The 288,358-nt window shown below is 38.7% G+C and overlaps 2 protein-coding genes across 6 annotated transcripts; both read right to left on the bottom strand.

The window, feature by feature from the left end:
- Positions 1–144,027: 144,027 nt before the first annotated feature.
- BBS10 (Bardet-Biedl syndrome 10) lies at positions 144,028–146,541 on the bottom strand (the record flags this gene model as incomplete). Its single annotated transcript, XM_080705783.1, has 2 exons — positions 144,028–145,993; positions 146,357–146,541. The coding sequence occupies 2 exons, from the start codon at positions 146,539–146,541 to the stop codon at positions 144,028–144,030; spliced, it is 2,151 nt and encodes a 716-aa protein (XP_080561909.1).
- Positions 146,542–153,210: 6,669 nt separating this feature from the next.
- OSBPL8 (oxysterol binding protein like 8) lies at positions 153,211–262,640 on the bottom strand (the record flags this gene model as incomplete). Of its 5 annotated transcripts, none has more annotated exons than XM_080705504.1 (24): positions 153,211–153,343; positions 154,725–154,827; positions 156,759–156,864; positions 158,147–158,234; positions 159,008–159,193; positions 161,391–161,527; positions 163,595–163,684; positions 166,310–166,407; positions 169,008–169,106; positions 172,156–172,252; positions 174,450–174,548; positions 175,025–175,106; positions 179,336–179,520; positions 180,302–180,539; positions 183,125–183,296; positions 184,543–184,627; positions 187,239–187,442; positions 190,123–190,224; positions 193,005–193,082; positions 200,862–200,932; positions 224,889–225,026; positions 238,845–238,881; positions 245,467–245,505; positions 262,545–262,640. In XM_080705504.1, 24 exons carry the CDS (start codon positions 262,584–262,586, stop codon positions 153,211–153,213), a joined length of 2,709 nt encoding a protein of 902 aa, XP_080561630.1. The 5 variants fall into 5 exon arrangements, with proteins under 5 accessions (XP_080561630.1, XP_080561626.1, XP_080561627.1 ...); XM_080705500.1 differs by having other exon boundaries at positions 238,845–238,878; positions 262,545–262,586; XM_080705501.1 differs by lacking the exon at positions 245,467–245,505 and having other exon boundaries at positions 262,545–262,586.
- Positions 262,641–288,358: the final 25,718 nt, after the last annotated feature.

Below are 288,358 nucleotides of genomic sequence, written 5' to 3'. Positions count from 1 at the left end.
GAAGTCCCTAACAATGATTTTTAAAAAAATTTTGCAGTACTGGGAATTGAACCCAGGGGCATTCTACCTCCAAGCTATACCCCCAGCCCTATTTTTTATTCTTTATTTGGAACAAGGTCTCATTAAGTTGTGGTAGGACCTCACTAAGTAGCTAAGGCTGGTTGAAAACCTGCAATCCTCCTGTCTTAGCCTTCCAAGTACTGGGATCACAAAAGTGCACCACCACGCCCAGCTTTAACAATGCATTTTTTTAGAATGTGTCTCTGTCTTTAGGTGACTCATAGCTATATATATATATATATATCACATATAACATATATGCTTCCATATATTTTTACATGCATATATATAAAGCTGTTAACTTCAGATATATATAACATATATATGTATATTACAAAATCATATGGTTTACATGAAAAATATAAACTATATAACCAACGTTTTTTGTTTTTGCTACAGGGGATGGAACTCAGAAGCATTCTTCTTTCAAGTTACACCCCCAGTCCTATTTTATTTTTATGTTGAAATAGGGTCTCACTAGGTAGATGAGAGTCTCATTACTTGCTGAGGCTGTCCTCAAACCTATGACCCTTCCTAACTCAGCCTCCCAAGTATTGGGATTATAAACCACCACGCCCGACTACCTAACCAATTTTTTTGTTTGTTTGTTTTGCAGTACTGGGGATTGAACCCAGGGGCATTTTACCTCTAAGTTACATCCCTAAAACTATTTTTTATTCTTTTTTTGAAACAGGGTCTCATTAAGTTGCAGAGGGTCTCACTAAGTAGCTGAGGCTAGCCATGAACCCACATCCTCCTATCTCAGCTTCCCAAATACTGGGATTACAAGCCTGCGCCACCACACCCGGCTAACCAATTTTCAAATAAACAAATAACCCAAACAATTTCATAACCATATAAATGCCAGGATTTGTGCAGAGGGCTTGGAGGAGTACCCAACATAGAGATTGTAAGTACTGACTCAGTGCTAGCTAGTATCATGCGTGCTAAGCATCAGGGTTATGACAGGTCTCACTACATTGGGGTAGGCATGGGGAAGTCATTAATTGGGGCCATCAGTGCTGTGCATTGACTATACCAGTAGTCAGGAATTCTTTAGTACTGCTACCCTGAATGGATATGGATTTCCTTGCTAAGGAAGACAAGGAGAATGGACACTGGGTTGCCACTTAACAGCATCACCACATCAAGGTTTGTTCCTCCAGAGAAGGACTTTAATGCTTTTCCCCTGGAACAAGCAGAGCTGCTCTGAATCACACTCTGCTTCTTACCAGTGGTCTGTTTTGTATAACTTATTTCACTTTCTCATCCTCCATTCCCTCACTGAGGGATGCTAGTAGATATAATAATACTACTTAGCTTTGGGAGTCATTGTGAGACAGAAGCAACTAACATGGCACCTGGTCCTTAGCAAGGGTCCAGAAAATATTGCTAATTATGCATTCAGCCTGGCTGACCTTTTGGTGTCTATTTTTTTTTTTTGCCCAGATTAACTGACTTTTCTTGCTCACAATTTTACAAAAAGGAGCATGCCCTAGAAACTAGCATTTCATACTGAGGCACAATTATCTAAGAAGGCCACCTTTAACAGCAGTTCAGTGAAATTTTATATCTGTAGGTACAGACACAAGTCTTTAACCATCTGTCTCCATAGCTATCACCTGATTTCACCTTCCTTTTGTACAGTGGGGCTATTTCATCAGACTTAGTGCCCACTGAAAGTCGCAGGTGACAAGCACATTATTGTTGTGCATGGCACTTGACAGCATTGTGGGCTCATTTTTTTCACCTGCTGCCAAGCTGAAGAATTGTCAGAATTTTCCCTTTGTTCTGTTCCAGCTTTGGTACTTATAAATATGAGAGCAGGCATAGTGAAGATTCAGGATAAAGTCAGTTTTTTTTTTTTAACATATGTGAAAGTTGAGTTTGCAGGTGAAGGAGAAATTGTGGATAGGATGTCTAGTGATGATGAGTGGGCAAGGAACGGCATCTCTGGCTTGTTTTTTTTTGACACAGCTCTGTCTGTAACTAAGCTCTTATGTATCCAACACCCTAAAGCCCCAGCCCCAAGCCCTCGGACCTCAGCAAGAAGGAACTTATAGAACCCAGGCTTTGCAACAGATCAACCACCTCTGTCTCTGCCCTGACTTGAGGCCCTGGTTCTAGCAATGTAACTGAGTCCTAGTAAGATTTCCCTGACTTTAGGTCTCTATTGATATTCCAGCTTTTCTCTGAAAAATGAGTTCTGCCTTGCTATGACCAGAGCCCAGCCTCCAAACTGAGACTGGAATCCACTTTCTGACTCTCATCCTTGTGGCTGTAATCTTGCTACTTCAGGTGAAAATTTGCCAACAGTGGTCTTCCATGAGACTCTATGTCATTGTATTCTTGTTTCCTGAACCCTCACCTTTTGCTGATTATTTCAGATTAGCACCCATCTCCTATCCCTTTACCCTTCTCTCCAAAGCCGTGTTATACCAACCTGACTGGAAAACTCATTCCAATTTGGCCTCAACACTGATTTAGGGCAGGGGCGTTACAGGTCCTCATACCTTTAGAATTTTCATGCTAGGGCTTAACAAGTTTCAGTTTTGGCAGGGGTCCCCTAGGCAAGTCTATCACTAGCTATATGACTCTAGATATATTCCATAAGCAATAAGCCATAAACCAAGTTACCTATAGGGAACAGCTAGGTGAGGCTCCCTGTGGCTTCCTGTGTCAAAGAATTAAAAAAAATCAGAGCCAGGCATGGTGGCGTACGCTTATAATCCTAGCATTTGGGAGGCTGAGACAGGAAGATCCGGGTTCGAGACCAGCCTCAGCTACTTAGTGAGGCCCTTTGCAACTCAGTGAGACCCTGTTTCAATAAAAAATAAAAAATAGGGCTGGGGGTGCAACTGGAAAGTAGAATGTCCCTGGGTTCCATCCCCAGTACTACCAAAAAAAAGAAAAAAGAATAAAAAATCAGGCTAGGAAGCCAGGCATAGTGGCACATGCTTGTAATCCCAGCATTTGGAAGGCTAGGATAGGAGGATCATGATTCTCAGACAGCCTTAGCTAAGGCGTACGCCACCATGCCTGGCTCTGATTTTTTTAAATTCTTTGACACAGGGTCTTACTAAGTTGTAGAGGGCCTCACTAAGTAGCTGAGGCTCCCTGTGAACCTGCGATCCTCTTGTCTCAGCCTCCCAAATGCTGGGATTACAAGCATGCACCACCACGCCCGGCTGTGTATATAACCTTTTGGTTTTTCGGTATTAACAATTAATTCATATTCTAACTGCTACAGTTTGGGACTTGAATGTCCCTTAAAGATTCATGGTCCCATGATGGTGCTGCTGAGAGCTGGTGGTGACTTGAGGAGGTAGAGCCGAGTGGGAGGTTTTGGCCACTGGGGCTGTGCCCTAGCGGGGGATTGTGCTTCCCAGCTTCCTCCTCCTCTTCTTTTTTGCTTCCTGCCCATAAGATGAGTGGTTTTGCTTTGCTAATTGCCTACAGCAATGGGGCTGATTAATCATGGACTGAAACCACCAAAGCAAAAAGCCAAAATAACCTTTTTCTCTTTATAAGTTGCTCATTTTCAGTATATATTATAATCATGGAAAGCTGACTAATGTACTAACCAAGTCGTTGCAGTCCAGGTTTGGCCTGTGAGTTTCCGGTTTTTAAAGTGATTCTTAAAACAACCTCTCTGTGCCACAATTCTTCATCTGTGAAAGGAGTACACTTTTATACATAAAGCCCAGGGGCTCTGCCCACTCCAGCATCTTTGTGATTCGGTGAAGCGAGAACTTTGGGGATAAAAGGACCAAAAACTATTTCCTATCTTTAAGTATGAATCAGGAAGTATTTTTTTTTAACATGGAAGAAAAAATTGTCTCTGATAAAACAGCTAGTTCTGCCCGCTCCCTCTGTTACTCCTCCATTCTTGATTAACTCCAGTTCTCGTGTGGCCTCCTGGAGTGGGTATTCTTTGTGATATTGGTAATAAGCTTTCTTACCAGGTTCTAGTCTCTCCTCTTTATTGTCTGCTCTCCCTGAAGCCTCTGAATGCCTCACCAAGATTTCCAAAAAGCTATTCTAGTCCCTCCCATCTTGGTTATGGATATTTTAAAAGTATATCATCAGTCCAGTCTACTTAACACACTTGCCTTTTTGTGAGAAAATAACAGACTTGTTTCAATTTGCCATCTTCTTTTTTTCTTTTTTCTTTTATTTTTTAGTTCCAGGTTACCATTTTTTGTGTTTTTATTAGTGCATTACAGTCTCACATCATAATGAAAATCTTGTTGACAATGACATACATGCACATGCTCTTAGTGTCCCCTCCCCACTTCCCTCCCTCCCAATACAGAGTGCCCAGACTGACACTGGTATATATTCACATGTATACACGTAGTCTATGGTAGTATTTCTACTAATGAACTAAGTCTTCGTTCACCTCTATCTGTAGATCTCCTCCCTGGGTCCTCTGAGGTTTCTCCTCAATATCTGGAGTCTCTCTAATCTCCCAATTTCTCCCTATTCTACACATAAAAGCAAATATATGACCCTTCACTCACTTAACATAAAGTTCTCCAGGTCCTTGCATTTTCTTGCAAATTATGTTAATTTTATCTTTCTTTATTGCTGAGTAGAATTCCATCGTGTGTATTTTTCATAATTTTGTAATCCAGCCGTCTTTTGATGGACATCTTGGTTGGTTCCATAATTTGGCTCTTGTGAATTGTGCTGCTATGAACATGGGTATGCATATATTACTGTAGTTCTCTGGTTTCAACCCCTTTAGAAAGATACCCAGGGGTGGAATGGCCATATCATATGGTGAATTCATTCCCAGTTTTCTAAGGACTTTCCACACTGATCTCCATAGTGGCTGGACTAGTTTGCAATCCCACCAAAAATGTATAAGAGTTCCTATTTCCCCACAGCCTTGCCAATATTTATTGTTATTTGACTTGTTTATGATTATCATTCTGATTGAGGTTAGATGGCATCTCAGTGTAGTTTTGAATTGCATTTCCCTGATTGCTAATGATGTTAAACATTTTGTTCTCTTTTTGACATAAAAAATTTGAACTGATAGTTAAAAACACAATTTTACATATAAGTAGGATATTATATAATGTTTTAATATAACCCTAATTACATAATGTTTAAGTCAGGTCAAATGTATTTATCTCTTCAAATATTTATTTCTTTTCTTTTTCTGAAAATTATAGAATTCCAATCATATGGGTCCTCTTTGGATTTTATATTTTTGTGTGGCTCCCATATATATAATTAAATTATTTCCTATTAATCCATCTTATATCAATTTATTCTCAGACTAGCCTCAAAACCAAGAAAAGTGAAATAAAACATTTTCTTCTCCTATATCACCCAAAATAGAAATGAATCTTCTCAGTTCCATGGAATTGCAAGGGCAAAGTCCCAACAAGAAAACACTGAAGCTGAGCGTGGTGGTGCATGCTTATAATCCCAGCATTTGGGAGGCTGAGACAGTAGGATCTCAATTTGAGGACAGCCTCAGCTACTAATTAGTGAGGCCCTTTGCAATTCAGTGAAACCCTGTTTCAAAATAAAGAATTAAAAAAAAATAGGGCTGGGGGTGTAGTTCAGAGGTAGAATCCTCCTGGGTTCCATTCACAGTACCGCAAAAAAAAAAAAAAAAGAAAGAAAGAAAGGAAGGAAGAAAGAAAAGAAAATGCTAAAAGCCGGGTGTGGTGGCACACACCTATAATTCTATAATTTCAGTAGTTGGGAGCTGAGACAGAAGGATCGCAGGTTTGAGGCCAGCATCAGCAACTTAGTGAGAACCTATTTCAAAACCCTCTGGGTTCTACTCTCAATACCACCAAAAAAAAAAAAAAAAAAGGAAAGAAAAAATAAAATAGGGCTGGGGTGTAGCTCAGAGGTAGACTGCCCCCAAACACATACACAGAAGAAAGAAAAAAGAAAGAAACACACAAAACTGAAGACTTCACAGAGCACCCCATTGAGAAAACAATCAACAACCAACCATCTCTTGGTCGTGTCCAGAGATTTCCACTTAACCATTGCCAGGTCCGGCCAAGTAACAGCACCATCTTCCCTGCATTTTTCTCCCTCTTCCTACTTCATTGTTTTTGTGTTTGTGGTACTGGGGAATTGAACCCAGGGGTGTTGTACCTCTGAGCAACAACCCCAGCCCTCTTGCTAAGTTTCTGGGGCTGGCCCCGAACCTGCGATCCTCCTGTCTCAGCCTCCAAAATTCTGGGATTACAGATGTGCACCTCCACTCCCTACTTTGACCTCAGCCAGAGGGAAATCATGGGTAGCTCAGGTGAGCTGGGAGAAAGAAGAAAGCCAAAAGGGCATAAATTTCTCCCAACACAGGCTTTTGAAGCAGACCAGGAAGAAGGAAGGGGTGACCTGAGTATGGATTTGCAATTATTATCTGACTATATATATTGTTTCTAAAACAGTACTGTTTTTCCACTCAATGCAACTAACACTGAGAGTGGCCAGAGACTTTCTTTCTGGAGAGGAGAAGCTGGTTCCAAGTGAATAATGTTTAAAGTGATGGCAGGAGACAAAAATAATGTCTGGGTCTCAGCGCATGGGTCATGCTTGCACAACATGTGGTTACATAAGCACAGAGCAGAAACGGCTTCCCTGAGAGAAGCCCCGTGCTAATTCTGTCAGCCACATCCTCAGTCCTGGATCCCGGGATAAAAATGTCTATTGGCTGAGGATCTGAAACAGCAGGTGCTGGAACTTTTTGACTGGCAAAGTGCCAGATGACTCAGAGCTGTGTAATGTGGTTAAATGAGTCACATCATCTCTGTGAGTGTGTGCTGCGTGAACATCCTATCTTTAAAATGGTGGCAGCCCTTCTCTATGACCCCGGCTAGAAATACATGTGATCATACTTTCAGCCATTATTGAGCTGAAAGTATCAGATAGGGTTAAAAACAAGAAAATAGACCTTGCAATGATTCAGTGTGCTACCTGCTCTTAGGTTAGTGCAAGGAAGGAAATGTTTCTAACCGAGGCCACTGTTAGAGTTTTGGTCAGGGATGACTGAAACTGTTAGATCTCAACTTCCTTGGCACTTCTGCCTAGGCACCAAGAATTTGTGTTTGTGTGTGGGGGGGAGACAGACAGACGGACAGACAGACAGACAGACAGACAGAATATGTATGTTTCAGTCTGGGGATTCAACCCAGGGGAATTCTACCTTCAAAATACAGCCCCAGCCTTATTTTATTTTTAATTTTGAAACAGTATCTTGTTAAATTTCTAGTCTTTCTAAATTGATGAGGGTGACCTAAAGCCTGCAATATTTCTGTCTCAGCCTCTTTAATACTAGGATTATAGGTGTGTACCACCATTCCCAATAGATTTTTTAAAAGTGTGAGCACACACACACACACACACACACACACACACACACACACACACACACATATATAGGAACAATTTTTTCCCTATTCCATCAGTTAAATTTATGGAGGGGTTGAGTAAAAATTTGATTTTTTTTCTTTTCATATTATTATATACATTGTTTTTAACCTATTTTTAAAGTTCCATATGTCAATCATTTCCCATCTCTCTTTAAGTTTTAAGTAGTCTTGGATTTTTTTGTTCCCTTGCCTTTCATGCTGTTAATCAAACTGTATTCTCAGTTATAATAGGCCTATCCACCCACTTAGTCCACTTATTCAGCCCTTAATCCTCTATTTGTGATATGACAATTATCTATTATAGTCAACCGCCATGCCACAGATAATGGCTTGTACCATCGGAGCTTTGAAAACAAAGGACATGTCAGTTTCCTTATTAATAGACTGAGTAACTTGCTTCTTATTCCAACTTTTGAGAAAATTTAATCATCAATAGGGCAACTTCTTGGTGCATACAAAACTCAGAAGTAGGATCTCGGGGCAGTCCCTCTTCACATGGTTCCGGTGGTCCTTCTCTCCCTGCTCCTCCAGTGACCCCTCACCAGGTACTGGGAATCTGCCATACACCGCATACTCACTCCGCTCACAGGCTGAGAGTGGGAGTCACTGTCTGTTCTTCTGTCTCAGCAAGGTCCTTGTTTTTTCACTCCTCTGTTCTACTTGCCTTCTTTTCACTCCCTTTGTCTTGTTCTCTGCATTCTTTTCTTCTTTACTCTTTCACCCTTCTCCTGTACCTCCCTTCACTACAGGCAGGAAACCCTGGGTACTGAGTTTTTTGTTTTGTTTTGTTTTGTTTTGTGCAGAATTGGGGATGGAACCCAGAAGCATTCTACCTCTGAGCTACACCCCCAGCCCTATTTTTTTTAATTATTTATTTTGAAACAGGGTCTCACTGAGTTGCAAAGGGCCTCACTAGGTAGCTGAGGCTGGCTTTGAACCTGTGCGATCCTCCTGTCTCAGCCTCCCGAATGCTGGAATTACAAGTGCCAGCTCCCTAGGGACTGTTGCTTACCAGCAGCAACCCTAGAGAATGAGCACAGTGAGGCAGTCGGGATCCAGCACGGGGGTGAGGAGCAGATGCACGCCTGAGGCCTTAACTATTATTACCCATTAAAAGAAAGTTCTGTGTTCTCCCCTTCTCCCTCACCCTCACAAACAATCCTACCCACCACAGAGACGAGGTGCATCATACAAACCAAAATGCTTGCTGGGCATGGTGGCGCACGCTTATAATCTCAGCACTTGGAAGGCTAGGACAGGAGGATTGCACAGGTTCAAAGCCAGCCTCAGCTACTTAGTGAGGCTCTCAGCAACTTAGTGAGACCCTGTTTCCAAATAAAGTATAAAAGTATATCCCAGAGGTAGAGAGCTCCTCGGTTCCATCCCCAGTACCAAAAAGCAAAAAACAAAAACAAAAAACAAATTGCTGTTTTCCATAACATCTCCAAGAACAAACAACATGAGAGAATGGCACTCATACTGAGGATCATCACGAAGGAAAAGAAGATGAGCACACTCCTTCCACCCGTGTGTTCTCTCAGCAGCTGCAGCGGCTTAATCTTATCACAGTCAAGATGCTTATTCAAGATGGTGGCATCCAGTAGGAGAAATACATCAGTTCCTGGACTAATTAATTGCCCATACCTCCAGGATAGGATGTTTGCACAAACAAAACAAAATAAAAATTTGAAAAAATGCCCCTGGCCAATGAAAAATGACCAGACTTTAGCCCACCCCAGAAAATCAATCAAAGCTTTAATTCATCTTCACTCCAGGAGCAGCCTGGTCCACCTCTGGATCAGTGCTATTGTCCTTCAGCTGAAGCCCCAGTTAACGAATCACCTGGCTCAGCTTCCTGTTTCTCCAGTCACCTGTCAGAAGTCCCCATCTCAGGTATCACCGGTGCCCTTGGAGAGGTGCCAAGTCTGTCAGTTGTCTCTGTTCAGAGCACTGGAGGGTTGTGACAGCTAAAGAGGCAAGTCCTGAAAGTCACAGGGATGCCAGGAGGAAGGGATGATCTATGGAGTGTGACTGCAGTGCGTATCCATTTTTTTTCAATGCAAACATCTTTGGGCATTGGTAATAAAAGGCAGAGCAATTCAAGGTAACTATTTTGAAATGGACAACACTAATTCAAATGTGTGTCAAAAGAAGAAGAATTAAGTTGTGGCCGTTGTTTCTCATTCCCTGTCCTCTCCACGTGCCAAAGAGAATTTTGACTTGATGTGTTTGGCTTCCTGCTCCTCCCAGGAAGTAGGTCCTGGACCTTTTGGGCAAGTAGACCCTGGCCCTTGTTGATGAATGACAGGTAAAAAGAAGAGAAACAATTGCGTAGAGGGGAAATCTTCCTGGGAGTTTGATAAGATGTGAAATGATAGCTTCTGCAATGTTAGAGGGAATAGAGAGGAGGGGTAAGGATGTGGTGATATTAATATCTCCTTCTGTGGTTTTGGTTTACTCTTCTTTTGCAGTGCTGGGGATGGAACCCAGGGGCATTCTACTTCTGAGCTACACCCTCAGCACTATTTTTTAGTCTTCGAATTTGTGTGTGTGTGTGTGTGTGTGTGTGTGTGTGTGTGTGTGTGTGTTTTACTGGGGTTCCTGGAAGCCCTTCTACCTTCGGGCTACACTCCCAGACCTATTTTTACATTTCTATTTGGAAACAGGATCTCCTAAGCCAGCACACGTGGCTGGCTTCGAACCTGCGCGATCCTCCTGTCTCTGCCTCCCAAGCACAAGGATTACAAGCATGCGCCACCATGCCCAGCTAGTCTTCATATTTTTGAAACAGGGCTTCACTGAGTTGCAAAGGGCCTCATAAGTAGCTAAGGCTATCTGCAAATCATGATCCTCCTGTCTCAGCCTCCCAAATACTGGGATTATAAGCGTGCACCACCACACCCGGTTCTTGGTTTACTCTTTAAATCGAAAATGTGAGTAAAAAAACCTTGAATTATTTAAAAATTAGTTTGTTACACTACCCTGAAACTGGATAAAGTGGTGGCTCTATAAATTGAACAAATGTTTTTTAAAACAGTTAATCAACTCTGATTTCTGGTCTGCTTGCTAAAAACCCACCCAGCTATGGTGGCACATGCCTGTAATTCCAGCCACTCAGAGGACTGAGGCAAGAGGATTGCAAGTTTGAGGCCAGACTTGGCAACTTAGTAAGACCCTATCTCAAAATAAGAAAAAAGGCTGGGGATGGAGTTCTGGGGTAGAGAGCTTGTCTAGCATGTGCGTGACCCTGGACTCAATCCCTAGTACCACATGTTTTCTTTCATATGTGAAAGCTAGAGAGAAAACAGGAAACAAAAGAGACTTTGGATGGATGAATAGAGAAGCCAGTAGAATAGTGGAAGAATAGATGGACGAGGAGAGGAAGAGAAAATGGATAAAGGAAGCCATTCAGATAATGCTATGTCCACAGATGAGGGTCTTACTACAAATCTCACTAGCATGTACAGGGAGACGAGGAGGAGGTGGGGGATCCAGAGGGATATATACCAAGTGCTGCGTGCATGTATGTTTGTATCACTTTATTTATTACAATGCACCAATAAAAGTATAAAAATCCACACAAAAAACACAAATCCTGGTCTAATTCCATTATTATTACATCTCGTGGATAATATGAATGACATGATCCATAGCCCATCAGACCGAGAACAGACAGACATTAATAGGTTCTTTAGTTGATTCTTGTCTGCAAGGCCTTCAGAACATGGAGTTCTAGCTATTGCTGCTTTTTTATTTTTATTTTTTTTTTCAGTACTGGGGATGGAACCCAGGGGCATTCTACCTCCTAGCAACACTCGCAGCTCTATTTTTTTATTCTTTACTTTGAAACGGGGTCTCACTGAGTTGCAAAAGCCTCACTAAGTAGCTGAGGCTGGCTTCAAACCTGCATGATCCTCTTGTTTCAGCCTCCCAAATGCTGGAATTACAAGCATGCACCACCATGTCCAGCTTAGCTATTGCTTCTTAGCACAAGTGGACAGAGTTTCTTAATAAATGCTCTAGAAAACCCTCATAGTGCCATAGATGAAGAGCTATATTTTATACATTTATGCTCACCCTCCTCCCCACCCTACTCCATTATATGTATTAAAACTTAGAAGAAAAGACATTTTAAACATGAGTATTTTTTGATATCAGTAAATACTGAGCAGGGCATGGTGGCACATGTTTGTAATCCTTGTACTTGAGAAACTGAGACAGGAAGGTCACAGGTTTAAGACCAGCTGTAGCAATCTAGTAAGGCTCTCAGCAACCTAGCCAGACATTGTTTCAGAAAACAAAATAAGGCTGGGGCTGTAGGTCAGAGGTAGAACATCCTTGGGCTTAATTCTCAGTAACACACATATACACAGACACACACAGAGACACCCACAGTATAGGAAGAAATTCAATATTATATACTATCATCTTTGTGTGTGTGTGTGTGTGTGTGTGTGTGTGTGTGTGTGTGTGTGTGTGTTACTGGGGATGGAACCCATGGGGCTTTCTTCCTCTGGGCTACATTCCCATTCCTATTTTATATTTTATTTGGAAACAGGGTCTCATTAAGCTGCCCAAAGCCTCCTAAGTAGGGAGGCTGGCTTCAAACCTGTGCAATCCTCCTGTCTCAGCCTCCCAAGTACCGGGATTATAAGCGTGCGTCACCATGCCTGGCTTGTACTTCCTCCTCCTCCTCCTCCTCCTCCTCCTCCTCCTCCTCCTCCTCCTCCTCCTCCTTCTGTGGTACTGGGGTTCCTGGAAACCCTTCTACCTCTGGGCTACACTCCCAGACCTATTTTTTACACTTTTTAAAATTTGGAAACAGGGTCACTTAAGCCAGCGCGGCTGGCTTCGAACCTGAACGATTCTCCTATCTCCGCCTCCCAAGCGCGGGGATTACAAGCGTGCACCATCATGCCCGGCTTGTACTATCTTCTTCAGTCCAGTGTTTTGCCATTGAAAGGCCAGTTGACAAAGGCAGTGAGATACCACAGGAGTGAATTGGGTTAACTAATATTTGTGGAGTCGATTCTAGATTGTTCATAACAGGTGCCCTCCTTCCCACCCTCCTCCATCTTCCCAGGACTCAGGCATGTCTGGAAGGCAGGGAGGGCTAGTTTTATACCTATGTGGCAAATAAATTTTCTAGGCAGGAAAGAATTCATCATAAGACGAGAAAGAGGAAGACAGGTTCGATTTAAGGCCAATGGATGAGTGAGAGTGGTGGGGTAGTTCTGAGTTTCATGCAGAATATGACACTTAGACTTGACTTTGTATTTCTAGTGAGTAGAATGATAGAGCCAGAGAAGACTGAAAGGAAAAAAAGTGAGAAATTGTCTAAGAGGTTTAGGGTAGATATCCGCTCACGCATCAGGCTGGTGACAATGGTCCCTCTGTGGATGTCAGTGGAGCAGGGTTGGTACCTTTTGTCCTTTGGTGGAGACATCACACAGCACGCCACCAGAGAAGGAGAATGGAGGATGAGCTGAGATGAGCCAAGAAACATCAGACATGATTCCCCTCAGAGCAATGCCCTAGACTTATCCTGGACTCTCTTTCTCCTGCACCCTATATCCAACCCACCAACCCATCCTGCTAAATTCCCTTTAAAACATATCCAGAAGCCAGGTGTGGTGGAGCAGACTTGTAATCCCAGTACTTGGGAGGCTGAGACAGGAGGATCACGCAGGTTTGAAGCCAGCCTCAGCAACTTAGTGAGGCTCTTAGCAACTTAGTGAAACCCTGTTTCCAAATAAAATATAAAAAAAATAGGTCTGGGAGTGTGGCCCAGAGGTAGAAAGCCCCTGGGTTCCATCCCCAGTAACACACACACACACACACACACACACACACACACACACACACACAGAGTTTGACCACTCTCAATATCTTGCTGTTACCCTGGACCATCCATAATGGAGCCATCATCACCTCACTGAATTGCTAGAGTAACCTCTGGTGTCTCTGCTCCCACCCTGACCCCACTATATTTTATTCCCACACAGCATCAGCACAGTCCCATTAAGGCACAAGGCAGACCAAGACATTCCCCTATTCAGAACACCGCAGTAGATTCCTGTCATGCTGAAGCAAGGGCAAAGTCCCAAATGGCCTTCAAGTCGTTAGTCTTCAAGAGCCTGCAGAATGTTACCCCCTCCCTGCCTCAGCCTCGGAACCCTGGCCTCTTCCTCCTGCCTTTTCTGCTTCAGCTGCACTGAACTCTTACCTGTTCTTCAGCATTGACAGCTATGCTCTAGCCCCAGGACCTTTGCAGTTACTGTTCCCTCTGCTACATCACTTTCCTGTGAGATATCCAGCTTGGCTTCTTTATTACCAAATTCAGCTATCTGCCCAAGCAGCACCTTTACAGGGCGATCTTTCCTGATTGCCCTATTTAAAGTGGCAGGACCCCCCAAGCTCATACTTTTTGTTTGACTGCTGTATTTTATTTTTCATCAAGAGCACTCATCACCATGAAACAGTCTACATACTTTACTCATCTGTTCTGTTTATTCCTTTTTCTTTCCCACTAAGTGAAAGCTGCAAGCTGGCAAGGATTTTTTTTTTCTGCTTATGGTTATAGCTCTCGAACCAGACGAGTGTATGATCTATAGTTGTTTCTCAATATTTGAATGAATAAGAACAAGGTTAATTGAGCTCTTAGGTGGTGCTAGGTACTCTGCTCATTCAATATTATTTAATTTAATCTTTATAACAACCTCACAACAAAAGGGGTAACAAGAATCAGTCTTCAAACAACCCCCCTCTTTCAGTGATTTACTAGGATAACACAATGGACTTACAATATAGTCTTACCCAAAGCTAAGATTTAGTACAGACAAGAATATATAGAAATGTCAGCAAAAAGAACAGGCACTTGGGGCAAAGCCCAGAAAAAAACAGGCTTCCAAGCAACACAGGGTACTTCATTCCTTGAGCAAGTGGTGACGATACATGAAATGCCTGCCAGGGAAGCCCATTAGAGATTCAGTGCCCAGGGTCTTTTGGGAGCTGGTCATGTAGGTACTTTCTACCCAGCATCTATCAAAATTCGAGACCCCCAAAAGGGTAGGAGGTGCTCATCCTAATCCACATTACTATACAGTGTTGGAATAGTGGACCTCTCTAATTATTTAGAGAATGGTGGGAGCCCTTCCTAAATCTAGGTTCCTAGACGCCAGCCAAACACCAACCCTGCAATTAGGATTTTCGAAGACAGCGCATGTCGGACATGATTGTAATCTCAATACTTGGGAGGCTGAGACAGGAGGGTGGCAAATTCATAGCCAGCCTCAGCAACTTAGTGAGGCCCTCCACAACTTAGTGAGACCCTGTTTCAAAATAAACAAAAGATAAAACTGGGAGGGGGGTGTAGGTTGGAGGTAGAATGCTCCTAGGTTCCATCTCTAGTACTACACAAACACAAAAAAGGGCAGTGTATTTTTATCTCCACTTTAGATATGAAAAAAAGGAGGCTTAAAGAAGTCAGCTTGTTAGCAAATGGTGGCATTGATATATAAATGCCGTTTTTGTTTTGTTTTTGCAGTACTAGGGATTGAACCCTGGGGCATTTACCTCAGAGCTACACCCCCAGCTCTATTTTTACTTTTTATTTTGAAATAAGGTCTCTCTAAGCTGAGGCTGGCCACAAACCTGCGATCCTCCTGTCTCAGCCTCCCAAATAATGGATTTACGAGTTTGTGCCACCACACCCAAGGTAAACACAGGTTTATATCAAGCTCATACCTTAGCCTGTAAATAATAATACAAAACAGTGTGCTATGGGTGTGAATCCTTAGAAAATATCTAAAACTTATAAGATACCACAGAACCTTGATTTATCCAATATCTTGGAGCCAATAGGCAAAGTTCAGGCAAGGAAAACAGAACCTACTCAAGGATTTCAAGCAGAGAGAGATTAACACAGGAATTTCTACTTGGCACCCACAGAGGTTGCTTTTCCTCTCTGATGCCTGGGGCTCGGTTGACACATCTTTGAGGTACCGTCGTTCCCCATTCTTGGAAGAGCCAGAGTTCTGATTCCCTCTCTAGAGGCTTGGGTTTAAGTGTCGACCAGGGACAGTCCCTAAAGGGGAACTGTCACTTCCACTCAGACACTTCTCCAGAAGATGCCAACTTGACTGCATGTTCTTTCCCTCCTCGCTTGTGAATTCCAGTCACATTGGCACATACTTGGGGGAGGGGGAGGAATCCTGGCAGAAATATGAGCCGCCGTCTCATCCCCGTTGCATTTCAGCTGCGCAATGTTAGGATTCTGAAATCTGCTGATGAGAATGAAACAAAGGACGAGATGAGCCATGCAGAGTGCACGCAGCACCCCTCATTCTCAGGGTGCAAGTGAAGAAATGAAGAAACTGTTTTGACAAAAGAGATTTGTGCAGACCTGAAGGGATTTCACCGGATTCACTCCAGGCTGCCGCCTGACAGCCCCACAGCACGATGCTTCTCTCCTCCTGGGCTCTCAGGGAGGCCGTGGGGATCATTGCTGGCTTCAAGCTTCTCTTCTTACTTCTTCTCTTGCTCACCTTGCCTCATGTAGGCCCACAGTATCTTGCTGTTGTTGTGGGTGGTACTGGGGACTGAACCCAGGGGTGTTCTTCCTCTGAGCTATACTTCCAGCCACTTTGATTATTTATTTATTTATTTATTTATTTATTTATTTATTTATTTGCAGTACTAGGGATGGAACTCAGGAGTGGTCTACCTCCGAGCTACACCCCCAGCCCTATTTTTTTATTCTTTTTTTATTTTTTATTTTTTATTTTTTGGTGGTACTGGGGTTCCTGGAAGCCCTTCTACCTCCGGGCTACACTCCCAGACCTATTTTTACATTTTTATTTGGAAACAGGGTCTCCTAAGCCAGAGCGCTTGGCTGGCTTCAAACCTGCGCGATCCTCCTGTCTCTGCCTCCCAAGTGCGGGGATTACAAGCGTGCGCCACCACGCCCGGCTTTATTCTTTATTTTGAAAGAGGGTCTCATTGAGTCGCAGAGGGCCTCATTAAGTAGCTGCGGCTGGCCACAAACCGAAATCCTCCTGTCTCAGCCTCCCAAATGCTGGGATTACAAGTGTGTGCCACCATACTTTGCTTGATTTGTTACTTTGAAACAGGGTTACAGTGTTTCACTAAATTACCTTGTGCTGGTCTCAAACCTGCATTCCTCCTGGCTCAGCCTCCCAAGTACTGGGATTGCAGGCATATACCATTAGGCCTGGCCACAATATCTTAAATTCCCTGCATTTTCTGTATGTAGACCATAAAATTACAAGCCAAAGTTGAATAAGGAGGAAAAGTAAAGAACAAAATGTAAGTTCAGAGAGTTATCTTTGGATTAAATGTGTTTCTTAAAATGTAAAAAACTGAGCCAAGGGTGATGGTGCACACCTGTAATCTCAGCACTTGAGAGGCTGAGACAGAGGAATCATACGTTTGCTACCAGCCTTAGTGATTTAGCAACTTAATGAGACCCTGTTTCCAAATAAAAAATAAAATAGGGCTGGTGGTATAGCTCAGAGGTAGAATGCCCTGGGTTTAATCCCTAGTATCTAACACACACACACACACACACACACACACACACATCAAAGTTAGCTAAATATTTATGTAATCACTATCTTCTGAAGAGCCACATTTCAGAGTGGGTAGGTAACTTTCAAAATAATGGTTTTTTTATGGGTTTTTTTTTGTGTGTGTGTGTGGTACTGGGGTTCCTGGAAACCCTTCTACCTCCGGGCTATACTCCCAGACCTGTTTTTTTTTAATTTTTTTTATTTGGAAACAGGGTCTCTTAAGCCATCAAGGCTGGCTCCAAACCTGTGCGATCCTCCTGTATCCATCTCCCAAGCACGGGGATTACATGCGTGTGCCACCACGCCCGGCAAAATAATGTTTTGTTTTTAAGTCCCTTAAGCTACCTGCTTATCCCCCACAGTGACTAATATTTGTTTTCTTGGTACAGTAAGTAGATTGAAACCCCTCTGCAATGTACTCCCAAGTCCTAACCTCTAGTGCCTATAAATGTGACTTTATCTGAAAAAAAAAAAAAAATCTGTGTGGGACTAGGTTAGTTACAGATCTCAAGAAGAGATCATCCTGGATTTAACTGGAACACTAAATTCAATGATGGGTCCTGTTAAGAGATAGTAATGGAGAAGACGGAGAGACACGGGGCAGACGGTGATGCTAACCTGGAGACAGGCTGGACTGAGGCGTCTACAAGAAAGCTCAGCACCACTGGCAGCCTCCGAGGCTAGGACAGAGCAGGGACTTGATCATCCCTCGGAGCCTCTCCAAGGAACCCACGTGCTGGCACCTGGACCGCTGACACCTGTGGACTCCTGGCCTCTCAAAATACGAGGGAAGTATGAAAGTTCTGTTGTTTTAAGCTGCCCAGTTTATGATACTTTGCTATGGCAGTCTGAGGAAACTGGTATACTTGGTATTCCTTGTTGTTTTCCCTCTGCCAGACTCACTTTCTACACACCCCACATTACTTCTTCAGTTTCATTATAACAGGGATGTGTAGCAACTATTTCAAGTTTTGCATGTTCGACCGTCTCTGCCACAGCTGCTCAGTTCTGCCACTGCAATGCAAAAGACCATATGTAAATGACTGGTGTGGCTGTGTGTCAATAAACCTTTATTTACAAAAAGCAGATGGTGAGCCAGAATGGACCTGTGGGTCATTGCCTGCAAATCTTTTAAAGGAAAACCTTTTCTTTTTTTCCTCTCAATACACTTTTAATACTTCCAATACCAAATATGGGAGGGTTTTCCTCACCCCAACCAATACTCCAACTCTCTGGACACCAACTGTATGTCCCAAAATTCAATTATGACACTAACTATCCAGAATTAGCCCAGACCCCACAAACAAAGGGCTCAGGCTCACAAGGCTGCCTCTCACTTCCGGTGCCACTTTTTGCTGGGCATGGTGGCACATACTTGTAATCCTCAGCATTTGTGAGACTGAGACAAGAGGATCCCAAGTTTGAGTCCAGCCTATCTCAAAATAAGAGAAAAATTTTAAGAGGGCGGGAGATAGCTGGGCATAGTGGTGCATACTTATAACCCCAGCATTTGTGAAGCTGAGACTGAAGGATCACTATTCAAGGACAGCCACAGTTACTTAGTGAGGCCCTTTGCAACTCAGTGAGACCCTGTTTCAAAATAAAGAATAAAAAAATAGAGCTAGGGGTATACCTTGGAGGTAGAATACCCCTGAGTTCCATCCCCGGCATCATTATCATCATCAAGGGATGAAGGATGTAGCTCAGAGGTAGACTGCTCTTGGGTTCAATCTTTAGTACTTCAAAAAACCAAAACGAAAAACACAGAAACAAAATCTTCCTGGCTGTCACTTGGACTTCTGACTAATTACCTATAAATTAAAGGCTCCTGGCCAGGCACAGTGGCACACACCTGTAATCCCAAGACATGAGAAGCTGAGATAGGGAGGTCACAAGTTCAAGGACAGCCTCAGCAAATAGTGAGACTCAGCCACCCAGTGGGACCTTCTTTCCAAAACAAAAAGTAAAAAGGGCTGAAGGTATAGTCGGAGGTAGAAAGCACCTGGGTTCAATTTCCAGTAACACTCACACACAGAAAATTAGAGACTCCCATAACCCCTCCTCCAGTTCAATAACTTTCCATAATGGGTTCACAGAACTCAAGGAAAGATTTATATCTGCTGGTTTGTTATACAAGGATACAGATGGAACGATACACAGGCTGAGATTCAGAACATTAGTTTCTGTCCCATGAGGTTAGGGTGCAGCACCCTCTTGCACATAGATGTGTTCAGCAACCCGTAAACTCCAAACCCCATCTTTTAGAGATTTTTATGGTGCATCATGATGTAAGCATAATCAATTAGTAATTCAATCTCCAGCTTTCCCTCCTCCTTAAAAGGAGGGGCTGAAATTCCAAGCGTTTAGTTGTGGCTAACTCTTTCTGGCAATCAGTCCCCATCCTGAAGCTCTCCAGGAGCCCACCCAGATTGGCCTCACTGGGACAAAAGGTGCTCCTATGAACCAAGAAATTCCAAGAAGTTTAGGAGCTCAAGGTCAAGAACCAGAGGCAGAGACCAAATACCAGAACAGAAGATGCTGCCAGCCTCTTTATCACTCAGGAGACACAAGGGTTCTAGGTGCTGTGTCAGGAATCGGCACAGACACCAAGTACACGTCATGCTGGCCTGGGGTCCTGGTGCCCAGGCTGGGCAGTCCTCCTAGAGTCCTCTCTGTATTGCTTCTCCTGCAGCGTTAGGAGGGCCTTATGTAAAAGGACATCACAAGGCTTGTTTTGATTTCCCAGTTTCTCTGCTTTGCGTTCCTGTTGTCACCACTGATTACCTTAAAATTATCATCTGACCTACTTTATTTCCTATCTCCTTGTTTTTTTTTTTTTAATTCCAGTCACGAAATGTCATTTTCCTTTTTTTCCCTTCATCCCACGAACTCATTTTCATCGTGGATTTGTGGAAGTTCTGATGGAAGCGCATGTGACCTGCGTTGGATCCTCCCGAGCTGTCAGCCGCTGCCAGTGTGCTGCTGCACAGTGTGTGGGTGGCTTCAAAGGCCGGGGCAAGCGGCCCTGTGGCTTGCAGCCCCACACTGCTGAGCAAAGGAAAGGACAGGAGGAGGAGGAGGCTGTGGACCAGAGGGGCCTTTTAAAATCAACAATCAGAAGGGGAGGGGCAAAAGACACACACAACAGATCGATTCTTCCAAACCACTGAATGATTACTTGGAGGCAGGAAATATAAACCGAGGAGAAAGGATGCAAAGCATAGGAACAAAGGAAACAGAATTTTGCATTAGCAATTCAAAATCAGTCACTCTGTATGAGATGCTGGATCTTTAAAATACAAGTGTCAAGGTGAAGGAAGAAGGTTCACTTAGACTAGGAGCAAGCGTTTGGGGTTGAAAAGGAAGCTGGAGCCAGGTGTGGGGGCACAGGCCTGTAGTCCTGGTACTTGGGAGGATGAGACAGGAGGACCACAGGTTTGAGGCCAGCCTCAGCAACTTAGTGAGATATTTAGCAATTTAGTGAGATCGTGTTTCAAAATAAAAAAAATAAAAAGGGCTAGCCAGGCGTGGTGGCACATGCTTGTAATCCCAGCATTTGGGAGGCTGAGACAGGAAGATCGCAGTTTGTGGACAGCCTCAGCTACTACTTAGTGAGCCTCTTTGCAGCTCAGTGAGATCCTATTTCAAAATAAAGAATAAAAAATAGGGCTGGGGATGTGGGTTAGGGGTAGAATGCCTCTGGGTTCCATCCCCAGTACCGCAAAAAAAGGGGGTCTGAGAGTGTAGTTCAGAGATAGAAAGCCCCTAGGTTCAATCCCCAGTACCGATAATAACAATGAACTCTAATCTTTGAACAACCAATAATTTTCCCCTGACACTAGAATCAATATCCACAAGGAAGGGAAGACTTGTACTCAGCAGCAAATAAGTTTTACCAGGTCAATGCATTTGAAGAGATTCAATCAGACATTTTGGAAAAAAAAAAAAAAGGAAAGTCACAGTTCCTCAGGAAACCAAGAAAGACTAAGGAGATGGTGCCAGTGAAAACTGCCATGATGAATATCTAGCCGATTAAAACATTAAAGATTTTTAATTTTTAGAAACTACATTTCTATTGCTTTTGGAAAAGTTGGTTTTCCTTTCAGCATACATTCTTACATCGGCTCATAGTTTTATGATATTTATCATAATTATAATTAAAGGATACTTTGCCATCATTTTTATGTTTAATGATGTTCTTTTGCACCTGTCCCTAAGCTCCGTAAGGGCAGGCTCTGTCCTGTTCATGTCATTGTTTAGCAGTGTCATGGCCAGAGCAAATGCCAATAAATATTCAATAGATGAATGAATGGACCGATTAATTAATTTAAAATTGTGTTTGTTCTCTTTCCCACTGAGAATCAAATCCTCTTTGACCGCAGCAGTTAACTGCCAAATTGGATAAGACTGAAGAGCAGCAGGACTAGGATCCAACTCAGGGCCTCCTGTGTGCTTTGCATGCAACCCACCAGGAGCCGCATCCCCAGCCCTGGATAAGATGATTGCAACGGGGATATCTCATTCCTGCACGCTGTGTGTGTGTGTGTGTGTGTGTGTGTGTGTGTGTATGAGGGGGGGGAGAGGGGGAGGGACTGGGGATTGAACCCAGGGGCATTCTACCTATGAGCTACACATCCCTATCCCTATTTTTTTTTTGGTGGTACTGGGGGTGGAACGTACAGAGGCTTTCTACCTCTGGGCTATACTCCCAGACCCATTTTATATTTTATTTGGAAACAGGGTCTCATTAAGATGCTGAGAGCCTCACTAAGTAGCTGAGGCTGGCTTCGAAACCGCGCGATCCTCCTGTCTCTGCCTCCCAAGCGCGGGGATTACAAGCGTGCGCCACCACGCCCGGCTCTCCTATCCCTATTTTAGTTTTATTTTAAAACGGGGTTTCACTAGGTTGATGAGTCTCACTGCTTGCTGAGGCTGTCCTCAAACCCACAATCCTTCTGTCTCAGTCTCTCAAGTACTGGAATTACAGATGTGCACCATCACACCTGGGTCCTCACATGCTTCTCAAATTGGGTTTCTCAGCCTCAGTACAACTGGCAGTCTGAGCCAGGTGATTGCTGTGGGCATCTGCCCTGTGCATTGAAGGCTGTTTATTGCCCCCTCCCCAAGCCCCGTGGCCTCTACCTGCTTCATGCTAGTGAAGTGACCATCTGAAGTTCTTCCAGACATTGCACAAGGGCTCCTGGGGCGGGGGAGGGAGTTGGCAGCAAAAGTGTCTCCTAGTTGAAAAACACCATTTAAAGGGAGAAAGGGTATTTCTAAATCTGGGACAAGAGTTTCCTAGTATGATGAAGACAAAGAAAACAAAATCGTGGCTGAATGCCATAAAAGCTATATATATCTGAAGCAATCTTTGCCTAAGCATCCCCTCGCCCCCCCCCACCATTTACTATCATAAACCTACATTCTGAAAAATCTTTTAAAATATATTTTTGTGTTTTTATTAGCTGTTAGCACCTTACTAGAAATTTCTCTTGAAAATTCCAACTTTACTGAAGTAAGAGGAGTTTTCTTTTTTGTAATTCAGCAGGACAGTTACTTGATACCGAGACAGATGGGAACCAGAAAAGATCACAGAAGAGGGGCAGCTGGGAGGTGGCTCTGACCCAGCTGGAGCGCGCTGCACAGAGAGTTCATCAGAGCCTGCGACAGCCACCTTCAGACCAGCAGCAAACCACAGGGACAGGTGACTAGATGCCAAGGGTCGAGCTCTTTAGAGAGTAGATGCTAGAAATGGCTTAGTATTCTGAGTTTTGTTTTATCTTCTTCTCGGTCTTTCCAAATAAAGTATCAGAGGAAGGAAAAGTTTAGAGGGAATAATCTTTATTTTTTTAAATTCTTGCTTTAAAAATTAATGGCAAGAAGGGCATGGTGGTGCTCACCTGTAATCCCAGTACTTGGAAGGCTGAGACAGGAGGATCACAGGTTCCATTCTAGCCTTAGCAACTTAGTGAGACTTTCAGCAACCTAGTGAAACCCATTTCAAAACAAAACATAAAAAGTCTAAGGGTAGGGCGGGCATGGTGGTACAAACTTGTAATCCCAGCATTTGGGAGGATCTTGGTTTGCGGACAGTCTCAGCTACTAAGCGAGGCCCTTTGTAACTCACTGAGACCCTGTTTCAAAACTATAAAGACTAAAAAATAGGTCTGGGGGGTATAGCTTGGAGGTACAATGCCCCTGGGTTCCATCCCCAGTGCTTCAAAAAAAAGGGGGGGGGGCTAGCCAGGCGTGGTGGCTCATGCTTGTAATCCCAGCATTTGGGAGGCTGAGACAGGAGGATTATTACGGTTCGTGGACAGCCTCAGCTACTTAGTGAGGCCCTTTGCAACTCAGTGAGACCCTGTTTCAAAATAAAGAATAAAAACTAGGGCTGGGGATATAGCTTGGAGCTAAAATGACCCTGAGTTCCATCCCCGATACTGTAAAAAAAAGGGGGGGGACTAAGGGTATACCTCAAAGATATAATGCCTTTGTATTTAATCTCCAGTACCCCACACACATGCAAATTAATTGTAGCTGTTTTTGCATTCTAGGGGAGCTGAAGAATTACTGTCCATGTTTTGAGGAATGTATGGTACATAAAATTGCAAACTGAAAACAAGCTAAAACTCGAATGTACAGAGAATATGCAACTTTTGTTTGTTTGTTGTGGTACTGGGGATTAAACCCAAGCATGTTCTATCACTGAGCTACACACCCCAGACTTTTTTACTTTAAGGCAGGGTCTTGTTAAGTTGCCCAGAATGGCCTAGAACTTGAAATCGTCCTACCTCAATCTCCCAAGACCCTGTAATGATAGAACTTTTAACATTCTCTACAACAGACCTAATCCTCATAGTTCCTATCCCACTGGGTAGGAGATATTTGGAGGGAATTGAGAAAAAAAATGTTAACTTTTTCTTTTCTTTTTCTTTTGGTGGTACTGGGGTTCCTGGAAGCCCTTCTACCTCTGGACTATACTCCCAGACCTATTTTTACATTTTTATTTGGAAACAGGGTCTCCTAAGCCAGCGCGTGTGGCTGGCTTTGAACCTGCGCGATCCTCCTGTCTCTGCCTCCCAAGCGCAGGGATTACAAGCGTGCGCCACCACGCCCGGCTTAACTTTTTCAATTGTATATTTGGGTTAAATACTTTGTTTTGGACAAACATTGTGTCAATAAAAGTCTAACTCCCTATTAGAGATGGATCTCTTCCTTCCCTCTCTCCCCAGGATGGGATCTAGGGAGATAGAAGGGTACCCAACCCTGTGACATCTCCATGGGAGGCCTGTCACAAGGCCTGTCCTGTCCTTGGGTGTAACTGGCTGGTGCCCACTGAGGTGGGGTGAGTTCAGTTCACTGTGCATCCTGCTGGTGATGGTTGCTGATGTCAGCATCTGGGGAGCTCATTCATGGTCCTGTGTTTTGACGTGGTTAGGAGAACCCTGTAACAGCTTCACCTCACCCTCTTGCTGGTTGCTATATATCCTTGGGCAGTTTGGTCCCTGGACCTATTTATTCTCCATCTCACTACGAGTCCCTAGCCAGGGACTCTTCCTCACGCCACTCTGTGACATCACATGACAAATTCCTCAGCCTGAATCTGGTCTGCTTTCAGCAGCCCTCAAAGGACATTTGAGGACAGACACTTTCTTCACAGGACACACAAATCCTAATAAATGGGGAAATAAACCTCAGGGGTCTCAATTATTTTAAACTGATTACTTTGAAAAACCATAGAAGCTGGAAAAGCTCTGAAAATTAAGGTAGAGGTAATTTTTTGAAAAAGGAATTTACATATGTAAAAGAAATATCCATTTCTAAGGGTGTCTCTTTCCTGCAGGAACACCTCAGAGATACTGTGGGTTGGGTTGCAGATCACCACCAAAGCAAATATCTCAAAGAAAGTGAATCACGAATTTTTTGGTTTTGCAGTACATATAAAACTTATGTTTATACTATACTATACTATACTATACTATGCTATATAATACTTGATTAAGAGTATAATAGTTTTACATATAAAAAACCAATGCATCTACTTTACTCAAAAATGATTGCTAAAAAATGCTAACAAACATATGAGCTTTCAGCAAGTTGTCATCTTTTTGCTGGTGGAGGGTCTCACCTCACTGTTGATGGCTGCTGACTGAGCAGGGCAGTGGCTGAAGGTTGGTGGCTGTGCAATTTCTTAAAATAAGATAGGAATGCCGGGCTTGGTGGTGCACACTTGTAATCCCAGCATTCAAGAAGCTGAGACCGGAGGATCGTGGTTTGCAGACAGCCTCAGCTACTTAGTGAGGCCCTTCGCAAATTAGTGAGACCTGTTTCAAAATAAAGAGTAAAGCCAGGTGTGGTGGCACACGCTTGTAATCCCTGTGCTTGGGAGGTGTAGACAGAAGAATCATGAAGGTTTGAAGCCAGCCATGCTGACTTAAGAGACCCTGTTTCCAAATAAAAAGTATAAAAATAGATCTGGAAGTGTAGCCCGGAGGTAGAAGGGATTCCAGGAACCTCAGTACCACCAATAAATAAATTAAAAATAAAATAAAATCAAGAGTAAAAAATAGGGCAGGGAGTGTAGCTCGGAGGTCAAATGCCCATAGGTTCCATCCCCAGACCCGCAAAAAAAAAAAAGAAAGAAAAAAAAGAAGATAGGAATGAAGTTTATCATATGGATCTACCCTTCCCTCATGAAAGATTTCTCTGTAGCATGTCTGATGGCATTAGACTATAGTAGAATTCCTTTCAAAAATGGAGTCAATTATCTGACCCCCTGACACTGCTTTATCAACTAAGCCTATGTAATCAATCCAATCAATTCTTTGTTGTCATTTCAACAATGTCCCTGGCATTTACCCTAAAAGTAGCTTTCATCTCATCTGTGAGAAGCAAGTCCTCATATGTTGACGTTTTATGAGATTATGGTAATTTAGTCACTTTTTCAAGATCCACTCCTAATTCTAGTTCTCCCACCATTTCTACCTCACCTGCAGTTACTTCTCCCACTGAAGTGTTGGGCTCCTCCAAGTCATTCATGAGGGTTGGAATCTTCTTCAAAACCTCTGTTAATGTTGCTATTTTGACATCTTTCCATGAGTAATGAGTGGGTTTTTTTTTTGTTTTGTTTTGTTTGTTTGTTTGTTTTGCAGTACTGGGGATGGAACTCAGGGGCACACTACCTCTGAGCTACACCCCCTGTCCTTTTATTTTATTCTTTTTATCTTTTGAAACAGGGTCTCACTGAGTTGTGAAGGTCCTCGTTTAGTAGCTGAGGCTGTCCATGAACCACCATCCTCCTGCCTCCCGATTGCTGGGATAACAAGCGTAAGCCACCAGACCCAGCCACAGTGAGTGCTCTTAATGGCATCTAAAGGTAAATCCTTTCTAGGTTTTCTTCAGAATCATCAAAAGAATAACTGTCTATGGATCTATCAAAGGAAAGCCTTTCATAAAAAAAATTATTTTTCGGTACTGGGGATGGAACTCAGGAGCATTCCACCTCCAAGCTACACCCCTAGCCCTATTTTTTATTCTTTATTTTGAAACAGGATCTCACTGAGTTGCAAATGACCTCACTAAGTAGCTGAAGATGTCAATGAAGCCAGTTCCTCCTGTCTCAGCCTCCCAAATGCTGGGATCACAGGAGTATGCTATCACACCTGGCCCTAAAAATTGTTTCTTCTGGACAGCTTTATCACATCTCTCAGCTTTCATAGAAATAAAGAGAATTGAGACCTTGCTCAGGATTAGGCTTTGGCTTAAGAGAATGTTATGGCTGATTTAATCTTCTGTCAAAACCACTAAAACTTCCTCTATATGAGCAGAGCAATACAGTTGTTTTGCTTTCTGATAAGCAAATACTTGTTGAAGTAACACTTTTACTTTTCTTCCAGAACTTTTCTTTTTTATTCTCAACATACTAATAAGTTGGCACAAGAAGCCTAGCTTTCAACCTATGTTGGCTTCCACATGTCTTCTTCTCTAATATTACTTTTAGCTTTTGATTGAAAGTGAAAGGCCTTCAAAACTTCACTTGAACACTTAGAGACCACTGTAGAAGTATTAGCTGGCCTAATTTCAATATTTGTGTGTCTCAGAGACTAGGAAAGCTAAGGAGAGGGAGAAAGAGAAAGGAATGGCCATAGAGGAGTCAGAACACATATATGTATTCATTAAATTTGCTGTCTTGCAATACATGACAACCAAAACAATCATAGAAGTAACATCAAAGACCACTGATTAACCAGGCATGATGGCACATGCCTGTAATCCTAGCACTTGGGAGGCTAGGACAGGAGGATTCCAAGCTCAAAGACAGCTTCAAAAATTTAGCAAGATTCTCAGTGCCTAGTAAGACCTGTTTCAAAACGAACAAACAAGGGCTGGGAGGTAGTTCAGAGATAGAAAGCCCTGGGGTTCAGTTCCTCAGTAACACACACACACACACACACACACACACACACACACACACAAATCAGCAATCACAGATCACCATAACAGACACAATAAAAATAATGATGATAATAAAAACTTTGAAATATTATGAGAATTACCAAATTGTGACTGATATGAAGTGTTGTAAAAAAACTTATTTTGTAAAAACCACTGTGTGTGTTATTGGGAAGCATAATAAAACAAAGCAAAATAAAATATGGTATGCTTCTACCATAAAGAGTATGGCCTTCAAGTACTAGACACTTAAGGGGAGGAAGCTCAGACTTGAATCTGCCTAACAAATATTACTTTTATTTATGCTTTTCTTGGTCAGCCCCCCACCATTGTCCCCCTTTCTTTGTTTCATTTATAGATGATATTTAAGGTACATTTATGAGATTTGTTTATTCCCTAGGTATCTCCTGCATATATATATATATATATATATATATATAGTATATATATATATATATTATATATACTATATATATTGTATATCAATTGTTTTTCTCCTCTTGTTACTGTCTTTTGTTACAGGGGTCTGGTTTGTTTTTTTGTTTTTGTTTTTGTTTTTTGTTTTTTTTTGGTGGTACTGGGGGTGGAACCCAGAGGCTTTCTACCTCTGTGCTATGCTCCCAGACCTATTTTATATTTTATTTGGAAACAGGGTCTCACTAAGTTGCTGAGAGCCTCACTAAGCAGCTGAGAGGCTGGCTTCGAACCCGTGTGAAACTCCTGTCTCAGCCTCCCAAGCGCAAGGATTACAACGTGCACCATACAGGGGTCTGTTCTAATGAAAAACTATGAAGGATAGAAAGAAAAATTATTTTTCCTTTCCTATAGATGACGTAGAGAGAGACCCAGACAAGCCCAGCCTTCCAGCCATACCTGCCAAAGTGCCAGACATATAAGTAAAGTACTGCTGTCACGGCCTCCTGTGCTTTGAAGGCATCTACTCCAAAATTCAAGTGTTGAAATTTAATGGCCCAAGTGATGATTAGGAGACTGTGATTAGGTCATGAGGGCTCCTATCCCCATGAGTGGGATTAAAGCCCCTGTACTAGAGACTCCCCATGACAATCAGCTCTTTTGTCCTTCTGCCTTGTGAGGACTCAGTGTGGTAGAAAATAAGTCACTAAAATGGAAGGTTGAAACTTATCCCTCCCCAGTACTTGCAAAAAAATGTAAACTACAGATAAGTGTCATATCTGGTCTTATAGAAGGTCACTTAGGTCAGTAACCTGCTCAGAAATTTCCCCCTCTTGCCCTCTCTGTAACCAGTTTTCTCAAGGGATCTTACAATCTTTGTTAAGTTTCTACTTCTGTAAACCCACTGCCTGCTTCTGCCATTTGTCACAAATCTATAAGATGAGAGCTCACATGGAGCTCAGGGCTAGAGTCTTTCAGGAGTTATCTTAACTCCTGCCCGCTGGTGTACTAATAAATGTGTAATAATAAATTTCCTCTTTTCCACCCTAACTGGCGTTGGGTCAGTTATTCCTGAGAATTTCTGCAACATTAGCATTTCTCCTTTCTAGAGGATGCAACAAGGTGAAGGGTCCAAGAATTGCCCACCAACCCAAATATCGAAGGACTCACAAGAGATGTAAAATGCAAGCGAAAGTGCTTCTTCTAGCCTGCTTTCCAGCACCCCTACAAAGGGACCCTCTTGAAAGTAATGACGGGACCTTTATCAAATGACGAATCTGAGAAGGTGTAGTGGCCCATGTCTGTAATCTCAGTATTTGGGAGGCTAAGACAAGAGGGTTGAAGGTTTGAGGCCAGCTTCAGCAATTTATCAAGGTCCTCAGCAACTTAGCGAGACCCTGTTTCAAAATTTAAAGTAAAATAGGGCTGGAGGTGAAGCCCAGAGCTAGAACATCCCTGGGTTTAATCCCCAGTACCTCTCACACATGAGTGCGCTCACACACACACACGCACACATGCATGCACACACTTAACCCATTGGTGTTTTGATCTTAATACTTCCAAATCTCCAGAATTATGGAAAAATTAAAAAATTTTATTAATTACCCAGTCTCCACAGTCTCCATTGTGTGTGTGTGTGTGTGTGTGTGTGTGTGTGTGTGCATGTGTGTGTTTTGTGATACTGCCCTGAGGTAAGAGTTAATATTCTTCAATTCAAGATGGATAAGTCCTTGTCCTGTGTGATGAATTTCAGCCCATGCCAATCTGAGATATAGATGGAAATTTATTTAGGAAAATATACATTCAAGGGAGAATGTGGGCCACCCCCAAAGTGAGAGAAACCCCTTTGGGTTGCAAGGCTCTTATTTATAGGGGATTTTCATGTGGGGTGGGCAGGAGGAGGTAGGTGAGGACGACCTCAGTCTTGTAGCCACAAGGTGATTTAGGGGTTCCAGGACCGGACCTGCACTGTCTTATGAGCTGGTATCCTTCTAAACTATTCAAGGACAACCATCCTGGTTACGAAGATTGTTCTCTGGGTGGTCCCCAAGAAGATTTCTCTTTTTGTGTAATCTCTATTGTCTATAAACAGACAATGCCCTAAGGATGGTCAACAATGCTCCAAGTCTCTTGTAAAGTCCTCAGAAACTTTTGGGTCTAACAGGCATTGTCACAGGCTTCCATATTATAGATACATTTTCCTTGTTCTCCCTTATATTTTCTTCCTACCTATTTCTTCTATTCTACATCAGTACTAGGGATATAACCCAGAGGCATTCTAACTCTCTGAACTATATCCCTAGCCCTATTTTTTTTTTTTTTCTTGAAACAGGGTCTCACTAAGTTGCTGAGGGCCTCATTAAATGACTGAAGCTGGCCCTGAACTGCAATCCTCCTCTCTCAGTCTCTCTCAAGTACTGGGATTACAGGCATGTTCCACCACTCCTTTCTCAGTCTCCAGTATTTTGTCATGGCAGTACAAAGAGATTCAAATTAAACCTGCATGAGAGAAATATGAGATAGTAGTTTTTTGGGTTTTTTGGTGGTACTGGGGTTCCTGGAAGCCCTTCTACCTCCGGGCTACACTCCCAGACCTATTTTTACACTTTTATTTGGAAACGGGGTCTCCTAAGCTAGCGCATGCGGCTGGCTTTGAACCTGCGTGATCCTCTTGTCTCTGCCTCCCAAGTGCGGGGATTACAAGCATGTGCCACCACGCCCGGCTGAGATATTAGTTGTTTTAAGCCACTAAATGTTAGGGTGTTTTGTTAGGCAGCAATTAATAACTGCAAGAGTGACATAGGGCCAAGGTTATTTTGCTTGGATCACGATGGTAGGTAGGGAAAGAGTGCTGGAGTATTGTGCACCGATTCTTTCATGTCTGATTCCAGCAATGACAGAAAAAGAAGGCCATGTCAGGAATGAGCCTAGTCTACCATCTCATCTCTAACAGAGAGAGAAGGGTGCGGAAAAAATATGTTTTTAGATTTTTAGTGATTCATTGTGCCCAACCATGATTCATTATGTTGGGCTGGGCACATTGCAACCTAGAACACAATCAGGATACTTTATAAGGAATGAAGGCAGAAATAGATACTAGCTTGGTCCTAAGTGTAAGTATGTGTGAGAGTGTGTGTGTTAGAGGGGGTGGCTGGGTATCAGAGAAATCACAATGGCCGCCACCTGTACCTTCGACCCAGTGTCTCTAGTCTCACCTACCAATCCTGAGCTCAGTCCTATCACTTTCAGTCTCTGTATTTGGAATTTGAATTTGGGATGAGTCTAGATGAGGAAAAGAAGAAGAAAGAAAAGAAGAAAAATAAGAGGAGAGATGAGAGGGACATTGGCAGCTATGTGCTAGGGAGTGGAATAACAAAGGCGCCTGAGTGCTCCAGGCTCTGAGCTCGGCACTTTCAGAACCACTTAGAGAAAGAGGATTGATGTTTGCCCCAAGCTGCCAAACAAAGAGAAAGAGGACATTTTAAAGATACTGAGTGGAATAACAGTTCAGGTCATCTGGTTGAAAGAGAGAAAACAATTCTCTTGTCAAATTGAGCTTTGGGGAAGTCTAGAAGTGTGAAATGGACCGTTGTGTCCCAAGATTCAGCCCTTGAACATCCAAAAGAAGTCCATTTCTTTGTTTTCCACTCTTTCTTCTGAAGTTCCCAATTCACTTCCCAGGTTTTTCCTTTTTAGTTAAAATTAAGTCCCAAAAAGCAGTTCCCTTGTCACTTCTGTGTTAAGTAGAAGATGCAATTTTGAGAAAAGGCTTAATCACTTTCTAAGGACTTCTCATATAATATTCTCTCAAAAACTTCACTCTCTTTTCTTTACTTCCTAGGAAATCAAGGCTTGCAGAGGTAAATTTAGCTGAAGTCAGGCAACACACTGGAAACTAGAGCCATTCACCTTCACGGTCCATTAAGTTAAGCACTAGGAGACTCTGACTTTCAAGGATTTGATGCATTGCTTTTGACTGAACCTGGGATCTAGAAATTTTCTGGATAGCTCGGCCAGCATTTGTTGTTTTATTTGGGAGTACAACTTCTATTTCCTGCTTCTGACTGAACTGCTTTAGCAACCTCCTACAACGATGTCATTCTTGCTTTCTCTTTTATCCTTCTCCAAATGTTCCTCTCTGTACGCCCACCTAACAGTTATGGGTTTTCACATATGTGGATACTTTCTTGACATACAGCATGAATCTCTCCCCTCCTTTCTAGCCTGTTTCTTTTGACAGGCTCTACCCATCTGGGGCCCAGTCCACTCTGAAGATTCTATTTGCTCAGCTTTGTGATACTTACTAGGTTATTTCCTTCCTCATCTTGAAGCCTCCGGTTCACCTCATTGTTGCGGGAATAGGTTGGGGGGGAAAAGGTACGTGGTGTGTGTGTGAAGTAACCCCCCCCCCCACTACACAGACAGACAAACAGAAAAACACCGTGGATTCTTCTCCTAAGGTAAGAATAAGTATTCATCTCTTGGACAGCTGCTGAAGATTTAAAGAAGTTTATTAGAAAGATAGAAATACAGAAAATAGAAATGCAGCCCCATGCCAAGATGGCATGAGGGGACGACTCGAATGAGTACACCAAAGGGCTTACACGTGGACTTGGCCTTTTTTATACCCATGATCTCCATCTTGTTCACGTGACTTTGACGTGAAAGTCCCTGTAAGGTACCTCCCCTAGCAAGGTGTCTCCTTTCATAAAGGGCAAGGTCAAACCCTGCCCCATCCCCCATAGATCATGTAGATCTATCTTTCGAAAGAGGAAGCCCTAGCTCTCCTCTATTGACTTGTTAAGTACTTTGAGCTAGGTTGATTTACACCGGAATAGCTGCCTGTTGTTAGGCCAAAACCAAGTCCTTTCTTTATCCATGTCTGCCTCCATTTTGACACAACTATTTTTAAATATACCAATTATTTTCTTTTGAAATATATTAACAATCAGAGCTTTCCCAAATCTTTCTAGGTCATTTCCCATACTGGCACACTCATGTTTTACTTTGGTCCTGACATCTTTTCACCCCAACCCTTCCAAATAAATCAGATTTCTCCAGGAATGCCCTAGGCTTAAGTAAAGCCTGGAGGAAATTTATTTATTTTATTTTTTTCTCTCTGGTTAAGAAGAGGTAAAAATAAACATACATTTACATATTCCTCCCACCCCTGGTTCTTTGGGGCTTTGAACCTAGGTGATATTTTCTGTCTAGTACTGTTGATTGGTGACTTACAGTTGTTCTTTCAATTTTATCTATCTTTATACTAACACATACTTTCTTAAAGCATCTGATGGTCTATTGAGAAGTGCCATTAGTTGCGGGTCTGCTATGTGTGAGCCTATGGGCCAAGTACTTTACATGTATGATCACACTTAACTCCTGAGAAACCTGTGCTGTGGCTGTCACTCCCTTCGTTTCCCAAGGAGAAGCAGAGGCAGCATTCTTTTATGTGTGTGTGTGGAGGGGGACAGGTATTAGGGATTAAACTCAGGGGTAGTCTATCTCCAAGCTACACCCATAGCCCTTTTTCTATTTTTTATTTTGAAATGGGGTCTTGCTAGGTTGGGGAGGGTCTTGCTCAGTTGCTGAGGCTAACTTCAAAGCTGCGATCTGCCTGACTCAGACTCCCAAGTACTGGGATTATAGGCATGCACCATCACGCCAGGTACAATAGGGCATCCTTCCTTCCTTCCTTCCTTCCTTCCCTCCCTTCTTTCCTTTCTTCCTTCTTTCCTATGGTATTGGATAGAGACCCAGAGGCATTCTACACTTGAGCTATACCCCTAGTCCTATTTTATTTTTTAATTTGAAACAAGGTCTCACTAAGTTGCTGAGGGCCTCACTAAATTGCTAAAGTACTGAGATTACAGGTGTGTTCCAATGTGCCTGGCCTGGGGCATTCTTTCTATGTTAATGACAGCTCTAATCTGGATACCTGGCTTCTGTTAATTCTTCTACCTTTGCTATTTTGTTTTGTTTCTACAATAGTCCTACAGGCTCTCTAGCCATTCCCATCTCTGTTTTCTCAGAGGAGGGGACTCAGGCTCAAGGAAGTTAAGTAGCTAATGAAGTAGGACTAGATTTAAGCCCAAGTCTCCTCTTTAGCCACTGGCCCTCTTGCTGGTCCCATGCCATGACCTTTGCCCTGGAGGTTCCTTTTGAGTGGACACTCTTCCCTTGTATCTGGGCATCTCACTTCTTGGGCTCCCGACACATTTGCTCAAGTGTCTTTCTCAGTGAAGGCTTCTCTAACTGCCCGCCGTGAAACCTACACCCCACTCACCTGTCTTCCTCTCCCCTTCCTTACTTCTCTCCTCAGTACTTACCACTATCTGACCCACTATGTGGAGATTCCTCTCCAGGACGTGGGAGGGAGAGACCTGAATTAACGACTCGGACAGTTGCCTTCTCTCATGCAACTGACAAAATTTATTCTCTAAAACTGAGTTGTTTATACCCTAATCCAGTTAGGTTAATTATCAAATCCTCATGGGAAAGAGTAAATACCAAAATAATTGTTAAGATACAATCATAAGCAAGACAAAAAGACCTCGTGAGACATTATAGGTCTTGTGATTAAGATCGGCCCCCTGCTCACATCGGTGGGCCTTAGAGGGCAAATTTCGGAGAGGACAGGAGGCACACCCAGAATTTTTGGAGGATTCGACCTTTCGTAGAATCTCCTTTAACTCTTTCGGAAACTTTCGTTCCTCAGGCTTCATCCATATCCTCCGTCACACTATGCATTTTACTCACTAGAATGAAAGTTCTGAGTTGGAAGGACTATTGTCAGATTTGTTCCCTAGGAAGAATAATACACCCTCCATAAGTATTGAATAGAAAAATGAATGAATCTGCTCACACCCAAAGTCCATTCCCTTTGTACCACAATATACTTAGATGATTTGCACTCACATCTTCTTTTTGCCTCTGCAAAAATGCCTAAAATCAGGATTATCTAGTAAAATGAGAGAAATGAGCCCAGTTTATGTTGGACCCAGAAATCTTGCTAGCATCATACCTTGTTTTTATCAAAGGACTTGGATCATGTGCCTTTCTGCACGAGATGCCCTGCTGTGTATTGTGCAAAGAAGAAAGAGAGAGAGAGAGAGAGAGAGAGAGAGAGAGAGAGAGAGAGAGAGAAAGGAGGGAAGGAAGGAAGGAAGGAAGGAAGGAAGGAAGGAAGGAAGGAGAGAGCCAAGTGTGATGGTGAACACTTTGTAATTCCAGAATTTGGGAGGTTGAGCAGGAGGACCATGTTTCATGGACAGCCTCAGCTACTTAGTGAGGCCCTTTGCAACTCACTTTGGGAGGGAGAGACCTGAATTAATGATTCAGACAATTGCCTCCTCTCATGCAAATGACAAAATGTATTCTCTAAAACTAAGTTTTTTATACCCCTCTCCAGTTAAGTTAATTATCAAATCCTCATGGGAAAGAGTAAATACCAAAATACAAAGGGGGGTAAATTGCTAAGATACAATCATAAGCAAGACAAAAAGACCTCCTGAGACATTATAGGTCTTGTGATAAAGATCAGCCTCCTGCTCTCACCGGTGGGCCTTAGAGAGGCAAATCAACTCAGTGAGACCCTGTTTCAAAAATAAAGAATAAAAAATAGGGCTGGGAGTGTAGCTCGAAGGTAGAATGTCCCTGGGTTCCATCTCCAGTACTGCAAAGAGAGAGGCAGAGAGAGAGAGAGAAAGAGAGAGAGAGAGAGAGAGAGAGAGAGAGAGAGAGAGAGAGAAAGAAAGAAGAAGGAGGAGGAGGAGGAGGAGGAGGAGGAGGAGGAGGAGGAGGAGGAGGAGGAGGAGGAGAGAGAAAATTAACCCAGAATGACAGGCGTGGTGGCTCACACTTGTAATCCCCACGCTTGGGAGGTGGAGACAGGAGGATCACGCAGGCTCGAAGCCAGCCTTGCTGGCTGAAGAGACCCTGTTTCTAAATAAAATATTAAATAGGTCTGGGAGTGTAGCCCGGAGGTAGAAGAGTTAGATCCCCAGTAACACCAAAAAAAAAAAAAAAAAAAAAAAAAATTAACCCAGAATGTTTATCTCTGGCTCCATTTCTTTCTCCAGTTTGCTGCTTAACAGGAAAGTCACACTGGTACAGATGAACAAACAGAATGCTGGGTATACATACAACACAAACTCACACCACAGGTAGTCAGGATCCCATAGTTACAAGGCATGCAAAGAGAAAACTCACGGGAGTTTCATTAGTAGCCAGGAGGATGGGGTTTGCAGAAGTCACTCAAAGAGAACTTTTCCACCCAAAGTCTTTCTTAAGAGGACACTGGTGAGAAGCAGTTGATCTCATATACGTTTGGCTCTGCCTAAATTATCTTAGTTTGGTTTGGGGATACAAACATTTATGAAACTATAAAAACCACAGAGCTGAGACGAGAACTTGTGCCACCCCTGACCTGGAGAAGACCCTTGTTTCTGGGTGCCATGCCGGTCTCAAGCCTAAGGCTGATTCCATTTAAAACCCCAATTTCCTAATGAGATGTGATGCTACTATATGCTGCGGGTAATTGGGATGATCATCATTGTTTAGCATTCCTTAAGCACCGTAGGGAAGCATAGAATTAAAGATCTTTAACTGCATCTCCTCTGTTATCACTGTTCTCTTCCGTGCATGTCCTCCAAGTGTGTAAACGCATTAAATGTAAACACATTAAATAACACGGGTCCAGCTTGTGCCAACTACAAATCCAGCTGCCACCAATATGGCTCCAGAGGCTTTTAGCTCCACTCTCATAAAGCCAGTCATATGAAAAATTAAATTAAGCCAATTAACACCTTACATACATAATTCTAAAAATTACTTGTGCTAGATTACAAGCTCCTTGGGAACAAAAATAGTATTTTTCTAATTTTTGCATCCCACACAGCACTTATTTTAACATACATTTTATATATATAAAATTTATATATAATTTGTTGGCCATAAATGACTTTTTACAAAAGAAGAAGCTATAAACAAAGCAAATTTCCTGAGGTAGCCAACTCCAAGAAAGCCTGCAATGATCTGTCTCCCAATATTTGTGCCCAGTATGGGCCCTTTTTACATCACACTAGAGCTAGTCTGTTTACAACAAAAGTGACAGTATGTCACTGTCTATTCCATATGAATAAAAAGTGAGGAAGTGATGTGTCTGGAAGAGGATTCTCCAACATGGTCCAGCTTTCAGAAGCCAGCCAGCCTTCCTGATAGCTTGCCTGCCTCCTCATGGGGCAGGGTCACTCCCACTGAGCTGCTCCTGGGTTCCTGACCCTTGGAGACTATGCAAGATAATCCATTTTTACTTTTTAAAATTTACTTGGTATTGGAGTCATTTTTTTATGCAGCAAATATTACTATACTTTTATCTAACATTCTACCCCCTTCAGGGGAAAATGACCAGTGTCAATTTCACCATTCTGGAAATCATATAGCTTGTTCACTGACATATTTGATAAGAAACAACATAAATTAGTGCCAGTACTTGCTTAGGCACCTGGTTTTTAAGTTCACTTTATACAAGCCACAGCTTAAAAAAAAAGCTACGTTATAGCATATTGAATGGGCTTCTTATGATTTTCTTCTGTCCTGTTTCAGAGTTGCACCTTGCCTTTGTCAAAAATCCCCTCCTTCCATGGCTGTCAGGTTGCTGCCTGACTCCCTCTCACGCTTTCTTTCTTGGTCATCCCATTAGTCAATTGATAGCTTTAACAAAAACCCATTCATACCCTTAATTCTCTTTCAACATTTCAATTCATACACTTGTTCTTTACTTTGTGACACAATGATTTTTGATGAATTTTAAATATTTTTATGTCTGAGAATTGCTAAAAATTAAAACATGGACTTCATATGCTTTGGGCACTCTGTTTCCCATCTTGGGAAGTAGTGCCATATGAAGCTCTTGGAAAAGATCCTGGCATCAGGTGTTTAAGAAAACTACAGTTTATATAAACATGCAGATTGATACTTTTTATACAGATAAAAGAAATGCCTAATATGAGAAACTGCTATCACCTGAGGCCACCTGGAGAAGATGTCCATTAACATAGCCTTACTCTGCAGTAAATGTCAGATTCAGAATAGTGACCTGAATTTTCATCAGGGGCCCTCTATTGCACTTACTTATGATCATATAGGATCATAAGAAAACTTGTTCTCTCTCCTCTCTCCTCCCTCTCCTCTCCTCTCCTCTCCTCTCCTCTCCTCTCCTCTCCTCTCCTCTCCTCTCCTCTCCTCTCCTCTCCTCTCCTCTCCTCTTCTCTTCTCTTCTCTTCTCTCTCTCTCTCTCTCTCTCTCTCTCTCTCTCTCTCTCTCTGTACTGTTGAACCCAGAGGCATTCTACCTCTGAGCTACACCTCCAAACCTTTTTATTCTTTATTTTGAAACAGGGTTTTGCTAAGTCCTCAGCTGAAGCTGGCTGTGAACCTGTGACCCTCCTGTTTCAGCCTCCCAAGTACTGGGATTATAGGCATGTGTCACCATGCCTGGCAAACTTGTTCTCTTTAAAAGCTACCTGATGCACCAGAGAAAATTCATCATATAGTGAAACATCACAAAGTGACTTAAAAACCTCTGTGGACAGGAATGGTGATCACACATCCCTGTGCCTTTGAGAAAACCCATTTCTTAGATTTAGACTTGCAACTTCCTGTCCCATGCCTTTAGGAAACAATGAATACCATCTCAACTAGTCTGTGAAGGTGTTGACCTCAAGTAGCAAAGACTATATTTCTTATATCGAAGGCACACAGAGACTGGGGATACAGGCTGGTCAGCAATAATAAATTATAGTTGAAACTAGAAATGACTACATATACACAAAGAAAATAACAATGACATATTATTTTCTGGTTATGAGATTTTGAAGATATTATTGGAAGAGAGAGAAGGGACTATTAAGGACAGTGACTCTGAGGCACACTACCATGTCCTTACCCAGCAGACAAGAGAGAAAAGAACATAAGGGAAGATGTTCTGTGCTTAGACACTTACTTAGGCATAATAATATGCTGTGAAACATCTTTTGCTCCTAACCCCCCCTTCCTCCATATTCTGGTCTCCTAAATCTGGACTCTTTCAGAAAAACAATGGATTCATCATGAAGAAATTTATTCTTAGGCTCTATTCCTAGATGTTTTACAATTTAGTCAAAAGTTGATATGCTTACTGTCATCACAATTATTATTATTTAACTACTGAGGATTCTACCAAAGGGCAGTTTACCTTCAAACTATATGTTCATCTCTAATTTTTTTATTTTTTATTTTGAAACAGTGTCTCACGAGGTTGATAAGAGCCTCACTACTTGCTGAGGCTGCCCTTGAACCTACAATAATTCTGTCTTAGCCTCCCACATACTGGGGTTGCAGGTGTGCACCACCATGCCTGGCTTCCATCACAATTATTTTTGGACTTAATAGATGATACCCTAAAAGTGAATTTGCACAGTTACCTGGTGAGATTAAGGCTTTGGGAAGTGACATGTTCAAATAAAAGATATTTGAGCTGTAAACTATTTCCTCAAGTTTTTAACAAAAGAAATGAAGTCAAGTCATAGGAAAAATTAGATTATGGCATACTACTAGGACAAGAGAAAACAATTATTGGGCATTGTCCAGACAAGCAGAGAGCAATAATAGTGTTATTTATTCTTGTTTTATCACCTATCAAGAGACAGATATATCAGTTTTCATGTCATAAACAAGTCATTGAAGGTAATTCCATTTCTCTTTTTATAGTGAAAAAATAAACTAGAAATTTAGCACAAAATATACATTATTGTATCCAAGTAGAACTTTGAGAGCAAATGATCTCTTACAACCCATTACTATGAGACTAATAAAGATTTGCATCACAAATTAGTCACTTATGATCTTAAACTAATGTGGCTGTTTGTACCTCAAATACAGGTAACTACTTCAATCTAATCACCTTTTTTTTCATAACTACCATCTGTGAATTTAGTACCTTAAAAAAGAACATTAACTAAGCTCACCACTCACTGGTCAGCAATTTGAGTTGGGCTCAGCTGAGCAGTTTTATGGGTCTTGGCTGGGCTTCCTCAGGACTGTATCGATTGCCAGACAAGCTTAGTGGTGCCATCTCTGGTAATGGGCTTATCTAGAATTAATTCAGGGGGAGTAACTCACTGCTGCTTCACATTGTCATGTGACCTAGAGCAAGTCACCTTGCTCTAGGTGTTATTACAAAGGTGTCATTTCTCCTACATGCACTCAAATAAACCCCTTTCATCTTCAGCCACAACCCAATCTCACTATCCATTTTTATATCAAAACTCTTTTTGAAAGGTTCTAGCCTGTCTTTGATTCTGTTCTTCTTGCTAAAACTCACTCCAAAATCTTTCAAACCCCATCACTCTGCCCAAATTGCTTTTGTCAAGATCACTAATAATCTTTGAATTGCTAAATCCATTGACCCTTCTTGTATCTTATCTGACCTATCACAGCATTTCACATCTGTCACCACCCCCTTCTCTTTAAAACACTTCCTTTATTTGGCTTTCAGACAGCACATCCCCCAGGTTCCCCCTACCCTACTAGCTTCTACCAGGTCTCCTTCACTGGTTCCTTCTCATCTTCCTGACCTCTTACAGTTGAAGTCCCCCAGAACTCAGCCCTTGGACCTCTCCTCTCCTCTTTTCTTCTTTCTTCTCCATATTGACTCTCCTGGTGATCTATCCAATCTTCTGGTTTCAAGTATCATCAATATGCTGATGACTCCTAAGTTTATATCTCTAGCTTGGACCTCTACCCTAAATAAATAAATCTGTATAAGAAGCTGGCTACCCAATACCTCCACTTGGCTATTGTATTTTTCCTTCTCTTACAGTTTGGGAGTTAAAACGTCCAAAGTGAGTATCACTGGGCTAAAGTTAAGGTATAAGCAAGGCTTCATTCCTTTCTTGAGACTCTAGGGAAGAGTTCATTTTCTCTGCCAGTTTCTAGAGATGGCTGCCATTCATTTCCAAGTGTCACTCTCTACCTTCAAAGCCAGTGACAGCTAGTTGAGTCTTTCTCACACTCGATCCTAACTCCTTTGTCTTCCTCTTTTATATTTAAAGGCTTGTGATTACATTGAGATAATTCCTATATAATTCCTGCTGTCACCACTGGGCAGCTGTCCTCTGCCATAACCTGCTGTGATGTTCTTGCCTGGGAGCTGGCCAACCATGGACTGAACCTCTGAAATCATGAGTCCAAATAAACGTTTCCTCTTCTAAGTTGTTCTTCTCAGGTAGTTTGGTCACAACTATGAAAAAGCTGACTAATATAGGAGGCCATTAATCCACCTATCAGAGAAGTCATAAAGTCATATCAAAATGATTCCTGATTTTGTCCACATCTGCTCCTCTCCAAGTCTTCTTCAACCTCAGGGTGACACGCTGGCAACCATGTCACCAGAAAATGGCAACTGTGCCTGTGACTCAGAAAAATCACTGGCTGGCGACTGTGCCTGTAACTCAGCAAGATCACAAGATGGTAACTGTGCGTCGCCACAATACGGCAACTGCAACATCGCAGGACTGCAACCAAGATGGCGACCATGTAGTGTCACAAGGTCACGACTGTGTAATGTCACAGGTTGGCAACCAATATGGCGACTGTGACCTTACCAGATAGTGACTACATGCCATCATAAAATGGTGACTGATGGGAAAATGGCAGCTGACAGGGAAGAGTGGTTGGAGGGATAGGAGTGCAGGAGAAAGAAAGCCTGGACATAAAGGACTTCTGACCATGTACCAGACCTCTTACAAAAGTTGCTGATATTGGTCAGGGTATTAAAGTCCAGAGTTCCATTTTGGGCCGCAGTGATCCATTATTTTGGAATTCTGGCTCCCCATGTCTGGTCAGTGGGCGAGAACAAAGAACAAGAAACAGGCGTTCCTGTTTTTCTGATCAATCATTCAGGAAAGGGGATTAAGAGATCAGGAAGGACATCTCAATCCCTTCTCAAAATCGGAGGATTACCTGGTCACCCAGGGGGAGGTCCCAGTGGACTGGAGGACAATGGGTCACCAAGCACTTGGATTTTAGATCCCAGTGGACCAGCAGAGGACCCTCGTCTGGAGAGGCAAGAAGCCAGAATCCCCTGACCAAAGAAGGGGAGGGAGTTTAACCTGTTCAAAAGACCTCTGCAGGGTGCAGGAGCACTGAACTGGAACAGCGGCAGTGGTGCATGGCTGTGGGGCACACAGTGGGGCCCGAGTGACTGCTGGGAACCCGTGTGGCGGGGAGCCAGAGCACCGGTGCTGGAGCATGGTGGCAGTGGGCAGAGTCGTGGCTGTGGGGCCCAAGCATTATGGCAACAGTGGACCACTCACCGTCCTGTGAGCCCGAGACCCCACAGAGAAGCACCTGGTGGGTGTGTTCCGCCCATTAATCCTGGTGCTGGACCTTGGGCACACCCAGTTTGACAGAAACTGGTCAGTCCAATTGAGTGTCGGATCAAAGAGTCCAGCGTTCAAGAAGGAGTACAGCAACAAGAGAGAGAGAGAGAGAGAGAGAGAGAGAGAGAGAGAGAGAAAATGAAAATCCTCCTGGGTTTTGGCACCAAATGTAACATTGAAATTAAGTTGGGGTATTGCAAAGGAGACAAATACCAACCAGGTTATCAAAAACTTCTGCTTTAATCAACATCTGGCGCCTCTGGGGAGTCTGCTGGCTGTGGGGGAAGGGACCAATGAACCACGCACTGTCCTGAGAGTCATGTAGTCCCGGTTGGCAGAGTCACGTGGTAGAGGGGAATTAGCGATGTTTTAAGTGATGGTGGTGGGGCTTTGGGGGGGCTAACTATGGGAATGACAATTCTCTCACAACATCTGGAGCCTCGGGATGTCTGGAGTCTGCCTCACAATGCCTGGGGTCTCATGACATCTCTGCTGTGGCTTCCAGGTTTCTGACTCCTGTCCCCACTGGGGGGTCACATAGGGGAAGGGAGGGACATGACCTATCAGTAATGATAACAGATATAACACTTGGGGGTGGGAGGGTATTGATTAAAGAGAGGTTCTGCACATGTGGGGAAAGGTGAAATATGGGAAATCTCAGCATCTTCCTCTAAATTCTGCTGTAAATCTAAATCTGCTAAAACAAACAAACAAACAAACAAACAAGCAAACAAAGTAGTCTTAAAGCAACAAAAATAAGCCAGGTATGATGGCCCATGCCTGTAATCCCAGTATTCAGGAGGCTGAGACAGGAAGATCTCAAGTTCCAGGCCACTGTGATAACTAAGCAAGACCTCATTTCTTTCTTTTTTTTTTTTCTTTTGCAGTATTGGAGATGAAACCCAGGGGCATCATCTACCTCTGAGCTACACCCCAGCCCTATTTTTAATCTTTTATTTTGAAACAGGGTCTCACTAAGTTGCAAAGGGCTTCACTAAGTAGTTGAGGCTGTTCGTGAACTGCCATCCTCCCATCTCAGCCTCCCAAATGCTGGGATTACAAGTGCGCACCACCACGCCCAGCTAAGACCTCATTTCAAAATAAAAAATAAAAAGGTCTGGGGATGTAGCTTAGCCATAGAGCATCCCTGGGATCAATTCTCAGTACCACAGGCAAAAATAAAACCAACTGAGTTTGATGACATATGCCTGTAATCCCAATACTTGGAAGGCTAAGACAGAAGGATCATAGGTTTGAGACAGTCTCATCAATTTAGTGAGGCTCTTAGTAACTTTGTGAGGCCCTAGTTTCAAAAAAGAAATAAAATAAGGGCTGGGAGTGTAGCTTGGAGGTAGAATGCCCTTAGGTTCAATCCCCAACACCACAAACAAAATAAAACAGAAAAACATAAGAAAAAGAAACAACAAAAGTAACAACAGCAACATCTCCCCCAAGAATCCTCAGCTTCATAAAAGTTGGTACCCGCAAGATCCGCAGGGTCTGGCTAGCCCTCTTACTTTTCCGACCTCTTCTGCTCCTTCCCTCTACGGTTGCTTCATTCTCAGATAGAAATTTATAAATATAGAGGCAAAAACTGATTCTCTAAAGAAGAAATGTCTCTGTTGGTCTGTGGAATGAGTAGCTGTGCACCGTGAACAACTCACGAACCTTTGGCAAGACAAAGACACCCGGAGGATGAAAAGAAACCATTCAGCATGTGAAGCGAAGGGCTAACACCTCCGGCCCTGTCACTGATGGGCCACTCCACTTCCAGAGCTGGTGATGTAAGCTGACGCCCACAGGCCAGACCAGATGCCTGATGGGGAAACATGACCTTGCTCAATAATTCCCAATCCCAAGGGAAGTCTAGGCCCTCCCTGTGGAACATGCACATTCCACCCAATTATGTGTCCTAATAAAAACTCAGACTTTAAGCCCTGGCAGTGGGTCTCGCTCTCAAGATAGCCCACATTCTCTTCTGAGAATGTGTATTTTTCACCTTTCAATAAAGCACTTCCTCTCTTGCTAAAGCCTGATACATCCGCATCCTGAAAATCTTTAATGTGTCAAAAGCTGGGAGGTCTGTGTAGATGCCTCCTCTCCTTTGGAGAGATCTCCCAAAACCCTTGCGGGGTGACAACCCCTGTTTCGTCTCCTCAGACCTTTGCTCTTCACTGATTACTTCTGTCAGAATGTTCTTTTGTCAGACATTTGCTTGGATCTCTCTCTCCTCTCCCTCAATCTTTGCTCAAGTGACCTTTCCAGTGAGGCTCTCCCTGCCGATCAGCCTTGACTCAAACTGCACGCACACACAGCCCATTCGCAGAGCCCACCCCTGCTCTGCTCCCTCATTTTTTTTTATCACTTTCTAACATCATACAATTTATGGATTTATATATATATTATATATAATCATATATATATCATATATATGTCATATATATGATTATATATGTGTTATATATTATTATATATGATTATATATTATATATATTATATATATAGTATATATATAATATATATACTATATATATATTTTGTTGTTGTTGTTGTTGTTGTTGTTGTTGTTGTTGCTAGAAAAACAGAATGCACCTTCCCAGAATATACTGCTTTAGCAGAAGGATTATTTTGAGAAATTGCAGACATAGAAACTCTGAAAACAGAGTAGAAGTTTCCTTTTTGTAAGGGAAATTTACATCTATGAAGAAAAAGTTATCAAGCTTCATTTATGAAGTTTTGTGTTTTTCTTTTTGTACCAGGAATAGAAGAATGAATCTAAGTCACTAGAGTCTTATCAGTGGCAAAGGCGTGTTTTTAGTTTGTTTTCTGTTGCTATAACAGAATACCAAAGATGGGTATTTTATACAGAGAAGTTTACTTAGCTCACAGTTCTGCAGGCTGGGAAGTCTGGATGAATGTCAAGCCTGCACTGCTCAGCATCGGGCAAGGGCTTCTGGCTGCATCACAGCATAGCAGACGGCAGCACAGTCAGACAGTGCAAGCATGCTACAAACTCCAGGCTCTTCCTCTCTTCTCTTTCTCTTTTTTCTTTCCTTTCTTCTCTTCTCTTTTCTTTCCTTTTTTTTTTTCCAGTGCTGGGGATTGAAAGCCAAGGTCTCCTGCATGCTAGGCAAACACAGTGCTATAGAGCTACATCTCTAGTCCTTGCTCTCTTTTTTTTTTTCTTTTTCTTTTTCTCAGTTCTAGGGATGGAACCCAGGGGCATTCTACCTCTGAGCTACACCCCCAGCCATATTTTTTCTTCTTTATTTTGAAACAGGGTTTCACTGAGTTGCAAAGGGTTTTACTAAGTAGCTGAGGCTGTCTGCGAACCCAGATCCTCCTGTCTCTTTTTATGAGGCCATGAGTGTAGCCTGGAGTGATGGTGCACACCTCTAATCCCAGTATTTGGGAGGCTGAGAGAGGAGCTGTGCAGGTTTGAGGACAGCCTCAGCAACTTAGTGAGACTATTTTAAAATAAAAAGACAAAAAATGTTGGGGTGTAGCTCAGTGGTAGAAGGCCCCTGAGCTAAATCCCTAGTGAAAGGTTGGGTCCCTTCCCGCTCTGTCCCTTCCTCCTCAGTCCCTTCCCCTTCCAACATGGGACTCTGTAGTGGGAATAGGAGGCAGAACCACAGAAGCCAGAATTGGAGATGTCACAAGACTCCAGAGGTTGCGAGACTCCAAAAGTCACGAGATTCCAAACGTAGCGAGAGGACCAGCACTCCCACCCTGCTGGCCCACCCCCAAGACCCCGGCTACATAAATATCCTCACCTCTTCTCTGCTGACTGATCATTGACTTCTTCCTCCATGGTCAGCAGACCTCACCCAAAGGTGCCAATTAATTAAAGAGGCTGGTTTCACACAAAAAATTTGGCTGTTTTTTGCCTCCATTGCGACCTCTGACTCAATTTCAGTGTTATATCTGGTGCCAAAATCTGCTGAACATGAGAGGATTCTCTCTCTCTCTCTCTCTCTCTCTCTCTCTCTCTCTCTCTCTCTCTCTCTCTCTCTCTCTCTCTCTCTCTTTCTCTTTTACCCTTCCTGAGCCTCCGTGACTCCCCACATGAGCCCTCCTCTTTACTCCCAAAAGCCTGGACTCTCTGACCCTTAATTGGACTGACCACTTTTGGACAGGGTGAGTTCCTTTTCTTTTCTCTGGTCAGCGGGTCTCCTCCAGCTTCTTGCCTCTGGCTTCTCTGTTTGTCCAAACATGCAGCCGAGTCAGAGTTGCCTCTGGATGACCAGGTCATCATCCGACCTTGAGAAGGGAGTTGAGACATCCCTCCTGTCTTCCTGGTTTCTTCAGCCCTGAGAAGGGAGTGGAGATGTCCCTCCCATTCTCTTGGTCCCATTCCAGGATGTTGACCAGGACAATGGGGCTACTTGTATCCTGTTCTTCATTCTCACCCAGGGACCAGACATAGGAAACCAAAATTAATTGGATAATGGGTCTTGGTGGCCCAAAAACAGAACTCTGGATTTTTGTGTAAGTGGTCTGGTAAATGGTCAGAAGCCCCTTCTTACACTCTGTCCCTCTGAACCCTCTCCTCCATCAGCTCTACTTCCCTTTTAGGTAGAGACTTTTTAACCAAACTTGGGCATCCTACACAGAGAATGGATGGCTCATGATACAGGACAAAATTGCCCTGCCTGAGGCTCAGGCCGAAGCAGTCATTAACCTAGTACATAATTCCCTACACGTTAGGCCTACAGTTCTTAAACATTTCTTAAACCCCTTGTTTTATTCTCCCTTCCTGCAATAGTTGATTAATAGTTGATTAATAAAGTCAGTGCCTCCTGTTCTACTTGCACTACAATTTCTCCCCATGGAGACCTTTGCCCCTCTTTTCCTACCCACCAAATGAGAGGACATTTGCCAGGACAGGACTGGCAAATTGACTTCACTCATATGCCCTCTCACAAAAAAACTAAAATATCTTCTTACCATGGTCAACACCCTAACAAGTTGGGTAGAGGCTTTCCCCTCAAAGGACGAGACAGCCAACACAGTTGCCAATGCTCTATGCTCAGACATCATCCCTCATTTTGGACTTCCTAATTCTTTACAGTTTGATAATGGACCAGCTTTTATTTCTAAGGTTACTCAACAGGTGGCATAGGCCATTGGCATTTCTTGGAAGCTCCACATCCCATATCAACCACAGTCATCAGGAAAGCCCCTTGTCTGCTAAAAGATCATGCAAATGTGCATTACCAAACTGTCCAGGGTAACTGTCAATCAACTCCCACTGCAGCCATACTCCCACCTGGCCGTTTCCAAATGACCCAACCTCTCCTGGCCAAGGGGTCACTATAATGATGTCCCCTCTGACAGCAGGAAGTAGTTATTGACTCGGTCATCAACCAATATCACCAAAACGCCGGGTCGGGTCCCTTCCCGCTCTGTCACCTCGTCCTTGGCCCATTCCCCTTCCCACACGGGACTCTGCAGCAGGGACAGGAGGCAGAATTCCAGAAGCCAGAAGCGGAGATGTCACGAGACTCCAGAGGTCGTGAGACTACAGATGTCACCAGATGACCACATTCCCATGCTGCTAGTCCCCACCCCCAAGACCCTGGCTACATAAATACCCCCACTTCCTCTCTGTGGCGTGACTATGCTGACTGATCATTAGCCCCTTCCCCCTCAGTCGGCAGATCTTGCCCAAAGGTGCCAGTTAATTAAAGAGGCCTGGTCTCACATAAATCTTGGCTGGTTTTTTCCTCCTTTGTGACCCCCAACTCAATTTCAATGTTACACCTAGTAGCATCCCCACCAGAAAAACCTGCCATAACACCATTATTGCTCTTATGGGGGCCCCAACCTCATGACCTATCTGTGCCAGGCTCTGTGACAAGCACTTACATATCTTAATTCTCCCAACATCTCTATGAAGTTGTTACAATTCTTGTCATTCCCATTTTACTGATGATAAAGATAAGACAGAGTTACTATGCTGTACTCCCTCAAAATCCATACCAGGTTTGGGTGGTACACACCTATAATTCTAATATTTGGGAGACTGAGACAGGAGAATCACAGGTTTAAGGTCAGCCTTGGCAACACAGCAAAACACTTCCAAAAATCAAAAGTAAAGCCAGAGCCGGGTGTGGTGGCGCATGTTTGTAATCCCTGCGCTTGGGAGGCTGAGACAGGAGGATCGCACGCGTTCAAAGCCAGCTTCAGCTACTTAGTGAGGCTCCCAGCAACTTAGTGAGACCCTGTTTCCAAATAAAATATAAAAAAGGTCTGGGAGTATAGCCCAGAGGTAGAAAGCCTCTGGGTTCCACCCCCCAATACCACCAAAAAACAAAAACAAAACCAAAAAAAATTAATAAATAAAGCCGGGCGTGGTGGTGCACACTTGTAATCCCCGCCCTTGGGAGGATAGAAAGGAGGACTGCACAGGTTTGAAACCAGCCTCAGCTACCTAGTGAGGCTCTCAGCAACTTAGTGAGACCCTGTTTCTAAATAAAATATAAAATAGGTCTGGGAGTATAGCCTGGAGGTAAAAGCCTGTGGGTTCCACACCCAGTACCACCAAAATATAAATAAATGAATGAATGTATAAATAAATAAATAAATAAATAAATAAATAAATAAATAAAATAGAGATAGGAGTTTATCTCAGAGTTTGCATATATCTGGGTTCAACCCCCAGTACAAAACAAAAACAAAATAAAACAAAAATATATGTTGAAACCCTAACCCTAGCACCTCAGAATATGACTATAATAGAAGAAAGGGCCTTTAACCTCCATAACAAAGAACTAAATAAGCATTTGCTATTAATCTCTCTACCATGTTATCGTTCTCTTGTTACTTGGCGAGCATCAGGCACTACCCTTTGAAGTTACAATAAGAATACAATAAGAATACACTGGCCTAGCAATGAAGACTTGTAGATGCTTGCTACTTTATATACTTTTTTTTTTTTTTGGTGGTGGTGGTGGTACTGGGGATGGAACCCAGGGGCCCTCTACCTCTGGACTATACTCTCAGACCTATTTTATATTTTATTTGGAGACAGGGTCTCTTAAGCCAGCTGAGGCTGGCTTCGAACCTGCACAATCCTCCTGTCTCAGCCTCCCAAGTGCGGGGATTACAAGTGTGTGCCACCATGCCCAGCTTACTTTATATACTTTCAACAAGGCATTCAGCAAATTAGGACCTTACACTGGTTAATACTGGACTCCCTAGGATATATGTTGAATACAGACTGTAATTTCCTTCTTTTGCTTAGTTACCTTTTAAGGGCATAGATGTTAACATGGGCAATGAACTCGTGCTTCAGACTCCCTCCTGTACTGATCTAACCGCGGAGGGCAGACATGGATTAACCAAACCCTCCTCACTGCTATAGCTCCACACGTCTCTGTCATTAGTTGTTAGTTTTATGTGATGACCTTTGAGTCTAGAAATGGCACTGTTTCTTTCCAGTCTGAATATTGGCACAAATGCAGACCATATCAGTCTTATTTCAAAATGTCAAATTCCAATATTCTGAGCATTTGAAGCTGTGAAAATATCCTTTGGGAACACAGAAGAAAACCAAAGTATTATTTTTGGTTTTGTTTCCTTACTCCCTATGGCATACACCAAACTGAATCCCAGAAATTCCAGTAAATTTATTTCCATTTTCATATTGGTAAAGCCAAAGGAGAATAAAAAATTATTATCTGGGAGTGTAAATTTGATGTAAAGCCAAACCTTAAACTCATACTTGCATAAAAATTAAAATGTCTTCTGAAAAGATAGGTCACTGCTGTGTACCTTCACAATTATCAGTCTCATTCACTCCTTAAGACACAAAATACCCCAAAACTCAGTGTTATAATAAATAGGATCGTGGGTGACTGTTAGTTAAATATTATTTTCGCTACTTAGTTCCATTAGTTGCTTCAAATATACCCATGACATTTGATTCTGAAGATTGCTGTACCTGGTTGCACAGCTAATTTATATATATAGGCACCTAACCAATGTGATAGCATGAGGGTGAAATATTTTTGCAGTATTATTATTGTTATTGTTATACTTGAGGTTGAACCCAGAGGCATTCTACCTCCATCCTACCCACTCCAGCCCTATTTTATTTTTATTTTGAAATAGGGTCTCACTAGGTTGATGAGAATCTCACTACTTGCTGAGGCTGTCCTCAAACCTTCAAACCCCCTATCTCAGCCTCCCAAGTACTGGGATTGCATGTATGCCATCACATCTGGCTCTCCCAGACCTATTTTATGTTTTCTTTTGAAACTGGGTCTTGCTAAGTTGCTCATTAAATTTCTGAAGCTGTCCTTCAACCTGTGATCTGGGATTATAAGCATGCACCATCATGCCCAGCTTGTTTATTTATTTTTAATACCAAAGCTTAATCAAGAATATTAAGGATGAAGCTTGAAAAACTCTGAGCATAGGGTACACCTTGTAGACAACAGAACTGGAAAGAATATGTTATAATGCTAAAAAAGAGAACTGAGCAAAGCAGTGAATCAGACACAACCTAATCTTATATAATTCATAAGACCCTCCCAAGATTAAGACTTAGAGAAAGGGAAAGAAAGAGAAAAGGCTGTTGAAGAGAAAAGCCATAATTTGACAATATATCTAAAGGCAATAAATTTTTCAAAAATGGCTGAATTACAATGATTTAATAAAATTATATTGTCTGTAATCCATTATAGAAAAATTGAGGCTCAACCCTCAGACTCAGTTATTAATTACTTTTTGGAAAAATATTGCACTTGTGAGTGTAAATTCTGAATCCATAAACGTATACCCAGGAAGTAAGCACTTATGGAGTGTCTAGAGCATAGTAGGTGCCATGTCGAGCCAGGGAAGGCTAACTAATATGAACCACAAAATCTGGCCACTTTGTCCTGCTTTCTCTTGTTCGGTTTGGCCAATGGGAGGCGGGTTGGTGCAGAGAGAGATGGAGGTGTGTATCCCGGGCTCTCTTTATGTCTTTCTGCCCTTGAATGTTTTTGTTTGTTTGTTTGTGGTACTGGGGATGGAACCCAGGGGCATTCTACCTCCAGATGACACCTCCAGCCCTATTTTTGTCTTTATTTTGAAACAGGGTCTCCCTGAGTTGCAAAGGGCCTCACTAAGTACTTGAGACTGTCCGTGAACCGCTATCCTCCTGTCTCAGCCTCCCAAATGCTGGGATTACAAGTGGGTGCCACCATGCCTGGCAAATGTCTTCTTTCCTCTATTGACAGTCATAGCTCCTTCCAGGTAACTCTCCAGACTTTCAGCCTCTCAGAGTCCCAGGCACACTCTCTTCCGCTGACGTTTTATGCAAAGGGTAAGCAGAGGACCCCTGATAGTACTGCAAAATTCCTTCTGGTTAACTAAAAGCTTGCCTATGATTTTGTAAATAGTCTCTTTCTCCTGGAATGCATCATCTCTTTTCTGCTATAACATTCACTGATAACACACGTAGTTCCCAAGCAGAGACAGAGGGACCTCTTTTGAGTGAGATTTACTCAACTCTGTCTTAAATAGTTATTAATGCCTCTTTCAACCCCAAGAGTCCTTCTATGGCTACACTAGGAAAAGACCTTCATTATGTTTTTATCCAATCATATGTGAAATGGCAACATTTTCCTGTAAACACTCTTTTTCTCGGTTCTGCAAATCCATTTTGTCTATCTTCTCAGAAGCTGTTATTTTGTGATCTCTGCAATTTAAAAGAAAACAGAATGGAGAGAAAGCAATTGACAGTCTAGTGTCATAGCTGGAAGGCAGTCATTATTCCGTCCTTCAGGCACAAGGACCCTGGCTGGCTCTGAGGAGAATCTGTGGTCTCTCTGCCTGCAGTGGCTGGTTTTTTAATTAGAGATGGGATCAGGACCTGGGCAGGCAGCTCACCAGAGGAGGGATTGCTGTTCACAAGCTCAGCTCATTCCAGGGCTGAGAGCTTTGGTCTGGAGGTACATTTGGTCTCCAGAACTCAGCACATTTTCCTATTAGTGTTTCCTGTGTGAGACTGAGCAACCCTGTAGGGACTGAGTTTGAAACCTCTCAGGTAAAACAGTGAGAAAAAATAATGAGAGAAAGGACCCATGCTCACCTCAAACATTTCCAATCACCAGCCCTCTCCTTTCATTTTAAAACCAGGAATAACAGCCAAATTGCTGTTCATATTGTTTTAATTACTACCAAAAATACCTCACACTTATCTAAGGCTTCATAATCCATGAAACTTCTCATTTTTAGTGTCCCAAGAATTTCACACATGCAAAACTATACCAATGGAGCATATACTTATTTTTATTCCTGAGGGGTTTTTACTTATTTTAAATAAAAGTCAATGTTTATTTCTTTGCATTTCTATTTTTAAAATTTTTTTTTCTTGCAGTACTGGAGATGGAACCCAGGGGCATTCTACCTTTGAGCTATACCCCCAGCCCTATTTTTTTTTCTTTATTTTGAAACAGGGTCTCACTGAGTTCCAAAAGGCTTCACTAAGTTGCTGAGGCTATCTGTGAATCACGATCCTCCTGTCTCAGCCTCCCAAATGCTGGAATTACAAATGTGTACCACCACACCTGACTTAAAGGTTTTTAAGTATGAGATCTCATAAATTTGACTTCTATTTAGTAAAAGTAATCTTATATATTAGATATTGTTTGCTAAATAGTCATTTGTTGACCATCGTCTCTAAACAGAGAGCTATGATAGACATTATGAGGAATACTAGAACAGGCTGGGCGTGGTGGCTCATGTCTGTAATCCCAGTCCTTGGGAGGCTGAGACAGAGGATCACAAGTTCGAGGACCGTTCAGCAACATAATGAGACCCTGTTTCAACACAAAAATCAAAAAGGCTAGGGGTATAGCTCAGTGGTAGAATGCCCCTGGGTTCAATTTCTACTAACACATTACTATTACTACTACTACTAGAAGAGTGCTGTCCAACAAAACAGTCTATAATAACAGAAACATTCTATATCATGTTATATCTGTGCTATCTAATATCACAGCAACTGGTCACAATCTGGTGAATACAACCAAGAAACTGAATTTTTTAGTTTTATTTAATGCTATTTTAACTTACCTTTATTGAGCATTAATTAAGACCCAAGTAGCTAGTGCCTAGTGTATCTGGCATTACAGGTTACTTATGTTTTAGGGGAATTCAGAATTCAGAGAAACTGAATTGCAGGAGAGTATGGGCAGCTAACAAGGGTCATGGCTGGAGAACGATTGCAAACTACTGCATAGCACTTTAAATCGTACCAAATGCATCTAAACTTTAAATCGTACCAAATGCATCTAAAAGGTGATGTCATAAAATGGAATGACCAGAGTGGGGTGACGTTCCTGCAAGGAAGGGTGGGAGGGAAGATGGTATTTCAGGATTGCTGTGATAGAAGGAGGAGGAGCAGAGAGAGGTGAAGGAGAAGAGATATGGGGGAACAGAAGACCTGGACCAATAAGGACCAATTGATGAGAAAGAGAGAAGTGGAGGTGGGGGGAGGTAGGTGGGTCACACTCCAAAGGATACAAGATTTAGAGGTATAGGTGAAATGAACATGGGGATTAGTAACATGAAGAGTAATTAATTAGTAACATGGAGAGTCATTCTTAGATAGATGGACAGTGGCAGGGAACAATGAGTAAGGAGGAAGAAAATAAACCAGAGAAGAAAATATCCTACAGAAAGTACTATGACCTGACACATCTTCAGTTGTTTCATTCATTTTCTAAAAATGATTGAAAATGATCATAGAGGATTAATTGACCCACTTGCTAGTTTATAAAACTTTTGCATCATATAGAAGACTTGCAGCCAGGCAGGGCAACTTAGTGAGGACCTCTGAAACTTAATGAGACTCTGCTTAAAAATTTTAAAAAGTCAGAGGTGTATCGTGGAGGTAGAATGCCCTTGGGTTCAATCCCCAGCACCAACCAACCAATCAACCAACCAACAAAAAAACTTGACGTACATAGGGCAATTTATTATTAGAATCACTTCAGTTCCTTCACAAATGATATTTTCTTTGATCTCACGAAGTTCCCTTTCCTCCTCTAAATTTTAGGATGAATGTAAAACTATAGCAGGTGCTTATAGATGGAGGAGCAGACGCATTTACTTAGAAACAACAGCCTCAGAACAGACTGTGAAATAAAGCTTGAAAGCTATAGGCATTTTCTCCTTTCTCATCCCTTTAAAGTTTTGAAGAAATTGCATTCTATTTCAGTAAAATGTGTTCAGTGTTTTACTATTTCCACCAATTACACCAAGCAATCTGATTTGACCTCTATATAAAAGAGGAGCTTTCTAAATTTCATTACTGTGTAACATGAAAAACAAATGTAAGTGGTGATCTTTTATTGTATACTAGATTGAGGGAAAAAAACACTCAAACCCTTGACACTGGGCATTTTTTTAAAACAATAGAGAACATTTGAATTTAAGCTATGTTTTAGATGATTTTATTATTTTAACAAGAGCTTTCTTTGGTGTGATAATGGTATTATGACTGTAAAAGAGAATGTCCTTATTCTAGAAAACACATGGTAAAATATTTAGAGATGGAGTTTCATGATGTCTGTAGCATAGTTTCAAATGGCCCAGTATTACAAAGAGGCACATTGAAGGGTAAGTAGATACAGAGAGATAGAAAATAAAGCTAAATGTGAGCCTGGCATGGTGGCGCACGCTTATAATACCCGTGCTTGGGAGGCAGAGACAGGAGGATCGCGCAGGTTCGAAGCCAGCCTCTCTGGCTTAAGAGACCCTGTTTCAAAATAAAAATATAAAATAGGTCTGGGAGTGTAGACCGGAGGTAGAAGTGTTTCCAGGAACCCCAGTACCACCAAAGAAAAAAAAAGAAAGAAAAAGAAGCTAAAAGTGGCAAAATGTTGACAATTGGTATATCTAAGCACACCTATTCTTAATCCTTGTAGATGCTGGGCCAAAATACAGATAGAGGCCCATAAAACACATGTCTGAATATTTAAAGTTACAATGCAAACTAACAGAAAAATAAAATATGTTAAATGCTTTATTTTGATCAATATATCTTCAAAACAACTTAGAAGCCAAATTTAAAGGTATTAGTCACAAATTCCCACACATTTTGTGCTAGAACACAGCAGCGCAAGGAGAGCCAGCCCCTGCCCGCTGGCCCGCAGCCAGACCCCTTTGCTTCAGCCCTATATCCATCCTGCTCATGTGTGAAGACACCCGGTTCACGCACTCAAACACCATCCCTGCCACACCTCCCCACTCCCACTGCCAATCTGCTCCCTGGCCACCTTTGGGTCTGCGGCTGTGCGTGTGATGTTACCTCAGGAAAACAGACCCCCCAGAGATGAAAGCAGCAGAAATTCTATGGTCGCAGAACCCCGATTTAGGAGAAGTGATGAGGATGGACGTCGAAATTATTCTTTCAGGCCCCCCCCTCATTTTGTTGAGGTATAACCAACAAATAAAAGTTGTATTTATTTAAGGCATACAATGTAATATTTTGATATACACATACATTGTGAAATGATTACCTTAATAAAGTTAACATATTCCTCACCTCACGTGGTTAATCGTGTGTGTGTGTGTGTGTGTGTTAGAACATGTTAAGATCTACACTCTTAATAGGGTCACTGGAGTTGGAGAAGGTAGAAGGGAGGGAAGAATGAGAGAGAAAGGGTATGGGTACCAAAGCACATTAGAAGTCAGGTATGGTGGCACACGCTTGTAATCCCAGCATTTGGGAGGCTGAGACAGGAGGATCGCAGTTCAAGGACAGCCTCAGCTACTTAGTGAGGCCCTTTGCAACACAGTGAGAGCCTGTTTCAAAATAAAGAATAAAAAATAGGGCTGGGGGTGTAACTCAGAGGTAGGATGCCCCCGGGTTTTACCCCAAGTACAGCAAAAACAAACAAACAAACAAACAAAACAACAGTACTTTTAGACAGGAAGAAGTCGTTGTAGCATTCTATAGCATGGTGGGGTATTCACAATTTACAATAACTAATTATACATTATAAAATAAATAGAGAAAGAGGATTTAAGGGTTCCTAGCACCGAAATGATAATATTTGAGGAGATGGAGATGCTAATTGTTCTTATTTGGTCATTACCCACTGTACAGATATATTGAGTTATAATACTATATCCCACAATAACTACAAATGTTATATAACAATTAACATATATAATTTGTTAATTAAAATTTGCTTATTTATAATAAAAATTAAAATTTGTTTGATTAAAATAAAAACAAATGAACAAAAACTACTCTCCTAGCAAACTTCAGACATATATGTAACTTTATTTTTAGTGATAAGGATCAAACCCAGGGCCTCATGCATACTAAAGAGCTCTGTCACTGAGCTACACCCCCAGCTTATATAACATTATTAATTAAAATTGCCATTATAATTATAAGAACCTAAAGCATAATACTTTACGTTCCCAGAACCTGGCCACCTTATAACAAACTCTGTACCCGTTGGGCAATATCTCCCCATTTCTGTCATTTCTCAACCCCTAGCAACCACCATTCTACTCTCTGCTTTTGTGAGTTTAGTGTTTATAGATTCTCCTTATGAGAGAGATAATGCAGTATTTATCTTTCTGTGTCTGGTTTGTTTCACCCAGCAAAATATCCTACCATTTCACCCATGTTGTCTCAAGTGACAAGATTTGTTTCCATTTTTGAAGGCTGAATAATTTTCTATTCTGTGTGTGATATATACACATCTCACATTTTCTTTTTATACTCTTGTTGGCATATTATAATCACACATCATAGTGAGGTTCAGAGTGACACAAACATACATTCACACAGTACTTGGTGCATTTCCTTTCACATCTCACCTCCTTCTTATAGTGAGATTGGTAGTAATGTCTTCATAAGTAGACATAGTATTATTTGGACTGTTTCCTTCCTCAAGCCTCGTTCTTCCTTTCCCATCTCCCTGGCCCAGACCCCTTCCACTATTCATTCTACTAGTCTCCTCACTTACCTGAAGCCCATTTTGCTTCCCATTTTCTCTCTAGCTTCCATATATGAAACATATGACCCTCGATTTTCTGAGACTGGCTGATCTCACGTAGCAGAATATTCTCTATTTCTATCCATCTTCAGATGACACAATTTCTTTCTTCATTATGGTTGAGTAAAATTCCTTTGTGTGTCTATACACCACATTTTCTTATCCGTTCATCTGTTGGTTCAGTAATTTGGAATTGTGCTGCAAAAAATATAGTTATGCATGTATCTCTATAGTATTCTAACTTAAATTGTTTTGGAAAGATAACAGGGAGTAGTATAGTTAGGTCACATGGTGGTTCCATTTCTAGTCTTTTGAAGAGCCTCTGTACTGATTTCCAGAGTGGTTGTACTAATTTACAACCCCACCAACAGAATATAAGAGTTCCTATTTCTCCACATCCTCACAAGCATTTATTATTATTTTTAACTTTTTATTGGTGCATTGTAGTCATACATCTTATGGAGTACAAGATGATGGAGACATGCATGCACACATCACCCAATTAGCCCTTACCCAATTCCCTCCTCCTCCCTCCTTCTAATATTTGGCTTAGTGATTGTCTTTGATATGTTTGTTAAAGTACATCATGAACATTAGAGAATTTCCCTCTTCCTCCCTCCCATCTCCTTAGGTTGCCTTATTTCTTCATCTATAGCGTCCGTCCCCTTCTTTGTTTAGAGTTCCTCCTAGAGTTTCTCTCTAGCTTTCGCATATTAGGGAGAGCATCTGATTTCTTATTTTTTGTGACTGACTAATCTCACTTAGCATAATGTTCTCCAGTTGCATCTATTTCCCTGTAAATGACTTAATTATGTTTTTCTTTATGCCTGAGTAAAATTCCATTGTGTGCATATCCCATAATTTTGTAATCCATTGTTGATGGACATCCTGGTTGGTTCCATAGTTTGGAAATTGTGAATTGCGCAGCTATGAACATAGAGACACAAGCATTAGTTTGGTAGTTTGGTTTCAATTCTTTCTCACCCTGCACAAGACTCAGGTGGGTGAAAGACTTGGAAATTAGACCAGAGACCTGGAAGCTCCTTGAAGAGGGCATAGGTCCAACACTGCAACACATAGGCACAGGTAAAACCTTTCTCAACAAGACCCCAAAGGCACAAGAAACTCAAAGGTGGATCAATATGTGGGACTGCATGAAACTGAAGAGCTTCTGTACAGCAAAGGAAACTGTCAAGAACGTCAACCAAGAGCCAACAGAATGGGAGAAGATTTTTGCAACCTACTCCTCTGATAGAGGATTAATATCTAGACTATACAGAGAACTCAAGAAACTCAGTACTAAGAAGACAACTAACCCAATCAAAAAAAGGGCAAGGAAACTAAATAGACACTTCATGAAAGAAGAAATTACAATGGCCAATAAATGCATGAAAAGATGCTCAACATTATTAGCAATCAGAGAGATACAAATCAAAACTACCCTGAGGTTTCACCTATCTCCAACTAGAATGGCAATCATTCAAAATGCAAACAACAACAAATACTGGCGAGGATGTGGAGAAGTGGGAACTCTACTACATTGTTGGTGGGATTGCAAATTAGTGCATCCACTTTGGAAAGCAGTATGGAGGATCCTCAGAAGAATGGGAACAAACTTACCATATGGTCCAGCATTTATTATTATTTGTGTTCTTGATTTATTGCTTTCTTTTTGGTGTTAGATGAAATCCCAGTGTAGTATTGGTTTGCATTTCCATGATAGCTAATGATGGAAACTTTTTCATGTATTTGTTGGAATTGTATTTCATCTTTTAAGAATTCCTCCTTTTTTGATCGGGTTCTTTATTTTTTTAACATTTGTTTTGGAATTCTTTATATATTCTAGATACTAATCTTCTATCAGAGAAATTGTTGGCAAAGATTTGTTCCCATTTTATAAACTCTCTCCAGAGTTTTTATTGCTTCCTTTGCTGTGCAAAGCTTTTTAATTTAATGCCACTTTATTTATTGATTCTTAGTTTTATCTCATGAGCTTTGGGGTTCTTATTAAGGAAATCTCTACCAGTGTCTTTATGTTGGAGAATTGCTTCTATTGTTTATTTTAGTAACTACAAAGCTTCTGGTCTAATTTCTAGGTCTTTGATTTATCTTGAGTTGGCTTCTGTGCAGGGTGAGAGATTGGGTCTAATTTCTTTCTCCTACATGTGGATATCCAGTCTTCCCAACATCATTTGTTGAAAAGGCTGTCTTTAGCCGGATGTGGTAGCACACACTTGTAATCCCAGTACTTAGGAGGCTGAGACAGGAGGATCGCACAGATTCGAAGCCAGCCTCAGCTACTTAGTGAGGCTCCCAGCAACTTAGTGAGACCCTGTTTCCAAATAAAATATAAAATAGATCTAGGAGTGTAGCCTGGGGGTAGGAAGCCCCTGGATTCCATCCCAGTACCCACCCCCCCAAAAAAGGAAAGTTGTCTTTTTTTTCTAGTATATGATTTTGGCTTCTTTGTAACAAATGAATTGGCTACAAGTGTAAGGATTTTTCTCTATATTTTCTCTTCTCTTCTCTTCTGTTGGTCTATGTGTCTATTTTGTGCTACTATTGTGCTATTTTTGTTACTATATAGATCTGTAGTAGAATTTGAAGGCAGGTATGGTGATACCTTCAGCATAGTCCATGTTTTCTTTATCCACTCATCCATCAATAAAAACAGGTTGATTTTATATTTTAGCTATTGTGAATAATGCTGAATAAACTGGGGAGTGCAGATATCTCTTTGGCATTCTGATTTCATTTCCTTTGTATCTATTCCCAGAAATGGGATTGCTGGATCATATGATGGCTCTACTTTAAATTTTTTGAGGAATCTTCAAACTATTTTCCATAATTTCAGCACCAATTTACATTTCTACCAAAGTATGTGTTTCTTTTTTCTTTACACCATCACAAAAGCTTTCTTCTTCTCCTCCTCCTCCTCCTCCTCCTCCTCTTTCTCTCCTCCTCCTCCTCCTCCTCCTCCTCCTTCTTCTGTAATAACCATTCTAAAAGGTGTGAGGTGGTATTGTTGATTGGGTTTGGATTTCCTAAGATTAGTGATGATAAGCACTTTTTCCTATGTCTGTTGCCTATTTATGTATGTGAGGGGATACTGGGGATTGAACCCAGGGGCATTCTACCTCTGAGCTACACCTCCAGCTCTATTTTATTTTTATTTTGAAACAGGATCTTGCTAGATTGATGAGTCTCACTACTTGCAGGCTATCCTCAAACCTCTGATCCTCATATCTCAGCCTCCCAAGTACTGGGATTACATGTGTATGCTATCACACGCAGCTTATATGTATTCTTTTGAGAAATGCATACTCAGGTCCTTTATCCTATTTTTAATCTGGTAATTTGTTTTCTTGCTCTTGAACTGAGTGCCTTATATATTTGGGGCATTAACCCATTATCCAAGTAGGGTTTGCCAATATTTTCCTCTACTTCATGTTTTCTCCCTGTTGGTTGTTTTCTTTTCTGTGAAGTTTTTAGTTTGGTGCAATACCATTTGTCTATGTTTGCTTCTGTCGCTTATGATTTAATTTTTTTTTTTTGTCTTAGACCAATGCCAGGAAGCTCTTTCCTTATGTCTTCTGGTAGTTTTAGTGTCAGATCTTACATTTAAGTTCTTTAATTCATTTTGAGGGTTTTTTTTTTTTTTGCACTTGGTATAAGGATTCAATTCTCATCTTTTGTATGTGGTTTAAAATTTTTGACTTTAATATACTTTTCCCAGTCTTTTTTTTTTTTTTACTTTTCTAAAAACCCCTTTGAAAATATTTTTGTAATTGTATTTGTGTTATTTTTATATATTTTATCATAATTTCTACCTAATCAAAAAGTCTAACTATAACATCCATAGGTATCCCAAACAAACCAACCCAACATCTTCAAAAAAGTCAACTGCTAACTGAATACTTTTATAGAGAAGCTCATGAAATAATATTTATTCTATTTTCAGATGGCTTTAAATTGTAGAAAGTGCTTTCTTAGTGTTCTACATCCCTAAATTGAGTCTTAAGCCCTGGTCAGACACCGTCTTTCAGCTTATCAAACCTACTAATACAACAGTACTCCTCTGACATCTGTCAGTGCCCTTGACTCAGCCCTCGCCGTGGAGAGACCAGGAACTGCACGTCTGGGGAGCAGGCCTTTCTCCACATCCAGCTTAGGTCTGAGATGAAACCATCTATGGTTCTCTTTCAAAGGAGCTGAAATTTCTATGGCTCATGCTGAGGTTCACTTCAAAGAGAAGCAAGTTTTGTTTCCAGAGGATTTTTTTTTGTTGTTAATCTAAGTAGCTAGCAATAGTAACTCCTCTTTCTAGCACACATATGTGGGAGGTAGACGGTGTCTTTCTCAGTTCACCTGAAAAAGCATAAGGGCTCTCTTATCAAATAAAGTTGAGAGGCCTCTTTAGCTGAGAAGCTGAACACTTTGCTCACAGCAGTGGCAACCACAGGCCCATGATCTTTAGGAGTTCAAGGGAGAAATGATCAGCCATGAAATCATGTAGTTTCAGCCATTCCTGTTTGTGAAATAAAAAGAGGAGGGGAGTGATTCTGTTGGCGATTCAAGTATTTTATGGTTTCAGCCCTCAGTAGATAGAAGCAAGAGGTCTATCGGGGTCTCCGTTTCCCATGAATCTTGATTCTTCCAAAGGAGGCTGTGAAGCATTATGACCTTTATGTTTCTACTGTGGGACTTGCACTTAGGAGTCCAGGGTTACTCTGTGCCCAGACTCTTGCCCTTGGGATTTGGGTCCCCTTGTTTCCTCACTACCTCTTTCTAGATCCTGGAGGCTTTGCCCTGCGCACTGTCTCACTCAGCTCCCTGTGGGCCCTTGAGGGCTTCACACCGCTAGGTCTCACCATGTGGAGAGGAAGGTCGCGTACATTCCTGCTTTGGGCTCACATTTAGTAGGTAGAGATTTCTATCCTCATTTGTTCATGGGCACTCAGGAGACACCGATTTGCACCGGCCACCAGGTTAAGGTTAATTGGGGTTTCCACTAATATTTTGCACCAGCACTTAAGAGATAACATAGTTTACTTCAGAAGTAGAGCTGAATTCTGCACATGCACAGAGATTGTGATAGAAGAAATATACTTGTCCAAGTCTGTTCTGGCTGCTATAACAAAATATCATTAACTGAGTGGCTTCTAAATAACAGAAATTCATTTCTCATGTTTCCACAGGCTGGAAAGACCAAGTTCAAGGCTCCAGCAGCTTTGGTGTCTAGTGAGGGCCCATTCAGTGACCTTTCCACTACATCCTCACATGGTGGAAGAGGAAATGAGCTCTCTGGGGCCTCTTTGATCAGGGCACTAATCTTTATGAGGACTCTGCCTTCATGACTTAATGATCCCCCCCCGAGACTTTTCCTCCTAAAACCATCATATTAGAGGTAAAATTTCAATATATGAATTTGAGAGGACACAAACATTCAGACCATAGCAATATCCAAAGTATGTAATTGACACTAATATGAAAGAAGGTTTGTAGTGGTGTTCCACAGTCCCTGTTCTTGTTTTTATATAGGCTATAAATTACTTTTCTATTTATATAAAGACCTAGAAGGAAAGGTGAATGAGGGAACTATGACATCATACTGTTCTTAGCATCAACATAAGGCAGGAAATTTAAAGCACAGATGTAGCAGAGGCACTGCCCATATGTCTGTCTGTCTAATGTATATCTTCTGTCCTTATACCTGGCTTCATGTGCAAATGCTAACTTTGGCTCACCTAACACATATCATAATTTTCCAGGTGGCCCCTGCATTATGTGAGGAGTCAGGGCAAGAGAAAAGTATGTACTAACTTTCCTTAAACTATCTCCAATGAATGTGTTGGAGCAGGAGCCTCTCCTTCAGGATAGATATGGGGGCTGGACACAGTGGCAACAACTCAGCTGCATCCAGTTTCACTTGATCACTCTAGGGAAGAGGCCAGAGCTTTCAGCTGATCTCAGTGCATCAAATTATAGAGCAGGATGCAGACCCCAGCAACCTAAACTGTGCCCAGGAACAGGCCTTCCACTTAAGAAGAGAGATAGATACAAGACCTTGACAATCTGGACAGTCAGAAATAGCAGAAATTAAAGAGTCAAAATATGGAAAGATACCAGAGGAGACTTATTGCTTGAGATCAATTCTATTAAAAAGAACTTGGAGCAGGGCACAGTGACATACATCTGCAATCCCAGTACTTGGGCGGCTAAAACAGGAGGCTCACAGGTTCAAGGCCAGGGTATGGTAGCTTAGTGGGACCTTGTTTCAAAATAAAAACTAAAATAGGGCTGGTAATATAGTTCAGATGTAGAATTCCTAGCATCACAAAAATAAACAGACAAATATAAAAAGACCTTGAACTTTTACTTGAAAGAGTCTGGGGATATATCTCAGAGTTTAGTTGAAAAAGCCTGGGGTGACTGGATGCCTCTGACATAGTCCAGGGAATACTAGAGATCTGCTTGACCAGTGTGGGAAACACCTCTGGCTCTTACTTCCCTCTGTAATAGGTGAGAAAAGTGAGAATGAACTTTCTTCACTGCTATGATAGTAATGTCTGTGTCTCCTCCAAAATCCATATGTTGAACCTTTCTCCTCAATATGATAATATTAAGAAACGGGGATCTTTGGGAAATCATGAGGTCATGAGATGGGGTTATCGCCCTTACACAAGAGGCCCAAGGGAGCTTTTGGCCATCTTTCATCATCCGAGGACACACAGAAGGCACCATCTATGAAGAATGGGCACGCAGCAGACACCGAATCTGCTGCTGCTTTGATCTTGGACTCTGCAGGCTCCAGGACTATGAGCAGTAAATTTTCATTGTTCATAAATGCCAAGTCTAAGATTTTGTTATTGCAGACAGAATGGACTAAGCCATTCACTCTTGAAGTCCCTGGAATTGTGGAAATTATTTCTCAGTAGTTTCTCTGCATTTTTAAGAACATGACTTTCTCATGAAGGAGGCACAAATAAGTTGTGTGTGTGTGTGTGTGTGGTACTGGGGCTGGAACCCAGGTGCATTCTACCTCTGAGCTAAACTTCCAGCCCTATTTTTTTTTTAATTCTTTTTACTTTGAAACAGGGTCTCACTGAGTTACAAAGGGCCTCACTAAGTAGTTGAGGCTATCTGCAAACCTCAATCCTCCTGTCTCAGCCTCCTATGTACTGAGATTACAAGCATGTACAACCACCTGGCTACAAATAAGCATTTTAATTTAAACCCATGGAGTTGTTATTATAGTCAGAATAGGGAATGCGCTTTTTCACTAAAATTTTCAAAAAGTGCCAAGCCTTGAAGGATTTGTATTTCGGACCTTTGGACCTCACTTTGCTCACATTGTCAAGTCGAATGTCAGTCAGAGGTGGGGGTATCATATTGCTTTCATGCTAAAGACCTTAGCTTGGGGAAGGGGAGATTACAAAAGTGATTTTTTAAAATAAAAGCTAGGTATTCTTGAAAGTATCTCTAAGAAAAAGCTCCGAATCATCCTAAACTGGATCACCATAAGGAAATAATGTTAGCTGTTAGGACTATGAGTCAGGATAGTTGCCAAATGTTTGCTCCCATGAACAAGAAGGTTGAAAAGTTGACTGTGGATATGTCATCAGTCATTGATGCACATGCAGGGATCTGCCAGAGGATCTTGGAGGGACAGAGAGACACTTAGATGCAGGAGGTCTCAACCCCAATTCTCAAAATATTATGGAAATACATCAGTAGGACTAGTGAAGATGTTATTTATTTGAAATTGTGTTTTTTTTTTCTTTCTCTGTTGCTTTAGGAAAAGGCAAAAATGAAAGAGATGCCAGAAACATGTTGTCAGTAAACCACTACTGTTGGTGAAATGATCAAGCATTAACATTTGTTAAGCACTAGTGTTAAGCTCTAGAGATACAAAGATAAGTAAGTTATTTTTGTGTGTGTGTGTGTGAGTCCTCAAATAGCTCATAGGCTAGAGAAGAAACAGATATGGAAAAAATATCCTACAGAGACTGTAGTGGAGGGAGGCATTAGGCAATGTTGGGGAGGGGGCACAAGGAAGGAAGCAAGTGTGGAGAGGGTGGTCAAGGGAGGATTTGTAGAAAAGATCTTTGGGCTGTGTCTCAGACGATGAAGAGGATGTTGTCAGTGTAAGCAGTGTGTTCCTGACAGAGAATAAAAGTATCTCAAAGCATCTCAGAGCAAAAAGGCATGCAATCATTTAAACATTAAGTCAGTCAGTGAGCTCTTTTCATAACAGAACTCTTTTATTTCAAGGTTTCCCTTTTAATTTACTTTTCTTAATGCTTTAGAGAAAGTAAGTGTGTGTTGGGGACAGTGGAGGATGTTATTTGGTAGACAGACAAAGCAATCACACCATTGTGGAGTCCAAAGCACACATAGTGAGATCTTCTGAGTGGACCCTGCCAACCTAGTGTCCCTAAAGAAATCTTTGGCAGAATTATATGGATGAGATCATGACCATTAGATAAAGAACATTTTAAAATTCTGGGTTCTATTTTTATTTAATCAAAGAAACAAAGTAAAATACTCATTTTACATATCACACAGTTAACTTTTTGGTCATTTAGAGAAATAGAGATGAGAATGAGTAAACAGAGGAAAACAGTAAAGAAATATAGAAATATCAGTTAAATTCTTGAAATCAGAATAAAATGAAAAAATTAAATCAAACACATCTTTTACACTAACTGTGAGTAGGCTGAATTTCTCTATTAAAGATAGAAACTCAGTGAGTTTAAAAAATTCAAACTGAGCCGGGCGTGGTGGCGCACGCTTGTAATCCCCGTGCTTGGGAGGCAAAGACAGGAGGATCGTGCAGGTTCGAAGCCAGCCGCGCTGGCTTAAGAGACCCTGTTTACAAAAATAAAAAAAGCATAAAATAGGTCGGGGAGTGTAGCCCGGAGGTAGAAGGGCTTCCAGAAACCCCAGTACCACACACAAACACACACACACACACACACACACACACACACACACACACAATTCAAATTGACTTAAATGCTGCTGAGTATTTACTTATTTATTTTGATACTGGAGGTTGAAGCCATGGATGCTTTACCTCCAAGCTACACCCCAACATTTTTTATTTTTTAATTTGGAACAGGGTTTTACTAAGTTGCCAAGGCTGGCCTCAAACCTGTGATCCTCTTTGCCTTCCATGTACTGGAATTATAGGCATGTGCCACTATACCTGGCTATACATGCTACTCAAGAAATACTTGAAATACATTGACACAAGAGAAATAAAATGGTAGCTGAAATTAGCATTGCCTCAAAACCCACATTTGCTCAGAATTTCAACTTATTTCCTCATCAAACTTCTTGATTCAAGTGAAGTTATAAAAATTCAAGTTGGCGGTTATAAGAATCACTGCTGTTCATCTACAATGAGATTTACAGATAAAACATAGGTGAAGAGTATTTTATTTATTTACTTATTTACTTATTTATTTTTGGTACTACAGATTACACGTGAGGGCATTCTATCCCCAAGCTGCAGTCCCAGCTCTTTTTATTTTGAAACAGGGACTCACTAAGTTGCTAAGGATCCCACTAAGTTGTTGAGGCTGTCTTCGAACTTGCAATCTTCCTGCATCAGTTTTCCAAATACTGGGATTACAGGTGTGCACCAACCACCTCACAAGGATATTTCTTAAGGTCAGTCGTATCTGTCGGGGTCCACTTAGGGATATGGGAATTGTTCTTAGTACTCAAACAGAGAAAATTTAATACAAGGGATCAGTTACCCAAAGTGCTGGAAGGATAAAAGACAAAAAGACATCAACTAGGTAAAACATAATTTCAGGAAAGTTTGGTGAAAGGAAACAAAAGGAAAGTTGGGGCTTTCGAGCTTTAGGAGCTGGGAAGGGCTCATGGCCTCAGGATCACATCTCTGAGCTGGAAGTACCACCCTGCATGTCGCATCCTCAGAGTGGTGAGAGAGGCTGCTTCTGGGAGTGCCAGAAAGGAGCTGAAGTTTGTAGCACGTGTCTCTGCTGGGATGAAGAGTTTTTGCTGAGGTGCTGCTGATGGAAAAGGAAACAAACCAGAGGAAGGTGTTTCTTTCCCTTGTCTTAGTCCTAAACTCAAGGATTGGGGCTCAGAAAAGGACATGCCAAATCGTGCCATTTTGGCTCTCGATCATTGGAATGGGCAAAGTTTTGTTTTTTGTTTTTTGTTTTGTTTGTTTGTTTTTTGGTGGTACTGGGGTTCCTGGAAGCCCTTCTACCTCCGGGCTACACTCCCAGACCTATTTTTTATATTTTATTTGGAAACAGGGTCTCTTAAGCCAGCGGGGCTGGCTTCGAACCTGCGCGATCCTCCTGTCTCTGCCTCCCAAGTGCGGGGATTACAAGCGTGCGCCACCACGCCCGGCTTGTTGTTTTTTGTTTTGGACAAGACCCAAAAAGAGCACAGAAAACAAAAGCAAACATAGACAAATAGAGTCACATCAAACTAAAAAGCTTCTGTACAGCAAAGGCAACAATCAGCAGAATGAAGGGACAGCCTACAGAGTGGGAAGAAATATTTGCAATATTGGCATCGACAAGGGGTAGAGATCTAGTACATATAAGGAATTCTAAAACTCAATAGTGTAAAAACGACTCAATTTTGTGTGTGTGGGGGTGGGTCTGGGATGGAACCCAGGGGCATTTGACCTCCAAGCTACACCCCCTGCCCTATTTTTTATTCTTTATTTTTTTTTATTCTTTTATTTTTTATTCTTTATTCTTTATTTTGAATTTATTTTATTTCTTTATTTTATTCTTTATTTTTATACTTTATTTTATTCTTTATTCTTTATTTATTTTTTTCTTTATTTTTTATTCTTTATTTTTTATTCTTTATTTTTTATTCTTTATTCTGAGTTGCAGAGGGCCTCACTAAGTAGCTGAGGCTGTCCGCGAACTGTGATCCTCCAGGTCTCAGCCTCCCAAATGCTGGAATTACAAGCGTGCACCACCACGCCCAGCTAAAATAACTCAATTTTAAAATGGGCAATAGAGCCGGGCGTGGTGGCGCACCCTTGTAATCCCCGTGCTTGGGAGGCAGAGACAGGAGGATCACGTAGGTTCGAAGCCAGCCGCGTGCGCGCTGGCTTAGGAGACCCTGTTTCCAAATAAAAATGTAAAAATAGGTCTGGGAGTGTAGTCCGGAGATAGAAGGGCTTCCAGGAACCCCAGTACCACCAAAAATAAAAAAAATTATAATAAAATAAAATAAAATAAAATGGGCAATAGAATTAGACTTTTCTCAAAATAAAACATACAAATGGCCAATAGGTATATGAAAGAATATTGGATATCACTAATCATCAGTAAATACAAATCAAAACCAAACTAAGATCTCACCTACCTCACCCCAGTAAGAATGACTTCTTTCTTTCTTTCTTTCTTTCTTTCTTTCTTTTTTTTTTTTTTTTTGCGGGTCTGGGGATGGAACCCAGGGTCATTCGACCTCTGAGCTACACCTCATGCCCTATTTTTTTTTTTATTCTTTATTTTGAAACTGGGTCTCACTGAATTGCAGAGGGCCTCACTAAGTAGCTGAGGCTGTCCGCGAACCGTGATCCTCAGGTCTCAGCCTCCTGAATGAAGAATGACTACTTACAAAAAGTCTAAAGATAACGAGTCCTGGCAAGGATGATAAGAAAAGGGAATGTTTGCATATTTTTGTTATAAATGTAAATTAGTATATCTATTATGGAAAACAGTATGCAGATTTCTCCAAAAATTAAAAATGGAACTACCATATGATACAGCAATCCCGTCACTGGGTATGTATTCAAAGGAAGTAAAATCAATATGTTGAAGAAACATTTGCAGTCCCATGTTTATTGCAGAACTATTCACAATAGCCAAGCAAGGGAAACGGCCTACGGGTCCATCTGCTGATGAATGGATAAAGAGAATGCAGACATAAACAACAGGAAATACTATTTACTTATAAAAAGGAATTAAATCCTGTCATTTGCCACAACATGGATAGACCCAGAGACCATTATATTAATTGAAAGAAGCGAGGCCCAGAAAGACAAATGCTGCATGTTCTCATTCATGTATGGAATTGAAAAACACTGTGAGTAGAATGGTGGTTACTAGGGGAGGGGAGAAGAAAAGATAGGGAAAGGCCCATCAGTGGATACTGTTATCATTAGATAGGGGCAAGAAGTTCTGGGGTGCTTTTGCCTAGTAGACTGGTCACAGATAATTCTGAGCTGTATATTTCAAAAAGCTAGAAGAAAAAATTTGAATGTTTTCACTGTCAAGAAATGATAAAGGTTTGAGGAAATAGAGACATTTAACCTGATTTTAACATTACAAAATGCATATATATATAGAAACATCACACCCATTAGTAGTCACGGTATTTATGTTTTTATGTATCAGTTACATTTTTTTAAATGGCCCTTGGGACTTCAAACTGAGACCATGGGTGGGCGGGGGGGGGCAGTACATGCAGGAGAGGACTCTCCCTGAAGTTCCCCCTGTCAACCTGAGAGGTCGAATCCTACAGAAGACATCCAGTTGTCATGAATCTCTTCTCAGATGGCAGCAGGTGGCATGGCAGGAAGGAGGTGCCTACACCACACCCAGAGCCCCAACTTTGTCTGTGTTTTGGGCCCATTCATTTCCCCTAAAAATTATTTATTCTTCTTATAAAATTGCCTCCAGCCCCCTACCCCTTTAAAAGTGCATAAGCCTGTAAGTCTTGCTGTGTTATCAAGTACTCAGTTCTCAGTCCTGTGACGCCCATGTGAGTCATAAACCTGACTTCCTTTTTTCCTGCTAATCTATTGTCAGTTTATTTCAACAGGCTCAATTATCAAACTTTCAGAGGCAGAGAAGTTCCCTTCACCCTTACACCAGATAATAGGAAACAGCTCCCGGCAACCTAAATCAAGAAGAGGAGAAGTCATTTTACTGAACTTTAAAAGCTTCAAATCACAGTCATTTTATCACCTTGTGCTTCAAAGACCTTCATTGGAAACAGGGCTTCTCTAATTTTACTGGGAGAACCTCTGGAAAGATAATTTAAAGCTGGGACGGTTGAGATAGCACCACCTCTGGTATGCCCATCTTGGACAGGGCTGTAATTCACTGTAGCCCCAGTGTGCCCTCTGGGAGCTGAGCTCCTTGCTCAGAGTCACACAATCCATCACCCGGCTTTCTGTGTTCCTGAGCTATCCATCAATTCTGTGGCTCGTGAAGTTACATAAAATTGGCTAAGCCTCTGATGCAATGGTGACAGTGACAAAAAGCAATGAAGCAAAATAGAGTTGGCATGAATTAATCACCCTGCTTAGGAGTTAAATCTAGAGAGCTTGTGAGTCAAGACTTGTGGACTGTCACTCAATATCAGGACTTGTGCCGGGCGTGGTGGCGCACGCTTGTAATCCCTGCGCTTGGGAGGAGGAGACAGGAGGATCCGCAGGTTCAAAGCCAGCTGTGCTGGCTTAAGAGACCCTGTTTCCAAATAAAAATAATATAAAATAGGTCTGGGAGTGTAGCCTGGAGGTAGAAGGGCTTCCAGAAACCCCAGTACCCCCCCCACACACACACAAATATCAGGACTTGTAATTTATTTATTCATTGGTACTGGAGTTTGAACCCAGGGGCGTTCTACCTCTGAGCTATACCCCTGAAATGCCAGTCCGCTATCCGCCAATGACCACCAGGAGCCGAAAGTTCTGATGCAAAAAGCAAAAGGGCTGTTTATTCAAGCTCGAGCTTGGACTCTCCACGTGCACCAACACAGTGGTCACCGGAGGAAGAGTGCATGTTCCCCTGAGAACAAAACCTTCATCCTTTAGAAAGGCCGCCCAACCCATCTTTGCATTGATTGGTTATTTTAAAACAAAAGTCTACTGTTTCCCCCCACTCATTGGCTTAGCTTTTGCCCCTTGGGAAGCTTATCTCAGGAATGTTCAGGATGGGTGGGGGTCTCTAACTCTAGGCAGAGTGAACTTGCCTGGGATACCTGCAAAAGGCTGTTGCTAGGGGAAGATCAGATTAGCACGGTTAGCAGCTTTTTTACAGGAAATAGGGCAAAGGTTACAGGGAACAGGAACTTAATTTTGGACAGAAACTTAGGCCTACACTACTTAAAGCTTTAACTGGAGCCTGTCATGGCATCTCTTTGGTCCTTCACCCCCAGCCCTTTGTTTTATATTTTTTTGCTTTGAAACAGGGTCTCTTTAAATTGCTGAGGGCTTCTTTAAGTTGCTGAGGGTGTCCTTGAACCTCTGACCCTCCTGTCTCTGACTCCCAAGCAATGGGATTACAGGTAGGTGCCAACATGCCTAGCTAGACTTGTAGTTTATAACCTAATACTGTGTGATAGCCACACTATAAGTCAAATAGTCCAAGTCTCAGGGCTTAAAATTACATTAAATGTTATTAGTAGGCTGGGCATTATGGTGCATGGCTGTAATCTTAATACTTGAGAGGCTGAGACAGGAGGATTGCAGGTTCAAGGACAACCTCATCAAGTAGTGAGACTATGATAAAACCTAACCATCCTGTTTCAAAATAAAAAATTAGAAGCTAGGGCTGGGGGTGTAGCTCAGTGGTAGAATAATGTCCCTGGGCCAAAAGTAGTATATAAACACTTGTGACCTACAGTTGTTTTTTTTGTTTGTTCAATGTAATTTCATGGCGCACTTGAAAATCAAAAAGCTTGCCAGGGTAGAGGCACAGGCCTATTATCCCAGTACTTTAGAGGCTGAGACAGGAGGATCACAGGTTCCAGACCAGCTTTAGCAATTTAGTGAGACTCTCAGCAACCTAGTGAGACCCTGTTTCAAAACAAAAATAAAAAAAGGCTATTAGTGTAGCTCAGAGGTAGAATGCCCCCCCCAGTTCAATCAACATTATTAGCCCTCCCCCGCCCATACACACACAAATTTACATTAAAATGAGGATACTTGGCTTCTCTTGAAAAATAAAAAGTTTTCTTAACGAAGGACTCACATCCCTTTGTGCAATCTATTTATTGGTGATAAATAACAATTTTGCTTTTTAAAGGGAATATATATAAACCTCAATAATCCCCATTGTGTTTACAAAACAGAGACTGAATGCCAGGCATATTTATCATGATGCTGTGTTTGTTTTACTTCCAGTTAAGAGAGAAATGAAGGACTTCTTACTTGGTCTCTGTTTCCGTCTGTTTGGTTTTTTTTGTTTTTGTTTTGTTTGTTTTGTGGTACTGGGAATTGAACCCAAGGGGCATTCTACATAAGCTACATCCCCAGACCTATTTTTTATTCTTTATTTTGAAAAAGGGTCTCATTTAGTTGCAGAGGGCCTCACTAAGTAGCTGAAGCTGGCTGCAGATCTGCGATCCTCCCGTCTCAGCCTCCCAAATACTGGGATTACAAGAGTATGCCACCATGCCTGGCTGTTTTTTTTTTTTTTTTCTTTTTTTTAATTTAATTTAGTTGTAACACTGGAGATTGAACCGAGGGGCAGTCTATCTCCAAGCTACACCCATAGCCTTATTTTATTTTTATTTTGAAACAGGGTCTCATTAGGTTGATGAAAGTCTTACTAGTTGCTGAAGCTGGCTGCAAGCATAAAATCCTCCTGTCTCAGCCTCCCAAGTACTGGGATTATAAATATGCACCACGACACCCAGCCAACAATTCTTAATTTTAAACTTAAATGTATCTTCCTATAGTGCCCACTAGTCCTAGTGCTATTTCATCCAGAATGTTTAACAAATAAATAGTATGATAATGTTTGTAAAGGACAGCTCAGTGCCTGGCATGCAGTAGGGGTTCAATAAACACTGGTTTCCTTCCCGGCTTCCTGTTTTTCTCTTTTCCATTTAATAGTTTTCAACAAACATTTGTCCAGTGCCTGCTATGTGCGAGGCACTGTCCTGGGAGCTGTAAGATAGAAACAAAAAAAAAAACATTAATAAAACCCAGTCCTTGATTCTTAGAGAAACCAATTAGGGTGGTGCATTTTGTTATAATACCAAGACAGAAATTTGTAGGAGACTTCCAAACTAGGGCATTCTACTCATTTAAAAAACTTAATTAGCTAGTGGAGTGTGGTGGTTTACACTTATAATCCCAGCATTCGGAAGGCTGAGACAGGATTACAGTTCAAGCACAGCCTCAGCTACTTAGGCCCTTTATAACTCAGTGAGACACTGTTTCAAAATAAAGAATAAAAAATAGGGCTGGGGGTGCCCCTGGATTCCATCCCCAGCACTGCAAAAAAAAAAAAAAAAAAAAAAACTTATTTAGCTACTTGTTTTATCATTATTATTATGGAAAAGCAGAGGAGTCTCTAGCTGAGTAGTTTGCAATTATTCATCAAGTACCTAAACGCTGGTGTGTTCACTGGGACCAGAATCACCCTGCCCATGGATCAGTGAGCATGTATAATAAATACACTTGGCTTTGTATTAGGGATTAAGACCTAAAGAATCTTGGTGTCAGTTGGAATATGCTTTTGATGATGTACTCATCTTGAAATCTGGTTAGATTCTGTGACAAATTCTCACACAGTGGTAAGCACCGTAGGCTAAAGGAAGAAAGAGAAAGAACATTTGACCTGATGAGTTGTAGATGTTTATCAAACACATGGAAGCCAGTTCCAAGGGTGGAGAGGTACTGTCAGGGAGATGGGAAGACTCCCCTCTCCAGCATTTGGGGACCACAGCCAGCCTGCTGTCAGTGATTCTTTATTTCCCCTTCCCCAGCCCACTTCATCTCATGACTTCTGCACTTAGATCACGTTTAAGATAAGATGGATTACTCTGGGAGAGGGGGAAATCTGATAAGTGATAAGTTGGGTCCCTCCCCCATGTGATCTCAGCAGTGGGAACAGGAGGCAGAACCCCAGAAACCAAAAGCGAAGATATCGCAAGACTCCAGGTGCCTCGAGACTTCAAACATCGTAAGACTACAGATGTCACGAGATAATCGGCATGCCTATAAAACATTGGTGCCTCCGATCCACCATGTGACTCAGCCGGCTGATCAGGACTGTGCGCAACTCTCCAGATGCATGGCCTGTTGGTCCCCTCCACCCCGCCCCGGGGGCTGGCTGACTCTCTGGAGGAGCTGGGTCAGAATCAGTGGTCTCTGATAACCCGGTTGGTGTTTTTACCTCCCACCTAAACCCCCTAACTCTATTTTCAACCTAACAATAAGTACATGGGCTAAGAGAGATTTTATATTTACATCACTGCCAAGCACACTTGCTTCTGCTCCATTTTGCTAAAGGGAAGAATAAGGACCCTGTTACCCTGCCCTATCACACTTTCCAAAAAGCCCAGCATAAGATGAGGGCAATCCAAGAACACAGCAGCTCTCAAAAGTAACCTAGGCAAATGAGCTTCCTGGAGCCTGAGATGCCAGATCCAGCCAAGCATTACAGCCACAAACTGTACCCAAGGATGCTTGCCAGAGCAGCTATTCACAAGGCCACAGGTCCAGGGCTGCTGGGCTGCTGAAATCCATTTATTCGTCAAAAGAACATCATCTTTGAAGGAACAGGGCCAGACTTGGAGGCAGGGGCAGACTGTATGTCTTCATTTCAGTGTCCCTGGCACTCCATGTTCCCAGACTTAATATCTCTGCTGGATAAAATGGGTTAGCCCTTGAACTCAAAATTCCAGGTAATTTCTTGCCTACTCCTGCTGATTTTATTCCACATAACTTCAGAATGGATAAATTACCCAAGCTTTGCATTTGAAATACCAAGAAAAATGTTTTTGCCAGGCATGGTGGCACATGCTTATAATCCCAGTACTTGGGAGGCTGAGACAGGAGGATCGCGGGTTCGCAGCCAGCCTCAGCTGTTTAGTGAGCCCCTCTGCAACTTAGTGAGACCTTGTTTCAAAACAAAGAATAAAAAAAGTTCTCGGGGTGTACCTTGGGGGTAGAATGCTTCTGGGTTCCATGCCCAGTACCACACACAGAAAAAGAATGTCTTTCAGACTCTTTGGGATGGTTATTATTTCAATAGTCAAGATTAAACTGGAAATAGGACGCATGCCCACAACATGAATGTGATTCTTAGCCAGCTCCAAACAAAAATACAGGATCTAGAGCAAGAAGAGTGCATAGTCTTGCTAACTATGCCCTGTTCAAACTTCCCCGGCAATCTTACGTTCAGTTCAAGTGCTACCCTCAATGAGGAATTTCTATTATTATGATTGTCCTTATTTCCCTCCCATTTTCAAGTAGGACTGAAGTATTTAGTCAAACTGAAACATGTTCCAAAGTTGGGTAAACATAATAGCAAAATCTTCCAACCCCTGTAATAGGAAAAAGGAACAGAAATTTGTTGCTAACCTTTGCCCTTTGTGGCGCTCTCTTTACATCTTTTTTTACAGGAATGGGAATGCTGGCAGAGGCAAACATATGTACTAGTATGTTTTCTGAAGCATTATGTTCTTACCTGTTAAATTTTTTTTTTCAAGTTAGGCATGGTGGCACATGCTTGTAATCCCAGTACTTGGGCAGATGAGACAGGAGGATCGCAGCTCACCAACATCCTCAGCTACTTAGGCCCTCCGCAACTTAGTGAGACCTTGTCTCAAAATAAAAAACAGGGCTGTGGGTGTAGCTTGAAGTTGAATGCCCCCTGGGTTCCCCAGTAACACACACACACACACACACACACACACACACACACTCAGAATCCAGGGGTCTTCTATCTCAGGGCTACACTCCCAGACCTATTTTATATTTTATTTTACTTGGAAACAGGGTCTAAGTTGCTGAGAGCCTCACTAATTTGCTGAGAGCATCACTAAGTAGCTGAGGATGGTTTCGTACCTACTAGGTCCTCCTGTCTCAGCCTCCCAAGTATTGGGATTACAAGTGTGCACCACCACGCCTGAGGATGAAACCCAGAGCCATTCAACCTCCGAGCTACACCCCCTGCCCTATTTCTTATACTTTTTTTTTTTTTTTTGCAGTACTGGGGATGGAACCCATGGACATTCTACTTCCGAGTGACACCCCCTGCCCTATTTTTTATTCTTTATTTGGAAACAGGGTCTCATTGAGTTGCAAAGGCCCTCACTAAATAGCTGAGGCTGGCTTCGAACCTGTGTGATCCTCCTGTCTTGGCCTCCCAAATGCTGGGATTACAAGCGTGTACCACCACACCCAGCTTTTATACTTTATTTTGAAACAGGGTCTCACTAAGTTGCGGAGGGCCTCACTAAGTAGCTGAGGCTGTCTGCAAACTACGATCCTCTGGTCTCAGCCTCCCAAATGCTGAGATTACAAGCGTGCTTACTTCTGTATCTTTTCATAATTGATATGTAGTGTTATATGTCTATTATTTTGTAAAACGGATAAGAATATTCTGCATATTTTTTCACTCATGGTTGTTTTTAAGATCTAAGAATGTTGCTACATATGCACATAGTCCATTCATTTAATGATGGTCTTCCTTTATATGACTTCATTTAAGTTTATTGAGTTCCATATTATGAAACTGTGTGTGTGTGTGTGTGTGTGTGTGTGTGTGTGTGTGTGTGTGTGTGTGTTTGTGTGTGACTGGAGATTGAAACTAGGGGCATTTTACCTCTGAGCTCTACTCCTAGCCCTACTTTATTTTTATTTAGAAACAAGGTCTTGCTAGGTGGATGAGAGTCTCACTACTTGCTGAGGCTGTCCTTAAACCTACAATCTTCCTGTCTCAGCCTCCCAGGTACTGGGATTATAAGCATGTACCACCATGGCCAGCTGAAACATTATCATTACTAACAAAGAACTGGAAAAAAATCATCTCTGAAAACAGAGAAATTATCAAATAATTATACACGTTAAATATGTAATACATGGTACAAGTTACATAATATAAATTACATAATTAAATACATATCAGAATATATGTAGTTATTATAAAGAATGAGAGAACGTCATTAACTTAAAAGTTTGCAGTTAATTGCTAAGCATATAGAAAAATCTTGCTTTTGTTTTAAAAAAATCTAACAAAGAAAACCCCATATACACAAGATAGGCACATGTGAGTTTAAATAAACATGGAAAGACATACCCAATTAAGCCAAATAAAAAACCCATAAACAAAATGTTAACACTGATTTACATGGGAGTAGAACTGGAAGAGAAAGGAGACTGCAAACTTTTGGGTTATAGTCTGCATTGTTTGATTTAATATATGCTACTTTATGGTTTAAAGCAGCAACAATTATAAGGCATTAGAGAAAAAAGAAAGTGACACAATTTTTTTGCTTCAGAGTCTTTTTTCTAGATAATTGGTGTTAAAATAGCATCTTCCCCAAGCCCCTCCCTTCACATCTCCCTCAAAAATGTCCCTCAAAGTGTCAAGTTCCAACCTAATTCCTCATTTTTGTGCCAGATAATAAAACAATTCACACTAAAGCATGGATGGTTGTCATCGTAACTGTTACTCTTCACAGGGGTATTTGAATTTTTTAGAGGGCTGCAGACAAGATGAAAGCTATAACTTCACCTGTCTACCACTCTTCTAGACTGGACGAGATGACTGAAGTTGCAGCTTTAAGGAAGAAGTGTTTCTGGTCGTCCTTAGTCCTGGACACATCCCACACTGCCTACTCCAACTACGAGTGCACAGCACTAGTCAGGGGATAAGGTCTCTGTGTGGCGCCTTTGGCCCAGTCTTGGTAAGCCCCCTTTTGTTCCATTCTGAAAAACTGAAAGGAATTTCTACAGGTGCACCATCCTCCTGCAGTCAAATTGTCCACACAGATCCTAAGAGGATACAGTTAATTTTCTGGATGGCAGAGATGAGAAGAGGACTTTATCTCTGCTTTCTTCATTCTTGCTATACATAGAGTTCCTGGATCTTCAGAGAAAAACAACAGTCACTTACTCATCTTTCTCCACAGACCAGCCACCTGGATTGATTCTGCAAAAAATAAAACTTCTTGGACAGTCTCAACAACCTGAGACTCTTCATTCATATTGTTGGTATTATCTCCTGAGCTGAGGTTTTCACCATCAATCCCCCTGATGTCCCTGAAGTTCTGGTCCCCTCCTCTGCGAGTGTCGGTAGTTATAGTCACCTATAGAAGCACACACACATTCACAATGCTGAGAGCTGCTCCAGAAAATGGTCCTTCATCTCTTGGTTGTCAGTGGTCTAATTTGGGGGACTTACGGTTTTGGTGAAGGTGTGCAAAAATAATTCCATCCACAGTTCAAAGCAAGATATTTAAAGAGTTTCCACCTCCCCCAAACTGTTCTAAGATACCATGTTAGACATGTACTAACTCAGAATCTATAGTCTATCTGGGGAGAATTCCTTATATAAACAGTAATAATGACTCCCAGAAAATGTCATTGATACAATGCTCAGATATTGTCTCTGCAGAAATGAATGAGTGACACATTTTTAGATGTTATCATCTACACATCATTTCTACTTAACACATCATCTGCTACTTAATGGCAAAATGACAACGTGTGAACAGCAAGAGTGAAAATGTAAGACTCACTGCTTCAAGAAAAATTGCTTTGGTAATGCAACTTTGCCACCAGGGACAGGTCTTGGTGGGTCCTGTTCATCACCTCTCAAGGACCGTTATGGTCATCTGTTGACTCTGCTTTGTTTTCTGTGGATGGCAGCTCCATGATTCTCTTCTTGCTACCTTGACTTTTTCTGGATCCCACTGACTTAGACCGAGATTACTGCCTCCTACTAATATGGGCCACTGAGTGTGAGAAAATGCTTACTCTCTCTTTAATTATTTTTATCTTTATCTATGTAGCCTGAGGATCCAGCTTCCCAGAGTCCCATCCCATTCCCTGTCAAAGGCCACCAACTTCCCAGTCCACAGTGTCCTACTCTGTTGGAAGACAGAGGCTATAGAAAGATTCAAAAAGAGATATTAAGACATTAGAATTTTAAAAAGGTTTATTTTCTCTCATATGTCAAACTCTAAGCACCACCCAGGTAACTCACTTCCCAGCACAGGAACACAGCACATGAATCCTATACCAACTAAGTCCTTTCTCCAACCCTTTTTTATTCTCCTGAATTCTTAAAGTATTAAAGAGTTTGATCTTCAGTAAGTAAAGCTGTACTTAAGCTGCTTAAAAGAGAAGAAATTGAGGCATAGGGAAAGGATGTCGGTTGTTAATGACCCCCAAGGTTTAAGTCTTTAAAATCTCTCTTTTATGTTTTGGTGGTACTGGGGTTCCTGGAAGCCCTTCTACCTCCGGGATACACTCCCACGGGCTACACTCCCAGACCTATTTTTTAACTTTTTTATGTGGAAACAGGGTCTCTTAAACCAGCACGGCTAGCTCTGAACCAGCGCGATCCTCCTGTCTCTGCCTCCCAAGCATGGGGATTACAAGCGTGCGCCACCACGCTCGGCTAAATCTGCCTTATTTTTTTTAAATGATTCAACCCAGTCATGGTGGCTTGAATCTCAGTACTTGGGAGGCTGAGACAGGAGAATCCCAGGTTCATGGCCAGCCTCAGGAACTTAGTGAGGCCATTTGCGACTTAGTGAAAGACTATTTACAAATAAAAGAATAAAATAGGGCTATGGAGTGTGGCTCAGAGGTAAAATGCCCCTGGGATCCCTAGTACCACCAAAAAAAAATTCAACTCTAAGGTAGCTCTGCCCAACAGAAATAGCATATAACTAGATTTTTGTGTGTGTGTGGTACTGGGGTTCCTGGAAACCCTTCTGGGCTACACTCCCAGACCTATGTTATACTTTTATTTGGAAAGAGGGTCTCTTAAGCCAGCGCAGTTGGCTTGGAACCTGCATGATCCACCTGTCTCCACCTCCCAAGCGCAGGGATTACAAGTGTGCGCCACCACGCCCGGCTAACTGTAGATTTTTTGTAGTCATATTAAAACAAGTAAAAAAGAAGCCAGTGATATTCATAATTGTAATTGTATTATAATAATAATTGTATTACTGGCTGGGTGTGGAGACACATGCTTGTAGTCCCAGTACTTGGGAGGCTGAGAAAGGAGGATCACAGGACAACCTGTGATCACAGGCTCGAGGACACCCTCAGCAAATAGTGAGAATCTCATCAACCTAGTTGAGACCCTGTTTCAAAATAAAAATAAAATAGGGCTAGGGGTGTAGCTCAGAGGTAGATGCCCGTGGGGTTCATTCCTCAGTGCTACACACACACACACACACACACACACACACACACACACACAGTTGTATTTCCATTCTTCTGACCCTTCTAATAAAATAAAATTGGGGTAGAGGTATAACTCATGGGTAGAATGCCCTAGGGTTCAATTCCTAGTACCAAAAAAGAAAAAAAAGAAAAAAAAGAAAAAAGAAACTAGTGACCTCTTATAAATTTATTTAACAGTGGTGATTATCAAAGAGAACTTGGGAATTTTCTAGAGATTCTTCAGGTAGGCATCCAGATCTAAGAAAAAAAAAAAAAAAAAAGGAGGGGACGAGGACCATTTTTACCAGGAAACTAGCTGCCTCTGAGAAGTGTTGCTCTTTATTCCCTGCTCCCTTTCCAAGGGCTAGTGAATATGAATTCCCTTGAGAGACAAAAACTTAGCAGAATTTGATAGAGAAGTGCTCATTCAGCCACATGGACAACGTGCAAAGCGGCTGGCGGGCAAAGGGGCATGAAGGTACCCTTCTTAGGGATCTTCTTCCATGATATACCTTTCTTTAAGTCCTAATTTTTAGAGTTTTTTTTTCTTGTAGATGGTGAGAGATAGAGTCCAGTTTCGTTCTTTTGCGTGTGGAAATCCAGTTTTTCCAGTGCTTTTCCTACAGCGTCTCCTTGGCACCCTTGTGGAAGATCAGTTGACCATGTATGCATGGATTTTTGAGGCTCTTTATTCTATTCCATTGGTCTATATTTCTGTCTTTATGCCAGTACTATGCTACTTATGGTAACATAGTTTATGGTACATTTTTTTGAAGATTTAAAGAAGTTTATTAAAAAGATAGAAATACAGAAAATAGAAATAGAGCTCCATGCCACAATGGCATTGGGGGGGGGTGACTCTAAATGAATACACCCTTTGCAGTACATTTTGACATCAAGAAGTATCATATCTCTGGCAGCCTCCTTCTCCCTTCCTCCTCCTCCTCCTCCTCCTCCTCCTCCTCCTCCTCCTCCTCCTTCTCCTCCTTCTTCTTCTTCTTCTTCTTTTTTTTTTCTTCTTTCTTTTTCCTTCTCTCAAGATTGCTATAGCTACACATGATCTTGTGTGGCTACATATAAATTTTAGGATTGTTTTTCCCATTTCTATAAAAATATCATTGGTAGCCGGGTATGGTGGCACATGCTTGTAATCCCAGCATTCAGGAGGCTGAGACTGGAGGATCACGATTCGTGGACAGCCGCAGCTACTTAGTAAGGCTCTCTGCAACTTAGTGAGACCCTGTTTCAAACAAAGAATAAACAAATAGGGTAGGGGATGTAGCTTGGAGGTCACATGCCTCTGGATTCCATCTCCAGACCCGCAAAAAGAAGAAGAAGAATATATATATATATATATATATATATATATATATATATATATATATATATAAGTTTTAATAAAGACTACATTGAATCTGGAGATCACTTTGAATAATGTGAAATTTTAAAAATGTTGATTCCTCTAAGCCATGAACATGGGGTATTTTGCCATTTTATTGTGTCTTCTCTAGTTTCTTTTGTTAATGTTTTCTAGTTTTCAATGTACAGGTCTCTCACTTTGGTTAAATTACTCCTAAGTACACTTTTTAAAAGCTATCAGGTCTGGGGATGCAGGTCAGCAGTAGCATGTTTGCCTGGTATGTGTGAAGCCTTGGGCTCAATCTCAGTACTGCACATAATAAATTAATTATAAAAATGAATTTAAAAGGTCATTTAAAGCTAGAATTGTTTTCTCTATTTCCTTTTCAGATAATTGCTATTAGTGTATAAAACATAACTATTTTTATGCTCTTCTGTATTCAGCAACTTTATTGAATATGTTTATTCTGTTTTGGCAGAGTCTTCAGGATTTTCTATATATAAGATCATGTCATCTGCAAGCAGAGACAATTTTACCTTAGTGGGAAAGATGAAAGTAATTTCTACTCCTCCTGATCCTCAACAGTGATGACAAAAACAGCGATGGTAGCAGTTAACACTTATTGAGGGCTCATTACACAGCAGGCCCTAAGTACTTTATAGGGAATCTTATATCAGATCCTCATTGTATCCCTGATGCAAACACTGTCATACCATCCTTTTGGAAATGAAGCTCGCCCAAAGACACTCCATCAGTAAGTGGCAGAACCAAACCAGAATGGGATGCCATACCCAGGAGAACATGTCTTGGGGATGAGAGTCACAGTCCTGCCCAGGACTACCATAAAAACATAGCTGAGATCTTCCTCCCCCTTTCATCCAGTTCCCCAAAGCTTGCCCTTATTAGGAGAAAAAGATGCTCAAAGATCTGGGTGTGGTGGTAAACAGCTATAATCCCAGTTCCTGGGAGGCTGAAACAGGAAGATCATAGGTTCACAGCCAGCCTCAACAACTTACTGAGGCCCTCCACAACTTAGTGAGAACCTCTTTCATAATAAAATAAAAAATAAAATAAAATAAAATACGGCTGGGGCATAGCTCAGAGGTAGAACACTCCTGAGTTCAATCCCCAGTAACATACACAATATATATATTTCAACGCCTCAAAGAAAATAGGTTATGAGATTTTTTATATAAATCATCAATCTCTTGCCAGAAACCTTTACAGCTAGATATTCCATAATTTAGAATCTTAGAGATTTTCATATGCTTTTATTGGTGCCTTGTAATTATACATCATAGTGAGATCCAGAATGATGTGGACATACATGAATACAGACCTGGTGTGTTTCCCTCTGGAGCCCACTCTGCTCCCAGCCCTCCCTGTACATGTTAGCGGGATTGGTAGTGATACATTCATGCATGATCGTAGCATTATTTGAACTGTTTCCTTCATCAGCTATCCTTTTCTCCCTCTCCTAATCCAATTCCATTATTCTGCCATTCTCTCTCCTCATTCATCTGAAGTCCTTTTTGTTATCTATTTTCTCTCTACTTCTATATATGAGAAAACATACAGTTCTTAACTTTCTTAAGAACTTAGCATAATTTTCTCTAGTTCCACCCATTTTCCTACAAATTGCTTTTTTTTTTTTTGGTGGTACTGGGGTTCCTGGGAACCCTTCTACCTCTGGGCTACACTCCCAAGCTTTTTTTTTTTTTTTAATACTTTTTTTATTTGGAAACAGGGTCTCTTAAGCCAGCGCGGCTGGCTTTGAACCTGCGCGATCCTCCTGTCTCTGCCTCTCCCCCACCCCAAGCACGGGGATTACAAGCGTGCCCACCACGCCTGTCTTATTTTGTTCTTAGTTATGGCTAATTAAAATTCTGTTCTGTGCGCTGGGCGTGGTGGCGCATGCTTGTAATCCCAGCCTTTGGGAGGCTGAGACTGGAGGATTGCGGTTCGCGGACAGCCTCAGCTACTTAGTGAGGCCCTCTGCAACTCAGTGAGACCCTGTTTCAAAATAAAGAATAAAAAAATAGGGCAAATGGGTATATCTTGGAGGTCAAATGCTCCTGGGTTCCATCCCCAGACCCACAAAAATAAAATAAAATAAAATAAAATAAAATAAAATAAAATTCTGTTCTGTGTATAGACCACATCTTGTTATCCATCATCTGTTGATGGAACCTCGGTTGGTTCCATAATTTGGGTGTTGTGACTTGTGCTGCTATAAATTTGGACATGCACGTATCACTATAGGAGTCTTGCTTTAATTCTTTTGGAGATTTTTAGAAAGGTTATAAATTCATATACCCCAGAGGAACCTGCAAGTGTTATAGAATGCATTTTGCTCCCCTAAAATGCATACATAGAAGACTCAATCCCCTGTGATGTCTCAACTTGATTAGGCCATGAAATGTCCATATTAAACATTATTTCTGTGTGTCTGTGTGGATGTTCAGGGTGAGATTAGCATTTGAATTGATGGTCTTAGTGAAGTAGGCTGTGGGAGGGCCTCAGGAAATCTGTTGAGGGCCTGATAGAACAAATAGCAGAAAAAGAGCATTTGTCCCACTTTCTTCCCCCTGCTTGAGCTGGAATATCACTATTTCCTGCCCTTGCACTGGAATTTATACCGTCAGCTCACTTGGCCACCAGCTTTTCTGGGTCTCTAGCTTGTAGAGAACAGATTAATTGCTGGGACTTCCCAACCTCCATGATCATGTGAGCCAGTTTTCATAATAAATATAATCTCTATATGCTCCATTTGAGAATGCATTAGAGACAAGGCTTTTAAGGACGTTAATAAGATTAAATGAGATCATACAGATGGAGCCCTGATCCAGTAAAACCAATAACCGATGTGCTTATAAAAAAGGAAGAGACATCAAAGATCTTTCCCAAACACACTCTCTCTCTCTCTCTCTCTCTCTCTCTCTCTCTCTCTCTCTCTGCTCTGTGAAGAAAGTGGTTATCTACAAGCCAGGAAGATTCCTCAACAAGAATAGAATCAGGTGGCACCTTGATCTTGGCCTTACAAAGTTCCAGAACTATAAGAAATCAATGTCTATTGTTTAAGCCACCAACTCAGTAGTATTTTGTTATAGTCTCATGAGCAGAATCCCCAAATCAAGCATATTAATATTTTTGCAACAAAACAATGATTACTCTAAGTATGCTAAAGATTATAGTTTACTTGTACAGTAATGAATTAGTAAATTAAAAAGTACACTAAATACAGATTTAAAATACCCTTGCATCTTTAATAAAATTTCTATTATATATAGGTTAAAACTAAGTTGAAGGATCTAGCTCTATGCATATACACACATTCAACAACTTTTCTTGAAGAAGAGGATGCATTAGTTACAAATTAGAGTTGGATATTACACGATAGGTCAGGAACAAGATTCTCTGGAGAGGGTTCTCAGATGCTTGCCATGCAGTCCCTTTCACTTCCAACGCCAACAACATATTTCCTCTTGCCTCAAATCCCTCTCACACTATGAATTTCTCTCACCAGAAAGATTCCCTCTTTCTCAAGTGTTCATATGATTAAGTCAGGCCCACCAAGGATGAATTCTTTCTTGAAGAAAACTATGCTACTTAATGTATAATCTAGTCATGGGAGGGGCTATCCCATTATATTCACAGTTCAAATGTTGGGGTGGGGGTTATACAGGATGTTTATATCAGGAGGGTTGGGGTCCTGGAAACTATCTGAGAATTCCTTCTACCATATCATGAGAATCCAAAAAGCTCAGCGAATCTCAGGCAGAACACACACACACACACACACACACACACACCCCTCACCAAGATACATCATAATAAAAATACTGAAAATTATTGATAAAGAGAAAATTCTAAAGCAGCTAGAGGTAAATGATGCATCACATATAAAAGAGCAAGATAAGAATGACTAGATATCCTATCATAAATTGCTAATGTGTGTGTGTGTGTGTGTGTGTGTGTGTGTGTGTTTACTGAAGATTAAAGCTAGGGGCTTTCTACCTTTGATCTATGCCCTCAGCCCTTACATCTTTTTGTTTTTGAAATAGGGTCTCCCTACTAACTGAGGCTGTCCTTGAACCTGCAGTTCTCCTGTGTCCGCCTCCCAAGTATTAGGATTACAGTTGTGCATCACCACACCTGGTTCTAATGTTGATTTAACAAAATCATTCTGAGCATTGGCAGCACCATAAATGATTTCCTTAAGAATGATCTCTTCTAGGAAGGTTTAGATTTCTGAAGAAAGCATACAGTTTGGAAAGAAGTACCTATCCCTGTTCTTCATAATCTATAAAATTCCTTGGTCTCAAGCCTAGGAGGAGGAGGAGGAGGAGGAGGAGGAAGAGGAGGAGGAGGAGGAGGAGGGAAGGAGGAGGAGGGGAAGGAGGAGGAGGAGGAAGAAGAAGGAGGAGGAGGAGGAGGAGGAGGAGGAGAAGGAGGGGAAGGGGAAGGAGGAGGAGGAGGAGGAGGAGGAGGAGGAGGAGGAGGAGGAGGAGGAGGAGGAGGAGGAGGAGGAGGAAGAGGCGGCAAACTGAAAGCACCACACAAGTTCAGGAGAGTTTGCCAAACTATAATTCATGAACAATACAACTTTATAGTTTTCTTTGAGTCCCAGCTTTCCTGAAATAAGCCCACATTGCTGGTACAAAGTGGCTATTGATCTCTATAAAACATTTCTCTAATTAATCATATTATCTTTTTTGCATACTGCTGCACAGATAGACTACATACACCTTTCAGACTCCTTGGATGTGGGCTTTCCCCAAGTGCTGCTAATCTTATCTCTGTGTTCCCACAGTGCCACACAGTAATAGTCCACCTGTGCTTAATGTCATGAATGTCTGTAGGTATTTTCTCATGAGCCACTGTAAATGATTTTTCTCTTACAAGTTTGGTGGTGGTGAAACATTAATATCAAAATAGAGCTTAAACAACATTAAAAATTGGTTCAGGGATATGGTTTACAGCAGACACTATTTTAACAAATTTATCAAGAGTGTAGTTGCTTCAACATCACCAGGAGTGCTTTTTAGACAGATTTTTTTTGGGGGGTTGAGACATTACTCCATGATGCTTTTAAATTCTGTAGGCAGCTGTGATAGTTACACTTTTTTATTTATTGATTTTTATTTTTATTTTTTGCACTACTGTGTTTGAACCCGGGGCCTCACACATACTGTGCAAGTGCTACAGTGCTGAGCTACACTCTCAGCCCTGTGATGGTTAAATTTTAGGTGGTGATTTGTCTAGACTATGACCACTTTCATGGCCAAACACTAATCTGGATATTGTTGTAAAGATGTTTTATACATGTGAGTAATGTCTATAACCAGTTGAATTTAAGTCAAGGAGACTACCACTGACAATGTAACTGAAGTCTTAGAAACACAAATTGAGACTTCTTGAAGAAGGAATTTTGCCACAAGACTATATCATAAATATAGTTAGGTCACTAGGCCTGAGTTTCCAGCCTAGCAACCTGTCCTACAAATTTTGAGTTATCCTACAATTGCATAAAATAATTTTTAAAATAAATCCTTTTTTTTGTGTGCATGGTACTGGGGGTGGAACCCAGAAGCTTTCTACCTCCGGGCTATACTCCCAGACCTTTTTTATATTTTATTTGGAAACAGGGTCTCACTAAGTTGCTGAAAGCCTCACTAAGTAGCTGAGGCTGGCTTCGAACCTGTGCAATCCTCCTGTCTCAAAATGAATCCTTTTTACATATAAATTATAAAGGAACTATCAAAGTGGATATTGAATGAGTGACTATTTATAGACACACAAAAATAACCTACCAATGTTTCTCTGAGGGAACCCGGATAATACATTAATGTTATAAATATTCATATTGCTTTCAATGTTTAATTTATGTAGTATAGTTTGCTTCATGGCCAACACACTAGTGATATATGATCACTTCATTGCCAAATCCAGTTAATTAACACATGATTATGATCTGTATTGTTTGTCCTTTGTGATGTTTTCCTGTTTTTCATTAGTTTGGGGGCATCATTTCACTGGATATTGCCTGGAACTTGCCCTTCTGTTTTTTAGGTCATATATTATTTTGCTTCTGATACTCAATTTTTTATTAAGACAGACATCATGATCAGTGTTCTGCGATAACTTTACTTAATGCATTATTGATTACAACAGAGCCTTCCTTTCCTTCTCTTCACTGTTACATACCAGGGCAGCTTTTAGCCGAAATTAAACCCCAAATTTCAAGATAAGAAAAATGCACACAGGAGACAATGATGGTGATGGGTAGGAAACACATCTCTGAGACACAGCTACTGGTCAGAACTGTTTTTGCCACTAGCTAAGCTTTGTCCACACAGTGATGAAAAAGGCTTCTGTTTCTTCAGAGCTTCTTGGATTTTATAATTATGGAGAGAGGAGGGTGGACCTGTACCTGCCTCCTGCTGAAATATCACACATTCTGAGATGTGCTTATCTTCATTTGACTAAGCATTAAGACAGAGTGTTCTCTGGAGAGAAAGTTTTTCCTGCCACCCACTTTTGTTACATGTGGGACATTAACAAGGCGACGGTGAGCTCATCCTCCTGGCTTTGCTTCCTTGGCTGAGGTTCCAGAGAAGTGGCAGAGAGAGCCTCCAGGTGCACTGGGCAGAGCTGACTGAGGAGCCTGCCCTGGCCCTCACAGCTTTTTTCTAGCCCAGCATTTTAAGTCCTGGACAACCTAGATACCCCAAAGGAATCCCTTTACCACTAACACCATACAATACTATAAGAGCTTTCCTCATCCTTAGAGGGTCTCTGCTCCTCAAATGCTGGTCCCCGGTAAATATACCTTTTCAGTCTACCAAATCTATGCTGTCTCTTAGGAAAATAAGGAGCAGGAGGGATTGATGGCCAAGGAAACTGGTACACCTGGATTCTGTCCTAGAGCAAAATGATGTTGGGCAAAGAAGACCATTCTATTTAGCTGGGCTCTGGCCTAGGACCCAACACAATTTATTTGAGTTGGAGTAGATCACATGAAACTTGGTGGGTGTGTTTTGCCTAGACTAGGGTGAGCTCTTGGGGCTTTGTCTGTAGTTCTGGCCTTGTAAAACAAATGGCAGACAGAAGTCTATAGCATGGCTGTACTCTTTCCTGTTGGGGTGAAATGAGGATGTGGGAGGAAGAGGGAGGGGCTATGAATATCTTCTGGCCATAGCGTCTTTGATTTTTATCTTTGACCTATTACTCAGTAGACTTAACTACCTTCTCTGGTCCTTTGGAATGAAAAGTATCCTAAGAGTCAGTGTCAGCAAAACCTTTTCCCCCAAGCAAATGAATTCAAAGTCTCCATAAGACTTCACTCCCCAGGAACCTGGCTGAGTGACTCTCCTTGCCCGTGTTTTGAGATAAGAGCAAAGATCACAGTATGGTAGAACTCCAAGCTGCGGTGGGCAGCCTACAGGATGGTTTATGAAATGAGGGCTGCACATATATATATAAATAGAGAGACTTCTACCAACCACAACCATCCCTCACTACAGACTATAGCATAAAGAATGCTGCTCAATCTGTTTACTTGCTACCTTGGAGGAAAAAAGAATCTCTTTAGCTTTATAGGTTCAAGCAAGAAAAGCTTTAATTTTAGCTCTTTATCTAGATACCAAGAAACCATCAGGATTTGCTCAAGCCTAATTTGATATTATTAATTCCATCTTGCAGACGGGGATGCTGAGGCACAGAAAGATGCAATAGAAAGCCCAGGTTTACATAAACAGCAAAGCTGGCCTTTGCTCTTAGGTAATTTGCTGACAGAAACCATGTTCATTTTATAAAACTGCTTCTCACAGCCAGGCGTGGTGGCGCATGCTTGTAATCCCCGCGCTTGGGAGACTGAGACAGGAGGATCGCGCAGGTTCAAAGCCAGCCTCAGCTACTTAGTGAGGCTCTCAGCAACTTAGTGAGACCCTGTTTCCAAATAAAATGTAAAATAGGTCTGAGAGTATAGCCCAGAGGTAGAAGAGCCTCTGGGTTCCACCCCTAGTACCACCAAAAAAAAAAAAAACAAACAAACAAACAAAAAAAAACCAACAAAAAACTGCTTCTCACAAATACCTTCCATCCCCAGAGCACTGAGGCCTCCCATGGTCTGGCCCTATGCTATGGAGAGAGTGTGTGTGTGTGTGTGTGTGTGTGTGTGTGTGTGTGTGTGTGTGTGTTGCCATGTTCACTCCACTCCACTCAAACTGACCCTTTGCTGTTCCTGGGATATTTTTACTATATATCCACATTAGTTCATCTCAAACTACTGTTCCTTAAACTAACAACCCTCTGTCCCCAAACATCCTCTTGGCTTCCCTCTGTGCTTTCTTGATGTCTAATCAAATATCACCTCAACAAATGGCCTCCAGTGATTTCCTCATCCACAAATGAATCCTTTTGCCCTGACCCTTAATCTCTGCTTTTAATCTGCATTGGTTATCTTCATGGCACTTTTTGAATATCACATAGTTACTGATATACTTGTACTTTTTGTTGTGGTGGTAGTACTGGGGATTTAACCCAGAAACATTCTACTCCTGAGCTATACCCCCAGCCATATGTGGGGTTTTTTTGGCGGCACTAGGGATTAAACCCAGGGGCATTCTACCTCTGAGCTATACCCTGAGCCCTATTTTTTATTCTTTATTTTGACACAGGGTCTCACTAAGTTTCAGAGGGCCTCTCTAAGTTGTTGAGGCTGACATGAACCTGCAATCCTCCTGTCTCAGCCTCCCAAGTACTGGGATTACAAACGTGTGCCACCGTGCCCAGCCATATGTATGTTTGTTTGTTTGTTTGTTTGTTTGTTTGTGGAACTTGGATGAAACCCAGGGGCTTTCTACCTCCAGGCTACACTCCCAGACAAATTTTTATTTTATTTGGAAACAGGGTCTCACTAAGTTGCTGAGAGCCTCACTAAGTAGCTGAGGCTGGATTCAAACCTGCGCGATCCTCCTGTCTCAGCCTCCCAAGTGCTGGGATTACAAGCGTGTGCTAGCATGCCTGGCAATATTTGTATTTTGTATAGACCAGATAATGCAACCAGAGCAAAAGCCCATAGTACAGAAAACTATGAATACATACTTATATTCACTGTTGTCTTACCAGCTCTTAGAACAGACCTGGCCCATAATAAACACTCAATAATTATTTACTGAAAGTAAAGAAGAAATGAAGGATGAAAGGTTAATTAAGATTGCGTTACTGGTTGTCTGATAAGTACTTCCAACTCTGATCGCACCAACATATGATCTTCATAATTTTCTCAGACTCCAAAGATACACTATGTCATTCCTTGTAGTTATGATAGAGTTTTAGTTATCACTTTCAAAGTATCTGAGGAGGATAATCCACATTAGTTATTAAATTATCCCAGCACTCAGAAACACGAGTATTTATTAAGAATTAAATAGGATCAGGCATTGAGCTAAGGGCTTTTTACAGCTTATCTTATTTTATTGTCACACAGTGCCTTTGATTTTTGGTAGAAAGGAAGAATACACAATGTTTATGTGTGTGAGCCCTGGGGCCAGCCTGCCCAGATTAAATCCTGGATACAGCCGGGCGTGGTGGCGCACGCTTATAATCCCTGCGCTTGGGAGGCTGAGACAGGAGGATCGCATGGGTTCGAAGCCAGCCTCAGCTACTTAGTGAGGCTCTCAGCAACTTAGTGAGACCCTGTTTCCAAATAAAATATAAAAAAGGTCTGGGAGTATAGCCCGGAGGTAGAAAGCCTCTGGGTTCCACCCCCAGTACCACAAAAAAAAAAAAAAAAAAAAATCCTGGATACAAAATTGATGTCACAGTGTGGTCTCCCTGTGCTTATCATCTGCGAGGAAATAGGATTTTAACTATTCATGCCTAACAGAGTCGTTTTGAGGATTAAGTGGGGGTCATGCAAGAGTTGGACATAGAGTTGGGCACAAGGTGAACATTTAAAAGCTTAGCTACTACCATCTATATCTTCCAGATCAGGAAATCAGGCAGAAAGCAATTCAGTACCTTGCCCAATGCCACACACAACTAAGAGATGGGACTGGGATTTAAACCTAGCACTAACTACTTAACACCATAGGTTTTTTTTTTTTTCTATTTTACTATTTTCTGTCCTTTTTATTCTAATTCTTGTTCAAAGGCCCTCCAAGGAAATACGTACAGTTTAAGAAAAATGATATTCACTTGTGGACTAGTATCCTTTTGAAAAAATGTATGTAGTATTGGGGGTTGAACTCATCAGCATTCTGTCTCCAAACTACCCCTCCAGCCCTATTTTATTTTTTATTCTAAAACAGATTCTCACTATGTTGCTGAGGCTGGCCTTGAACCAAGCACTGGCTCAGCCTCCCAAGCACTGGGACTACAGGCATGCATGCGTCATCATGCCTGGCCAAGTATACTTTTTTTTTTTTTTTGGTGGTACTGGGGTTCTTGGAAGCCCTTCTACCTCTGGGCTACACTCCCATACCTATTTTATACTTTTTATTTAGAAACAGGGTCTCTTAAACCAGCGTGGCTGGCTTCGAACCTGTGCGATCCTCCTGTCTCCATCTCCCAACCGCAGGGATTACAAGCGTGCGCCACCACGACCGGCAGGTATACTCTTTTAAGATAGTAGAGGTAAAGGTTTAAGATCTTACACAGGGAATTATTGTGCATTTGTAAATAGAATTAAATGATGATGATGACCTTGGTAGCCATGGATATTTACATGACTGTCTCAAAATAATCGACCACTTTTCATATGATGAATTGATTATCAAATTTGAAAAGGAAAAGAATTCTTCTAGAGGGAAATTTTAGAGACTTATTTCAGGCTATGCAAAGATTTCTTAGGACACAAAGAACACCAACCCTGAAATGATAAATTGGACTTTATAAAATTAGGAATTTCTTTTCACTGCAAGATGCCATCATGAGAATTGAAAGGGAAGCCACAGTGAAAGAAGATATTTGCAATACTTACAACCAAAAAAAGCATTCTAATCCAGAATATATTAGAATACTACAAATTAAAAAAAAATGTCAGGTGACTCTTAAAAAGTAGGCAGAAGACATAGACAGGTATTTGATGAAAGAGATAATAAAAATGGCCAATAAAATGAGCATATTTATTTTTAAATCCATTGACAATTCTCAACTAACATCCAAGGTCAAAAAAATCCAGAGAAGCCAAATACTATGTTGTCAGAGAGAATCAAGCATAGGCAAGACAGGAGTAATCTCTTCAAGGATCATCTTGTTGAAATGATGTATAACAGAAGAAATAAAAGAACAGGAAGAGCCGGGCGTGGTGGCACACACTTGTAATCCCAGCGGTTGGGAGGCTGAGACAAGAGGATCACACAGGTTTGAAGCCAGCCTCAGCTACTTAGTGAGGCTCTCAGCAACCTAGTGAGACCCTGTTCCTGTTTCCAAATAAAATATAAAATAGGTCTGGGAGTGTAGCCCAGAGGTAGAACGCCTCTGGGTTCCACCCCCAGTACCACCAAAAAAAAAAAAAAAAAAAAAAGAATAGAAAGGAGACAGATAGGAAAGTCAAGTAAAATATAACTTTAATATAAGAACCTGGTCCTGGTACTAATATCTTTATACTACCCAAACCATTCTCTCTCCCAGGTCTATTCTCATATTTGTGGAAAATCTTGAAATCCTAGTTAACCAAAAACAAAAACAAAAACCAAAAGATAATTGCTCTGTGTACTGTTAACAAGACAGATATTTTATCTTGGAAACTTATACTTTAGGGGACTTTCCAGCTTGTCTATTGACCAGATGATAGAGAGCACCGTCAGCCTAAGGATCCTGAGGCTAATCAGACCACGAGAAACCATCTTGTGATCACCAGACTGAGTTCATCCTCTCGTACATTCCCATGCCCTTTATCAGTGTCCTTTAAAAGAAGAGTCATGAACCCCCAAAATGTATCTCTTTTTTTTTTTTTTTTTTTTTTGGCGGTACTGGGGAGGAACCAAGGGGCATTCTACCTCCAAGCTACATACATACCCCAGCCCTATTTTTCATTCTTTATTTTGAAACAGGGTCTCACTGAGTTGCAAAGGGCCTCACTAAATAGCTGAGACTGTCCTCAAACCATGATCCTCCTGTCTCAGCCTCCCAAATGCTGGGATTACAAGCGTGCGCCATCATGCCCAGCTATCTCTCTCTTGAGAGAGCTCACACTCTCCCTTGAATGTATATTTCCCACTTTCCCAAATAAAGCTCTATGTTTTCCGCTGGAATGTGCTGAAATATTTTTAAGTAAGCCAAAGACCCCGCCAGTCCTGAGGTAGGCTTTCTTCTTTGGAAGCTCCTTAGAATCAACCCTCCTCCCGTGACAGAAATACACAGTGCAGTCAAGCACGAGGCATACTGTGTAAAGATAAAGCTGAAAGGACAAGGCCATGAAGTAGCTCTAGTCTCAATTAAACGAACAAGGAGACTTCAGAGGAGGTGGTGATGCGCTGTGCCCTGGTGGACGAGCAAAGAGTGGACTGCGATGTGAACCTCCTGACCTGAGGGCTTGGGGTGCCATTATTGACCGTGGAAGGGGGAGGAGAATGAGAGGAGCAAGTCTCAGCAATTCTCCCAAAGTGATTCCTTTTCAACCCTTGGCAAGACACAGGGGTGAAAACAGCAGAGTTGCTCTGTTGGGCCTCACAGAGAAACACGCTGCGCTCAAAGGACAGTTCAGTTCCTCTTTCATTCGCTTCCTCCATCCCCCAAGGGGAAAGACCTGTCTGGTTCATTCTCTCTGATCTCTTCTCCCTCCTCCCAATTTCTAGCCAGGCCTTTGCTTGCAGAGCATTGAAAGAGAGACTCCCGTAGATAGTCCCACATTTACTAAGGGGTCAACACTAAACTGATCATCACAACCCATTTGGGTTTCCTTTTCACATTGTAAGTGAACTCACTTCTGTAGGTGGTCAGTCTACAGAAGCTTCAGGACAGGTAGACGATGCACCATTTCAGCTCATTTATCCTGGGTGTAGAACACAGGCTGCGGCTTCTTCAAACAGTTTCAATGTCAGGATTCACAGAAATAATAAAAAATACTATGGAGCAGCTGGCAAGACTTAAAGGCAGCCCTTTTATTTTGGTGGTGTACGTGGCCCCGCTCCCCGAGGTCAGTCTCCGGTGCTGACGGGTATTCCAGGCCAATGCACAATAATATCTCTGTTCTCTAGAGAACAGTGAATATGCCTCAAACCATTTAGTAAAAGGACTTAGAAACAGCAAGAAAACTCCCACTACACGAGCAATTTCAGGGGAAATAAATAGTTTCCAAGTGAACCTTAACAAAATTGCAGAGATGCTCTCCTCAACTCGGAACCTAGCACAAGTGTGTGATAATCACAAACACATTTTGCTCCAATTCTTTTTGTATGTGCCCTGGGTGTGGGATAACAAATCTCTTTTTAAAAATTTCACTGAGGTCTTTCGGAGGTGAATAGGAAGCATAGGAAAAACTACAAAGAACTAATAAAGATTTGAACTGGATTCTTAAGGGAAAAAATAAATTTGAAGATGCTCAAGAAAGCAGCCTGAGTTCTTCAACAAAATTCCAAAACAGTCCTTGGATCAACACCCTCTCTTGCCTCTCTTGCCCCTGTGCTCTCTCAGGTGGGTCTTAACCTGCCAGACAAGAATGGATATTCCCAAAGGTTAGAACTGTGTTTTTTTTATGCCTAGACCAGAGGGTGCTTCTTCTTTCCTATAATCGGCAGGAGGAAGGCAGGCAAAAGTGTATCCAACATTAAGAGATGCCTTCCACAAATGTAAAGGTCATAACATAAAGAGCTCAAGAGAAAGCATAGTTGGGATATGTGTTATTTTATATTTATGATATAAATTTCTGAATGACAAATTTAATGTCAGCAGGAGATGAATTATTGCTCCCATTTTCCTGTGTGCCCTGTATGAGACTGCGCTTGTGGCCATCATCACTAAAGCACTGTCCTCACCTCTGAGAGAGTCACTGGGCGCCATCGTACACTGGCACATGAACGATGATGCTGCGTCCTGAGCGAGATGTAAACAGCATAAACAACATGTGCTGGAACCGCAAGAGCAGAAAGGTCTGTATTGTTTCTATATAAATAAGTTGCAAAGAGCCGTGACATCAGGAGTAATAATTGTGGTGTTATCTTTTCCTTGCAGCAGAAGAGATAAATCAGCCAGAACAGCATATTTAACAATAAAGAGCACAAAGCGATAGATAGCTTCAGGACCCAAACAGAGCAGATAGGGCCTGGACATAGGAAGAATCTTTTCATTAATGGATTGGCTAAAATGTAGTTATGAGTACCTCTACTATCCAAGTTATAAGTCTTTATCAGTTAATCATCTTTCATAAGCCCATACATTTTATAATGCATTTTAAAGTAAATTGCTTGTATAGATAAGGCTCCACCTCAAATATTTGCCCATAGACTGACACACCCGAGGGATAGTCCTATATCATATCTTATTTGATTTTTTAATAACATCCTAATTGGTCTCTTTGATTTTTAATCCCTTTCCTTTCTGGTGCATCTCCCAAATCATCAAAGAGTACTCATCTACAATGCAAATTTGAGGGCTGGTGATGTGACTCAGTGGTATAGTGCTTGCCTAGCATGCATGCGGCACCACGAAAGAAAGATTACATTTTTTCTGCTTTTAACTTTTTAATATCTAGAGAATCAAATAAAAATTCCTTAGCTTGGAATATAATTTCTTTTGTGATCTGGTTTTTCCTCATCCATTTATTTATTTATTTATTTATTTATTTATTTATTATTTTAGCGGTACTGGAGCTTTCCAGGCCAATGCACAATAATATCTATTGTGCACTGAACCCAGGGACATTCTACCTTCAAGCTCACCCCAGTTCTATTTTTATTTTTTATTTTGAAACTGGGTCTCACTAACTTGTGGAGAGCCTCACTAAGTAGTTAAGGCTAGCTGCGAACCTGTGATCCTCTTGTCTCAGCTTCTCAAGTACTAGGATCGCCGCCATGCCCAGATTCCTCATCCCCTTTTACAATATCCCATAGCAAATCTATGTTCTAACCATACAGGTGGCAGTTTTCAAAGTCCTCAGTACTCTTGAGTACTTTTCTCCTTCTTGGCATGTTATTCACCTTTCTGCCATTATAAAAAATATCTAAGATCAATCAGATGTGATGGTGCACACTTGTAATCCCAGCATTTGGGAAGCTGAGATAAGAGGATCACGGTTCAAGGACAGCCTCAGCTACTTAGGCCCTTTGCAACTCAGTGAGAGCCTGTTTCAAAATAAAGAATAAAAAAATAGGTCTGGAGGTATGGCTCGGAGGTAGAATGCCCCTGCGTTCCATCCCCAGTACTGTAAAAATAAAAAAATAAAAGAATAAAATATAAAAATCTGAAATCATCAACTTATATAAAGAAAAAGTAATATTTTGGCTCACAGTTGCGGAGGTCCCCACCCAGGATGAGTTGGTCCTATTGCTTTGGGCAAGGCAGAACCTCATGTCATAACCTTATAGAAGAGCAAAACTGTTCACATTAAAGCCTGGGACCCCACTCTCCCCTTCAAAGGCTTCTCCCAGTGACATTAAAATTTCCTGATAGGCCCCATCTCCTGATGGCGCCACCACCTCCCAACAGCAACACCCTGGGAAGCAAGCCTTCAACACGTGGCTCTTTGGAAGACATTTCAGAGTCAAACCACAGCATTTGGGATTCTCTTATCATTCCCTGGCTTCCTATATGGTTCCTGCATGCCTGGCAAGGCTTGCTTGACTTCCTTCCACCACCTTCTTTGAATGCTTCTTCCACCTCACTTCTCCCAGGCAGAAGAAAAGCAAGTGGAGCCAATATGGCTTGAAAGAAGGGAGGGAGGGTTGAATGGAGGTCCAAGGATGTGAGGTTCAATTTGCAGAAGACCTCAGAGGACTTTCTCCTGAGAGAAGTAGGAAACCATTGAATGCCCTCTTCCCAATGAATTGTACTTCCAAAAATTCATGCTCTTTTATAATCCCTTACTACTCCTAATCTGAGATGGATCTAAAACGTACTTAATGAACACAAAAAGGAAGGTGTGGCATTATGCCTGCTTAGAGTCTAGGTCGTTGGAGCTAGGTGATTAGCGTAATTTTTGCTTCTGAGCTTTAGAAATCCCTGGGTGCCACATAAGTGACTCAGTTATCCTTCTGAAGAGAGCATATGAAGAGGCCAGATGGGGAGGGAGGTTTCCTAAGACCTTATAGTGAGAGCAAGAGCAAGAGAGCCTTTGACAGAGCCCATCAGAGTCCAGCTTCCAGCTGTTCTTGCCAAGGGGCCAGACACATGAAAGAAGCATCTCAGATGTTCCAGCTCCATCCACCGCCACACAAGTCCTGTGAGACATGCATCCAAGGCCAGTCCACCCATTGAATCATGATACATAATAACGTTTGTACCAAGCCACTGAATTAACTGATATGGTAACTAAGTCGAGACTCAACAGGTAAGAGTGGGTCTTAGTGTCAAGCCTCTATGAGAGAATGTTTGGTGGAGAATGCGCAGCAACTACTATTAGCATACTCTGTGCTTGGCATCCCGGAGATGGGATGGGTGGGCATGCAGTGAGACAAACTTTTCTACTTCTATGATACTCACCCTGCTCAATCCCACTCTTGATCAAGAAAGGTCAGCATGAACAAGTTCCCTGTGACCTCTGCTCTTAGCTGGGACCAGCAGTGAGGTAAGGCAGCCATCCATCTGACAAGCAGGCTGAGGACGAGAAGCCAGCCTCTGATTAGATGCTCCAGGAGAAATGTCTGAAGCTGATTACCAGTCAGTCCTTTGCTCTTCTGGCCAAGGGCACAGATTCCAGCCCAGTTAATTTGGCTCCACTCCATGGACACAGACTAAACCTTTAACCTCAGCCAGCTGTCCAAATTGGATGCCCTCCATTCATTTTTGGAAAAGCTAGAACAAGACACAATGTCCAATACACAGCTTTTCTCAGGGAAATGCTGTGCTGTGAGGGACTCCATCTGTAGCAGCCACTGCAGAACAATAACAGGGGGTTCCAAATGCAGCTGCTCATCTCCTTCCTCTCCATGCTCAGTCCTAAATTTGTTCTTCTATTTATTTGTTTATTTTATATTATTATTATTATTATTATTATTATTATTATTATTATTATTATTTGGTGTTACTAGGGGTGGAACCCAGAGGCTTTCTACATCCGGGCTATACTCCCAGACCTTTTTTATATTTTATTTGGAAACAGGGTCTCACTAAGTTGCTGAAAGCCTCACTAAGTAGCTCAGGCTGGCTTCGAACCTGTGCGATCCTCCTGTCTCAGCCTCCCAAGTGCGGGGATTACAAGCGTGCGCCACCACACCCCAGCTTGTTCTTCTATTTAAAGTCTCTGTTCCTGTTAATAGAACGTCAGTCTCTTTCCCAGTTCCCCAGGTTTAAAACCTTGACATCAGTTTGGTTGTCTCTCTTTTCTCTAACCCCTACAACCCAGCAAAGGCTTAATATCACTTCTAAAACATCTCCTAGCTCTTCCCCTCTTTCCTATCTCCACAGTTCTCATTTGGGTACGTCTTACATGGAGAGTTTCAGTACTTTTCAGAGGGCATATCAGCTTTCACTCTCTTTTTTCCTCCCTCCAATCCAACTTTCACATGCCCACAAGAATAATTTCAGAAAATATGTTCTGATAATGTCCTCTTCTAGCTCATGATCATCAGCATTTCTCTAACACCGGCAGCAGACTTGCAAACCCAGTCGTCTTCAGGTGATTTAAACATGAGACACACATGAGCATGAGATATTAGGGCATTTGTGTGGCTCCTCTGGCAAACAGAAAGCGGGGAACCTGCTAAAGCCATTTACTTCCATATTTTGATAACTACTGTTTCGATCAAATAAACCACAGCATGCCACAAAATAAAGAACAGACTCTTAGTTACCCTTGAAGATTTCCATGATTAGATTCCAACCTACTTGTCCAGAACCAGAGCTTTTGATGCCTCTGTATAGCTCAGAGATGACAAGCACATGGTTACATGCCACCCTCTTCTGTCCCTGGTCAGGGCAGATAGGGCCATGGAGCCCAGTCCTCTTCCCAGTTGGACTCCTGTACCTGCCTCCCTCAGTACAACTGCAGAGGCAACTACACACTAAGTGAGTGCAAGGTACCCGTTATTGCCACTGTGTGCGGGCTCATGTTTGATCAGCTCCAGCTCTGGCTGAATCCCCCATGTGCTTATCATGAAGAGCAGGGCACTTCAGCATTTTGGAAAAAACAGCCTGGGTTCATGGTTTTTCTCTGGCCCACACCCTGGGCTACCTCAAAAGCCACCGTGCTGGAGCCTTTGTCCCATTTCAGGTGTCACCTGGCCAGTCGCTATAGGTCATGGCAGGAGGATGATCCTGATCCTGGTGGATTGCTCCAGGGAGAGGCGTGGAGGAAGGTCCCAGCTTAGCTAAAAGTAGATTTTGTAGGATGTGTCCCATCCCCACTCAACCCCTACAGTGGTAAAGGCTGGCAGCTGACCATCAACATTGCTGTCTCAGATGAACTCACTCATGACACAGCCGGCCTGTAGCATCCGGTCTGTTCAGGGGTCACTTGTTAATGTCTGCTGACAGATTCAAGTTCCCCAGAAGCATCATGAGCCGGGCTGCCAGCTGGGCTTGGTTCAGTGGTGTGTGATGCTCACAGGGTTGTATACTCTGTGATGCCCACACCAGACAGAATATGGTAAGTGTCTTCCTTTATGGAGCTTGGTCCTCCCCAGATGCATGGCTTCAGTGACTTGGGGTCCTCTTCCCTTCTTCTTACCCAATCAGAACCAAAGAGCCCAGTTTTCTTTTTTGTTTGGCAAGACTTTTATTCTTTCTTCTAAAGCAACTGACTTTACTCCGATTCTAAAGGAGAAAGTCAGATGCTAATAGTATCACATAGACTAACTCAAAAACTCAAGGGAGGGGACATGGGGGAGAAGCCATTCATTTTACAGCATATTTAATGGAACCCGTTTGTCTTCATTTATGATGTTCTTATGAGGTCTCAATTATGGGCCTGAGACAGTGGATCTCACACCTGCTCAGTGTGGGTAATGTGTCTTAAGGACAGGATTAAATATAGCAAATTTGACATGATAAAGGAAGACTGCGTCATTTGTCACCCTAGATGCTCCTTGGGCTGCTGATGCAGGATAAAGTGCCTCTTGCAAGTTTGTAGAATGGCAGGGTCACAAATGCCCACGGCCAGTGGAGCAGCAGGTTTTGGAAGGAATATACAGTGTCCACAGTTTCTGGGAGCCCAGAGTTCAAAGAGCCTCAGCGCCTTAACCCTTCATCTGCTGGGGATTCCTGTTCTTAAAGGTTTGTTTGTTTCTTTCTTTGTTTGTTTATTTATTTAGTTAGTTTTACTCAGGAATAAGCTCTGCTTTGGATTCAGTATTTGTGTTCCTCCCAGATTTATACAGTAAAGCCCTAATCCTTATGTGAGGGTATGTGGATGGAGGTGGGGCTCTGGGGGCATAATTAGGTCATGAAGCTAGAACCCTCATGAATGGGATTGATGCTCTGATAAGAAGTGATATGAAAGAAATGATCTCTCTCTCCAGCATGGTAGGATAAAGCAAGGCATTTTGAACCTCTATAACTAGAATAGTATTCATAAGGCACCCAGTCTACAGTGGAGTAAGACCAGGGGTTCTTTGAGATCCGAGCTCCCAGAAGTGGTACAACACTCGAGGATACCAATGACACCCTCATTCTAAGGAGGCCCCTTTATATCTTGGCAAATATTTATATTTCTTACTTATTGTCATTTATAAAGTTAGAGTACATCTCCTGGCTTCTGTCTTGGACTTTTCTTCCCCTAAATGGTGCTTTAAACGATTGGTCAGAGCAATAGGGTGTTTGATATCTTCTGAGTTAGCATGATTTCTGGGCTGTAAATAAATCATAAATGTGTTGCATTGCTCATGAATTATTCATTTTCTCCTACTTTCTGTAGAATACTCTGCATCAAAATCAAATTCAAAGTACTGTAATTTAGTTAGTTTCAGATAATTAAAATAACTGAATATTCAGCCTTGTAGAAAGATTAAAAAAAAAAACTTTACCTATATAAAAGTTTTTATCACCTTGACGGGCGGTGGCGCACGCTTCTAAACCCCGCCCAAGGGAGGCGGAGACAGGAGGATCGCGCAGGTTCGAAGCCTGCCGTGCTGGCTTAAGAGACCCTGTTTCCAAATAAAAAAAAGTATAAAACAGGTCTGAAATGTAGCCCAGAAGTAGAAGGGTTTCCAGGAACCCCAGTACCACCAAAAAAAAAAAAAAAAAAATTCTTATCACCTTGAAGGAGAAGCCATCTCCCCTATATGTTCTGTGGCTACATAGAACATGAGGAAAAGAAAAGCGAGTCCTGATGTCATGGAGGTACATATGTCAATTTTTAAAACAGGAAATAATGTTTCACGTAATGTGTATACTTTTCTGTATTTACAGCCTATTTTCATAGCTTTCTAATAGGTTTTTTTGTTATTGTTGTTTTCTCTTTCACAAATGAGCAAAGGCTGTACTCCAAAGTACTATATACTCCAAAGCTTCAAAACTTCACTCAGAAACTGATTGGTTAAAACAGATTAAATACATTTTTCCTAGAGAAATAAGGTGAGCTCTTACTTCTGTCTCCTATGTAATTCACAGCCTACTAACTCACAGAAATATGGACCAAATGATAACCCAGAAGGTGATCAGAGATAAAAGCATGCTTCCCTGGAAAACTGCTCATGGTTTTAGCCTAGAATAGAAGGCCAGATCTTTCATGTCTTCTTGGTTTCTGAAAAGTTGTTTTGTAAATCAAATTGTTATTACAAACCCATAATCTTTTGTCTATAATTTCAAAATAAAAAAGCTATCAAAAGAAAAAATTATTGCAGATTATTAAAAATAAATTCTTTAACCAATTCATGGCCTCATACACTGAACACAATACTTCATCTAAAATGGTAAAGGATCACATGTTTCATAGTCTAGAATTACCTGAAATTTTAGGAAGGTACCATGGCTCATACTTGTATTTTCATTAATATACTTACCTGGGTCTTGGAAGCACACACAATCAGATATATTTATATTTTAGTTTCAAAACATATCCATATTCAACTAAATGGAATAAACAAGGATCACAGATAATCTCATATCATTTTGGAACAGATTTTTCCTGACCCCAGCTTAGTTATCTATGAACTTTTTTTGATGGTACTGGGGGTAGAACCCAGAGGCTTTCTACCTCCAGGCTATACTCCCAGACCTATTTTTTATATTTTATTTGGAAACAGGATCTCACTAAGTTGTTGAGAGCCTCAGTAAATAGCTGAGGCTGGCTTCGAACCTGTGCGATACTCCTGTTTCAGCCTCCCAAGCACAGGGATTACAAGCGTGCACCACCACACCTGGTTCTATGGACTCTTAATAATTTTTTTCTTTTGACATCTTTCTTGATTTTGAAATTATAGACAAAGGATTATGGGCTTGTACTGACAATTTGGTTCATGAAACAACTTTGCAGGAAAAATAACTTCTGTTTTCTGTTTTCTGCTAAATGACTGAAGTCCTCTCGGGTGCTCTCCTGCTCTCTGCTACCTGGTGCTCAGCCACTGGGGAGGAGGAGAGAGAGGGCAGTGGTTACCTGATTGGTACCTGAGGGAAAATAAGCTGGGCATGTTCCACTCAGTTTTACCAATTTTACTCTTGAAGGAAACAGATTTTCAGCTTCCCTGTGGTCCTCTACCTTAGTTAGTCACAAATACTTCTTTGTTTTTCAGAATTTATCACTACTGCTAATGTTGGTCATGACATCTTGGCTTCCTTCTGTCACTCTTAGTTGTTACTCAACTGGTTATAAAGCTACATTGAAAAGAAGCCTGGCTGTTCAGAGACTCTGACATGTGGTTCTTGGCTGGAAACATTGAGAAATTCAAACAGTGGACTTGTGATTAAAAGTAATATACCCATGGGGAGAAGTTTAAGGACTTTGGGGCTTAGACTTGGATATGTGGGCAGGGCTTTGAATTTCGGCTATTTCTAGACGTTATATTAGGCTAGGCGAATTTTTTAAATTATCAACTCAACTGTGGCTCCTGGTGCAAGAGGATTTAAGAACACATATTAAGGGATTTTAACGTTAGCTCTAAGTGGTCTGGGTGGACTATCCAGGGACCTAGACCTCTGGTCCAGGCCAAAAGCTTCCTTTTTTCCACCATTCTTGTATTTTGAATGCACTTTTCCAAAGCTCAATACCTCACTGTTCTGTCGGTCCTCTTCTATTGTACTTTTGCCATTTGAGGGTTAAAATTGTTGTATCCCAAAAGCTGGGCATGGTGGCGCACGCTTGTAATCCCAGCTCTTGGGAGGCTGAGACAGGAGAATGGCACAGGTTCGAAGCCAGCCTCAGGTACTTAGTGAGACCCTGTTTCCAAATAAAATAGAAAATAGGTCTGGGAGTATAGCCCGAAGGTAAAACGCCTCTGCGTTCCACCCCCAGCACCACACACACACACACAAAAATGTTATATCCTGGATCTAATGTAGCGCCTGACATTTAATGGACACTTATATGTTTGATGAACCAATGATAGACAGAATACTGCAGCCTCCCCTCAAGGAATTTTTTTTTGTTGCTCCCTAACCCCAGTAGATATTGTGAACTCCTGATTTCATAAGTGGAGACCCTGCAGGACAAAAGAATTCAGAGCACCAAGATTAAGTGTGGTGACCATTTAAATATTATAACCTACCATCCTATTTGAAAAACAGAGAGATTTAAAATTATATAATATGAAAGAAAAAGATAAAATAAAAAGAAAAAAGGAAATAGAAAGTGAACTACCAGGCTTGTGAAACACACCTATGCTTTTTTTTAACAGAAGAGGTAAAATTGAGAAAATTATTCAAATGACTTCTAGTTCTGTCAAACGCTATTTTGGAAGGGAAGAATGTATAGAGTAGGAACAAGAGGCTGAGACTATATGTGAGGGTGTGTGTGTAAGAAAGGAGAGTGAGAGAACTTGAAACTGAGCAAGGCAGCTTTCATGAGACGACAGAGAAAATATGTAAGAGAGACATAATAAAGATGGAGAGTAGGAGGAAAAGGCACAGAATTCACCTAACAGTATTAGAAGTTTTCTCATTATCAGTAGGGGAAGTAGAAGCTTTCAAAATAAAATATAACAGTAACAATCTCATAGAGGTTAAACAAACAAGCATCCCAGCTGCCTCTGGATGTGGCCCACAGGTCTCATCTATAATCTGTGGTGATAAGATGCACCTGGACTACCAAAAGTCTCACCCATTGACCTGGACCGATGAGACCCTGCCTCAGGAGGTCCCGGAGTTTGGGACATCTTTTTTGAGTTTTTCCAGTCTCTCTGTTGAGTGAAACCAATCAGGGCTGTCAGGGACATCTGGGCAGGATGTAGCAAGGAAGGAATTGTTGAATAAAAGGACATTTCACAAAGGACATTGTAGGAATCAAGAAGTCTAACTCAAGTTTGGGACAAAAGGAATTGTGGAATATTGCAGAGAAAGCATCTGAGTTATACAATACAGTCATCCCCACTGAAAGAAGAGTTTCTTCTTCCACAGTCTCAGTTACCTATGGTCAACTGTATGGTCTAAAACCATTGAATGAAAAATTCCAAAAATCAAAAATTGTGAGATTTCTTTCAATTGACATTTGTCTGTATAGTACAGCTCTTTATAGTTTCCTTTGCTGTATGTACAAAAGCCCTTCAGTTCCATGCAATCCCATGTATCAATGCTCCTTTTAGTTTCTTGTTCCTTTGGGGTCTTGTTGAGAAAGTTTTTACCTGTGCCTATGTGTTGCAGTGTTGGACGTATGTCCTCTTCAAGAAGCTGCAAGGTCTCTGGTCTGATTTCCAAGTTTTTAATCCATCTTGAATTGACTGAACAGTGCGATGAAACTTTATGCTGTCCTGCCCTGTCCATCCTGACATGAATCACTCCTTTGCCCAGCATATATTACCCGCCTGTTAGTCACTGAGTGGCCATCTTGGTTGTCAGATTGAATGTAGAGGTATCACAGTACTTGTGTTCACAGAACCCTGAATTTACTTAATAATGACCCCAAGCAATTGCCAGCAGGAGTAGCAGTGCTGGCAATTTAGATGCACCTAAGAACTTTACTTTTAAATGGGAGAGGGGGTGAATGTTCTTAATAAGAAAAGAAACTCAACATAATGCTATTGCTAAGGTGTATGGTAAAAATGAACTGTCTATACTTGAAATCGTGAAGGGAAAAAGAAATTTGAGCTAGTTTTGCTGCTGCACCTTAAAATACAAAAGTTATGACCACAGTAAGTGAGAAGTGCTTAGTTAAGATTGAAGAGACAAGAGGGGTGTGGTGGCGCATGCTTGTAATCCCCGCACTTGGGAGGCTGTGACAGGAGGATCGCACAGGTTCAAAGCCAGCCTCAGCTACTTAATGAGGCTCTCAGCAACTTACTAAGAAAGACCCTGTTTCCAAATAAAATATAAAATAGGTCTGGGAGTATAACCCAGAGGTGGAAAGCCCCTGGGTTTCACCCCCAGTACCACAAAAAAAAAAAAAAAAAAAAAAAGATTGAAGACACAATACTTGTATATGTGCATATAGGGCATCTAGGGGAAATGTCAAAGTAGGATTTGGAACTATCCACAATTTCAGGTATTCACTGGAGGGCTTAGAATTATCTTCTGTAGGTAAGGGGGAACTACTTAAAATACATCTTACATTAATCTAAATCAGAATGTGATGGATTTGGAGATGTTCATGAGAGACACATTGCAAAATTTCCCTAGAAATTGAAAGCAGAAGGACTGAATAAAACTTATCTCAATGAGTAGGAAGTAGGAAGAACTGCTGGCAAAAGAAAATGAAGAAAATAGAGGTAGGGACTAGAAGGGCACAAACCCACAGTACTAGGAGGCAATGCGCAGTCAGGAAGGACAGGAAGGGGAGCCAAAAGTGGAGCCGAATGCTCCCCAGAGTGTGCACCAGTGAGCAGAATGTGGCCTGGGGGTGTCAGGAGTTGGGGATGGGGGTGAGTTGTTGAAAATGCAAGAAGTTCCAGGGTGCAAATGCCTTTGTGGTCTTCCCTGTGGTCCAAGAATCTACACTTAAATAGCTCTCTATTTGAATCTGATACAGATGGTACTTGCATAGACCATTTTCTGAGAAATACAGGCAAAACGTCAGGATGTTTTTTTACTGATTGAAAGAAAAAATTATGCAAATGCAAACATAAGCACTTCCTCCAAATCACAAGGTTAAATCCAAAGCCCCTCCAAGTCTGCCTTTAGGTACTGCCAACAATGCCTGCCCATCTCTGCAAGCTGAGGCCCAGATCCTCCTTTGTCCTGGTTCCCCAAGCTCACAGGCTGCTTCAGTGGTAGCCAAGCCTGTGTTTGAATTCAAAGGTTATTTTCACTTTTGTAAACAGTTCCAGCACACTGTGAAACTGGTTTGTTTGTTTCAAACAAACCATGGAGGAGAAGAAAATACATATATTTCTGGGTTCAAAAAGGTAGACAGAGCCAGGAATGGTGCACAATTATAATCCCAGCATTTGGGGGGACTGAGACAGGAAGATTGTGGTTCAAGGACAGCCTCAGCTATTTAGAGAGGACATCTGCAATTTAGTGAGACCCTGTTTCACAATAAAGAATAAAAAATAGGGCTGGTGGTATAGCTCGGAGGTAGAATGCCCCTGGGTTCCATCCTCAGTACTGGAAAAAAAAAGATGAAAAGCACTAGAAAATTGACCAGCAATTGAGTATAAGAAGCAGCTTTAGCTAGACATGATAACACATTCCTGTAATCCCAGTATTTGGGAAGCTGAGACAGGAAGATAGAAAGTTTGAAGCCAGCCTCAGCAACCTAGCAAGACCCTGTTTCAAAATAAAAAATAAAATAGGGCTGGGGTATAGCTCGGAGATAGAATGTCTCTGGGTTCAGTTCCCAGAAGAAGAAAGAAAGAGAAGAAAGAAGATAGAAGAAAGAAAGAAAGAAGGAAAGAAAGAAAGAAGAAAGAAGAAAGAAAGAGAAGGAAGAAAGGAGGAGGAGGAAAAAAAGGAAACTGCTTCATTTTGCACAATTCTGGAGGGAAAAAAATTCAAAAAATATTTTCCCAAAACTTAGACCAACATTTATCATGTACTAAATTAAAAATGATCAAGCCCTATGATGATTGCTCAAGAACAACTATTCATGAGACTGTGAAATACACAAACAGTCCCTTTGTATTTCTTTTTGTTTGTTTGTTGGTACTGGGGTTCCTGGAAATCCTTCTACCTCCGGGCGTCCCTTTGTATTTCTAAGGAGAGCAGGAGACAGATAACCTAATACAACTAGTTCTCAGAATGTGCTTATATAGATGAAGTCCATTTCCCTTTTTATGTCAAAAGTAATTTTTCTTTCACTAATATCCTGGAAATACATGTCCAAATAAATAAATGGATTTTAAGATTTAGTTCAACAAGTTATCTCTGTTGTCTCAGAATTTCAGCTGAAATTCAAAGCTGTAAACAATAGCAAGTACTACAAGTGTTAAAGAAAGAGATACCAGATACATCTACTCAGGATTAAGAGTAATGGGATCTGGCCTGGCATGGAGGCACACATCTGTAATCCCAGCACTTGGAAGGTTGAGACAGGAAGATCACAGGTTTGTAATCAGCTTCAGCAACTCAAGGAGACCCCATTTCAAAAAGTTTAAAAAGGGCTCGGGGTGTAGCTCAGAGGTAGAATGCCCCTGGTTCAACCCCCAGTACAAAAGAAAGAAAGAAAAGGAAGGAAGGAAGGAAGAAAAAAAGATTCATAGGAAGTCATGTGCCCCTTAGCCTCTAACCACCTCCAACTCATCTAACACAAGTAGAGAGGTGATGGAGGAAAGGGGCTTTCTTTGAAGGTTCTGGAATGTCCTCTACCCAAGCCCAAGGGAAAAGCAGCAGCCAGGACATGTCACAGCTGTGGCATGGTGTCTGCAGATGAGAAAGGGACAGCTCACCCTGTCCCCACTAGACACCCAATGAGCCCCACATCACCACTGCAGTGGGGACTCTGCATGAGACTGAAAGAGTTGGGTGCGTACGTGATGACGCCGGAGGCTGGCGGGTGCTGCTCCTTGATGACACAGTGCAAGGACAGTGGCCTGATCTTCCTGGGTCTTCCTGGGAGAGGGAGGGAGACAAGGTCGTGCCAGGTTGTCCAGGGGACGGTATGGACACCAGCAAAGAAGCTGAGCCCAAGAGAAAGCACCAAGAGTAGAAATTAACCAAAGTATACCTCGTGTCCATCAGAAAACACAGCAGTGAGGAGTGAGGGATGGAATGACCTCTGAAGAACCCCAGACATTCCTCATTTTTTAAAAATGGAATTTTTAACTTTTATTTGAAATTTTATTTTATTTTATTTTTTGTCATTAGAGAGATGATACTCAATAGTCAAGAGAGATGTTGAAATAGCACTGGCTTAAGATCATTTTGCTCCTTTTCCTATTCTCCTTCTTCCCCTCTGCCCTTTGCCCCAAATGTGAAGGAATCAGTGGAATCCTGGGGGATAGGAGAGGAAGGGATGTGAGAACAGAACACAGTCCTCCTCAAATGCAGGGCTCTGAGCAGAGCTTAGGCATGAGCTGGGGAAAGGGAGGAAGCTTCTATTTAGATGAGAGATTGAAAGTTTGGCATTAAATCTTTCTGGATTTCCTAATTATCACAAATCAGAGCATTCTAACACTTGGAAGTGATAGGTCAGGCGAATGCCTGAGATATTATCCAAAGACAGAGAAACAGTGTTTGAAAGCATCCAGGTGTGGTGGCACACGCCTGTAATCCTAGTACTTGGAAGGCTAAGGAAGGAAGATCACAGGTTTGCATATAGCCTCAGAAACTCTGTGAGACTCCCAGCAACTTAGATCCTGCTTCAAAATAAGAAATAAAAAGCCATGGGGCTATAACTCAGAGGTAGAATGTCCCTAGGTTCAATCCCCAGTATCTTCCCCAAAAATGTTTGAAGCAGTGGTTCTTAAAAACAAAACAAATGTCGGGCGTGGTGGCACACGCTTGTAATCCCCGCCTCACTGGCTTAAGGGACCCTGTTTCCAAATTTAAAAAATATGTAAAAAATAGGTCTGGGAGTATAGCCTGGAGGTAGAAGGGTTTCCAGGAACCCCAGTACCACCAAAAAAAAAAAAAAAAAAAAAAAAATTCCTGATGGATTCTTCCTGAGTCCTGCCCATCTTTTAAACCAATTACCTTTGCACTCTATGCAGACTACAAAGAGCGGAAACCTGAGCAAGGAAGGTAATTGCTGTCACCAGCAACCTCAGACTACAGGCAGGGGAAGCAGGCTTTTCTTTGAGAGAACCTGTTTCATTCTGTCACCTTCCCGCCCTCCCCAGGTGACACTCTCAGAGTCCCTGCCTGCCTTTGCCTCAGGGAGTTTTGTGCCTTTGCTTCAGGGCAGAAAGCAAAAATACAGGAAGACAAGAAATCTCTCTTTTGTAGAACACCTTATGATTTCTATGATGAGGGCCAAGAAAGGGGAGAGATTTCTAACAAATAGAAAAGTAGAATTCACTATTCAAATGGCATCAATAACAGAAGGAAAGAACTCAGAGGGGAGATTTGGGTCTGAGAAAGAGCGAGTTCCAGAATGAGGCCGGATGATGGGTTAGGAACTGGAGTCTTAGCTCCCCGTTGTCTGGGTCTATAGGTTGTTTACATTCTCAATTATCTTTAGAGAAGATTGTAATCTACACTAATATGAAGAGATGGGGCTTCAGGCAGGTACAATAGAGGTTTTAAATTGACAGTCATTGACCATCTGAATTTATTATTGTTTTATTTTATTCTTTAATGTTTTTATTGGTACATATATCATACCTATTTTGTTGCTGCATACACCAAAATGAGATGAAAAGTGATACATTCATACATGCACACACCACTTGGTGTGTTTCTTCCTCCTCCCATCCTGCTCTCCCTCCTCCCTCCCTGGTAATTAGTGAGATTGACAGTGATGTTTTTATACATTGATATAGCATTATTTGGACTGTCCCCTTCCTCAAGCCTTGTTATTCCCCTCCCCTAGCCCCTTTTCAATATTCCACCAGTCCCTCTCTTCATTTAACTGAAGTCATTTTTGCTTTCTATTTTTTCCCTAGTTTCTACATATGAGATAAACATATGAATGACCCTTAACTTGGTGAGGCTGGCCGATCTCACTTAGCATAATATTCTCTATTGCCTTCCATTTTCCTATGAATGGCATAATTTTATTATTGATGGCTGAATAAAATTCCATCGCACATATATGTAGCATATCTTTATCCATTCACCTGTGGACAAATACCTAGGTTGGTTCCATAATTTGGCTACCGTGAATTGTGCGGCTATAAATATGGGTATGTGTATCACTAGACAATCTGAATTTGTACCTGTAAATTCATACCCACTACATAAGAAAAGAAACACCTGTACTCAAAGCATCTTCATGAATGCCTTATAAGTGTTATTATATTAAGAGGCCGAGAAGGTAAAGAGAACATCAAGATAGGCATCACCAGCAAATTACTTTATGGAGATGACAGGAGGTGAGACAGATCTTAAATGACATGTAAGTTTCCAAATGGTAGCAGGAGTGGAGGGTAGGGTGTGAGTCGTGCCAGAAAAAAGCCACTGTGCTGGCAGATGTGTGACATTGGAAAATCCTGCGATGGAGCAGTCAGGGGAAATAGCACGTTACTGCAGTTACCCACAGAAGATGCTGTAGAAAGGTCAGCAATGAGAAATGAAATAGAGCAGGCTGGAATGGGAGTCGCGATTCACATTTATCTTGGCAGCAACAGGAAAATATTGGCAGTTTTTAAGGAGTAATATGATGTAATCAGAGATAAACTTCAGGAAAGATTAATCTGGCAGAGACACATGAGCTAGATGGAAGGGGAAGGTAGGATGGGTCAGGAGACACGAGCCCACTACTGTATTCCAGGTGAGAATTCCGCAGTGACCAGAGATCACAGGAGAGGCTGAGAAAGACATCACATGGGTGGATTCTGCCGAGCTCAGAGTCAAATGGATGTATATGACAAGAAAGGCTTCCCGGGGCCCGAGCCCATCTGCCTGGGAAGATCATAATGGCATTGTGGAAATGGGATGCAGTGGCAAGGAGGCCACTTTAAAACAGAGAAGTTCAAGCCGGGCGTGGTGGTGCGCGCTTATAATCCCAGCATTTGGGAGGCTGACACAAAAGAATCATGATTTGAGGACAGCCTCAGCTATTTAGTGAGGCCCTTTACAACTCAGTGAGGCTCTGTTCCAAAATAAAAAATAGGACTGGGGGTATCACTTGGAGGTAGAATGCCCCTGGGTTCCATCCCCAGTACTGCAAAAAAAGATAATTATAATAATAAATAAATAAATAAATAGAATAAATCATAGAAGTTCTCAACATGCAGTTCAATTTGAGTCTGAATTTGCAACTAGATAGCAATGTTAGGGTAGAAGATGGGGCTGGAGATGGGAGTCCAGCTCTGTCTTGCTGGCAGAGAGGCCTGTCTCCACAGCTGGCCTTTTCCCCTAGTGGAGTCTCCGTGATATGGGGAGGAAGGAATGGCTGGATAGAGGTGACAGAGACACAGAGGGCTGGAGCACAGGGCTGGGCAAAGAATGTGTTCTTGAGTAATTTGAAACAGTTTACTCAGACCAGCACTATTTTGATGATGTAAAGAATGTGATCGTTGAGCTTGTTCTAACTGAGGGGCAGACAAATTTTGTAGCCTCATCAGCAATTTGATTACCTTCTGCCAAAGGACCAGGTAAAGCAGAATGTGCTCTTATGTGCCCAATAAAATAAGGATGTTGCCGTGTTAAAATCTGAGTTTGAATTTGAAGAAATAAATTACCTATGAATTTATTATGCGTATCAATATATGGTACAGTTTCCAATGTTTGGAGGGCATTAGCTATATATAAACTATCAGTATATAGATTAAAAGGCGTATCAGATAGATGTTGAAAAGCAGCCACTACTGCATGTAATTCTACAACTTGAGCAGACGTAAAGGATGTTTGAATTATAGTACTATGTTTATTAATTACATAAGATGCCTTACCATTTGAGGAGCCATCAGTAAATACCAAGACTGCCTGAGATATGGGAGTAGCATGAATTATTTTAGGAAATATAAGAGCATGTTTATTAACAAACTGTAATAGTTTATCGTGAGGTAAATGATTGTCAATTTCTCCAATAAAGGATGCAAAAGCAATAGCCCGTGAATCAGCATTCTGAAAAAGCCATTGTACTTGTTGTTTAGTAAAAGGAACACTAATAAGTGAAGGCTCTTTTCCAAAATATTTTATAGATTCTGATCTAACAGAACACACCAGGCAGGCAACTAATTCCCAATACGGCATTAAAACTCTGCTTGGAGTAGTGGGTAAATGTATCCACATTAATGGTCCATCCTGCCACAAAACAGCAGTGGGCGTATATGCTGATGTTAATATATAAGCAGCCCATTCTTTAGTATGATCAATGTACTGTTTTCTTTGACATTCAATAGCCAATTCAACTTTTTTAAGAGCAGCACGTCCTTCCTCTGTTAAGATCCGAGAGGAAGTTGGGTCTGAGTCACCTTTCAAGATATCAAACAAAGGTTTTAATTCTCCAGTAGTAATATTTAAAGATGGTCTTAGCCAATTAATATCTCCTAAAAGTTTTTGAAAATCATTTAAGGTTTTTAAGTTATCTTTACGTAATTGAATTTTTTGTGGCTTAATAGTCTTGGGATAAAGAATGTTTCCCAAGTAAGTATATGATGGTTCTCTTTGTATTTTTTCCAGAGCTATAATCAAACCATTATTTTGTAATGCAATTTGTAAGCTAGCATAAGCTGACAACAAAATCCCTTCATCTGTATGTGCTAATAAAATATCATCCATATAATGTATCATATATACAGATTTATAGGATCTTCTGATAGTAGCTATAGCCTTTGCAACAAATTTTTGACACAGAGTTGGACTATTGGCCATTCCCTGAGGTAGCACTTTCCACTGATACCTTTGCATAGGAGCTCTATAATTTGTAGATGGAACACTAAAGGCAAATCTCTTATAATCTTGTGCTAAAGGTATCATATAAAAGCAGTCTTTTAAACCTAAAATTATTTTATAAGTGTCTTTGGGGATAGCAGATGGATTGGGTAGTCCAGGCTGTAAAGCTCCCATTAATTCCATAGTTTTATTAACTTGCCTTAAATCCTGTAACAGTCTCCACTTACCAGATTTTTTCTTAATGACAAATATGGGTGAATTCCAAGGGGAGTTAGAATTTTCTATATGGCTGTAGTCAAGCTGTTCCTGTACTAACTGCTCTGCGACTTTTATTTTTCCTGAGGTTAGGGGTCATTGATCAATCCAAACTGGTTTCTCGTTTTTCTAAGTAATAGGATCGGCGTGGAGTACAGGCTGATCAACAGCCCCTTCTAAAAATACCCTAGACCTGCTCAAGGGCATTGTAAATGAAGCTTTAAAGGCTCTATACACCCTGATTATTTATCCATAGACCTTCCTCCGGTAAAAGTCCTTGATCTAACATTTGCTGTGTTACTATAGGGCTGGGGCTATAAAGATATACTCCCATGGTCTGTATAACATCTAGGCCCCATAAGTTGACAGGAGTCCTGGAACAATATAGGGCTGAAAACTCCAGTATGGCCTTCCTCATCTCTCCAAGTAAGCCAATCACTGCTTTGTTCGGGGTTTTGCGTCTGTCCTATGCCTTTAAGGTGAGTGAGGGAAGAATGCTTAGGCCATTTTTTAGGCCATAGATCAGCTGTTATGACAGAAACATCTGCTCCCATGTCTAATAACCCTAAAAATTCTTTCCCATTAATAAACAATTTCAATTTTGTCAATTCTGGTCTTTGATTTCCAATCACTTGGACCCAAAAGGCATCTGATGAGCCAAATCCTTTTTTACCTCGTTTAGGTCTCTGAGCACTATTATTAGTTGCCTGAGGTAGCAATACTAATTGTGCCAGTCATTGACCTGCATTAATAACAGCTATCCCTTGAGGAGAATATATCATAATTTTTATTTCTCCTTCATAGTCAGAATCAACTACTCCAGGGGCTACTATAATTCCCTTCATGGTGACACTACTCCGTCCTAACAACAATCCTACTGTCCCTTTAGGTAACGGACCATAAACTCCAGTAGGAAGGGCTTGCATTCCCATTTCAGGAGTTAATACTGTATAGGTGGAGGCACAGAGGTCCAATCCTGCGCTGCCTGGGGTTGCTATGAATAAGTCCTGAATGGTTTGTTTAGTTGAGAGTTGTTCTGTTGTGGTACAGCTGTCTGAAGTGCCCCATAACATTGTTGCTGTGGGGCCTGAGGCGGGCCCCTCCTTCCATTTCCCGACAGGAACTGATTCCCTTGCTCATCAGTCCTTGATTTACATTCCTTAGCCCAAAGCTTCCCTCTTCTACATCGAGGGCATAAGCCTGGCTCTCGTTTATTACTAGCACTCTGCCTCTGTGGACAGTTAATTAAATGACCATTTTGTCTACACTCATAGCTTTTAACCATATTATTCTTAGGTCCTGATTTTTTATGTTGCTGGAAAAGTATTTCTTGTACAGTTTTCCCTTGTAATGCAGCAGCCATAGCTAATCCCTATGTATATGCAGGTCCCATATCGGAACATAGCTGAATATAATCAGACAGGTCTCCTTTCTTTCTAAAAGGGCGTAAGGCAGCTTGACAAAGAGTATTAGCATTCTCAAAGGCTAATTGCTTTACGAGCAACAGCCCTGCTTCACTGTCACCTATCAATCGACTAGCAGTTTGTAATAACCTGGCTACAAACTCCTGATATGGCTCATCTGGTCCTTGTTTTATTTTTCAAAGATCTTCTGTTTTTTTTCCTGAAGAAGGCAACTTGTTTCATGCTCGACGCTCAGCAGCATTGGTCTGAGCATAAGAAGCTAGACTAAATTTTAATTGCTGAGCAGTCTCCCTAAACTGTCCTTCTCCTGCTAACAGATCAAAATTTATGGGTATTCCCTGAGCTATGTTTAAATCTGCTGTGGATTGGCATTAATCACCCCCTGAAAAACAGGCTCAGGCTGTTTCCAATCAGAAGGACACAAAGCCTCCATGGAGAGAGATTCTAACATGGCTTGAGTAAAAGGTGCTGTTAGTCCATATTGAGCACAAGCCATTTTTAATTCTTTTAATTGTTTGAAAGGAAAAGGCCTGTGTCCCCTAATAACACCTCCTTGACCATCAGGGTCTTCAGTAACCAAAAAAACTCTGAATCCTTTAGTATCTTCTCCGTTTTCTGCAGCGCGATTTATAGCTGCTTGAAGTGATAGTAAAGATAAAGATCTGTGTTTTTCACTGTTTTGTTTAGCAAATGCTACAGTGGGAGAATTTTGAAGGCTTGCATTGCTGATAATAGGAGAATATTGTTGAGATCCTCCTTTTTCACTATTTGAAGGAGCTATCTGATCTACTCGTTTAATTAAAGTCTCTACGGCTACTTGTAATTGGTTTATACAAAAATCGGGCTCCAGTGACTCTGTTTTTGGAATGTCTGAATAAACCCCCAACTCATCTCTATGGTACTGAGCAGCAGTTTCCTCAAAATGCTCCTCTCTTTCAGTATCTAAAGTATCTTCAGGAAGTGAAGGCAAAGTGCCCTCATGTTTCCTCCTAGTTTCTCTAACAAAAAGCCTATGTAACAAAAACAAAAAGCTAATCTTCTGACCCATTGTATATTATATTTTTTGACCCATTGGATTTTTACAACTCTTATGTTAGGAACTAATCTTCTGACCTATCCTCTATTACTATTTATACATTAGGCGCCTTCATTTTCTATCTTAGTTTCTTTCTTCATTTTCTGTCTTATTTTCTTTCTTCATTTGCTGGCTTAGTTTCTTTAGCGCAAAGCTTTACTTTAGTGACCGATTATATATTAGAAAATTCCCACGTTTCACCACTGCCAAAAAATCTTTTGAGCACGCTCCTTTTTTATTCAGCGGTGTCCTTCACGGAATCCTCAGTTTCAGAATTGTTCCCCATACGGGCCACCACCGGCCTGAGCCAGCCGGCAAGAGTATAGGTTCCAAAGTGAGGCGTGAGGATGGAGAATTTTAAATTCTAACGTGGGGGAGCCGCCAGCCTACTATCTCTACTGGTCGACCCCAGTTCGTGGGTCAATATTTCCTATGGGTTGACGACTATGCTTGGGTCCGTATTCTCTATTGCGCGGACACTCCTGGCCAACATAACTTCTGAGTCAATCTCATCTTTATTGCGCCGAAGTGACCTCAGGTTTGTTTTTCCAGAGGTATTTATACACAGCTACAGGTCAATCAACATTCTCGTGCTACCACCACCAGAATACAATAAAGACCAATACAAAACACATCATTACAGATAGGCCTATCAGTACCCTCGTGTCATCACCACCTGATCTTCTCCAATACCTCCTTGGACTTTCCATAACCCCAAACTTTGTTGACTCTGGGAGAAGGACAGTCAGCTGAGTCAGAGACACCAATCTAGAGGAAAGCCTTAATGGCTCCCCACAAGAAGGATGGTCCGTTCACCCTGAGGCATTCTGGGGAGCATATCTTAACCCTATTTAGTCTTGGTTAAGAAGAGAGAGAGAGAGAGAGAGAGAGAGAGAGAGAGAGAGAGAGAGAGAGAGAGAGAGAGAGAGAGAGAGAGAGACATGAACAGAGGAGAAAGAGAGGAAATAGATATTTCATGGATGTCTTGTTTGTTCTTTGGTGGAGAAGAAATGATATAAAGCATAATAAAATACGAATAAAACTGAGGCAGGGCAGAGAACTGGATACAAAAAGGATAAAAAAAAAAAGTCCATTTGAACCAAGCATGGTGGTGCACACCTGTAATATCAGTACTTGGAAGACTGATACAGGAAGATCATAGGTTTGAGGACAGCCTCAGCAAATAGTGAGACTCTCTTCAACCTAGCAAAACTCTGCTTCAAAAAAAAAAAAATTAGTGAGGCCCTCTACAACTCAGTGAGACCCGGTTTCAAAATATAGAATAAAAAATAGGGCAGGGGCTGTAGCTGGGAGGTCAAATGCCCCTGGGTTCCATCCCCAGACCTGCCCCCCCCAAAAAAAAAAAGAAAGAAGAAGGAGGAGGAGGAGGAGGAGGAGGAGAAGAAAAGAGAAAAGAAAAGAAAAGAAAATAGTGCTGGGGGTGTAGCTCAGAGGTAGAATGCCCCTGGGTTCAATCCCCAGTACCACAAGAAGAACAGAAAAAGAAAAGAAAAGGAAAGAAAAGAAAAGAAAAAATAACTCATCTGTATAAAGAACAAAACAGGAAAGGTTAATCAGACATTAAGGTAGCAATGGCCAGGCCAGGACTATGGAAATCAAACAAAGCTTCAGCCTGTTCTGTGGACTGTGTGTGAGGACAAACTGTGTAATCAAGGATGGGAGGAGGTGAGTGGGCAAGTAGTACCAGGAGATTAGAACCCACCACTGCACAAAATAACCATTCAAATTAAGGACTGAAACTGGGCCCCCAAGACCCAGTTCTGAACAATCACAAAAGAGCAGATGGGAAACTCCAATAAGGTTTAGAAGCTCACCTCCGAAGAACTTCAACGGCTTCTCTCTTTCAGGGACCCCTCCACTCTGTGTGAGGGAAGCAGTTTTTGTTTTCTATCTTTATTCGGATTACAAATAAACTTTCATATTTCTATACCCTTTGTTAGTCCTTGGACTTCATTCTTTGAAATCCAGTGGATGAGAAGCCACCAAGAGGAGACATGCCCGATCAATATGATCACTAGTGTTACTAAACCAGGCGGATATTGCCCCAAACAACTTGCACACACTTGAAATAAGAAAACATGCAATTACTATTTAGGTTTTAAATTAAAAATAAGACAGCATGTGGACACTATTACCAGCACCTTGGAATGTTAAATTCCAGGTTGGATACCATTAGATAAGTCAGTCTTTAAGGTTCTAACACTTTCTGTACCCATAGAGTACTTAGGGGTTTCTGTGTGTCTCTTGGAGAATTTGATCATTTGCTCTGTCCTGAAGACAGCAGTTTAATGTACTTAGTCAGATAAAGCTAACACAGAAAGAAGTTAGAGATATATTATGTACTAGACTGAGTACCCAAATACTCAATACAATGGGCAATCTGAAAAGAGGCCTGGGGTAGTCAGACACAATCATGTTTAGAGGAGATAAGGGTTTTCTCTGGTCTTTTAATGATGATTATGTTTTAGGTGACCTGAAAGGAAGAACTTTATAGGATGCAAAGAAAAGATGCTAACAGGAGAGAATGAATGTTTTTATTTTTCCAATCCCCTTTTCAAGAAAAAATAATCTACGTCTGTACGCATACTTCTGGTCTCAGAAGATAAAATCCAAAGTGTTTTATAAATTAAGTCATTTTATCTTTTCCATCTTTGTATCTAACCACTCTGACTCCTAAAACTCCAGACTCCAGTCATCTCAGAAGATGGTATCTCAACCATCATGTTTCTAAAGCCCTAAACCTCAGGTCAACTAGGCTCTACCTTTAACCTCTCTCCACTAATCTTCCAAAGAGACCTACAGACTCCAACTCTAGAATTTCCCCATTATCTTTAGAAAATGAGTATCTTACTGTTATTCCCTCTCTGCTTAAAATAGGTAATGGCTCTCCATCAGTTACAGAATGAAGCTGACACCTCGTATCCTGACAAACCAAACTCTTCATAATGTAGCCCTGATTCCCTGCCTCACCTCGTCTTGTTTCCTTCCCCCTTTCCTTCATTTCATATGGAGAAATCCACCTGCCAGGAAAGTCACCGAAGGCAGCAAGACCAGGTGTTGGACCAGATTTTGAGAGCATAAACTAAGTCAGTGGCAATGGCAACAGTAACAAGTATATGGATCTGAGAAATATTTAGTGCTCAGAACAGAGAAAATGGAATTGCTAGTGAAGTTTAAGGATAAAAAGAAAGGCCAGGCCGGGTGTGGTGGCACACACTTGTAATCCCAGCATTTGGGAGGCAGAGGCTGTAGGATCCTGGTTTGCAGACAACTTCAGCTACTTAGCGAGGTCCTTCGCAACTCAGTGAGACTCTGTTTCAAAAAATAAAAGACTGAAAAATAGGGCTGGGAATATAGCTCGAAGGTAGAAAGTCCCTGGGTTCCATCCCCAGTACTGACAAAAAAAAAAAAAAAAACAAGCTAGGTTGTGTATAATGATGACAATAGCAATGATCACAATAATAGCAAACATTTCCTGAACATTTACCACATATGAAGCATTGTTCTGAGGATTTATATGTGTTAACTTGTTATTCAAAACAGCCCTATGAGATCAGAGCTGTTTTTATCTACATTTTACATATAGGAAAATGGGGCATCGAGAATTTAAATAACTTCTTCAAATTTACACAGTGTACTTCCATACAGTCTGGCTTTGAAACCAGACACAATTTCACAAAGCAGGAAACCACCTCCTCCCCCATATGAAACCAATCGCCATCTCCCAGATATGCCAACTTCTTTGAACCTGTATGTCTTCCCCACTTCCTTTGTGTGAGATGCCCTTATCTTTCCTTTTGAATATAAATTTTCTTCAGGATATAAATCGTGTTACCTTTCCCAAGAAGTCTTTTCTGTGCCTCCCCCCCCAACAGAATTATTTATTCTTATAAATAATTATTTATCTTTCTGAATTATTCATTTTGTTTTATCATTTTACAATCTGTGGAGTTCTACTGGTGAACATATCACACCGGGTACCAATTAATAGTTAGCACATCTCCTCCCATCCCTCACCAACCAGACCATGGCCTCCAAAATGGCAGGATCAGTATCACTTTTCTCTCTTGACCCCAGGACCTAGCATAGTTGCTGAGGAAGGTATCCAATAATGGTTACTAAATTAATAAATTAGTAAACAGACAAATAAAATCACAGAAGTGGGAATTATCTGTCCTGCCATGTCACTGAATGTTCTTAATGCAGGATGGAGGCAGAGATGAACGTTAGTGGAGGAATCATCAAGCGTGAGAGCTCAGAAATGAACTTGAGATGGGCATGCCCAAAGAGATCAGCAAATGGCTCCCAAAATGGCCAAGCAGGTGAGGCTTGTCTGGGGAGACAACCATGAGAGGTGGATGTGAAGAGAACATCTTAAAAATCAGATCCAAAAGAACGAACACACAGATGTTTTGTCTCTAGGCACTGGTTTCATCAATTTCCCTGCTACTGAAATCCTGGAATGTGGCTTTTGTTGGCTTAGTCCCCTTTTCCTAGAATTTCTGAAAATGTATGAACTGTGGGATAGACTTCATTACTAGTTACGAAGGGAAGAAATCAGCCTTTGATTGGTTAAAAATAAAAAAAGAACTCTCCAAGTCAGCACGTCCACGGTAGAGCTCAAATCACCTAAACCTCCAAGTGTAATTGCTGAGCGTTCATTCCATCCATGTGGCTGAGTGCATGGTTGTTATCTTTCATGTCTCCTCACCCACTACTGTGAAAACTATCTCATCAGCCTGAGACCCTAGATTGTTTATGGAGAGAACCTCCTCCCTGTGCTTGGCTGCTGGAGTCATGGTATAATTGGCTTCTCATATCTCCCAGCCTTTTATTGAAGGGCAAAGGGAGTTTATTCCCTCCTTTTCTTTCCTTGTGTAAACATCAAATTCCCTACTTTTTATAGTTTTTCCCGGGCTGGTCAGAGTATCACTTTGGATCCCCATTTGAAACCGTCTTCCATTGTTGGAATTCCAAGACTTTTTCTGCATAGTGCTGTGCCCATGTGACTGTACTGGTATTGGGAAGAGAGTTTAAAAAGTATTAATGTATCAGTCCTGGGAAAGATGTCCAACCTTGAAACATATCGTCTTTACTAAGAAAGCCAGGGTTAGCCAACATGTCCTTGCATTCCTAAGAACAATTTAACACATTGTGGGGGAAAAGACGAAATGTAAAAGCCTGTGTTTGAAGACAGAGATGCCTCCCTCTCAGGCCATAAATCTGGGCCTGTGTTTGAAGACAGAGATGTTTCCCCCCTTTCAGGCCATAAACCCAGCTGGAGAGATAACAGAAGCAGAGCAGGGGCTGGCGATAAGGGGTAACATGATCTCCAAAATCAGAGGGACCTGCTGGACTTAGAATAAAAATTCAGTAAACTGGAGTTCGTGGGCATTTTCGTTCGAATTGCCCCCCTGTGTCTGCTCCGGCACAGGGCTGTAACTATCTCTATATTTCTATCTTTTTAATAAACTTCTTTAAATCTGCAGCAGCTGTCCAGGCGATGAATACTTATTCTTAGCTTAGGACAAGAATCCACGGTTTTTCTGTTTGTCTCCATGTGTCTAGTGGTGGGGGGGTTATTTCACATCACACACCTTTCCCCCCCACCTATCCCCTGCAACAGTGACCCTGTGGACTTATACCTCAGTGTTACAGGCCCAAAGACAAAGTATAAGATCTGGGTGTAAGTGAGGCCATTCCAAATTATTATTATTATTTTTTTTTTTTTGGTGGTACTGAAACGGGGGTTTCTTGAGAGAAAACCCAGCGAGTTCTTGTCTACGGTGTGTGAAGAATGACACCCGCAGACCTCAGGAAGGGGAGTAAAAGGTTTATTGGAAGCAGCAGGGAATGGGGCAAGGGTGGCTGAACACCCCCAAAGGGGCTGGAACTCTGGGTCCAGCAGCTGCCTTCAGGACAATACTTGAGAGTAGCCCAAGCCGAATTGCCTTCAGGTGCAGGCTGCTTTCTTCCAGAGTCCACGCAATCTGCCAGAAAGGAATAGAGAAAAGTGGCCGAACAGCCGATAGGGGTGGTCGGAACTCCGGGTCCAGTAGCTGCCTTCAGGGTCACTACCCGAGTGTCGCCTGAGCCAAGTGCCCATCAGTTGCAAACTACTTTCTCCCAGAGTCCACGCGATCTGCCAGAAAAGAGGTAAGGTCACCCCTAGGGGCCTGGCCAGCCATGATGTCCAGCAGAGGCCTTCAGGTCACTACTCGAGAGTCGCCCGAGCCACGTGCCCTCAGATGCACTCTGCCTTCTCTCAGGGCCAACATGACCTGCGAGAGAGAGAGAGAGAGAGAGAGAGAGAGAGAGAGAGAGAGAGAGAATGAGAATGAATGAGGCCATGGCATAATCCCCCTCAGGAAATGCCTTGGCTTGAATAGACCTAAAGATCATCCATTAGGCTTGACCTCTTAAATGTTTCACCACCTCCCAATATCCTCTTTCTGGGGACAAAGTCTCCAACTCATGAGTCCTTGGGGAACATTTAAGATCCTAACCAGAGCACTAGACTAATATAACAGAGGAGAGAGAACTAATCTGAGCAGTCCAAGAGTAACAAAGTTCCCTTAAGAGCCTATGTATTAAGGATTCAGTCTCTGGAAAGCAAGGATAAATAAAAATGCAGTCCCATTTTCCCAGATTATCAAGGTCAGGACAGGACCACCAGCAACATTAGCCCAGCGCTGATTCAAAAACGCCAGATTGGGAAAATTAACAAATTCCTAGGTCAGTCCAGTCTGGCAGAAATTTGAGCCAACAAACAAGCTTTTGTACGGCTAAAGGGATGTGTGAGCAAGGATCACAGATCACACAGGGTTAAAGCAAAGGGTCCAGCAGAGGATGGAGAAAAACAAAATCAGTTTCAACATAAAAGTGCACAAGCATCAGCCAAATTATGGAAGAATGTAGTTGAGAAGAACGAAGGCTGAAAACATGATTTTTTTCCTTGAGATTACCCAGAATGATTAATGATTAGGGATCAAGACAAGAATAGATGAAGAAGGAAAATCAAGGGGCATGCACTCCAGATCACTGAATCTTCAAATCTGCCATGACTGGAGACAATGAATTTCCCACAAAGTGGCGTAACGCAGGGTGTGGCTGAGCGGCCACAGGCCCTGTCAACAAAAACTCCAGGGTGCCCACACGAAGCTGGGTCTAGACCTTTCATTTGATAGTGATGCTCTTCCTGGTCACTTATCTAAAACATTCCTGCTTTGGTTTCAGATAACACTAAGCAGTGGGCAGGACTTCATCTGTACATTAACCCTTTGCATGAGGACACCATGCCACAACTCCGCTGATCTCTGAATGTATCCCTGAATGTATTCCCGAATGAGAGGCTCTAGAAATAGCTGATCCAGTAGGCAAGCATTCTGTCATGCCAGCTGTCGCTGAGACTTCTACTGCAGGGACAGAATTCCTAAGAAATTACCTCAATATCCAGGAAGTTTGAATTATATGAGATCTGATGTTATTACTCCCTTCTCCCTGCTCTTCCATTCCTAGAAAACTTTAGGTCCAGTGTTACTAGCTCTGTCTCTACACCTCTTCTCATGGTTCCTGTGGGTTTTAATGTTTATTGAAGATGATTCTTTTGGTATCCTGGCCTTTTAAGTTTACTAGACTTCTTTACCTCCCAATGACCTTGTCTTTCACTCCCTGGTCATACACAAGTTCAGACTTCACAAGTGCTAATAATTATATTGATCCATGGTCTTATATTCAAACATCAAATTCTACTATCACCTACATTTTTGAGTTACTTCCTTTGCTATCTTAATTTCAGAAAAATTTCAACCCAATAAAAATCTCTAATGTACTGATCCCATCATCTTTTTACTCACCTAGATTTCCTCTGTATCTTTACTTAGGGAGAGTGCAGGGTACCCACTAACATTTAAGATGCTTACTCAGGACCCTGCAAAAGCTGGATGGGTACCTGCATGATGTTTTCTCCTTAAATATTGCAACATAGGTACCTGCCCTGGGCCTTATAGCTCTCACTACAGCTCACTTCACTTTCCACCTTGGTTAGGTAACATTACAATAAATACCATTTGCCTTCCTCCTATTTATCTTGCAAAACACCACCCTAGTAAAATCTGTTTGGTCTGTTTAAGCCAGCACCCAAAATACTGAGCATGGCTGAAGAAAAACACCCACCCATGCTCACTGTTTTCATGATTTCTAACCTAGATTACGCTCCTAGGAAGTCTTTCTATGTCTTCTAGTCTGCTGGTTCTCAAAGTAGGTCCTGGTCCAGCAGTTCGGGAAGACAAGGAATTTATTAGAAAAGCCAATTCTCTGGCCTTCTGAATTAGAACTCTTTGAACCTACTGTATTAAAACTCTGAAGGCAGCCAGGCGTGGTGGTGCACGCTTGTAATCCCTGCACTTGGGAGGCTGAGACAGGAGGATCAAACGGGTTCGAAGCCAGCCTCAGCTACTTAGTGAGGCTTTCAGCAACTTAGTGAGACCGTGTTTCTAAATAAAATATTTTAAAAAAAAGGTCTGGGAGTATAGCGCAGAGGTAGAAAGCCTCTGGGTTCCACCCCTAGTACCACACACACACAAAAAAACACAAACAAACAAAAAACTGTGAAGGCAGGCCCTACCAATCCCTATTTTATTGAGATCATCAGGTGATATTAATATGCCCTCAAGTTTGAGAACTCTAGGGCACAGTGCATGCCTATAATCCAATAACTATGTAGGCGGAGGCAGGAAGATTGCAAGATTGAGGCCAGTCTGAGCAATACAGTGAACGCCTATATCAAAAAGTGGCAGGGGGAGCACTGAGGCTATAGCTCAGTGGTAGAGTGCCTGTGCCCCCCCCACCCCACCCCCGTTCAATCCCCAGTACCTTAAAAAAAAAAGCTTGATAACACTTTGATAACACTTTCCTACCCACCTTCTTATCTGGATCCTTAATTCACTGACCACTCTTGCCTGTTCCCATCATCAATTCCCCTGAGGAACCTGTGCAGGTATCACACACCTGGCCAGCCTTCTGGCTACAACAGGCTGCCCCAGTGCTTATCAGAGTCTTGTGACATGGAGTCTGCCTCTTCTTGCCCACTCAGGCACTCAACTCCCACAGCTGTGCTCTCTCTTTCTCATCCTTCCTGCAGGTTTTCCTAACAGTATTTTATATCTCCCAGCCTCTTCATAAACAGAAATAACAACTAGATGGGTGTGGTGGTGCACATTTGTAATCCCAGTACTTGGGAGGCTGAGACAGGAAGATCCCAGGCTCATGGCCAGCCTCAGAAATTTAGTGAGGCTCTTTGCAACTTAGTGAGACCCTGTTTCAAAATAAAAAAATAAAATAGGGCTGGGGCTGTAGCTCAGAGGTAGAATGCCCCTAGGTTCAATTCCTAGTAACATACATACAAAGAAGGAGGAGGAGGAGGAGGAGGAGGAGGAGGAGGAGGAGGAGGAGGAGGAGGAGGAGGAGGAGGAGGAGGAATGGAAAATAAATGCTTTCTTCTGTACACATCTGCTTTCAGCTACCACTCTTTTCCCTAAACTCCTTTAAGTAAAACACATCACAAGCCTTATTCTCAGCCTCCATCTTGTATTCCTCTTCACTTGCTCTCTCATGACTCTACTCCAACTTGCATGCCTGAAAATCAACAGAAAGTGCTGATGCCATGTCCTTCCAATTACCAAGCCCAGGGGCAGTTCCAAGTCCTCGACTGACCTCTTTGAGGCGTTTTCTTCGGTTTCCCTCTGGTGCATCGTGATGCCCTTGCCATTCTCCTCTTACTTCACTGGCTGCTGCTTCTCAAATGTTCTTTAGCTTCCTGACACCTGAACACCAGAGCGCCCTGGAACTCCAGCCTTGGTTCCTTCTCTAGCTACACTCCCTCCCTCCCAATGATCCTGTGCAAACCAATGCTTGAAATTTCATTCCCATTCTACTGACTCCGAGACTGATAACCTGAGGTGGGAACCCTACCACAATTTGTATAGCTAGTCACTTTACATCTCTGCATCACTAATATATCTACAACTAATCTCAATATTTCCATCCCACTCCACTCCCAAATGATTCTTCCTGCAGCCCTACATGGCTCTGTAAATGGACATTCCATCCTTAGTTCCTCAAGACAAAACCTTGAAGTCATCTTGGATTTCTCCCACATCCTACCTGCAGTCCTTGGACAGGACCATTTGGCTCCTCCAACAAAAGTGCCTAGAATCTGACAGCTTCCAGCTGCATACCCAAACCACCCGTCTCCCTGTCCTGGAGTATTGCAACTAACTAGTTTCCCAGCCTTTGCTTTTGCCTCCCCACAGGCTGTGGTCTACACAGCAGCTGGGATCTGTGTAAAATCTACAGCATGTGCAGTGCGCATATATGACTGGATCACTTTGAGTCTCTCCAGGATGTTTAATTACACTGCACAAATAAAAGCATAAGATACACACACACACACACACACACACACACATCCAATCCAGCTGCCTGACCATGCTTGGCATGAACACACTTCTGGCTTCTGTTGACCTCACTTCCATCCACACGCCAGGCCATCTGACCCCTTGTAGTGTCTGGACAGGATTGACCCTTAATGTTCCTGGGCTCTGAATGCTCTCCTTGGATGCTCACACAGCTCACTTTGAGTCTCTGTTCGAATTTATTTCATTAAAAAAAAAAAAAACAGTGTTATCTTTCCCCCTGAGACAAAAGAGCAGCCCGAGTCCCAGGAGGCAGGGCCTGAGACAGAGGGAGATAGTGTAGTTGGGACTGTGCAGATCCCTACTGCTCTTCTTCTAGAGCAGTAGCATTTTTCCGGGCACACGGCTGCCTGGCCAGAGGCTGTATTATTTCCTAGTCGCCCTTGTGGTCGAGGGCTAGCATGTGATTATGGAATGAAGAGGCTGTGGGGAAACATGGGTGGCGTAGCAAAGAGATTTCTCCATGTACACTTTGTCACTTGAGTTTTGAATTGTTTGAATACTACCTATTCAAAATTGAAGTGAAACATTTTGTGTATGGGCAGTGCTGGGGATTGAACCCAGGGATGCTCTACCACCAAGCTCCCCCTCCCCTACCCAGTATCCCTTTTAATTTAATTTAAACCTTGAGACAGGGTCTCATTAATTTACCACACACTGGCCTTGAACCCACAATCCTTCTGTCTCAGCCTCCCAAGTACTGGGATTACAGAAGTACACCCCTGTGCCAGCTAAAAAATGAAATTTTAAAATATAAATCTAGTCCACATGATAGAGCATGCCTCTAATCCCAATACTTGAGAAGCTGAAATAGGAGGATCATAGGTTCGAGGACAGCCTCAGTAAGTAGTGAGACTCTCATCAACCTAGTTAGCCCCTGTTTTCAAATTAAAAATAAAATCTGGAGGTCGAGACAGGAGGATCGCACAGGTTTGAAGCCAGCCTCAGCTACTTAGTGAGCCTCTCTGCAACTTAGTGAGACCCTGTTTCCAAATAAAGTATAAAAAATAGGTCTGGGAGTATAGCCCAGAGGGGCAGAAAGTAGAATGCCTCTGGATTCAATTCCCAGCACCACAAACAAACATAAATCTATCAAGCACATAAAAGAATGCTCCTGAAATAGTAACAAGGACCCTGATTTAAGGAAACACAAAATGAACATGGAAGGCAAAGTGTTTGAGAGACACAGGACAAATCAGCAGAACTCTGACAATGCACCAGGGTACAGACAAAGAAGGAAATATTCTCAGAGCTCTACCTGGCGTAGGCTTTTCTCACCAGCCGTGGAAATGTGAGAACATTTGTGCTTGGTAGGCTACAGAGAGATGTGAGCTAAGAAGGGACGCCAGCCGGCAGGTTAGCTCTGGCTTCCTTGGGGAATTTCCACAGCTCGCGCCTGGCTTCTCCGCCTGGCTTCTCCACCTGGCTTCTTCTCCGCCTGGCTTCTCTGCCCGCTTCAGCATCACATTTGTCAGCACACTGGGAATGGTTGCCTCAGGGGCTGTCTCAAACCAAGCTTTTGAGTGTGACCAACTTATTCACAATAAGAACTGTCCCAAGAGCTAGAATATTCCAGAACCATATGACTAATCTTTTCTTTATGGGTGTTCCTATCTGGGAAGTCAAATAATAATCAGGCGCTTGTTTAGTAAGCCAGGAACCAGAATGAGAGAAATCAAATCAAGTGTGTGATCCTCATCCTCATCCTTCTAAGCTCCACTTCCCCCGGGCTCAGTCCCCATTCTCCTCTCGAGCGATGCTTGCTTCCTAGGAGTTCCAAGCCAACTCCATGGTTCGGATGCCACTAGATGCTGAATGATGTCAAGTGTTCGATGTCCAGCTTAGGTTTCTGCTCTGAATTCCCAGCTCATTTATCCAGGTACCAAACTGGTCTCTGCTTAGAAGAGGTTTAAAAAATACAGATATTGCCGGGTGTAGTGGTGCACGCTTGTAATCCCCGCGCTTGGGAGGCAGAGACAGGAGGATCGCGCAGGTTCGAAGCCAGCCGCGCGCGCTGGCTTAGGAGACCCTGTTTCCAAATAAAAATGTAAAAATAGGTCTGGGAGTGTAGCTCGGAGGTAGAAGGGCTTCCAGGAACCCCAGTACCACCAAAAAAACAAAAAAAAAAAAAAAAAAAAAAACAGATATTTCTTGTTCATGTGACATGTTTATTGGCAGTCTGTCCCCACACTCTTTTCTTCCTCACTCCTAGATCTGAGTAGCCACTATCTGGAGAGTTACCAACCATCATACCAGAGAGGAAAGTCGAAAGAGCTTCAGCTAGTTTTACATTGGCTTTGTAGTGTCACATGCCTGTAATCCCAGTACTTGGGAGGCTGAGTTAGGAGGATGACAGGTTTGACGCCAGCCTTGGCAAGTTAGTGAGACCCCCAGCAACTTAGCCAGATACTGTTTCAGAATAAAGTAGGGTCCACGATGTCACTCGGAGGTAGAATACCCCTAGGTTCAACCTCCAGTACCACAAAAACAAACAAAAGATTTGAGAATAACGTGATTCATTGCGTCATTGAACTTAACTCCCAACAGCTGACTCTTGAGGCTTTCAGTAGAAGATGTTGTTAATGAAAATGAATGGAAAGCATTCCATTGTATAAAAACACTACAGTTTATTTAATCGTTGCAAAGTGATGTAAGTGAACAGCCCACGATTGTCCACGACACTATGCATGAATCTCACAGATCAAAGGAGCCAGACTCAGCCATGCACAGTGTATGAGTCCCTCTCTCTATAGTACAAAACCCAAAAGAACTAGTTAATGTTAAAGTCGGTGGACCAGCCCCTGCAGAGCGACGGGGGAGCCAGCAACGGAGGGCGTGGTAGGGATTTCTTAGTATGAATGTCATCTGTTTCTTGACCCAGAAGTGGGCTACACAAATACATTGTTTTTGTTATTCATTGAATTGTGGAATTATGATATATACACTTGTAAGTATATATTATATTTCAATAATTTTGAAAGATGAGAGAAACATATTAAACAACTGCAGAAGACCTGTCCCCTAAAACAAGTAATCAGGACATCAGCCCAACCTTCACCATGATCAAAGATTGCTCTTAGGGAAGGCTGCTACACACTTGACCACAGAACTGTCCTCCATTCTGAAAAGATTTCCTTTGTTCTTTTAAAAATTTTTTTAAGTTGACAGGGAAATTGCAGTTATGTATGCCATATAGAACATGATGTTTTGACGTATATACACATACATGTACACACTGTGGAGATGGCTAAATCTAGCCAGCTAACATCTGCATTACCTCACACTTGTCATTTTTGTGCTAAGAACACTTCATTATCTTAACAATTTGCAAGAATTCAAATGTCCTTAAGTGTAATCACTATGTTTTATAATAGATTTATCTCTTGCTCTTATTCGCTGATTTTTTTTTTTAGTACTGGGGATTGAAACCAGGGACACTCTACCTCCAAGCTATATTCCCAGTCCCTTTTATTTTTTATAAAATAAAATAAAATAATAAAGCCAGGTGTGGTGGCGCACACTTTTAATCCCCGCGCTTGGGAGGCTGAGACAGGAGGATCGTGCAGGTTCAAAGCCAGCCTCAACTGGCTTAAGAGACCCTGTTTCCAAGTAAAATATAAAATAGGTCTGGGAGTGTAGCCCGAGGTAGAAGACCACTGGTTTCCATCCCCAGTACCACCAAAAAATAATAATAATTATTATAATAATAACAACATAAAATAATAAAAAAGATGTTGTTAATGAAAACGAATGGAAAGTATTCCATTGTATTCATTCTCACATTCATTCTTTGTCCAGGAGTTGAGATTTTATATAATAAATCAGGTTGCTTATTTTTTTATAAAATAAAGTAAAAATTAAAAGGACTGGGGTGTCTCACTAGGTTGCTGGGAGTCTTGCTAAGTCACTGATGCCGGCCTCATACCTGTTATCCTTGTGCCTTGGCCTCCCAAAGTATGGGGATTGCAGACACACACCAACACACCCAGCTCTAACTGCAATTTTGTATGCTTTGACTGACACCTACCTCCAAACATTCCTCTTTCTCAAAAAACAAACCCACTTCTGCCCCTGGTAACTACTATTCTACTCTCAACTTCTATGAGATCAACTTTTTTAGAGTCCCCAAATGATTGAACTCATGTGGTATTTGTCTTTCTGTACCTGGTTTATTTTACTGCACATTATGTCCTTCAAGTTCATTCATGAGATTTGATTTCATCCCATGTTCATCCCATTCATGGGATTTGATATACATGTGTGTATATACATCACATGTTCTTCATCCATTCATCCACTAATGGACACTTAGTTTAATTTCATATCTAATATTGTAAATACTGATATAATAAACTTGGCAGTAGAGGTGTCTCTCCCACATACTGAATTTGTTTCATTTGGATAAATATCCAGAAGTGAGAATGATGGATTATTTGATAGTTTTCTTTTTATTTCTGAGGAATGTCCATATTATTTTCTGTAATGGCTGTACTCACATTCCCATCAACAATGAGGAAGCCTCCTGTGTCTCCACATCATTGCCAATATTAAACTCTTGTCTTTTTGATAATAGCCATTCTAATACGTGTGTGGTGTCATCACACTGTGGTGTTAATGTGCACTCCCCTGCTGGTTAATGATGCCGAGCATTGTTTCATAGATCAACCTGGCTCTTTGTATGGAACTCCCTGCTCTTTGATCAGGTTGGCTTCAGGAGGGGTTAAAGAGCAAGGGAACATCTAAGGAAGCCTAGCAGCCAACAAGGTGACATGCAGCTCAGCACAGTAACCCTCACGCTCATTCTCTGTCCAGGGGTTGAGATTTTATATAATAAACCAGGTTGCTTAGAAACAGACCTAGGAATCTTGTGTCTTCTGCCCACAGACATAAAACAGTAATAATCTAACTCATTAGCTTAAAAGTAGTGCAGAATCAAACCTCGACTAAACTCTGAGCTGAGGAGTCTATGGATCTTCCTAGGAACGCCAAATAGGGAGATGAAGAGATGGGTCTGCGGCTTGCCAGACGTCTGGGTGAGAGACAGCAGACCTGGAAAACATCCGCTGAGAAGTCAGAGAGTCATAAATTTGAAACATGTCACCCAGGAAACATTTACCACAATGAGAAGAGAGAAAAAGAGAGGGGTAAAGAGAGGGAAGGAGGGAAGAGGAGGAAGTCTGAAGAACTCTGACATTTACAGGGCAAGAAGGAAGATTCAAAAACTAGATAACTGAAATTACATATTTTTCTGTTCGGTCTCTACCAGTGATTCCTCTCCCTGCCTTCTTCCTTGTTAAATAACTCAATTCCAGCCAATCTTTGAGTCATATTTTGTCCAACACCTTCTTTCCGTTCCTCGCTGACATTACCGCTCAGACTCCCCATCTATTGCATAAATTCTTTGCAGTAACCTTGCAACTAGTCTCTTAGGTGCCTGTTAATACCCACTGCAGTCCATCCTCCACAGTGACACCAGATTGATTTTCTTAAAACACCGCTAGGTTTGACTCCTGTTCCCAGGTTAAAAAGTCAGTAGTTCTCCCTTAAGTCTGGGATTCTCATTCTGTCTTTCTCTGCACAATAACTCTGATTCTTAACACAAAACAAGAAACTGCATCATAAGGAACACACTTTAATAGTTAAAGAAAAATAATGAGGGAAGGATATAAAAGAAGAGGACACACTTCAGTTGGGAGGAGGGATCCATTTTGTGGGATTTTGTAGAATAAGAGGCTGTGGAGAATTTCTGTCCTACAGGCTGGATGAGAACACTGGCGCATAAATCCTTAGGTTGTACCAATTACTTTATATTTCATAAGCACTTACCTAAATTAATTATCAAATTAATCTCCAAGGATGAAACCGAATGATTTCTTTTAAAAACTCTCATTATTTATTAACAGAACAGAAAGCAGACAGATTTTGCAAGAATTTCTGCAGGGGAAATTGGAGTCACGGGAGGGGCTGAATTTCAGTCCCTTCAAGGTCTCAATCTTAATCGTGACAGGCTTCATTCTCACTGCGGCAAGTGGGATTCACAGAGGTGGAGTTCAGGAGACAGCCTGTTCCCCGCATGACCAGCACAACGCAGCCTCCAAGCATCTCTTTGTCTCTCTCTGTAATGAACTACTGGGATTATGCAACTGCTTTTCTTGCCAAACTGACAAGAGGTTGAGGGGTGTGTGTGTGTGTGTGTGTGTGTGTGTGTGTGTGTTGCAGTACAGGGGATGGAACCCAGGGCATTCGACCTCCAAGCTACACCGCCTGCCCTATTTTTTTTTCCTTTATTTTGAAACAGGGTCTCACTCAGTTGCAGAGGGCCTCACTAAGTAGCTGAGGCTGTCCGAGAACCGTGATCCTCAGTTCTCAGCCTCCTGAATGCTGGGATTACAAATGTGCGCCACCACGCCCGGCTCCCCAGCCCTATTTTTTATTCTTTATTTTGAAACAGGGTCTCTCTGAGTTGCAAGAGGCCTCACTAAGTAGCTGAGGCTGTCCTTGAACCCGATCCTCCTGTTAGGGCCTCCCAAATGTTGGAATTACAAGTATGTGCCACCACACCTGGCTGAGGTTGAATGAAATAAAAACCACTTATTCTGGGAATATTGACTAAATTCCATATTAAATTAATTTGAAACAGATTATAATAAAAACAAGAATGTTTCTAAATCTGTACCTTATTTACAACATAACTGTCTTTGTTGGTGGTTCATTGGGGTTGAGGACACAGGAGCTGGAGGCAGACTTCAGTGTTTGAACCTTGTTTAATACCTGGGTGAGTTTGGGCAGATTTACTTGCCTTCGTTTTCTTTTCCATACAATGATATTATCTGCAAGTTAGGGTCATTTTGAGCATTATATGGGTCAATAAATGCAAAAGCACTGCCTGGTTCCAGGCATGTGGTGAATGCCTGGTAAATTTTCATCTCCACGACAATCCATTAAGGATTTGGAAACTTTATCATAATAAAAAGAGGACATGAATGTGTCTCCATGTTTCTTTTCTGTCTCTACAACCCTGAGCCAGGTAAACACTGGCCACGGGACCAGCAGAGACACTCATGTGCTCAGTTCTTTCTTCTGTTCTCCTGACCCCTCTTCCTTGTTCTTTCTCTATCTTTTGTTACTCCTTCTCTCTCTCCTCCCTACCTCCTGTTTTCTTTTTGTCTCCTTTTTCATTTTTCCTTACCCTTCATCCATGGAAAGTGAACTCCCTGGACTCTCTAAAGAACCTCTGTGGGTAGAAAAGAACTGCCTCTCCCTCCACTGGGATATCATTAACAAGGCTGTTTCCTGAAACTGTTAATGCAACCTGGTGGGTAGTTCTGAAATTCTGGGGAATCAGGCCCCTTCTGACAGCCCCTGAAGTAGCAGGGACTTTAAGCAACAAGTCTGTGAATAGGCATCCATGCTGCACACACCACATGTTAAAACCTGAGTGCAGTGTCTAAGTAGAGCAGAGTAGATCATTCCACTCAAGACAACTCACATGAAAGTTAACTGAACATATATTTAACAATACACATGATTATGACTGTGCTGCATGGTTACTGAGCGTAATCGGGGAGGAGTTCATGTAAATGACTGTAATTAGTATTACTTTTTTTTTATGACTAAGCCAATTTCATTGCCCTCTTCTACACTGCTAATTTGCCGGCATCCATACTAATCAGGGTCAGTGTTGGTAATTTCTCAATGTTGTGTCCCATTTAATCTTTGTATCCCAAGAACACACACAGATCCAGGCACACACAGCGGCACCTGCACACAGCCATGTGTGCAGCTACATCGGGGACACCTGTGCACTCACGAAAAGCCAAAAAGCACCTGGGCCCAACTCTGAAACAAGGGCTCCTGGGTTCCTGGCTTCACTTAACCTTTTCTTCTGAGTTCCAATTTCCAGACCTGAGAGGGTGAGACCTCTAGGGAAGTGAGGGCTTAACCACAAGCTGAGGTCATCTGAATTCCCTTCTGAACCCAAGATTCCATTTTAAGAATAGGAATGGGGAAAGAAGTGTGAAACATATTTTATGTGTTTTTAATATGGCTTTATTCGTTACCTTCATAATTATCACTGTTATTTTCATCACAACAACAAAAACCCTGTAACTTAATTAATATATGCCAGATACAATGATATTTTCTTTCTTTTTTTTCTTTTTTCTTCTTCTTTTTTTTTGGTGGTACAAGGGGATGGAACCCAGAGGCTTTCTACCTCTGGGCTATACTCCCAGACCTTTTTTCATATTTTATTTGGAAACAGGGTCTCACTAAGTTGCTGAGAGCCTCACTAAGTAGCTGAGGTTGGCTTCGAACTTGCGCGATCCTCCTGTCTCAGCCTCCCAAGCACGGGGATTACAAGCGTGCGCCACCACGCCCGGCTTACAATGATATTTTCTTATATCCACTTGCTCTAAAGGTTGAAGTTCATGGAATCCATTTCCTTAATGAAAAAATGGGGCTCACTGAAGTTAAGTATATTTGCCCAAGGCCACAAAGCAAGTGGGAACCCAAGATTCAAATTCTGAGGATTTTGATTATAAAGTCCATGATTATAATCACTATAATTGATGAGAACAGACATTTTTTTCTTTCAAATTATAATTTTTTTTTGTGGCACTGGGGGTTGAACCCAGGGGTATTCTACCTCTGAGATACATCCCCAGCCCTACTTTTTATTCTTTATTTTGAAACGGTCTCAATAAGTTGCAGAGGGCCTCACTAAGCAAATGAGGCTGGCTGCGAACCTGTGATACTCCTGTCTCAGCCTTCCAAGTAATGAGATTACTCAGGCGTGCATCACCACTCCCTGCTTAAATCTTAATTTTTTAAAAGTAATTACTATGTTCATGGGAATATTTATTATTATTATTATTATTATTATTATTATTATTTATGGTACTGGGGTTCCTGGAAGCCCTTCTACCTCCGGGCTACACTCCCAGACCTATTTTATATTTTTGAAACAGGGTCTCTTAAGCCAGCGCGGCTGGCTTCGAACCTGCGCGATCCTCCTGTCTCCGCCTCCCAAGCGCAGGGATTACAAGCGTGCGCCACCACGCCCAGCTGGGCATATTATTTTTATATAAATGTATTCATTCATTCATTCATTCAATTTAGGGAAGAAGATAATGGGCTCTGGAAATTTGAGAGAGGAAAAAAAAAAAAAGAAAAAACGAAGCGGCCCCCAAGCACTGCCAACCCAATACTGGGAGGAAGTCACAGTTTTAATCTTCTCTGGTGCACCGAGCGACAACTGTGATCATATCGAAAGTTCTGAAGGAAGAAGTCTGGGCGGCAGGGCTGTGACCAGCCTTCTAGCAGTCGGTGCAGGGGCGTCTTCCAGAAGGGGCTGTCCCTTCCGCAGGATTTCCCCTTAACTTCTTAGGCTGGAGGTTTTCTGCACAGCCCGCCTGCCCCTAAGCAGCCTCACCTGGAGTCACCTGAGTCTCCGGGCTCCTCCCGAGGGCGGTTCCTTCCCGGTGCTGGTCTAAGAGTCTGGGGTAGGACCCTTCTCTTCTTTCTTGACCCTGCCTGCTTAACCACCGTGTGTGGTCCAGGGATAAGACATTTCAAGTCAGACCAAGGACCCTTCCCTACCCAGCATCTGGCCAACTGAACTTGGGAAGAAAGGGTCTCTGTCGTGCTATAAGGTGTAGGAGACACTGAACAACGGAGACTTTTCCGCTGTGGACCTCCCTGCCCTCGTCTGGTCAGCTCTCCTCCTCACTCCGCTTGCCCGTGGCCTTCTCACCCCTCACGATCACGATCCCTCTCACTCCCTTGAAAATCTAGATTGTCCAAACAAATTGGTAAGCATAATTCCCTTGTCTGAGAACAAATATTCTTGAAACTAGCTGAACTTCAGCTGACCCTGCCTGCTAAGGCCCTATTAAAAAAAAAAAAAAAAAAAAATTCCACCCTCCTTCCCAAGTTAGAACTCTTCTTCTCTGGCCGGTATTTTTGAAAATGGCTTATGCTAATGGTGCCCTTAGCCCCCACCGCAGGATGTGAGTGAAGAGAGGCTCAGATGCTAACAGCGCTCACAACCTGCAGAGAAGCCAGCCCAGAGAATGAAGTTGACATGTGAGCAGCTGAAGATGTAAGTGCTTGAGATGAGCACAGAGAGAGGGAAGGAGAGAGGTGGGGAGCGGGGAGGAAGAAGCACCAGCGAAGAGATGGAGGTAGAAGAGAAATCCAATGGTGTTTAATTTTTCATCCGGTTTCCCTAAGACCAGCATAACATCTGTTGTCCCTATTTTTCGTTATATAAGTGAGCTAGTTAAAAATGTAGAATAATAATAATAAAAAAAAAGAACCACAGCAGTCCTCAAGTTTGGCTGTGCAAACATATGTTTTGATAACTCTGTACTGAAATAAACTCACATCTAGAAACTCTGTGTTCAGGAATGAGGGTAAACATTATCTTGCCCTTTCAAGTGGCTCTGTCAACTCAATCTCTTTTGGACAGTCAGAAACTCGGTGTTCTCTCCTCACTTGATGCCACCCCTCTTTTGGGGATGGATTAAGATGCTGGAGAATCAGGATGCAAAAGAGTCATTAAAATGTAAAATTAGCAGGGCATGGTGGTGCAAGTCTATAATCCCAGTAAATGGGAGGCTTGAGACAAGAGGATAGCAGGTTCGAGGCCAGCCTCAGTAAGTCCCTGCTTTAAAAAACAAACAAACAAACAAACAAACAAACAAAAAAACCAGGCTCAAAGTGTACCTGGGAGGTAGGATAGCCTTGGGTTTAATCCTCAGTACTAGAAACAAACAACTGACCCCCCACACAATGTTATGTAATATAAAACGAACATATGCTAAAGGTCTTATTGTACTTGTTATGTAATGAGGAAACCAGTATGAAGTACTGGTTCAAGACAGAATCCAAAGGACAAACATGTGTACTGGAGAACTGAATTGATTTTGCTGATAGATGTGAAACTCTTATAGAGTGGAGACTGATGCACCTTCATTGGACAAAATTCATTTGTATTTCTAAGGCTAGAGATCATTTGCTTTGCTACCAGCCTTTCACAAGTTCATTTCAATTTCTACACATATGCAAATTAGCCAAGGGCAATGGACAAAGCAACCCCTGTAGGGGTCCTTTCTCTAAGATATTGCCAAGAATTCTATCTGTACACTTTGATCCTACACAGGACTAGTTAAAAAGATATGAGATTTGAATAACTGAATTTGAGAAACTGCCTGTCAAACATGACACTATAAATTGGTGTCAAACTAAAATTCTTTTATTTTCACACAGTCCCCTAACCCAACTTGTCTCTACTGTGGTAACACAACAGGCATGTAGACTTCTACCTTTCTCGAGAAATCTTGTTACAGGTTGGCCAGGCATACTGGAAAATCTCATCATAGGCCCTCAGGCCCTCACCTTAAGATTTTGAGTTATCCAAAAACTAGGGTTTCTGTAGGAGGGGGAAATGGACTTACAAATCAGGCAAAACAGAACATCTGAGTATCGACCTGTATCTCCAGTTAGGAGAGCCTGAAAATCACCAAGAAAAAAACTTTAAAAACCAGTATCCATTATCCAGCCCCACCTGCCTTTTGGACGTTACTTCCTTTTGGACACTCCATCCTGAATTTTTGTATCAGGAAGCATGATACACACTGGTCCCAGGCAAAGACTCAAGACAATAGTCTGGTGGGGTTGCCTTCAGAGCTCAAGGTGGATTTCCCTGCTTTTTTTGGGGGGAAAAAAAAGGTCAAATAAAGCAAATTGAATACCTCACAAGCAAGTGGCAAATCAGTTTTTGGATAGCTCCTCTATTTGTAGTTGTGAAAGAGGTGGAGATAGAAGCTGAGAGTCAGTAATTGCAAATGAAAGTTCAATACAGGTAAATCCTACATTATGTCTGTCAACTGGGAAGAGTCATACAGCTGTGCCCCATTTGTTCTGCGTGGTCTGGAAAGCCATCTGGGACTTATCTAAGTTGGTATTATATCTAGTATTATGGTACTTATTTCATTCTTTTATCTATTTTTTCATTTATATATATATACTAAGCATGAACTATTATCTTGGTGACTGTATGTAGTAGTTGACATATTTAGTATTTAAGTAAGAATAGTTCAAGTTCTTATCCTACATAGTAGAGAGCTCAGTAACTTTCCCAAGAGTCCTGCAAACCCAAAGTGCTTCCATTGCAGTAGTCACTCTTTTAACAAATCTCCTGGTCCTGCTAAACTCTCAATCTGCCTCACATTCCACTCCCTATGGTTCTCTTCTTCCCACCCACTGGCAATTTACAAGGGAAAAACAGCACCATTCACACACACCCCTTTCTCATTAATACAAGAAACATCTGTATAGAAAACATTCACTGAAGTCTGAAATAATAGTTTTGAAATGCCGAACAGGAGAGAAGATAACTTAAGGGAAAACATGTCTCTTCTTAAAATAAAAACTTTTGGAAAAATAAAAGTGTCAAAAATAAAAGTAAATATGGTGAACAGGATTCATTATTTTACCATTTTAAGGTTTTATTTATAAATTTTTAAAGCAAGAGTTTAAAGAACATTAGTGATGTGGCCACAGAAGAGATTTTGCTGAGTTGGGGTAAAGATAGAACTTCTTCAATAGTCTCTAATACAAAGACACTAATGACGTAGAGGTCTCATCTCAAGCAACAGTCTTGATCTTGAGGTGTTGTGTTCTAGGTGGTGACATGACTTCACATGGTCACGTAGAAATCAAGCTCCTTCCACCTTGTTTCTGTGCCTTCCTCCTGGTTTCATGCTTGACTGCGGTCAAAGCTGCACTGCACATAAGTCCATGCTCCCATTCGCAGACGGAGTGGAAGTGCAGGGCAATCACATTTTTTTCTAAGCCACTGAACATACATCACTTCCCCACTTACCCTTTTTAGTTTTGTGCATCTATCTGGAGTTTAGGTTGTTACAAATCTTTTGCTATTATTACAAAGTTGTAATGAATAATTCTATGTATGGTTTGCATATATAACTAACTATACATGGTATATGTTGTCACATTTCTACGGGGGAGGAGATGAGCAAGTTCTGATAAAAGTTCAGGCTCAAACTGCATTCCTCCCTCCCTTCCCTTTTAGTTTGAAACATGGTCACTATGACATTTCTTGTATAACATGATTAAATAGTTCTGGCTGAAACAGTTCAAGAATGTTCAAGTCCAATTATTTCTTAACTACTGTTGTGATGAAAAAAGTGGCTTAAAAAGAAAAAATAAGGTTCATAAAGGTTATTGGAGAAAATGTGTGTGTGGTAGACATGTAACTTCAGAAAACAAAAAAACCACAACTGAGAAGTTAATGCATATTTTTCTTTTCTTTTTTCTCTCTCTCATGGTATAGCAGATTGTATATTCCAAAGATAGCTGTCTCTACATATCCCATCCCACATGCTCTTCTTATAATGTGACACTGACACTCTTCTCATTGAATGGGGAGGCCTGTGTTCCCCTCCTGAGCCTCAGGTGATCTTTGTGACTCCTCAGCCAAGAGCATACAGTTAAAGTTGTCCATTAAGCTTAGTCAACCTTTAGAACAATGAGAGGTAATATTATTCAAATCAACTAAATCTGGAGTTTAGTCATTATATAGCAGTATAAAACAGAAAAATGATCATTTTTAAATTGTCTTCACATGTTAGACCTGATTCTTTAATTTTTATTCAGACTTTACCGTAATTGTATCTGTTCTTATTGTAGGTCACCGCAAATGCTTGTGGTAGAGCGTATACACTTAGTGTACTTAAATATTTTTTCAAAGTATTCTCTAAACCAAGGATGTAAATTTCCTGGTGTTATTCTGTAAATGAGGATAACTTATGATAGCTTTATCACCATTACTGAGGGTTTTTTAAATTAATTAAAAGAAAAAACAGCCAGGTGTGGTGGCGCATGCTTGTAATCCCTGCACTTGGGAGGCTGAGACAGGAGGATCGCACAGGTTCAAAGGCAGTCTCAGCTACTTAGTGAGGCTCTCAACAACTTAGTGAGACCCTGTTTCCAAATAAAATATAAAATAGGTCTGGGAGTATAGCCTGGAGGTAGAAAGCCTTTTACCGTAAGTTCTACTCCCTAGTACCACTGAATAAATAAATAAATAAATAAATGAAAAAAATTACTTTGTTTAGATCTGACCAACATATTCTACTCTTTATCCTAAAAGATCCATTACCAATAAAGTTTACAGAAATGATTTTAACCTCACCTATGAAGACCAAATGGCTAATTCATTCAACTTGGTCCTTAACAGATATTTTTTTGGATAGCTGTTGTGTGCAAAATATTAGACTAGGTGCTAATCATGCAAAGAATAGTCACAGCTTACAGAGGGGCTCCTGAACTACTAAAATTTCTACATATTATATACCTACCATTATATAAAGCAATGGGCATGTCTAGAAAGGCTGTGAATGCCTTCAATTACTGAAGAGTATTAAAAATTACAACAAAATAAGCTGGCTATGGTGGTACACACCTGCAATCCTCATATTTGCAAAGTTGAGACAGGAGGATTGCAGGTTCAAGGATGGCCTCAGAGACTTAGCAAGGCCCTCTGCAACTTAGTGAGACTCTGTTTACAAATAAAAAATAAAGTAGGGCTGGGGATGTAATTCAGAGGCAGAATGTCCCTGGATTCAATCCTTGGTACCATGGGGTTGGGCAGAACAAAATAAAGCAAAATGACCTGATGGGCAATTAAAAATTATGAATGGAAAAAATTTTACAGTAATTTTAAAACAGGCTCATTCATCTATAAATCCAATTAATGGGCTATTCTCTCCTAAAATTATAAACCTTTAAAAATAGGCCTACATATAAAAGTTCATGAAATTGCATAATAGGATGCTGTAGTTTTTAAAAATACATCATCAGTTATCACTTACTTAATTCTAAAAATTTTCAACATTTTCCCTAAATTCAATCCTGACCCACTCAGTGTCACACATCTATCCATTAACCTCTGAGGGAAAGCACACAAGGGCACTGTATACCCAGCATCGAGCATAGGATCAGGCACATAGAAGGCACTTGGTAAGACTCTGAATAAACAGACTGGAAATATGCTTTTAGGAAAATGGATTAAACATAACACTTATTTCACAAGAATTTATCAACTCTTGAAATAAATTAAGAACTATTTAATGTGTCACACAAAACTCATAAAGGGCCCTATCCTAATCCATGGCTAGATGCAAAATACTGTTCATTGGGGTTTTTTTGGTGTATGTAGTACTGGGGATTGAACCCAGGAGTGTTCTACCTCTAAGCTAAATCCTCAGCCCTATTTTATTTTATTTTTTGTGGTATTGGGGGTGGAACCCAGGGGCTTTTCTACCTCCAGGCTATACTCCCAAACCTATTTCATACTTTATTTGAAAACAGGGTCACTAAGTTGCTGATAGCCTAAGTAGCTGAGGCTGTCTTCAAACCTGTGCAATGCTCCTGTCTCAGCCTCCCAAGCACTGGGATTACAAGCCTCTGCCACCACGCCCAGCAGCCCTATTTTATTTTGAAACAGGGTCTTACTAAATTGCAGGGGGCCTCATTAAATTGATGAAGCTGGTCTTGAACCTTCTATCTTCCTGATGCAGCCTCCCAAGTACTGGGATTACAGGTATGTGCTAGCATGCCCTACTATTTATAAACTTTTAAAATAAAATACACATTTGTTCATTCATGTTATAAATAATTACCAAATTATTTGTTACTATTAAACTATAGCTATGCACCAAATACAAAAAAACCCAACAAGTATATGAAATACCTTTACAAGCTCTTAGGACCCAGAAGAAAAAACAAAAGTATGAACTTCCTATTTCTTCTGGTATTTTTTATTATAGACATAAAAATGAATACACAATATACAACACTATTTCTGAAAACATACATTTAATAGTACATGAGTGATAAAGACTGTTTCTCCAAATAAAAATAAACCAAATGGTACATGAAACAAAAACTAATTTAGTTTATATGCTTTTTAAAATAAAAAATGAGAATTTTACTTACTGCTTTATAAATTCTGAGGGAAACTATTTTAATGAAGCAAATATCTTATTTATATACAATTAAAATAAGATGGCATTTGGGGGGAATGGTACCACATGCCTGTAATCTCAGTACTTGGGAGGCTGAGCAGAGGAAGGTTACAGATTTGAGAAAGCCTCAGGTCATAGTGAGACCTTGTTTTAAAACAAACAAACAAACAAACAAACAAATAAGAGGGCTGGGGATGTAGCTCAGAGGTTGAATGCCTTTGGGTTCAGTCCCCAGAACATGCACAGGCACGCGCGTGCGCGCGCGCACACACACAGACACACACACAGACACACACACACAGACACACACACACCCCAGCATCTGAAAACCCCATCCAAAATTAAATGATTCTACAAACTAAATATAGAAGTGAGTGAAGTGTGAAAAGATTCAGAAAAGCAAGAGTGCTATAAAGAAATATCTCCCTTAAACACATAAACTAACACAGACCTGAGACAGAAAGGAGAAATAAACATTTAGCTAGAACTTGGCTTTCTTTAGTTTTGCTCCCTTGTCTAATATTTGCATCCAATGGTCTGGTGGTGATAGTAGACTTTCTAAGTTATGCTGTTTTCCTTAGTGTAATTCTGAAGACTTAAAGTTATGTCGTTTTGCCAAGTAGATGGGATTGAACTGAAAATCAGTAGTTACATGCATGCTTTATAGCTTGAGTTGGATTAAAAGTTTAGTTAGTAAAAAACTTTCAATGTTAAACTTCATCCTCTGAATCTTCATCAAAACTTTTCTGAGGCTGTCTCTTAATACTGACTACCAAATCAATGGTTAATATTTTTGTCAAACACTGAAGAACTGAAGTTAGTAACTGGTACTTACCAGTTACTGATTCCAAACCTGCCTGACTGCTTACTATGGGTTGATTGGCTTGCAGTGCACTGAGAGCTCTCAAATATATTTGTGGAAAGCCAGAATTTACTTTCTTAGTCTTATAAAGAATTTTGGGAATGCTTAAAAGTGCATTAGCTATTAACATACTAACCATGACTTCTTGTGATTGCTGGCATTTTTTGGCATAATTGAGAAGATAGTAATGTAACAGGATCTCAAAATGACCACCCACGGGCAAAACACAACCTGCTGGCATAGATGAGGAATAGTAAGTCTGGGAAGTACACATCTCCAGTGACTTATGTCCTGTTGGTAACTTGTTCCCCTTTTCATCCATCCTTGTGACTTGCAAATTTTCATTAGAAATTTCTATTCTTGTGTTTTCTGTTGTGGAATTACTCTTAATTAAAAGTTCACAGTCACCAGTTATACTGTAATTTTCTGGAGAAAGACACCTCCGTTTTTCCTCTGTTTGTAGTGTATCTGTTGGTGTCAGTTTTGGTGTTGAACATGGAATATATGTTTCTCCTTCTACATCTGAAATTACCAGATCTGAGTATACTTTTAGATATGTTGTTGTTTCTTCCAATTCATCTTTGTTCTTTACAACTGTGTCCTGATACAGCATTTTTACTGAATGATTGCTAATTTCAGGTAACTGATTACTTTCTCTATTTGTATCACTTAAAGGAATTGATGTATCATTTTGGTCATTGGCCTGTATGACATAGTTTAGATCAAGGTCTTTAAATAACTGCTGAAGCATCTTAAATGCTCCATGTAAAGCACTTTTATGTTGTTCAATAAGACCTTGCACTGGTCCACAAAGAACTATACAGTGAGGTATAAATGGACATGTGCTGATCAAGCCAAGATGAACATACCTTTTGGATCTAAGGATAAAAGGTTTACAAAATTTCACCAAAGAAGTGTTAGAAAGCTCACATTGTGAAGAGGACTGTGGTAGTAAAAATGGCGAAAGACCAATGATCCTTTGGATAAGAAAAATTTCTTCTGATGATAAACATTCGACCAGTGAGATGCCACTCAGTCTTGCATAATAAATAACTAAATCTGGTTGCTTCACACTAGATAGGAGCAATTTTACATTCTGACTAAGCAAATGTTTCATTATTGCTTTTGTCCTTTCCATAATCCAAAGCTGAGATGTCTGAAATTGTGTTTCTGAATTTAGAACAAACTCTGATCCAGAAGTTGAAAAAAGAGGCTGAATGATTTCTGTTACTACCACCATTCTTATGTCACCATCTGCTGGGCAGTAAACAGAAAAATCTCTGTGAAGCACAAGCCCATCTATGATCCTAGAATCTGAAACAGGAAGGCCAGTGACCCCAACATTCAACTCTATAAAACAGTCATTTACTAATTCAAATACTTCAGTCTCACTTTTATAAGTCATGCACTTGAAAAAGTAGTCACATGTCAACTGTGAAATAAATTTTTGATTATTTTTTCCCACTCTTCCACAAAAGTATGCTTCTAGCAACAATTCTAAAGAGCTCCTACACAATGTTCTTTCTTTAGCAGAAGAAGAAAAGATGGACAAAAAGTGTTTACTTAAGTACTGGTCTATAAAACTGTCTAATGTTTGTGTCTGGAACGTTAGCAGAGCTTGGGAAATATATTTCCACTGACAACAATTTTTCCAATGCCTTTCATGGGTTTGAATATTTTCAGAAACCAAAAAATCCTTTTCTTTCTCTGTGATTGCATGAAGTCCTCTGAGCAAATGGCACAAAAAGATAATAAAGGTTTTAGCACCATCTCCTGTTTTTTTGAGATGACTGGAAACACATGCCACTATGATCCTGTACAAAGAAAAGAAAAAAGAAACTCAGATTTTCAGAAGGCTGGCTTCCTACACTGGAATCAAGCTAAAACTGTTTGCACTTCTATAAAGTAAGAATACTGTCCCTTCGGATATACATCCTTAGTTTTATTCATTTTACAAGTTGCTTTGTTCAATTCCAAGAATCTAGGGTCGAGAGGGGTGGGAAGAGTTCTTGGGGGTGAAGACTCGAGGTCCAGGAGTGTTCCCTTGGGCAGCACTCGAACCTCGAGCACGGTGGTCTCGCTGGGGGTCACCTTTGCAGGTTCGTAGTCTCCTGCGGGGCAGCATCTCCAGGGAGGCTGCCTGGAAGTCTGGCTTTGGGGCGGTGTGGGCCGCGTACCTGGCTATGGGGTGGTCTAAGTGCAGCGCCTCCAGGAGGCGGCCTCCGTCCCGGCTGAGCAGCACCTCGCCGGTGGGCTTCGTGCACAAAACTTGCCGCCCCTCGGGCCCCACGCACTGGCTCACGATGGCTTCCAGCGCCTCAGCGACCTGCGACGCCGCCTTCACAGAACCCGCGGCAGCCATAGGACTTGTTATCTGAGCCGCTTCCCTAAACCGGCGGAACGAATATTTGCACGGACTCACAGGGCTCCGGGTTCTCCGGAAACGGAAATGGTGGGGAGAAACCGGAAGCCAGGAGCCAACACCGGAAGCCGCGGCTGCTGGGCTTCTTGGGTTGGTGAGCTGGCTGCCCTTTAGCTTGTTTGGCTCAAAGAACACTGCAGCGCCGGTGGTTGGATCTAACGGGCCAATGGCCAGAGAAGGCAGAAAAGAGGCCACTCGCTACCTGCTGCCCTGGAGTGGAAACCCTGCGCCCCTCCGCGGGTGAATTAATTCCCCTGTAGTGGCTTCAGCTGCGCGTGTGACCTTTCCTCTCCGGAACCTTTCTTCCAAATTGAACAGGGTGGAGGAGGGGCCGCGGGGAGGAGCAGGGGCAAAGCGGTGGGACCGCGTGGCTCCCTCCTACCCTTCAGTAGCCAGGGCAAGTCTCCTGCCCACACTCTGCATTCATTGCTTTCCATCCATCACGACAGCTGCTTCGGGAAGCAGGATAGATGGGGAGAGACTGACCTTAGCCATGAATTTTAGGTTTCTGCCTTCCCAGGGGGGTTGCTACATTCCTAAGATCCGGCATCACTGGGAAACCCCAGCTACTGCGGCTGAAGCGTTTTAACTTTGGCAGAAATGATAACAGAAAGGGCACACAATACCGTTAAAACACACAGAAACTCGAGAGTATGGACTTGGGATTGGGCCAAGGTTTGATCATCTGTGATATTCAGCTAGTGACCCTGGGCGTGGTGGCGCACACTTGTAATCCCTTCACTTGGGAGGCTGAGACAGGAGAATTAGTGGTTCGGGGACAGCCTCAGCTCCTTAGTGAGGCCCTTTGCAACTCAGTGAGAGCTTGTTTCAAAATAAAGAATAAAAAATAGGGCTGGGGGTGTAGCTCGAAGGTAGAATGCCCTGGGTTCCATCCCCAGCATCGCAGCAAAAAACCCCACAAAAAACAAAAACACAAAATAAGAAAAAACTAAAAGGTTTTGAGGAGGTGGAGAATGTTCACCAAGCACTCTGCATAGTTCCTAGCAGAGTACTCTAAAGTCAGATGTTCACGAAGTTACTGTGGCAGATCACCACTCACCTGGCCCAAGAATTCCACAAGGAATTTTATAAGACAGAAACCCAGGCCAGGCGTGATGGCGCACACTTGTAATCCCAGCATTTGGGAGGCTGAGACCGGAGGATCACGGTTCGCGGACAGCCTCAGCTACTTAGGCCCTTTCCAACTCAGTGAGACCTGGTTTCAAAATAAAGAATAAAAAATAGGGGCAGGGGGTGTAGCTTGGAGGTCAAATGCCCCTGGGTTCCATCCCTAGACCCTCAAAAAAACAACAACAACAAAAAAAAAAAAACCAATTAACAACACACATTATTACTAGAATCTGAACACGTCAATATCAGCAGGGAAATAATATTGGAGCGGCTGTTCTACCTCTTTGTTCCAATGTTCAGGACGGGGGTGGGGGGCGGCTGTAAGCCTTCCTCTTCTTACCCCTCAGTTAATAGAAACAATGGCAAAAGCAGCAACTGGATCCCGAGGGGAGGGCAAGAATGGAAAAGGAGAGTGGGGGGAAAGTAGAGAAAAGCCAAAGTGGAATGACTTCTTGGAACTCAACTGATATTGACTTAGTATGGACAAATAGGTGATTTGAAGGAAGAGTGGTGTTAATACAGGTGTAGACCAAAATGATTGTTTAAATAGTATTTTCTGGTTATATTAATATATATTCAAACAGGACTATTTCAAGTGTAAGTATTACAATCAGAGATCTATTTAAGAGCCGGGCATGGTGGCCCGCGCTTGTAATCCCTGCGCTTGGGAGGCTGAGACAGGAGGATCACACAGGTTCGAAGCCAGCCTCAGCTACTTAGTGAGGCTCTCAGCAACTAAGTGAGACCCTGTTTCCAAATAAAAATATAAAATAGGTCTGGGAGTATAGACTGGAGGTAGAAAGCCTCTGGGTTCCACCCCCAGTAAAAAGATCTATTTAAGTGTACTGTGTAGACTCGGACTCAACCTTGTGTTTTTACTCACATAGTTAGAGTGTGATACCACTCACTGAGTAGTTCTGGGAATCATTTAACTTCCTTGAAAGTTAAGTATTCTTCATGTATAAAATATTCTTCATGTATAAAATCTGGCTAACTTCCACTTACTGCTGTTAGGAGGATTCAAGAATAAATATACAGTACTGAGTAAAGCATATAAAGGATTTTGTTAAATTCCTTGTAAGCCCTCCCATCCTTTGCAACTAGTCCCATAAAAAAAGGAAAAACCAAATTAGTCACTCTTTTATATTAAAAGCCATATAATCAGTTTGTTCTTTTTAAAAATTTTATTTAGAATGCCTACTTGAGAAGTTAGCATAATTTTACAGGTCATTAGAAAAATTCAATTCTCTCTGCAAACATTTATAACAGGTTAGGAATAATAGATTAGAAATGTAATATGTTACAAAACAGTAGCCTATGACTATCTGTACATTTACTATGCACCTTAAGGAAAAGAATCTGACAGTGTGCTATACTTGCACTGTAGGTAACATACTTTTATTCTATCATACAAAACTGACCAGTGATAGTGCCTGAATTTATAAATGGCCATTAAACAAGATATCTGAACTTAGATGTATATTTAGCATGCTAAAAAGTGAAAACACTTTCAACTGAAGTTTTGTGGCTCATCAGTTCAAATGTTTCATGGCATTTTAAAGTGAAAAGTCGCAATATTGTAATACTGAAATAATTTTACATGATAAATGCAGGAAGAAGTTTCTCTAAATATTTTAGAAAGTATGTTCACATTCATTTTGTCACGGGCTTCTTGTGGCTCTTTTAAATATGTTAATTACATCAGTAAGACACTGGTCCTTAACAATTTTAACAGTCCATCTTCAATTAAAAACTGTAACAAAAATATTATGTTTAGAGTAACAAAAATTAAACTCAGACAGCTGGTAGAACAAAATGAACCCAAATTCCATAATAGTGGCAGGTTATACATTTTAAAGAATCCTTATACTTAGTCAAATAAGTTGAAATGTAAACTCACTGATTTCTGTGGGCTTTCCACCACTGATTCAAATTGGAAAATTTGATATAAATTCTAATATTTATGTATATATAACATGATTCGAAATAATCTGCAATATCATGTATGGCTAATCCATAATGCCATCATCACTATATGTCAAATAAAAAACGACTCATTGCACGCTAGAAATACTAAACATTGGAAAAATGGAATTTTATACATTTGTTTTCTTAAATTTTGATGAAGATATTCTTCAAAAAGTTAAAACTGCCTTCCACAAAATTATGTGTATATGGCACAAGTTGACACCCAAAACAGTATGAATTCCATCAAAAAGGCACTGTTTACAATGCTCAGAATAATCTGACAGTCTACTTTAATGTCTGAGAGTAAGAATATATTTGAAATAGGTAAACAGACAAACCTTTATAAAAGTACAGCATTACTGTTTAAATATACTTAGCTATAAAAGGAAATAAAGTGACACAGAAAGTGACAAGTAAGCCTATAAACACTTTGAAACATATAGTTTTGTAACACAAAAATGACAAAAAATATTTTCTTAAAGGCACAAAAGCATGAATATTACATGAGGGTTGTATTTTACAAGGCCAACTTTTCAGTGGAATGCAACTGTTAACTAAGCTGTGACAGTCATTACACTGTATTTTTGTAACTGATACCAAAAAAAAGTGCTGATATGAAATACAAGTAAAATAGCTATTGCTGTAACTTACTTAACATTTCACATGCCCCTTCTTTTATCTTTTCCTAGCCAGCAAAATCTCACTCCATGGTGGATACATAGTACATTTAACAGCTAAAACAAAAATGCACATGTCAATAATTATTACTCATCTAAATATTCATGTGAGAAAATAAAATTTTTGATAAATGACAAAAACTGGTCATAAGATCATATATCCTCAAAAACCAGTCAGAAGATCATATATATACTTAAAATCATTATGAGGCTGTCAATTGGGAACTGTAAATCACATTATGAATCCATGTGTGAAGGAAGATTAATCTCAAGTAAAAACATTCAAAGTCAATTAACAATATTGTGGCTAAATACAAATACAGAGTTAATTATATGTTTTAAAGGACTCACATACTAGGCCTAGCATAAAAACTGATCTAAAATTAAGCCACCAATTCCTGAGTTTTGTGTTCAGTCCATAGAAAGGAACTCATACAACTAAAAGTGTAACAGCCTGTTAGATTATATAAATGCTTTCAGTATATAAGAAACAGTCAAGAATAACCCTGCTCTTTAGTTTTTGATTCTTGGATAAGAACCCATAATATCTGCCCTAAGGAGAAAATAAAAAATAAAAAAATAATTACCTTTCCAGTCATAGAAGATATCCATACAAATAAAACACTATTTAGACCAAATGAAAATAATATTCAAGTGGATAAGAGTAAAACCCTATGGCAGGTCACCAACAAAAATTTTAAGTTTTCAGGGCTTAATGATGAAATTACTTTTGTGATCACCCAAATTAAATATATGTAATATAAATAAATACTAATTTAAACCATAAAAGATCAAATTGTACAATATTTACAAAATGTTACATGTCAATGAACAGGCAGTTGAGCGTAATATTGAAAATGGGATGTGAATACAAAAAATATATTGAAAAATACGAAATATAACCCAAAAAACACCCATTCTGATATAGTCATGAAAATACTGGCTACAGGTACATCTTTTTAATGTTGTTATCAATTTAAAAAATATTTTCATGTATACATGTGGAATACAGACTGTTCGCCAACACTAAATGGGAAATGGCTCTTCACAGAAAACTAAGGATACTTAAGATATATTGCTTAGAAAAAAAGCAGGTTTTATCATTTTCCATTTTCATAATTTAACAATCATCCTTTGATTTTATATTTATTATGGCATAATAAGCATAACAAGTTGATTGTAATTTTGCTAGTGTCTCTCAGTCTCTTCTTAGTCAAAGGCAGATGTAGCCAGAGTAATTATTCTGTCTGATCTTTATTTTCATTTTAATAATCACTTCAAAATCTGTACTTTCAAGATTCTAAGATATATTTTGGGAAGCATGTTCCTAAATTTAACTACCTTTTCAAAAACTGTTTTTGAGGACTATAAATATTTATGTAAAATCACAAAGCCAAAATATTGACTGAAGAAATGTGCAAAACAAAACAGAAAACTTAGGAAAAAACTTTCATGAGCCTGAACAAAAGGAATCTTAAAGAACTGTGGCTTTGCCAGGAACAGAGTAGGGGCTTATAAGGAATTCAGCTTCAGAACGTGACACTCTTACGATGCTCAACTTATTGCACATTTTAAGGACACCAATTTCAATGGAGACATTAAAGGCCATCACACAGCCGTGCGTGGTGGTGCACGCTTGTAATGCCAGCATTTGGGAGGCGGAGACAGGAGGATTGCAGTTTGCGGACTGCCTCAGCTATTTAGTGAGGCCTTCTGCAACTTAGTGAGACCCTGTTTCAAAATAAAAAATAAAAATAAATAGGGCAGGGGGTGTAGCTCGGAGGTCAAATGCCCCTGGGTTCCATCCCCAGAGCCGCCAAAAAAATAAAAAATAAGAAAAATAAAGTCAAGGCCACCACACAGCATCTTTTCTTATTGCCTTTCTCTTTTTGGCTTTTGAAGTAAAATATTGGTTATAGATTTTTTTCTATTCTACTTATTCATTGAACACAGTAGGGTCTAAATGAAAGCTAAAATGTTTTTCATGATCTAAAAGCATGAATTATCAGCATTTCATATGCCCTATAAGCATCTCTAGAATTTGGCCTATGTTTTGGGCCAGCTGACTTAAAAATGAAAGGACAGCAATCAATTTTGATCACATTTTTAAGCAAGTGCTTAAGGTGATATCATAATAGATACAGCAGCTATATTCAATTTTTTTGTATTGATATACACATAAGTATATATACTTACATCTATAAATATTAAATTCTAGGGGTTAAAAATCTTGTGTAAACTTTAAAAAATTGTGGCCTATCTTTTTTCAGTATATTAATTTTGACTATTCATACTTTTTCTTGCTGTTTCTAAGAAGACAATTGAGCTGGGTACGTTGGAAATAATTTTAACAGTCTGGTCTATTGGATTATTTAGTCTATAATTCCATCATTCCCCAGTCTGTAATTCCCTGGTAAAATTTTGTGCCTATTTTGTGAAGAAAATAGTATACTATATATACATTTATAAGATTGATAGCATTTTTGTTATGAACAATGTTAACATATCACACAACACAAAAACTACTGTCAGGTAAGAATACATGAGAGACAAAATGTGTGCACATGTGGACTTAGTATACTCACATGTAGACACATTCTCACAAAAGCTAGAAATGTCCTGGCACTTAACACAGCTCACATTAATAACCAAATGGGATAGTTCTTATTTCAGGTTAGGAATAAAAGATGAAAAGTAGACATCTCTACATTTATCTTCTGATTTTTTTGTTTTAGAAATATTGTGATGGTTTAATAAAGACCAAACCAACTTGAATATTGGTCCCAGGCCAAATCTGATTTTTCTAGTTCATTGATTCAATTGTAGAGAACTTCTACTTAAACATTAAGTTTATTATGACTTGAAGCAAAATCAGGAGGAAAATGATGAAGTAGTCCTTTTGTTGCAGAAAATAATCCGTTGCCGGCGTGCTTGAAACTAAATGATTTCGAAGAGCCATAATATTTCTACAAAAATAAACGACAGTAAATATTATGACTTTTTTAGAAATGTTAGCACAAAACTCACAATTTGATGACCTAAAGTAACTAGTTCAATTAATTACTACCCAAATGAGAACCTGATCATGCTATGTGAAACCTTTATTAGGCTCTGTCTAAATCTAAATTCTGCATTGTATCAAACATATTACTTACAACAGTGTGTTTTTTGTTTGTTTGTTTGTTTTTTGCAGTAGTGGGGATTGAACCCAGGGGCATTCTACCTCCAAGCTATATCCTCAGCCCTATTTTTAATTCTTTATTTTGAAACAGGGTCTCACTAAGTAGCTGAGGCTGGTTGCAAACCTGTGATTCTCCTGTCTCATAGTCCAATCTGGCAGAGAGATACAATAACAACTCCATAGGGTAGTTAAGTGCTCAAAAGGATTATGTATGAGGAGTTTTATAAGTTGAGCTGAAGGACTAATGAACTCTCCAAGGAAGGCTGAGTGATTGGACTATGAGCTCCTTTATATCAGGGAGCATATCTTATGTATCTTTGAGTATTATCAGCCCTTAAAATAAAGTTTTGACATTTTCTAGCTTAATTATATTCATAGTTAATCGTCTTACTTGTTTTGCCTCCTTTCTATATTGTAAACATTTCCATAGTTAGTCACTAGGCTGAACACAAGGAGGGAGGGGGGAGGGAATGGGGTGGGAATTGGGGAAGGGCTAAAAGTGTGATGTGTACATGTGTGCCTCTACCATTCTGTACTTCATTATCATATATGATTACAATACACCAATAAATTGACAAAACATATAGATGAGAGGCAACCAGTCTGAACTCATGTTAACCATGAAGAATAGAATCAAGACCCTTATTCTCCAAGGAATATCTGTGCTATAACCTTCAGTTGTTGAATAACAGGGTAGGGTGTAGGGAAGGGGGTCTGGAACCATAAAATGAACACTGGAAGTTTCAGGGCAGTGATTAATTTACCCACTGCTATGGAGTATTTCTATGTTTTAATGACTGCTGCATTCTAATTAGATACTAGCCATGCACAAAGGGAGTGCAGCAGAAAGCTTTTGCTAATTTTCTCAGAAACAACCTCACTTTCACACACCTAAATGGGTTACATTCTTAGCATGCTTCAGCAGTATAGAAAAAAAGTTATTCAAATTCTACCATCACAGAGAAAAAAAATCACTTCCCTCTCTCACCCAGTATTTTAGTGCTAGAAGAATTTCATAAGTTTCAGACATCAGGTCATATAGAAGCCAAGCATGAACTATTTTAGTTTAGCAAAGTTATAAAAATATAAAGTTTGCTATGATTTCCTACATAACAGGGTTCTTTATTCTTCAGAACTTTAGTGATTAGTCACTGTAAGTTTATTACCTTTTAATTTCTTCCTGTGTTTGTTTTATAGATTCGATGGAACTCTGAATGTCTCCCAGTTCTATCCCTTTCTTTCTTCGTGTACTTGGTTTTACAGATTGAGCTAAAAGACAGTTATAGAAAAAAAGTAAGCATAAACACAATGTATAGTTAAAATTATGATTCTGGTAAAATAAAAATTTCCCGAGGCATTAGCTTTTGTGGCCCATATGTTAGCATAATAAAACATAATTCTGCATTTTTAAAGTCTCAAACTTATCATCTCACTACCAACCTATCTAAAGTAACCATAAATTAGGTAATTGTTGGATGAAATCAGTTTTAACTAATTAGGCAAAAGTAATTAATTAAAATATGCATTAATTGTGAGAAGGTATTACTCTCTTGTGTCCCCTGCCCATTTGCTTAGACAAGAAAAGGTCAGTTTTTTGAGCTCCTTTTAAAATTTTTATTCATTGTTAATGTTATCTTCATTGCCCTAGTTACCCAAACTTCAAACCTCCTTAGTCAGTTTTGATACCTCTTCTGCACATTTCTGCCAAGCAAGCTGTTTTTTTTTCAAATGCCCTCTCATATCTATTTCTTCTTTTCTGTTTTTGTTCAGCTTATACTTAACTTCTAAGTCTCAGCTTTCTCATTTTTAACATAGGGATAGTAATAACTAAACTTCACATGTTGTGAAGTGTATAAAGTGGGTTTAACATATATCTTGGCACATGCTGCTCAAACACCATGAGATACTTTATAGGTAATATAGTGGTGTGGCTAAAGAGGGCCAATTAAGAAGCCAAAACCTATTTGTACACTTAATATACAAACAGATGCCCTCCACACAACCCTCCGTATGGGGCATACGAGTCAGAGTAGATTAACCTGTCTGATTCACACTTTATTTTCTTGTAAATGTGAAAACACTATAATTCATATTCCTTTTTAGAACACTGGTAACATATGGCTCCTGCTTATAAACCTTTTCATTGTATTCCTCTACTACTCCAGTAAGTTTGTTGCCCCTATCCCATGTCTCAAGTCTACAATGCTTTAAGCAAGTCATTCATTAGGGTTCTTCAAAAGTTTCTCTTTATTTAAAATGAACTGTGTTCCTTTAAACTATCATTTAAGCATTTAATTTCCTGGTTCTTATTATTTGCTTCTAGAAATATCGGTTAGTAAAAATAGGCTCTCCAACTCTGTAAAATTGTTAGTGATTATGGCTTAAAGTTTTTTTTTTAACTTTCTCAGAATGTCGAAGATATTACCTTAACCTTTCTTAATCATACCTCAATGTAGTTTAAGACAGTTTTCACTGTCTGACTTGCACAAGAATGTCACATTGGTTAATCTAGTAGTCCATAAGTTTTCTTTTAAGGGGACCATAGTAGGGATATGGTTTAAGACACGGCCCATAAGTTTTATATAGTTATATTTTTGTCTGTGACATCCAGACACCACTGATTTGGTTTAAGAGAAACTTTTCTGAAGTATGGAATGGAGTTCAAACTTTAAAAAGAAAAAAGGCTTCTCATTCAAGCTACAGAAGCATCAATGATTTTTTAGAGGCTAACAGGGCCCAGGAGCTGCAGTTACAGTGTGATTTTTATTTGCATGTTTATTTTAATTTCTTTTATCATTTCTTTTCATTTTCATTTCTTTTATCTTGTGGCCTGTGCTTGTAATTTATTTATGATCTAGAATGGCTTTTATACCCTATCCCTGCCTCTAACACCCTTGCATGATCTTGAGTTAATCTGATAAACCATTTTCATATATCAAATATGCACGGTAGTACCTTTTTAAAAAAAATTAAGCCTCTTGTAGTGAATAGTCTGCAAAATATATTTTGTAGTATTGAGGTTTTAACCTAGAGGCATTCTACCTCCAAGCTACCCTAAACCTATTTAATTTTTATATCAAAACAGGGTCTCATTAAGTTGCCAAGGCTGGCCTCTATCCTATAATTCTCCTGTCTCAGCCTCCCAAAGACTAGGATTACAAGACATATGACACCATGCCTGGCTGCAGATGAATTTTTACCTTCACTTCCAGATGAATCCTGGATATCAGGCTCTGGAGAGGAATAGCCCTTTGCTACTTTCTTCTGTTGCCTGGTTGGCTTATGTTTCATTTTTGGGACACTAACCTGAAAAAAATATGCTATTATGTGAGTTTGTACTATAATTTGTAATTAAAGACCACTGCTATACAACTGTTCATGGGCATGATATTAAAAAACAAAGAAAAAGAAACATCTAATGAAAATTTAACAAATGTGTTACACATAAATTAAATGATCTTAAAAGAGAAAACAGGATCTTTTAATAGAAAGCAACTCGGTACAAACATTAAAAAGTAAAGTACACATGAATAATTCTTTCACGTCTGACCCCTATCCACCCAACCTCTTTTACTAAATAGGTACTCACTACTACTAGCAACTATTTTCTCGCATTCTGTAGGCTGCTTCTTTACTTTCTTCACAATGTCATTTTTTATACATAAGATCATGTAATCTGTTAATAATTGTATATGAAAAGTCGCTTCTCTCTTTCTGTTTTCAAGGTTCTCTCTTTGGCCCCTGACATTTAGTCCTGGTGTGGGTCTCTGAGTTTATCCTACTTAGAGACCATTGTACTTTTTGAATTAATAGTCACATCTTTCATAAAATTTGGGAATTCTGGAGCCTTCTTTCCTCAAATATTCTTCACTCATGTCTCTCTTCTCTTTGTAGATTCCCATAATGCATATAATGACCACCAGATGGTGCTCCACAGAGCCCTTAGACTCTGTTCACTTTTATTCATTAGTTTTCTGTCTCGCAGATTTGATAATTTCAATGGTTTTCATCTCTAAGTTTGCTGATTGTCTTGTGCCTACTCAAATATGCTGTTGAATTTCTCCAGTGAGTATTTCATTTGTTACTATATTTTTCAGTTCTAGAATTTGTTTCCTTTGTATAGTTTCTGTTTATTGATATTAGTGGAGTTGAGTGCCCCACATAGGTCCCTTAAGTAGTACATACCCTACGAGTCTTAAGATAGATACACAAAATTTTTGTGTGAGGTCTGCACTGCTCCCTCTAAGCCAGGGACTCCCCTGGGATGCAGGGATCTTGCAAGTCTGCTGCTATACCAGGGAGGGATGGGGCAAGGGAAAGCACAAAGCTAGAATGACTTCCTATTGCTCCGATGTCACCCTTTTCTTGATACAACACTCCTTTGGTTGCTGCAAACCTCCAGAGTTCTGGTAAATTTTGTTCTTATAGTTTTTGCTTGTTTTTTTATGTTTTTTTGAGGGGAGTGACAAAAACGTGGAGCTGCCTATTCTGCTATTATGCTTATATCAAATTTTAAATGTTGATTATCATAAATAAAGATTTAACAAGTATATATGCCTACTAGATCTAGTTACTTTTTGTTACATACCATTGGAGTGCGATGTTTCACTTTGGTCTGGATAACACCATCTTTTTCAAATTGTATCATGTCATTAAGTGGGTCCCAAGGTCGGGTACTAAATAAATAAATAAATAAATAAATAAATAAATAAATAAATAACCAAATACAAAAACAAAGCAATATTTAGTGACCAAAAAACTTAAGAATTGTTTCTATCCTATGATTTATTTTCAGTAATAACTATAAACAGTTTTGGGGGGGCACTTAAGATTGAACCCAGGGGCTTTCTACCTCTGGGCTACACCTGTATCTCTATTTTATTTTAAATTTTGAAATAGGGTCTCACTAGGTTGCTAAGAGTCTTGCTAAGTTGCTGAGGCTGGTTGTGAACCTGTGATTCTCCTACTTCAGCCTCCCAAGTTCTGGGATTACAGGAATGTACCACTATGTCCAGCTATAAACATAGTTCTAATTAAGATTTGCCCATATCTAATCTTCTGATCCTTATTTTATTTATTTTTTGTGGTACTGGAGATGGAACCCTGGGGCATTCTACCTCTGAGTTATACTCCCAGTCCTATTTTTTATTCTTTATTTTGAAACAGAGTCTCACTGAGTTGCAGAGGGCCTCATTAAGAAGCCAAGGCTGTCTGTGAACCAAGATCCTCTTGTCTCAGCCTCCCAAATGCTGAAATTACAAGCGTGTGCCACTACACCTGGCTCTTAGCTTATATAACAGGCTAACAACTGCCATAGAGTTGAGTGTATAAGTGGAACATTAAGTTTAAAATCTCACACTAAAATATATAGTGTCTGACAAAAAAAATTCCAAGAAATGAAGGCAACAAACTATGCTAATTTATTACTTGAAATAAATTCTTTACTTACTCTGCAAACTTGTAATGCCATTCCCCTGTAAGAGAGTCAAGTTCAAATAACTTGCAGGCCCACTCCTCACTTTTTGTTTTCCGATCCCTGGCAGCTTGTCTTTGAGCTTCTTCCAAAACATATTTTTCTTGAGTAGCTTCTGTTTGGTCTTTGGCATTTATGGCTCGAGTTACTCGCTGCCACAGTCTGATACAGGTGCAACAATAGTATTAAAAAAGAAAAAGCAAGAGAAAACCAAATCTATACAGAACAGGTTTGAATCTGTTGAAAGAAAATCATGCTTATGAGATTTCTGGCTTTCATAAAGCTTATGCTCAAATGCTTAGGAATGAGTGAAGTATAAGAACCTAGTGCCTTGAATAGGGAGACACCTGCTTATGAGTGAAGAGTAATTATTCTTGGGGGAGGCAGGAAAAATTTATTACATGGTAAATTCTAACCCGTGGTAGTAAATGTTATTGACTGAAGACGAAGAAGTAAAGGTAGAGCTCAAAAGAATCTACGTTTTTAACAAGCTCCCCAGATGACTCTTACACATACTGTTTAAGATTCACTGGCCTCATAAAGATTCACTAGTATAATTCAGTGCTTCTCAATCTTGGATACATAAATTACCAAAAAGAAAACTTTTAGAATTAGAATCTCTAAGCCAGGCATGGCAGCGCATGCTTGTAATCCCAGTACTTGGGAGGCTGAGAAAGGAGGATCTTGGGTTCACCTCCAGCCTCAGCTATTTAGTGAGGCCCTCTGCAACTTAGTGAGACTATGTCTTACAAATAAAGAATAAAAAATATGGCTGGGGGTGTAGCTCAGAGTTAGAATGCCCCTGGGTTCCATCCCCATACCACACCCAAATATATATATATTTGATACTCTAGGAGTGGGCCCGAGTATCAACATTTTTTAACACTTCCAAGATTATTTTAATGAATTGCCAACACTGAAAACCATCAATTTAACAAGACTTTAAGAAAAATACTTTTCTGTATTAAGTTTTTTCATCAGTTAAAGAAAGTATAACATTTATATCCCACCCACAGGAGAAGGCAACATATTGAAACTGAGAGAACAAAGGCTATGGAATCACTGGTACTTGGGCTAAATCCTATATCTGCCATTTCTCAGCTCTTGTTTATTTTTAAAATATGCTGAATTATACACTGGGCGTGGTGGCTCACGCTTGTAATCCCGCGCTTGGGAGGTGGAGACAGGAGGATCGCGCAGGTTTGAAGCCAGCCGTGCTGGCTTAAGAGACCCTGCTTCAAAAATGTAAAAAATAGATCTGGGAGTGTAGCCCAGAGGTAGAAGGGCTTCCAGGAGCCCCAGTACCACAAAAAAAAAAAAAAAAAAGAAAAAGAAAAACATAGTAATAATGACCCAGGTATTGTGGTGCACACAAATTCTTAGTACTTGGGAAGTTGAAGCAGGAAGATTTTGTGTGTGTGTGTGTGTGTGTGTGTGTGTGTGTGTGTGCGTGCGTGTTACTGGGTATGGAATCCAAAGGCATTCTACCTCCAAGCTACACTTCCAGCCCTATTTTTTATTCTTTATTTTGAAACAGGGTCTCACTGAGTTGCAAAGGGACTCTCATTAAGTAACTGAGGCTGGCCGTGAACCATGATCCTCAGGGTCAGTCTTGAAGCAAGCCTTGTTAACTTAGTGATAACCTCAGTAACTTAGTAAGACCCTATTTCCAAATAAGATATAAAATTGGGTTGAGACTATAACTTGGAGGTAGAATGCCTTGGGTTCAACTCCCTGTACAAAAAAAAAAAAGTAGAAATAATGAGTGAATGGGCCTGGAAAACACTAGTTACATGAGACTGATCAGTCACAGAAAGTGAAGTCATGTTTTCTCTAAAGTATTTTTTTAAAAACAGAAACAATGAAATTAATTACTGCCTAATTAATGTAAGTTCTCTGGAAAGCAGCACACCCAGTGGTCTTATTCTTATATTTTAGAGAATGAAACAAAAGTAGAATCTGTGCTATTTTCTCTGCCAGGAAATGTAAAATCGCTGCTATTTTACCAAAAATTCTGATTTCTAACCTAAACTGGGTTAGAATACAGCCATCAGGTAGACAATAAGAATCACTAATTGGTTCTATAATTTTATGCAAACAAAAAAATTTAAGGCAGTAGAACAAATAAGGAAAGGAAATAAGTTCTAGCACTGAGCTGCAGAGAAACATGATAATCTGTACTGCATTTATTTGAAATTTACACACACCAAAACAATGCTGTCATATTCCACAAATGATAAACTATCTTGCTGAATTAAAATATGGCAACAAAGAAAATCGCAAACACACCACTAGGAGATTTTAAAGAATGCTTTGAGATCTTCATGAAGTTAGCTTAAAAATAAAAAGGTATACTTACTTTTCTGACTCATAATCATCCTGTTCTTCAAATTTTACTGTGTGCCTTATTAACCTCCACTGCTTAATGTCAGGTGTTGGATTCCAGAAAACCTCTGAATTATCAGTCTTTTTGTCATTAATAAAGACTTCACTATCCTGTATTTAAAAATAAACATTCATGTAAAGACTTATTTTTATTTTGAAGGAGTTTGTCTAGCATGGTAGGTGTTTCGGTTTGGCTCTGGAATGTCTTCCAAAGGTGTCTGTGTGGAAGGCTTGGTTTCAGCTGGTGGCACTACTGGGAAGTAGTGGAGCCTTAAGGAGTGGGGGCCTGGCTGCAGGACACAGGCTCCTGCGGGGTGTGCCTTTAAAGGGTGTATTATTTAGTCTCCAGTACCTTCTTCCTTCTCCCTCTGCTTCTGGCAGCTTTGCTATGCCCTACCCTCTGCTGTAATGTTTGGTATTACCACAGTCCCAGAACGCACACAGCCAAGTGACTGTGAAACTGTGAACCCAAACATTCTTTCCTTCTTTTACACTGTTTTTCTTAGGCATTTTCTCACATTAGTGGAAAGCTGACTAACAAAATACTATAGTAACACTTTCTTCCTGTTACTGAATTATAAACATATTTTATAAACATATGTAACTAGTACTTTCCAAAGTCTCCAATTTTTAATTTTGATAAAAACATTAAGATCAAATATGAAATACTAGTCGGTTTAAAAAATTCTGGGTGAGCCAGGAGTGGTGACCTGTGCTTACAATCCCAGCATTTGGGAGGCTGAGATAGGATGATCGTGGTTTGTGGACAGCATCAGCTACTTAGTGAGGACCTTTGCAACTAAGTGAGACCCTGTTTCAAATAAAGAATAAAAAAATAGGGCTGAGGGTGTAGCTCGGAGGCAGAATGCCCCTGGGTTCCATCACTGGTACTGAAAAAAAAAAAAAAATCTGGGTGAGCCAGGTATGGTAACACACACTTATGATCCCAGTACTGGGGAAACTGAGACAGGATGATTGTGGTTCGAAGCCAGCCTCTGCTACTTAGTGAGGCCCTCTGCAATTTACTGAGACCCTGTTTTAAAATAATGAATAAAAAAAAGGGCTGGGGGTGGAACTCAGAGGTAGACTGTCTCTGGGTTCAATCTCCAGTACTGTATAAAAAAAAATCTGGGTGAATATACAGAAAATTCACAAGATTTAAATTTTTTTACTTAATAAGCAAGTCTTAAACATGACATGCAGAGCCTCAACTACCATCTCCATACTGTCAAAGAAGAGGATATTTGCTGTAGCTACAATGAGAGCTGCCAACCTATCCAGACTCACCATTCTTAGCATTAAAAATGTGAACACAATCTTATGAGTTTATTTTTTAAAAAAGACTGCTTTACAGCAACAAAAGTATATTTAAAAAAGTGCTTTATCTTTTTTCCAAATGACATTTAGATTGATGTCCATTAATTTTTTTCAGAGCAAATGTGGCTACTTGATGAGTTGCTAAGTCTAGTTTTTCATCATTTTTTATTATTATGCAGAAAACAGCATATATTGTACTTTCAGTGATAGAGCCTAAACAGTGCCACAATCCTTTTTATTCATCTAAGCTTCTCTTCACAAAATCACACAAATATTAATCTATGTTGGCAGAGAAATACATCACAGTTGTTGCTCTCATACAACTGTATTTTCTCCATGTTCCTCTAAAAGAAATATAACGAACTTAAACTATGCCTCTTTTTCTTCAGGAGAGAGGCATAAACTGTTTCAGGCAGAAGCATAGCCCTTTAGTCAGTGTTCTCTGGAATTCTCACTCCACCACTTTAAGCAAATTTTAAAATGTTTTGTGCCTTAATTTCCTCCTCCATAAAATGGGAATGATAACAAATAATACTAAAATGGGTATCTATATAACTCCATCAGGCAGTTATATTAAATATTAGATGAGTTAATGAGTTACATTCTTAATATGCAATGTATAACAAGTGACACAATTGTTAGGTATTTCTACTGACTTGAAAGTTTTGGAAAGATCAAATATTACATAAAACTAAATATTATGTATAACAAAGCAATAATAAAACATCTGCTTTTAAGCTGAAGCTTAGGTTTAATAGTGATGCTTTAAAAATGGAATAAGCTTTTGATTATAAAATGATTGTGCCATTTTTTTCTCATGGAATAAAAATCTTTTTGTAAAACTAATATATAAATACTTACCCAATGGCCTTCCAAAGTAGCTAGGACTTCTTTTCCCAGTTTAAGTTTCCCTGATATTTGATTAACAGAATCACTACTCCCTAAAAATGGCTTTAAAAAGACAAAATGTTGAACATTTTATTTTTAATTTATATTTATATACAGTATATATAAAAAGTAATTACATAGTTACAATACTCTTGAAGGCACAAAATGAAATCCTGACCCAAATTTGAAGTTAGAAGTTTTTTGTTTTGGTGGTACTAGGGGTGGAACCCAGGGGCTTTTCTACATCCCAGCTATATACTCCCAAACCTATTTTATACTTAATTTTGAAACAGGGTCTCATTAAGTTGCTGAGAGCCTCACTAAGTAGCTAAGGCTGGCTTTGAATGAACCTGTGCAATTCTCCTGTCTCAGCCTCCCAAGCGCTGGGATTACAAGCGTGTGCCACCACATCTGGCTAGAAGTTTTAAGTTTTTTAACAAAACCATATTTGAATTGTTGTTGTGAAAAATATTGGCAAAAGCAGACTGTGTGAAATCCAAATACATCAAGAAAGGTTACCCGGGCGTGGTGGTGCACGCTTGTAATCCCTGCACTTGGGAGGCTGAGACAGGAGGATCGCATGGGTTCGAAGCCAGCCTCAGCTACTTAGTGAGGTTTTCAGCAACTTAGTGAGACCCTGTTTCCAAATAAAATATAAAAAAAGGTCTGGGAGTATAGCCCAGAGGTAGAAAGCCTCTGGGTTCCACCCCCAGTACCACCAAAAAAAAAAAAAAAGGTTGCAGTGATCTAATTGATTCATGCTGACCTCTCCAGGGTCCTATTCTCTCCTAACTCTCCAACTAATAAAACAAATAGCATTCTACCTTTTCTACCTTCAACAAAACAGAGTAAAATACATAACAAAACAGTTGGGTGTGGTGGCACAAGCCTGTAATCCCAGTACTCTAAAGCTAAGACTAGAGGATCAAGAGTTGAAGGCCAGCCTCTGCAACTAGTGAGGCCCTCAGCAACTCAGTGAAACCCAGTTTCAAAATAAAAAATAAAAAAGGGCTGGGGGTATAGTTCAGAGGCCCAATGCCTCTGGTGGAGGGGGGGGGGGTTCAAGTCCCAGTATCAAAAAAAAAAAAAAAAAAAAAAGAACCCAAAACATAACAACAAAAAAACAACCAAAAAATTCCTCCAAAAAATAAAATCAGAAAGAATACACATTGGGTCACTATGTTGCTTCACTGTCTCTCTCCTTAGAGACAAAATCTTGATGCTCCAATACTTAAAGATGTTAATAAATTACTTAAAATCTTTTTGTCATGATTTTTGAACATCAGTAATCACTATATAAGCAAAAAATCAAATGGCATAGCAGTAAATAATTAAGAAATCTTTTTTATTAGAGTTGTGGATCAGGTGGACACTACAAAGGGAGTAATTTAGCAATAAATATCATTATAGTTCATAGAAATATTTTATCTGAACATAATGTACTGTCCCACGACTATGTAAAAAGGCTCAAATTTCCCTTTTACTTGAGGCAAGCAGAATTTTCCAGAGATGGCCTTAACAATATCTACCACCCTTCACCTCCTGGGCGCACATGCTCTTCCTTAATGAGACCTTGCCAACCTATTGAAAAATAGGGCCAATATATCTCTTTCTCCTGAATTTGGGTGGACTATATAACTCTTTAACAGAAGATAGTGTAAGAGATATAATTTGGTTTCTGAGGCCAGGTCAGGGAAAGCAAATGTAGTTGCTCACTGGAATATCTGTACCCTACACTGCCAAATAAGAAGACTGATTACCTTAAAACTACCAGGATATGTGGAAAGGCCATAAGAGGGATACTCAGATTAACAATCTAGTCCTTCAGCCATCCCAGCCCAGGCACAAGACACATAAGTGATATATCTTATGATTTTAGCTCCCAACTATTGAATCTACCATATTCTGCAAGTTTTCCAGTAGCCTCAGTTATGTAATAGAGACAAGCCATCTCCAATATGCTATGTCCAAAAATTTGACCCATAGACACAATGAGGTTCAGAATATGTTTTTTTTTTTTTTTTTTTTAGGCTGTGAGTTTAATCTGTTATGCCGAAATATTAACCAATACAACTCTGTCCTAGAGTACACAGCTTGAATGCAAGTTAATAAATGCCCTCTGGTACTTTATTTATTTATTTATTTATTTTTGCGGGTTTGGGGATGAAACCCAGGGGCATTTGACCTCAGCAACTTAGTGAGCCCTATTTTTTATTCTTTATTTTTTAAACTGGGTCTCACTGAGTTGCAGAGGGCCTCACTAAGTAGCTGAGGCTGTCCATGAACCATGCTCCTCCAGTCCCAGCCTCTCAAATGCTGGGATTACAAGCGTGTGCCACCACGCCTGGCTCCCTCTGGTATTTTATAAAGTAATGCTTTAATTTACAGATAAATTTATATCCAAATACTTCATGTAAGACATCTATATAATACAGTTTTATTAATTAAAGACAAAATTTTATGTCTTTGTGTTAATTTGGATTTTCCAAGGTTGCTTATTGTCTCAGGCTATCCCAAGATATTCACCTAGCTTTGCCCTTATCTCTCAAATATGCTTTTTTTAGGACCTGCCATGAATTATGTTCTTATATTTAGTCCTTAATTTGGAACTAGACTGTGCTTTCTGTTCAGTATTCATAGCCTAGCTCCACTTTAATTAGGTGATATTGCCTATCACCCTCTACTAACCTTTAATTTAAATTCAAGTATTGCACTGTATCCAGTCTTCTGACATGTGATATTGACTGTTCCACCAAGCTCCAGGGTCATTGTACCATAAAGAATTCCTAAAGAAAAAAAATGACAAAAGGGTGAAGAAAGAGAGAGAGCGCAGAAGAAAGACACTAGCCTATAATAACCAGCACTTTGTCATCTAAATTCTTTCTAGGAGAAATTTGTAATTCAAAGATCGTCTTTCTTACTCAAAAATTTATGATATAGTCATAACATTTGTGGTACAGGATATAAATAAAAGCTTATCCACATTATGTGCAGATCCCATACCTGTAACTTTGCCTACTCTCTAAAATAAATTGGTCATCCTCCAAATCAATGCTCGCAAGTGCTTTTGTGGTCATTTATGGAGATGCACAGAGTGGCAAAAAATTTGAGTTACCAGATGTGCAAATTCCCAGCTGAAGAAAAACGAGGCAACACTGTCCTTGTTCCAGTTCACATGCTATAAAAAAATGCTTTCTGTAGGATATTTAGCGCCACATGTTTCACATTTTTGTGCATTTTTGTTTATGATTTTGCTGTTTAAAATGAACCCAAGTGTAGTGTTGACATGCTACCTACTGTTCCTAAGTACAAAAAAGCTATGAGGTACCTTACAAAGAAATCATGTGTTAAAAGCTTCATTCAGGTATGTGTTATAGGTCTGTTGGCTGTTACTTGAATGGCGAATGGCAACGAATCAGCAATATATAAATAATGTCATGACTTATTAAGATGTCTTTCCATGCTAACAAAATAAGGCTTCTTATGCCTAATTAAATAAGGTTATCTCCTATACTCATTACAATCTTTTTATTTCTGCACAGTAAAAACACTGCTATTAAAATTCTTTTTCCCTATTTCTAGTTGGATATGGCATGGGTATCTAGATGGAACAAATGATAGAAAACATAAAAATTAATTCTTATCAATTCACAATTACAGAAATTTTACATCATGCCTATTTTAAGAATTATACAGAGGCCAGGCGTGGTGGCGCATGCTTGTAATCCCCGTGCTTGGGAGGCAGAGACAGGAAGATTGCGCAGGTTCAAAGCCAGCCGTGCACACTGGCTTAGGAGACCCTGTTTCCAAATAAAAATGTAAAAATAGGTCTGGGAGTGTAGCCCAGAGGTAGAAGGCCTTCCAGAAACCCCAGTACCACAAAAAAACAAAAACAAAAACAAAAAAACAACAAAAAAGAATTATACATACCTTTACATACCTTTATACATATACTTTAAAGTGCACGCTTGTAATCCCAGCATTTGGGAGGCTGAGACCGGAGGACCGTGGTTCACGGACAGCCTCAGCTACTTAGTGAGGCCCTCTGCAATTTAGTGAGACTCTGTTTCAAAATAAAGAATAACAGATAGGGCTGGGGGTGTAGCTTGGTGGTCGAATGCCCCTGGGTTCCATCCCCAGGCCCACAAAAAAAAAAAAAAAAGAATTATTCAGGAAGTTCTAAGAATTATATAGGCTGGCCACAGGTTGGCTACTTCTGATAGCTTGGCTGACCTTGGATAAGATTCTTAACCCTTCCAGGTTTTTCACCTGTGAAATGAGGTCACTTAAAGAATTTATGTTTTTATGAGTTGGTTTCTAAGATAGAGGATAATTTACAAAATAGTAACTATGAAGAAATGTGTTGGAAAGAAGGACACAGATAATGACCAAGCCAAGTGTGTGAGCTAATGCAAAGGAGTAAAAGCTCAGACTGCAGACACAGACAGCCTGGGTGCAGATCTTGACTTTGCCATGTCTTAACTATGTGATCACAGGCACTTAAACCTCTCAGTTTCCTTATTTATGACACAGGTATAGTAATATTTCTATTCTTTAAGGCTATTAAAATAAATGAGCTTATAAATACACAGTAGACAGAATAGTTAGTTTGATGCTTAACCTGCTGTAAATGACAGTTATTACTTAGTACCCTTATCTGTAGTCTAAATAATGGGAGGGGATTATATATTAACTTTTAAGAAACTGCCAAATGGGGTGAGAAAAAAATTTAAAAGGACTTGGTACAGTGATAATGATCAAGTCAGCCGAGTGTGGTGGCATATGCTTGTAATCCCAGCATTCGAGAGGCTGAGACCGGAGGATTGTGATTGCGGTTTGCGGACAGCCTCGGCTACTTAGTGAGGCCCTCTGCAACTCAGTGAGACCTGGTTTCAAAATAATAAAATAAAATAAAATAAAAAATAGGGCAAGGGGTGTAGCTCGGAGATTGAATGCTCCTGGGCTCCACCCCCAGACCCACAAAAAAAAAAAAAAAAAAAAAAAAAAAAAAGAAAATGATCAAGTCAAAATTTTAAAATGGGTGGTGGTGCAGGAAGATCACATAAAATCACTTTTAAGGATTCTAAAATAATGGGCAATTTCATAAAATTTCAAAACCTTCCCATAAGGAAGTAGTACAAAATAATCCCATTATTATAAATAGGCCCCTTCCAACTAGAATATGCCACAAAAAGTACATTATGTGTAGAGTAATTTACTGCAAAAGTCTTCAGCAGATAATAATAATATTAAGTACCTGTGAACTAAAAATGCTTTCAACAAAATAGGTCTGATTTCTTCAATCTTAAAGTTTAACAAATTATAATCACATACATTTACTTACAATGAAGGCTTAAGAAATATTTAAGTAGGAAAAAGATTTTACCTTTACAATGAGCATATGGCATCGTCATTACATAATCTTCACCTCTATTCAAAAATGTTAAACGTGCTTCTCCCTCTAATATTGCAGACAAAGAGTTTCCTGAAACAAGAATTGTTTATAAAATTTTACACAACTAATTTCAACTACTTTAAATAAAACAAATATATTTTGAATATCTACCAGATACCTGCAGTGAAATATCTTAAAAATCTCATTCTCAATGTGTACAAATATATATTCATTACTTTATACCCAAAACATTATTTGATTTATATTCTCATTTTTATGAGTACTTTCAAAAGGTATATTTGTGCATTTGTTGTTTTAAGACGGTCATATGGAAAAATCCCAAACGTGTAATATCCAACAAAAGAGTTAACTGTAGAGCTCAATTTGTCTTTTTTGAATAAAAACATTTTTGTAAGTCACATAAATTAGTTGTTTCAAGCTTTACAAAGTTATAACATTATAATCCTACAGTCAATTTAAAATAAGAAAATATGAATAAGCCATGCATGGTAGTGCATGCTTGTACATCCCAGTACTTGGGAGGCTGAGACAGGAGGATCACAGGCTTGCCACCATCTCTCTACAACTTAGTGAGACCCTGTTTCCAAATAAAAAATAGAGCTGGAGAATCTATCTTGGAGGTAGAATGTCTAAGTTCAATCCCCAGTAGCACACGTACATTCATACACACACACACCCCACCACCAAAATGCAATGGATGATAAAATCTCACAGTAATTGCTTCTAGCTTTTCTCCATGCATCCTCAACTTTACTGATGTATAATTTACATACAATGACCTATTTCACTTATGCTATGGTATTATTGCTAGTAAGTATAATCGAGTTGTGGTATTTCTATACTAGTTAATGGTTACTTAGGTTATGTTCAGTGTTGGACTACTGAGAATAATGCTGTGAACATTTATGTAGAAATCTGTGAAAATGTATGTATAAGTCTTTGTGTAGATGTGTATTTTCATTTTTCATGGGTAAGTATGTAAAACTAGAATTTCTAAGTTTATGCTAAGCATATGTTTAACTTTGGATCATTTCTCTGTGTCAGTTTTTATTTGATGATAAATGTATGCAGGTTGATATATCTATATATCATCACCACACTGTATTAATTATTGTTTTATATTAAAATAAGGCAGGGAGAGACCTATCTTTTTCTGCTAAAATTATTTTGGCGGCTTATTTGGTGCAATTCTGGAACGAGCTTGTCAGTTTCTTCAAAAACTCCTGTTAGGATTTTGATCTGTAGGTGCTAAATCTATAGTTATTTTTGGTAACTATAGTTACTTTGGTAACTATAGATTTGGTGATAAATGCATCACCTTAACATTAAATATTTTAATATACTGACAGTATATCTTTTCAGTTAAGTTTCCCTTAATTGTCTTCGGCAATATTTTGTAAATTTCAATGGGCAAATCTTAAGATATCTTTCATTAAATTTATTTGTATGTACTTAATTCTTAAAATATTTTCCTAATTGGAATTGTTTTTGTTCTTTAAATTTCATTCTGCAGGATTCATTTCTAGTATATAGAAATGAATACAACTAGGAATACAACTGAATTTTGTTTTGATTGTGTATTCTGAGACCATACTAAATTTAATTATTTGTGCTATTAGCCTTTTTGTATATTCTTTAAGTTTTTCTATGTAGATCAGATTATTGTAAGTGGTTTAACTTCTTTTCCTGCCTTTTCATTAACTTGACTATTGCTTTGGCTAGGACCTCTAATATAATTTTTTATAAAAGTAATGAGAGTAAACATATTTGTCTTATTTCTGATTTTAGGTTGAAACTGCTCAGTTTTCACTTTCAGAGTATGAAGTTGCCGGGTGTGGTGGTGCACACTTGTAATCCCAGTGCTTGGGAGGCTGAGACAAGAGGATTGCAGAGGTTCGAAGCCAGCCTCAGCTACTTAGGCTCTCAGCAATTTAGTGAGGCCCTGTTTCCAAGTAAAGCCTGAAAAAAAAAAAAAAAAATAGATCTGGGAGTATAACCTGGAGGTAGAAAAACCCCTGGGTTCTACCCTCAGTACCACACACACACAAAGAGAGTATGAAGTTGACTATATATTTTTTTATGATGCTTTTAATCTAGACTGAGCTTTTATTGTGTGTGAGTGGTACTGCGAATGGAATCTAGGGGCATTCTATCTCTGAGCTACACCCCCATCCCTATTTTTGATTCTTTTTTTTTTTTTTTTTTTTGCGGGTCTGGGATGGAACCCAGGGGCATTCAACCTCCAAGCTACATCCCCTGCCCTATTTTTTAATTCTTTATTTTGAAACTGGGTCTCACTGAGTTGCAGAGGGCCTCACTAAGTAGCTGAGGCTGTCTGTGAACCGCAATCACAATCCTCCAGTTTCAACCTCCCAAATGCTGGGATTACAAGTGTCCGCCACTACGCTCGGCTTTATTTTTGATTCTTTATTTTGAAACAGGGTCTCACTAAGTTGCAAAGGGCCTAAGTAGCTGAGGCTGTCCTCGAACCACCTGGCTTAGATTGAGCTTTTTTTTTTTTTTTTTTTTTTTTTGAGGGTCTGGGGATGGAACCCAGGGGCATTCAACCTCCAAACTACATCCCCTGCCCTATTTTTTATTCTTTATTTTGAAACCGAGTCTCACTGAGTTGCAGAGGGCCTCACTAGGTAGCTGAGGCTGTCTGTGCACCGCCATCCTCCAGGTCTCAGGCTCCCGAATGCTGGGATTACAAGCATGCAAAAAATTATTTTATTAGTGCATTGCAATTATAAATCACAGTGAGTTCCAAAGTGTTAAAAACATACATGCACACAGCTTGTGTATATCCCTATACATCCTACACACTCTCCCCTCTTAGAGAACTACAGTGGGCAATTATTATGTCTTTTCATAAGTGATATTTGTGACGAATTTATACACATGTGATAAATAATTATATGAAATGAGCCATGCCTCTAATTAAGAATGGGCAAAAATGTAATTATCTAAGTAAAGGCATTTAAAGTGGCATATAAATTCCTTGCTGAAAACAAGTTAATAACATTTATTTGATTTGTAAAAAAAAATCATAAAACAAAAACTCCAGAAAATACTTCCTCTCTGAAAAAGGTACAGGATAGGAATGGGGGAAACTCACCATAAAACTTGGACTTAGCCAGGATACTACCACTAAGGCAAAATCCATCTTTTCGATTACTAACATAAAAGGCAGATATTGGTGGATGATGGGACACCTATTGAACATAGGAAAAAAAAAATACAATATAACAAAAATAAACATAATATTTTGCTATTATAAAAATTCAAGTCTTATAATGCAAAGAAATATTTGTTAATTAAAAAGTTAAATATTGATAGTTATAACAGCTAGTTTTCTGCATCCCAAGAAAATCCATTTTCTAGTATTCACAATATGAGGCAGGACCCTCTTACACTGAACCAAAGATGGTTTGTGTGGAAATGATAGTGTACCATTTCTAACATTAGGTTATAATACAGCTTTTGCTTTGGCAAGCTTTCAAGTCTCTTTCTCCTTCCTCCCCCAATACTGGCCACAGCTATGGGAGGAGCTTGGAAAAGTGAATCTTTCAGCTCAGTTGAGCTTGTGGGTGAAGGCATAACTAGCTGACCTGTGACTGCAGGTGCATGAAAGACTGATCTAGAACCACTGAGCCACACAACTCCCAGGCTCCAGAACCTCATTATAGAATAAATTTTGTCTCAATTCATTCAATTTTGGCATCAATCTGTTACACAACAGTGGATAATTGATATTCTTCGTTATTTATATGGATTATTAAATTGGTTGCAGGAAACAGATGCTTTGACAAATGTTATTCTAATAATTTATGTTTTCAGTTTAGTTCTTACCTTATGTTTTTTTAAAATGAGGCAAAGCTAAAATTCAACTTCTCAATTTTTTGGAAAAAATTTTAATGAATTAAAATGCAAGGTGATAAAATCATTAAAATTTAAAAATGAATACAGATAAGTGTTTTCAACTTAAGGGGCATATTCCTAAATCTCTCAGGTGGAGGGAGGCTTTCAAAGGACACAGGGTCTTCTCACCCTCCTTATATTCAACAGTGAAAATTATTATAATAAGGAGCCACTGTTACTGAGAGAACATCACATTCCTCATGTTTATGCAGTCAGTGGAAATGAGAGAATCATGAAAACATATGTACACAAGTTTAAATGAATGAAAGTTAAAAAATTAAGATGGGCTTGGTGATGTGTACCTATAGTCTGGGCTACTTGAAAGCTGAGGTAAAAGGAACCTTTTAGTCCTGGAGTTAGAGACCAGTGCAGACAACACAGTGAGACCTCATCTCAAATTGAATGAATGAATGAATGATTAAATAAATAAGCAAGCAAGCTCTGAGTTATATCCCCAGTACCAGGAAATAAACAAAACTCTCAAAAAAACCCCTAAGAAATATTTTCATACTGCCTACTATATATGTACAATAAAAAGAGGTGTCATTAAGGAGGGGAGTGTATACAGATTTAATTATTTCCTTTCTTAACAACTAGAGAAAAATTCTTTAATAAAGTAAACAATACAAGTGTTAAAATAATAGCTTAATGGATAATCATACAAAAAATAATACAGACATTTGAGTAAGGGATAAAGTCACGGGGAGCTACAGTTATTATATAGTGAAAACTGGGCAGGTCAGAGTTTTCTTTCTTCCTTTTTTTTTATTTTTGGTGGTACTGGGGTTCCTGGAAGCCCTTCTTCCTCCGGGCTACACTCCCAGACCTATTTTATATTTTTGAAACAGGGTCTCTTACGCCAGCACAGCTGGCTTCGAACCTGCGCGATCCTCCTGTCTCCGCCTCCCAAGCGTGGGGATTACAAGCGTGCGCCACCACGCCCGGCCTTTTCTTCCTTTTTTTAAATGAAGAGATGAGAAGAAATGTTGGGTGAGAGAATTAAATGTAAAAATAATGAGGCATAAAAGTCTAAGATCAAGTTGCCTAGTTATGAGTGTATAGGTCTGCCTATCTAGAAAGGCATTTAATTTGAAGAAAAATAAATTTTTTTTTAAACTGGAGGAACTTGAATGCCAAACAAATGTGGTATAAATCTGACTTTGGACTTAGAGAACCATTGAAGAATTCTGAACATGATCAAAAAGGCATTTTGGAAATATGAATTTGGCCAAAAATAAGTACATAAAAAGAGTGGGGAGGTAGTGTAGGAAAAAATAAAGACTTATATTTGGCCAAAGAATTCTGTGATCTTGTAAGAGTAATGCTTAGAAGTATGGTATTCCATAGTATATAGTACTAAAGTTTAAATGCTTACCAAATATTCACTAATAAGAAAGGTTAAACAACTATGATTGAGTTTACTAAGTTAACTACAACAATATCCCAATGACTTCTAGATAAGTTTGGTTTTATAACATTCACTTCTAATACCTGTTCAGCAATATAAAAAGTTTTGCTGTTTGTTCTGGGATGAATCCATAAACAACGGAAAGTCTCACCAAGTATAGGATTATAAGGTTTCTTCAGTCCCTAGTAAAAGAAACAAACAGAAGTTTCAAACTGCAAATACAGAATATTCAAAATAGTTTAAACAAGTCAAACAGGTTGAACTGATCATGCTTATAAAATTTCACAGTAAATAAAATTTTCATGATATAAAATGGAAATAACTTTTTTTTTTTTTTTTTTTGGTGGTACTGGGGTTCCTGGAAGCTCTTCTACCTCCGGGCTACACTCCCACAGGCTACACTCCCAGACCTATTTTATACTTCTTTATGTGGAAACAGGGTCTCTTAAACCAGCACGGTTGGCTTTGAACCTGCACGATCCTCCTGTCTCTGCCTCCCAAGCACGGGGATTACAAGTGTGCGCCACCACACCTGGCTGGAAATAACTTTAACCAAAATAAATCAAGTATTTTGTGATTTTGCTAATAACAATGAATATTCTAAAGATCACACAAAAATAAAGAATTCATAAAAAGTTAAATAAACTATCAATATTACCTTTGGCTTTTTATAGAATCCTGACAAATACCATTTGACTACTTTCTTTAAACGGAAATAAGGATTTTCTTCAAGAGCAGCCCTAAAAAGCAAAATGATGAACATAAAAATTTTATAGGATATGTCACAAATTCTCCCTCATATTTTTCAACTAATAACTAGGTTTGAGATATAATTGGAAAATAAAATATTTAAAACAGATAGCAAAACAACCATGTAAATCAATTTCCAATTTTATTTTATTTTATTTTTTTGGTGGTACTGGGGATGGAACCCTCCTACTCTGGGTTACACTCCCGGACCTATTTTATATTTTATTTGGAAACACGGTCTCTTAAGCCAGCAAGGCTGTCTTCAAACCTGCTCGATCCTCCTGTCTCTGCCTCTCAAGCGTGGGGATTACAGTGTGCGCCACCACACCCGGCTCAATTTCCAATTTTAATCTGATATCTTTAATCCTCATTTTTTTCTACTTGATGCATCACCCAGGTCTTTGCTGAAATAATTTTTGGAACCAGTACAAACCCAAGTTTTCTCAAATGGAGTTCTCAGAATCTGAAATGTAGCAAGGGGTTCTGTGAGAAATTGTGACTAAATATAAAAACAAAAAACTAATTTCAAAATTCATGTACTACATAATACCTATAAGCAATGTTGAGCCCACAAGGTCAAGATACTAAAGATGAACAAATAAGGTGACCTAACTGAGGGGATGGGAGAGGGGAAATTCTCTAAATTCACACACATCAAAGTCAATCACTAAGTCAAACATGAGGAGGGCAGGGGAGGGAAGGGTATGGGAATTGGGTAAGGACTAATTGGGAGATGTATGCATGTATGCCTCCAACATCTTGTACCTCATTAAGATGTATGACTTCAATGCACAAATAAAAATTTTTTAAAAAGCCCACTATCAACAATTCATCTGGTCTTTGGCCCCACATGCCAATGAAGGGCCAATGTGTACGTGCCTGACGCCACTCTCAGTACATGATGTTACAGATCCATGATAACTGATCAGTGCTGTAGCACATGGAGGGAGGACAGCAAGCTGATGTTAGCTTCTCCCATTTACCTCCTGATCATAGTATTGTATGGGTTTGCAGTCTCTACTACAAAACTTACAAGTTTCGGCCAGGTGTAGTGGCGCATCTTGTAATCCCTGCGCTTGGGAGGTGGAGACAGGAGGATCGCGCAGGTTCGAAGCTAGCCGCGCTGGCTTAAGAGACCCTGTTTCCAAAAAGAAAATAGGTCTGGGAGTGTAGCCCAGAGATAGAAGGGCTTCCAGGAACCCCAGTACCACCAAAAAAAAAACAAAAAAAAAAACTTACAAGTTTCAAATTACAAGTATGAAAGAAAAGTAAAAATAATTTTAATTGATCATAATGGTTTTACCAACTTTTATCCTTTGACCTACCTCCACTTATGTGCTCCTGACTGATTTCACCAGAGTGAACAAACTACCAGTATAATAGATAATCAAAAGCGTGTTTTTCATTGTGTAGAAAAAATCTGCAGGTGCCACAACATTTGGCCACTGTTGCAATGTTCCAAAAAACATTGATTGTGAATGTTAGAAATGAATTCTATTGATAAGTAGTCTGTTTTTTTTTTTGTTTATAACTACTTATGCCCTTCTTATTTATAAAAAGGAATTTGTATTTCACAAGCGTGTATGGCAGTTCAGTGTAACTTTTGAAGATAAAGGGTGAGATGACAGGGACTAGGCTTGGACATACTAACACTTTGTCAAATTGAAAGGATGTACTTTTCTTGAGTCACACCTGACTGCTTTCTACTAGGTTTAAAATCTCCTACTGTACAATTTTATCTTAAATTTTGTATATACATAGTTCAAAAGTCAAAACAAGATGCAATAGTATACTATATTGCTCTATCTCTCTAAACTGTTTCTATTTATCTCCTATAGTTAAATTTTTTAAGGTTAAGTTTTCTTTTAAATAGTTCTGTTTTTCTAAAAAAAAAAAAAAAAATAGCAGCTGGGTGTAATAGTAAATGTTTGTAATCCCTGTACTTGGGAGGCTGACATAGGAGTATAGCAGGTTTGCAGTGAGCCTCAGCAAGTTAGTGAAACCCTGTTTCAAAATAAATTAAAAAAATAAAATAAATAAGGCTGGGGATGTAGCTCAGAGATAGAATTGGTTCAATTCCCAGTACCCCCTCCCCCCACAAAAAAGTAGCAAACTACACACTCTTTATCTGTACTCTGTTTTTTTTTGTGTGTGTGTGTGTTTGTTTCTGTTTTTGCAGGAGGTCCTTTTATGTCAATTTAGAGCTTTTCCTTACATTTGTATATGCATGACACTTTTTTTTGGTAGCACTAGAGATTGAACCCAGGACAGTCTACCTCCAACCTATACTCCCAGCTGTATTTTTTTATTCTTTATTTTGAAAGAGGGTCTCACTAAGTTGTAGAGGGCCTCACTAAGTAGTTGAGGCTGGCAGCAAACCTGCAATCCTCCTGTCTCAGCCTCCCAAGTACTGGGATTACAACTGTGAACCACCACACCCAACTTGTACCACACATTTTTTAACCAGTCAACTATATCTGGACACTTGCGCTATAGCTAATTTTTACTATTAAAAACCCTGCTACAACAATCTTGTGATGTAATTTGGTATATTGGGATTGTATCTACAGGAGTTATTCATAGAAGCAGGATTATTTGATCAAAGGATGAATGGCACCAATAACTTTAGAAAATACTGTCAGACTTTATTTAAAGGTACTATCCTAGTTTGTATCACTCATGGGACTCATGAGAGTCTACTTGCCTCAAAGAGCCTTGGTAACAGTATTTGTTGCTAGAAAAAGGCAACCTTTCTATTTGTGAAAATGGATGTCTCTCAAGGAGATCTTGGTATGACTCATAGAAACCTGTAGTATTCTCCTACAGAAATGAATTTTTAGACAAATAAAATAAAGAACTATAGAAGATAGCAGATTTGTGTACAAAAGGTTTTGGATTTTTTGTCAATGTGATGAATGAACAATACTATCTTGCTGCAGTTTGATTCTACATTTTTCTTACTTTGAATGAGGCTTTATATATTTAAGGGTTGTTTATATTTCTTCACTTATGTAATTGGTAATCATTTCTTCCTTTTCTTTTTCTATACATTTTTGAGCATTTTCATTAAATTTATAAGAGCTCCATTTATTTAGGGAGTTAACATGTTGTCTACAACATAATCTGCAAAATTTTTCCATAGCTTATCAATTATCTTTTGACTCAGATTTCAACTTTTTTTCAGTGTTTACCAATGTAATTAATAAACAGGAACTGAAAAGAGACACTGATGCATATTCTAAAAATCAAGTCACAGGGTCAGGACTTAGTATCACAGAAAACACAGCACTTAGTATCATAGAAAACACCTCTGCTGTTGGAATGGGGAAATCAGATGATATGCGGGCCAAGTGGGCACAGAGCTGCTGTTCTTTGTAAAGTTTACTGGTTCTCAAAAAAACCCCCCAAAAACCAACAACAACAACAAAAAACACTTGGGACAGAAAAGACACCCTCCCATCCCACCTCCCTATGTCTGCCTTCTTCAGAATTACAATCAGGATTAGCTGACAGCTTTAGAAGAAAAGCAGAGAAGGGATTTACACTGAAAGCCAGCAACTGGCAGGTCATTCTGGTTGTGGTAAGTTACACACAGGTCGTGCAGAGAGAGAAGTACAAACAAAAGCACAAGCCCCAGGATAGGTCCTGAATGAGGGTTTAAATAGGGGAGAAAAATGCCAATTGCCTTTTCCTGTGTCAAGTTAGTGAACAGTTTAAGAAGTCTATAGTAGCAGTGTGGGCCTATAAGGGCTAGAATTCCTGTCTTCTTCAAGTTTGCAATCTCTCAAATCAATTTCATAAATGGAAACATTACAGAATGTATTAAATACACCTCCCCCCCCTTTTGTACTGGGGACAGAACACAGGGGCATTCTACTTCTGAGCTATACCCTCAGTTCCATTTTTGATTCTTTATTTTGAAACAGGGTCTCACTGAGTTGCAAAGGACCTCACTAAGTAGTAGCTGAGGCTGTCCTCAAACCACGACCCTCCTGTCTCAGTCTCCCAAATGCTGGGATTACAAGCATGTGCCACAACACCCAGCTAAATACACTTTTATTTATGTCACTACAAAAGTGCAGAGGAGAGAATGGCATCTCATTTATGAAAGCCTGACTATGGATAATAATCACTAAATAATAATCACTAAAAGCAGCACCTGTGAAAATCCCTGAAATTATAAAGTATCTTTTATTTTAAGAAATAAGAGTATACTTACTCAGACAAGAAATCTGCGTGATAGTAGTAATCTGAAAGTTTATCCAGGAAAGAACGGGGTTCCAAAATAAATGTAGGCAGAACCACCCTGGACAGATCCATGCCAGGACGGACTTGTTTCAGCAGTGTCCATATAAGACTTTTGTTTTCTTCAGACACAGTTTCTGTTTGAGAAGCCTCACCTGCCTTTAGCAATTAACAAAACATACAACACTAAGTTTACTTCAAGACGTATAGCTATAAAAATAAGACAGCTAATGTTGAACATATGAATTGTTTAGAATTATTTCAAGCAATCTTAAAATGTGGAAACAGCCCTTTAAGTAATAAAGTCTATAGCTATAAAACTTCAATAAAAAAGGAGCTACAAGAGAATCAAAGTGAGCAATAGATACAAAAGATTTGTGTCCTATGGTTTTATACTATATTTACTTTTTAAACATTATAAATTCGTACTTCCTTGCAATTTACTTGCACCTGGCAATGACATCAGACAGTGTCCTACTTCAAAAGCAAATCTGAAGAAAATATTAACTCTGAATTTAATAGACTGTATATATGCTTAGTTGCTTATAAATTCTGATATATTTTATATGTATGGACCTTTTAAGATAAAGTACCATATAAATAATCCTCTTTTAGGAAAATAAACAATATACTAGGCAAATAATATCTACAATTTCATTTGGAAATTTCTTTTTTTTTTTTTTTTCTGGTGGTACTGGGGTTCCTGGAAGCCCTTCTACCTCCGGGCTACACTCCCAGACCTATTTTTACATTTTTATTTGGAAACAGGGTCTCCTAAGCCAGCGCGCGTGGCTGGCTTCAGCGTGGCTGGCTTCAAACCTGCGCGATCCTTCTGTCTCTGCCTCCCAAGCGCAGGGATTACAAGCGTGCGCCACCACGCCCGGATCATTTGGAAATTTCTAAAATTTTAGAAAACCAGAATCTGAAAATAGCCTTTTACCTCTCCCAGTTCCTCATGACTCTGTTCACTGTAGGTGGTCTCCTTTAAAGGCTCAACAGGCTCGGGTTCAATATAGGAGTCGTCTTGCCGTTCTGATGTGTCTGTGTCGCTTTCTTCACTCTTCCCCATCACCTCATTGTCTGACTCATCATGCTCTTGATCATTTTCTTTGTCAGATTTATCAGAATACATATCTTGGTCCTTAAAATGCTGTCGTTCAATTTCACTATCATTTAACCTTAAGGGAATTATTAGGAGGAAGAATAAAAGAATAACTTATAAATTGGAATAACATAACATTTACTGTGGATTTATCATGTGCTGAGCACTTTTCTAAGTGTTTTATATAGTTCAGCTCATTTAGTGTTCAAATCCTTTGAGACAGGTAATACTATTTCTATTTTATAGATTAGTAAATAGAGGCTCAAATAAGTTAAACAGAAACAGAAACCTGGGAGCATGATGGCACACACTTGTAATCCCAGCATTTGGAAGGCTGAGACAGGAGAATCTCAGGTTCAAAGCCAGTCTCAGGAACTTAGTGAGACACTCCACTACTTAGCAATATTCTGTTTCAAAATAAAAAATAAAATAGGGCTGGAGGTGTACCTAAAAGATAGAATGCATCAGGGTTCAATACACAGTACCACAGAGGAAACAAAACAAAACAAATCTGAAGAGATGTCAAAAGATGGTGCTTTGAGCTCTTTTTCTCCCTACTCTCTAGGCTAAAAATTTTCCAAAAGCAAAAATTCAGATTACCCCTTACTAGATCTTTCTTCTAGGTTTGTAAATATTATCACTTGAAGAAAGTCACTCACTTCTGGGCTTAAACATATACCTACATACACATACACATATATACATATATAAAATACACACACACACACACACACACACACACACACACACACAATATCAAGATTATCAGGTTCTAAAGTGAACTCAGATGAACTATGATTTTCTACCTGTAAAGATCTCAGAAGTTACTCAAAGTCTAGGAATAAGATGAAAAAATGGAAAAGGTAAGTAACTGTATTCATTTCTACTTAATGCTTGTCTGATAGGATTAACCACGAGTAAAACATTTTAGGGAGACTTGGAAATGGAAATTTCAGGTTAAGAAAATATGCCTATAACATAAAATGGATAAATTCTGCTGTTTTCACCTTATTCTCACTTAAAGCAACTAGGGGGTAAATAATACACACAAAGGGGTGGAGGGAATTTTGACAAGACATTCCAACAAATGCCCATTCCTATATCAGTGGCCTCACCCCAACTCCTGTCCTATTTCATTCAGGCTCTTGGAATTTAGGATTAAGACAATCTCAGATTGTAGATCTGCAAAGAAAGGATGTAAAGGGTTATGCCATGGAAGTTTCAATGTTGTTTTAAAAAGAGTTGAGCAAAAGGACTGAACATTTTTAAAGGTTCACCTCAGGTTACATGGAGAAGAAAGTTATCAGTCTTAACCTTGAGAAAGGAACCTTAATGCCCATAGGAATAAGCAACTGCAGATCAGGAGTGAGAGGTAGGGAGGGAAAAGAGAAATCTAGTGGTTTTCCTACAAAGCAACAGAGAGACCAGCACCTGAACAAAGTCTGTGCAATGCTGCCCAGTGACCTTGGAGAAGAAATACCTTAGAATTAACTACAATGAATGGGATAAAACCACAAACTGGATACAGTTCCAGCTTAAATCGTCAAACAGTATAAGACAATTCCAAAAATATCATGCATGGTAAATCCAGTGCAGATACAAAAAAAAAAAAAAGTGCTACATGAAAGCAATAAAAAGGCACAGGATGTCTCATTATTAAGAGGCAGAAAAACCTTCACATATGATGTAATTTTTTTTTTTTTTTTGGTGGTATTGGGGTTCCTGGAAGCCATTCTACCTCCGGGCTACACTCCCAGACCTATTTTTTATATTTTTGAAACAGGGTCTCTTAAACCAGCGCGGCTGGCTTTGAACCTGTGATCCTCCTGTCTCTGCCTCCCAAGCGCGGGGATTACAAGTGTGCGCCACCATGCCCGGCCATGATGTAATTGATGTTTGAAACTGGTCTTTGAGAAATATATTGGATTGTGATAGAAGAGGAAGGAGGAGAAGAAATCATCCTTAATGGAAAAAGTATCAAGCAAAAAACCAAGTTGGATGGTCAGCATAATTGTAATTGGGAGAGATAGAGTGATTTCATATTGTCTGAAATAAGGAGAACAAATTCTATACCTGATCATAGCAGATAAATTTTAAAGGCATCAAGTCACATGCATGAAGACAGGCAATTTTTTTTTTTGTTGTTTTGGTGGTACTGGAGATTGAACCCAGGGGTGCTTTACTATTGAGATACATTCTGGGTCCTTTTTAATTTTTCTTTTTTCTTTCTTTCTTTTTTTTTTTTTTTTTTGATGGTACTGGGGTTCCTGGAAACCCTTCTATCTCCGGGCTACACTCCCAGACCTATTTTATATTTTTATTTGGCAACAGGGTCTCCTAAGCCAGCCTACACGGCTGGCTTCGAACCTGCGTGATCCTCCTGTCTCCACCTCCCAAGCACGGGGATTACAAGCATGCGCCACCACGCCCGGCCTTAATTTTTCATTTTGAGACAGGGCCTTAGTAAGTTGCCCAGGTTGGCCTCAAACTTGCTATTCTCTTGCCTCAGCCTCCTGAGTCACTGGGATTATAGGCATGTACCAGCTAGCCTAGCAATAAGAAGACTTTAATCCTATATACATTACCAAACTATGAGGACTGTCAACTAACACAGTGAACAACATGGCTTCTGAACTCATCACCAAATTAGCATCTACTTACGGGAAGTTGTCACCACTATGGAGATTGTTAGCACGTAACAGGCCATACAAAGTCACATGTGTGCTATCGGATGAAATGCTCAGGTCATGCTCTTTCCCTTCTCTGATCATTGTACGTTTAAGAAGACTAGAGCATTTCAAAGCCAACTCCAAGGCATCCATCCAGCACCTTCCTAGAAGAACACAGATTTTATAAGCAGTATAATAAAAGAAAGTATGAAACTTAACATCTACCTTAATTTAGCACTATAATATATAAACATGCTATAATTTCTTTGAGAAACACACACTGGAAAAGTTAATTTGAACATAAAATCTTGCTAGGATTTCTTAATGCAATCTTCGTTTTACAAAGGCTTTCTATATATCAAGTATCTAGAAACCACTGATAAATGAAAAGTATACAGCATGCAATAGCAAGCTTACCTAATCAAATAAATGAACTTTATTTTTCAAACCTTAGAACAATAACATACAGCATAGTTTGAAGGTACCCAGTAAGGTATAAAGTATACTGAAGGGATTATATTTCTACTATGAATATACTATCTAAAATATAGATGATAAGCTATTTCCTGACTTAGCATCTATTCTTCTTATATATATGCAATGCTTCCATTAACTGCCACACTTGTTAAGAAAGTTACTAATAGATTTATTTTTTATACTAGAACTACACTAGCAGAGAACTGTTAATATATGTTTAAGTGCTCTTAAAATTCATATTTGTTTCAAGATTGGATGGAAATATAAGCCATGTCAAACATTTTCATATAAAAATACAACTGTATACTTTAATTTAAAAATTTATCTTTTGGTAAAAGTCAACTTTGGAGAGCCATAAGAATCACTACAACAAGCTATTATAAACTATATAACATGAAAATAGAGATCCACTATCAATTATCAAGGTTTTAAAGTACCTTCTCAATTTCATGTAAATAAGTTCTACTCTCCCCATATTTTCTTTATGAATTAATTATGATGTTATTTAGTGTGGAATAAAAGTGTTTGTACTTTAATGTCTTATTATGTAAAATATAACCAGAAAGTATATATGTGCCTCATACATATTAATATTTACATGTTAATATTTGATGAACTATAAATATAGATTAAATGTATCTCTAAAATGATAATTACCACAAAGAACACTAAGTCAAAATGTGGTGATGTGCCAGTGGAAGATAAAAAAAACTCAGAGAAGCTAACACAGCAATTATATGATGCTGCCTTCTGATTAGATTTCTCTGCTTACCAGAGTAACATATTTAGTATTCTAAAAACTTATGATTACAATGTTTCTTCTGTAAGTGTCTTAGTAAAAACAGGTAACTTCTAAAGACAATACAAAATGGTACATAAAATAAACCCTTAAAAATGAGAACCAAAATCTAATCCATTAAAAACTATATTTACCATCTGACTCTGAAGTAGCTCGGATGATCAAATAACTGCTAGGTAAGGGCTGAGTTATGGACCCAACTGCTTCACCTTTTGGACCCTTAATAACAAAATAAATTGTGTACAGTAAGTATTAGGAGATATTAATTCTATATTATTAATCGAATGTGGGCTCAGATTATAATATAAAAACAATAATAAGCTTTGATTTCATCCTTCTGGAGAATACAAATATTAAGTATTAAGGAAATTTTCTTCTCCAATAAATATACCTTCTTAACAGAAAATTTTAAAAAATGGCAGTTGCCATCACTTAAATATAATCTTTATATATTTCTAATATATTGAAGATAACCTAAAATTTACCACATTAAATCCTTTTTTTTTTTTTGTGTGTGTGTGTGTGTGTGTGGTACTGAGGTGGAACCCAGAGGCTTTCTACCTCTGGGCTATACTCCCAGACCTATTTTATATTTTATTTGGAAACAGGGTCTCATTAAGTTGCTGAGAGCCTCACTAAGTAGCTGAGGCTGGCTTCGAAACGTGCAATCCTCCTGTCTCAGCCTCCCAAGCGCTGGGATTACAAGTGTGCGTCACCACACCTGGCTTTAAACCCAATTTTATACAGAATTCCCATCCCACACATACTACTAGATAACAAATACTATATTTCTAGAAGTTGAAAGAAAACAGCTAGAAATATAATTCACTAGAAAAGGAGAACTGAATTTTGACCCAGTCTAGGGAAAAAAAAAATCTCTATTACACAATTAGTGATATGCTCGTTTTTAAAGATTCACTATAAAAATTAATTTCATATTTCCAGAAGTATAAAAGAAAAAGAAATTGTGTTGTTTCTTGGTGTTACAACATCAACAACTTGTTGGTATTACTGCGGCTAAACTTAAGCAAAGATAGTTCTTATGGGAAAAGAAAACTAAGAATTAAATTTACATTATAATTTTGATATCTAAGCATAATTTAAAAAGTAGTTTTGAAATGGTTAATTAAGGTTATCAGATTAAGAAGAAAATGGATTCCAAAAAGCATAAACATTAAGAAGTAAAGATGAAGATTTCAAATGAAAAAAATAGGAAAATAATAAAAATGGCTTTAACAAATACTATAATATCCTTGGCATTTTCAAACAATGTTATAATTTCCTAGAAGTAGTCTATAGTAGAATCTAGAGTTAGATCTCCTGGGTTTTAATCTTGGCTTTGTGCTAGAAAAATTACTTAGGCTGGGCATGGTGGCGCACGCTTGTAATCCCAGCATTTGGGAGGCTGAGACCAAAGGATCGTGGTTCGCGGACAGCCTCAGCTACTTAGTGAGGCCCTCCGCAACTTAGTGAGACCCTGTTTCAAAATAAATAATAAAAAAAATTGGGCAGGGGGTGTAGCTCAGAGGTCAAATGCCTCTGGGTTCCATCCCCAGACCCGCAAAAAAAATAAAAATAAAAAAATAAAAAATAATAAAAAGAAAAATTACTTAGGCAATGTCTTTAGTGTTCAAAAGGTATCTCTCTACAATGAGAGAAAACTATCCCCTTTATACATATGAGGACTAAATAACAGATTCTGTACAAAATATCACAGGTTCTATGAGTTACATTCTTTCTTCTGTGAGAGGTTCCTAATCCCAGAACAGAACAAATTCTGTAATCCTAAATTTATTCCTGCAGTGACTACTACTGAAATTAAGAGTCCAAGTCTTTTCTTAGGTATATGGATATTGCCTAATTAAGCAACACCACCAAAACCAAACAAAAAAGCTGAAATTACTTTGAGTTAGCTCTAATCTCAGGTGGTTTTTCTTAAAGGAGGAGTTCTAAAGGGTAAATTTTGCTAGCCCTTTCAAGGGTAAACTATTCTTCCTAAAAACTAAATATCACCTAGCAAAAGTTAATATACTCACTGACTTACTGAGTATATTATATTGCATGTCTGCTGTTTATAGAATCTCATTAATCACATAAGGCATTTCTATTTTCCTGCTTACGTCTGCTTTTATAGCCGCCAAGAGACTACAGCAAAGCTTTTTTCATTATAAAAATGTTAGAGCCCCATCCTTAAAGCTGCCTCTCTTAAAAATAAGTAGAATTGCTTCTGCCTCTTGAATTCCCATTAGACATTCACACCAACAATAGAAAAGGCCACAAAAAAATATAAATGCTAAGTTTCTCTCTTAAGAGTTCTTACCATTCTGGCTGGGTGTGGCAGTGCACGCTCATAATCCCAGCATTTGGTAGGCTGAGACAGGAGGGTCAGCCTCAGCTACTTAGTGAGGCCCTTTGCAACTCAGTGAGACCCTGCTTCAGAAAAAAGAATAAAAATAGGGCTAGCTATTTTTAAATAGGCATTCTAGCTCAGAGCTAGAATGCCCTTGGGTTCCATCCCCAGTACCAGGAAAAAAAAAAATTGTTATTCTGATGAAGAGAAAAAACACAGTTAAATAAAATATTTTAAAAAAAGTTAGTGACTACAAATTGAAAATCAGTATAAACTGAAAATCCCAAGGATAAGAAAATAAGATGCAACATAAATTCAGGACATTTTTCTAGAAAAATTGCTTAAGTTAGATCTGAAAGGTAAATATGCACCTTTTGGTGCATATTTCATTGTAGGTAGAGAGAGCAACCATTTGATTTATAACTTAGTTCTACTCATAGACTGACATCTTTACTTTTTATCTAACAAGTGCTTACATACCTTCACTGCCCAAATAGACTGCTCCAAAGGATGAAAAAGTTTGAAACAAAAGCCATCCTTTTTTGATGGACGCTCGATGATTTCGCAGGCATTCAAAAGGACTGTTCCAACCCATTGACCATTTTTTTGGGTTTTATAGATAAGCAGCACCCCAGGTTTCAACACACACCACAACTTGGTCCAGCTCTTTAGAGTACCACGAATCTATAGAAAGATAAGTTTATATAAAAATATATGTCTGTTTTTTTTTTCTCTTTCTGGCCTATAAGATACAAACTGGTTAATGGTAAATGGGATGTTGTAGAGTTCCTTAACATATAAAACTTAGATATATATTTTAAAACCTACCACATGGCTAGCACTGCAAATAGATGTGAAAATGATATGACTCCTGCTTCTAAGGAACTTAATTTGAGTGTTGGAGGAATGGCTACTAGAGAGTAAACCCAGCCCCTCACACATGCTAGGTAAGATCTGGCACTGAGATACTCCACACCCATCCCTTTAAAAATTTTTGGGACAAAGTCTTGATAAGTTGCCAAGACTTGTTTTGGATTCAAGATCCTCCAATCTTAGCCTCTGAGTAGCTGGGAATGACAAATGTGTGCCACCACACCCAGGAAAAACTTAAATTTGAGTAGGAGACAAGGCCAGCTGTTTCAAAATAGTGCACTAAGTGGGACAGTTTCCCAGGTCAGAGGCCATTAAAATATATTTCTCTAGTCTTGAGATCCTATTTTAGGTAGCATATATTATAGCTGTAGTTTTATTTGTGTGAATAAACGATTATTTTGCCTTTTCTAAATGTTCCCCCTTGCTGCTTTGTCAACAGTGCTAAAAACACTGCTGGCATGTATCAGGCATTCCTTAAATATTTAGTGATGGTAGGAAGAAGAAAGAACCTCCCCTAGTCACTAAAAGTACCATTACTAAAACAGTTTGTTCTTAATAGGTACATAAAGCATGCCATATCCATTTATTGGAGGAAAATCTGAAACACAGGTTACACAAATTTTCTTGTAAAATGTTCTCATTCTGGGGTCTAATGCTATATTATTAAGTCTGTAATTATTTTATCGCTTTTTTTTTCTTGCAGTACTAAGGATTGAACCAGGGGCATCCTACCTCTGAGATATACTCCCAGCCCTATTTTTTATTCTTTGTTTTGAAACAGGGTCTTACTAAGTTGCTAAGGAGCTGAGGCTGGCTGCAAATTTATGATCATCCTGTTTCAACCTCCCAAGTACTGGGATTACAAGTGTGCACCAACCATGCCAGGCTTTTTACTTTGTCACTTTCTATTTCTATTAAAATTGCTTCTTGGCAACTTCCTGAATTCACAATACTGAAAAGGATGCTAATAAAATATTTAGATTAAAATAGGAATTTTCCTCATTTTTATTTATTATAAAACATCTATTTGCTCAGGGCAACAACATGAATTATGAAATAAATACAGGGCTCCTTAATCCCCACAACAGACAGGTCATAGTAATTCTAAACAAGAAATATTTAGAAAGGAAAAGTTTGGAGGTAGGCATGGAAAAAAAAGAGAAAACATTTAAGGAAAAATAGGTATATATGTAAAAAATTGTGAGACAAGAGCAACAAAAGGAAAAGACCACCCTGAGATAACATTCTGGCTGTTGGAGATGTGATCATAGAACATGGAGGACAAATGATCAGAATGAAGGTAAAGTTTCAAAGTCAAACAGAGTATGTGTAGGAGATTCATACAAGGTACATGTGACTGTGATAAACAAGTGAGATGTGGAGCTAATACATTTTAAGTAGGGCCAAATAAGTCAGAAAGTATTTTAAGCATAAGATTAACAACAATACCAGTAGTACTTGAGTTTTCAGGGCAACTATCATTAGATAGTGATTTTAATGAGAGAACGTCTACACATATCTCATAAGGGTTACTGAAGTCTTACCAACTCTTGAGCAAAGTGTTTTGAAAACCTTCAGGAAGTGGCGAATCTTAGGTGAATGTAAGTATGAAAATTTTCTGGGAGTCAGTCTTAGGAGTTTACTCTTCTTTATCCCCCCCCCTTTGGTATTAGGGATTGAATCTAGGATCTCAAATAAGCACTCTATCACTGAGCTACACCCCGTCTTACAAGTTCGCTCTTAAAAACAGGATTAGTTTAGCCAGGCAGTGGCGCACGCTTGTAATCCCTGCGCTTGGGAGACGGAGACAGGAGGGTCGCGCTGGTTCGAAGCCAGCTGCACTGGCTTAAGAGACCCTGTTTCCAAATAAAATATAAAATAGGTCTGGTAAAATAGCCTGGAGGTAGAAGGGTTCCATCCCCAGTACCACCAAAAACAACAACAACAAAAAAAAAACAAAAAACAAAAAAACAGGATTAGTTCGAAAGATTCCTACCATCTATTACTCAGAGAAAAATGAGTAAGAGGACAGAGTAACTGAGATAAAAGCAAAGAATAAAAATAACCAGAGGCCAAAAGAAGAGAGCAAGAAAATAGCAGATGTGTCAGATGATTAATGCTTCTTAAAAGCTAACTTTCATATTAACTTTACCTATTTTTCTTAATAATGTATATCCCAAGTCTACAATAATACTAAATGATAATTTTAGTTAAGTAAGCAAAACATCTTTACCATGTATTAGGCAACATAATATCAAACAAATCAAAGCCTTTTTAAAAAAAAAACTGCAATACATATTCAATCCTATTGTTAAGAGAGTAAAGTTCTCCTTATTAAGATCGGAGCATAGAACCTCTGGAGTACAATTAATAGTTTCCATGGCAGTGAACAACAATCACACTAGCAGTCTTGTGGGCTTTAGGTACACTCTGGGCTTTCCCATTCAGGTAAACACCCAGCAATCAGAGCTCAAGATTCAGACACACTGACCTTCAACCAGTCAGCCATAACAATAACAGAAGGATCTGTGATTGTACTGAGCAACTCCTTAGTGGCTCTTTTCTTTTCTTCTCGGTAGTTTTTCTTTTGCACCTGTTTTATACAAATAGAAAAGTTAAAAAAAAACTCAAAAGAAGCATTTTTTCAAAATTTAAGGACCACAGAATATAGAGGATAAAATTTTAAACCTCTTTAGAATTCTTGAATCTTATAATTAAAAAATCACTTGGCAGTTTTATATCTGGGAGAAATTTTTAGACAATTTAGGTTGTCTAAGACTAGTGTTTTTTTTATTACTAGTCCATTTTTTTTGGTGGTACTGGGGTGGAACCCAGAGGCTTGCTACTTCTGGGCTATACTCCCAGACCTATTTTACATTTTATTTGGAAACAGGGTCTCACTAAGTTGCTGAGAGCCTCACCTAAGTAGCTGAGGCTGGCTTCAAACTTGCGCGATCCTCCTGTCTCAGCCTCCCAAGTGCGGGGATTACAAGCGTGCGCCACCATGCGCGGCTTAAGAATTTTCTTTTAAATTACGTAATAGTACATAGATATAATCTCACAGCAAAAATTTCATAGAACATGAAGCTAAAATTGACCTTTATTCCATCCTATTTTATTCTAATACCCAGGACTGTCCATGGTTAACCTTAGAAACACTATCATTTCAGACTTTTTCTATGTATGTAATCTGCAAAGAATATGTAGTGTTTGTAGTTTTCTTTTTTAACAATTAAAAAAGTTTTCCTGTTCAATACTTTTTGTAGTGTTTCCTCATCTACCTTATTCTTTTAACTGTTCCACAATATTCCTAATATGAGTAGAGAAAGCAAACACCAACAGCATTCTGTTTTAAAGACTTTGCCAGTATCACAATTACTTCATTTAATCATCATAATAATCTTTTCAAAAAGAACTATTATAAACTTTATTATTTACAGATAAAACTGAGGTAGAGGAACAGAGTTAGAAAATTGTGGAATCAGGATTCAAACAGAGGCTGGCTGGCTATGATAGAAATCTACTTTGTCGCCGGGCGTGGTGGCGCACGCTTGTAATCCCCGTGCTTGGGAGGCAGAGACAGGAGCATCGCGCAGGTTCTAAGCCAGCCGCGGGCGCTGGCTTAGGAGACCCTGTTTCCAAATAAAAATGTAAAAATAGGTCTGGGCGTGTAGCCTGGAGATAGAAAGGCTACCACCACCACCAAAAAAAAAAAAAAAAAAAAAGAAATCTACTTTGTTAATAGTTTTTGCTTACAAACAATGCTGCAATTGTTGTGAATAGAAGTCTTGCTCTAATACTAAAATGAAAAGTGTTAAACCATGATTGGATGAATTCATAAGGTCAAAATGTGCGTGCGTGTGTGTGTGTGTGTGTGTGTGTGTGTGTGTGTGTGTGTGTGTGTGGTGGTACTGGGGTTCCTGGAAACCCTTCTACCTCCGGGCTACACTCCTAGACCCATTTTATATTTTTATTTGGAAACAGGGTCTCTTAAGCCAGTGAGGCTGGCTTGAACCAGCGCGATCCTCCTGGCTCCGCCTCCCAAGCACAGGGATTACAAGCGTGCGCCACCACACCTGGCTCAAAGTGGTTTCTTTAACCTTCATAAGTAAGTTACTTCTGAGATAATACAGAAAATGAACAGTGGACTAAGAGTCTTATTATTGCTTTGTTGTTATTTGGATGAGGAAAGTGTAATGACAACCTATTAGTGACTATGGTATTTTTAAAATCTACCAGAAAATTTGCATTTAATAGAAAGAGACTATATATACATAGTCAAATTTTAATAATTCTATACTAGATGGGCATGGTGGCTCACACTTGTAATCCTAGTATTCGGGAGGCTGAGACCGGAGGATCACAGTTCACCGACAGCCTCAGCTACTTAGTAAGGCCCTTTGCAACTCAGTGAGACCCTGCTTAAAAATAAAAGAATAAAAATAAGGCTGAGGGGGTAGCTCGGAGGTAGAATGTCCCTGGGTTTCATCACCGGTACCACCACCCACCACACCTATACCTAAAAACTTTAGACTTTTGGTCTTTTGAAATAGGCATATCTAAGTTAACAGATTTAATATGAGGTTGCAAATGCATATAGGACCAGGAATAGGACACAAATGAGCAAAACAGACTAGATGGGACCAGAGCCAGTTGAAAGTATGTGTTTCTTAAGCTCCGGGTTCAATGGCCATTCCAGAAAGCAAGCTTTCCATTGCATATTTCTTAATAAACTAGAAATCTGGATTTTTAATTGACTAAAATATTATTTTCAATACTAGGGATTGAATCAGGGGCATTTTACCTCTGAGCTACACCCCATCCCAATTTTTTATTCTTTATTTTGAAACAGGGTCTCACTGAGTTGCAAAGGGCCCCACTAAGTAGCTGAGGCTGGTGGCAAACTGCAATCCTCCTGTCTCAGCCTCCCAGATGTTGGGATTACAGGTGTGTGCCACCACGCCCAGCTAAATTTTTAAAATATTATACAGATCAAATGAAAACTATCTACCATGGGTCAAATTCAGCTCATGACCCAGCATTGTATTATGTAATTTCAATGGGTGCCAGAAATGTATAGGTGTTCTACAACAGTGATGTGTCCACTTGGCTCTTCCCAACTGTGAAAAGGTGCCAAGTCCTTAGCACCTGGTATGGCCAGTTGAAGCCTGAAGCAGTCTGCTCTAGGACAGTCATGGAGTCTTATCAGGGGGCCTTTTCATATTATATGTGCCTGTTCATCTGTCATGCTGGGTATTTTTAATCTTCCTTTAGGAACACACACACACACACACACACACATATTTATTAGCCTACTCTCAAAGGCAAATGCAAATCCCAAGTTATTCTTTAGAAATAACTATGAAAACTAACCTTAAGAGATTCTTTTTTTGTAAGCTTGCTTGAAGTTGAACTGTCCTTTTCCGAGCCATTATAAAGCTTAGATTCCGACTGGAAACACATAGAAATGAACAGAAAACCTTCACTTAATATTCATGTCATGTAAATTTTGATGTTCAAGTTACTTTTTACTGCTATGACTAAAGTTAACTGTATGTTTTCAAATATAGATTTTTCCCTATACAGGACTTGTGTTTAAAAATGGACCCATGTTAAAACCACAAATACTCAGAAGTAAAACTAATTAAAAGTTAATATGCAATGTCAAGCTAAATAAGATCATTTCTAAGTTTTTACAGTCTATTTTTCAGAGCATTTCTAAGACCATACAGATATTCCTAGGACAAAAGTAGTCAAACCACTGGTATTTTTTAAGAGTTGAAATATTCTAAAAAAAACTCCATACATATTTTGTCTAGTTACTGCACATACTTTATGCTCCAAAAGGAAGAGATACCATTTTCACAAACTAATATTAAACTACTCTAATTTGTACAGTGTTTAAACACCAATATTCCTAGGATCTACTTTACACCCACATCCAATGCACCTAAATTATTATTAACATCTTAAATTTGCTTCCAAATTTTCAATTTATTTTTACATTTTTTGTTTAATCTTCATAAGAACCTTAAAAAATGAGGACAGGAGGTAGAGACTCAGGGAAGCTGATTTTCCAAACTCACTATCATTAAAACAGCAGTGATCAGATCCCAGGTCTGTGTCTGTGTCTGTGTCTGTGTCTGTGTCTGTGTCTGTGTGTCTGTGTGTCTGTGTGTCTGTGTGTGTGTCTGTCTGTCTGTCTGTCTGTCTGTCTGTCTCTCTCTTTTGCGGGTCTGGGGATGGAACCCAGGGGCATTCTACCTCCGAGCTATACCCCCTGCCCTATTTTTATTCTTTATTTTGAAACAGGGTCTCACTGAGTTGCAGAGGGCCTCATTACGTAGTTGAGGCTGTCCGCGAACTGCGATCCTCCGGGTCTCAGCTTCCGGAATGCTGGGATTATAAGCGTGTGCCACCATGCCCAGCTCCCAGGTCTCTCTGTAGCTACAATCTTTCACCAGAATAGAAGAGCATTGTAAAGCTGTCATGTGTCATGGTGTCACACATCTGTAATCCTAGCACTTGGGAGCCCGAGACAGGAGGATTGCTGTTTCAAAGCCAGCCTCAGCAATTTAGCAAGGCTCTTAGCAACTTAGAGACCTTGCTTCCAGATAAATAAAATAAGGCTGGATGTGTAGCTTGGAGGTAGAATGCCGCTTGGTCCAATCCTTAGCACTGCTCCCCCAAAAAGCTGTTTCTATAATCTTGGAACAACAAAATTAAACATATTTTTTTCAATTCACTGTCCTACAAATTATTTTTGCCTGCTGTTAGACAAAAGAGAGGTACCTAAAGTTCTTAACAATACTCTGAGTGCCAAGAAATTATAAGGAACTTGATTCAAATGGTGGTTTTCAAATTTGAATAACCAGATTTATATACTATCAATAACTATATTAAGTATAATAAGCCATTGGATATAAACTCTTTCACTCAATTTTAAGGCAGACACCATGTTTGCACATCAATGATACCTTGAAGAAAAGAAAGAACTCAAATATCTGATTAACAAAACAAAAATAAAATGGGTAGTAATAAAATAAAAAATTAAAATTTAAAATATAAATTGAAAGTCTGGAAGCAAACTTAAGACATTAATAACAATTTAGGTGCGCTAGATAGGTAGGAAGAAGAGCCTCAGAATATTGGAGTTTAAACATGTACAAATTAGAGTTGCTTAATATGTTTTTTACTGAAATAGTTATCATAAATTTATTTTGCATTTTCTCAAATGCTTTATTTTATTAATCTTAGTGACATGTTGATTTTCAAATGTTAAAACCAACCTTGCATTTCAGGGATGAACCTCACTTAGTCACCATATATTGAATATATTATTGGATCTACTAGCCTATTTTTCCTAAAGGGTTGTTTAAAACTAGTTTCTGAAGTCTTTCTCTAATTTCTGCTAAAAATGCCTCTATATAGATTATGGTGATGGTAGGATTAATTGACTGCACTAGAAGGAACCTGCAAAGAATTCTCATGTAGAAACAGGGGACCAATTTGGTTAAACTTTTGTTAAAGCTACTGATTTATGAAATGGGTTTGAGACATCGTATTGCTTATCTCCCTGATGATGAAGGCATATACTGTGGTACAAAAGCAATTTTCACAAGATTCCTCCACCTAAACAAGTCTGTCTTCTCTTGGCTCTAAGAGCCCAAAGATGGTATAGCTTCTGTCAGAGGAATATGATGGCTTAAAATGATCATAAACGCCAGGCGTGGTGGCTCACGCTTGTAATCCCTGTGCTTGGGAGGCTGAGACAGGAGGATCGCACAGGTTCGAAGCCAGCCTCAGTTACTTAGTGAGGCTCTCAGCAATTTAGTGAGACCCTGTTTCCAAATAAAATATAAAAAAGGCCTGGGCGTATAGCCCGGACGTAGAAAGCCTCTGGGTTCCACCCCCAGTACCACACACACACACAAAAAAATTATCATAAAATTCTATTTCCCATAGTTTAATAGAAAAATCATATGTAATGTACTTCTCAGTTATTATTAAATGTAGAATACTGAGTATTACTTTATTTTTTATTTTTTTGCATATTTTATTTATAAGTGGAACATACTGAAAATGGTGTACATTTAGATTATGTTTCGTGCCCTCAACAGTATTAATTTAAAAGTTAATGAAAGTTAAGTGTTGTTCACTATTTACCAAGTAATCTGTTAAATATTTTCTATGTATTAACTCATTTGCTACTCAAAACAATTCTATTAATAATGAGGAAATTAAGAACAGCAAATTAAGCATCTTCTTCATATAGCAATATGCTTCATCATACAGCAATCAAGCAGATGAACAGGAATTTGCACTCTGGTCATAATTCCCAGACTCATGCTCATAGTAAATGCACTTTACTGATTTCTCACTTTTTGTTTGTTTGGTTGGTTGTTTTTTTGTTACTGGAGAATTGAACCCAGGACTTTGTACCTCAGAGACTCACCCCTAGCCCTATTTTACTTTTGCTGAAAGCCTTGCTAAATTGCTGAGACTGGCTTTGCAATCTTCCTGTTTCAGCCTCCCAAGTACTGGGATTACAGGCATGTTCCACCATGCCAGGTGATTTCTTATCTTTTTAAAAAGAACTATTCATACAGTATCTCAAGCAGACTCAAGTGTAAGTTTTATCTGTATGAACAAGAGAAAATGTTTTCCCAACAACTACAAATGACAAGATTTGGCTTTTTATTACTACAAGATTCCACTGTAGTAGGAATAGATGGGCTAGAACAGTGTTATTTGAGCTTGGCAAATCAGAGTACACATAGCTACAGGAATCTCTGTTATATTTTACAATCTAGTTTTGACAAAACAATGAACAAGTGACCAAATTCTATTTATTCTATTTTACTAATCTATTTATGACTCCTCAGTTTTCCAAATCAACACACCTTTAATAAACCAAAATCCATAAAATACTTTTGCTATCAATATTTTACTAAACTAAGTTTCTCTTCCATCATAAACTTTACTGATGATGATGATGATGATGATGATGATTTTGGTGGTACTGGGGTTCCTGGAAGCCCTCTACCTCCGGGCTACACTCCCAGACCTATTTTATACATTTTTATTTTTGGAAACAGGGTCTCTTAAGCCATCGCGGCTGGCTTGGAAGCTGCGCGATCCTCCTGTCTCTGCCTCCCAAGCGCGGGGATTACAAGCGTGTGCCACCACGCCCGGCTACTTATCACTATTTTAATGATGACCACAGGTTTAATGTATAATCTTGCCTCTTTAGTAAATGACCTTGGAGCATGTAAACATGTTTTATTTCTCTCTTTTTCTTTTTCCCCTTTAGCTGTTACTCCTTATAGGCTAGATAACTTTAAGAAGTTATCTAATCTCTTCAATGTGTTTCCTAAATTATAAAGTGATACAAATGCTACTAATACTAATAGGGTTGCTTTAAGGGTTAAATGAAATAGCATGCATAAAGTTTCTGTCTCTGCCTCCCAAGCGCGGGGATTACAAGAGTGTGCCACCACGCCCCACTATGCATAAAGTTTTTAAGTAGTACTTGGTATTTGTTTTATTTCAAGTTTATGAATATATTTTATATATTGATGATGCTGTCAAATATCTGACCTTTCAATAAATAGAGCATTAATGTATGAAAATTATTGTAATATCCTTTGGAAATTATAAAATGCTACATAGCTGGGCGTGGTGGCGCACGCTTGTAATCCCCGTGCTTGGGAAGCAGAGACAGGAGGATCGTGCAGGTTCGAAGCCAGCCGCGAGTGCTGGCTTAGGAGACCCTGTTTCCAAATTTTTAAAAAAAAATGTAAAAATAGGTCTGGGAGTGTAGCCCAGAGGTAGAAGGGCTTCCAGGAACCCCAGTACCACCAAATAAATAAATAAATAAATAAATAAATAAATAAATAAATAAATAAATAAATAAATAACTACATATATAAAGAGCAGCAACAATGATAAGTTACTGTGATTGCAAGGATATTTCGGTTTGGAAAGGTTTTAATGCAAGGCAAATATATTTTTTAAACCAAGAGAATAGATGACTTAGCAAGCCTACTGCAAGTATAAAGATGGCTAGAGAATCCAGTTAAGAGATCTAGGCTCAGAAAACGCTTATCCTTGTAATAGTACTCCTTTTATCTTGCTAAACACATTATTTATGCCAGCCATTCCTTTCATCAAGGTAGACAATTAAAAATTCACTAAAATGCTAATTTGTTTGGGAAAATGTGATTAACTGACTTTTTCAATTTACTCATTTAAATGATGAAAATGCCTAGGAGTTGCATTAGAAAAAAGGAATTGCCTTTATTTTAAAAATATTTTGAGGTGAGGAGGGTATATTCTTTTGTGTTTTTATTGGTCTGATTATGCATTTTAAGAAATAACACTGAAGCCCAAATCCTATGACCAAAATGACAGTTTTGATACTTTTGGCATCATCTTCATAAAAATGTTACAATTGTTTGATGGTCTTATTTATGTATATCATGAGAGAAATAGCAAAATTTTGTTCCCTAAAGTTACTTAAAAATAAAAGTCTTCAGAATTCCATGAGAACAAGGTTCAATGATAAACTGTATACATTTGACAATTGTTATGAAAAAACAACAAAATGAAGTAGAGGTTAAAATACTTAGGAACAAACCAGAGACTATGGTCTCTTAACAGAATAAACAAGATTAAATATAAGAGAATCAGTAAGTTTCAGCTCTTGAAAAATAACAGCATGCACATAATTTTACTTACACAAATAGTTATCATGCTGAGAATCTTATTCACTATAATTCTTATTCAGAATTAAGAGAATGAATTCTTAAATACTTATTGCTAACTATGTACTTTGTCAGGGACTTTCCACATCACAATCTGGAAAGTAGATCTTATCTGTTTTGTACAGATAAGAAAATCGAAGCCTCTCTGAATTCTAGTTTTACCACTTACTTTGACCCTCAAAGAGCTACTTAATTTCTTTGAGCTTCAGTTTATTCACTTACAAAATGGGGCCAATAATACCTGTCATCTAGTACTGTTATGAGTTAAAGGGCACCACAGTGAACTCTCAACAAAAAAGTAGCTATTAATATCATTGTAATCATCTCTTAGAAGTCATAATAAACTAGGGACAAGATTCAAACTTACTTTTTTGACATCAAAACAGCACTATCCAGTAAAACTTCCTAAATGATAGAAGTTTTTTTATCTGAACTGTTTAACATGGTAGTCACTAGCTGTATGTGGTTACTGAACATCTGAGATATGGCTATATAACTAAGGAATTGAATTGCTAATTTACTTAACTTAATTAAATTTAAAGATCCACATATGACAAGGTGCTCTTTTTTACAAAGCATAGTTTTAAAGCATATGTTTGTTTGTTTTTAATTAGTGTATACTGCTTTCATTTAGGTATGCAAATTTTCTTTTCAGGCCCTACCCTTAACCCCACCCCCAAAGGCTACATTAACAGTGGAAAATAGGTGGCTGTGGTATGTAGGTCTTTGCATTTAAGTGTTTAGGCTTTTGAACAGGAATATCATTACACTGTATATTCACCACTTCAAGTATTAGTCGTTTGAGAGTACATTTTATTTATTTATTTATTTTTTGGTGGTACTGGGGTTCCTGGAAGCCCTTTTACCTCCGGGATACACTCCCACGGGCTACACTCCCAGACCTATTTTTTAACTTTTTTATGTGGAAACAGGGTCTCTTAAGCCAGCGTGGCTGGCTCTGAACCAGCACGATCCTCCTGTCTCTGCCTCCCAAGCGCGGGGATTACAAGCGTGTGCCACCACGCCCGGCTATTGAGAGTACATTTTTAAAAAAATACTATAAAATGTATTTCTAGATGTGGCAAGTAATGTAAAATGACTGAGCGGGCTCAAAACACACTATCCTAAATGATAACATCTGCCATACTGTTTAAGATGAAGGAAACAGAAAACTTCAGAAGCAGGAAGGTCTCTCTCTGACCACCTCTTGTCTTTTGCTCCTGAAGCAGGCCACAAAGGAATTCTCTAGCATTCCCCTGAAGCAGATGCTGTCCATATAATCAGATGAAAGGATTCTAAGACAGGAAACCAAGAAGAATCCACAAACAGGCCTTGCTGAGTTTCCCCACTTACTGTTACTACATCTTAACCTCCTATGACCAATCATACTTCTGCATGACTATCTACTCTTGATCAAACCAAAACAAAGCTAATACAGATTTCCCTTTTCTTTGGGTCTTCTTTCTCAAAGAACTTGTATTAAATAAATTCGCAGTTTTTCTCTTGTTGATCTGTCTTTTATCATAGGAGTCTCAGCCAGAAACCTAGTGATGGGTAGGAACCCCCTCATAATCACATTTCCCATGTATGTTTCATAAATTCACTGTATTATTAATCATCTATCCCAAATACTTTACACATGACAGAGCTTTATGTGAATACTTAAAAAGTTAAGTATGAAAAGTTATGTGTACAAAAGCATACGCAGAAACGATCAATAAAATATAGTGTAATATAAACTAAGCCTACTGGAGAAAACTACAGAGAATTCACTGGCTTAAGAAATATGTTTTAAGTCACTAAAATTTGATTCTACAAACATAAAAGCTGTTGCTCCTAAACCTGATCAGAAAGAACAGTCAAAAGTCAAGTCCCTTGACAAACTTTAGAAAATTCAATGAACTATAAACCCATAGGGAAATCACTGCATTATTATGGTGTTTCTCAAATTTAAATATGTACTCTTAAAATTTCTCAACAGATCTAAGACTATGTGTAAGTTATCATAGTTAAAGAAAAACTGACTTAGAAAATTATGTCATATTATATGACAATGTCACTGTTGCAAAGTTCTTTGGTCTTTAACTGGTAAAAATTTAGGTATTTTGTTATGTAACCAAACTTAAAACACTTGTGAAGTTTTTTTTTTTTTTTCAAGATATAAAGCCTGAGAATATCTGAGTGGAATCCTCACAATCTATTCTGAGAAATATTGTTATAGTACACATACCAGAAACAATATTATTCTGGAAAACACATTGGTTACCAATGAGCTATATTTTCAAGTAACCAACAGCACTTAAATCAGACCCAATATAACTTTACAGTTTTCATAAATACTACATGGCTTTAGTTTACCAACATGAAAAATCCCATAATAACTTGACAGATTTCAGCTTCAGTTCCCTCATCCTAAATATTAAAAAAGTCATAATCATATATTTAGCGACAACAATATGCTTACCTTGCTCTTTGACATAGAAAGTGCAGATTCATCTTTATTTTGAGAACTATCTTCCTTCCCTCTTTCAAAACCTTTGGAAAAAGATGCCAATATCTTAGTATGATTACTTTTAAACACATATAGTTATTAATTTTAAAAAGCAATTATACCCATAAATCATTCAACTTCAAATACACATTTGATATATATCAGTGCAAAAACCCTAAACTACAGAGTTTTAAGTTATTTTTAAAGACTGCTAAGGGATCATCTCTAGCACAATTCTTATTTAAAATTAACTGAAGTTTTAGAGAGGAAATGAGATTTTCCCCCAGATCCACCAACATGAAACTAAATTGCTCTTTCCTTTCACTTTGTATGAAATCAGTCCTTATAGAATTTTTATTCTAGTGCATTTGTTTCTAACAAAAAATCCTGACAGAACCAACCCAAGGTGCTTTTCCTATCTCTTGTCAAAATGGGAAAAATATTCCAGAATAGATGATTAAGAAGACTGAGGAAAATAAATAACCTTTAAGAAACAAGGTCTAGGCTGGATAAGCAGCATGTGCTTACAGTACCAGCTCTTAGGAAGTCTGGAGTAACACTGGAGTGCAGAAGCTGGAGAGCAGCCTAGCTAAACTAGTGAGATCCCATCTCAAAAGAAGAAACATCTAATAATGTGCTTATTGTGAGAAATACATGAGGTTTCATATAAAACAATTAGCATACTCCTTTGCACATAATATGCAATTAATGTTGACTCTTATTATCGTTTATTGCTAAGCTAACTGTAAAAAGATGAACCCAAAATAAACATGATCATTGAACAATCATATATCCTGCCTTATATAATATATTAATATAGTTCTATATAAAAAATCTATACATAATCAATAAATTATTATTGTAAGGGTTCTATTAGAGAAATACTAACTTAAATTTGTGTGGCAGGTATAAAAGAACACTATACATTTTAATGAGGTTCTTTGTTTTTGAGGATAGGTAATATGATCGTTAGGCCATATTTATTTGTTCTGAGTCAGAAAAAACATAATTTAAAAACACACATATAACCCAGGCGTGGTGGCATATGCTTGTAATCCTGGTACAAGCGTGTGCCACCATGCCTAGCCAAATCTATTTTAATTCAGATATTTTACTGAATTATTTCTTTAATATAAAAAAGATTTTCTTTTCTGCTTTGGATAGAAGGATCATTCAATTTCAATTTTAGGGGAAAAATCTTTCATAAATGCAACACTGAATTTTAAATGAAAATTACAGAAATCTGAAACTTCAGTATAACGTAATAAGTTATATAAGTCAATTAAAAACTTAAAAATATTCAAAACATTAAGCATAGGAATAAGAAATCCTCTAATATTAATAATTAACATATGCTGCTTCAAGGATCTAAATATATGTATAAGATAAAGGTTTTCTTTAAATATATATTGTAAATGAGAAAAGTCTTATTCTGACAGAACTATACTTCAATTTCTGCAGTATTTTTTAGTTTAGCTGAATCTAGATGCATTTATTATATTAAGAAAAATACCTAATTCACTGTGTCTATCTTCACACATTAAAAAAATAAGAGTAATTAAAAATGAAGTTATAAGTCAGAGTAGACTTATTTTTACTCATTATTTGCATAGCTTTATTAATATCTTATTGGTGCCTTTTAATTGTACATCATAGTGAGATTCGTGCAGATACATTCAGTTAAACACATATCTTCATTTAGTCTGTTTCTCTCACCATACATACCTCCACTTTCCTTCCCCTCATCCTTCCCCCCAAACCCCTCCCATTACTCTACTGGTCTCTTATTTTCACAAAGTCCCTTTGTTTTCCTTTTTTCTCTCTAGCTTCCACATAAGAGAAAAAACTTGCAGTTCTTTTTTTTTAATTTTTTATTGGTGCATTATATTCATACTTGATTTTATGAGTCTGGCTGATCTCACTTGGCATGATGCTCTCCATTTCCACCCATTATCTGCAAATGACATAATTTCGTTCTTTATGACTGAATAGAACTCCACTGTATACATATACCACAGTTTCTTTATCCATTGATCTGTTGACAGACACCAAGGCTGGTTCCATAATTTGACTACTATGAATTGTGCTACTATAAACATGGGCATGCATATACCTAAATATGCAAATATGTCTTACAGAATGTTTCAAATGTTGGAAAAGGATACTGATAAACCTAGATTGTATTTTACCAGTCAAACGTAATACATGAATTCCATTTTATTTTATTTATTTACTTATTTACTTATTTATTTTCTGAGGGTCTGCGGATGGAACCCAGGGGCATTCAACCTCCAAGCTACACTCCCTGCTCTATTTTTTAAAATTCTTTATTTTGAGACAGGTTCTCACTAAGTTGTGGAGGGCCTCACTAAGTAGCTGAGGCTGTTGGCGAACTGTGATCCTCTGGTCTCAGCCTCCCACATGCTGGGATTACAAGTGTGTGCCACCACGCCCAGCCATGAATTCCATTTTAAAAGTCTCTATACCTCAAATCCGGAAAATCATATAATTGTTTTATAAGCTGGTCCTGATTACTTCTAAGTTATTTAAAATTATACATGGGTAAAGCAAAATGATTTCTGAAATACACAAGCCTGGTCAAATGCCTTGAGTTAAAACTAAAAATTTTTCTTTCTAAAAAAGGTAGATCATCAGCATAAAATGCAAAGAACATATAAGAACGTCTGAAAGTACTAGGATAAAAATATGGCTATATTGTACATTAAGATTCCACATAAAATTCCAAGAAGCAAAGCAAAATATGTCATACTAGGGATTCTTTCATTAGCATAAAGCTGGTTTCCTAAAAAAAATGCAATATGATCTTTCTCTAAAGAATTCAGTCATAAAAATATGTTTATTAGAAACCAAAGGGTGCAGGGCGTGGTGGCGCATGCTTGTAATCCCTGCGCTTGGGAGGTGGAGACAGGAGGATCGTGCAGGTTCAAAGCCAGCCGCACTGGCTTAAGAGACCCTGTTTCCAAATTTAAAAAAAAAAAAAAAGGTCTGGGAGCGTAGCCTGGAGGTAGAAGGGTTTCCAGGAACCCCAGTACCACCAAAAAAAAAAAAAAAAAAAAGGAAAAAGAAAAAAGAAAAAAGAAAAAAAAAAAAAAGAAACCAAAGGGGATCTGTCAAAATACTTCTCAGGTTTTTTATTCACTTTCCAATTCAGTGTTTACTTTAGAATTACTCCTTTTAAGTAGTATGACTTTCACCAAATTTGCTTTTAGTAGCATAAATCACTCTGGAAAACTATTTTTTATTTTTTATTTTTTGGTGGTACTGGGGTTCCTGGAAGCTCTTCTACCTCCAGGCTACACTCCCAGACCTATTTTTACATTTTTATTTGGAAACAGGGTCTCATAAGCCAGCGCGTGCGGCTGGCTTCGAACCTGCTGATCCTCCTGTCTCTGCCTCCCAAGCGCGGGGATTACAAGCGTGCGCCACCACGCCCGGCCTGGAAAACTATTTGACAAATCTTTTCTTCTTATCCTCTGTCTCGCCTTTTCTTCTCTATTTTTTTTCTCTCTTGCATCCTGAATAATTTCTTTGGTCATACCTTTCTCTTCACTAATTATTTCAATAATTTAAAGAATTTTTTTGCCAGGTGCAGTGTGTTACATGACTGTAATCCCAGTACTTGGGAGGCTGAGACAGGAGGATTCAAGGACAGCCTCTGTATAGCTGTGAAACTCTTAGCAACCTAGCAAGACCCTCTTTCGAAACAAAAAATAAAGAGGACTGGGGATGTAGCTCAGAGATAGAATGCTCCTGGGTTCAATCCCCAGTGGAACAAAAATAAAAATTGATCATCTGTCTTTTATTCCATTTCTAAAATTTCAGTCTTATTATTTTTCAGGTTTGTAGGCTTTAAAAATAATTTTCTATTTTCACATTCTCATTTTGAAAGCTTGTCTTCATTCTTTTCTGAACAGTTCACAGAGTTATAAAAATTAGAATGTCTGATAATTCTAATATTTAAAAAGCTTCATAGGCCTTTTTCTGTTGTTTCAGTTGCTTCTCATTCATGCTATATTTTCTAATAGACATAGCTATTTTTAACTGTACTGATGAGTACTCTTGAAAAATTATTTGGAGGAACAATTTGAGGCTTAGTATAAAAATATCTTTTGCATTCTGGAGGCTGAGATCAGAGAATCAGGGTTCACACTCAGCCTCAACTATTTAGCAAGGCCCATTGCAACTCGGTGTGACCATTTCAAAAATAAAAGAACTAAAAAATAGGGCTGGGGTATAGCTCGGAGGTACAATGCCCATGAGTTCAATTCCCAATTAAAAAAATCTTTCTCCAGAAAAGATACATGTTATTTCCTACTTTCTCAACAGGCTTCTCCAAAATATTTAAACTTTTGTTTAACTTCTATGAAGAAGTAACAATATCTTTGTAGTATTTTATTGAAGCTAAATACTGACCAAACAAGTAACTAAGCCAGGATTTGAAACCAGGAAATCTCGTTCCACTCCTACTCTGTGATACACATTCAGGATGACAATTATATTTTTGTGGTTATAGAATCTATACTCAGATATTTAGAATGATTAATATTTATCTATTCAGATGGAAACTCTCAGTCAACTAAGAAAATTCTAAATTTCTCTCTTACAAGTATATATATTTACAGTATACCCATCATGCATTGCACTAGATGTTATCTATCATTCTCTTCTTCAAAAAAGCTACTGTCCAGAGAGAACCCAGATATTGAAACAAAAATTATAATACATAAATGTTTATAATAAAGGCAGTGGGATAGTTAAAGCTAAAATATAGAGTCAGAATACCAAAGCTTAAATAAACACTGGCATCGCCATTCCTTAGCTGTATAACCTTGGACAAGTAATTTCCCTCCTAGAGCAAAATGCATGAAAGTCTGAAGAAGTTAGAATTTTCTCTCCCCCCCCCCCAAGTATTGGGGATAGAACCTAAGGACATTCTACCTCTGAGCTACACCCCCAGCCCTATTTTTTATTTTTATTTTGAAACAGGGTCTCACTTTCACAGGGCCTCATTAAGTAGCTGAGGCTGGCCTTGAACCTGCAATCCTCCTGTCTCAGCCTTCCAAATACTGGGATTACAAGTGAGTGCCACCACACCTGGCAAGGTTTTCTAGAAAGAAAAAAATACTGATGCATAGGGTTTACTTTCTCTTGCTAATGCAATGGAATATTATTCCTGAATAAACCAACATTTTGCCCTTCTAATTTAGTAACAGATTACAAATACTATCATCATTGATAAAAGATTATGTAATCTTTTGTATACCTTAGTAATATACCTGGTTGATTAATATTTGTATATAATAAACAAATTTTATGTTGCTTTAGTTTGTTAAATGAAGATTTTATATATAGATATCTACAAATGAAGATTTAATAGGTATCTACAAAACAAATGCAAAATTGCTACAGTACTGTTAGCTATACTGAACACAGCTAAGAACCAAAAAATTGTACAGAAAAGTTTAAGTAGTCAAAATATAAAGAAACTTATGAACTAAAGCTAATAAGTTGTTCATAGTTGATGTCTTTGCTTAAGGTTTTTCTAAATCCAATTCATAGATACAATTCTAGAGACTGAAACAAAGATCATATCTAGAAGTAATATCTGAGACTGAGAGAAGAGACAGATAATCAGAAATACAACACACAAAACATAAAACATGTTGCATCATGGTGTCATTTTAAGTACACGGGCAGGAATGCCTTCTGTATTTTATAGTTCACTATAAAGGGAATACATTTCTTGAGGTAAAAATGAGAGAGAGAGAGAGAGAGAGAGGGAGGGAGGGAGGGAGGGAGGGAGGGAGGGAGGGAGAGAGAGAGGAAAACTGATTTCCTAAGCAAAACTAATATGCAAACAGAGCTGTACTCAACATATTAAGACCAACTTATCTCTAGCAGTAATGTAGGAACACCTTCTCCTCTAATGCTGTCAGAAATAAGCAAATGCATCTAAAGTATTCTTTTCAGTGCAACATGAAATATCTTAGAAGAAATTATATGTAAACCAGGCACGGTGGCGCACGCTTGTAATCCCCGCACTTGGGAGGCTGAGACAGGAGGATCACGAAGGTTCGAAGCCAGCCTCAGAAACTCAGTGAGACCCTGTTTCCAAATAAAATATAAAATAGGTTTGGGAGTGCATTCCAGAGGTGGAAAGCCCCTGGTTTCTATTCCTAGTACCACAAAAAAGAAAGAAAGAAGAAAAAGAAAGAAAGAAAAAACAAATTATATGTAGTTTTTTTTTTTTACTTTTAGGTATGTAACAAAAAATTATTTCTTTGAAGTATCTGATTATACTGTACAACTTACTAAGTACATGTTTTAAAGAGCTTATTTATCATAGCTAGTTGTATTGCTGAGAATATGCAATCATTCCCATGAATATGGTTTTCTCTATTTTAAGAACTAGAAAATTACTTATTATTCTATTAAAACAAACCTATCAAAATTATCTTAAGTATATTTGTTAACCAGATTTGTTTACCAATTTTAACTTCAATTACATAATTAAAAAAACATCAAACTCCTAAAAAGTTTTCTATTGTTTATCAAGGTCACATGACTATTCTTTAATACTAAGCAGATCTGTAGAATGAAGGTCAGCATAGTGCCAGTGCTAACAAGCTTACTGGCTTAAAAATTCAATCAAGGAGACAGATAAATACAGAAATGAACTAAGTATAATTGTAAAAAAAAAAAACAACAGTATTTAAAAAGACTAAAAAATTTCAGAACATTCTATTTTCAAAGCCACTTCTGAATTTACATTATTTGAGAACATTAAAAAGAAGCATGATAGTAACTATTCAATGATAAGGAGATTCAACACAGATTATGAATGCTGCTTAAAGATTACGCTATGTAAGCACAATTCAGGACGGTCTCTATTGTTGGAAAAGAAAAGAAAATCAGTGAATTTATAATAATTTAACTACCTGGGTGAACACACTGTATAAGATGTTTTACTACCTCAAAAAAGTCTATATCACCTATGTGCATAAATATTCATAAAAAGCCAAGAATAAAGATAAATATAAAAGAAAATTTAATTCAAATTCAACAAAACATAAGCATCAGAAAAAATATATAAAAGGTTAAAGGTGGCAGTAGTTTCAGTCAATATTGTTGTGAATACGAAATTGCTGTGAATACTAAATAATATTTTATTAAAAAATATAATCTTAGAAGAATAGACAAAATTATGCAGAAGGTTTAAAGACCTGAAAAAAATACATAAAAGATAATCTACATTTAAGGCATGTCTAAATATTTGCTACAAGAAATCTTTTTCAAATAAAAGGCCAATTTATGTCTATATCTCATTGACTAATTATTTAATGGCTAAATAATAGCTGTTGAATGCCTGATTTAATTTAATAAGTATTACTCTAAAAATAGCATAGAATTTTTCTTAGCAAAAATTAGTCACAAATATATCTAACAAGAAAAAAGCAAGGTATTTTAAAAATTATGGCTAGGTAAAAAGCTTCACTTTAGTTCAGGGCTTGAAATAATAGATTAAGGTAACAGTAGCAAGATTAAACCTTATCATTATAGTTTATATTGTGCAGAAAATGTTCAGATATCAATGTTAAATATACAGGTTTCATTTGCTAAAACCTCAGGGAAATTTGTTTATTAATTTTTCCATTTACCACAAATTCAAAAAGGCTTTAATTTTATCAAAGGGTCACATTTACTTCTATAAGTAAAGCAAAAATGTATGCTATGAACACTCAAGACGTCTACTTTCCTGAATCATTCATTCTCAAGTTTCAGCTGAAGAGACTATAAGAGAAAATATGGAAAAGCCAAGCCATATAGAAGTAGTTATTGAAACCTAAGCTCTTACTATGGAATTATTTTGTCTAAATAAAACAATTTTAAGATGTTCAAATGCTTGCTTTATTTTAATAAAAAGTCTGCAAGAAATTGAGACAAGAATGTAAGATTAAACAAACAAACCTGGCAATGAAGGAGAAAGTTCATTGTATCCTCCAAATGAAGCATTCCGGACAAGCTTTCGGCCATCAATTCGTGGAGGAAATAAAACAGGCGAAACCCCAGTACATGAAGAAAATCTACGTTGTTGTGAGCTCTCTTCTTTCATGGCTTAAAAGGTCTATTTAATGTATATGCTCATCCAGAAGGCTAATTAGACCAATATGGCAAAGACAGGCTTTTCTCTCACATCCAAAAGTAGCAAAACCCACCAGCACAAACAAAGGACACACACATTTAACAGCAAAGGAGGACTAGAGACTGTCAAATCAGCAATAAACAGAGGAGACTGAAAGGAAAGGCATTAAGTCACGCTGCTGATTTTTTAAAAAATGAACTGATTAAAAAAAAAGGTTATTCGACTAACATTCTACCTTTTTACCAAATAAATGACATCCTGCGCTGGACTGCTGCTTTAGAAAACAAAGCAAGATCAATACTTAGCAATTCAGGGTGAAGTAATAAAGCCGGCTTCTTTTCTCAAAAAGGCAAGCCTTTTATCACATCTATTATGTTTTTGTAGTATCCGGCCACACTTCCCTCCTCTTCCGACTCTTTTCTTTCCAGCGTTTGCTTACTTCAGAAATGGATATCACTATAACACTTTTTATCTTTCCTGAAGCTTCTAGATTTATATCTAACCTGCTGCTCGCCTCAGCCATGATTAAGAATTCATAAGGAAAGATATTCTTTCAAGTACAATTTTGGTGGATTCCAAAAGCAAAAGCAGAGAATAAACATGTAAGCTTAACCTCTGGCTAATATATATGAGTCATTAAGACAGTATTAATGCAAACCAATCAACACAGAAGATTAAAATGACACCATAATAATGCTGTATGCTCCAATACATGCTCTCTGGAAACAGATATGACTTACTACAGTTCTTTAAGCTTTTAAAAATATATAATCTACCGATAAGCTTTTTCACTTAAACTCTTCTATAAAAAAGGGCAATGTTATTATCATAGTAATAAATGGAAATACCTTTCTTTACTGTGGTTAAAACTAAGTGCCTAGTATGGCCCTCCTCCACCATCATGAAATCTAATGGATATTTTTCTATTCCCACCATTATCCACTATGTCATCTCTTTATTTCTAATTTTTAAAATTCCAAAGAATCCTTTTTTAATTTTTTTAAAATCCATTTATTTACCTTACCCTACCCTAAATCCAAATTAAGAAGCTCTGGTTAATTGGTCTATTAAAATATATTAGATTTACCTACCTGATCACAATTTTTACCTTCAACCTGGAAATCCACCCACTCAACAACAAATTCAGTTACACATTACTTAGTGGTTTATTTTTATAGGGACTTTATAAGATTTCAATGTCCTTCCCTACTATGCATATATTTCAGGGCTGGTTCTCTACCATGCATACACAATATCCCATGAATCTAAGACTGTTTCTCTTTACTACAAAGAGTAATTAATTTTTAAAAAATCATCAATTTCCTGTACAATGACATTTGGGGGGTGGCAAAGGAATTCCAAACTCAGTAGGAAAATATGTTTATAGTTAATATAAAGAACTCTAGTGGGTTTATGATTTGAGGAATTTTTGTTCTTTTTTATTTTTATTTTTATATGGTATTGGGGATTTAATCCAGGCGATTCTACCTCTGAGCTAGACCCCCAGACCTATTTTATTTGATAGTTAGAAACAGAGTCTCACTAAGTTGCTGAGAGCCTTACTAAATTTCTGAGGCTGCCTTCGAACCTGTGATCTATCTCAGCCTTCCAAGTACTGAGATTACAGGTATGTACTATCACACTTGGCAGTTTTTGTTCTTGTTTTTTCATGTCACAAAATGTAAATTGCCATTAATGGTAGACAATAAAGAAATCATTATAATTAATTCATTCAATGGTACTTGCCTTTCAAGGCAGTAAGATCATAACATCATGAAAAAATAGCATTATCCTATCATAGTTAAGTGAATTTGAAATTAAACTGGGTGCCATTCTCAGTTTTATCCTAGCTGGATGAACTAGAGCAATTTACTTAATTTCCCTGGGCTGCTGTTTCCTTGTATAAAAAATACAAGGAGGATCAAATTAAATAATATGTATATAAAGTTTAGAAAAGTTCCAGATTAAAGTGGCAAAATGAAGATATAAATTAATGTGTTCCCTCCTAATACTCAAGTAACCACACAGGAATGGAGTATTTTTTCCCCCCCTCATGTGTATGTATGAGTGTGTGGGGTTTCTGGGGATTGAACACTAGGACATCCTACCTTCCAGCTACATCCCTAACCCTTTTAACTTTTTATCTGGAAACAGGGTCTCACTAAGTTGCTGAGGCTGACTTGGAACCTGTGATCCTCCTATGTCAGCCTCCCAAGTACTGGGATCACAGGCATGTGCCACCATGCCTTGGCTAGATGTTTTTTGTTTTCTTTTTTAGAATATAACAAGAACCTGACATGGTGGTGCATGCCTGTAATCCCAGTACTTGGAAGGCTGAGACAGAAGAACTACAGGTTCCAGGGGTAACTTAAGGAGATACTGTTTCAAAATTTTAAAACAGGGCTAGAGTTTAACTCAGAGGTAGAATAGCCCTGGGTTCCATCCATATCTATCTATCTATCTATCTATCTATCTATCTATCTATCTATCTCCCTCCCTCCCTCCCTCCCTCCCTCTCTCTCTCTCTCTCTCTCTCTCTCTCTCTCTCTCTCTCTCTCTCTCACACACACACACACACACACACACACACACACACACACACACTAAAAACCATAAACAAGTATGGATATATATCCCCAAAACATTTACCCAGTAGAGGGCAATAACATTTCATACTAAATACCTGAAATAAAGAAGTAGACATGGTCTTATGGATCCAGAAAGACAAATCACAAACTAGAATAAAAGCTGAGAACTAATCCTACAAGTATCAAATAATCCATTTGCATATAATTCATAGCACTAAATTCCTCTGAATCATTAGATGGGCTATTGATATCAACAATATACTGGAAGCATAAATATACTGGAAGCAGTCTAAAAATATACACAGTGCTTTCAAAGTTTGAAAGTAAATGGCTTCTAACTTAGAATTTGTAATGCAGCCAAACCATCAATTATATTAGGGCAAAAAAAAAAAAGGAGAAACTTTTAGACACTGCAGGTTTCAATTTTTACTGTGTGTGTGTGTGTGTGTGTGTGTGTGTGTGTGTGTGTGTGTGTTACTGGGGATGTAACCCACTGGCATTCTACCTCCGAGCTGCACCCCTAGCCCTATTTTTTTATTCTTTATTTTGAAGCAGGGTCTCATTGAGTTGCAAAGAGCCTCACTAAGCAGCTGAGGCTGTCCTCAAACCATGATCCTCAGGTCTCAGCCTCCCAAATGCTGGGATTACAAGTGTGTACCACCACACCTGGCTTCAATTTTTACTTAAGTTTTAGATATGGTATAAAATATATTTCTTACTGGTAATAATGGTTAAGATTAAAAAACACTAATGTTAAAATTTTTCTTTTGAAATTTTCTATTTAAAAATTATTAAAATCTTATTTCTTCTGTGTCACTGACTAGACCCACTACATATATTATATCTGGTCTTATAGTTCTTTCCATATTAAAATGGTAGACATACAAGTAGAGGGAAATACCATAAAAGATCACCGTAAAAAAAATTCCACAGAATCTATTAAAGACCAAGAGAAAATGCCCAGCATTAAATTTCTCTTTCCATACAGTCAAAATTAGGACTGTAATAAGCTTCTTACTACAATTTTAGAACTTAAACAGGCTGTCTGGACAAATTCCAGACCACTCTGTTTTTCAAGAAACTAGTAGCTGATCTCTTAAGTAATCAAATTTGGGAGGTGGAAACCCCTTTTAAATTCTATGAAGTATACCATATGTATACTCACAAGAAATTCATTAGATTAAATTAGGACAAAATATGACAGGAGTGTGTATACATTATCTTAAATCGCAAGATGATAAATGTAGGCTTTAAGAAGTTTATAATCCTTAAAGCACCAATATGCTCTCTTTCAATTTCCATCTTCTATTAAAGCAAATTATTTTTTAGCTATAGTAAAACATCAACAAGCTGGGCGTAGTGGCGCACACTTATAATCTCTGCACTTGGGAGGTGGAGACAGGAGGATCGTGCAGATTCAAAGCCAGCCACACTGGCTTAAGAGACCCTGTTTACAAATAAAATATAAAATAGGTCTGGGAGTGTAGCCCAGAGGTAGAAGGGTTCCATCCCCAGTACCACCAAAACAAAAAACAAAAAAACTCATTGATAAAACTATGGCTTGAAAATTATACAAGAAAATTTTACTATCCTACACTTCCCCAAAAAATTTCTCTGTAATTCTCCATTATCAGCACTAAATATATTCTCAACATAAAAGCACATGCAGCTGGGCGTGGTAGCACATGCTTGTGACCCAGCATTTGGGAGGCTGAGAAAAGAGGATTGCGGTTCGAGGACAGCCTAAGCTACTTAGTGAGGCCCTCTGCAACTCAGTGAGACCCTGTTTCAAAATGAAGAATAAAAATTAGGGCTAGGGATGTAGCTCGGAGATAGAATGCCCCTGGGTTCCATCCCCAGTACTGAAAAATAAAATGAAAGCACATACAAGCAAAACAAAAAGAATGGCTTAAAATCAGTTCAGGCTAGGTATAAAGGTTAAAACAGTACTTTTCTCTGGATGAAAAGTTCTTCATAATTTCAAATATACAGACAGAGTAAAAAGAAAATTCAATGAGCACTTACTATGTGTTAGGAACACAGGAACTGTGTGAAGCATGAAAAAGAAAGCTATGGATATACTAGTAGTCCCTACTTTCTGCTCTTAACTTTCAACATGTGTGAGAACCTGTTCACTGAAAACTGAATGAAATTCAAGAGACTGTATTCCCATAAGGTAAATATTAAAATGAGGTGCTCTGGTTTCTAACACTGTTCACAAAAATCCATGTTAACTGCAAATGTACTAAATTAATGGTACCCGTGAATGTAACAATCAAGATACTATTGCAGAATTGTATAGTTAGTAATAGCTTTTCTCAAAAGATTCACACAGCAATGTGATATTCAAAAGTGGTCTAGTCTTGTAGAAAAGTTAATCAGTCTAAAAGACATATGCTTCAGATTATAAACAGGTCAAGGCTAAAATCTCAGTCGTGGGTATGGTGTTTACTTTTCCTCTTCTTTCTCTTTTTCTTTCCAGATGCAGCATCAGACATTTTTTGGCAAAGTGCATCTCAAATGCAGGGGATTAAAAAAGATGGCACCAGCCTTGACATGACTGCTTCAGCACTCTGCCATGGTCTAAAGGCAGTTCTGTCTTCCCGACAACCCACCTGGTAGGAGCCATGCTCACTGACACCTCTGCTAACAGTTCCACAGACATCGGAACCAACTGAGACCCTGAATGGCCTTGTGACCAGCTCCAGCTCCTCTCTACCACAATTCCTCAGTCTGCCAGTGACCCTGCTGGGTCCCAGGGGGAGCCAATGCAGCAAGGTTCAGAGGTGGCTGGAGGAGGCAGGCCACTGGGGGTGTGGCCTTGAGGACTATACCTGTCCCTACCTCCTTCCTCTCTGCTTCCTGGCTGCCATGACCTGAGCAGCTTTCCCCCACCACATGCTGCTTTAGTGCAGAATATTATCTTTTAAAACATCTCTTGTATTTTTAGTTGTGTCCCCTTTTCATTCTAATGTATATTTCTATTTTTCTCCTTAATCTTGCCAAAAGTTTGATAATTTTATTACCTTTATTTAACAACCAGTGTTGTCTTTCCTGATTATTCTCAACTGTGTCTATGATCTATTTAACTTATTCTCTTATTATTTCCTTCTGTCTGCTTGAGAGTTATTATTCTTAAGTTTTTTGCTGTCAAATATAAGCATGAAGACTATTATTATTTTTAAATTTCCTGCTTGGAAATTGTGGGGCATCCTTAACTAGAGGTTGTTGTTCATCAATTCTGAAAGGTTCTCAGCAAAACCCTTCTAATAATGCCTCTCATTCACCAAACTACATTTTGTAATTGTTACTGTTGGTACAGACTACAAACCTGGATAGTAAGCAGTATATGTGGATTTCTTGGTGGTGCTACTAATTTGGAGTTGTCAATGTTCTGAATTTTAGTCATTCCAATAGGCAAAGATGGTATTTTCTTGTTCTAATTGATTTTAATTATGAGCTACTTGTAATTCTTAAAAAAAAAAAAAAACCTGTGTTTAAAATGCTCTCCTCTAAGGATGATATGTTTCAATTCTTCCAAGTATGTATGTATACTAAACACAAGATCATTTTAAACTAAACTGGGGGTTTTGTCACAGTCATGGTATGAATTCTGGCACTAAGCATACATAAATATATGCTTGTGTTTAAGATTTCTCAATGAAGATTTCCCCTCCCCCTATTCTATCTAGAATCAAGAAGAAGACTGGCAAGTACTTCATAACCTTTCTCTGTAGCAAGTTTTCTAGTTAATTAACTAAGAATGTTGTACTCGAGGACTTCTAATTTCATGACCAAAGATGTCCAACCCGTATTTCTATCATGAATAGGTCACAGTCTTTTATTTCTTTCTCTTGTTAAAACTCACATTTTATACCTTCGGGAATTGGCAGATGCCAGTCAGGAAAAAGACTGGCTCCAGAGTTTACCATCTCTGGACTACCACTTTTTTTTTTGATACTTCTGTTCTTTTTACTAATTCTTTTTATTTTATACACAATTCAACTATGCTTAAAAAATAAAAAAAACTTAAAACATTTCATCCAGCACTTTGATGTTCTTCCTAGGACATTCTCTGAATACCTACTTTGCCATTTACTGGAACTGAAGATTTATTTATATAGGTTCATGTTTCCTTACATTGTTCCACTACTTCTTTCCCATAAACTTCCTGATTTTAAACTGAATTCATAAAGGCGGGGCTGAGAATATCATCCTTATTTTCTTCTTGTTTTCCAGTGCATAATTATGTACCAAGCAGGCTTAATAAAAGCCAGCTTGACAGAGGAAGCCAGAGGAAATTCCTATCTTCCCCAGGAAATATTTGTCCATCTGTCATGAGCATTCTTCCTTCACCTGGAAATAGATGGATTTGCTAAAATTTCACTGTTTCAATCTAAAATTTATATTATGTTCAAAGTTATAAGCACCAAAGGAAATGAAAACTAAAAATTTTCCATGAAACTTTTCTTCCAGAAATTATGCAAATAATTACTTGGTAAATTACATGATATTGATATTGTTATACATTTATTTAAAAATACAGAAAGCCTGCCTCTATAAGAAAAGGAAACAGTAGCAACCAGCTATTTACTACTCTGGTTAAGGAAATCTCAATTTCTCAGACTTTCAAAACAGAGGAGGATAAAGTAACTAGAACAGGTAATGTTTGATGCTGCTTTCACATTATCTAAGTTTAAAATGAATTAGAAATGTAATTTTCAGGAAAAAATAACCTGCAGTGTTCTGAATGTTCATCTTTCCACTCTGTTAAAGAAGCAATCACTAAGACCTGCCAAGAATAAGACAGACTCCCCTCATCTTTGTAATGATGCTTAAAACAAAGCCAGATTATTCATTCTTGCTTTCCAAAAATGCATTCAAATTTTTTTTTAGTTTACTCAGTAGAAATGCAGAAACGGTCAAACACATACAGTAACATTTTATAAGATAGATTTTTTACATTTATTCTTACTTTAATAATTTGCCAAATATTACAGACTTTCACTACTTAATATATGTAAGTTAATAGTTATATAATGCAACTACTCAAACACTAGGAATTTCAAAACAGAAAACAAACAGGTCTCAAAAAATAATTTCAGAAATTGAATGCTTTAGGGACTTATAAGTTTAGAAGAAAATCATCCTAACCTCTAATTTACCATATTTCTAACAAAAATAATATATGGCTGCAAACCAAAAGCACAGCATTTGGGGAGAGGGGTTAAAGTTAGTGTGGGTAAAAAAAATTGTAAATCCTCTTTCAAGCAAAGCAATTTTATGAAATATAATAAATGTATTTAAGAACAGATATTATGTGTAGATGGTCCTGTACATGATCAGAGTTGGTCTAGAAATACCTTACCAAGAAAGGAAGAATTGCTTCGATTCATGGAAGAAAGTGACTTCTAGGTCTCTCCTTTTATCTGTGAACCACTTAAATGAAGGTACTCTGTGTTAGTCAACTGAGATCATACCAGCAAAGACTAACACTGTCACCCTGGGGAATCTGATCTTCACACAAGAAATGTTATTTCAAAGAAAATCTCTCCCTACTTTGAAGTTTTCTATTAGTTGTGAATATATACCTTTCAAAAGGAAGGGATTTTGCAGGATTAAGAGAATTTACCAAGGGATAAGAGAAAAAAATACTATCATAGTCTAAATCAATTTTTATGGAAAACGTGTTCTAAAAGTTTTGATATTTTATACATTTTAAAATTAGTTTGAAACAGACTTATTTTTTAGCAAAGCAAGATCATATTCTCTTACAATACACTAAACCTGAAAGTTTCTTAAGAATAAAAGCATACAAAATAGTCTTTACAACCAAGAATAGGTTAGCTAAAAGTTATATTATTAAGCTTAGTAACAATCTCAAGCACTATCCAGAGGGAACAGAGTACCTACTAATGAGATGAGCTATAATTTATTCTCTAGGCTCCTTTGACATTCACTTTATTTAAAAGTAGAGAAAAGGAAGAAAACAAGTCTAATAAATCTACATATTTCTTTCTTAATAAACAATTGAAGTATACTAGGCTCAAACAGATCAGCATAAAACAAATCCCATTTTATTTCAGACAATAATGATACTTAAACTATTATAAAGTAAACTGATATTTAGCTTTTGAATAAGAAAAATCTGAAAAATACACAATTTTTGAATTATCTGTTTATCACTATAATCTGAACATATAACAAATCATTATCTGAATATATGTAGGTTTTAGTAAGGAGTGTCAGTCTCCCCAGCTCTTAAAACAAACAAAAATCCTAAAGCCATGGGAGGAAATTGTATTGCAAAAAACTTAAGAATGTTTATAAGTAATGATAACCTAACATTAAGTTGGTATGAGTCAACACTCATGATGGAGACAGTGCAAAAACAATAAAATACAGAATGGATAAAATTTTTTAATAATAGTAAATAATTATTCACGTACTAAGCATATAATTTCAGGTACTTAACTCCCTTTGCAAACCTGCTTGTTGGGGAGACCACATATATCAACTATAATAATCATATAAGGCAGCACATTATAAAATCCCAAAAACGATGATACGGAAATTTTGAAAACCAAGATAACCAAAGTCTTAAAGAAAAAGAGATTTAAATAATATCTTCAGGAATGAGATGTATCTGGAAGGGATAAAGACATTCCACAGTGGAAGAGCAGAATAAATAAAAGCATAGTCTGGCCACAGAACAGTGAAGAAAGCCATTTCACTGGGTTCCTGAGGAGACATTCAAGATAAAACTGGAAGAATACAGTAAAAGTAGACATACTAAGAGCCTTGAATACCAGGTTATGGAAGCTGTAATTTGCTCTCAATAGCTAGCATCCAAATGTTGTATATTGGATGCACCCTGGAAAAGTGTTTGTGTGTGTGTGTGTGTGTGTGTGTTATTAGGGATTGAACCCAGGGGCATTTTATTGCTGAGCTACACCTCCAGCCCTTTTTATTTTTTGTTTTGAAACAAAGTCTCACTAGGTTGCTGAGCATCTCACTAAGTTGCTGAGGCTGGTGATCCTCCTGTTTCAGCCTCCCAAGTAAATTTTTGTTTGGTTGTTTTGCTGACATATGAACCTGATATATTGTGGGGAAAGATTCTAATAGTAGTTAAGAGGCTGTGGTACTGAGTAATGTGGGCATAGAAGGATAAAGATCTAACCTAGAATAATGATAGCAAGAATAAAATTAGATAAATCAGTCTTGAAACTATAAGATTTCTAGAAGAAATCACAGAAACCATTCTTTGTAACTTTAGGGAAGACAAAGATTTAATGAGGATCCCTGAATAGTAGGAAAGAATCATAAATTGGGCATCGGTTACTTAGTACGTTCCTTTAAAACTCTGTTTTCAAAATAAAGAAAGAATTTATTCTCTAGGCTCCTTTGACACTCACTTTATTTGAAAGTAGAGAAAAGGAAGAAAACAAGTCTAGTAAATCTACATATTTCTTTCTTAATAAACAATTGAAGTATACTAGGCTCAAACAGATCAGTATAAAACAAATCCCATTTTATTTCAGACCAAAATAAAGACCTTGTTTCAAAATAAAGAATAAAAAATAGAAGCCGGGTGTGGTGGCACATGCTTGTAATCCCCGCGCTTGGGAGGCTGAGACAGGAGGATCGCACAGGTTCAAAGCCAGCCTCAGCTACTTAGTGAGGCTCTCAGCAACTTAGTGAGACCCTGTTTCCAAAATAAAATATAAATGGGCCTGGGAGTATAGCCCGGAGGTAGAAAGCCTCTGGGTTCCACCCCCACCCCCAGTACCACCAAAAAAAAAAAAAAAAATAGGGCTGGGGGTATAGCTCAGAGGTAGAATGCCCCTGAGTTTCATCCCCAGTACTGCAAAATAAATAAATAAATAAATAAATTAATTAATTTGCTCTGTGAAAGAAATCATTAAGTCCAGGAAAAGGCATGTAAAGACAGAGAAGTTACAAAATATATAGCTATCAAAATATATAATAAAATATACTTAAGAACTCTTAAAACTCAAATATAATACAAAAACATTTTTTTTGGTGGTGGTGGTACTGGGGTTCCTGGAAGCCCTTCTTCCTCCGGCTACACTCCCAGACCTATTTTTTTATTTTTGGAAACAAGGTCTCTTAAGTCAGCACGGTGGGCTTCGAACCTGCTCGATCCTCCTGTCTCCGCCTCCCAAGCGTGGGAATTACAAGTATGCACCACCACGCCTGGTCCAAAAACATTTTTTATATGCTCATTTGTCATTTGCATATCTTCTTCTGTGAACTGTTTCTATTTTTCCCTATCCATAGGGAATACATTCTAAGAACCCCAGTGGATGCTTGAAACTACAAATAGTACTGAACCACACACACGTACATGTGCATATGCCATGTTTTTGCTGCATATACATACCTTATTTCATTTATAAATAAGTTATATAAATTAGGCACAGTGAGTGGTTAACAATAACTAGTTATGAAATAGAACAATTATAACAATAAATATACTGCCATGAGTTATGTGAATATGCTTGTATACATGCATCTGCACGCTTGCTCACATCCTCCCTCTCTCTCTCTCTCTCTCTCTCTCTCTCTCTCTCTCTCTCTCTCTCACACACACACACACACACACACACACACACACACACACACACAGACAACTAACAAGACATTAATCCTCCTGTAATGGGTATTGTATTCAGCATGGACATGCTGGGCAAAGGGATGATTCTCCTTCATTGCACCAGAGTTCATCCACACTACTCAGAATGGAGTTCAACTTAAATGTATAGGTTGTTTATTTCTAATGGAAATTTCCCAGTTAATAAATTTGAACCACATTTGATAACAGAAAGTGAAAAGGCAGAAGTGAACATTCAGATGAGGAGGGCCTACAGCACATATTAACTTTAAAATGCCAAATTCAGGCTCTCAGATAAAAAATCTGGAGTTTTTATACTGTTACTATCAGACTTACCACAGGAGAGTTCAAAACTTTTTTTTGTGTGTGGGTCTGGGAATGGAACCCAGGAACATTGGACCTCTGAGCTATACCCCTTGCCCTATTTTTTTATTCTTTATTTTGAAACAGTCTCACTAAGTTGCAGAGGGCCTCATCAAGTAGCTGAGGCTGTCCATGAAGTGCGATCCTCTGGTCTCAGCCTCCCAAATGCTGGGATTACAAGTGTGTGCCACCATGCCTGGCTAAAACTTTTGATTAAATAAACTTTAGCTAAGCAGCAGAATGAACTGCACAAAACTGATCAACTATGAGCTAGACAGTGTGATCCATAAACTCATGGGAGGGTCAAAACTAGTTTTGTGATACTTTTTCATGGTGATTAGATGGTTGAAACTTCGGACACAGTGACAATAGAAATGAAATTGGGCTAAAGAGTATGAGACAGGGCTTTAAGTTGAATGAGAGGATGGAGTGGGGGGGAGGCTTCACCTGGAGGGAAAAGAGAATAACCTGATTGAGAGGAAATTCAGGCTTGCCCTGAACAAAAGGGGCTAGCCCTTTATCAAATATCCAAGGCACAGTAGGATTTGGTATTTTTCCACTGGTCACGAATACAGTTTTTTCTTTTGTTTTGTTTTAGAAATTTCTTCCTTTGGGAAGATTCTTTGTGACATCTTGTAATTGGTTTCAGTGGCTGATTTAAGAATAGGAGGGGGGATTATATCCCATATGTTGGGGTTGGGTGCAGGTATGGAAGGATTTTTGCAGGTAAGTTATTAAGTCCTGAGACTTAATCTGCCCTTTTGTCCCTGTCTCAATTGTATTGACATTTTAACTGATAGTACAAAAACAATGTTGGGTAAAACTGCTGGCATCTTAGCCCAAATCAAGACACAGACACCAAAATGGTGTGTGTGTGTGTGTGTGTGTGTGTGTGTGTGTGTGTGTGTAGGAGGGTCACTGAATTTTTTGTACTTATGCATTCACAGTAAAAGGATATCTCTCATTTACAAATATCCTTGAAGCAGGAAAAAAATTAATCTTGAACTCCATACACAATGTTTTAATATTCTGTGTGACAGAATGTACTTCCTTGGAATATATTTTTAAGTGTGTTAATATTTGGAAGATCTGTGTAATTCACTGAACAGATATTTTCTAAAGAACATGATACAAAACTTCTATGTGTTAAGAACCATTCAAAGTTCCACACAGACCAATGGATTTTGAATATGAGAAATGTATTGATATAGTTTCAGTTCAGGTTCCATATTGCAATCAACATTTAAGAAGTTATTACGAGTCAAGTTTTGGTATACTATCAAAGAAGAGTATCTATAATTATATGTAAATATATATGTATATGTAAATATATATGTATATATATGTGTGTGTGTGTGTATATATATATGTATATATATATATATATATATTGTGAGGTCAGATTTTACTTATATACTTCAATCAAATCATCATATCACAACTATTTGGTTGCAATACAGGTATCTTTTATTAAGCCTAAAATTAAAAAGATCTGTAAAAATTATGAAACAGTAAGGGGATGTTATTCATGATTGAGTAATTTCATATTGGGATATATCCAAAAAAAAGAAAATTGGGGTGTGAAGCAATATTTCTGTTCTCATGTTTACTTGGCACTATTCATATAATAACCAAGATATGGAATCAACATATGTGTCTATGAATGGATAAACAGATAAAGAAAATATGCTGTATGGAAACACAATAGAATATTATTCTGCCCTAAAAAGATTGAAATATTGTCATCTGCAGCAACAAGAATGGAACTAAAGGACATTATGCTAAGTGAAATAAGTCAGGCAGAGAAAGACAAACACCATATGTCTCATTTATTATGGAAGCTAAAAAATTATCTCAAAATTGATCTCATGGAAGTATAGAGTGTAAAATAGTGGTTACCTGTAGCCAGAAAGGGACTGAGATATGATGAAGATATTATGATTACAGGGGTGCAACTAAACAGGAGGAATGTTAATGTCTTATAGTGCAGTAGGTTCACTATGGTTGTAACAATTATAGACCTCAAAATAGTAAAAAGGATTTTGAATGTTCCAAATGCAAAGAAATAATGTGTGTTGGTAACAGGAACAAAATGTTATTCGTATTAACATGTAATGGTTTTGTTATTTTAAATGAATTAACATTTCAGATTTCTTAGTTTTAATTTATAACAGTAAATATTAACAGCTACAACCCACATAAACAGAAGTTCTTTGGGATCTTTAATAATTTTATGAGCAAAAATGGGAAAAATTGGTAAATCAGAAGATTGGAATAGAATTGGGCATGGTAGCTCATGCTTGTAATCCCAGTACTTAGGAGGCTGAGACAAGAGGATGGCAGGTTTGGGGCCAGCCTTAGCTACTTAGTGAGGCCCTCCTCAACCTAGTGAGACCCTATTTCAAAATAATGAATAAAAAATGGGGCTAAAGGTATTGTTTGGAGGTAGAATGCCCCTGGGTTCAATTCCCAGTTCCAAAAAGAGAAAGAAAGAAAGAAAGAAAGAAAGAAAGAAAGAAAGAAAGAAAGAAAGAAAGAAAGGGGGAGGGAGGCAGGGAGGGAAAGGAAAGGAAAGGAGAGGAGAGGAGAGGAGAGGGAGGAAGGAAAGGAATAAATAACATAGTATGTTACAAAGTATAAGGGACATTAAAGAACTATAAAGCCGGGCGTGGTGACGCACGCTTGTAATCCCTGCGCTTTGGAGGAAACAGGAAGGATCCTCCTTCCTGGAAACAGGAGGATCGCGCAGGTTTGAAGACAGCCGCGCTGGCGTAAGAGACCCTGTTTCAAAAATATAAAATAAGGCCAGGTGTGGTGGCGCACGCTTGTAATCCCCGCGCTTGGGAGGCAGAGACAGGAGGATCGCGCAGGTTCGAAGCCAGCCGCGTGCGCTGGCTTAGGAGACCCTGTTTCCAAATAAAAATGTAAAAATAGGTCTGGGAGTGTAGCCCGGAGGTAGAAGGGCTTCCAGGAACCCCAGTACCACCAAAAAAAAAAAAAAAAAGAACTATAAAAAGATAATGTACACATTTTGGACCAGAGACTTTTAAATTGTCAGAGAAGGGCATCTGATCAACACTCCAGCATAAAATATTGGTTAAAAACAACAACAACAGAAACAACTTCTTCAATTAAGATCCCCAAAGCTCAAGAAATTACAATAAGAATAATAATAAATGGAATGGCATTAAATTAAATAAGTTTCTGTGCAGCAAAGGAAACCATTAATAGTCTAAAAAGAGAGACTAAAGAATGGGAGATCTTTGCCAGCTACTACTATGATAGAGGACTAATATCTAGAGTATACACAATTCACAAAAGAAGAATGCAAATACATGAAAAAATGTTCAACATCATAAGTAATCAGGGAGATGCAAATCAAAGTTATACTGAGATTCAACCTAACCCCCAAAAGAATAGCAATCATCAAGAATACAAGCAACATGCTGGTGGGGATGTGGAGAAATAGAACTTTTCTACAGTGTTGGTAGGATAGCAAATTAATATAGCTGCTATGGAAAACAGTGTGGAGATTCCTCAGAAAATTGGAAATGGAACCACCATACAATCCAGCTATACCACTCCAGGCTAATCTTTCCAAAGAAAATGAAACCAGACTATTATAGTGATACATGCTTATCCATGTTTATAACAGCACAATTCACAAAAACCAAATTATGAAAACAACCTAGGTGTCCAACAACAGATGACTGGATTACAAAATTATAAGATATACACAAAGTGAAAGTCTACTCAGCAATAAGAAAGAACAAAATTATGTTATTTGCGGGAAAATAGATGGACCTTATGGTCCAATGAAGAACATTATGTTAAGTGAAATTATCCAGTTACAGAAAGTAAAAGGCCATATGTTTTCTCTCATATGTGGAACTTAAAGAGTAAATGGGACAAAGAAGAATTTTAGATATAATGAAGAAGAAACCTCAGTGGAGCAAGAGAGGTGATCTAGGAGAGGGTGGTGGAAAAGGAGAATTAATGAAGGAAACAATTCCATTGGTGTTATGCACATACGAAGCCGAAGAGAAGCTCACCAACTATTGTGCACTATCACTCTGAACTACATAGGATATGAGACTACAATGCACCAATAAAACTATATTAAAAATGAAACAAAATATCCCCTACAAAACCAAATAGTTTAAAAGAAAAAAATCATGATAGACCTAAAATGTCATTCTCCCTTGTCCCTCAAACAAGCAAACAAAAAACCCCAAACCATAATTTCTTACCCTGGTTATGAGGACTTGCTGGACTAAGAGATGGCTGATGCATATCCTTGGTTGGCGTTGGATAAGCTTCTTTCCCTTGGCGCTGACTCATCTTTCCTGGTGTCAGAAGTTGAGATTCGTCACTGTTTGCTACAACAGCTCAAGAAAAGAAAAGAAAAATAATTAGCACTAAAGTCATACATGTATTTGACATAATAACATGAAATACGATTATGGCTGAAATGGTCTTAAGTGGTTATATTCATTTTACCAATTCCACACTTTTTCCTTACACTTTTCTTTTTCTTTCTTTCTTTTTTTTTTTTTTTTTTTTTGCAGGTTTGGGGATAGAACCCAGGGGCATTTGACCTCCGAGCTACACCCCTTGACCTATTTTTTATTCTTTATATTGAAACAGGGTCTCACTAAGTTGCAAAGAGCCTCACTAAGTAGCTGAGGCTGTCCATGAACCGCGATCCTCCCGTTTCAGCCTCCCGAATGCTGGGATTACAAGTGTGTGCCACCACGCCCGGCTTTTCCTTACACTTTTATTGGTGCATTATAGTATACATCATAGTGAGGTTCAAAGTGATATAAACATGCATGCACACAGCACTTGGTGTGTTTCCCTCCAGATCCCACCATGCTACCCATTTCTCCCCATACATACTACCAACTCAATACTTTAATGAATTTTCATGATTGTTTTGTTTTTAATTTGGTTTACTATTAATCCAAAAGGAATTGACAGGTATGCATGAGTCAAATATATAAATTACACAAATTATAAAAACAAAAATACATGTCCAACCAGCAATGAATGACACTTTGAGGTTTACTGTGTACCTCTCTCTGTGCTCTTAACTCTATTAGCCATTAGAACAGTGGCAAAATTAAGTCTTTTAGCAGAAGAATAATGGTCAAAAAACATAGAAAAGATACTCCCAGTCTCAATAGTAACCAGAAAAATATAAATTATTAGCAATATAAAATATTTTACATTCACTAGAATTTTTATTTTAATTTCTAATTTTCAAGGAAAGCAGGTCTCAGTCCTATTTTAAAGATGGGGAAGCTTGAGGTTGCCTTGCCTAAGGCTAAGCTGTCAGTAAATAAGAGAAGACTCAGAGCCAGGTGGAACCATTTGGTTCTAAAGTCTTTTAAAAGCTTGCTGCTCCCAAAATCAATTTAAATAGTGCTCCAGGCTGTTTTTCACCTATTTGGCCAAGCTACCAATACAGAGGAGCAATAAAAAAAATGAAAAAGAAAAAAAAGATGGAAAAAAAAAACCATTCAATGAAGGAACAGTATACCAGTATTGGGAATGGCCTGGGAAGATTTTAGAAAGCTCTGATTATTAATATATTATTAATATTGGGTGGGGAAAAATCTGTGAAAGACTTAGTCGTGGTTTCGGTCAGGAAGCAAACAGCTATTGAAATGTAGATTGACTTAGCTAAAAGTAATTATCAAGTCCATAGGAGAGGGGAGCTAGGACTTTTATTTTTCTAAAGACAGATCGATATAATAATTAGATAATCTAGCTAGGATGGGAAGAGGGGATTGACCTTTGTGAAAGACACCTTGGTGAGGAAAGTAAGGGAGGAGCTTTACAGGGACCTTTACTATGCCAGAATTACGTGAACAAGATGGAGGGTGTCATGTATAAAAAGTCTGTTCCGTGCTTTGTATTTTGGTGAATTTGTTCGAACCACCCCCTCATGTTACCCCTGGGTAACATGAGGCTATAACTATCTTCTGTATTTCTATCTTTTTAATAAACTTCTTTAAATCTTCAACAAGAGTCCGGGCTATTGCATATTTATCCTTAGCTCAGGACAAGAACCCATGCTTTTTTTTTTTTTATCTTTTTGTGGTTTGAGGGAATTTGTGTGCGGGACCCTAACAGGGGTCTCCAGGGACAGTTTCCCAAACCATAACATCATCTTCCAAACCGTAACAACAAATCCTAAGTCCACAGTGCCCTATCATGTCCACATTCTTTCACTTTACATTTCTATTAGAAACTTTGGTTTCATCTGAAGAAAGAGTAATTGGGACTGAGGGTATGGCAGTGCACGCCTACACGCCCAGCTACCCAGAAGCTGAAGCAGAAGAATATGAAGTTGGAGTCAAGCCTGGGCAATTTAGCATGACCATGTCTCAAAATAAAAAATTTAAAAGGTATAGGAGTATATCTCAGTGGCAAAGAGCCCCTGAGTTTAATCCGCAGCCCCATAATAACAACAGCAGCATCAAAAAAAGTGGTTTGGTCTTCATTATGGTTTAATTTTTCAATTTCACCAGAACTTCCCATTTACATTTTTGCCACTACCTTTTAAATCAAATTACTTAACATGTTTTCCATTATGTTAAAGTTTTTAAAATTATATTTAGCTCTTTGTTTTAAAAGATAAAAAGCACTTTCACTTTTCAACCAAATATTAAAAAATTATTTTACCCCCAAGTCAATAAAACAGCCTGATAGACTGACGACTACTAAACTTATACTTCCAGCTATATTATGTCCCAGTTGCCTTATAATTATCTTTGTTATTTAACAGATACCTCAAATTTATCTAGAGTATCATTCTTTTTTTTTTTTTTTGGTGGTACTGGGGTTCCTGGAAGCCCTTCTACCACCAGGCTACACTCCCAGACCTATTTTATACTTTTTATTTGGAAACAGGGTCTCTTAAGCCAGCAAGGCTGGCTCCAAACCAGCACGATCCTCCTGTTTCTGCCTCCCAAGCGTGGGGATTACAAGCATGTGCCACCACACCCGGCTAGAGTATCATTCTTGACTCTGCTTATATATTCCAAATCAGCCTCCACCTCAGCTAGTGGCATCAATATTCTTCTCTCCCCGTTTTTCTCAGGCCAAAAACCTTAGAAGTGTTCTTTCATTTTTCTTCACACTTTCTTTTCTCACACTTCACATTCAATTACCTGTGAAATCTAGACTCTATCTTCAAAATTTATCTGGAATCCTACACTTCTCACCATTTACACAACTACTACTCTGATTCAAGCCACCATTACCTTTCTACTGCCCAGAGTAAGCAGATTGCTATCAATTTACCACCCTGCTCCTTGCATGGTCAAGAGTTTCATTAGCTAAGAAAAACCCTAGGAATCTTTTTTAACCTGTATGTAAATTAATTAATTACATAACAGGGTCTCACTGAGTTGCAAAGGGCCTAAGTAATGGCTTACGATTATAAAATAAAATGCATGGCCTGAGGCATCAACAGGGTCTGACACCTTTTTATCTTTCCAACCTCATTCTCCACCACTCTCCCTCACTCACTTGCCTCCTGTCCTAATGGCCTTTATGTAGTCCTCAAAAATGCCATCTTGCCAATTTTAGGGCCTTTATATCTCTTTTTCATCTATCTGGAGTACTCCTACTCCACGTTTTACTTTCTTAGTTCCTCTCATTTGCTGACTGTGCTCAAGGGTCATCTCCTCAGATAATCCTTTGGTTTCTTCATGGTGCTTTTAAATAAATAAGTTCTTAATTTTAATATACAACTATTAGTCAGTTTTTTGTACAGATACTATCCATTACACCACAGCTATACTCTATCATCTTATCCTATGATTTTCACTGTAGCTTGTATCACTATCTGAAATTATATAATTATCTGCTTTCCTCTACTTGTCCTTAAATTCCAAGAAAGCAAGGCATTTTGTCTGCCTTATATTCCCATATGCTTAGTATCCTTCCTAGCATAGTAAAGTTATTATTTCCTGGCAATAAAATATTACTGATAGAATCAACTAAGTTTTACATTTCTATGAAACTTCATTATCTTAAAGTATACGGCAATTTCTCTGGCTGCCATAAAGAAAATTATTGATATTAAAAATTCATGGTACTGATGCAGAGAAAAACAAATTGACCTAAAGAACATGTCAGAGAGCTCTCAGAAACAACCATATATTTGTGTAGCTTGCCTATGCAACAGAGGTAGAGAAAAGAAAGACTACTTAATTAACAATATAGAGCAACTAGTTATCTGTACCTCAGATCACACACAAAAAAGACTTCTATGAAAATTAAAGAAATAAATACAAAAAGCAAGCCGTGCTTGGGAGGCTGAGACAGGAGGATCGCACAGGTTTGAAGCCAGCCTCAGCTACTGAGTGAGGCTCTCAGCAACTTAGTGAGACCCTGTTTCCAAATAAAATAGAAAATAGGTCTGGGAGAATAGCCCGGAGGTAGAAAGCCTCTGGGTTCCACCCCCAGTACCACCACCAAAAAAAAAAAAGCAAAACTTAAAACTTTTAGAATATAAGAGAAAACTAAGATAGGAAATGAGTCCTCTAAAAAGACATAACAAAGTGCTAAAGAAACAAAGAATTAAATCTATATTAAACTATAAATTCATTTAATCAAGTAATTTCATAATCAAAGTGAAAAGGCACAAAACAGGAAAGTATGTTTGCAATACATATAATTAACAAAAGTTAGTATCCAGAATGTTCTTAAGAAGTAAGTCTTAAGCCAGGCATAGTGGTGCACACCTGTAATCCCCACACTTGAGGGGCTGAGACAGGAGGATCCACAGGTTTGAAGTCAGCCTCAGCTACTTAGTGAGGCTCTCAGCAACTTAGTGAAACCCTGTTTTGAAATGAAGTATAAAAAATTGGCCTGGGAGTATAGCCCAGAGGTAGAAAAGCGCCTGGGTTCCACCCCCAGTACCATCAAAAATTTTTAAAAATAAGTCTTGTAAATCACTTAGGAAAAAAACAACAGCATAATAGAAAAATGGGGGAAAGATGCAGATAGTATCTCACAGAAAAAGAAATATGAATGGTCAATAAGTACATGAAAAGATGTTCTTTCTCCTTAATAATTAGGGAAATACAAGTCAATATCACAACAAAATAAGTATTTTATACTCAGTAAAACTGACAAAAATTAACTAGTCTGCCGGGCGTGGTGGAGCACGCTCGTAACCCCAGCATTCGGGAGGCAGAGATGGGAGGATTGAAGTTCGTGAATAGCCTCAGCTACTTAGTGAGGCCCTTTACAACTCAGTGAGAACCTGTTTCAAAAATAAAGAATAAAAAATTAGGGCTGGGGGTGTCGCTCAGAGGTAGAATGCTCCTGGGTTCCATCCCCAGTACCACAAAAAAATTAAGTACTTTGATATTATCAAATATTAATGAGGGGGAAATCATTAAACTCTCTTAACTACTGTTGGTGGAGTATAAGTTGATATAAGCACTTTGGAAAACAGTATAGAGCTATCTTGTATAAAAACTGAAGTGTAGCATACCCTCCAGGTTTAACGATTCCACTTTTAGATTTATAACTAAAAAAATTCTTACACATGTTTACTAAGAGATAAAAGTAAGAATGTTCCTAGTAACACTGTTCATAATAGCAAACACCAAAACAACTTAAATATTCACCAGCTGATAATACAATAGATTACTAAACTGTGGCACATGCATTTGATAGAATAGCATATAGCACTAAAAAGAAAGATCTATTTTTATTGAGCAACATAGCTGAAACTTTTAAATAAAACATCAACTAAAAAAACAAGTCCATAAAAGATTACATATAGTATGATATTACCCTTATAAAATTAAAAACTAGGATAATTTATACATATGTAATTTTAAAACTCTCTTTTAAAAAATCAGAAAATGATGAAAATTGCAACCTAGTTATCATCACTGGGGGAAGGGACTGGGATGGAAAAAAGGAAAAGCAGGTAGAAAGGTGTGAAGTACTTTTGTTGTTTTGCTTTTTGTGTGGTACTGGGGATTAAACCTAGGGGCATTCTACCTTTGAGCTGTACCTCCAGCCCTATTAATTTTTTTTTTAATTGGTGCACTGTATTCATACATCATAGTAGGATACATACTTTTGTAGACATACATGCACACTTTTCCCAGTCAGCCCCCACCCAATCCCCACCCCATTCTCTCCCTATCCCTCCCTCCCATGCTTGGCTTAGTAGTTGACATCTAGTATTATGGCAATTTATCTAAAATTAAAAATGATAATCTCACATAACAGTTTCATTTGTCTGATACCAAGCTTTTGATGACTTAAAGATAACATTTCAATATTTCTTTTTACTTTCTTTCTTACCAGAGAATTTTTTTTTCTATTTTTTAGGTGAAACTATCATATATTTATATATTTATTTTTCAGAAAAAAATCTATCCTAATATGGAATATGGACTCTAGGTACCCAAAACGATCTTGAAAAAGAACAAAGCTAGAAGATATATATTTTCTGATTTCAAACCATATAAAGCTACAATAATTGAAACAGTGTAGTACTATTCTAAAGGCAGATATATAAACCATTGGAGTTAAATAAAAGCCTCGAGCTAAATTTTTCCCTATATTGTCAAGTTATTTTTGACAAGGTTTCCACGAACATTTGGTGGTGGAAATATTAATCTTTTAACTAAATATTGTTAAAAAATAATAATTACATGGAAAAGAATAAAATTGGACCGTTACCTAATCCCATATACAAATATTAACTCAAAATAGATAATAGACCTAAATATAAATCTTAAGACTATAAACTTTTAGGAGAAAATCTGGGTCATTAAACCTCACAACATTGAAATTGGCAGTGATTTCTTGGTTATGATTTCAATGGCACAGGCAACAGAAGAATATACAAGCTCCCTAAAAAATAAAAAAAATATTGTATATCCAAAGACAATGTAAACAGAGTTAACAGTTACTAATAGAATGGGATAAAATATTTCCAAATGCTATATCTGAAGGTATATTAATATTCCAACTAGAAATCCTAAAAATTAACAACAATAAAGGCAAACAATACCCTTTAGAGATAGGTAAAAGACTAACATAAATAATGAATCTCCACAGATAACCAATCTTAGTTGTCTGTTGGATGGAAAATCTTGTTTCTCTAGTTCTGGAGTGTGTTACCTATTTCTTCTTTGTAGTTAATCTCTTTGAGTATTTTCTCTAGTGCTGGTTTTGAAGACATAAATTCCTTCAGTTTCTGTTTGTCATGGAAGCTTCTTATTTCTCCATCTAATGTGATAGAAAGTTTTGCTGGGTAGGAAATTTTTGGCTGGAAGTTGTTTTCTTTCAGAGTTTGGAATATGTTACTCCAAGCCCTTCTGGCTCTCATAACTTGGTTTGGGAAGTCTGGAGTGATTCTAATTGGTTTGCCTCTGAATGTCACTGGCCCTTTGTTTTTGTTGCCTTTAAGATTCTCTGCTTGGCTTCCACATTGATCATTTTGACAATTATGTGGCATGGGGATCCTCTTCTCCGATCCTGTCTAAAGGGAGTTCTATAAGTTTCCTGTACCTGTGTATCAACCTCTTGCTCTATGTCTGGAAAATTTTCTGCTATTACTTCCTTGAAGAGATTGTTGATCCCTTTGGTTTCACTTTCTTTTCCCTCCTCTATTCCAATTATTCTTAGGTTAGCTCTCTTAAAATGGGCCCATATTTCTTCAATATCAGATTCCTGCTGTCGGATATTTTTTTCTAGATTAGAAACTATGCATTCATTTTTGAATTGCTCATCTTCTAAGAGCGAAATTCTGTTCTCCATGTGGTCTAATCAGTTGCTTGTGCTTTGAATTGAGGCCTTTACTTCATTAATTGCATCCTTTATCTCTTTTTGGCTCTCTCTGAGTTCTTTTCGAAGCACCTCTATTATTTCTGCAGTTATTTTCCTGATTTGATCTTCTAGAAATCTCTAATTTTCTGTTTTATCGGGTTCTGATGTTGTGGGGTTGTGGGCATTAATTGCTCCAGTATTATTCCTCTTTCCCATGATTTCGGATGTTTGTGCCTTCTCTGGGTTCTTCCCTTGGGTCACTATGACTTCACTTAAGGTGTTCTGGATCTCGAGTCAGTAGTATCTCAGACTCCACTACTCCTTTACTGGGTTTTATCACAGAGTCTCCAACCCAGAGAGTCGATAGAGGCTGCTTTAGACTGTGGGGGGTGCCAGGTTGCACATTCTCCTATGGTGTGATATCTCTGCCACCGCCCCTCCCCCACTGGGTCAAGACCCAGGGAGTACAGTACTGGGATTTCTCCTCTGTGGCCCGCAATTTGACTCACTGTTCTTGAGTACGCAGATGTAGCTGTACTGGCCTCGCTGAATTCGGTGCTGCTGCCGCCGGTGGCAATATGGTGCCGCTCTTACGCCCTCGGCTGTGGGGCTGGTGTTTTTCTTCTTGGTTTTGATTTCCACTCTGAATCCCTGAAGCGTGTGCTGAGCTCGGCCACTGGGAGCTTTAGATGCTCTCTGCGCGAAGAAATCCCGCCTGGCTGTTCCGCAGCGGCTCACCTCGGCTTGCTGTAGCCGTCCCGTGAATTCGCCGGTGCCGCCTGCAGAATGGCGCTGCTGCCGCGTCTGCCATGTCCTCGGGCGTGAGGCCAGTGTATCTCCTCTGTGGCTCTGTTCTCAGTCCGCTTTCTCTCTGGAACCTGGTGATTTTTTGTTTCACTGGTGATGGTGTTTTCTGGCTATGAAAGGCGCTGATTTTGTGGTAATGGAGATTTGTTGTTAGCGGGGCTCTTAAGCCCCGCTTTTCTCAGTCGCCATCTTCCCGAAGTCCAGCCCTATTAATTTTAATTATTTATTTAAATTGGCAGTGATTTCTTGGATATGATTCCAAAGGCACAGGAAACAAAAGAATAAACAAACTTCATAAAAAAATAGAAAAATATATTGTACATCCAAAGACAATGTAAACAGAATTAAAAGTTACTGACAGAATGGGATAAAATTTTTCCAAATGCTACATCTGAAGGTATATTAATATTCCAAATAGAAATCCAAAAAATTTGCAACAATGAAAGCAAATAATACAATTTAGAAATAGGTAAAAGACTAAAATAGATAATGAATTGCCAAAGATTCTTATATGACCAATAAACACATGAATATCACTCATCATTATCATAATATAACTAATCATTAAGAAAATACAAATAAAAACTATAGTGAAATACTACTTCACATTTGTTAGGATGGCTACTTAACATGAATTACCTTGCTCCAGCCCTTTACCTTGAGTTTGTTACTATCTTTACTTGTAAAGTGTGTTTCTTGTAAGCAGCAGACGATGGATTCTGGTTTTTAATCCATTTTGCCACTTTATGTCTTTTTATTGAGGAAGTGGGGCCATTTACAATCTGTGTGATTACTGAGAGATAACTTTTAATTCCTAACATGTTAAGATTTTTTCTCTTTGAAATACTGTTTATTCTACTTTGCTTAGTTGTCTACTGGATGGAAAATCTTGTTTCTCTGGTTCTGGCGTGTATTACCTATTTATTCTTTGTAGTTAATCTCTTTGAGTATTTTCTCTAGTGCTGGTTTTGAAGACATAAATTCCCTCAATTTCTGTTTGTCATGGAAGCTTCTTATTTCCCATCTAATTTGATAGATAGTTGTGCTGGGTAGGGCATTTTTGGCTGGAAGTTGTTTTCTTTCAGAGTTTGGAGTATGTTACTCCAAGCCCTTCTGGCTTTCATGACGGTTTTGGAAGTCTGGAGTGATTCTAATTCGTTTGCCTCTGAATGTCACTTGGCCTTTTGTTTTTGTTGCCTTTCAGATTCTCTGCTTGGCTTCTACATTGCTCATTTTGACAATTATGTGGCATGGAGAACCTTTTCTCTGATCCTGTCTAAAGGGAGTTCTATAAGTTTCCTGTACCAGTTTATCGACCTCTTGCTCTATGTTTGGAAAATTCTCTGCCACTATATCTTTGATGAGATTATTGATCCCTTTGGTTTCACCTTCTTTTCCTTCCTCGATTCCAATTATTCTTAGGTTAGCTCTCTTAAAATGGGCCCATATTTCTTCAATGTCAGATTCCTGCTGTCTGATTTTTTTTTTCCTAAGTTAGAAATTGCGCATTCGTTTTTGGATTGCTCATCTTCTAGGAGCGAGATTCTATTCTCCATGTAATCTAATTGATCGTTTATAGTTTGAATTGATGCCTTTACTTCAATGATTGCATCCTTTATTTCTTTTAGACTCTCTAAATTCTTTTCAAAAGTCCTGTATTATTTCTACAGTTATATTCCTGATTTGATCTTCTGGAGATCTCTGAATTTCTGTGTTATCAGGTTCTGATATTATGGAGTTATGGGCGTTCATTGCTCTATTTTTGTTCCTCTTTCCCATGATTTCAGAAGTTTGTGCCTTCTCTGGGTTTTTCTCCGGATTACCACGACTTCACTTAGGGTGCTCTGGATCTCGAGTTTGTGGTAATCTCAGCCGCCACTACTCCTTTACTGGGTTGTATTGTAAAGACTCAGACCCAGGGAGTTAATTGAGGCTGCACAAGACCATGGGGGTACCAAGCTGGGTGTTTTCCCACGGGGAGCTGCGACTAAGGTGTGGTATATTTGCCACCACTACTCCTTCACTGGGTTGGACTGCAAAATCTCAGACCCAGGGAGATTATCAAAGCTGCGCAAGTCCTTCGGTGTGCAGTGCTGGGATTTCTCCTGTAGGGGCCGCAATTTCACTTACAGTTATTGTGTGTGCTGATCTGGAGCTGTTGCGGGCATGGTGAACTCACCGCTGCTGCTGGCAATGTTGCACCGCTGCCACGGCCTCGACTGTGAGGCTGGTGTATTTCTTTTCCGGTTTTGATTTCCTTTCTGAGTCCCTGGAAGGCGTGATGAGCTTGGCCAGTGGGAATTTTAGACGTTCTTTGCGCTGAAAGAACTGAATTACACCTGAATGATCCACAGCTGGTCACTTCAGCTCCTTGTTTACCTTTCCTCTCTAGAGCCTGATGATGTGAGGCATGATGGTGCCGGTGTGGCTTCGCAATGCAGGCTGGTTTCTTTTCTGGTCTCTGGTTGTTCTTCTAGTCTTCTTTTTCTCTGTCCCTTGTGTTTACTTTTTTTTATTTCTCTGCTGATAGTGTTTTCTAGCTATGAAAAGCACTGATTTTGTGGCAAAAGAGACCAAGTGTTAGCAGAACTCATAAATACTGCTTTACTTGGTTGCCATCTTCCCGGAAGTCTAATTTTTATTTTGAAATAGGGTCTTGATAAGTTGCTAAGACAGGTCTTGGATCAGTGATATTCCATCCCAGCTTTCTAACTACTGGAATTCAAGTGTAGGTGACCACACAAGGCTGACGTAAGGTACTCTTAAGACTCAGGTGTCAGGCTGAGTTGTAGTTTTAATACATGTGCACTGTTTGGTTACGATTTACCATTTATATATGACACATATATTTTATGTCAGTATGTTTAAGGGTAATTCAAACTACATTAAAAAACACTAGTGAAATTAAATATGCTTTAGTATTCTATCAGTAAGATATAGTATGAATCTACATCTTGAATAAAAAATGGAAACAGTTGAAGTGCAAATTAATTTTTATTTACTCCTTTCTAATCCATACTTAAATGAGGTTAAATAACCCTAAATTAAGAGAGTATGCAAAAATAGCAATGTACAGAGTACACCTCTTTATTTTTTGTAATTAAAAAAAAATTTTTTTTATTGGTGCATTGTAGCCATGTATCTAAATGGGGTACCAGATGGTGGAGGCTTACATGAACACATCATTCATTTAGCCCTTCTACAACTTCTACACCATTCCCTCCCACTTCCCTCCTCGTGTTTGGCTTAGTGATTGACTTTGATACATTTGTGAATGCACATCATGTACATTAGGGAATTTTCCTCACCTTACTCATCTATAGTTTCTCCTTCGTCTAAAGTTCCTCCTATGACCCATTTTCTTCCTAGCTGAGTACACCTCTTTATAAGAAAATAGAATGATGGACCTTTCTCCATTCACAAACATTAACAGAAAAGAGGCTCTGCTTGACACAAAAAATAACCAGCATCCCATGTTATTTGTACAATAAGGGACTATTTGAATAGAAGTCTAAAAAAGGCTGTGACTCTTTTTGTCTGTATCCATTGGCACAAAACTGATAAATTCTTGCTAAACGACTGAATAAATATTTGGCAAATGAGTCACTGCAGGAATCCAGTGCAGTTTCTGACAGTGCAACTCTCCTACTAAAGACAACATTACAGTGCCCTCTGCTGGTTCTACTTAAGAGTAGAAGAGGAAGTGAAGTAATAACTTGCCACTCACATTACTCATTTTTAGTAAAAACTGTACTGGAATAATAGCACTAATAGCTACTGCCTTCTAAGGAAAATATGAATCTATAACTAATATTTTTTACCTTCTAATTTCAATTCATCAACATGAAAATCTGAAGATTTTTTTAAGCTTCAAGTTTAGGTATTTGCCCTTAATATAATTAGGAGCTAAAATAAAATGAAAGTAATTTTTTAAGTCATAGATAGTCTACATATAAAATTTAACAATATCTTTGAGGTTTATGCTCTCTTTTACTTTTAAAATTTCTATCCTAACGCCGGGCGTGGTGGTGCACGCTTGTAATCCCCGCGCTTGGGAGGCAGAGACAGGAGGATCATGCAGGTTCGAAGCCAGCCGCGCGTTGGCTTAGGAGACCCTGTTTCCAAATAAAAATGTAAAAGTAGGTCTGGGAGTGTAGCCCGGAGGTAGAAGGGCTTCCAGGAACCCCAGTACCACCAAAAAAAAAAAAAAAATTTCTATCCTAACAATGTTGGTTGCAATAATAAATATTTTAAATAGTGTGTATTACTGCAATTTAAAAATAATTTTAATATATAACTTTAAATCATCTCATTTTAGAAAAAAAATTTATGTACACTAACCAGTATTAAGAACATAGAGAAACTGACGGAGACCAAAAAAATTTACAGCTATAAGTCTTTGCCATTATCCTGAGCAGTCTCTTCCTTGAAGAAATGAGAAAGTGAGCAAGCAGTGAAATGACCTGCAATAAGTATATAACTACTGAAAGACTAAGTCTTCCCAAATCAGTATAATTTCCTACATTGCTCTTCAATAAAATTAAAATGTTTTAGTTAGTGATGCAATAAAATTTATGTATACTTGAATTCACTAAAAATCAGAATAGTTTCATTCTGATTTTTTAATAACAGTAGACAAAAGATTCAGTGAGTAGTCACTAGTTTTAGCTTCTTGGAGAGAGAAAGAAAGAATCAGACAGACAGAGACAGGTGTGTGTGTGTGTGTGTGTGTGTGTGTGTGTGTGTGTGTGTGTGTGTGTGTGTGTGTGTGTGTTCTGGTAGACTGAGCTATATCACCAGCCTTTTTTATTTCTGATTTTTGAGATAGGTTCTTGCTAAGTTTCCTAGACTGGCCTAGAACTTGGGATTCTCCTGCCTCAGACCCTTAAGTAGCTTTGATTATGCTTAACTAGTTTCTTGGATATTTAAGCTCTTAGCTTTAGGTAAAAGTAATGTCTTATTAGTTGATCTATAATGTTCTTTATACCTCATTAATTCTACAATTAACACAAAATTATCATTCTCCAGTTAGACTATAAAAATCCCTAGAGAAAGACGTTATTCATTGTCATATCCAAAAGTTAATAGTTTTTCTCCAATCCCTCAAAAATTTCAGTAAAACTTGTGGAGGTGAACTGGATATAATTTTAAAGCATATTTCTTTCTAAATCTCTAAGGTGAAGCATGTTTCACTTATAAAATTCTCTAAGTATAAAAAAATCATAGTCAAATTATCTAGTATATAAAATTCTTAACAAAATAAAAGTGTTTCTCATGCAATACATTTCTTGTATCATCTCTAGCCTTAAAGTATGTTTTATGCCTCATGATAATTGTAGAAAGGAAGAGTATGAAGACATCTCAAATTATGAATTATACAACCATCTATCAAGCTCAGAACATTGAGAACAAATGGGCCCAGAACACTAACTGACCATTTCTATTTTTTACTTTGCATTTCAATGCCTAGAAAAAAATAAAAGATTTAATAACTCAGAACGGAAATATCATTTGCCTTTTATAAGTAAACATCAAAGTATTATCATGTTCCCAAAGATGACATTCAAACTTTAGCTACTTACTTGATGGCCCATGGATATCTTTGCTATCACCAAGAAGCTTTTAATGCAGAGTAATTGAGCAGCAAACAAATATAGTCCAAACCAGGAAGAAGCAAAATGCATCAGGATGGAAGCAGCAGTGAAACGAAAGGACAAGGAAAATAGCATTAGTTTATAAGTAGAAAGCACATGCTCATCAATCCTAGTAATCATAACTTATAAGAAATTTTCTTTTCTATACCAGAAAAAAACTTGGCTTAGCCACTACCAAACAAATTTTTTTTTAAATGAAGGTAGGATAAAAAAAAAAATGGAATCATCCAAGTTTTTCATTCTGGAAATTACTTAAGTCAAAAGTTACTTTCAGTTATAATTCAAGATATGGATTAGGGGTGGCAAAAAATACTTAGAAATGTAAGGGAGAGTCAAAAGTTAATTCCTTAAATTTAAGATAGTTTAAAAATATGTAACACTCATGCACTATTAAATATTAGTTTTTGCATGCCATGAAAGTACATACTACAGTGATCTAGTCTTTCTTCTACAAAAAAGAAAATAAACATTTACTGAATACTTTTTATATGCCAAACATTATGAAAAGAACTTCTACAAAGATATAAAAAGTAGAACAATTTTTTATAAAATGGCAAAAATAATCCAAAGAGAGACATTTATTAGAAAGATAAATTTTATTAAGTCAGATAAAATTTTCTTAATATCCACTAAAAAACTAGCATATTATCTGGTCCTTTAGAAAGTCAAAAGACAATTCTTGAATGAACTTCCAGTCAACTACAATTAAGAGGAAAATTACTGCTGACCTTGTGTACAATAAGGGATTTAATATACATTGCTCTAAATGCTGCCTGTGGACAAGTGTTTTGGTTTTCTTGGTAGAACAGTTTTCAGCTCTTGTTCACTTCAGAAACTAAAGTCACAACAGAAACAAAAACTTCCCACTAATTACCCTGTTTCTTGGTCCTAGAGTGAGGGAAACTTAACGGGCTGGGCAAAAACAAGGAAGCAGCTGTTTGCTTTGGGATTCTGTCACTACCTTGGAGAAAATCTTATTACTTCCCTAATGTGACAACTATCACAAAATGCTTGAAATTGGGTTCTAAAATCTTAAAGGTACAAATGTTCTCTTTATTTTCCTGCAGTTAAGTTCATTCTTCTATTATTTTTAATTTTTTTAGTGGTACTAGGGATTGAATCCAGAGGTATCTACCTGCCTCTGAGCTATACCCCCAACCCTATTTTTGATTTTCAAACAGGGTCTCACTAAGTTGCTGAGGACTTTGTCAAGTTGCTATGTTGGCCTCAACTCCTCCGATCTCAGACTTCCAAGTACTGGAATTACATATGTGTGCCCTGGATTTATTGATTTTATTTTCTTTTTATAGATGAACTGAAACAAGAAAGTATTATTGACAAGGAACTAAATAATTAGTTCCTTATTACTGATGGCCATGCTATCACAACTAGCAAGGTTACATTTTGTGCTCCCAAGCGATTCCCCTTTCCTGGTGTATTATCTTCTCTTTTTGAGGATGTACTGAATCATTCATAATGCCAGAGTATTGACAGAAAAGATGGGATAGGAGATCTCTTTTCTACAATTAGACTGTAAAATGTCTATGACACCTATCTTGTTTGTGCTCTCACAAGGCAATCTTGTAGAGAGGATTACTAAGCAAAGAAACAGGTCTGCCAACATCATTAAATGAACTTAGAAAATAATCTCCTGCCTCCAACCTCCATCCACCTAAGCAAGCTTTCAGTAGGGATTGCAGTTGTATCTCCTTCCCTGCAGCCACAGGACACACTTTGAGTCAGAGACATGTTAGCTAGGCTGCTGTTGGATTCATGACCCATAGAATTTAAGACAATAAGTGTTTGTTGTTTATATCACTTAATTTTGGAATCATTTATTATGTGCCAATAAGTAACACTGGAAAACTCAAAGAAATGAGGAAGCTAACAAACAACTGAGCAAACTTAAATAGATCTTCTATTAAAATCTTTCTGTATTGACATTAACAACTGCTGGTTTCCTTGGGTTTACCAGTAAAGAAAAAAAGCAGTAGCTCTAATTCCACCCCCCCCTCTCTCCCTCCCTCCCTCCCTCCCTCCCCCCTCCCTCTCCCTCTCTCTCTTTCCCTTCCTCCTTCCCTCCCTCTTTCTCTCTCTCACACACACCTGTGTATATATATACAGATATACAGATGTGTCAATAAATTATTTTTGTATATACATACGTACATACATACACAAAAAATGGGGAATATTTAATCTTACAAAGTTATGTTTTAAGGTTTTAGAGATGATCTTCTACTTGGAATAAAAGATTAAAAGCTCATTTCTGTTGTAAAGCTCTTTTACACTTTCAAATTTTGTTTGAAAACAATTTATGTATGTATATGTATATGTCAACTTCTGTATTCCTTGCCTGACTGCTCCCAGAAAATATCCCCTAGCATAATACAGAAACTTCTGAATATTTGTTTCAAACACCTCCAATTAAGCCAGGCATGGTGGCGCAAGCTTGTAATCACCACACTTGGGAGGCTGAGACAGGAGGATCGCGCAGGTTCGAAGCCAGCCTCAGCTGTCTTAAGAGACCCTGTTTCCAAATAAAATATAAAATAGGTGTGGGAGTGTAGCCTGGAGGTAGAAAGCCCCTGAGTTCCATCCCCAGTACCACAAAAAAACAAAAACAACAACAACAAAAACACCTTCAATTATAGTTACTCTCCACACTGTATTTTCAAGTATGCTTGTGTCATATACATCTGGTTCTACTGAATCCTATTTTTTTTTTCAGATTGGGCACTGAAGGATGATCAACATAAACACTGTCTATTCCAACCACATACCTATCCAACAAATATCTACCAAGTAACTATCATGTATACATATCATTTTAGGCAGTAAACAGACAAAAAATACTGTCCTTGTGGTACTTATACTCTGGAAGATGAACAAGAACATAGTAAGTAAAAATTCATGGTATATTACATAATATAAAAACTAAGGGGAAAAATCAACAAAATAGGAGCAAATAAAACATTACAATAAGCTGGGCATGACGGCACACAATAATCCCAGTACCTGGGAGACTGGGACAGAAGAACCACAGGTCTGCAAGACAGCCTCAGCTACTTATAGTGAGGCTCTCTGTGACCTAGTGAGAACTTGTTTCAAAATAAAGAATAAAAAATAGGGCTGGGATAGTTCCGAGGTAAAATACCCCTGGGTTCCATCCCCAGTACTGGGGATGGGGGGAGGGCTGGGGATATAGCTCAGAGGTAGAATGCCTCTGGTTTCAAACCCCAGTACCACACACACACACACACACACACACACACACACACACAAATTACAGAAAGAGAATTAAAATTTTAGACTGATGAGCCAGGCATAGTGGTGCATGCTTGTAATCCTAGCACTTGGGAGGGTGAGACAGGAGGACCGTGGTTCACAGCCAGCCTCAGCTATTTACTGAGGCCCTTTGCAACTCAGTGAGACCCTATTTCAAAATAAAAAATAAAAAATAGGGCTGGAGGTGTAACTTGGAGGTAGACTGCTCCTGAGTTGCATTCCCTAGTACTGCCTAAGTATGCTCCACTACAGAGCTGACTAGATAAAATGAAGAAACAGCATTATTCTCACTGCTATGTTAAGACTAGAGAAACAAGGAGAAGATCAGTTAGAAGGTTATTACAATAAACTAGGGGAGAGATGAAGGAGACTTAGGACAAGGCAGTAGCAGTGAAGGTGATGAGATATAGTCAAGTTTCCTGAATATATCTGGAACATAGAGCCACAGGATTTCTAAAAAGAGCATGTGTGAGGTATGAGGAAATGAGGAATCAAGATGATGTCAAGTGTTGTGAACTGAGGGCCTGGGAGGATGGAAACGCCATTATCTCAGCAGAAAAGACAGTGACACCATTAGGTTATGAGAAGAACCATAGAGAGGTTAGTGTGGGATGGGCTATGTTTGAAATGTCTATTTCACATCAAAGTGGAATGTGAAGTAGGCAGTGGATGTGAAGAAAAAGCTCAGACTGGTAAAAAAAAAAAATTTAATTATGTGTGAGACAACATCCTGGCAAATGATTATCCGTTCCATGTTCAAAAATACCTATTGTTCCAGCAATGCTTTTCCAATTTTCTTAAACTTAAAAATATATAGTCTTATGGAACAAAAAGTTACTCAGAAGGGTTTGCCAAAAATTAGTCTCCCAGACCTAGAAAATGCATTTGAATTTTCACTCTCATATAGCCTATGTGAATTTTGTATTCCATTACCAAATGTGTTCATTTTAATATAAAATGTTTTCAGTCAATTGTTATTAAAGTTTATTTTCAAGGATGTTGGGCCATATGAATCAGAGAGATTATTAAGCCACTGAACACATATTCTGTAACTCTAGAACATTTATATTTTATTTTCAAAAGCATAACTTTTGTAATTAAACAGTTATGTGTAAGAGTTAGGTTATAAAAGCTGAATCCCTTAATCACCAGAGACCGAAAAATGCTAACAGGCACCAGAAAAACATATTATAATGGACATCAAAACTTGACCTGAAAAAAAAAAGTATGGATACAAAGATATCACACTGAATACAAGTGATATCATTTTCCAGAGTCATTTGTAAGTGACTCTAATGAGAAACCAGATGTAAGTAAGTGAAAATCAAACATCATTTTTTCCAAGTAACTTACATGGCTAAAGTCTTCTGCACATAGCTAAGCCACACACTACTACCCCCTGCCTTTGACATGCTAGTAACTAAGATTGACCATTTCATTAAGTGTTCTATACATGTTCTTTCATTTAATCTGTACAACCAGCTATTGAGACTGATGACCACGTTGATAAGTAAAGCCTAAGCTAGCTTCTTATTTTTACTGCTCTAAGGCCCTAAGTCTACTGTATAACATATGAATAAAGTATCATGTAAATATTTGAAAAAATAAAGAGCTAGGCACTCTCTTTGGATTTTGCTAAAGTGCCAAATTTCTACTAGCATTTCAAGAACACCCAGAAACTTCTCTATTTGTTCATAAAAAGACCATTAAGATAGGTCTTTTTGAGGAACTTAATCAGGCTTGCCATTATTTCACAGATAATGATCACTGTCATCTCAATAATTTCTTTGTTATAAAATAGATCTTCTGTTTGGCAGAAAATATGTACTGAAAATAGTAACATAGCTGAAACTTTTATTTATTAGTTAATATACTACAAATGTACTATAATTAAAATCTTTGTTGATTGACTTACAAACTACTTAAAAAGAACATTATACAAAAAATCTTATTTTATTGTATGGCTTAATATTTGCTACCTTATCTATTATTTACATAAACATCTAATATTTAAGAACTATAAAGAAAGAGACAGAAGTTCATATCATGGTCTTCATCCTGGGAAACATCTTAGTCTCAGTCAAACCAAGACAGGGGTCATCCTACACCACAGAAATAATCCCATGAGATCTATAGCTTTTATTCCATTTCCTTTAGCATAGTGCTCTCCTGTTAGTATACATCTTGCCTTGACTTAAGTCATTTGATGAGCTTAAATACAGGAGTTTATCAAGCATGGAAGTAACTGGTGGCATCTCTTCCCCCAGTAAAGTTGATCAGAGCTGCTCTCAGAAGCAATCCTGCCACAGCTGGCTCCCAGAAACCATAATTCAGAAGGATTATACAAGGGTTCTCTCTTTAGTGTTATCTTTGTCTCTTAGAATAAGAAACTTCAGTGAAGAATATATAATACAGCTGAGATCTGCTTGTTCTTAGAACAGAAATCATCACTCTATACTTAGCTTGAATTTTTCATATTCCTGTATTCGTCTCCAAAACACTCATGTGGCACATTTTATCCCTGAGCTTTACAGGAGAGATTTTAAAGGGATATTTTTCTGGGAACTAGAGCTTATCACTGTTGGACAGAGAATAGGATTTGGTCTGCTAGGCAGCTATCTAAAAATAACCTAATCCACACTTTTGATCAAGCAGTTCTACTTCTAGGATCACTAAAATAATCATCCAAAATGTTCAAAAAGATATGTCTATGGATATTGATCACAACACTATTTACAGTAATTAAAATAGTGATCTATTTTAAGTAGCATTATATAAGTAATAATAGATCCACACAATGAAATAATATGTAGATATTAAAAGATTTTTCCCCAAAAAATACCCATTATATATTAGATTTAAGAAGTAGGCTATAAAGAAGTTTGTATAATATAGTCCCACTTTTATAAAATCCCATATGTAACATACACATACAAATAAACTCAAAGATGCCACCAAAATATTAACAATGGTTATATTAAGGATATGGGATTTATTATATAGGATTTATTATATCTTTTTGTGTTATTTAAATATGATATGCTAGTAATTATTTTTATAGTCATAAAATAGTAAATCTATTTACATTTTAGGCAAATTAAAAATATACTTTTAAAAACTAATGTCTTCTATTTACACTTGCTATTTCTTGGCATGACATAATCATCTATGATTAGTACAGTGGAAAATATCCACTTCCAATTGAAATCCTGAAAAATACAAAAATGTTAACATTTTAAACACAGCATCATAAATTACTCACTGTCTCTTGAACTTCAGCAACTTCTGAATATGGCAAGATCTAAAAAGAAAACAAATTTTCTCAGGAGTGATTTAACTCATATATTTGAATCTGAATCTAGAGAGCACCCAGTGTATCAAATAAATTAAGTGGTGAAATAATCTTTTAAGAGGTAGCATTTAAAAACAGGGAAGAGAGGATGCAATAGTACTTTTACACTGAAAACTGAACCCATAATTAAAAAACGAAACCAAACAAAACACCTGAAGCTTCAGGAAATTACAATCTGTCAAGTCTGTGACGCCCCCTGGAATGTTCTCAGAGGGTTTTCATCCTCTCTGTATTACTGTATTCTATCTGCCCTTTCACCATGCAAGCCCTCTCCTCTTTGGTTTCTACAGTACTCTACTGCTCTGGCCTCCCTTCCACTTTCCTGCCTCCTTTGTCCTTTTGTTCAGTTAGAGAATGGCCATAACCACTCCTCAGTCTCTACTTGTTGTTCTTCCCTTCCCTGCTTCTCTTCTATGGATTCCACTCACAGTCAAGGTTCATTTATTACCTTTATTCAGATAACTCCCAAGTTCATCTTCATACCTAGCATATGTTCAAAATATTTCTATCCATATTATTTTTACATTATCGCAAATTAACTTCCAGTTCTAAAGTTGTTAAGGAAGAGTTTTAAGGCTGTCTTAAGAAAGCATCTTTAGGTTAAAAAAAAAAAACCAGCATACATTAGCTTTCTCTCAGAAATCAGCTCCCATACTGATTTGCTTTCTTTCAATCACTAGGACCTACACCGTGAGTCCTCCAAGACTATTTACCCCAACACCTGATCAAGTCATTAAATTCTAATAATGTTTTTACGTCTACATTGTCTATCTCACATACAGTCCTCTCTTTTACTATGTTAGGAATTTAAAAAACAAAAGATAGACATGGTTCCTACTGCTAAGACCATCACCATATTTTGAAGACAGTTATGTATTATAATTTACTTGACATTAAAGTTATTTCCAGTCTACTCAATATTACTCATTCTTCAAACTAACCCATGATTAGCAAGTTACTTCTGTGGAATTAATTTTTGTCCTCTGTGAATACATACATTAATTACTAAACCTTATAATTTTCTGAAGTTATTGTAAGGCTTAATAATTTAACTGTACTTTATAGATATTTATAAAGCATGAACTCAAAGGAAGGATCCAGAGGGAATGACTAATTTACTAACCTAACTTCATTTCCTAAATAATCGCTTTGACCATGTTGTTCCTCTACTCAAAATCATTTAACACCTTGTTCTTTAAAAAATGAGTCCATACCCTGATAATTACAATATTCTATAATTTGGTCCAATTATTCAACCATAAAAATATTCTGATTTCCTATGAGACATCCTTGCAACTCTACTTAATTAAAACTCTACTTAACTCAGTTTGGTAAAACTAATTGTGGAGAATGATCTATAGTTTACTCTCTATTTGCCATTTGCTTATCTGCTCAAAGGTCTGAAAGTTCCCTGATCTTAAAGGCTCAATTTGAATAGCCATCTCTGCTACCCAAGTTCAAGTTAAAGTTATCTTTCCCAACTCTGATTTCCTCATGTGAGTGTTTTGTCAATGAATACTGACAAAGGGTTGTCAATGAATACTCATTACCTATACTATTTTCTCTATTGTTATTACAAGTACACAAAATCAATTATTATTTAACTTTTCCCCAATATTATAATGGTCTAGTACAGTGTTGTCAAATACAACTTTCTACAATTATGAAAATATTTCATATCTGCAACATGTCAGCTACTAGCCATCTAGCTACTAGCTACATCTAACAAATTCTTAAAATGTGACTAGTGATATTAAGAAACTCAATTTTCATTCATTTTATTTAGTCATTCAAGGCAAGTGGCTACCCTACCGGACAATTCAGGCATAGCAAAACCTTACCTTCCCCCAGCTCAATCTAATTGATCATTCTGTTCAAAACTGGCGATCACTTTCCTCAAAATTCTGCCCTTTCTTTGTTTTCAAGTTATTTTCTCTCTATTTCCCCCACTGCTGGACTCCCTTTACCTAATGCCCCCTTCACAGTGCTTCTCCAAGGCTGCATCCTAGAATCTCTTTCTTTCCTATTCAACATGCTCTCCCTACATGGCTCTCTTGATTTTTTTTAAACTGTTCAATCTACCACTTACTACCCAAATTAATTTCCCACTTTAACCTCTACTGAGCTACAGCCTCTCAAAGCCTTCCCAACTATCCTCCTGAAGAACTCATTATCTTAAACAGCACATTCTTTTTTTTTATTAATTTATATTTTAAATTGGTGCATTGTAGTCATATATCAATCACATTGGAGTACAAGACTTGAGAGGATATACAAGCACACATCATCCAATTAGCCCTCCTCCAGCCCCCATCCCATTCCCTCCCCCTCCCTCCATCCCACGCTTCTTTGGTGATTTACTTTGAGTATTTTGTTTGATTTTATTTGTTTATTTACCTCCTGCGTTTTAAAGAGGCTCCATCCTCCAGTATTACATACCCTCTGATTGGTCACATTAGTTGCTTCACTATAGGACCCTTTCTATAGCTCAACCTCTTCCTGTTGCCCTTTTCCTCCTAGTTATTGCTGATTAAGAGAAGCGTCTGATTTATATTTTCTGCGATATTTCTCTGTGCATGCTGCGTTGCAAGTACCGATCCCACTCTTGATGGTCCCAGTAGTGGCCTGGCTACTCAGTGGACTGATCCAGACCTCGCTGGCTCAAGCAGTGGCCGTGCCTCATGGGAGGCCCCAGTTCTGGTCTTGCTGGCCCCCTGCACCAGTCTAACCCCTAAGCTGGCTTTGGTCCCAGCCTTGGAGGCCGCAGGGGTGAACTTACCTCAGGACAGGCTCTGATGCTGGCCATTAAACAGCACATTCTTTTTAAGGGTTTTCCTGACCTCCCCCTCCAGGCACCAAACAAACAAACAACAACAATACAACAAAAACCAGATATTCCATCTGTGTTGTCACCACACCCTTATATTGGCTGGCAGGACTGTATGAAAGAATCCACAAAGCTCTATGAATTCTTAGCAATATGACCCTGCACCTCCACCTTCCTGCTTGAGGAAGTAGAAAGACTTTTGACTAACCTATTCCCTAGCCCGTAACACTTCAAGCCTAACCACCACAGTCTCCCCAGTAAACATCAGAGCTCTATACATGGTTCTTATCTCTGCTTAGAAAATGGTCCCTTAGGGCTCTACTCAAGCTATCTCACCAGAAGACTTTCATGGTATTCCCAGAAACAGCACCCATTCCTTATTCTGCTACTTTCTATCCTTTCTACCTTGATTTATTTTTCATCATAGTAATAATCATATAACACAGTACATATTTATGTATTTTTGTCTTTCTCCACTCAAATTTAGTTCCACTGGAATGGGAATTTTGTCTATTTAGTTCATTGCTGTATCCCTTAAAACCAGAGCAAAATCTGGCACATTATAGACACTTAACAAATGTTAAATGAATAAATGTATGAGTAAAAATAAATTATAATCCTGATGCCTCGTGAAAATTATGTCATTTGCAGGAAAATGGATGGACCTGGAGAACATTGTGCTAAGTGAGATTAGCCAGTCACAAAAAGTGAAGGGTCATATATTTTCTCACATGCAGAAACTAGGGAGTAATGATACCAAAGAGATTTTAGATAATTAAGGAGAAACTCCAATGGAGCCAAGGCAGAGGTCCTGGGAAATGGGAGAGGGAGAGAATCAATGAAGAAATAACTTCCATTGATATTATGTATGCATGCGAGAATACCAAAAGTCTGAGTTTCTGAGACTGTCCTTGAACCTACAATCCTCCTGTCTCAGCCTACCAAGTACTGGGATTATAGGCATGTGCCACCACATCCAGCTCCACCATTCATTCGCTTATGTATTTATTTATGTATTTATTTGTGTGTGTGTGTGTGTGTGTGTGTGTGTGTGTGTGTGTATGTGTGTGTGTGTTACTAAGGATGGAACCCAGGGGCCTTCTACCTCTGGGCTATACTCCCAGACCTATTTTATATTTTATTTGGAAACAGGATCTCACTAAATTGCTGAGAGCCTAAGTAGCTGAGGCTAGCTCCAAACCTATGTGATCCTTTTGTCTCAGCTTCCCAAGTACTGGAATTACAAGCATTTGCCACCACACCCATCCACCATCCTTTTAGGTTCAATCTTCCCCAAACTCCTACTACCCCCACCACACACACACACACACACACACACACACACACACACACACACACACACACACAAGTTCTGTCCTTTATGAAATAGCACTGTTAGAGGCTGACCAACAATTTTTGGAGCATGAATTGTATTTCTTCTGTTAGTCTCTGACTAGGGCTTAAGCCAATCTCCTTCATCAAAGCCTTCACACATAAGAGAAACTCAAAATTAATAAATATGATTTTCAAATGTAACTAATGGCATTCATGTAATGAGACTAAAAACAATGACCAAGCTAGTACCAATAAGCAATCTTACAACCTTAATTTCCAAAGTAAGAATAAGAGGTACATATAGAAAACTGAATTTACTAAAAATAATATAATCCTAAATTTTAATGGAAATTAAAAAAAACTCTTAATGTATTTCTATATATATACACACACACACACACATACATGTATCTCCTAGCTTATCTACTCTGAAGGCCTAAAAACAATGACCAACCTAGTATCAATAAACAACCTTACAACCTTGACTGTGTCTTCTAAAAGCCATTTCTCCATTTCTGACTGAAAGAAACCTAGGCTCCTACAGAAATGGCTGGTTACCAGTTTAGAACAGAAAATGCATAAATTAATTTGACTATACTATTTTATCAGAGAAGGGAGAAGTTGTCAAACATGACTAAGATCTTGTCAAAAAGACTCAGGAGCCAATCTTAATTAGCTTCTGCTAGACAAAGATAATATAATACCACCCTCAAAACTTTAGGCCATGCAGTTGACTCAATCAAATTGGGTATGTTAAAAATCTAAGAGCCGTTTAGTAACTCAAAAATCATCCCTCATTTTTTTTTTTTTTTTTTTTTGCGGTACTGGGGATGAAACCCAGGGGAATCTGCCGCTAAGCTATACCCTCAGCCCTATTTTTTATTCTAGATTTTGAAACAGGGTCTCACTAAGTTACGGAGGGCCTCACTAAGTAGCTGAGGCTGTCTGTGAACCAGGATCCTCCTGTCTCAGCCTCCCAAATGCTGGGATTACAAGCATGTGCCACTATGCCCAGCTCATCACTCACTTTTGAAGAATGCTAGTGAACCAAGTTTTACTAACTCTGAGAATAACTTACTATTTCTGAGAGTTACTAACTCTGAAAGTTAGTAAGAAGAATTAGAAATTTATGCTCCCTTTTCTATAGGACTTGCTTTTCAAAGGTTATTATAGAAAATATTTGTTATGGGAAAGTTCTAATTTTTCAGAATTCCAGCCACTAAGTAGATCATCAACAGCGTGTATCCTCTTAAGAATCAATGGATCTAGGAATGTTCATGAATGGCTCCTAAAACAATTAGGGGGAACTAATAAATTTTAATAGCAATGTGGCAGAATATTTTCCAAAGATTTCCTCAACACTATCAGCAACCATGCAAGCTTGCCCAAAGCAGAAGATCTATGTCCCATAGGTTGGCTAGATGTTTCTGCAAATATAGTTTGTGTGTGTGGAAGGGAATGAACTCAGAGTCATCTACCTATGAGCTACATCCCCAGACCTGTTTTATTTATTTTTTTATTTTGAAATAGGATCCCACTAAGTGCAAATATAATTTTAATGAAACACAGCTATGACTATTTATTTACATATAAACTATGTCTGTTTTCACACTACAATGGGGAAGTTCAATAATTGCAACAGAAATTGTACATTTCCACTTGGATACAGTTATCTCAAACTAAATTCCTCTTTTCCCCCTTGACCTGTTTTGGTTTCTATGTTTTACCCTTAATAATTGGTACCTGCCATCTAATCTGCAAAATACAGAAACCTGAAAGTTACTAAACTTCTTCACCCTTATCCCCGCATATAAACTCCTCTATCCCTAAGATAATAAATCTTGGATAAGGTCCTAAAGATTCTATATACTTCAAGCCTCTCATCTTTATTATTTTTTCTAAATGCCCACCCTTTGTGTTATTATCTGATTAATACACGCAGCAAATTAACTTCCATACTGATACATGGAGATGTTTCTAAAATGTGTATTGTGATTAATCTAAAGTCTTGAAAATCCACTTCAACAACTTGACACTACAAATAAAAACACTGAGCCTTGCTTTCAAGGCTCTCCATAATTTTGCTAATCTCACCATGTCATGCGCTCCTTCACATACTCATCAATCCTGCACTTCACAGATGTGACAAAGTATACATTATTTTACTTTCACTCCTCTAAATATACCATGATACTGCACAACTTATATTCACCCTCACTGCACCCTCTGCCGACAGTGCCATTCTCATCTTCACTGGGCAAGAAAAGACCCAGTTCAACACGCCGGTCAAGCTTTGCTTCCTCTAAGAAAACTCTCCTGGCATCAGCATCTCGTCTCCTCACCTCCAACATAACTGACTCTGGTTATGCATCAGATATGGTCATCAATTTATGGATGTTATTTCACACATCATGAGTTATTATATATAGTAATGCCCTAAATCTCAGAGAAACAAAAAGCTATTTAATATGCAAAGACTGGAGTTCTAGCCTCGACTCAATTTTCTGTTTACTTATTGTAGTACTCTGGAAAAGCTACAAAATTCCTTTAACCTTAGTCTATCCATAAAATGAAGATACCACCTTCCTAACATGATTTTTAAGATCCAACATGTTTAATATGTGTAAAAGTACTCTGTAAACCAATTTTCCTTATATCTATCTCCCTAAAACCACACGTTGAATCTTCAGGTCCTGTTGAGTTATATCTCTAATTCTTTCACATATTTTCTCTTCTGCTACCTTAGAAGTTTTAACTGTTCCTTACCTAGATTAAACAACATGGTAACTTGTTCCCGGAGCTAAGCACTTTTCTTTCTATACCAACCTCAGTTACACACTGAAATCAAACAGGAGACTTAAGGTACTGATGTCTACATACCATTCTGAGATTCTAATTCAACTGAACAGGGATATAGCCATGGGGTTTTATAAAACATACCAAACAACACTAATGTTCCACACTTCTATCAAGATGATTTTTCTAAACCACAGGTTTGAACAGGTTAGTTCTGGCTAAAAGATACTCAAAAAATTTGATACTACCTTAAAATAAAAAAACTGAAACCGTAAAAACAGTTTTCAGGCCTTGCAAAATCCAATTCTAACCTAAGTGAGTTGCACTACAGTAAAATGATAAAAGCTTATCCCTGGAGTCAAAGTATACACCAGCTCTGCTACTTACTAAAGTTGTGTGACTGAGAAACTTATCTGTGTCCCTATTTATTAAATAAATAAAAGTTATAATTTTCTCTTAGAGGGTGTTATGAAGGTTAAGTTGAGTGTTATCTGCAAAGCATTTAGAATAGTTCCTGGCACATGGTAGAAGTTTAATGAATCTTAGTTATTTGTTTCTGCTACTTTGTTTTCTATAAACCCTCCTAACACAGCACACAGTATTGCTTGTGAGAACTAAAATACCTTTGATCACAGGGCAGGTGTAAACCTAGCAAGTTCCTATAAGCATAGAATGTACAAGTTTGCTGAACTCAAAATAATGGAGCCAGGCACAGGTGATCCATGTTTATAATCCCAGCTACTTGGAAGGCTGAGGCAGAAGGATCACCAACTGGAAGGCAGCCTAGGCAATTTAGTGAGATCCTGCCTTCAAAAATTAAAATTAAAAAGGAAAAAAGACGAGGGGGATAGAATGTGCCTTATTTGTAGAGCATTTGCCCAGCATGTGTAAGGTCCTGGGTTTGATGCCCAATAATGAACTAAAAATAAAGGTTGACCAAAATTAAATTTTACATGCATATGTATACAGCACTTACGCGTGCACCTCCCCATGTAAATTCATTCTCTGATGTTCCATTACTGCTTTTTGACCATTTAAACTTAAGACAACTACCGAGGCAGTTATAAGTGGATGAAAATCTATTAAGTTGATGTCTGAATAAAAATTTCTTCCTTGTCCTACTATGACTAGATAGACAAGTGGAGATTTTGTTTATCTTCTAATCAAATTGAATCCTTAATCATCTCTGACATGTTAAAAATTCCAATTCTTCACATTCCTCTCTGAACTTTTATGGGTCTCTCATTTTATTAATAAAAATTTTATTTTAAGATCAACGTACACCATCTTAATTATGAGTTAAATGTGGAACTGTGGGTGTCATAGCTTTATTTATATCCTGCTTACAAAAAGCTTCTGTGTGCCTTAGAACTTGGAAAAAATAGCAAGTGATGATATGAAAAATCTTTAACTCATATATTCAAAACTCAGTAACTGCATTATTTATAGATACTGAAATAGTAAGTCTTTATTAAAGCCAGTTCTCACCCCCAAAGCCTAGTTTAGAAAAATAAATAATCTTACCCTGTTTCCAAATAAAGTATAAAATAAGTCTGGGAGTATAGCCCGAAAGTAGAAAAGCCCCTGGGTTCCACCTCAGTCACAAAAAAAAAAGAAAGAAAAGAAAAAGAAATAATATTCTCTGTTCTCAGATTAACTAATTTTATTGTCTATACTGAATAATTGGCACAATCTACTTTCTTGGGTAGTTCCTTAAAAGTTCTACTTGTGATTTTTAAACTCCAAACATGATACCTGTGGCAAAGATTTTAACCCATTTGTCCATCATTTCAGATGTGGAATACCTATAACTACTTAAACTGAAAAACAAATATGCCACTTATAGTAACTTTGAAATAATATTTGAGCTGGGTGTGGTAATCCTAGCATTTGGGAGGCTAAAACAAGAGGATAATGGGTTCACAGCCAACAGTAGCTATTTAGTGAGGCCCTCCACAATGTAGTGAGACCTTGTTTCAAAATAAATACCATAGAGTTGGAGGTATGGCTCAGAGGTAGAATGCCCCTGGGTGCAATCCCCAGTACCTCAAATTAAAAAAGAAATGATATTGAAATATTATGTTTTCAAAATTGAAAACTTAGAACTAAATGGGCTAATATGAATAAAATACTGAACAATACTGTAGTTCTTTTGAATCTCTGATCCACTTTTTAACCATTCTATAAACAGAAAACAAAGCCAGTAAAAAAAAGAAAAAAAGGAATTGCTTTTGCAAGTAGGAACTAAATTACTAGTGAGATGATGTCATTCCAAAAGATGAAGGGCAAGCATCAACTTTATGGCAGGAAGAATGGAGTGTCATAGATGAGGATGGGCCAGGGAGTGGGAGCCAGAAGGAGTGGTGGGAGACAGCTACCTTTTTTTACTCTTTTCTCCATATAATACTGTCCTAGACAGGTCAATGCCCACCTGGGCTTACCACAGCAAAACACAATTTTTTCATGAATAAAATTATTGATAAGATTTAATTTTGTTAGAATTAAGTTCTGCTTAAAAGCAAACACATAAAGCGAAATGACAGGCTACAAACTGGGAGATACATAATACGTGACTGACATGTACTAAGTTTAGAGAAAATATGGAACAAGAAGATCTCTCACAGAACATGATTTAATGCCAAGCAGAGGCATTAAATGCAGTTCTAAAAAGTTTTTAAACTATGCATATGTCCAGCTGCAATTTATACATTTTTTAAAAAAAAAGTTAGGCAAAAAAGACTGATCACTATCCTTCAATGCCCTTTTCTCCAAATGAGCTAAGCAATTACAATGAAGGAGGAAGAAGGAAACTTACAGAAAAGAACTGTGCTCAGAGCAGTAACACAGTAAAGTTTTCTAAGAAACATAATATGTGAATAGAAGGGGGATATAAAGAATGGTCAAGTTGTGGTTTTATTAGAAGAGATTCTTAGCCCTAAGAAATGTATTTTCTAGCTTGACCAAAATGGTCAAAAACTAGTCCCTCACTCTTGCTTTCTAAAAGGATCAGACAGCACAGTTAATTTTCCCAAGAGACTTATTTCCAAGAACCTGAAGCTGACAAAAACAATATCCTAAGGAGTCCAGGTTCTGTGAAAGACAAAATGAATCTCAATAAGAGAGAAAATTAGCAAATCAAACTCATCAAAACTTAATAATAGATATATTAAAAAGCTACGCCTAGCCAGGAATGGTGGTGCGTGCTTATAATCCCAGTACTTGGGAGGCTGAGACAGGAGGATCGAAGGTTCACAGCCAGCCTCAGCAACCTTGTGAGACCTTCTGCAACTTAGTGAGATCCTTTTTAAACAACAACAAAAAATAAGGTTAGGGGTGTATCTCAGAGGTAGACTGCCCCTGAGTTCAATCCCCAGTACCATAAATAAATAAATAAATAAATAAATAAATAAATAAATAAATAAGCTACAGCAGGATATAATAAAATTTTCATGAAGCAAGCAATTAAAGAAAGTTACTGGCAATATTGGGCACAAATATTTAGTGAAATAAAGTATAAGAGATTTGAAAAGCAAAAATAATACGATCCAAAAATGAGAGAGGAGATGGCTTAAATTCACTAAGAGGCTCTCAGGAAAGGAAAGACAAAAAATAAAGAAGTTAAGTAATGTGAGAGAAAAAGGTATTATGTTCACACAACAGAAAACCTGAGAGGAAGATATGATGGATTTAAAAGAATGATAAAAAGCCAGGCATGGTGGTGCACGCCTATAATCCCAGTACTCGGGAGGCTGAGCTAGGAGCATTACAGGTTCAAGACTAATCTCAACAACTTAGTGATACTCTCAGCAACCTAGTAAGACCCTGTTTCAAAGCAAGAAATAAGACAGGCAGGTTGGGGCACGCAGGTAATCCCAGCTTTTGGGAGGCTGAGACAGGAGGATATGGGTTCACAGACAGCCTCAGCTACTCAGTGAAGCCTCTGCAACTCAGTGAGACCCTGTTTCAAAATAAAGAATAGCCAGGCGTGGTGGCACACGCTTGTAATCCCCGCGCTTGGGAGGCAGAGACAGGAGGATCGCGCAGGTTCGAAGCCAGCCGCACGCGCTGGCTTAAGAGACCCTGTTTCCAAATAAAAATGTTAAAATAGGTCTGGGAGTGTAGCCCGGAGGTAAAAGGGCTTCCAGGAACCCCAGTACCACCAAAAAATAATAAAATAAGCTCAGAGGTAGAATGCTCCTGGGTTCCATCCCCAGTACTGCAAAAAAAAAAAAAAAAAAAAGTAAAAATAAATAAAAGGACTGGGGCTCAGAGGTAGACCTGGTTTCAATTCCCAATACTACTACTAATAATAATAATAACAACAACAACACAACAATAATAGTAAGCTAGGTAAGGTGGCACACACATTTAATTCCAGTGCTTGGGAGGCTGAGATAGGACAATCACTGGTTTGAAGAAAGCCTCAGCAGCTTATGTTTCAGCAACTTAGTGAGAACTTGTTTCAAAATCAAAAGAAATAAAATAGGGTTGGGGGTGTAGATCAGAGGTAAAATGTCACTGGGTTCCATCCCCAGTAACTAACATAACACACACACACACACACACACACACACACACATTAAAATTTTAAATAATTCTAGAAACCTGTACAAAAATCGATAAATTGCTAGAAACAGATAAAATACTATAAAGACTCTCCACCTGTCACCTCCAAATATACAGACATAAAACTATAGCTGCAAAAGGACTGGATGACAAAAAAATAACAAGACTATTGTTTGCAGATTGTATTAATAAGATAAAAGTATTACAATTAATAAAAATAAGTACGCATTCAAAAGATATTTGTTAAATGTCAAAATTAACCTGAACCTGGTGGCACACACCTGTAATCCTAGTACTTGGAAGGATGAGACAGAAGGATCGCAGGTTCATAGACAGCCTCAGCAAGTAGTAAGATTCTCATAAACCTTGTGAGACCCTGTTTCCAAATAAGAAATAAAATTGGGCTGGGGTTGTAGCTCAAAGGTAAAATGCTTCTAGGTACCCCCCCACACACAACAAGAGTCAAAATTAAAAACAAAAACAAGACACTTCTTATAAAGTTCATCTTTATGCATGGTACAAATATGAAGTAGCCAAAATTTATCTTGGTCAACTACCTCTCAATCCTTAAGGCCCTGTCACTTCATCCTTCTATCCTCCACCCCTTAAATGCTGGGTACTCCTTCTCGCATCAATTATTCCTTCTAAAAGCATTTTAAGTTGCTTAAGGTTTAGATGAGCAATTCTTGAACTTCTGAGTCTCAGATCCTCTTATACTCTTAGAAATTATCGGACTTCAAAAAGCTGTTGTTCATGTATATAATACTTATTTATATTCTCTGTATTAAAACATTTAAGTGATAAATCCATTACTTCAGCCAGGTGATCAAGATCAACAGCAAAAGTGATCAAGTCTACTGATAGAAGATACTCTTGATTTGTAATGAAAATGGTATTTTACTTCTATAATCTTCCTCCATAAAATCCCTAAGCCTGGCTTAATGAGAAAAACATGAAACAAATTTCAGTGAAAAATACTTGACCAGTACCCCTCAAAACTGTCAAGGTTAGACTGGGGGGTGTAGTTTAGTAGTAGAAAACTTTTGTGAGGTACTAACTTACCAAGTACCTAAGTTTCTGAGTATAGTCTTTATCTTATGATTTTTTGTTTTTGTCTCAGCTTCCCAATACTGGGATTATAGGGGTTTGCCACCACACCCAGCTCATAAGTTATTTTTTAAATGGTGCCTCTAACCAAGAGAAGCATCTCTTCTCTGGAGACAAGTAGTAAATTTGAGGCAGGTTCAATCCCCAGCACCTCAAGAAAACAAGACAAAAACTACTAAGGTTACTAAAAAACAAGTTTGACAACTGTTACAGCCAAGATTTAGTAAGGAGACATGACAACTAAATAAAATTTGGCATCCTGGAACAGAAAAAAAAAATTAGGTAAAACTAAGAAAATCTGAATCAAGTAGAATCTTCAGTTAATAATAATGTATCATGATTCATTAATTATATTAAATGTATCATAATAATATAAGATGATAATAAGAGAAAGTGGGCAAATGGTAATTCTACTATCTTTATAATTTTTCTGTAAATCTAAAACTGGTCTAAATCAAGTTTGGGTTGTTTTTTTTTTTTTTTTTTTTTTAAAGATGCCCCTTAGAAAAAAAAGAAAATATGAAAAACAAGAATCCACAAACACACATTCTAACCGCCACCAAAACAATGCTAACATTATACTTCACGCAGTTTCTAGAAAACTGGATTTTACATTTAAAGAGTTTTATTTTTTGGTGATACTGGGGGTAGAACCCAGGGGCTTTCTACCTCCAGGCTATACTCCCAGACCTATTTTATATTTTATTTGGAAATAGGGTCTCACTAAGTTGCTGAAAGCCTTAAGAGCTGAGGCTGGCTTCGAACCTGTGTGATTCTCCTGTTTCAGCCTCCCAAGCACAAGGATTACAAGCATGCGCGACCACGCCCGGCTACATTTAAAGAGAATTTTAAAAAGCAAATAATATCAAATATCATGGTATTATTATGAAAATAAAATGAAAAAAACTCAACAAAATATAAACTGGTTGGTTTGCTTGCTTAAAAAGTAGTAATTCTCTCAAGTTCTCATTTTCTTAAACCAGTTGGGATTATTAATTTATACCCCTACTGAATTTGCAAACAGTTAGACAAGGACAATCAGTTGCTGCTATTATCAGAAGACAATCCACATTATGTGCCTCCGATAGTAATATCTTAATAATATCATCTAAAAAATATTCTTGTTCAGGCATGGTGGCACACAACTGTAATCCCAGTACTGGAGAGGCTGAGCCAGGAGGACTGCAGGTTCAAAATCAGCCTCAGCGCGCCAGGCGAGGTGGCACATGCTTGTAATCCCTGCTCTTGGGAGGCGGAGACAGGAGAATTGTGCAGGTTCGAAGCCAGCCTCTCTGGCTTAAGAGACCCTGTTTCCAAATAAAAATATAAAAAATAAAAATCAGCCTCAGCAACTTAACAAAATTCTGTTTCCAAATAAAAAATAAAATAAGGCTGGGGATGTAGCTCAAGGGTAGAATGCCCCTTGGGTTCAATCTCCGGCACCACACACCAAAATATTTCTTGTCAAAAAAAATTTGAACCTGAATCCAAGCAAACTTCTAACAACCAATTCTAATCAGCAATAAATATAAGGGATTGAGGAAGACATTAAATAATAACCATGGAGGGAAAAACCCATATTGTGGGAAACTACAGAGCTACCTTGTTACTTCAATAAATTGAAAAGGAAAATTTAAGAGAGATGGAGGAGAGCCAGGTGTGGTGGCGCACCCTTGTAATCCCTGCGTTTGGGAGGCTGAGACAGGAGGACCACACAGGTTCAAAACCAGCCTCAGCTACTTAGTGAGACCCTACATAATCTGCTTCAAAATCCCTGGACTGGCATTCAAAGCATGCCATAAATTTAATCTTATCTAACATAATCAACCATTATTCCCATAAATACCGCTCTCCAACCTACCTTAATTTTTCAACTCATACTTTACTAAATAAACTTTGAACAATCAATTCCCCATTTAGCCTAGCTCTCCTACTCTTCTTTCACCCTAAATTGCTCTACTTGTTCATTTTCAATCATATGATTCCTACTTACCTGTGCTATCCCAAGTTTATGGTCTCTTAAGAAGGCTTTTCCAACCACTATGATATAGACAGACCACCCATTCTTCAAAGGTCTCTCTAATTATTTATCTTTTTTTAGAGAGAAGACTTAATAGTAATAGTTATATTAGCAAAAGAAAAGGAAGCTTTTATTTAATAGATGTCTATAAGTGTTTATATTGTTAGTTACAGATTTAACATGTAGTTAAATGTCCTAAAAGGCTCATGTTCTTACTCACCTCTCCCAGATCTAAACAGTAACTAGATTAGGCCATTCAGTTCAAAGGTGATATTTTTAAAACAGTTAATGTAAAAGTGAACCTCAACAAAGTTTCAGATACAGAATATTTCTGTGGTTTATACTGAAATCATTGGTATTATTCTATCTCAAATGAACTATAATATTTCACAGAAGAAAATGAGCAGTAAGTAAACTGTTCTACTTTCTAAATAACTTTGCTCTAACTTCTCAATATTAACAGAATATAGAATTTAAAAATCACTAGAATTTCATTAATATAGTCCAGGGATTCCGGTATAGAATATAACATGTACTTAGATATCTACTTTAAAAGGTTACAATAAAATTTAAGTGATTTTATTCAGAAAGATGGGACATATTTTTTATATATTAGTAGTATTCAGTGACAGATGGGCCTCAGTACCACTGCCTAAGGTGTGAGAAGAAAATTACCACCCTCCTAGCCTATTTTTCTATCTCTGAAAGTGAGAGTAAACAAATATCTATCTTTAATGGCTACTATGAAGGCAGTTTAATAAGTATATACTTAGAAGATACCAACTTTTAATTAATACTAACTTTTCAGTGAAAGGAATCAAATGTAGTATATCACACATGCTTAGCAGGTGTCTACCTCTGAATACACTTTAAACCCAAACTCTATAACTAACATATTTATTAGCAGTGTTCTGAAATTTCAGTTAAAATAATCTACCATCAGTTTTCTATTCATAGTCACTATGACAATAAGCTTCAAAAGCCAAGTTATTTCCATGCCCATTTTATTCTTTAGTAACAAATGATCACCTTAAGGCTTAACTTGTTATTGTTGTGATTCATTTAAGAAACACAAGTCTGAATCGGAAATTTCAAAAAAGGTTGAGGCCAAGTTAATAAAAGTCAACAAAGCTGCACTTTGCTGTTTAATCATTAGATTGTCCCTACACTGGAGCCAGAACAAAGGACATCCACTAAATTAAAATTTTAAGCACCTCAGTATAATAATGTCTCTCATCTCCAGGGCAAAATGAAAGACAGAAAGTTAAGCTCCACCTGATTCCAACAACATAAATTTGTCAAAGAATCTATCACCAAACAAATGATAAAGTTACCAGCTAACTACATTTTACTGAGGGGAACCCTAACTTTAGGTATAGGGACATTCCTAATAGTCTACACATCAATGTTTAATGTAATCATTCAAAATGCAACAATATAACTGAAAACAAATTATTATGGAAGTAAACATTTTTGTACAATGAAAAACATACCAAGTGATTTATGTTTGTGTCACTTTGAATCTCATTATGATGTATAATACATTAACCAATAAAGTATAAAAATTATCATTTTATCTATTCTAGAGCTGAATTTTTAAAATTCTATTGAGTAATGTATCCTTCATCTACTATCCCTACTTATTTAATTTCAAAATATAATTCAATCATGATCACAGGGCAGCAATTTTATTAAACTTTCATATTTTTACAGAAAGAATATATACAGCAATTGATCTTAATTCATAGTTGTTTCATTAACTCTGCTTATAGTTGCACATGACTTAAGATTTGGAAGCATTTAATTTTCTCAGCTGTTAACGCTTTCTTGATTTCACTAAAGACAATGAGGGTTTGGGGGAAAACAAATACAAGCTATTATATCAGTGCCTAACACTAAGCTGCTGGGCAGGTAAGGAGACTAGAAGGAGGTAAAAGAGAAGTATCAAAGAAGTGGCTGGGCTGTACTACAATAAGATTTCATAACAACAGAAGAGTTTTTTGTTTTTTGTTTTTTTGCGGGTCTGGGGATGGAACCCAGGGGCATTCGACCTCCAGGCTATACCCTCTACCCTATTTTTATTCTTTATTTTGAAACTGGGTCTCACTGAGTTGCAGAGGGCCTCGCTAAGTAGCTGAGGCTGTCCACAAACCAGGATCCTCCAGTCTCAGCCTCCCAAATGCTGGGATTACAAGCATGAGCCACTACGCCCGGCTTCAGAAGAGTTGTTTTAAAAGTTTATGTGAAATACATTTTAAGAATAAAATTATGGCATACATGAAATGCTTTACAGCTGCAGATGACAATAACTTATCATGCTCTATTTTAATTACTCACCGAAGTTCGGTCAGGTTCTCCATCTGCTAAACCTGCCTCCATAATGGAAGAAGATAGGTTTATGATCTTCTTTCCATTAATATTTAGCCATCCTATGAGTCTGAAAATCCTAGAAAAAGAAAATAATATGGATTAGGACTGGGATAAAATTGCAATGATTGAAAAATAAACAATATGAGATAGGAGATAATCATTTTAGGTTGAGACTATTGGGAAATCCAACAATAACAAAAAGAGATTTTGATAAAAACTTAAAGGGTGGTGATGATTCTGAAAAAAAATGAAGGGGGAAAACATATTCCAAGTGAAGAGGAACACTTCAGAACAAGTACCAATGAGATTGTCCATAATTTAAAAAGATATTTAAAATCTTTTAATCTAGCCTGGCATGGTGGCACACACTTTTAATCCCCGCACTTGGGAGGCGGAGACAGGAGGATCGCGCAGGTTCGAAGCCAGCCGTGCTGGCTTAAGAGACCTTGTTTCCAAATAAAAATATAAAATAAGTCTGGGAGTGTAGCCCAGAGATAGAAGGGATTCCAGGAACCACAGTGCCACACACACACACACACACACACACACACACACACACACACACACACCTCTTTTAATCTAATCTACTTATTTAATGAAATAAAATTAGTTTTTCATTATTTATTGGTGAAAACTAAGTAGTATGCTAAAATTCAACATCAGAGATAGTCTTATACACTTTTGTGATAAGAAAATAAATCAGGGCAATTTTTACGGACGACAATTTAAAATATTTATGTTCAACCAACAATTTCAATGCTAGAAATTTTCCTACAGAAAATCTAATGCACAAAGATATACAAATACACCTAACAAAATAATATATATGATGAGAAAAAAGTAGAAACAATCTTAATGTCAATCATTAAGAACTTCTTTATACTATATTATAGATATAAAGTGCAACATCATGCAACAATATTAAAAAATGAAGTAAGTCAGGAGTGGTGGCACACACTTGTAATCCCCACGCTTTGGAAGCCGAGACAGGAGGATCGCGCAGGTTCAAAGTCAGCCTTGCTGGCTTAAAAGACCCTGTTTCTAAATAAAAATAATATAAAAATAGGTCTGGGAGTAGCCCAAAGGTAGAAGGGTTTCCAAGAACCCCAGTACCACCAAAAAAAAAATTAATAAATAAAATAAGTAGATGTATATATGCCAAACTATTTTTTAAAAAAAATAAAGCAGCCGGGTGTGGTGGCACATGCTTGTAGTCCCCGCACTTGGGAGGCTGAGACAGGAGGATAGCACAGGTTCAAAGCCAGCCTCAGCTACTTAGTGAGGCTCTCAGCAACTTAGTGAGACTCAGTTTCCAAATAAAATATAAAATAAGTCTGGGAGTTTAGCCCGGAGGTAGAAAGCCACTGGGTTCCACCCACAGTATCACCAAAAACAAAAAACTATAATAGATTAAGTGGAAGAAGCATATGACATGGTGTTATATATAAAGTACTCTTTGTCTTTTTTTTTTTTTTTTTTTTTTTTTTTTGCGGTACTGGGGATGGAACCCAGGGGCATTCTACCTCCAAGCTACATGCCCAACCCTACTGTTATTCTTTATTTTGAATCAGGGTCTCACTGAGTTGCAAAGGGCCTCACTTAGTAGTAGCTGAGGCTGTCCAAGAACCGAGATCTTCCTGTCTCAGCCTCCCAAATGCTGGGATTACAAAAGTGAGGCACCACGCTCGGCTCTTTTTGTGTTTCTTTCTTTCTTTCTTTCTTTCTTTCTTTTTTTTTTTTTTTTTTTTTTTTCTTTTTGGTGGTGGTGGTACTGGGGTTCCTGGAAGACCTTTTACCTTCAGGCTATATTTCCAGACCTATTTTATTTTTGGAAACAGGGTCTCTTACGCCAGCACGGCTGGCTTCAAACCTGCGTGATCCTCCTTTCTCCGCCTCCCAAGCGTGAGGATTAGAAGCGTGCACCACCACAACCAGCAATTTTGTGTTTCTTTATTCTTAAATTTTACCACAAATATGTATTCCTCTTATACCTATTTTGAAAAATCTTAGAAATTTCTTCACAAGTATTTTTCTTTTCGGCTTTCTAAATAACAAAATCCCAACCTTGCATATCCATAATAACCATAAGTATTCAGATATCTCCAATAACTTGTTTAATAATTCTTCCTTAAAACAGCTAACAAAACCCAAGCCAATTAAACTAATTAGTACACTTTGTCTTTTCTTGTAGTTTCAAAAACATTTTCTCATTTCTAGAAATACAAAAAGCTGCACTGAAATATAAACGTAGGTGGAAACATTACTTGGACCTGTAGGGCTGACATTGGGTTTTTTTGATATAACCAATAAAATGATTAGCTCAATATGCTACCCTGACTTTCAATTTCAAAACCTTAAAAAGCTTTCCTTACTGCATGCATTAGAATACATTCTAAATATTTGTTTTAATGAAGTAATTCTCTACAAGGATAGTATATGTGTCTTACTGATTTATTCAGTATTAGTTCCAGGTAAATATTTAACAATTTTTGTTATAGTGAACCAATACTGCCAACTCAGTTATCAAGATGAGCAAATAAAAAGAGAATAAAAAGTAGCAGATGACACAAAAATTATTCATGCCTATAGTATGTACAATGAAATTAGTATTTGAATACTGACAGATATTACATTCTAGAAATTTGCAATATTTAAAACAAAATAAAACTTCCACAGGAAGCTTCTACTTCAAAACATGTTAGCCAGGCATGGTAGCTATAATCCCAGTAGTTGAGAGGCTGAGACAGGATCAAAGGTTAACAGCCAGTATCAGCAACATAAGGCCCTCAGCAACTTTGAAGGACCCTATTTCAAAATAAAAATTAAAAAAAAATAGGCCTGGGGTGTAGCTCAGAGGTAGAGCACCCCTGAATTTAATTCCCCATACCACACACAAAAAGACTTGCCAATTTTATCATATCATCCATTTCATTTTAAGAATTCATTCATTCCTAGATATTATATTAAGCCCTTTGAATACATCAATAAGCAAAGCCAACAAACAAAACACAAGTGCTACTCTTATGGAGTTTATATTCTAGAAGGGAGATACAATATAATAAATTAATAAATTACATAGTACATTAGAAAGCAGAAGTACATTTGGGTGCTGTGGTGCATGCCTATAATCCTAGCTACTCTGGAGGCTGAGACAGAAGTATCATAAATTCAAGACCAGCCTGAGAAATTTAGTAAGACTGTCTCAAAAATAAAATTAAAAAAGGCCAAGGGTGTAGCTCAGTGGTAGAGAGCTTGCCTGGGATGTGTGAGGCCCTGAGTTCAATTCCCAATATCACCAATAAATAAATAAATGGACAAATGAATGCATGAATGTAGTTAAGTGCTATGGGAAAAAAATAAAGCAGGCTAAGGTGAACCAAGGGGTAATGGATTATACTTTTAAATAGGATGGTCACAGCCAGGCGTGGTGGCGCACACTTGTAATCCCAGCATTCGGGAGGCGAAGACAGGAGGATTACAGTTCGCGGCCAGCCTCAGCTACTTAGTGAGGCCCTCTGCAACTTAGTGAGACCCTGTTTCAAAATAAAGAATAAAAAATAGGACAGAGGCTGTAGCTCGGAGGTCAAATGCCCCTGGGTTCCATCCCCAAACCCGCAAAAAAATAGATAGATAGATAGATAGATAGACAGACAGACAGACAGACAGACAGACAGACAGACAGACAGACAGGAAGGTCATGAGGGAGGAAATTAGCCATGTGGATATCTGAGGGAAGTGTTTTCAAATCAGAGGGAACTGTCAGTACAAAGATCCTATGGCAGGAATATAACTTGTAAGTTTGAGGAACAGCAAAAGAGCAATGTAGCTGAAACAACTTGAGTAAGAAGAGCATAAGTTATGATCACAAAGCTAAGAAAACAAAGTAGAAGTAGATTATTTCTGCCCTACAGGCCACTGTACCTTTACAAGAAGTCACTGCAGGGACCTAAAGGAATACCATATTCTGACTTAAATTTCTAATGTTTCTCTCTGTGTTGACAATAACTGTAGTGGGAAAAGGGTAGAAATTGGAAGTTCAGTTAAAAGGTTACTGCAGCAATCCATTAGAATATAATAAAAGGATGAAGTACCATAAGGATACTGAAAATTAGAATTCTCCATATATTTTGAAAGTAAAGATTTTTATAAAGGACTGATGATAAAGTATGAAAGAAAAAGGAATGATAATGATCATGATTTTCTTATTTGAATTATTAGACATATTGATAGCCATCAAATGAAATGGGGGAAAACTGATGGAAAAGTAAGTTTTTAGTTCTTTGATGGGACAGGGCAGAAGATAGAGTAAGTTTGAGATGTCTATCTCCTGAGTAGGTAAATGTACTGAGAAGGCAGTTGGATGCAAGAGGTTAGGGCTCAGAAAAGAGGTCAAAGCTGGATATAAAAATTAGGAATTTAGCAGGGTGTGGTGGTGCACGCTTGTAAATCACAGCATTTGGGTGGCGGAGACAGGAAGATCACGATTCTTGGACAGGCCTCAGCTACTTAGGCCCTTTGTAACTCAGTGAGACCCTGTTTCAAAATAAAGAATAAAAATAGGGCTGGGGGTGTAGCTTAAAGGGAGAATGCCCCTGGGTTTCATCCCCAGTACTGCAAAAAAAATTAAAATTAAAATTAATAATATTGGGGATTTGGTACATTTAGGGTACTTAAAGCCTTAGGACAACTGGATTACCAGGGGAATGGATGCCAAAAGATGGATTTCAGAACTCCTCAGGCATATGTAATTCACCTCAACAGGGTTGCTTTTTTCCTGCTCCAACTTTTTGGTTGATAAGACATTTGCATGTCTGGTAATATGAGCATATTTAATTTCATTTGGGGTTCAAATAGTAAATTAAAAATAAAAGGTCACTGTCAATGTTTTTCCCTCATATTCTAGCTCTTTCCTTGTTTTTTCATAAACCGATCCTCTTTCAGTTCCTGTAAGATGTTATATACAGAAAACATTAACAGAAGATACAAATTAAAACACATTACCAAGAACTTAGTAAAAAACTATCATTTAATATATTTTTGTATTATTAATACAGTATCACTTAATACATTTTTGCTGAATGTCTCCCAAATAAATCCAGTTCAATAAAGAGATATAAGTGGAAATAAGTCACTACAGCTAAAGTAGACATTTGAGCAAATAACTGTAGCAGCTCAGAGAATTCCAGACTGCTAAGGAGAAAGTGCATAGGATGAAAGTCTACTTCCACCATTTAACTTATATATTTTGAACTACAGAACTATTATCAACCTTGAACACCAAAATATTATATAACTCTGGTAATGCATTGCTATTCTCCAGCACTTTGAGAAATCATTCATAAAAAGCAAATGATAATATCTAACCTGCTATGTTAAACAAAAAAAATTCAATGACTTATTACTCTTCCATCTACTTTGGTGCATTTATTTAGTATTCTTCCGCTGTAGCATTTGGAATGGGCATGGATTTAGTTATGAAATCACAAAGATTAATCTTGTTGACTCTCAGAGTTCTTTATAGTCTAACGACTCATGTTTCTCCAATTGACAGAAGTTTATTCTGTTTTTTGTTAATTATTTCTTCTTTTCTATTTTCTCTTCTTTCCTATTGAAATTTTTATTAGGCATATGTTGGACTTCAGTGAATCAACTGTAATTGACTTCAACTTGATTTTTCCCAATCCCATTTGTATGTTTGTATAGAAAATCCTAAAGTATTTTATCAACTTTATTTCCCAGATCATCAACTTTAGCACATTTTATTCCTCAACCTATCCATGGACATTTTTTTTAACTTTTAAAAAAATGGACACTTTCTTATTCCCTGATTACACGTATGCCTACTCTTGTTTCATGTTTGCAGGATTCTTTTGAATCTAAGCATATAGTTAGATTTCATGTGGTTGTTGCTCAATGCTCTTCTCCAGGAAATCCTGTTTCCTCTGAAGTCATTTTTGGTTCCTTTGTCTTGACTCTTTCTCTTTGGGCTGTTGTTTTCCCTCAAGAGTCTGCTGGTTCTTAGTTGCCCATTCATATTTATGAATAAGTATTTTTTTCATAAAAGCCTACTAGGTCTATTTCAGCATGGTTCTATCCTATTTTTATATCTCAGTGGGGAAAAATTGTGAATTATTAAGAATATGTGAATTATTTTTTTGTCTTTCATGTTTTAGTGATTATTAAGATCAGGTTTTAATATTAATTTTAAGCATATGCAGCTGATATAAATACTTTTTAACCTGTCATTTAACCTACATTTCAATGATGCCCATAATATACAAACTGAATAGGTAATATTTGTATTGAATTTTTTTTATTAAATGGAGACAAATGTAGAACATCTGTATAACACAAGGGGCAGCAAACTGTTTTGAAAAGGGAAAGATAGTAAACAGATACTAACTTTAGATTTTGCAGGCCACAATATCTCTACTGCAACTTGTTAGTTCTGCTGTCATAGCATGAAAGAAACCATAGATAATATGTGCCTCAGAAACTATTTATAAAAAAAGGTATATGGAAGCATAGTCTGGTTACACTTGTTATAACGTTTCAGGTTAAAATTATATGTCTAAGTAGCACATTTTAAAGAAAAACTTTTTTCTGATGTCCCCTAAACTTGCTATTACACTTTTTTTCCTGTTTAGCTTCATTTATGAATATGCCTACATGTTAAAAGGAGCTTCTCCCTGTCCTCAGAATATGTCTCAACTACTCACTTGATTGCTTTTCCTGAAGGAGAATGTTCACTGCACTTTTTGATTTTAAGTTTCTTCTGAATTCTTCTCTATGGGTTTCCTTCCTTCCTTCCCTCTCCCTTCCTCCCTCCTTCCCTCCCTCCCTTTTTTCTTCTCTTCCTTTTTCTTTTGCACATGAGCCAAATTTTTCTGACTTTTTTGTCCTCTTAAAGTCTGGTCAGCCTATGTATGTATGATCACTTACTGTATCTTTGTGACTCAGGATACAAGAAGTACAGTTAGGACAAGGTTTTATTTTGATTCTCCAGTAGTGAAGGGGACTCTCCTATAACATTTCTCCCCAATAGTAGTGTATTTGGATTGGGTATTTTTATATAACACTATTAATTAAAGAACAAATGAATTTGCATTATTTTTGTCAAACTGACAAAACACAAATAATAAGCCAGGTGTAGTGGCACACACCTGTAACCCCAGTACTTGGGACGCTGTGACAGAAGGATCACAGACTCAGCAGCAACCTACTGAGCTCCTTGGCAAATTAGCTAGACACCGTTTTAAAATTTAAAAAAAAAATTAAAAAATAAAAAGGATTTGTGGTGCAGCTCAAAAGTAGAATGCACCTAGGTTCAATCCCCCATTCTTTAAAAAAAATTACAAATAATATAGTATAGTGAAGTCTCAGAATGAAGAGAGAAGTGTTGTGAACATATTCCATTCTTTTTTTTTTTTTTTTTTTTTTTTTTGCAGGTCTGGGAATGGAGCTCAGGGGCATTTCACCTCCGAGCTACAGCTCCTGCCCTGTTTTTTATTCTTTATTTTTAAACAGGGTCTCACTAAGTTGCAAAGGGCCTCACTAAGTAGCTGAGGCTGTCCACAAACCACGATCCTCTGGTCTCATCCTTCCAAAAGCTGGGATTACAAGTGTACACCACCACGCCCAGATCATATTCAATTTTTAAAGACATGATGCATTCCTAATGGATATATGTCCAATAAAATGTTTGTCAGCCAATGAATGTTATATAGATATTTCTCAAATGATTTTTAAAACCATGATCTGGCTTGACAATTATGAGCAAATTTTGGCAATAGACATCTCAAAAGCTTTATAAAACAGTGGTGAAGCCATATATGTAAGGAACTCACACTGACTCACAAAATGTCAGACAACTGGCTCTGACTTGGGTCGTTTGGGGGAAAAGACAAGGGGGTATAGGGTTGATAAAGCAGCACTGTGGTGGAGGACTTGATTAGCATGTGCAAGGGCCTGGCTCCAATCTCTTGCACCACAGAGAAGGGGGAGAGTTGAAAGAAAACACGGTATTTAAAAATAAAATACTATTCATAACAACATGGACTTAGGGCTTTTCTTGAAACTATGGACAATCTAGCAACAACTAATGAAAGCTGAGCAGAGCCATCCACTTTTCAAGGGGCTAGGATTCTCTAGCTCATACCAACCTTTCATACCACATTTGTATCTGTACTTTTACTGTTTCACTCATTTTTACTACATGTCTGATCTTTTAAGTAGTTGGGTTTTGACTGCCTGTATAGAATCCTTAAAAAAAAAAAAAAGGTCAATAATGTGCTGGTATTGAAAAACTGCCCTAGTATTGGTTTCCACTAAAAGTATAAAAGGAGGTCAGAGCTTAAGTGATACACAAGCAATCAGGCAGGTGGCAAGAAAGAGGGGGGAAAAAGGGAGAAATAACAGTTTTGCTTGCTACACTTCAAAATTCCACCCCCCTTTTATCTTGGCCCTGAAATTAAGCCATAGTAAGAACGTAGAGGCAATTAAGAGTTTTTAGTCTTAAATATTTATATATATACACATATATGTGTGCATATATACATATATACATATATGTGTGTGTATATATATATTGAAAGCTTCAATACACATACACACACTCAAAAGCATCTAAGAGCATAAGAAGCTCTGCCTGGCACATTTATTTTTACTTTTTTTATAATCTCTGATACTGAGGATGAACCCCAGGGGCATTCTACCTCTGCGCTAAACCTTCAGCCATTTATTTATTTATTTATTTATTTATTTATTTATTTATTTATGGTGGTACTGGGGTTTCTGAAAGCCCTTCTACCTCCGGGCTACACTCCTAGACCTATTTTTACATTTTTATTTGGAAACAGGGTCTCCTAAGCCAGCACGCGCGGCTGGCTTCGAACCTGCGTGACCCTCCTGTCTCCGCCTCCCAAGCGCGGGGATTACAAGCGTGTGCCACCACGCCGGGCTCAGCCCTTTATTTTATTCTTTATTTTGAAATAGGGCTTAACTAAGTTGTGGAAGGACTCACTAAGTAGCTGAGGCTGACTGAGAACCTGTGATCCTCCAGCCTCAGGGGATTACAAGTGTATGCCACCACAACCAGATGCCTGGCACATCTTAAAAGCTATAGAGATAGCAAGAGCCTGTGCTCTTCTCTGAGAGATTACATGCCACTGCATTGGCTGTGATTAGGGCCTCTGTTTCCCAATTCTCCTCCATGAACAAGCCTTGATATATAAGATGCGAGCTATAATCTGTTTCCCTATTTTTCTCTATGACCTGGCCTTGATATGCAGGATTTAAACTCAATATGTTACTTCAAAGCACCACCAATTAATGGGCAACTAATATAGCAGAGGTAGAAAAAGATATACTTACACTTAACAAGTACACCAACCAGCAACAAGATAATACCACCTGCCTTAAAGTGAGCTGCCAGCCCTGCTGTCCTGGGGATGCTGATAGGAACACACCAATGGGAAAACTTTACTTAAGGGCCCAGGTCTGAGGGGAAACCGAGTTCACTTTCAGTCTCTCCAGCAGGCCTACCAGGCACACTGCTTTCCTTCTCTTTCTTTTCTATTTCCTACTGACTTTGTAATAAAAAAAAAAAAATTGCTACACCTAAGCTGCCTATTAGTTTTAATTTCCCTATTCAGAAAATTCTACTTGGATAGAGGAAAAGAGCCCACTGCACCATTACAAACCATAAAAAATAATATGCACAAAATGCTCTGAATATAGCAATATTACAGCTCCCATGTTAATTTCTTCTGTTACCATCCTTCCTGGTGACTAAAGCTTCAATGTATGTTTTCAAGTTCATCTCTTCTAACAATTATAATAAAAGTCTTTTCTCTTATAGTAAAAATTTGTCCAGATGCTCAAATTTCTCTTACTATAACTAAGCCCTTTCTCAGTTCATCTCCTTCACATATTCTTCTGTCTTTTGTCCCACTATCTCCCTTTCCTCCTTTACAACCTTTTAAAATGTAAAAAATAATTTCTAGATTATATGCCATAGTTTGCTGACATAGTTTGTTCCCCTTTCTGACTTACACTTTCAAGCTACATTCCTATGATCCTTTGCCTTCACTGGAAGATTTCTCAATAGTGTTCATGTGAGCATGAAGCAGTGAGCTACACAAACATCCAGGCTGAAGGGGAATCAACAAGCACAAAGACACTGAAGCAGGAGCTATAGTATGTTTAAATAAGAGCAAGGAGACTACTCTGGCAAGTAGAACAAGAATGGTGAGAAAGAGAACAGGAAGATAACTGGGTTGACTATCATAGGTAGCTGGCAGAACAGAGAATCTTGACTTACTCTGAATGAGATGGAAAGCTACTGTTAAAAGAATATCAAGAAATGAAAGGATAAAACTTACACAGGTTCACTGGCTACTGGCTGAGAACAGACTGCAAATTAGAAAGCTGCTGCTATAAGCCAGGAAAGAAACATGGTGAATAGTGTCAAATTCTTTCAAGTATTTATATGCTTTGAATATACAGCCAGAGAGATCAGAGACAAATACAAAGTATAAACTAAAAAACTTTTGCCCTGCTCAACAGAAAACGAAGTTGCCGTATGGACATGTTTCCTACTGGACATGTTCACTTTGAGATGCCAACTGAACATCTGAATAGAGGTATCAAAGAGGCAGCTGAATATGCAAATGTGAGGCTGAAGTAGAAAGGTTAGGCTGGAAAGATAAACTGGGAGTCAGCATATAAAGTAGGTGGAATTCAAAAACCAAACACTACCTGAGATCATTTTAGGAAACTACGAAAACAGAAGAGAGGCCCAAGCTCAGTTTAGGATCCTGTGCTATTCCAATATTAAAGGACCAATATTTATAAAATGCATGAATACTAATTTGGAGGTTTCAATTTTTGGCATTTGTCTATTTCATCACTTTATGTAAAAACAGAATCACTATAAAAACCAAGAAGGATAAAAACAAAGTAAGAATCATAACCTGACTACAACAGGGAGCAAAAGGAGGAAAGGATAAAATTAAAGAGAAATGCCTAAGTTCCTCATATTTTATAACAGGGAGTTAAGAAACACTGCCAATAACAAAAGTCCACAAGGGTGGTTGGGGACTTAAAGTATAAATGTACAATTTTCCCACATTTCAGAGGTAAAAAGACAAAAGATCTTGAAATGATAATAAGTATGGGGATGGTGGTGGCATATGCTTGTAATCCCAGTACTTGAAGGTGAAACAGAAGGATCGTAGGTTCACAGTCAGCCTCAGCTACTTAGTGAGACCCTCAGCAGCTTAGTGAGATGGTGTTCCAAAATAAAAGAATAAAATAGGGATAGGGATGTGGCTCAGAGGTAGAATATACCTGGGATTCCATACCCAGTACCAGAAAAAATAAAATATCCAGGAAATCTGAATTATATTTTTCAAAGTTACACAGTAGCCAGGCGTGGTGGCACATGCTTGTAATCCCCGTGCTTGGGAGGCGGAGACAGGAGGATCACGCAGGTTACAAGCCAGTCTTGCTGGCTTAAGAGACCCTGTTTCCAAATAAAAATGTAAAAAATAGGTGTCTGGGAGCGTAGCCCAGGAGGTAGAAGGGTTTCCAGGAACCCCAGTACCACCAAAAAAAAAAAAAAAGTTACACAGTAATTAAAAACAAAGAGAAAAAAAAGTAGTCTCCTCTGCCATATTAAAGAGAAGGTATTGCTTCTATAACAACAACAACAACAACAACACAGTAACATTTCTATAAAAGCATATCCAGAAAACTCACTTCTCAAAATTGCCAAGCTAAAACTAAGTTTGTATCTTAATTTAAATGTAATTACTAGTTGAATTCAAAGTTTAAAAAAACACTGCGTTCTCCCTTTTGTTATCAGTTCTCTAGATACTAGAGAACTGGCACCTCGTTATTTACACTTAACCCAACAAAGTTTCTAGAGGAAATAACATTTACAAATATTATAAAAATTCTTAGGCTCAGACTCTTATTTCAGTTAGAGAAAAAAAGAAGCACTTACTAAGCAAGGCTAATGTCCTTAACACATGGCCATTTAATCATAACAACTATATAAGAACGTACAGAATAATGACTCTGAAGGCATAAGTTGTATATGATTAGCTTGGGGCTTCCTATTTTACAGGATGCCCAGTTTTGTTTTTGTTTTGTTAACAATAACAAAAATTATCAAGAGTAAAAGTACTAATCACTCAATATGTGTGTGTGTGTGTGTGTGTGTGTGTGTGTGTGTACGCGTGCGCATGCACGCGCGTGCGGTACTATGCTACATCCACAGCCCTATACTTTATTTTGAAACAGGGTCTCACTAAGTTGCTGAGGGCTTAACTGGCAAAGCTTCAAACCTGTGATCCTTCTCTCTCAACCTCCCAAGTACTGGAATAATAAGCATGTGCCACCATGCCTGGCTAAAACACCACAGATTTTTTTGTTGTTTTGTTTTGTTTTGGTGGTACTGGGGTTCCTGGAAACCTTTTTACCTTCAGGCTACACCCCCAGACCTATTTTATACTTTTTATTTGGAAACAGGGTCTCTTAAGTGGCTGGCTTCAAACCTGCGCGATCCTCCTGTCTCCACCTCCCAAGCGCGGGGATTGCAAGCTTATGCCACCACACCTGGCTAAACCACAGTTTTAAAGAATAATATTATGTTTCTTTTTTTTTTTTTTTCCAGTACTGGGGAATGAACCCAGGTGCATTTTACCTCTGAGCTACACCACCAGCCCTACTGTTATCCTTTATTTTGAAACAGGGACTTACTAAGTTGTGGAGGGCCTCACTAAGTAGCTGAGGCTGGCCATGAACCTGCGATCCTGAATCCTGTCTCAGCCTTCTACTGGGATTAGAAGTATGTGACACCATGCCCAGCAAAATATTCTGTTACTACCATTCTACTGGGATTAGAAGTATGTGACACCATGCCCAGCATAATATTCTGTTACTACCACTAGAAGATAATAACATTATTTTCTTATCACTTATCAGGACTCAATACAATAACCATAGTTTCACACTGTCAATTGAACACAGAGAGAACACACAACTTGGTTCAGCTAGTCTAAACTAATCTACTGTATCTACAGGTTAAGTCCTTTCTTTTAGAAAGCCTACTGGGCCAGGTATGGTGGTGCACGCTTGTAATCCCAGCATTCAGGAGGCAGAGACAGGAGGATCGCAGTTCGCAGATAGCCTCAGCTATTTAGCAAGGCCCTTCGCAACTCAGTGAGACCCTGCTCAAAAAAAAAAAAAAAAAAAAAAAGACTAAAAGATAGGACTGGAGTGGGGGAGCTTGGAGGTAGAATGCCCCTGGTTTCCACCTCCAGTACCTCAAAAAAAAAAAAAATAGAAAGCCTACTAAAAAATTATGCAAATGTAACAGTTTCTGAATATCAAGTAACTCCACATCCTATTCATAAAGCATTTTGACAGAAAAAAATGTAAATGAATTACTTGAATAAAGTAACTTAATCAAAGGCCTTTCATCACAATTATGCTTTTGTGAGTATAATAATATTTTGGCACCTATGAATTATGCTAAATTTACTTCATTCTATTAATAATACTTATAAAAGTAGTAAAAATAGAAAAATAGTAATAGTCATAATGATGTAAGACCAGGAGGCAGGCAAAAGAGTAGACACTGATGGAAAAGGGAAAGCCAATTAGGGATATGAAGTATAAGTTATCCAAAAACATTTTATACAACTTTAGCAGGATGGCTGAGAAAGACATGCAACCAGAGACAAAAGAGATAGACTGAACTGATCCCAATTCCTTTGCCCAGAGTATCTACTCTGTATAAGCTACCCATCCATTAGTCACTTAGTAGACATCTCAGTCATCAAATCCACTATCATGGTCTCAAAGTGCTTATGTTCAAGTAACCCCTTTTTATATTATAGAGAAAGTCTTCTGTTTTATAATGAGATTTTTATTAATCTATTACTATGCCTAATATATAAATTAAATGTTATCATAGGGACGTATGTATAGGGAAGAACATAGTATATACTGGGTTTGGTACTATCCATGGTTTCAGGCATCCAAGGTAGATCTTGGAACATATCCCACAAAGATAAAGGAGAATAATACTGTATATATAAAATAAACATGCTATTATTACTGGGATAAGTGACAATGAGAAATTATAAAGAGTTGGCTTCAAGAACCTAAAAATTCAAAATGACATATAACTTATTGAATAAATGGGCAGTTGAGCTGAATAGACACTCCTCAAAAGAAAATATACAAATGCCCAACAAATATATGAAAAAAGATTCAACATTATTAGCAATCAGTGAAATGCAAATTAGTTATAATGGCAGTCATAAAGAATATAAACAATAATAAATGCTGACAAAGGGGAGGAATAGGAACTCTTATACACTATCGGTGGGACTGTAAATTTGTACAACCACTGTGGAGATCAGAATGGTGTTCCTCAAAAAACTACCATATGACCCAGCTACACTACTCCTTGGTATCCTTCCAAAATAATTAAGAGTATTATAGCCATATTTACATGTCTATGTTTATAGCAGCACAATTCATAATTGCCAAATTACAGAAATAAATGTTCAATAATAGATGAATGGGTAAAGAAAATGTGCTACATGTATACAACGGAGCTTTACTCATCCATGAAGAACAAAATTAAGTCATTTGTAGAAAAATGGATGGAACTAAAGAATATTATGTGAAGTGAAAATAGACAGTTTCAGAAAGTCAAGGGCCATATGTTTCTCGTATGTGGAAGATAGGGAAAAAATAGGGAAGAACAGAAAAGAGAGGGGAAAGACCAGTAGATAGTAAAAAGGGACCAGAGAAAAGTAGAGGGGAGAGAGAAAAAGAGATCAAATAATGTTCATATTCATATATGAAGATATCACTACCAATCTCATAGAGGTAACACATCAATGTGTGCATTTATAATTGCAACAGTTTGAATCTCCCTATGTGGTATGGTTACAATGCACCAATAAAATTATATGTATGAATTACTTATATCAGCTGGGTGTGGTGGCCAAGATTGTAGTCCCACTACATGGGACACTGAGAAAGGATCGTAGGTTTGCAGCCAGCGTCAGCTACTTAGTGAGGCTCACCACAACATAGTGAGACCCCATTTCAAAATATAGAGTAAAAAATAGGGCTGGTGGTGTAGCTCAGAGGTAGACTGACCTGGGTTCAATCCCCAGTACCACAAAAAATGTTATGTATATCATATATATAATATATATATATATAACATTCATATATACATATATATATATATCACCAGAAAAAAGGCTTACAGTTTCCTCTCTCACCTATCTCCCAAATGCCCATCTATAAAATATCTTGGAGACCAGAGACTTAACAAAACTGAACAAGCTGGGTGAGATGGTGCACACTTACATTCCCAGCCTTTGGGAGGCTGAGACTGGAGGATCACAGTTCACAGACAGCCTCAGCTACTTAGCAAGACGCTTCACAACTTAGTGAGATCCTGTTTCAAAAAATAAAAGAAAGACTAAAAAAATTAGGGCTGGCGGTGTAGCTCGAAGGTACAATACCCCTGGGTTCCATCCCCTCTACTGTAAAAAAAAAAAAAAAAAGAAAAGAAAAAGAAAAAGAAAAAAAGAAAAAAAAACTCTGAAAAGACTACATGATCCAAAATGTGGCTTTTCTTTTGAAAAGTTTTATTATGAACTTGCCTGACATAAATATTCAATGGTTTTAAATAAATGAATGAACTTAAAATATATGTTAACATACTAGTTCTAAAAAAGACAAGAAGATTTGTAATCCCCGCACTTGGGAGGTGGAGACAGGAGGATTGCACAGGTTCAAAGCCAGCCGCGCTGGCTTAAGAGACCCTGTTTCCAAATAAAAAAGTACAAAAAATAGGTCTGGGAGTGTAGCCCGGAGGTAGAAGGGTTTCCAGGAACCCCAGTAACACACACACACACACACACACACACACACACACACACACACACACACACAAAGACAAGAAGAACTGGACTCATTTCTACTCTAGTACAAAGTTGTTTCCTCTTCTGTGCACTCAAAATGCTTCAAGTACAAAACTGATCACACCATATTTCTAAGTACTAGTTTATTTGTCTGCCTCCCCCTTTAGATCCAACACCCCCTGATGACAGTTTACAAAAATTGAGTGACTAATGTATTCCAAACATTATCCTAAACTTCTCATAGGAAATTATGTTTAAGTTAAGATCAAAAGGATATATGGCAATTGGCTAAGCATAGAATGGCAAAAAAAACACATCCTAAGCAGATCCTATGGTATCCTAAGATACCATAAGGCAGGAGGTCACTCATATATGCTCTATTCCCAGTAGCTTTACACAGTGCATAGTTGACATACTCATTAATGACAATGAGATGATGTGGGAGGAAGTATGAGAAGATGAAAGGAAGAAATTAAGTTCATTAAAGCACAGCTCTATTTTATTCAAGTTTGTTTATTTGGAGCTTGACAATCACATTTAAATGTACAATTAGAAATTATTAAAAAGTAAAAGATAATCAATGATGACAGTCCATTCCATCACTGCTTTCTCTTCTATGAGATAGTGTGAAAGAGAAACATTTAGAGCAGATAAAATTTTGATGTCGTCCTGCTCTAGAACAAGAAGGTTCTCAAAATTATATAATGTATTGAATAAAAAGAACTATTTCTTTCCATCACCTTACTTACCTGCCATTTTCTTCCTAAAACCATGTCTTACTTTAAGAATCTAACAACAGGGTTCAAATCTTTCTTATAGTCACTAAATCAGCACTTAATATAGTGTGAATGATAATATCCTTAACTGTTCATAACACACACCTTGGGTTTTCACAGTAGTCAAAACTAAATTCCTAATTATGTAAACATGTTGCAACTATAAAGGGGTGTAAATAACAAGACTGATGTCTCTCCCTACAGAAAATGCATATAAAAAGTAGTGTGTGGTAAAAAAAAAAAAGTACAAAAACTGTGTATTGTAGGTGGAAATGAAAAATGGTACACTCACTATGGAAAAGAGTATGGCAATTTGTCAAAAAGTGAAAAATAGTATTACTAGAGGATTCAGCAATTCTGCCTTTGGGTAAGTCCCCAAAAGACTTCAAAGTGGCCCCAAAGAGATATTTGCTAGCAAGACACAACAGTGCATACCTGAAATCCCAATACTTGGGAAGCTGAAACAGGAAGATCACAGGTATGAGGCCAGCATGCAGTAACTTAGTGAGACCCTGCTTCTAAATAAAAAGAAATAAATAGACCCGGGGTGTAGCTTCGTGGTAGATGCCCTGGGTTCAATTCTCAAACATACATACACCAAAAACAAAAACAAAAAAAAAGCAGAGATATTTTCGCAGCATTATTCACTACAAGTAAATGTGAAAGCAACCCATCAACGGATAAATGGATAAGCAATGTGTGAGATATACATACAAGAGAATATTATTCTACCTTAATAATTAAGAAAATTTTGACATATGTCACACTATATGGATAAACCTTGAAGACACTAAACTAAGCACAATAAAAAGCCAGTCACAAAAAGGTAAATACTACATGATTCCAATTCTGTGATGTCCCTAGAGCAGTTAAAATCATTAGGATAAAGTAGAATAGTCATCGTCAGAAGCTTGAAGGAAGGGTAGAGGAAATTATTGTTTAATGAGTATAAGAGTTTCAGTTTTATAACATAAAAAGTTTGGAGATGGACGATACTAATGGCTGTATACCATATGCATGTACAGTTGGCCCTGCATATCCATTAGTCCCACATTCATAGACTCAACCAACTGCAGGTAGAAGATACTTGAAAAAAGATTTGTGACTATACTAAAAAAAAAAAGGGCAGACATTTTTCTCTAAACAATGCAATACAATTATTTACATAGCATGTGCATTGTGCTAGGTATTAAAATATGCAGGGTTATGTATATAGGTCAAATGTAAATACCATTTCATTGTATATAAGGAACTTGAGCATTGGGAGGGGGGTCCTAGAATCAATCCACTGCAGATATCATGGGACAGCTCTACTCCATATCACAAAACTGTATACCTAAAGTGAAAAAGTGTGCATTATGAACATTTAGAAACACCATAAGCAAGCTAGATGTGGTGGCACACGCTTGTAATCCCAGCATTCGGGAGGCTAAGACTACAGGATCACAGTTCGTGGACAGCCTCAGATACTTACTGAGGCCCTCTGCAACTCAGTGAGACCCAGTTCCAAAATAAAGAATAAAAAAATAGGGCAGGGGGTGTAGCTCGAAGGTAGAATAACAGCCTTGCTGACTTAAGAGACCCTGTTTCCAAATAAAAATATAAAATAGGTCTGGTAGTGTAGCCTGGAGTTAGAAAAGCGTTCCATCCCCAGTACCACCAAAAAAAAGGAAAAAAACCAACAAAAAAAAAAAACAAAAAACGAAGTAACGATTATGAATATGATAAATTTTAACTGAAAAACATGGCAATTTCACTTAAAAGTTATGACAATTGTAAAGCAATGTAGAAAAGACACTACCATAAAATATTAACCTTATTAGAAAACCAAATAAAATGTTAAGACACTTTGGTGAATTACAAACTTTTAAAGTATACATGTAAACTACAAATGACAGATAGACCAAATGGGGAGGAAATGTCACCTAAGAGGAATGAAACCAGCCTTTCTCCTCTCAGTCCCCTTTCCCTCTCCTCTTTTACCCTTTCCTTGCCACTGTTTAGTATATCTTCTCCTCTTGTACCCCCTTTTTCTTACATTCTCTTTTCTCTTTTCCTGCCTACCTCCCCTCCCCTTTCCCCATCCCATCACTACTAAAAAAAACATAGAGTTATAAAAAATAAAAAATAAGATAAATGAATGAATCATTTAATACTAATAATGTTTATATGATAAAAAAAACTGAAGATAAGAATGAACATGTCTACAAACACCACACCACAGCCCCAAATTAAAAGCTGGCTATGAAAGCAATACAACAGCAGGCATAAAGAGTTCATTGAATAAACTGGCACAGAATAATGCAAACAGCCTTTAAAACACTGCAAATATTTGTCAGAAGTTGATAAATTCAATTTGGTTGAGCTTTTAGCATCCTATTACTACTGATGTCACAACTACACATTTAGTTTTAAAAAACAAGAGGAATTAAATGAAAAAAATGCTAGTCTTTGAATACTGCTCTCTATACGTCACTACTCATCTTCACAAACATCCTAAAAATGGATATAATATTTAGAAAATTGTGTTTTGCCGGACGTGGTGGCACACACTTGTAATCCCCACGCTTGGGAGGAGGAGACAGGAGGATCGCGCAGATTCGAAGCCAGCCGTGCTGGTGTAAGAGACCCTGTTTCCAAAAATAAAATAGGTCTGGGAGTGTAGCTCGGGGGTAGAAGGGCTTCCAGGAACCCCAGTACCACCAAAAAAAAAAAAAGATGTGTTTTATTTTAGAAACAGAAGAAGTACAATAAGGTGGTGTAGGCCTTCTGATAGAAGAACACATCATTATGAAGTATTTCTGGCAAAAAGTAAATAGCTCCTATAAATCCTCTGAAACTAGCCACAATTTTAAATAGTATCATGGGATATAATCTACAAACTCCTGATGTTGTAAACTACAAGGAGAAAAAAATGTCAGGGACCAAAAGATATTTGCAAGGCATATTAAAACCACTGTGTAGGTAGACTTTATATGACTCTTGATATAAATTGTAAAAACCTCAATCAGAACTATTTGAACAATAGATGGATGTATGAAGCTATTAAGACATTTTTTCTTAATATTTTATAGGTGTGATATATTTTATTTTATACCAACAAAGGAGTAAAAAGAAATTCATAAAGTAACACAATCTTTGAATGTCAAACTTTTAGAAGATAAGGGAAAAAATGTATGTTTTTTAAGCAAATATTTGTTTAGCACAATTACTTATATAATAGTCAAAGAAAGCTCAAAACTAAATTTAAAGTTATTTATTGGTGCATTATCCAGAAAATAAGTAATTTTATGAGAGCACTATTTATTGTGTAATTGAAACACTGTACAGAGATAAGCTTTAGACAATTAAGAGTTGATTTATTTAAATTTCAAAATTTAGTCTAATCCGGGCATTGTGGCACACGCTTGTAATCCAAGTGCTTGGGAGGCTGAGACAGGAGGAGGTTTGAGATCAGCTGTAGCAACTTAGAAAACTATCAGCCACCTAGTGAGACCCTGTTTCAAAACAAAAAGTAAAAAAAGCTTGGGGTATGTAGAATGCTCCAGATTCAATCCTCAGTAAATTGGGGGGAAATTTTAGAAATAACAAAATTAATTGCAAATCCATTAATAGTGAATGTATTGCTTAAAATTTTTGTCAAGAGTGGAAGAATGAAAATGGAATATTTACCTAATGCATGAAAAATAACTGAGAGTACATAAAAAATAAAAGAAAAATGGTCAAATCTTTAAAAAAAAGTAACATTTATAAAAATAAATTATAAAGAAAAAGCTACAGGATAATAGTTATAAATTACAAAGAAACTATTACAGCATTCAAGACTAAGACTTCATTCATTCATTAAAATAATATTTTTGAATACCTACCATAAGCCACCCAATGTTCAAGATACTTTAAACAATTACCTTGAATCATGGTTATCCTTGTAGGCGTTTACTGACCAGAAGGGGGCATGGGAGAGCTTATTGAGGAGCTGAAAATGACCTGTATCTTGATTTGAGTATTAGTTACTCAGGTGTATACATATGTAAAATTTCATTGATATGTACACTTAATATTTGTGCATTTTAGTATAAGTTATACATTGATTTTTAAATCCCATTTGTATTTCCTTCCATTGTTGATAACTGTTCTTATATATACTTGATTTCATTTTATTTGTTAAAGCACATTCCTAATAATTAGTCTAGAAAAAACATAAATGCATTTATAAAATATGTATAGAGATGAACTGAGATATCCATCAATGTGATAATAAAACTTCTCTCCCTAACAGGTACCTTTAAGTTAAAGATATCCAAAGTGAACTAAAGGAAAAAAGGCACCCTATCTATATCCATAGGTATGATAAAAGTACATATTTCTAATAATCCTTATACTCTATCCTATGAAAATATATCTAAGAAATAGTATTGGCCTCAACAAAATCAATTTTTAGATTGGGCAAACAAAGTAAAAACAAAGTTAAAGCAGACATGAAATTTTCCTTCCATCCTTTATTCATAACTTATGTTTACGATTACTTTCATTATGGATATTCAATCCTTCATGTGGATTCACAGAATCTTAAGCATTACCAGGCCCTTATCATATGATTATATTTACATATACAATAGCTCTCTGACATTTAAAGGCTGCAATTTAAATAGTAAAATTAAAAGCCGGGCGTGGTGGTGCACCCTTGTAATCCCCGCGCTTGGGAGGCAGAGACAAGAGGATCAAGCAGGTTCAAAGCCAGCCACGTGCACTGGCTTAAGAGACCCTGTTTCCAAATAAAAAAGTATAAAAATAGGTATGGGAGTGTAGCCCAGAGGTAGAACGGTTTCCAGGAACCCCAGTACCACACACACACAAAAAAAAAAAAAATCAGGAAACTAAATAAAATATTTTGCTTTTTCTTAGAATGTTTTTCACCCTTAAAATTATTACTATTATTATTATTATTTTTTTTTTTGCAGGTCTGGTGATGGAACCCAGGAGCATTCTACCTCTGAGCTACACCCCCTGCCCTATTTTTTATTCTGTTTTAAAATATTTTATTGGTGCATTATATTCATACATCATATTGGGGTAAAAAAAAACTTGTGTGTACATACATGTACACATCACTGATTTAACCCCACCCAGTCCCCACCTCACTCCCTCCCCATCCCTCCCTCCCATGCTTGGTTTAGTGGTTGACTTCGATATGAGAGGCAGGGAGAGGGAAATGGTTTATTCTTTATTTTGAAACAGGGTCTCACTAAGTGGCAGAGGGCCTCATTAAGTAGCTGAGGCTATCCGCGAACCGTGATCCTCTGATCTCAGCCTCCCAAATGCTGGGATTACAAACATGCGCCAACACACCTGGCTAAAACGATCAATTTTTCATCAAATTCACTGACAAAGAAGAAAAAAAGCATCTAGTTCATCTCCTAGTCACCAAAACTGTTAGTCTAATTTGATTCTAATAAATCATATTATAGGACACTAAAATAGGGTGCAAATACTAAGTTGTTCCACTGAACGTTTTAAGATATAGTTTTCAAAATCATTAACAGTGACAGAGATTTTCATTAGTAATTTCATCATACATAAGATCTCAAGGGCAAACTGAATTGATAGTATTAAATAAGTTCTTCTATAATATTTTTTCCCTTAGAAAATTCTAAGAGAGATGTTCTTCCAGTTTTTTCTTCTGACCCTCAAAGTCCCCTCTGCTATCCAATGTTTCCCCATAGCTCATTGTTATAGTTTCCAAGTAAAACGTCCCTAGGACCTCATTCTCAGAGGTGGATGTCTGGGAGTGTGATCTTGGGGCCCCTCCACTTGCTCCCTCTGCTTCCAGCCATCATGCCCTAAGCATCTGTAGACTGACTCCTACTTGGTAGCCTGCATAAAATGAAATTTATACATATAGACTGAAATCTTCAGAACCATTAGCAAATAAATCTTCTTTCTTCTAAATTGTGTTTGTCAGGTGTTTATAGTGGTGAGAATGCTGACTAAAACATCTTCTCCCCTCTTCTCATTCTAAACATCTGCAGTTTCAATGATCATTGTAGGTAGGTTATTCCCAGTCCTATATCTAGCCTTGTACATCCAACTGCCTTCTCAATCGTTTGACTCTGAAGTACTTTTTTTTTTTTTTTTTTTTTTTTTTTTTTTTTTGGGTGGTACTGGGGTTCCTGGAAGCCCTTCTACCTCCAGGCTACACTTCCAGACCTATTTTTATATTTTTATTTGGAAAGAGGGTCTTTTAAGCCAGAGAGGCTGGCTTCGAACCTACACAATCTTCCTGTTTCTGCCTCCCAAGCACAGGGATTACAAGCATGCGTCACCACGCCCGGTGACTCTGAAGTACTTTCAAAACATACCATTCAACTTGTCCAAAACAACTTTTTTATTTGTAAATCCTGAAGGTGCTTCTTTATCTGTATTCTCCACAGCTTACTTATCTTTAGGCTTCTACCACTTTTAACATGGCAAAAAAAAAAAAAAACATGGTAAATGTCCTTCTGTATTTGTACCATCTATCAGTTTTCAGAGATGTTACTCCCTTCTCAAAATTATTTAAAGGCTCCTGCTCATTCCATAGTCATTACATTAAGTCTCTTACTCTATGATCTGACATGTGCAGCCGTTCTGTGCTCTCCTTCCCAGCCATCATGAACTATTTGAAGCTGCTCTCTCACTTCCAAGGCAACCTCTAAGCCACTATCTATGGCATAAAAACTTTCCCCCACTCTTATTCCACAATGCCTACTTGTTACTCAAGACTTTGCTCAAGTATCCCCCTCTGAAAAGAGGATAATCCCTCCAGATGAGACACATTCCCCCCCCCCACCTTCACTATCTTAATGTTTATTACAAATCATAGTGCTCTGGGGTTTGAGGGGATCGTCCTCCTTTATATTTTTAGCATATATTTTTCATTAAACTTTTTGTAACAACCCTATAATTTCCATGAATAAAATATCATGTTATTTCATACTTGTTTTTGAAACGTTGGCATCTTATGTAATACCTGGCACACAGCAGGCACTGAAAAAAGAATTAAATGAATACAGAAAAAGGAAAAAATGTACTTGCAAGTAATTAAGTCTAAATATCCAAATCATTTATTCAGTTAAAGATATTAGCAAAAGACAAGAAAAAGCAACAGAAATGTAAAGCAGACCAGACTTCATGGGCATCTAATAAATGTTCGATGATGATCATGGCAAACCTATGATGAACCTGAAACTACAGCAGTAGCAGATATATGTTCAAATCCATTTCCCCTTCCAAGAATAACATGCACCTTGATCTTTCTTAGAAGAAAGCATCCCTCCACCAATGTATGCTATTCTAACATCCCACCTTCTTCTCCTAGCAAAAATAAACAAACAAAAACAAAAAACCCAAGCTAGGCCAATCAGTTCCTATCTACCTTACTTTATGAAAAATCTGATTTATGAACAGAGTGATCACTTGAATCAAAACAATCAGGAAAAAAAATCCTAACGAGGCTCCATAAAGACTATCACTTTCTGCTCTCTAGATTCTGTACCTACTCAAATGTCTTTTCTTTCTAACATTCAGATTTTTGAGCTTTTAAGATTTGAACTTCGCACAGTAATAAATTATTTAGGTTAGCCAAAGATTCTATTGCTCAAAGCAAAGAACCCTATATGGATTCAGATACTGTTTTAGCCACTTTTAATCAGCATAATTACCTATGAATAAGGAAACAAAATGAAAGTTAACTTCAAAATATTTGAAATGAATTTACAGAAAGAGAATGCAATATAGGAAAAATTATAATAATATAACACTTATAAGTGTTTTCTAGCTACTCTATTAAACACGCTCTATCATCTTAGATCTGGTGTTTTTCTTTTTTAAGATTGGAATTTCATTAGAATCATAAGAAAAAATCATATCTGATCAGCAATGCAATCTCAACTTCAGTTTTAGTTGGATCCCATGAGCCTAGGTATTTCTGGAGTTCCTGCTTCATTTCCTCTTACCCACTATCAAATGAAGGATTTGTGGTCTACTACATAATTAGTACCAAGAGGAGTGACAGTTTTAAAAATATTTATTTGAGCAGCTGACTGACATTACCATTTGTCTGAGTGCTCTAAACAAAAGTTCTTATGAGTGGACAGAAGTGATGACTGACCCTTCCAAGACAGGTGGCCACAATCAACCTACATCAACAACTTAAAAGGGGGGACACTCAGTGTTTAGAAATGAGATTAATAATCTTTTCTCTACCTTATTATTACCTACATGCTTTCTCAAATGCTAAGCTGTGCCAAGTACAAAGCTTAGAAATGTCTTTCAAAAGAGTAATGGGATTTCAATAGGAATAAAGAATACAATAAATTTCCACTATAGCCTAGGCTTTATTATTTGCCAGACAAATTATTTAAAATGCACATCAAAGATCCATCAACATTCCCAGTAGGTGAAAAGAACTAGGAAAAAGAACAATCAGAAGAGGAAGTCTCTTATCTTCTCCCTTAGAAAAGAACACAGTTTAATTGGAAGGATAATAACAACAACAAAAACAAAAAGTCATAAATACTCAGTATATGCTGCTTCTCATTGTTTTTACTCTAAATTAGCACAGTTAAGAATAAAGGGGAGAGCATCTGGAGTGCCATTTGGAAATAAAGAATTGTATTCACTAATCTGATTTATTTTTTGTTTCTATAAACATGTAGTCAGAAATTTAACTATAATCTGTATCTAACATTTTTCTTCAACACATTTCCACCTAGTATACCCTATGGCAACTGCCATTGGTTCATCAAATGTTTGTATAAAAGACTGTTTCAGGCAAAGCTAGGAGGTTTCTGTTAAAGACAGACAGGAGATGGAGGAAAAGAGAGATCTTTACAGTAATAGAAACATGTTATAATTTCAATTCTTGTCAGGTTGTCAGATTTAGTATTTAAATAATAGGTATCTGATACATACTTTTGTTGCTGTAGCCCCAATGTACCCACCTAAAGAAATCAGATAACTACACCATTTTAACCTAGAGGTGCTTACTACCAATTATAGTGCA

This window comes from Muscardinus avellanarius (assembly GCF_963383645.1).
Source record: "Muscardinus avellanarius genome assembly, chromosome: 11".
Lineage (NCBI taxonomy): Eukaryota > Metazoa > Chordata > Mammalia > Rodentia > Gliridae > Muscardinus > Muscardinus avellanarius.
The sequence above is the reverse complement of the archived record's forward strand: the minus strand, read 5'-3'. Positions and strand labels throughout refer to the sequence as shown.